Source organism: Corvus moneduloides, chromosome 11 (assembly GCF_009650955.1).
Source record: "Corvus moneduloides isolate bCorMon1 chromosome 11, bCorMon1.pri, whole genome shotgun sequence".
Lineage (NCBI taxonomy): Eukaryota > Metazoa > Chordata > Aves > Passeriformes > Corvidae > Corvus > Corvus moneduloides.
Genome location: NC_045486.1, coordinates 12,343,258 through 12,631,615, shown reverse-complemented (window position 1 = coordinate 12,631,615; position 288,358 = coordinate 12,343,258). Strand labels below are relative to the sequence as shown.

At 42.6% G+C, this 288,358-nt stretch overlaps 2 protein-coding genes and 2 long non-coding RNA genes across 7 annotated transcripts; 1 reads left to right on the top strand and 3 right to left on the bottom strand.

Moving 5' to 3' along the window:
- Positions 1-16,462: 16,462 nt before the first annotated feature.
- Positions 16,463-17,313, top strand: DNAJB8 (DnaJ heat shock protein family (Hsp40) member B8). Its single transcript, XM_032121197.1, has one exon. The coding sequence runs from the start codon at positions 16,604-16,606 to the stop codon at positions 17,240-17,242; it is 639 nt and encodes a 212-aa protein (XP_031977088.1). The 5' UTR covers positions 16,463-16,603; the 3' UTR covers positions 17,243-17,313.
- Positions 17,314-60,963: 43,650 nt separating this feature from the next.
- On the bottom strand, positions 60,964-86,540 carry LOC116449541. The gene is made up of 6 exons (XR_004242416.1): positions 83,101-86,540; positions 76,511-76,702; positions 71,743-71,887; positions 69,652-69,727; positions 69,037-69,303; positions 60,964-61,084 (listed from the first exon to the last, which is right to left on the bottom strand). It is a non-coding gene; the product is annotated as an uncharacterized LOC116449541 (long non-coding RNA).
- Positions 86,541-89,690: 3,150 nt separating this feature from the next.
- LOC116449540 lies at positions 89,691-116,614 on the bottom strand. Of its 2 annotated transcripts, XR_004242415.1 has the most exons (5): positions 102,187-116,614; positions 101,348-101,396; positions 93,289-93,474; positions 90,995-91,370; positions 89,691-89,909 (listed from the first exon to the last, which is right to left on the bottom strand). It is a non-coding gene; the product is annotated as an uncharacterized LOC116449540 (long non-coding RNA). The 2 variants fall into 2 exon arrangements; XR_004242414.1 differs by lacking the exon at positions 93,289-93,474 and having other exon boundaries at positions 102,187-116,222.
- A 35,051-nt stretch (positions 116,615-151,665) lies between these two features.
- On the bottom strand, positions 151,666-284,669 carry EEFSEC (eukaryotic elongation factor, selenocysteine-tRNA specific). 3 transcript variants are annotated; one of them, XM_032120746.1, is made up of 8 exons: positions 284,365-284,441; positions 271,178-271,321; positions 251,006-251,213; positions 248,302-248,398; positions 246,565-246,729; positions 217,494-218,135; positions 203,430-203,586; positions 151,666-163,688 (listed from the first exon to the last, which is right to left on the bottom strand). In XM_032120746.1, the coding sequence occupies exons 3-8, from the start codon at positions 251,191-251,193 to the stop codon at positions 163,504-163,506; spliced, it is 1,434 nt and encodes a 477-aa protein (XP_031976637.1). In that variant the 5' UTR covers positions 251,194-251,213; positions 271,178-271,321; positions 284,365-284,441; the 3' UTR covers positions 151,666-163,503. The 3 variants fall into 3 exon arrangements, 2 of the variants coding, with proteins under 2 accessions (XP_031976637.1, XP_031976636.1); XR_004242339.1 differs by lacking the exon at positions 271,178-271,321 and adding an exon at positions 188,224-188,438 and having other exon boundaries at positions 163,624-163,688; positions 284,365-284,669; XM_032120745.1 differs by lacking the exon at positions 271,178-271,321 and having other exon boundaries at positions 284,365-284,667.
- Positions 284,670-288,358: the final 3,689 nt, after the last annotated feature.

Here is a 288,358-nt window from a genome sequence, read left to right as displayed (position 1 = left end):
TCACACTGCCCAGGAACCCCCTCCCAGGGATTGGGCTGCCTCAGGGTGCTGCACCTGCCTGCTCCTCCCTTCTCCAGCTCTGTGAGCAGGTACCTCACCATCTAGCTGTCCCACTTGCCTGGCATTATGCTCTGGTAGACAGGAGTAGCTCCCCCACGCTGGGAAAGAGGTTCATGTGGCAGGCAGGACAGGGAGGTATGAGAGGAAGATGCTGCTGTTTCTCTGCCAAGACTTTTCACCCAGCTTCAACTGAGCACAACCTCAGCTGAATCTTGAACATCAACACAAGCTACCCAGCACCACTGTAACACACACAGAGGTTTTTCCCACCACTAGAGAGACAAACTGGAGCTTGCCTGCAGTGTGTGCACATGGTCTGCTGGATACAAACATCCCTGCCCAGCACTGCTTGGGAACAGCTCTTTCAAACTGCTCCTCTCCCTGCAGCTGTGCTGATCCACATCCCTAACCCAGAGAGATGGAGTAATCAATACACAAATGAACTGCTGGACTAAACAAGGCCAGTGGGGACAGGGCCGTGCTGTGGACACAATCCCTGGGGTTCCTCTGCCTGGGCTGAGGAGAAGGATGCAGACCCAGCAGCTGACTGCACTATCCCATAAGAAAGACATCAATCTCGATGGCTTTTTCCACTGTCAGTTATCTGTGATGCTCTTTCCTGCCCCATCAGTTGCAGAAGTCAAATGGTACCATGTATTCCTTTTCTTTTTCTTCTTTTTCTTCTTTTTCTTCTCTTCTTTTCCCTTTCCTTTTCCTTTTCTTCTCTTCTCTTTTCTTTCCTTTCCTTTTCCTTTTCTTTTCTCGTTTTTCTCTTTTCTCTTCTCTTTTCTTTCTCCATCATCAAGAAAAGCTCTTTCTGCCCTTCTCATGCCTCCCTGTGACCCTGCCACCTGCCTTGCAGGAGCACCAACATATGTCACGAATCTTCTGGGCATCACCAGCTGCCCGGCCTGGTGGCAAAAACGTGGAGCAGGAGCACAACCCAAGGCTGTCTGCTGTCACAGAGACTGACCTGAAGAGCAGCATATTGGCTCCATGCTGAAAAATACCACTGTCCCTCCTACTTGCCCCCTGCTCCCAGTGTTTTGACAGTCATCTTGATGAGCTGAGTGTGTTAACAGTCACCCAGAGCCCCCGCCGGCTCCACTCCACCCTGTGCCCAACACAGGCATGCGCTGTCTGCCTGACACTGCCTACAAACTCTATTAGCTTTGTAATTAAAAACAGCTGTAATCTGATCAGGTGGAGATCACGGTTACAAAATGAAGGAAGCCATTAGCAGGAAATGTTGTGGTTCAGGCAGACATCAAATCAGTTTAAAGAGATTGGATTTCATTGTTTTTATACAGTTACTCCATTACTATAATGCACTGGATCCATTTAAGCGGCTGGCTCGGAGGAGTGCTCATAAGGCAGTAGTGACATCTATGTGAAATGAACGGCATAAACGGCAAACTCCAAGGAGATAGCGGTGAATTTACACCCCTGGCTCTGCGGTGAATATTAATGCACTGTGAGCTGCTGGACTGGGGCTTGTTGGGGGGCTGGTTTTCTCTCCTCTTCCTCCCGCCCCCTCCGTGTTGCTGGTGCCTCTGTGGGACTGAAAGAGCCTTCCCAACAGGGATCAGATCCAAGGACCATTCCTCTTCCCCCCCAGCCACCAACCAAACCACGGGTCCAGTTTCTCAGTAGCAAGGTGGAGTGAGAACTGAAACCACAGCAGCCACATTGCTTTGCTTCCTCCTGGCCTCTTCACCCCTGTGTAAACACCAGTCAGTCAGGACAAAGCAGGAGAGTAAAATATTTAGGTTCTTACAAGGAATGGTGCCCTTTCCCTCTGTTTTCCCCCACAAAAAAGGGGGAAGCAATCTGTGTTTGAAAGCATCAGAGTGGTCCAAGTGCACACAGCCCAGTGAGGTGACCCAAAGGCATTGCCATCAGGAGAGACTCTCTGCAAAAGCTGCTGGCTCCTGCTTTTAGTTCAGTCCTGTCCTGAAGCCCATAGCCAAGATAAAAAAAAAAGCTTAAGTACCTGAAGGAAAACCTACATCGAGAGGCACAGGATAGCCCCTGACTTCTGCAAGGCTGATGGTGATGACTAGAGGAGTGAGCAGGGCAGAGAGTGGGGGTTTTTACAATATTTTGGGGGTTGCACAGCACCAGTGGGGACAAGGCTAGTGAGTTGAGCTGGACCAGACTGCCATGAAAAAGTACAGCCAGAAGCAATGTGAGGGAAGGGCTGTGCTCCCCTGATTTCAGTCCATCCTTGGTGCCTGTAAGCTCCCCATGCTCCAAGTATTGGTAGGACAATCATTGCCTCTAATGTGTGTCTAGAAAAAAGCCACTTGTGGCACCACGTGGGTTCATTTGTCTCTTCCAAGCCTTACAGCTTCCTTCCAGCAGGAAAATGGGCAGGGAAATTCATGATGGAGCTGGTAAAGGGTCTAAGATGAGGAGGGTGTTAAGGAGATGCAAACATGATGAGAGCTAGCTGCCAGGAAGGGAACTCTGACCATCCCACGGTCCTGCCTGAGCAGTAAAAGGACTCTCCAGGAAATACAGAATACAAACACCCCTCTCCCCTTGCCAATCTCCCAATCAGGGAAAGAGATAAAAAGGACCCTGCAGACAAATGCTCAGGCTGCCTCCTGCCCACCATGGCCGATCTGAGCACAGGGAGCCCCTGCTCTGGTCAAAACGCTCTTGATATTGCTAAATCCCTCTTGGCTAGAAAATGGTTCTGTCATTTTCTTACTAATCCAGTTCCCACACAAACAGGCAACCTCTTTCCTTCCCTGCCACCACTTATTCCCTTCGTCTCCTATCCTCCCCCTCCCCCTTTTCACCCCAAACTGTATCAAATGAATCAAAGCCTGAGTAAATTATGTTCCCTTTGACCTGCTGGCAGCAAGTTCAGCCACAATACATTAAAAGAGCAGGGGTTGAAGTTTCATGGTCAGTGAAGGCAGAAGCAGAGGGAGAACTGCAGGCCTTGTTGCTGCATTGCTTTTGCTTTCAGAAGTGATGTTTTCAGCCAAGTTCAGTGGGTACTCAATACTAAGGTTTGGGGCTCAGCCCATATGGGAAACGGGGTGCAGCTGTGAAGCTGCGAGTTGATTTCTGAGCAGCCCCCACAGCTGCCTGTCCTGGCTGGGTGGTCTGACCCAGCACGGCAATGGCATTGCCTCCCACTAACTATTTCTGGAGATAACGGGCTGGACAGAGGTTCATGGGGGCCCAGGGGAAGTGGCAAGGGCAGGAGACATGACACAGCTGGGCTGGCTGAATCTTTGCAAACCCCTGCGTGGGTGCAGCTTTGCTCACTGGGGTTCACAGCGCATGCCAGGCTGATCACAACCTCCTAAAACACTCTCTGGCCTGATGGTTTCCTCAGGCACGGTCTGTGCTCTGGAATTCATAATATTAGGTGTGCAGTCCGGGCATCTTCTCATGGTCTTGGGTTTGCTTGCAAACGATGCTCATACCTTGGCTGATGACGGCTCCTTAGGCTGTGGCTCGCTGCAGGGAGGAGACCTGGGGCTGATAAGGCCAACAGGTCATGGAGATCTTTTGGGGGAACTTTGTGGGCTCAAACTGGATAAGACAACTAGTGCCCCACGTTTCTGGCCAGTTGTCCCCGATGTGTCTGAAGTCGTGACGCAGAGGATGCTCAGCACCAGTGCAAGCCTTGGCACCCTGTGCACAATGGCCCGTGTTGAGAAGGGGAATGAAACTGGAGAAAAGTGCCTGTGGCATCTGGCTCTTACTTACTGGCTCCTAACAAGATGATGGACATAAACCAATGGTAAACACTCTGTTGCCTGTAGAGAAGCAGAAGTGCATGGGGACTGGCTGTCATCTCACAGCACCGAGGCAGTTTGTGCTCTCGCGTCTTGGCTGTTTCTGCCCTGACTCTGGGCGTCACGCAGAGCTTGGAGCACCCTCCTCTGAAATCGCTGTGACGGCCATGCCAATCCTCAAAGAGGCGGCATCAGATCTGGAGCCTGTGAAGACATTGCCAGCAAAATAAATATTCAGGAATATTTTTAGCCTGCTCTTGTTCAGAGAGAATTTCTTTGTGTCCTTCTGAGGAGCTCGCCGGATCTTTCATCGGTTTGTTTTTCTCATTAGCCAGCATAAGCTTTGTTCTTATTTAATAAAGATTAGGATCTGCTGCCTCTAGCCCTCTCTTTTTGCTCCTCCATCAGACCCGTGGGGGCTCAGGCTGCAGTGACATGTTTGATGTTGGGCCACGGAAGTTGAAATGTGGGACAGAATCTGTCCGGGGTCTCACATTTGCTTCCCCAAAAAGCCCTATTCCACATTGCTTCACTCCCGCACCACCACCCTCTGCAGAGAGCTGCCCTGCAGCAGGAGAAGGGAAGGGGATGGGACTGATTGGGAACTGCTGCTTGGATCATCCAGAGGTTTGCAGGCTCAGCTGGCTTGAAGCATTGCAAAGGTCTTGGTCTGAGCCATCAACAGAATGGGGGAAAAACAGGGAACAACTGATATAGCCTGTGCATGAGTCTAATAAAATAGGAGACATGCCATAAATGGGGGAATGGCTTCTTCCAGCTGCAGAGGTCAGAGAGATGTAACAGATCTCCCATCCCTTTATACATCATTGAATTCTCCTAGTTACCAGTAAAGTAAAATAGCTGCTTTCTTTCTTGAGCTGAGTCATTCCTCAGAAAGGAATGAGTTTAAAACAACAGCAGGTATGAACCAGAACGAATTTCATAAACTCCCAGAGGGCAGCAGGGTCTTCTGAGTTTTGAAATTCTGGTCTCTGCTGACAGCCCCCACCACTGTGTGCTGCTCTGGTGGGAATATCACTTCATCCAACTGGGATGGAGGCTGCTGTGTGCCAGTGTGGCTGCAGAGCACTCCGGGGACAGGACCAATGCCACATCCCTGGGACAGGGATGGCAAGTTGTGCCTGTGATGAAGGCAGGACCTATGTCCCAACTCAAGCTCCTCCTTATTGTCTCCACTGCCAACTGCACAGACGAGCTGGGCTATTGTTCTGTACCTCAGTGTAGCCATCCCTGGAGCTACAGTATGTTTACCTTGTAAGAAATGCTGTGGTTATTTACTTGTGCTAACATACATTATTAGGTTTATACAGATCCAGTGCTGTTAATGTTGCTATATGTTAATATGCTTCTTTCTTGGGGGTTTTTATTTAAAAAAAAACCCAAAAAAATCTTTAAACACTCAGTCTTGGTACGGAGACTCCCATTCCAGCAGGAGAGCCTGTTTTGCATATGCGTAACTTTGAAGGGGATGAATAACTTCATGGCCAATAACATTTATAGCTTTGCCTTGCACAGGGAGATAAGGGCAGAGGAACGCAGGGCTCCAGGGCAGGAGCTGTTTGCTGAGAGGGGCCGGGAAAGAATCCAGTCCCCACCCTGCCGGAGCCTTACCTGCGCCCAGGTGCGCGGCTGTGGCGCCGAGCCCCGGCAGCCCAGCACCAGCTGCTGCATAAGGCTGGATACCAAACCTCCGAGCTCACTCTGGCATAGCTGGGAGGGGAGGAGGAAGGGGGGACGAATGGGGGAGGAACAGCAGGGAAGGCAAATTTTAGAAATACTTTTTGAACAGTCACAGTTGTAAATGAACTCACCCTCACCATGTTTGTGTCACTTGTGTTTGCTGCCTGGGGCTATGTGAGAGCACAAGTTTTCCTGGCATGACTGCTCTTGGAAAATCAGCTTCCAATCCATATATGATAGTATTCATGGAAACCACAATTCTAATTTACATGCACTGATTTCCATGCCAAAAACCATGCTGCCATCCAAACCAGCATAAAAATGCTGTCCTGTGACTTCCCTGCCCCATCACAGCCAACCGATGCACTTCAAAACTCAAATATTTTCCAGGGACTGTTTGCAACCCACAGCTTAGAAAAAGAAAATCTTCCCCAAATTCATGTGGAGGCTCAGCACTATGACTGCATTCAGGTGGTTTCCTGATAGGTATTTTTCAAGACACTATAAAGGCAAAACAAACAAACTCTTGAGAATTAAATCTTTCAGATACAAATCTTCTTAAATATTCTTCATTCACATTTTCTCCCTTGTTTTCTCAAGCACTTTACACCATGCTATAGAGACATACTCACAGGTCACCAATGCACAGGGAAGAACCTGGCCCTTTTAAACTCCTTCTGCCCTGGCCAAAGCCAGGGAGAGGTTCTCCTTCCTCTCCCCTTGCTGACTTCAGCCCAGGGACCTGCTTCCTCTCCTCCAGCCACTGCTATGCTCTGTGCAATGGAGCAAAGGTTGGGGTGGTGGAGACAGAGCCCTTAATAAAGATAAAATCTATTTCTAATGTCTATAAAAACCAAACCCAAATTCCCAGTTACTTCAACGTGAGTTGTGGAGATGGGGTAATGGAGAATGGAGTTATTTATTAATAGAAGGGCATTTCAACAGAGATGGGAGGAGGTGATATGGACCAAATGGAGGCATTTACAGAAATAATGCTCAGGAGGTTTTACCCAGCTTGGCCAGGTGTCCCACCACCGTTTCTTAAGAACAGTTGTCTTGCATTCCCTGAGAAGAGAGTTTTTGGGGAGCTGCATGCTCATGGAGCCCTGCTATCACTCAACTCGTTTACCCCAGACCTGGCTTTCTTTTCCATCTGGAAGTGGAACCAGAAGAAAAAGCGTGGAGGGGGGTCCTGTTCTTGCTGGATTTTTTGGGAAGCAGTGCGATGCTGATGCACCGCCCCAGCTCAGACCCTCCCACCCGACACCCAGCGCAGGGCAGAGGGAGCCGCAGCCCTTCTGGCACGCTCCCTGCCTTTACCTGCCTGGGCAAGGAGCCCCAGGGTCAGGAGCCTTAAAAATTGCATGAGACCCCACTCCGATTCCTACCACTGCCTCCCACAAAATGCAAAATTTGTCTCCCTAAATTTCTTGCCGAATCCTTTTTAACACACACCTCTGCCCTCGCTTGGCAAGCAAACAGTGATGAAATTCCCACCCACCTCTCCCTTGCAGCCCCTTCTGGAGTGGCTCATCAGCCATGCAAATAAAAAATGCTCTGAGAGCCCGATGGCCATTTCCCCCCCCCCCCCCCCGCACTGGCAAGGAATGACAATTCACAGGGGTCTTCAGGGATCCAGGACGGAGGGAGGGAGGAACGCGGCACAGCGTGGCTGCATGTGGCAATCAAGCTTTCCCACCGCCACCCGTCCCCAGGGAGCATCCCAGCTCCTGTTGTGGAGAACGAGCGGCGTCTCTCCCCCCACCTTGTTAATCCCCTTTCACTGAGCTCTCGCCGCTCTGCTCCCCACCCTGACCCCCGGGAGCCCTGGGAAAGCAGCGCCCGGTCCCGGCTGCGCCTTCTCCCCTCTGCCTCACTGCGATGTGGCGCGGGAAGGGGCGGGAGGAGAAGGGGTAATGTGCGTTTTCTTAATTGATTTTGGTGGAAAAGGCAGGCAGCCGCGGTACTGTCAAATTAATTAGTTCCAGAGCTATTTGCAGTTATGAGCCACGTAAGATTAGTGGCCGTTGCGTTTTGGTGCTAGGGAGCGGCGGGGAAGAAGGTTTTTTAAGTTTTTTTGCTCTTGGAGCCTTCCTTAAAAACACAGAAGAAAATAAAAGAGAAAAGAGCCCTGGCTGCCAGCGGTGCCCCCGGGCCACCTCCTGTCCTGTCGCAGCACAGAGGATGGGGGTGAAGTGGCCGGTTTGGTCCTTGTGACATGCTCTGCCCCAGGTTGAACAAGCTGCTGGCCAGACTTTCCCCTCCTCGCAAGGGCTAGCCGAGTCCTAAGAGTCACCCCGGTGCCATCCCTGCCAAAATGTGGCGGCAACACCAGCTCCTGCATCCCTGCCAAAGCGTGAAGCCGGGCAGCCAGACACACCAGTATCACCTCCGGAGATGCTTGGCCCCTCTTGCCCTCTCCCTTCTGAGAGCAGAGTGGGCTGAAGACTGGAGGAGAGGCTCCGAAACCCCCGGGTGCGGCTCACGGGGCTCAGATCCCTGATTAGATGCGAACGCCTGCTGCAACCTGATAACAGGGCAGCATCTGACAGGGAGGCTCCGGCAGCGCTCCTCGAGCCGAGCAGCGCCTATTGTTTCGGGAGATATTACCCTGCACTCATGCTTACATCTGGATATCGATAAGCAAGCCTGTTTATGCATAAACACAGTACAACATGCAGCCACATACCTCCGCATTCCTCCTCCCCTCCCTCCCCTTATTCCTTTATCTCCTTCTCATCTGCTTTTGCCTGTTAAACGTTGTCTCTGCTCTTCGTTCAGAACCGAGTCCCGGGAAAGGACAGTTCTGGTGGGTCACACAAATGGGATGCTGAGGAATGGCAAATATTTCAGACAAATTTCCAAAGTTTTCAAGGGTCTGGGTGGAGGGAAGCAAGGGAAGACAGTTTTGTCAGACCACAAACCTGCCAAATAGAGTCCAGCCAGGGTAGGAAAATGCAGCATGGTTTGGCCAATATATGCAGTGTGTTCCTGAGTCTGCTCTGCCCTGGGCTTGCACCCTGAGCCTCATCTGCCCAGCCATGCACACAGGCACCCATGGCCCTACATTCGCACATGCTCTTGTGGCAACAGAGCTACATCTACTGCAAAAGCAAAAGAGCAGGAATGTGGATGTTACAGTGATTAAAAAGTATTTTAAAAATATCATCTCCCCCTTTCCTGTTCCTCATTTGGTAAAAGAAGGTCTGAGAAAAGAGCAAACGCCAGGTGTACCAAACACCACCCTCAACACCTATGGCTGTCCCCACAGACTAGAACTATCGCTGAGACAAAACACTGCCAAAACTGCCTGCTCTGGGCACACTCCACCCTGGGAGATGGGAAACATCCAGCAATGCTCTCAGGGAGGCCCAAGCCACTTTCTTCAGAGAAACACATCAGGAACTCGAGGACTTGGCTTTGCTGAAAGGCTGGTGTACATTATTGCAGGTGCTGCTCTTGGCCCTTGTGCTGGACCCTGAAAGTGAACCTTGGTGCACAGAGGAGCCTCAGTGTGCTGCCCCACACATGCCACTGGAGTTGGGGCCTGTGCACAGCGGGCTGCAGGGCACTGTTCTTCAAAAAGCGGTCTGCGGCTTACCCCGAGACAGCCAAAGCACAGCCTGACCCAAGCACTGAGCCCCGGACACTTGTGCAAGGACAGGGAGCCACAAGGTCTGCGGGAACCAACTGCCAAGCCCATCCCCTTCACACTCACTGTGTGCTGAGGGCTTGGTCCGCTTGACTGGGAAGAAAGGCATCCCACTGCATCTTCTGGTGCTCCCCCAGGATTTATTCCCAGCTCTCCTTGCTCAGACTGTCATAAACTCTGCCCTCAGCAGGACAGTAGGTTGGCACTGGGTGTTACGTCCCCACATTAGGGCTTCAAGACCAAAAGCTTTGTCCTTGGCATGGGCTGGATGAATCCTAGAAGCAGGCTCATTTCCAGTTCTCCATCTTCCTAGAAAAAGTGGAAAAGCACATAATGCCAAAGGTGCTTACAACACTTAGGCAGTTTATCCAAGGAACTTTGTCCTGGACAAACTCAGTGACAGCTGCAAATCAGTTATAGAAACCTAATCTCAACCCACCTCAGAATCAGCTCGACACGTTAAGCACTGCTCCAAGAAGCTCTCCTCAAGCTCTCCGCTCACAGGGGTAACTCAGCTCCAGGGTGGGGGACACAAGTGGGATAAGTGGAAAACTGGGGGAGGGACTTGTGCATTGTTCAAAAGCTCTATCATTCCCACTCTGGAGTTCTCCACTGCAGATCAGAAGCAATGCTGCTTCGACTGATTCCGTGTGTGGGACCAATTTGCCCACACAATTCCTGCTGCTCACACACAAGGACAGGGGTAAGACCATGGAGCTCCTCTGCAAGCACCGAGCAAGGACACTTGGACCACAGATAAATGCAAGCAAATGGCTCCTCAGTGAGGAGGGACTGTCCCTCCTTCCAGGAGCTCATCTTCAAAGACCTCTACTTGTTCCCTCACTGCAGTGACTCTGGGCAAATACTGTTCCACACTAGTGCTGGTTTCTGGGCTGAAGCAGCGGCAGGGAGTCCATGTCTGTACATAAGCAGCAAACCCCCAGCGCGCACGGCATCCCTGGACAGTGTGTGTGTGTGTTTCCAAGCATCTGTGCACACACACGCACATGCAACGTTTTGGGAGCCAGGCAGGGCAGAAGGGCTCCCTGCAGGGCGTGGGTTTGAGCAATGGGAGCAAGGGCAACTCGTGAGCCCAAGGCAGTGTGGCTGCACTGCATGCAAGCTCTCTGGAATGGGGCTGTATACTGAATTTATGAGCTCTTAAGTCATCACATTTACAATTTATATTCTCCAGTCTTTTAATCTCAGCAATAAACTCAGACTAAACCTTTGCTGAGGCAGTGTGGAAATTTCACTGTTCCCGGCAGCCCTGTGTACAAGGTGCCCATGGGCAGGACCAGAACACACTTCCTGATGGCTTCAGTGTTCTTCTCCAGTTCCCCACTCCCAGTAAAGAAATTGGTGATTGGTCAGTCCCTCACCTGCTACCTGGGTTGCCCAGGCCCCCCTTGTTAGACATAAGTGTAGCACATTAGAAAATATGGGGGCACAGACGCTTACCATGCCTCCTGCATGTCTGTGCACATCACCGGGACCCTCACCTAAATTTTGTACCACTTAGGACTCCCTCCTTACCCTGCAAACCAGCACCACTGGTGCATTTTTTACCCATCCAGATTTGCTTTGCTTCAGAATTCCACATCAGTAAAACATCTCCAGAAGGTTTCATCTAAACAGGGATGAGTCTTCAAAGTGAGCACCTTCTTTGTAAACAGGCCTCAAACTGAGATGAAATTAGCACTGATAAACTTACTAATGGAGTCAGGCCCTCCCTGCTTGGATGAACCCCACACTTTCAGAGGAGGGTGGCATCATTTCTGCAGAATGCTTGAGTGGCCTCAAATAACACACTGATCTGTCAGGCACGAGCCCAAGTGATGGCGTGAGCCAGCACTGAAATAATGAGAAGCTGATCTACAGCTTTTCCCCTCTGGTTTATTAAATGAATGCTCCACATACCACTTCCCACTGACTGGAAACAGGGAGAAAATCCCAGAACAGTAACTCATCATCCTTTCTTCCCCTGCGAAGATTCAAGGCTGTGGCTATGTATGGATGTTGTGAAGTGATAAAGTTGCTGTGGCTTCATGAATTACCACACATCAGCTGAACTGTGCCATCTGACCGTGCTCCTGGCTCCCTGCAACTGGGTGGTAAAACATGTTCGCTCACGATGGGGCTGGAGCAGGTACACCGGCAGCGGGCTCCAGATAAGCATGCTTTGCTGATAAGCAGTGCCTCATTAAGCCCCAGGACTCAACGGCTTGCAATGCAATCCTTGCCCCAGAAGTCCCTCCTCTTTTCAAGTTGTAGCCCTCAGTCATGGAACAAGCAATGAGAAACTCCTGTGGGAAAGTGGTCAATATTGGATTAATTCCTGTGTGTTACATGGAGAGGATTTAGGGCCAGGGACCGTGCCAAAGAGGAGGAGTGGTAGAAGGACTGGCCAGCTGTGTTGCTGAGTACAATTCAGCATAGCCATTTCTGGAGAGGATACTGCAGAGGACACGTGGAGATGACCCAGTCAGTGCAACCAAAGTTCTCTGAGTTCTGATGGGGTCGGAGTTCATGGACATGAGTTACAACAGCATTGGGGCTTTCCAAGACGGAAGCAAGGTCCAGTCCTGGATAAGGGGCATGATCTAACATAAAAAACACATCGGGCTCATTCTTGACTCCACTAAGTAGGGCCAGGCCTCCTCTTTGTCTTCATATCTCAAAAAAGAATGGTTTTGTGAGGTTCCTGCCCTTCCTCACTACCACTCAGAAGAGACGGTTGTCTTCTTGCCTGAACCTTGATTTAGTCTTAAGCCCCAACCTGAGTCCCAGAAAAGCTGGAAACAGACCCAGCTCTGTGTCCCAGCCTCTGGGGGCCACTTCCAGTCAGCACCCCCCAGAGACACCCCATCTCCCATCCCACATCCAACCTCCGTGCTGAGCTCAGAACACGGGATCAATGCACAGAACATGCTGACTCTCCCTCCTGTACAGAGTAGGGAATCTGTGTCATTAAAGCCTTTTCTGCTCAACATTCACAAAAGAAAAACAGCAGGCAAACTCCCAATCTCCTGAAACGAAGCACAGGCACCTACCCCTCTCCACTGCTCCACCCACATTCTCTAGGGATGGGAGCTACACACATTCAGGATGGGTTCTCCTTATCTAGACGTTGCTTTTGTATTTTGAGAGGTGAGGAGACATTCTTCAGGGCAAATTCTCTATTTACTTTTTAGCCTAATTCTGAAGTCAGGCAGGTCCCTCTGTGCCGCCCCAGCGGGAGGTCGGCCCAGTGTGCCTATCCCTGACTGTCATCCCCGGGAACGTGGCTCCAGGGCTGAGCACAGCATCCCTCCTACAGGGCTGACCTGCAGGGAGGCATCTAATGACAATTTGACTGGTGGAGCAAAGCACGATTCATGTTTGTTTGGATAGTCAAAGGACTTGGAACAAATGTCTCTGCCTTGTGTTGGTTTTGATAAAGGGACCCCAGAATCGACGGGGCTGATGAGAAATCACTTGTGTAGACCTCCTCTGTTCTCAGCCGCTTTTAAAACAGAAAAAAACCGTAACAACAACAATAATAATTATTCTTTAGGTTGGAAAAGACCTTAAAATAACCAAGTCCAACTGTTAACCCAGTGCTGCCAATCCCACCACTAACCCACCACAACCACATGGCTTTTAAATACCTCAAGAGATGGTGAGTCAACCACTGTCATGGGCAGCCTGTTCCAATTCTCGACAGTTCTTTCATTGAAGAAACTTTTCCTAATATTTAGTCTAATCAAAATAATAATAGAAAAATATTTTCACAACTTGGAGGTACTCAATCCTTTCTGGACTAAGGCTCACTGGGGTGCCAAGAGCCAGATCAGGGATTGGGGCTGCATGGTTGGGGTCACCTGTCATCTGGGTGACCAAAAGCTTGGGACATTTTACTGTGTGGTGCCTTCTGCTTTGCTCCCTATCCTGAGCTGTCTGACAATCCCTGCTTTTACAGACCCAGTGTCTGGCTGTGAGGGAAGAGAAGGTTGGACATGGTGGTGCCTGGAGTGGGGAACTGGGGGGACAGGGACTGCTACGTCCACATCCATCTGGCATACTGAAGCAGGGAATGAAGGAAAAGGAAGGAGGGGGGGGTAGAAAAGAAAATCCCAAAGATCCTCGGATAATAAGCACCATTAAGGTTAGTCTGTCTCATGATTGTTTCTTATTAAAAAGAGACTGTACTTTATCTGTGCAGGATATGCTGTTTGGATGAGGGAATTAGCAGAGTGACTGCCTCCATATCATCTAATTAGCAAAAATGTTGATAAGCAGATACAATCACATATGATTAGGATCCTTTTAAAAAGCCACTCCATTAATTAAATAGACAGAAAGGCCGCCTCCAGCCCTCGCGTGCCACTGATTAGAATACAAATATTTACACTAATCTCACCTCCATCAGCCATGGGACACTTTTGAGTATTTTTAGTGACATCAGATTACTATTGATTTTCATCCCCAATGTCAGACCATTTTGTTAGTATCTGAAAGTGCTGCCTTCAGTTTCGGATGCTTTAAATCATGTTAAGGGTTTATCTTAATGACGCTGCTGATAACCACTGTTCAGGTCACTCGTACTTTCTCTTCAAAGAACACAGTCTGGGCTGGTTTTTATTGTTTGTACTTGAGATTTAAGATACGAAAAACATTTCTCATTTCAAAGCCTTGGTTTCTAGGGATGGGGCTGCCAGGCCAGTTTGGGTCTAGTTACTTGATGTGTGCATGTCTAATTTCCCTTTCTCCCTGCCTCTCCTCGACCCTTTCTTTTTTCCTTGCAAACCCTTTTGGCTCACAGCAGTGGCCTGTCTTGAACGGCTGCTAATCACTGACGCCTGCTGCAGGCAGCAGACAGACAGGCAGTGAGCATCCTCCATTCGGGGATGACAGGAGAAAAACACTCCCTACTTTTCAGCTGGGTAGGATGCACTAAATCCAAGACAGATAACCCAGTCCGCCAGCCAGTCTGAGATGGGCTCTCAGCATCAAAAGAAAGTCGGGGAGGAGACGCTTTGCAAAGACACAGCAAAAGGCAGGGTCACCTCCTTCCTTCTGTGCACAGGCCCACTCCCCGCAGTTGATAACTGGCCTGGAACCCTCTCCAACAGACTTTTCTGATGTCCCATTTTCCCTTCTGGGTAATAGAGAGTAGGAACAGCAATACTTCTTGAAATGTCTGCCAAGCATCTGCAAAAGGACCATGCTGGCAGTGGCTAGGAGCTGTTGGCACCTTTTGGGGACTTGTGGGGTGTAAGCTTGGATCACCCTCAAGTCCAACGGACAATCCTTAAAAAATCTAGTTCCTTTTGTGAAGATTTCAAGCATAAGACTACAGTCTGAGTCAGCCATCAAGTCTTAGCTCTGCCCTCAGTGTAGAAGACCACTTCAGGGTGTTTTGGGAATGCAAAGAGCCCTCTGAGCTCAAATAGGCAGCAGCAGCTTGCTGTTGGGCCCAGGTTACTTTTGCCATTTCTACAGAACAAACAACACCCAGCAGAGAAATAATTCAGGTGGCACAACCACCCTGTGGTTAAGAAGACTTCTGTGCCACAGGAGGCAAAAGCTGAGATCTCCCCAGTGGGGTGAGCCCCCAGGACCACAAGCTCCTCTGCTCCTTTGCACCTCCTTCAGGTCCAACCCCCAGGACTGCACTGCCCTGCGGCAACTTTTACTGCCCAAATCTGACAAGTACCTCTGTGCTACTGCCCCATCACTGACCAGTGAGAACACCAGCAGTACAGATATCTTTCCCAACATGTGTCAGCTCAATTGCCTTCCTCCCTCTGTCACACTGCTGTCTCCAGGCTGACATGGCTGCCCCTTGCTTTCACAGCCCTACCCAGAGGGTGTGTGTTAGGACAGCAGCCAGCTCATACGCTGTGCACATGCTCTTTGGTCTGGCTGGCTCCTGACTTCTTCCCAAAGTGTGGGATAATGGAAAAGAGGGCAGCGATCTGCAACACATGCTGCTATTAGTAGGTGTTTATGACACTGTGTTATACACAGATGAGTTCTCATTACTGGCACTTCCTTGGAGACCTTCTTCATGCGATGATTCCCTCTGAGGATATTGTATTTCCCACCAGAATGGCAAATCCAAGGAGCAGAACAGATGCAGGATAACCCTAGATTTGAATGTCTGTGTCGAGTTCCTGGGCCATCCCTGTTGTACATGCATACACACCTTGGGACAGGTATCCAGAAAGGCACATAGAAAAGAGGCTAAGGGTGGTAATTCTGAGAATTTAATTTACTACCAACATGAAAATGAGGCTCTTCTGAAAGTGTTAGGCTTGTCTATAAATTCAGAAAAGTTTATGATGGCCATCTAATCATGATTTCAGGAAAAATTCCCACACAGGGTTTAAAAATGGCCACATGGGGAAGTTCCAGTGATTCGCTACCTTCATAAAGAAGGATGTGCAATGTATTTTGGATTTAAATTTGGCTAATGACACCTTCCAACTGCTTTTCCTGGGAGCCTGAAGATCCCTGTGGCCCTGAATTTCTGTTCCCATGCAAGTTCTTGCTGATTGTGATGTAGCTGGCATTGAACTTCCTCTTTTCCCAAGTCTCTCACTCCAGAGCGTATTTTCCAATCCCTTAGTCACATTTTGTGGCCTTTCCCTGGGCTTTCTCTGATTTATCAACACTCTTTCCAAATTGTGAGTGGCCAAACTGCAGCTTCCCTATAGCCACTGCCATAGGGAATTATGTCCCATGGGATAGTATGGCCTGACTACACCACACTTCCCTGGATTGCACACCAATCAACACTGAGTATCTGAGAACCCCACTGTAGGGCAGGTTCAGGCAAAAAAGTAATCTGGCAGTGATAAGGGTGGTAAAACAGTGAAAGACCTGTCCCAGGGAAGCTGTGGATGCCCCATCCCTGGAAGTGTTCAAGGCCAGTTTGGTTGGGGCATTAAGCAACCAGATCTAGTGGAAGGAGTCCCTGCTCATGGCAGGGGGTGGGGATTAGATGACCTTTAAAAAAGGTCACTTCCCACCCAAACCATGTTATGATTCTGTGGCAGTCCTACATCACAGCTGTGTCAGCACAGTTACATCCAGCAACTACACCACCACGGGCATGATCTACATTTAAAAACAGAAGGCCATTGACAACCAACTCTGCCCTAGAATGTGGTCAGGACAACTGAGCCGGGGTTGGCTGAACCCCCTCTGAGGTCACAATCTTATGGTTTGTGAGATACAGGTTTGAAAAGAATTTCTATGGTCAAGCAGCTCTCAGTGGCCTCGCACTGCAACAGGACAGAGCAGCTCATGGGGTGGACTGAGCAGCTCCCCACCCCTGAGGAGTGCAGTGCCATTGGGTGTCCAGGAGTCTCTGCATGCTGATCAACCTTGGTAGGAAAGAGGTAACCAGGCATCTTCCAAACAACCCCAGCGTTCCTCTGAGATGGTGGATTACTACAAGATCCTTGAACTGCAAGAAGATGCCTCACAGGATGATATTAAGAAATCCTACCACAAACTGGCACTAAAATGGCATCCTGATAAGAATCTCAGAAACAAGGAGGAAGCTGAGAAGAAATTCAAAGAAATTGTTGAAGCATACGAGATTTTGTCTGACCCTCAGAAGCGATCACTCTACGACAAGTCTGTTGAGGAGAGCAGAGTCCACAGAGAAAGAGCTGCAGCGGGTTATAACAGCTTCTTTGGTTCCCATCATGGATTCCCCCATCAAGAAGAGGTCTTTGAAAGGATGTATCCATTTACATGTATTTTCTTGAACCCTTTTGACATCAGAATCAATGGTGAAAACCAGCAGAGCACAAGTGGAAGAGGAGGAAGGTCCAGGGAGCCGTTTGTGCATTGGAATTCGTTCTGTTCCAGTGGTCACCCCACCACCTCCTTTACTGAAAACACAGCTGGGCCATATGGTGTCAGAACAGTGATAACCACTACTGAAGAGGTCAATGGCAAGACCATCACCACCCGGAAAATCATTGAAGATGGGCAGGAGACAAAAGAAGTGGAAGAAGATGGCAAACTGAAGTCTGTGATAATCAATGGGAGAGACTACCTGAATTCTTAATGTCACCAGCACAAGCATTAACTGCAAGCTGTGGGATGTGCTCTCATAGCTCAACTGATGGGATCAACTACAAGCAGTATTAATAAATGCTGAGTTCATGACACAACAGATGTTGCAGACTTCTCAATGGCTGGGAACAAAATATTTTGCAGGTAAAGATATTGTTATGCTAAACTAAAGAGTGTGACTCCACAAAGCCTTAATGAGGGGAGAGATAGTGATTGTTCAGTAAGTACGTATCACAGATACATGTGAAAGCCACCTTGCTGGTTTGCCAAAGAGACCAAGCAGATTAATACAGCAATAGGAGACAGGCTGGTTCATGGACAGGTAAGAGAGCCCTGTAACAAGGCTATAGGTTCCCTTCCCACTCCTTGAGATGCCAGTGTTAAAGTCTACCAGCTGGATGAATAAAATCTTGTGTGACCCTCATACACAACCCTGACACTAGGGGAAGAAGATCCTACCTACTTTTGGTGTATGAGAAGATGCATATCCACAGAAAAAAGGTTTTTATATACTGGCAAGAAGATAGGCAGGGGTCAGTGGGACATGGAGAGCCTAGAGGAGAGAGAATGGCATAGAAAAGAACAAAAGAAGGAAGAAAATGTCATTCCTCAGACTGTAAAAGAAAACTGGGGATTTCTTCAGAATGCCCTGCAAATTATGACCAGAGATCCTGATGGAAGTCTTGCATAGTTCGGGGGTTGAAAGTGAGCAGGGAAAAGGTGAGAATTTGGCTCTCGGACTGGAACAATCTATATTCCCTCTCTGCTTGGAGTCATTCAAACACAAAGAGCTAAATTCAAGCCATGAGCCAACAGATTCCAGGGGGCTGAGTTTAGCTCCCTCTTTGTGCAAAGCTGGATGTGGGGACTTAGATGGTGCTTTACCATCCTTATTGTCTTGCTCACAGCTGCAAGAGCCAGTTCACAATGCATTTCTTGCACGGCCTGCCAGCACACTGCTGTCATCCTCCACTGAGCTATGGAACATGCTCCCCACGTTTCCGCCCTCCCCTGGGCTGGCACGAACTGCTGAGCCTTGTTTCTTGCTTGGCCAGGTCACCTTAAGCATTTAAAATCTTACACACCTCTTATTTTCAGTCCCACGCTACATCCCCTTGAGTTTCCCAGCTTTCCCTGCCCAGTGATGTCTCCCTGGAGACTGGAAGTAGTTTTCAGGGACATTTTCACTCTAATCCAGATTGCAATTGCTGCCTGCATTTGGGCAGGTCTTTGCATCTGTTTCCTCTGCTGTAAAATGGGAGTAACAGACTCCTTTGCTTTGAAAGAGACTGTGAGGTAGTGTTGCTAGTACAGGGCTTGGAGAACTAACCAATAAGTTAAATTAGACAGAGCGCTGCCACCCCTTATTCAAAGCCGTTTTCTCTTCTAAAGACAAATGTAGCTTAAATTGCTGTCCTTAGCAATTGATGACATGTCCAGCTTGGAAAAACAGACAAAAACTGTATTTGTTATGTTAAGGGCTGTTAAGCCCCTCTCCCAGTGAGAAGAAGACAGCACTGGGCAGCAAGTGAAAGCTTAACTGCAAGCTGGGTACATGGTGGGAGGCCAGTGGCAATGGGAGCAGGGAAAACCTCCATGCGGGGACAAACCGTGTCTGCTGCTCCCCCACAGTTTGGGAGCCACCAGCAGTCCTGCAGGCACTGGGACTCTGAGAACTGCAAATATTTAAGGAGCTTGATACAGCAAGATTATTTTGGTCAGAGCAAACACGAGTCAATATTTCTACCGATACCTCTCCTGTGGACACCATATTCATGTGACACGGCTTCTTGAATTTATGTAATGCTGTCTCAGAGGAAGTCCAAGGTAAAAAAAACCAAAACAAACAAAAAAACCCCAAACAACAACAACAACAATAAATATCAAACTGCACATTTTGGATCGGAAACTGAAATGGTCTTTGATCAAAATAACATGTTTGGAAATCTGGACCAGAGTTGAATTCTCAGCTCTCCAACATTTTCAGCTTCCTAGGGCTAAAAATTTGCTTCAGTCTTGTCTCTAATGGAATATTTATTTATGTACATCAATATTTCTTGATCTGAGACAAAGGTATGCAAGTCTACATACCTCTTAGACCTGTCTTGCCTTGGGTCAGCAGCTCCCTCTCCTGTGCTGGTATCTAAAGCAGCACCTAAGAGCAAATTCTTCCTTTTTCCATCCCTGGGTCAGAGCATCTCTTGCTGCTTGCAGTAGCAGAGAGCTCCTGGGGCAGCTCTGGCAGCTGCACATATCCAAACCTGCTGGGACAAATATGGGAACACGGAAGAGACCCAGCTCACCCAGAAAGTGTTGAGTCCAGGAGGACCTGCAGATCCTCTTCCATTTCTTTCTGTGCACTGCAGACCACAGAACACCCTGCAGCACTTTCTGTGAGCTAAATATCTGAGATTAAAAAAAAAGACAGGACAGTCATAAAGATCTGGTGGTAAGAGAGCAGGTCAATCTGCATTAGCAAAGTCCTGCATTCCTGCAGTAGCAAGCAATCTGCCAGGTGTGCCCAAACCACCCCGGGAATGGGTTGTGTCTCTGTTACACACAAAGGTAAGTGAACCCCAACACACCTTGTCTTGGAAGCAAACCCTGTTCTGTCCCAGGACATTGGATCAGACTAACACTGAGCCTGCCAACAAAACACCAACACATTCAAGGAGTTTTAAAAAGCTTTTTCTCATGCCATTTAGCAGCTGCAGCACCGGAGGAGGCAGCACCAGATGTCTAACCAGCCACAGCACAAACTTGTGAGTCTTTGCCTTGCCCAATTCCAGTTCTCTGTTCCTCTTCCAAAAATGCCTCTTCCCTCCAAAAACCTGTATTTTGGGACCTTGCCTGGTCAGTGGTGAGTCTTTTAGGTGTGCTCATGGCTGAAGGTGCTTGCATGCACTTGCATGTGCAGTCGATCCCCCTATGAGGACCAGGGGTACCAGCTGCACACCCTCGTGCTCAGCTGCTGATGGAAACCAGCCCATCATCCTTCCAGTGACTGCCGGACTTGATGGGCTGATTTCCAGCACCAGCTCTGCTTGAAGATGTCACACTTGGGGGCAGCTGGAAGCCTCCCTTCTGACTGCAGCTCCAGACCCAAGCGTGTGGCCCTGGCTGCCTGTGGCACCAGCAGAGCAGGGAGCGAAGGTGGATGGAACTCCGTCACCGAGCACGGCCAGCAGCCTGTGCTGAGAGGCTGAGTCATTATTTTATTAGCAGGGCCCACAACTACTTTAATGTGGGCTTAGGCTGCAAAAACAAAAACATACATAAAAGCATTTGGAATTACTTCATAAAATACTAAATCACGATATTAACCGACTGACCTTTGCTCTATGCAGACCTGCTAATTTTAGCAATTACAGCCATCAACTTGAACATATCAAGTGGGCAACTGTTTAACAATAATGACATCTGCTTGGGAAATCAAATTATGTCTAAACATCTTTAAATCCCCACTAGGGGATACCTGCTTTCTTTTTGCAACTGTTAGTCCCTGTTTAATAGGATTTTAAACTCACAGCCGGCTGCATACTGTGGTGGCAGCGGCCTCTCTCCCCGGAGTGACAACAACAGGACAGACATCCCATTAAGCAGGGAGTGAGTCTCTCCTCGGACAGTGATGGAAGTGGTTTGGGTTTTGACAGCTTAATCTGATAGATGGGTGCATTAGCTGGATCTCTTTGCTCACCAGTGCCCCTGCAGATATTGCTCCCCTCCGCAGCCCCCCGGGTTATATGTGCTGGACACATCCAGGGCTCCACTGGCTGTTGCTTGGGAAGGACCTTGCCACCAAGATGGGCTTTGCAGCCCTCAGTGCTGTTTGTGGAGCAACTGTCATGAGATTTCCTCCTGCGATGTCCTCAGACACAATCTAGTTTTATTTTCAGTGATGACTTCTGTTTCTTCCCTCTCTTTTCTCCCTTCTCTCCTCCTGTATCCCCAGCTTAAATCCCTCCCTGCTGCTCTCTGCTTCATGGGTGAAACTCCAACACTGAGATCTGTTCTTCTCTATAATGGGAACCCCTGAAAGACAACAGCTCTGCAGTTGCTGTTGTAGCCACATTTCAGGCCTGTAGGTTTTTCTTGCCAAGAAAAGTGACACTGGAAGCAAATGGGACCAGTGAGGAAGAGTGAGCACAACAAGACCACCCAAATCTCCACTGAAGCACACCAATGCAGACCAAGATCCTCCACTGTAAAATCAAGGTCCGTATTCAGCCCCCAGTTAGGTTGCTGCAACGCCCTGAGCTCTCTGCTGATCTGGGAACAGTCTCAGCTCCATGGTCCCACTCCTGATCACTTAGCACCCTGGGCTGCAAGACTGTTGTCAGATATTTGAATTGAGATACAAGAACAGAAAATTTCCGCCCCTTCTCCTCCCTCCCTCTCTCTCCCTCCCCGGCCAGTCTGGCACTTTTCTGATGGAGCGTGCAGCAAAATCACAATCACATGTTTGCAGCAGTAGGAGGCCATTGGCATGGAAGTGGCTGTGATGTCACTACAAACATTTCCACCCTATCCCATTTCTCCAGAACAGTCTCCGTTTTTATGACCCCATCCTGAGATCTGCAGGAAATCAAATTGTCCTGCTTCTATTTTGAGCGCTGGTGTCATGGCATCAATATATAACGACGTGGTGTCAAGCTGGAGAGGCTGGAGTGCTCCGTCGTGGTGCCGCAGCCGTTTGTTTTGTGCGGCTCACGGCCTGGATCGCGGCCCCACGGATCCCGCGCTTGCCGTGCCAGGGCCCTTGGGAGGTGTGTGCTGAGCCAAGGGGGTGAGCTGAGCAGGGCAGGCCACAGGGCAGGCCTGGCTTTCATCCATCAGCAGCTCCCTCACCCCGTTGGAGGTTAGCAAATCCTGGAGCACCACGGTACCAGGGGGCAGAGCAAGCGCACAGGCACGCGGCATGCGGTTCCTACACCCAGGCACGCTGGATGCCAACCACCCTGGGGGCTGCACGCGAGGGAAGAGCATGATTGCAAGGCATTCGTGAAGGGCAAGAGGAGATTTGGGGAAAGACAGACACTGGCAACTTGCCTAGGACACAAAACCAAATGACAATCTGACCAAAACAGGGAGAAACAGCACCCAGCAGCTACAAAGGCTTGTCTGAACTAGGATTGCCATCTAAACAGAATGAGCCATGGGTTAGATACCCCTGTCTAGCAAACTGAGATTTAAACAGAGGTTTAGATTCTGCTGTGCTCACAAAACCTTCCTCTGATACTTCCTACCAACACATAAACCCCTGCAGACTGGAGCTCTCCCTTGTGCCTGTGTCTCACAGGGAAGAATAAGGTCTTGCAATATCTTTTGCCAATTAAGCTCCAGTGGCATCCCTACCTGATTCATCTCTGCACCCAAATCTTATCTTCTCCTCAAAGAACATCAGATCTAACACATGGCATACACAAAACACTCCTGAACTGAGATCTCCAACAGAAGAAACAACATCTGCAGCAAAATTTTATCTATTGGACAAAGCTTATCCTGGAAGAACGTAAGAGCCTACAGAGTCCCCTGGAGCAGAGCAGGAACAAGCACCGGTTTGACTAAAAATAAGCAGTGGGAGAGACATGGTGGTGGCCCAGAGCTCCTAGTGAGTAAGAAAATAGGAACTGCTTCTCAGAAAGTGTAGTGGGAGCTTCTCTGTTATTTCTTCTAACGTAAGGGGCAGGACAATCCCATATCTTTAAAGTTTTTGCAGAAGGGTACAGGTTTGAATCCTACATTAAGAACAGCTCCTCTAGGAGAAACGTTTTTATCAGGCTGTACTATGGAAAGCTAGAGGCTCCTTGTGAAGGCAGAAGAGAGCCTAGTGACAGAATATGAGCGTCTCAAAGCTGACACAAAGCATACCAAGTGCTCATGTGTGCTTGCTCTCCAGAGTACCAGAAAATACCATGCTACAACCCCAGAGAGGAAAGGCTATTAACCCTTGAGGCACTTTGTTTCTGATTTTGCTTTCAGGCACATGGTGTGATGGCTGGGGTGTCCTGAACAGAGCCAGGAGCTGGGCTCAATGAGCCTGGTGGGTCCTTTCCAACTTAGCATATTCTGTGATTCTGTGATAAAACTGCACTCTCTCATCTGAACCTCACCAAGACCAAATGTGACTTTATTTGCCTTTAGCCATAACTGCTAAACTCACTGCATCCACAGGAGTCAGTGCTGAGACCAGACAACCGTTCTGTAACCTCCTGTATGGGGAACATTAGTAATTGGAGATAGCGTCCAGCAGCCTCCCAGCCTGAGACAACACGTCAGTCCCCATGAAATTGCTGGGTCATTAGTCATCTCCTCCAGCTTTCATTTTCAAGCCCTCCTTTATCTTTGGCTATGATTAGCACTCAATTGCATTCACCTTTGGTCACCCTCCAAAAAGCACCAGGCAAAAGAGCTCATGGGACTTGAATACCACCCACTTCTGAAGCATTCAAGAAAGTTCTTTACTGTTTGACTTCAGTATCTGCTTTCCCATCTTCCATGGGGCTATGCCCTGTAACTCTTTCTTCGTGGCTGGCAGAACTTTGTGCCCTTCCTTCCCCAGGCTCAGACCTCCCTGGTGCCACCACAGGCAGCTCTTCACTTTCCCATGCCCTTGATCACTCAGCATCTTGGCTCAGTGATGCCATCCACCCCTTCCAGCTTCTCTGCTTCCTCACTTTACCCTGAATTCCTCTCACCTCCCTCCAATGCTTTCCAGGAGCTGCTTTCTTGCCTTCCTCCTGCTGCTTGCAAATTCTTTCCTTCCCGCTTTGGACACTGCACTCCTGTAAATAAATAGTTGCTTGAACTGCTCAGTTAAGAACCTGGCCTCTTCCCACTACCCATGGCATGAGGAAAACCCTCAATGGTGTTTAAGCAGCTGCAGAATGAGGCCCAGCAGCATCGAGTGACTTGGCAAGGAGTGACATCGGTGTTACAGAGACACACGTTCCAGCGTGGTCAAAGTGAGGAGACCATGTGGGGTGATAAGATTTTCTTAATCTAATTTTTTTATTTTATTGTTCCCTCTCTTGTGGTTCCTCCCGTTCCCACAACGAACAGGGGTTTTTATTGCTGGGGTTAAAAAACACGAATTTGCATTACATCCTGGCTCCCGCTGTAATACTTCAGTCTTGTTTCTCTCTCGTCCCCTCTCCAGAACAACTGATGCTATCACAGCCTGATTTAATTTCAAAGACGGATTGTGATTTGGCAGTCAGGGAAAAAAAAAAAAAGCCAAGTTAATCAAAAGTCACCATCTGCTGCGTTGCCATGGGGATATTCCTCCCCAATAAATGTGCTCTTTGCCAAAATCACAGATAACAGCACTATAAAGGGTGGGAGGTGGAGGGGGGAATCAAAGAAAGAAGTTCCGACACTAGGGGGAAAAAACGAAAGAGAGAAACAAGGGATAAACAAGAGGCAGAGAAGAAGTGAGAGAGGAAGGAGCACGGACTACTGAGGAAAAATGACAAATGGACCAGCTAGGGACAAGGAGGAAAACAGAGAGACTAACAAGCAGCTGAGGGTGACAAAGTGCTGGAGGGAGACAGACAACTGGAAAAGAGGAAAGAGGAGAGACACCTCGAGACACCCTGCTGCATAGTATACCAAAACAAAACAAGCAGAGATAAGAGAATTGCCCTCAAAGCCTTGTCTCAGGGGAAGGGGAGAAAACTGAAGCATCAGTGAGAATTCTCAGGGATGTTGGTTGGAGCTCAAGTAGAAATCTTACCACTACTCACATTGTAGTTACCAAAAATAAATGCCTGGATGAGATGAATGGTAAAGCGTGGGCATGACAGGGTCAGGTCCCTGGTGTTTCAGCAGCCCGGATGCTGTCAGGACCCTGTGGTGAGCTGGAAAGGGTTCTCATGCTGCAACACAGCACCAGGACCTGGTGGGATAAAATACAAATTATCTGAAAATGAGCATCTTCAAGCATCTTGAGATGGCAGAGAGACGGGGGCTGGTCACTCAGTTTAATTTCCCCTTGTGATACTGAGCAGCAATTCGGGATATGGAATGTAAGGGCAAAGAGTGCATCTGTGCAAGGGGACACTGCTGTCCCCAGTGCTCAGAGGGGACCAGCCAGGCCCCCACAGCACTGTGCACCCCAGGCACAGGCACTGGGCAAGGCAGTTGCCCAAGGAGAAGTGGGGTCACCTAACATGAAATGAGTAAAAGCTGTCAAATTTCAGGTCACAATGTGTTGGCTGCCCCCTGACCCTGCTTAGAGTGTGCTTGTGTGTGTTGAGTGCCCCTATTAACCCCAGCAGCTAACGGAGATATGGGAGGCATCCCACCCTCCTCCCCAGCCCCAGTAGGAGCCAAGCAAAGGGGTCACTTAGCACCCAGGCTGGTAGGATGGGATGAATTATTCACAACAGAGGCACCACCAGCCTTTTTCTTCCTCCTTCCCTGTTGGGGAATAATCCCGGAACAGATCACAGGTTGTATGAATTCTTCACTCAAAAAATAAGTGAATGACTTCTGCATGAACTTGGTTTGCAATTCAATGCTAGCACTGATAAGAAATGGTCGCTGCACAATGACTGGAGAAGCACAACACCTCATTGCCCATATCCAACAGTCGAAAACTTGATCAGTTCTTCACTCTTCCCTTTGCTCCCACCTCCTCCCCATACTAAGAGGTGCTGTAAAAATCAGAAGTCTTAAACACAGTGTTGGATGACTTTTTCTGTATAATCATTTCAGGGCACCAGAGTCACACTTCCATCCTCCTCTGCTCAGCTGCATAAATGTTTTGTTTTGAAGGAAAGCTAAAGAGACTCCCATCACACAGCTCTGAGAACTGGGGTTTAGAAGTGTGCACTAGGTATGTCCCACAAGGGCATTAACGCCACTTTAACCTATGCACATGGGAAGAGTGAATTAATTTTAAAATTACAACGAGAGGTATTGAGTAATATTTTTCAGAGTAGCTTTCGTGAAGACTGAAGGCATTGGGACCTCTGAGCTCAAATGGCCTCACCTGTGCAAATGGAGCCAGATGGGCTGTCAGAACAGCAGAGTTTCTGTATTCCACATCCCATCCTCCCCCCATAACTCTAACTCAAGCCTCCCAGAACACCTCTCCCAAGCCAGGCAATGTCTAGGGAAGCAGAGATGGCCATGGAAGTAATGAGGCCCTTCCAGACCCAACATCCTCTCTCTGTTGGCACAGTGGAACTCACCTCTGGCTGGAGCTGAGAAAAGGTCCAACACGTTGTCTAAAATCCTCTTTACCCTCTGCAGATGCAGGATGGTGCCCTTAGGGAGCACCATGGGACTTCCATGTCATGCCTCCCCCTTTCCTCTCATTGGACTGTTACAACATTTTTACAGTGCTGGAAGAATGGTAGTTTCAGCAAGACAAGGGACAAAAATAGGAAACAACATAGATTTTTTTAAATTAGAGAATTTTGTTAAACAAAACCTTTTCCTATGCAGTCACCCTATTGCTACTACATCTTTTCTCCCCCCCCTCCCTCCCCAATTAAACAGCAAATTATACTTATCAAAGAAAAGAAGGTAAAAAGAAATCTGAAAGACTGTAAGAAATCTTTAATTATTAGTATTGTGGCACGAAAAGCTGTTGATCCCCTTAGAAACATACATGGCCAATTATAAAAAAATATAAGAGATGCAGACAGAAAGGTTTGTCTAATAAGTATGAATCGCAGGGCCATTTAGAACATCAGTGTTAAAGCATTAGAGTTAAATGGAAAAGTAAAAAGGGGCTGATGGTTTTAACTATTTCACAGGAGGACAAGAGGTTGATACTGATAAGACAAGCAGTATAGTGAAGTTAATTATCTGCAGCCCTTGGTGCACAAAGCTTTTTGAGCTGGTGATTAATAGAGATAAACCATTCAAACTTCACATTTCTAAGGTGAATGAAGATGGCAGAGGAGCTGCACAGCCCCAGCATACCAACAGCATACTCGCAGCATACTAACAGCACCCTATCTCCTCTGACAGTGAAGGGCTGGCTGCTGCAGGGGGCACTGGGTGGGTTTATCAAACCTGATCTGCTTCCCCTCCTCTAACGGCAGGGAGGTTTGGGAAGTACGGAGAAGGGGTGGCCACACACCCCCAACGCCTCTGGGTGTTGCTTCATCGGAGATGGCTGGGGCAGCTTCCCTCTAACTTATACAAATCATCTTTACAAATACTCCAGCATTACTTCTCTGACAGTAACACAGTCTGGGGGATATTTATGTGCAAGTATTTAATGCCAGGCACTGCATTTGCCCTTTGTCCAAGGCCTGCTTGCTGCTGGGTGTGTGCAGGGGACCCTTCAGCCTCATCCCACCCTTTATCTCGGGAAGAAGTACTGCAGCCTCCCTGGACCAGGGTCAGTGCAGCAGACAGGACTTGGAAGCTTGAAGGAAGCACAAGTCCTAAGTAGGAGTCCTGCAGGGTACCTGCATGGAGGATGGGAATAAATCAAGTGGTCTGCTGCTTTGGTGAGAACTGGGGAAAAAAAAGATGTGAAGGCTGACCCAGCTGCTGGTCTTTCTGAGAGAGATAAATCAGGCACCAGGGGGTTTATCATGCTTGGGTCTGGCAGATAAGACCTAAAAACTGGAGAGTCTGGATGTAAAATCAAGAGAGACAGATCTTGGCCTTAAAAGATTTCTAGCCACATCTCCAGACCAAAGCAGTTTAGACATGCTCCCAAGACAATCCTAACCCCTAAACTCTGGGATTTGGGTCAAATATTTCTCCACATCTCCTGGAACTGAACAATTCCCAGAAGATTTCTGATACTTCCTGCTGTACCCCCTAGATACTGCAAGGACTGGTTTTCTTCTTCTGATACTTCAGTGTTTCTATCTAGAGCCCAGTTAGAACAATGAAGTTCAGAGACAGCAGCAAAAATGGTTCAGGAAAAATGAACTTCATTTCTAAGCTTCACAAACTACTTGGTGCGTAGGTTTCCAGTTCAATTTGAATTATAGGATGACTTTGGGGTTGGCTGTTATTTTCTCCAAAGTGGTTGGTTGGCTGTTATTTTCTCCAAAGAGGTTCCCTTGTCCTTGATAAGTTTGGAAAGGCATCTAAACTTCAGCATCTGCGAACAAAAGAATCTTATATTTTTGGCCAAACTAAATTGAATAAATTTTGTGTTTGTTAATTGCATCCAGGCCAACCTTGTGCAGGGCCAAGTTTCAGCCCAGTGGGATTTGCACATGGCCTGGATACAAGCTATTGTAAATGGGGATCCCTGAAGGAAAAGCTGACAGATGGTGATTCTAAAAATGTTTGCCAGAGCCAGTCTTTGTGACACAGAAAACCCATAGCCAAGGGGGTCCCTGAGTTGGAGAGATGGTTCTGAAATATGTGGAAGGCCAGGGGAGTTCGTTGGTACTGGAGAAATTTGACTGGGCCTCTTCTCATTGCTTGCCAAACCCATTTCCCTTAGAACCACTTCTCCAAGATCTGGTTATTTGGATAAAATGGAAATTGGATCAATGCTGCACCTGGTTTTCCAACTACATATTCCAAACCCACTCTTATTTCCATGCTCTAAAATAGGACCAAGATGGAGATAGTTTATCCAAGTTACACAGAAACCCTCCTCAGCCAGTACCATGAGCAGAGTTACAGTCTGGCTTGTGCTTCAGCATTCTGGTGATGGGATCAACACCCAACTCATGGGTCCATCTCCCTGTTAGTACTACTTTTCTTCTAACTAAATGGCTGCATCCAAAGTCTGGATGAGGACAGGTCCCATCCAGCACACATAAGCAATTCACAAGGAAAAATTTCTCCTTGTGACTTCCTTGTCAACACTGCAGATTCAGAAGTTTCCAGGCAAGGAAGATAAGATCCAAAAATGAATTTCCAAGTTGGCCCCATTCATAACAGCAGCATCCCAAGACACCAACAGCTTTCCCAAAGTGCTCTGCAGCAAACATCAAGCTTTTGCAGTTAAGAGTCATTCTTGGAAACAACAGGTCACTCCCTTCCTTTGCTCATCATCTTCATCAGTGTCAAGTTTCAGAGGCTGCCAAATAAAGGGGTTTCAGTAGCTCCGTGCAAAGCAGTGGGAGAGGAGTTAAAACAGGATAAGGTGCTGTGAGTCATCTCTGCCCCATAACTCCCGGATGGGGGGGTGAGGAGCTGGAGGTGCCTGGGCGGAGGAGCCCAGGTTCACAGAGATCCCGGACACCTCGGGGAGAGGGGAGCTGGCTCCGTGGTGGCAGCAGCAGCTCCAGGAGAGGTTACAAGGCCCTCGCAATCAAGTTCAAATTATGTATCAGACACACGCTCCCGGAAACAGACTCCAGACACCAGCTGCTTATTTTTAGACTGGAAAAGCCTTTTCTTACCGACACAGGTGGTGGGGCTGGAGCACGCAGAGCACCAGCAGAGCCAGCAGAGCCATGCCCGCCCGTCCCCAAAGGGGCAGTGCCAACGACCCTCCGAGCGCTTTCTGTCATCTCTCTCCACTTTCACGGTGGAAAAGGATGAGAAAGATTTCTGAATTGCAGCAGAGGGGACCACGAGAGGCTCTCCTGACACGCTTGCACAGGGTGTGCACAGCCCCAGCGTGCCTTGCCCTCGGTGACGACCAGCCTTGAGCTCTCTGCTGAGCTCATCGGTCCCGATGTTCAGCAGCACTCATTCAGAAACTTAAAGAAAACAATATAGCATCTTGGGAATTGCTTGTGCTTCCTTCTTAAAAACCCTCAGCTTTTCTTCGTTGCATTCCTCATCACTATAGCTGTAACCAAACTAGTTCACAAGTCCTGACATCCTGCTAGCTCCTTCAGCAACTGGACAAATCATTTGGATCAAATTATTTATTTAATGAGTTCTGCTTTCTCCCTGCAAACAGCAAGTAAAGAGTCTGCAATTGTTTTGGAAACATTTTTTTAATTTTCTGCAACTAATTTTCCTGACTTGCATCACTCATTGCAGCATTTGTCATCCGAAAACTGAAATTTAAATCCTTCATCTGGCTCCTAGCAAACATACCTGTCACATGCCCATTTAGGTGGTCAAAAAATTAGGAAAACACACTAAAAAGAGTTTAAAGCTGCCCCTCACCCCTCAACATTCTTTGCCATTAGCTTGTTTTATCTGTTGCCAGTCATATTCATATACATATATATGCATGTGTATGCCAGGATATTAATGGAAAGTCAATACAAATAGGAAACAAGCAGAGAAAATACATTTACCATAACTTCATGTCAAATCACTGCTCTACGAAAATGCACATTCTTCCTCTTACATCTCTGCAGTTATATGGAAAATGCAAGAAACAAGAACTTGTCTAAGAGATACCCTTTACAGGGATAGAAAAGCAAAGTTCACAAAATATTTCAGACATGAAGATAAACATATTAAAAAAAAAAAAAAAAGAAGAGAGAAATGGCCTATTCAAATCTCTAAGTTTAAACAAGAGACAGCATTAAACAAAAAAACCAATCTTTCCCTCTCAGGGGAACTCACCTTTTTGAACTCTGACTGCAACACAAGGCTCTGCAGAGCCCTTTGGCTCCTGCCATCTCACAAGATCCTACAAAAGAGCATATTTTTCTAAAAATCAGTAAGAATTCACTGGGGGTAAGGAGATATTTCTCCAGGAAAAAATGAAAAAAAAAACCAAAACCAGGTGGCTTCTAGAAGCCTAAATTTTATTTAATGCTCTTTCTGCACAAGACATTCCTTCTGGAGGTTTTGACAAGGAAGGTTTGAGGTGTGTGCAGCCCTGCAGTGACAGTCACTGGTGTGTCCAGGCTGCACATTTGGGGTTTGCACCCACATGCTGGGGCCTCAGCGGGGCACAGGGCTTAGCAGCAGCTTACACATGGCTAGCACAGCAAGGCCAGGGGATCCTGAAGGAGCCCAGCTTCACTAGGAACAGTCATTTCTGCATAGGTATTGAAAAATAATGCCTGAAAATTTGGGAGATGTATCCAGGCCAGAAGAATTTTTTCTTTTGAGCAAGAATAACTCTATGCTGGGATTTTGGCAAAGTAGTAATGGGAGAGTGTAGCAAGAGTCAGGTTAAGTGTCCATCAGAGCTGTTCTGCTCCAAATACCAACAAGATTTTTATCAAGGGTAACACAAGCCCTCCAAAAAAATCCAGTGTGGCAAGTTTGCTCCCATCTACCTTACTGCCTGGTTGTGACCTTTGGGCAGGACACAGCTCATGAGCAAACTCTTACCTATCATTTTTTGGTGGGCTTGACTTAGTCACACTATTGCAAAGGTCATTTATTACCTCTTCTCCCTGCATTACACCTCCTGCCCCAAATCTTCGTGCTGTTATGGCCGATGGCACTCCCAAGGCAACCATGAAAAAAATCCCAGTTGCTTGTGCTGCCCCATTATGGGAAGGTCTTATTCTTCCATGGCCATACCTGGGGAGGAAATGATGTAACACAGCGGTGACATCTCAGTGAAGATAAAATGTTGCTCAAAGGAAAACCAGGCTGCTTGAGGTTTCTGTTCTGTGTCTCCCCTGCCAGCCATTTGTCAGGAATTTATGCATGGTCTTTAGTCACTGTTGACTCACCTTCTCTCCTTTGCTTTTAATCACTCTTCAAATAGCACAGGAGAGGTGGAAGCTCTGCTCACTTCCTCGGTTAGGAAATCAAATGTTTGGAAAACACTGGGTGCATCTTCCTCCTGCAAGCCCCAGGTCATGCATCCTCCTTACTGGGATTGCAGAAGAATCTTCGTCCCCCCTCTCCCCCATCTCATTTTTCTAATGACTCATTTATGGTAATGCAGCAGGGGCTTCCCAGTTTTTCAAAGCAGAATAATCCCAAAGTACTAAGGCAGCCCGGAGAAACCCTTCCCAAGCATGTTTTTGTTACAATAAAAGCCCTTAACTCAAAGGAAAGACCTGGGCACCCAAAGGGCATGTTTTGAGCACCCTGACTCAGCCAACACCAATGAGCTGTGTGGTTTCCCAGTACCCTTCAGGATGAAAGGCTTTTGGAGAACAATTCATAGATGTCTTTGGAAGTCATGGAAGGCTGTAAATTAGCAACAGCAAGACATGCAAAAGGTCTATTCCATCATGCAGTCTCTGCTATGGAATCTTTTTTCTGAGTTGTATTTTAGTACAACTAGTGATGATAACTAACTATAAAGCCCTAATAAATTTGCTGAATGGCATTTTGGTTTGGTTTTTTTTTCACGTAGGAGCCATGTAGCCATATGCTCAACTCCACTCCTTTTTGCATAAGTTAGGCACGTACTTGGCATCTCCAGACTCTGTGTCTGAATTCAGACATGACAAAATACAAATGTGCGTGTAACTGCACAAATGGGTAAGTGACTGCTGGAAAAAAGGAAGGTGGACATCAAACAGATTATATAGTTACTTGGCAAATGCTGGGAGATATTCTGGTGAATTTTTACGTACAAAGAAATAGAAATCTTAGTCATAACTTACTGGGATATTTTAATAAATAAAGTTTAAACAAGGGAGAACTTCAAAACAGCAACTCTAACATTTTTGTGACAGAGGTGAGATTGACTGTTATTTGAGGCAGGTTGTAAAACACATAGATTGGAAAGATGGGGATCACAGTATGAATGATTTGCAAGTTGATGTTGGGTTTCAGATTATAATAGAGATTCACTTAACCACTATTTGCAAGGGATGTGATGGGATCACCTCAAACTGCAATGATTAACTGCTCAATTATTTCTAAAGCATCTAAAGGCAAATTATGTTTTGCTCCAGATCTTCATTTTCTGTGAGGAAATTTGAATGATCAGACTTCTTTTGCTTCACAGTACTGTTTCCATTGCTAAAACCTGAAGTACATGTTCAGGCTATAATAAAGGAAATTTGGTTCTTGCTATGACACCATGAACTTGCATGGAGTTTAAAAAAAAAAAGGATGAATTTTATCATACTTACTTTGAACCAGTAACTACTCTCTCTCTCACACATGTGCTCATAATTACTATTTTTGCCTATATGTGTGCATTCATTACATAAACATAGGTATGTATACAAGTATAACATCATCTTCATGCCCAAACCAAGTGGACTGCTCATTGAATTCAAATAGTTTCTGCTTGCAAAGTTCTCCCATAAAATCCAACAATACATTTCAGAATAACAGAAAAAAAGGAGAGACAAAAGAGAGAGAAAGAAACCAGCACTGCTGAATGTATATGGAGCCTGGACTACTTCATTTCTCTGTGTTGAAACTAATTTGTTGCATTATGTTTCTATCTCTTGCATGTCCACATTGCCACAAGGTCTTATTTTTACAAAACAGACCCATCATTCTTTCCCACAGGATGAAAACACGGCTAAATACTTGCTGTAAAAAAACCATTATGTGATGTGCTAGCCAAATGATACACTAATACTCCGACGTAAGTGCTTTTTTGGCAACTACTCAAAGGAGCAAAAATTACATCGTTTTCAACCCCAGTGATGATAAGATTACACAAAAGAAAGCAAAATATACAAAACGGGTTGATGATAAATATTGTACAATAAATGGAGAATAAGCCGGTTTTCTTGCTGTCACACTCTTTGCAGTTTTCTGCAATTTTTCCATCACTTGAGGCAGCCCTACCAATTATTTCCATCATATTGGGTGTCCCCTGAAAAAAAAACCTGACAAAAATAAGGATTTGAAAGATTCCTTTTCAGGAACTTCCTCTACCAACTATTTCCTCCTTTTCAAATGGGGCTTTCAGAGAGGAAGTGGTGGCCAGCAGTAACATTCCCCATGGGAGGGACCCATCTTCCCTTCACATGTGGAGAAGCGAGAATATCCTCTTATGAGGCAGAGCAGGAAAAGAAATCATCCTTTCATCGGCAGTGTATTCCGACCGGATAGGTGTCTGGTGCCGTGTCCATGATGGTACCTTCTGAGGAGTCATTGCCAGTTGGCTTCAAGCCCCACATTGCAGAAGGACAATCAAGAGCCCACTGGTTTATCCTCTACCCTACTTATTTGGGTTGGAAACAAATCAAGACATTAACAACCAAATGAAAAAAAAGCAACCCTTGATCTTCACTCAGATTCTCCACTGTGGAAAGATTTTCTTACATCCTCAGTGAGATGCTCAAATATTTCTCCTTCTTGCTAGCAGGCACAGAGTTGGTGGAAATGTTTCTTGCAGCTTTTCATCTTTTTTTTCCCCAGTTTGCAAACCCAGTTTCCTGCCTTCTGAGTATTCCTTTGCTCCTTATGAGTGCTTACTAGGTAGGTAGAAGGAACCAAATGCCAAGGTTGCACAGGAGCTGTGTGCTTTGAATATATTTTTTTGTATTTAGGTATGTAAATCACAGCTGAGCTCCCTAAGCAAGATTTTAAACAGAGGGGAAAAAATAGAGGAGTACAGTTAGGATGAGGCATGGACTCAGTGGATGGTAGAGGGGGAAGTCTGCAGCAGAGAAGCCATCACCTCCCTTATCATTCTCATTAGACACAGTGTGTTTATTGCAGTATCCAAATGTCCGGTATCCCACAGGAGCAGCAGCCGGTGGACCAAGCAGCAGCTCTGCCTCCAGCACCAAGGCATCTGATGGCACACACCACACCCCCAGAAAGCATCCAGACCACTGGGGAGCCCCGAGCACACGCTGCTGGCCCGGGCTGCACGATGCAGCCACGCAGCCGCCACATGTGGCCCAGAGCTGAGGCTGCCCTGGGGAGCCAGACGAAAAGCAGGCGCTCGCTGGCGGCCCGGCAGAATATCCCTTGTGCACAGATGTTTGGAAAGGCAGGCTCAGGGGGGGCACAGAGCAGGACAGCGTCCCCGAGGTGTGATACCACCAGGAACGTTTGCAAACACCATTTAGCGGAAGTCAGATGCCTATTTATCGCTTTCAAAGGGAGACGAGATCGGCTGTTAGTGCTTGCAGGATCAAATGGGTAAATTAGAGGCAGAAGAGATCGCCATTCAGGCTAATAGGATTTACACTCTCAAATCAAGTTACGTGGATGCATTATAGGGAGTTCACATTGAGGGGAGCCAATTACCCCATTAGCACTAATAGGAATTGCACTAAGGCATCATGTGAGAAGACACATGCAAAAAGATCGCAGCTTTCCCTCACTTAGGCAGGATTGTTTTGCTGAAACAAGGCAATAACTGATGGATTTTTTCCCCCTAAACACGGGCCAGGGTTTAGATGTTAAGTATTGGCTCCATCCAGCCCTTTCATTCATAAAGCTGGGAAGAACCTTCTTCCTGGAGAGCAGTTATGAGCAGTTATATCACCTCTCCTGTACCTGTTGCCACGTCTGTTAATACGCAACAAGGGCATAAACCGAAGTCCTTCTGCTGCTAAGGAAGCTGCATCCAGGGATCTGTGGTTCCTTCTGTCTCTCTGAAGCTGCTCCCTGGCTTTGTCTCCAGCTGCTGCTGTTTATCACCATCTCTTCACTGGCGAGTGCCCAGCGGACACATTTCTTTCCTCTGCAGTGCATGGAGGCATCTTAAACCGATACCTGTAAGCCTAATGACGGTTCTGTAATGAAGAAAAGGCAGCAAAATTAAATGCGAGTGGCACATTACCACACTTGTTTTTAATTGATATTTAATTAAAAAGTTAATTATTAATTAAGTTTATCAATTGCACATCAGTTGTTCAATAGAAAAAGGGCTCATTCATTTAATTATCTGTGTGCAACCGATAGTATATGCTTTTTAGCCAGGCAAGGTTATCTCTGCATCTGTTCTAATTTAGATCAGTTTAGCTTCTAATCTATCGAGAGTGCTTCTTTTTGCGAGCTTTTGATTTGATCTATAAATGTTTACTCACAGAACTGTTGGGTTTTAGAAGCTGATCAAATAAAAGGAAGAGTTACTCGGAGTTGCGTTGCGCTCACCAAAGGGCTGCGGTGGAGCTTTCTTGCAAAGAGCAGCTCGGGCTTTGCTTTAACAATGCGCCTGCTGTAAAAGTTTCAAAAAAGATAAACATCCACCCTGAAAGTATGTTAATAGCCCAAACAATGGGGAATCTTCAAAGGGCAAGAGAGGCCTGAGAGCAGAATACAGTGACAGACGGCCACCACCGCCTGGGGAACCTCCTCGCTGCTCTTGCTGCAGAGAGGATTGCGGGGCACAGACCATGGTGAGGGCTGTACAGAGGTTCCAGCTCCAGCCCAGGGTGTCAGGGAAACACTGGTGTTCCTACAAAGAACTAGGGCTCCGGCTTTCCTTTCTCTTCAAAGTTATCCCTAGGTGCAAATCAAAAGCTATTTATAGAGGATTTTTGGATGCCACATAGTAAACCTTGTAATAAACTCTTCCAGTACTTGGATAGTATAACAGAGAAAGATGCCCTGTGGAGGCTGTGACTCCAATAGTATATTCTAATAAATTATCTTGTATTTATTTTAACTGTAAATCACAGTGCTGGTCAGTTTCTAATAAAAGTAGCATTCAGTGCATATATTAAAAAATACTAAAGAGTCTTGGTACATCAGTACATTATTGGGGACCAGACCTGCTTGGTGCTGAGGATGCTGAACATCAGCAAAGTTAATAAGAAACTGAGGGTAACCAGACCTGTGAGCATTGTAGGAAGCAATAGATGGGTGCTGTGTAACTAATTAGAAACAGCCCTCAGCTCAAGCTTTCAGGCTTCAGCCCCAAAATGGGCTGCAGCTCTTGCATATCCCTGAATGATTCTCATATCCATGGCAGGATAGATGGCTTTCCACAGGCAACAACCACAGGACAGTCCCTGTCCCGGGAGTTCAACTCAAATCATGAACGCGTGACAAAAAATGCAGCAAACTGCAGAGGGTAAGGCAAGGAAAAGGTGAGAGAAAAAGATGCTACAGGACAGAGGGCGGATGGACTGCCTTGAGGGGGCAATGCTGAAACAGATGTGTCTTTTCAGGGCTTAGTTAATCAAGCAAAGGAAATGTATCACAACAAGTAAATAGCTGCAGCACAGAGGTTCATATAATTCAGGTGAATGCCCAGAGTCTGCAGCCTGTATTTGATCTGAAGACAACAAGCCCAGGGCTGTCTCCCATCTCCTGAATGAAAAGCACTAAGGGGAGAGGGCTTTTAAAAGGAAGGTAATTTACAATGCAATATTGCCGGGGGTGGTGGTGCTGGTGTGTTTGTACAACTGGAAAGACGATAAAAGAAATCTCCATGAATAGTAACTCTATGTTTATAGATGGGTGCCTCTTTGCCAACACTGCATGCAATGTGCATTCATCTTCACCAGATATTCAAGTGGCAGGACTTTTTCAAGCAACAGTGTTTATAGAAAATGACTGTTTTGAAGCTTTACACACTAGAATTTGAGGAAACTTAAAATTTACATTTACAAACATCATCAGTCACCCTATCTGATAAATCAGAACAGAGGAATCTGGCTTAACTACTATAGATGGGCAGCAAACAGCAGTTGGTTTCTCCGGAGATTTGCTAACGTGGGTTGAAATAAGAAATGTAGCATGCATCTGCTCACAGATACTCTGAAAAAAAAAAAAAAGCCAAACATAGCAAAGCACTGATTTGTGAGGAATTATATACGCCAGGTGCTCTTTCTTGACTAGGGGACAAAACTGGAAAATTTCCTTTCTGTTTTATCACCCCATTTTGATGTAGCATTGAGCCACAGGATGCTCCTTTCCCTCCAGTGACAGGACTAAAGTGAAAATAAAGAACTTCCACATTGTCACAAGTTATCAATGAAAGTGGCATACAAGCCAGCAGCTCTGAGAGATGGGAGACAAGGGAACAAAAAAAGCCAGTTTGTTTGTTCTTTAAGGTGCCACTGCACAACAAGATGGTTGATAAAGTGAGAGTTTTTTTGACTGGAGCTTTTCCACAGCTGGGGGACACCAGAGAGCCCTTTGCTTCCCCCTTGACCCCATCCTCTGCTTAGGATCCTCTGCTGTATGATAAGGAGTGAATTAACACTGCAACTGTTTCCTAATAGGAGTGCTAATTTAGTCTGTCGTCCCCAGTCGGCCAGCTATTCTCACAAAGCCTGTAAGAATTTCATATGTCTGAGCTCTTTAGGCTTTGCTGCCAAATGAGTTTGAAGAAGTCACTTGGGGAGGGATTGAGAGATGCCTGATGTAGGCCTGATGTAGGACGCCACACTATTTGTCTTTGAATTCTTGGGTTGAACAATTTCCACATCTATTGAGCAGTAGGACTTTTAGGATGAGACCATTTCTTTATAAGTTATGAGAAACCAATAAACACCTTCCTTCCATCCCCCGCAGATGCAGAAATTAGTTAAAAAGTACTGGGTTCCTCTAAACTTATGGCCCAAGAGGGTCCATGCTTGCCTGAGTGTTAACTGTGACTTTCTGCCCCAAAGGGTGAACCTCTCCAGTTGTCAACAAGCAGTAAGCAAGCCATCAATCAAGGAAGAGCCAGGTCTTCACACAACACTTTGATTAAAACTTTGGTTTCAAAGCTGAATCTCCTGTGCCCTTCTGCAGTCCTGGGCTCCACTGGCAAACAAGCGCAGAAATGCCGCTGGGGAAAGCATGTTTGTGTGAGATTTCCAACCCAATTTTGCAGACTCAGATGTTAGGCAGTTTAGATAAGGGGATGATTAGAGGTCTAAGCCTAAGGTTTGAAATACCCAGACTTCCTGGAACCACTGGTGCAAATCCCAGCAGGGCTGACTCAGCCTCCACCTCCCGATGAAGATAAAGTGAGCTCCATGCACAAGTGTGACTTGTGAGGCTCCACCAGCCAAGACCCCACTGGGGTGGAGATAACGATGGTGTCAACAGTGTAGAAGGGGATTCCTGACGTGGTGAAGGCGAAGCGCCCTGGGTCTGTCTCCATCGCAGCTCCTGCTGGTGCTCCTATTCCTGGGCTCTGCCACAAGTGATTTATGAATCCTAAACTTTTCTAGAATTTCACTCCTGCATGTCCTGGTGTGTATGTCCAGAGTCTTGCAGTGCTCCTGGCAAAACTATGGCCCTTCTTATCTTTCTGTTGCACCACATATTGACCCCTTCAGGGGAGCTCTGTATCAGCACACTTTGTGACTCACTCAGAGAAAAGCCCTACAGAATCATATTACATCACTTTTCTATCAATCAGTGCTGTGATCTATTAATTTTTACTTCAGAAAATAAACCAAATTCCCAAATTTCTGGTATGATCTTCACACAAATATTTAGTTTGCCAAGTGCAACTACCCAAAAGTTATCAGCAAAAACCTTTTAATAAACAATCAGAACTAATCGATTTATCCTTTCTTTTCCTTTCAGCTACTGGACAATTAGCCAACATGACAAAAAATTCTAGCATGCATTTCCTCTTTGAAATTATTCATAATGTTCTCCTTTAATAACTCACAGAGTACTTGCAATTTATTCTTTTGTGCCGTGTTCTGAAAATTAAGTCATCTGATCAGGGGCTCCTCAGGAAAAAAGATAAAGAAAACCATACAATTTCTGTAACCATCAAACACAGCATTGATGACTGATTTCACAACGAAGCCTATCATTTGAAATGCACTTTAGGAACGTATTGAAACAGCAGAGCTAATTAAACCTTTGCTTTCCAGTAGCATTCACCTCATTACAGCTCAGACATTCACAGGGCAGCAAATCTGCATGGGACACACATACTTGAATATTCTCAAGTAAAACTGCAAAAAAGACAGAACCAGACCCACATTTTGTCATTCCTCACCCCATACCAACAGATTGATCACATTGACCAAACCAGGTAACAGGTACTCAGTTCTATTACTCAGTCCAACATAAAAACAGCAGTAAGAAAATTTTAACCCATTCTCTCTCAAGCTCCTGTTTTCACTTTGGCCAACTGGATGATTACTCATCAGCACCTCCACTCCCAAAATGTTCTTCAAGAGAGGCAGGAGATAATGTGCTCATTCAGGGTTCTTTGAGCCACAAGAAGCATCTCCAAACTGCCACCCATGCAATCACACAGGCAAATTCAAAACAAACAGTTAACTTCAAGGGAGGTGGAAATAAAGACCCTGTTTTCCTGAACTTCATGTTCCCATGGTTGAATTTTCCTGTGTCCTAAAAGGTACAAATCTCATGGAGGTGTTATGACAGAAACACTTCCAATGGCTGCAGGACAATACCTTACCCTTCTCTTCCTCTTTCTCATACCCTTTTATGCTAATTATACTGCTTCTGCATGTGCAAAATCTTTTCTTTTGGTTAAAATAATGGTTTGGTTGCCTCTTCTCCAAGTGTTTTAGTTTAACAAAACAAAACAGGAACACAGTATTTCTGAGACTTCTACCTGCCTGCCATCTTTCACTGAACCTTGCACATAGGCTCCAGTGTTACTGAGAGAAGGAGTGAAACATATTTCTTTTATGCCAAGGCTTAAAATTACCCCAGAAGACATGCATGCACACAAGGAAAACTAAATTACTTAGTGGAATCCTTGGCTTTCCTAATAAAAGTGTCCACCTTCTGGTTTTTAATAAAATGCAGCCAGCATTTTCACTCTGCTTTGGTCTTGCTTAAATTTAAATTCCCTTGGAGCAGTGTCTTTGCCTTTCTATTTGCTTTTAAAATGCCCTATGTGCCCAGCAGCTCCAAATATAATCTCTAGAGCTGCAGGGAGAAAAGTCTCCATGAGGACGCGCCTGAATTTTGTAATGCAGTTGTCTCCATCTTGAGATGTCCTGGTGCAGAAAAATTTCCTCGACAGGGTTTCACTAGCACAAATACTTGTTTTTTGTCATTTCATGTTAGAATACACATGAAGACTGCATCTGAGCTTCGGTATGCATCACATCAGAGCAGCTTTGTAAGTGAAATTCCTGCTCAGAGAACAGAAAGAGTGATTTTTCTTGACTCATCCCAATTCGGCAATAAAATTCAAATGTGGCAAACCAGACCATCCAGGCTTTTTATTTTTCCTTTCTTTCTTTTCTCAATTCCTCACCCCTCCCTTTTTTTTTCAAAGCAACAAACATTTTGTTGAATTGTTCTAAATAATGACAACATTTGAAACCACTTCAGTCTGTTTAAGATCTCAAGGGGAAAATTTGGTGAATAAATGACTCAGGATAAATCAAATCATTTTGTTCTAATGACTGTGTCTCTCACTCTCCTTATCTCAATTGCTGTCCCTACTTCTATGTGCTCCCAAATCCTGGGCATCACCCTTTGCTCTGAAGTCACTTCACTTGTCTCCAACTCTGCAGTGGTCTTCATCCCACCTACTCTCATTGAGCTCTCAGGTTTCTCCTGTCTCATCTTCCACTGCAACTCATTTCTCCATGCAGTTCCCAGCCTCCATCCACCAGCCCCACTCACCTGGCAGTGCCTCCTCTCCCTCCCTGCCCATCAAGCCTGCTACACAGCTCTCTCCGTTGTTGTCTGCCTGCTCTTCTCCCCTAAAATCAAGTTTCACACAGGTACAACCCCACCTGGACCAGACTCTGGTACCTCTCTACACCTCATTGCAAAACGAAGCCAACATCCTCCGCTTCTCCCCTCTCTCCCCTGCACCACCACCCCTCCCCATGCTGCTGTTCAGCGTTTGGCACAGTAGCTGCAAAGCTGACAGCATCCTTTCCCACCGCCTTTGGGTACGGCCTGCATGGGAAACGCCACGGGACACGGAGCTGCCTCCCGTGCCCAGGGTGCGTGGCAGAGTCAGGAGAGGTCAGGCCGCTGGCTTGACCTCCTGAGCCCATCTGCCTCCACGCAAGGGAAGACACATGCTCTAAACATGGATTATCTTTTCAGGACATTTGTTTCGGGAGCGAGTTGCGCTAAGCAAAGGTACGTCAATTGATAATAAACCTGCTCCACACTGTCATTTGTGGGTGATTTGAGGAAAACCAGATCATGTAATCAGGTCTAAGGGGTCCCTAATACCAGAGACGCTGGTGCTGTCAGCTATAGAAAATAATTAGAACGTTATCCCTGTGGCAAGGAGAATGTAAATACATCTAAAATACGACATAATGACATTCTCCTCTGTAAGCCAGGGGATCTGCTTCAAATAAAAGGGCCATTAACACAACAATTAAAGCCGAGGGGGCCGGTGAAGTAGGGAGCTGGCCTGGTGCAGGGCGAGGCGAGCGAACGCCCGGCGTAAATCTTTCGCCATCCCAGCCAGGAATGTGACTATTAGCCCTCTCATGACCCGAGGGCTTCCCAATAATGCATCTGCTCTCTGTCAGGGCCAGGATTTCGTAACGCGCTCCAGTGCGAGCCCAGGGCTGACTCCACGGTGCGGCGCCAGAGCGGGAGTCGGCGGGAGCGGGGAGGCTCCGCGCTGGACCTTGGCCCCAGTTCAGCAAAGCACTTAAACCACGGCCCCTGGACACGTCTCCTCCCAGGGATGTTCGGGCACTCAGACATGAGCGATGGGTGGGCTTCACTCGGTCGCTTTCCCGGAGCAGAGCTGGACCTGTGGTCATCTCCAGCAGTCCTTCTCTCCATCTCCGTTGTGGGGAGGTGCCCGCGGGATGGGGAACGTCCTCATGAAACTCCAGCTCAGGGAACCTGCAAGAACCAAGACACGGAGAGCACCACGGAAATTAAGGCATTTTTCAAAGGAAATAATGTCACTGCTTTCACCATGCAGGCAGCAAACACTCTGAAGAGGCTCCAAGCAACGCTGAGATAGTATTATCTATAAGCTCTTTGGCAAACTTTCGGAAATGATGGACAAGTGCTTGGAGAGGCCAGCAGTTCCCACCTTTCATCCAGTCTGAAATAGGTGATGATAAAAGTCCCAAACGTATCAGGAACATTGATTCCAGACAAAATGCATCCAGCACATCCCTGCAGGTTGTTGGCAAAGGAAAAATACCGCTGAACTGGCAAAATCAGCTTCCACAATAACATCAGGCTCAGGCATAAGTTTTCCTAAAGCTGACAGGTTAGGTCACAAATAAAAAATTTATTTGATTCCTTGTAGAGAGGAAAGTCTCATCAGGTTCAAAAGACTTTGTCTTATTTTTTTTCTTTGTTTTTGATTTTTAGTTTTGTGACTTTTTGTGGTAAATGCAAAATTTTGTATGTCCGGTGGAAATTTGTAAATGCCAGAAAACAGGAAATGGTTGAGTCGTGCAGGAAGAGAACAGTACCAAATTCAGCTCTTTGGGAAAATCTGTCAAAAGTCAGTTTTATTGCACCTATCCTCTTTTTCAATTCTAATAATGCTTCTAAGAGCATGACATAGCAGGGTCTTCAAAACAAAACAAAACCCACAGAATTGTACTTTTAAGCCCCAATGTTTCAAAGGTAACCTGCTACCCATGTCCTGTTTTGGGCATATGGACGTTCCCGCTTCCCACCCCAAATGAATAAATAGTTGCAGAACATACAAAAACTTGTAAACCTAGTTAAAAATGAATGCTGATTTAAAAAAATAAGGTAATTCATGTCCTCTCAACCTTTATAAGCAAGGAAGATCTGAAAACAACAACTACAGAAGTCACATTTCCCTTATGAAATCATATGAAACACCCAGAAGACACACAGAGATAATTTCTCCCTACATTAATGACTTTCACAAAAGCAGCCCTTGTTTAAGAACTGAGAAGCAGAATAACTCAAGGTACACTAACTGAAAACAAGACCTTGATATTCAGAAATATTTGCATCTCATGAAATGAAGCTGGGCTCTGGTTACCAAGAAATTCAGAAATTCAGACCCAGTTTTGGGGCAAAGAGAAAATGTCTCATACTGTCTGGGTTGTGTGGGCACTCAGTCCATCTCCCACTGATGGATACAGGATCGAGACTCTTTAGGGGATGGACAACTGAGCTAAGAGAGAATTATATATGTCAAAGTAGAGCTCACAGCACAGTAGGATCTCAATATGGAAAAAATTACATAAGCAAAAAATTATCTGCATGTCCAATATAGAATAATCTTTCAAGATACTCATTACAAGTAAACACAGGATAATAACTAATGGATAAGCTAATTAGTCATGCAAATCTGATGGATTTTCACTGCCTCCTTCCAGCCACTTACTTCTTTAGAAGGCATTTCATTTTCTGAGTAGTGCACAGTTTAGCATCCAGTTCGTATTAGCTGGGCAAAAAGACAGTCCTTTAATCTTCTGACACTTGGGTCCTCAGTGTGAAACACAGGGAAACTGTCCAACGGAGAAACAAAATGAGTGATAATAAAAAAGAAAATATTAGCAAAAGCTCCCATGGAACAAAATGAGGTGGTGTTCTCTGGCAGATCTCATGCCTGAACATTGTGGACAGCAGTCACTTATAACCTGCGATTGCAGGGACAGCACCTGACACATGTGTCCCTTTCAATTATGTGAGCTGCCTTATATATAATAAAGCTGGTAAAAAGGATCTGAAATAAACCACAGCCAGCCTTTATAACTAAGGTCACACTGGCCAAAAGGGTTGTGAATGTTCCAGCAAGCTAGGAACAAGTTTCTAGACAGCTGGAGACATTTTGAGCAAACATGGGCCAAATTAAACCTACGTGGGAAGCCAAAGTGAAACCAGTAAAAGCTTGCCTACTCAGATGACTTTTGTTTGAGCTGGAAGCTAAATTCAAACAAAATTCCTGGGATGATGCTGCTTTGACTGTGACAGCAGACACCTGAGTCATGTGATAAGCACTTTGCTTTAAAAATTCCACCGTGTCACTCCTGAGAACACTTGCATATCAGATCCATGAGAAGCAAAAACAAGGGGGGGGGGAAAAAAGGAAAAATAAAAGCTTTTGTACAAACCCTGTGAACCAAGTCCCCTATGTCTCTTTCCTTCCAGACATTTGTGAAAAAACAGCTCACTGGAACCACAAAAAACAACAACTGAGCAGCATTCTAATATGGGACATCCTGCTGGACCAGCCTGAGCCAAAGGAAAAAAGAAAGCCACAAACGTCAGAACTCAAATTGGACACTCAAACCTAAAGCCTTACATTTTGGTGCATTTTTTTCATTTAAACTAGTGTAATCAATTGGTCACCATAATAGAGGCTTCAAGCAGCTGGCTCAGTTAGGTCCATCTGTGACGAACCCTGGAACCAAAGCCATGTGTTCTAAAGTACACACGCTTGGAAACACAAATAAATGATCTGCTATTGTGTCTTAAAATATCTACAGTTGACTTTGTGCATCACCACTAATAAGTATTATAGCACACTGTGTAGTCCTAATGTTGTCTGTGGAGCTTCCAATCAGTTCCCTAGAAATACACTTCATACAGTATTGAGTCCTAGGGACAGATTTTCTCTCATATCGACTTAAAAACCATGGGTGAAGTTTTATCAAGGGTCATTGCCTTGGGCTAATGACCCTATCTTGGGAAAGGCTGCAGTTCAGAGGGCACGAGAAATAGTATGAAGAGATTATCAAGAAAGGAAAGACTATAAAACAAGATAGGAACTTGGGAACTTCCCAGGAAGCAGTAAATGGGAAACTGGAAGGAAAAAATCCTTCCTAATTAACTTTAAAGAATTCTTTAAAAGCAGACCCTTAAAAAAGATTAGTGACAAGGTCCACAAGTAGGTCTTATCCACCTCCCTCTACGAGGTAGTCTCTACTTTGCTTCCTCCCTGCCATCTGGGCAACAAGACTTCATGGCTCCCCTGAGTAGAGCAGGGCACTGTAAGATACCCCCACACTGGTCCCCCAGTGCCCACCAACCTGAGAACAAAAGGCTGCAAGGATGAAGCACAACTGAGCCCAGTCCTAGCATGGCGTCAGATCATGGCTGGACCACGACTCCCAGCCAGAGTCCAGCTTGGACCCAGGAGCTGGAAAATGCTCCTTGGCCCCTATTCCACCTCTGGGATGTTTTTCAAAACTGAACCTGCTGCAGAGCCAATGTCTGATAAAATGGAACCTGGGACTCGACCAGGCCTGTTTTTTGGATTTACAACCCCAAAATCCAGCAGCCAAGACACCACAAATCCAACAGGATGCCTGAGAAGTTGGGCTGCTGCAGGCCCCATGCATTTAAGGTCCACATTTGGGTTTACTGTATGTTCCAGTATGGTGAAACTCTCCCTTTCATGGCATTTTACTTCAAATAGGACCCACAGGTGCTAGGTTTTGCTGTCTCCACCTTCTCCACCTTCACTTTCTCTCTACTCTCCACTACTGCTGCCTTTTTCCATGTTTAGCAGCCTCAAAGATAAACTCAGTAAGTAAATGGCCAAGGGATGTTGAGGCTGCTGCAAGAACAAAACCAACCACTGACTCTCTTTTTATCTATTAAAGCAAAGGCTTAAATTCTCCTAAGAATAAAATGGGTTTTGTTGCAAAAGAAAGAAAAATTCCTAGCAACAACAAGAACAGAGATAAATGTCCTAAGAGAATATCATGGAACTGGAGTAAATTACTTTAAAATAAGAAATCCAGGGTAATGGGGAAACTCCCCAAAAGTGAACAAGTGCTTTTCACATCTCAAATAAGGAAAAGATTCCCCCCCCACCCCCCTTTTTTTTCTTCCTTTCTTTCTAGCAGCTAGAAATCCCATCTGGTTCCTGTTTCTATTCGTCTGATCTCCCAGAAATTTCTAAAAGCCATAAGCATCAGCCAAAAATTCCCCAGGCATGGACTCCTTTCCAAAATAGCCCACAAAACGGCATTTTTTAGGTGGGTTGGTTTGGAAGGAGCAGAAGGGGGGAGTGTTGATTTCTGTAACATTCCTAGGAATTTCTTGCATCTATTCTCCCCTGTAGAATTTCTTCTCTGCCTGAATTCACTTTCTGCTGTCACGCTGGTCAGCACTGGGAGTGCCCACTCCCATGTGGCAGCATCCAGCTCTTCTTGTGGGAGCTCACAAGACGATGAGAGGCTTTTATCCCCAAGGAAGGCAAATGAAGTTGCAATTCCCTTGCAGTTGAGGTTTCCTCTGCTGGGCTGGTCTCTGTGCTGCATAACTGGACATTTTCCCTTGCTAAGGTGTTGTCAAGACAGGAATTTTTGAATTAGAAATTGGTGTAAATAGGCAAGATGGATGAGACAAAAAGGCCTGGATCAACTCTAAATGCTCTACTTCATGGCATTAGGGACAGGTGGAAGAGGTTTTCCAGCAGATCCCCAGCTCCCATCTCACCTGGAAGCAGAGGCAGTGCCGTGTGGCATCATCAGCTCTCATGGCTGAAGGAAACAGGGGCTCTGAAAAGCAGCCAGTGTGTTCAACTTCTGCACGCTTAGGATCTGATCCAGGCAGGCTTTGTACAGGTGGTTAGCTCTCACTGACCTTGGCGTGTGCTTAAGAGCTTCCCTGGACACTTTACATAACTAAGACCAAATGAAAGCAGCCCCATTTAATTCATCATGAATACACCTCTTGATTGCACCCATGCTTCTTGTAAAGGTGCACAGACCTATTATGGAGACTCCAAGCTTCTTGGTCTCCTCTGCTTTTGAAGCCTTATGATCCTTCACTGAATCAAGCAAACTTTTACAGTCTTTCAGACAGTGATTCAGAAACACAGGGAGAACAGGGCAGCTCCAGAGATTGGATGTGGACTCTAGAGATCTGTCCCCCAACAAAAAAGCAGCCCAGGTCACTGATGACTGTAGGTTGCTACTTTTAGACATCTGAATTAATGAAATTATTTTAACCTCACAAAAGAACCCAGCTGCCTCACTGGGTCCATCCAGTATTTATAGTAGAGTAACAGAACAATCTAAAAGGTCACAGCCTTATCTCTACACCCTGCACTTGCTTGTGCTTGCTTAAGAAAATAAGCCAGAGGCATAAGAGAGAGCAGGCTGGCTCTAAGGCTCTGTGGCACAGCTGCATGACACAATGCCATGCTGTACAGAGTTCAGCACATTCTCTTGTGTTGTCAAAACACATCCACTCAACAAGTCTTGGGTCATCTTAGTATCTAGTCCTGTTTAAGAAGATACCACTGGAGTTCCCTGGCTCCCCTGGCACAGCTGTGGCATGTCAGAGATCACCAAAAACCCCATGGCATCCCTTCACCCTTCCCAGTCACAAAATGTTTAACTTAGCCTGCTTTTTGTACCAAAAACCAACTGGCATTTCTTGTCCATGCACGGTCTGAGATGCTGCTAAGAACATCTCTCAAACCCTCTGTACAATTAAATACTTCATCAATAAAAAGTAAACACACTTCATTTTCTATTATAAAAGAATCTCTCCCCCCCCCCCCGCAACGTTTTATTTTAGCAAGTGCACTCAACCATGTTCTCAATCTGCACTTCATTTCCTCCTATTCAGTTTTCTGTGGTTCACAGACAAAAATACCTGGGGGAAAAAAAAAAAGCACAATACCAGATCCCAGGGGGCTCTGATTTACCACAGGAGAAAAATGTGTAGTGCTGTACAACAGGAGCCTGCTGCCCAGGATGGGAGCTGGAGACACAATGGGTGGGACAGCAGTGCCAAGAGCTTCTCAAATCCTCTCCCAGCCAAGGGTATCCCCAGGAGAGTATCCCTGTCTTCTTCATCTATCCTTTATCCCTGTAGAAGTAGTAAAGAAAGCAATGGGGTCTTCATGTGCAGGGCATTCCTCCAGCCCAAGGAAAACAGCAAATAAGAGCTTTAGTCCCTGTTCCGGCCAGACCAGGCCCTTTCATCATAATGGAGTAAATATGGAGAAAAGCATTTCTGCAGCCATTTCCATCCATGAGGATCCTATAATGCTGGGTATTTTGCAACTGTGGTTGGCATAGGGCATGAAAGCAGGCAGAACCTGACAGCAGATCACCATGGAGTTTATAGAGCAAGATGTGCAGCAAGATGACACGGCCATTCTCCTTGCAATTTGGGCAGAAGGAGGTTTGGGAAGAGAGGTTTGGTGTTCTTGGCAATGAGGTTCTTCTCACCCGCTGCAGCACAGACTTTCCTCACCAAACAGATGCTTCTGGTGCTGCTCCCTGTCAGAGAGAAAACAGGACACAGGTGAATCAAGCCAAAAGAATAATCTATCAAAAGAGAGCCAGCAGATCCTCCTCCTCCACTGCAGCAAGTCAGGGCAGCCAAGGGATAGCAGGTAAGGCTGGGGATGGAATTGTGTCCATCCCAGCAGGCATGGTCCCACCCCACCCATTCCACTGGTCACAGCGATGATGGAAACCACAGCAGGGAGTTCACTCACACATTTTATCATATCACTTCACCCCAAGTAATGTGCAACTAGACACTAAATAGGTGACACAGCATTAGAAACATCAAGGCTTGTCTCTGTGCTCCAGCTTCCCCTGCTATCCCCAGCGGAGAATTGCAAATTACAGGGTTTGTTGGAGTTGATGCAGCAAAGAGGAAGGAGAGCAACAGAGCCAGGCCAGAGATGAAAAAAATGGAGAAAGGAAAGACTGGAAGAAGGAGGGCACCTGGGGCTAAATACAGGTGTTAGGGAACAGAGAAGAGTTTGTAAGCACAGGGATGGGAAGGCAGAGAGGGAGAGCCAAGGATAAATTGTTTTGATGAGTGCTTCAACCCTGAAATAAATATAATCACCCAAGGGGGCTGTGTGACTCAGTCTGACATTTTGGCTATTTTTTTCGTGCCACCAGATGTAATCAATTTAGCTGGGGGGGCGAGGGGGGAAGCACACACATATTTTTATTGCGTTCTAATATCCGCCAAAAAAAAAAAGTACGTGTTTTGTTTTGTTTGGGTTTTTTTCTAGTCATAGTATACGGCACTTTGTGCAGAACCAAGCACAAGCAGAACTTTCTCCTGCCCTTTACCATCACAGAAACTGGAGTTTTGGGGACTGGGTGCAGATCAACCCCCTCATCTCCACTGCAGCAGGGAGAAAACCCCCGAGCTGGAGGAGGATGTAAGGGGTAGCTGTGCAACTCTATTCACATTTGCCTCAATACGCACGAGGGAACAAATATGGCCAATAACATCTTAAGATATTGTCGTGCTGAAATTCTTTGTTTACCAAGAAATGACATGTTGAAAGCCCTTGGCATTTATGAAGCAGATGATTTCTATTCATTTATTTGAAGCATTTTACAGTACTTACCCAGACACTTGGAGTGATTAACTTGCCAGATCTCATGTGGAGGACTGGGGCAGATGGGTGAGCTCCAGAAAAATCTCTCAGTGTCCTAGAGGAAGAGGTACTCGGGTGGGTGATGCTCACCCTTCTACACCCATCCAGTACAAAGGTAAGGGAGGGGGCCTGTACTGCTTGTTTCTTTCAGCTGTATCTTCAACTGGGCATTCAGAAACCTTCAACTCCTGTCCAAAACTTCGGGGAAATATTTCTGTTAAACAGCTCCTGCATTCCACCCAGGGGCTGATGCTGTTCTGTGGTAGGTGAATAATTCTCATATTTACTCCCTGCAAAATATTTTGGACTCTGGAGAGTTTTTGCTCAGACAGCCTCCTCCTGAATTAATAACAGCTTTGCCTGAGCAACAGCTAAGAAATGAGAAGACAGTGCTGCAGAAATCCATATTTTTTAATTCACCTTGGTCATGGGCTCTGCAGATTAGAGTGCTGGTGGGAAATACCTACTCCCCTCTTTCTGTTATACTCTGTCTGCCTCTACCTCCTCCCATGTGTCTTTGAAGGAGCCATAGGAACTTAGCCCAACACAGGACCTAGGATCACACACCCAAATCTGAACACTGAACTGGTTGCCAAGCCTCCATCCAATGACCAACATAATGCCCATTATATCCAACATCTAACCCATAACTGAACCTGCATTTATTTCAAAATCTGCAGAGATGCAGCAGCCCTCAAGAGTTATTTCCACCATGACTAGATTTTTGTGTGTCTTCTCCTTGGATGGCTATTGGCATGGAAAAGAAACCCTAAACTTTCCCTTGTAAGGCCTCTGTTTTTCAGCTCTCATTAAATTAATTCCCCTCCCATTTCCTAGGAGGCTCTGTGCTGAAGGCCATCAGGAACAGGGGAGTTCTGTGAGGCTGCTTAGTTTTTAAAGATGGTCTCTAGTATATCTTAATTTTCAACTCTGAGTACACATTTTTTTCTCTCTTCAGCACATCCCCAGAATCTTAAACTCTATTTCAAAATCAAATCCATTGCATTTATTTAAAGTGTCACAGTTGCTCTTATCTGTTGTGTTAATTATAAAGACTTTTTTTCCCTTTAAGTGGGAGTCGTTTGAAATATATATAAATGATTCCATAGCATGACTTCTTATCACCTATTCTAATGTTTCAAGTCAAGTCATCCACCACGATGCATCCTGGGTATTTTGGAAATTAGCCATTTTGAATGTGGTTTTTGTGAAAGGAGCTATTTCTTGTGCTCTGTTCGTAGTCTACACTGATTCTGTACATGTATGTACATGTCTGAAAGTGCCAAATTTAGATCTACCTGTAGGGAGAATCTCTGAACATTCAAGAAGTTGCCCCATCACAATGGGGTAGAGAAAGGGAAAGAGAAAATTCTACAGCTGCACAATGAGCTTGTATTAACTCTGTAATGCCATTAATCCTTGGACTGGAACTTGCTAACTTTTGAAGATTTAATTAGTTAAGCTTGGTATTTGGTTATCCTAGCTTTCTAAGAAAAGGAAGGTTGTCTAAGGAAAACAATCTTTAAGTTTGAAAATCCTGAGGAAAAACACATATTAAAACCACAAGCCTCCTATAAATGATAAATTCAACCCTGGAATCACTGTTTCAGAATCACCATGAATGGAGATCTCCCAGTTCCCAGAGGTAATTTTTAATCCTGCAGTCCTAAACAGATTTTTCTGCATTTCAGCTGTCCTTAAAAAAAACCCCAACCAACCAAACAAAAAACCCCCACCACAAACCAAAAGCCTCCTACCAGAGATACCCTTAACTAAGTTAACACCAGGTTTTTAAGTCTGGCATCCTCGACCCAGATAGCAAGAAAGGCGAGCTGCAAATCCAATACTTGCGCTAAGATACCCATTTTAAATTTCCACAACTTTATAACTGATAAAATGCTTTTCCTTAAGCAGAATAATTTTTCTAGCCTCCTTGCTAAGGAGATGGATTTGAAGTAATGATTAAAAAAAAAATTGATACATTAGATGTAGGAAGTGGAGATTTTTGCCTTTATGTTTTTGAATCATCCTTAAAAAGTAGAGCAGATGAAAAACTAATGATCAAAATATTTTTTTTCAATAGAAAGTGTATTTTTTACAAAATCTGAATGTTCCATGGAAAAACTTTAATTTTGCCAGAGCTGCTTAGTTTTCCACTGGGGAAGATCTAAACAAGAGATTTCCTTTTAAGTTCTAGTTGACTGAAATGTAAGATTTTAAGTAACTTTTTCAAATAAATAAACAAATAAATAAAGTAACATCCATCCTCTATGGATTTTCTTCAGCCTGATGTCTCCTGAGACATGAAAGATGGACCACAAGGCAGAGATGAGCAAGGAGTTCCACAAAGAGGACTCCAACAAGCACAGTCCACACCTTCAGCAAAAATATGTCGCTGGGCTAAGACGAAGCATGGAAAATTTCAACCCAAAGGGAGTGAGCCTGAGAAAGATATGAGCACAAGTGGTGGAGGACAGGCAGGAATAGCAGTTGGAGCTCTACCTCCATTCCAGCAGCACTTGCCAACCATTAATAAGTAACAGTCCCCCTGTGCAGGCCCTGCGCAGCCAAGGCGAGATAGACGCAGTCACTTGTGCTGCTTAACAGCCTGCAGCAGATACCCGCTGTGGCTGCCTGAGCAGAGATCCACACCATCATCCTTCCTCCCAGGGACATCATCCCTTGGGATGGGATGTGTTAAGGGCAATATCCTGTTTTTCTGAGCTTCCATGTATGGATCCCTCTGGCTGCTGGTGGCTTGGGAGTCCTGCAAGCAGAGGTGTGGTTGGGTACCACCACCTCATGAACACCTCCAGCACAGCCTCAGGTCCTTCTGCATGTTTTCCTTGAGCATTGCCATGACTTCCAGGTGACCAGCTTGAAGGGAGCCTGTCTTCTTCCACCTCTCTGCCTGCCAGGACTGGCCTCTCTTGCAGAAGATGATGCTCCTGTGGGGAGGAAGAGTTTCATGGAGCCTTTCCTCTGCACACCTGACCTCTCCTTGTCCTCCTTGAGAACCTGGCATTGCTGAGACCTGAGAAGAATCAGAAGCAACTGCAACCTGAGTCCTGTCCCAGCCTGAGACCCCCATGCAGCTTCTCCCCACACGTCTCTGCCCTCCCTCAGAGCAGGGCGGCTGTCTCCAAAAGGCAGCTCTTGAGACAATTTTCAGACAATCCAATACAAACAGAATTTGAAAACCTATTTCTTCACAGTTTCTTCCTGCCCTGAAGCACCTTTTCTTTTTGTTTGCAATGCTGGGGCTCAGCAAAATGGAGGGTGGTTTTCTTTTTCTCTGGAAAACAGAAAGAAAAACAAAAAAAATCAGTGTTGCCAACTCTTGCAATTTTAATCCCACAGTACTTGATGTTTTTCTTCACCCCCTCCCCAGCTTCTTGCTTCAATGTGTTATGCAAAAATCTCAGATTTCATTTTTAAAAGAGAAGAAAAAGGAACAAGCAGTTCATGGACTTCCAGGTTCTAGAAAAAAGCTGAAAAACATAAATTCAGAGCATCCTAAGGCACCTCCAAACCGAAAAAGAAAGCATGGAGAAACCAACATTTATCACCTTTTTTTTTTTTTTCCTTAAGAGGTGAGTAAAAAAACCTCTCATGATCAGAATGACCCAACTGATTTTTGAGCCCTTGGGATGAAGGATCAGCTAATTCCATAGGTATCACCAGTGGCGTGCACAGGCCAGATTTCAAATTCCCGTGCAAAAACATGGAGATGAGGAGATGTTGCGTTTTTTAGGAGCAGGGCTAAGTTTCTACCCCACACCTTGGCCTTGTGGAACAAAAAAGGACTAAATCATGGCTGGAAGAGAAGGAAGATTGCACCTTAGTGGGATTTCAAAGTTGCTCTGAGAGATGGTTCTGGGGGGTCTGTCGTTCCAGGAAAACAAGTGCCCGGGTCAGCCATGTTTTTTCCTGGGAAAATCAGAAGATCCAAGGAGGTTAGAACACTGGACAATGCTGAGAGGTACAGAGTGCACACTGAGAGTATGGGCACATACTCACGAACCCCATCGTGTGCTGGGGGATCAGTCAACCCCGGGAATGGTCCCTCCTGTACTTGCTGGGTCTTTGCACTTTTAAGAACTGAGCCAAGAGAGGCCACTTAGTCCCTGTGTCAAGAACGCGTTTCTGAGGGAGAAGATGTACTCAGACAAGAAGAGCAGCTGAACTGCTTGGAGACTTTGCTTTTCCTCTGTCTTGTTCTGGCATTTCATTTTTTTAAAAAATCTAAAACACAAGACATCCAACCTGAAATTTTGTGGCTGCTGTTTATGTATGGAAAATATTTAACTGTTCAAGTCAGAAAGCCCAATATTCAGAAACTTAAGGGCCATCCAAAACTCCTAGGGTCTTCACAATCAGACTAAAAATACTGTCAGAACAGGCTTCCTTGGAACAGATACTAATTTTCTGTAGCAGTGTGAAGGAATTAAAGCTGTCCTTAAGCACCAGCTGGGAGCTGCCCTGGCATTTTCATGTCATCTGCTCCCTGGTCCTCTTGTGAAGGCCATGCAGTGATGGGCTGGAGGCTTTCAGGGCTCTGCTATAATCCAGCAAACCTTGGCTGGTAGAACCAGCCCCAGAAGAGATTCCAGCTGGCTTAAGTTAGAGCAGCCACAGCGCTGCTCTAACTTAAACCACCTGCCAGTTCAGTCCTGGGCCAGCTCTAGGATCTGGGAGGTAGAAACGTGGACAAAAGACAACTTTGCCTGCTGTCTTCCTCATCTGTCCCAATAGGAGCTAGAGGTCCAAACCCCATTTAGAGATGTCCCTGGTATAAGACGTCAGAGGGACACCTTTGAGCTCCTGGGTACCTCTAAAATCCAAGAATGCCCACTATTCAGTCCCATCTTCCTTCCTTCCCTTCTCTCATCACAGCGTTTGCATTCACAATATTGAAGCCTGAACATGAGGAAATGTGCAAGGATAGGTTATTTCCTGGAACAGCTGATGCTTTCTGCCCTCTTTTGACTTTCCAGGCAGCCTCTCCCCTGCAGCTCTGGTGCCTCCACTCCTGTAAGGAACCAAGCAATATAGACCAGACAGAGAGGGCTTTTTGCTCTTTTAAAGAGTGGAAAATAAGAAAGTAAGCTAAAAACCAAACGAACAAAACTTTCCCCCAATATTTCCAGAGCTGCTGATCCTGGTTTGAGCTTTGGCAGTAAGATCACAATGGATTTAAACAGCCCCAATTCACCCTTTTACAGAGACACACATAATCATGTGCAATGGTAGGAATTACCCTGATAATACAGCCTGAATTGTCCTGCCCCTGTCCTTCCTCCTTGCCTTTCGCCCTGCAGCTACCAAAGATAATGAGTAACAGTGATATTAAACAGGGATTTGGGGTTTTTTTACCATTATTTTTTTTTTTCCCCAGAAAGTGGATAACACACTACAGTAGATAGAAAAATCCATCCGACTTTATTTAACTGTAACATTTATTAAGAGCAGTGAAAAGGTCAGCACGGAGCTACCAGTGTATGGGCTAAACTCCTTTCCCCAGCCTTGAATGCGACAAGAAAGCAGATCCTTTAAGATGCAACTATCTTAAGCTCCTCTCCGATGGTTAAACTCTTAGTAATTCTAGGTTTTGGAGACAAACGTCAAAGCAGAGGGCTCTTCCCTTCATTATTCAAGAAAAGGCCCCATCAATATTATCTGTAATAAGAATCTGCTGTTGACATGGCTCACCCCGCAGTTCCTGTTCCAGGCAGTAGTCCCTGTCAATAGGATTAAAGTGGAGGAATGCCTTTGACAAGTCCACTGGCTGCTGATTCATTGCTGCCATCAGGCTGCCAGCTGGGAAAGGCAACGGGCACCATGAGCCAGTCCTGCTGTGGCCAGGCAGGGACAAGTGCCCCTGAAGCTTTGATTTCTTGTGCCAGAGGGGACCTCCCTGGAGCTGCAGGGGGAAGTGGGGAGCGGGAAAGTCTGCGAGTGGTATGCACTACTGGTGTCCTACCCTGTTGCTGTTGGCTGAGCAATGGGCACATCAGCTCATGGGAAGCTTTGAGGAGGCTTGATGAGCAATGTTGGACCCAGTGGCACAAGGAAGCCATCCACCATGTACGGGACGGGAAGGAGTGTTCCTCAGCCTCTGCCACCACCATCTCCTCATCAGCCTGGGAGATTGCACATTGAGATGAAAGAGGGACTCTGCTCTCACACTGGAGTGCTCTCAGTGCCAAGCAGCCCCCAGGAAGCCACGAGCAGTGACACCTGAGCAGTGCTGCCCAGGTGCAGCGATGGAAGCTGACAGACCTGAGGCACAATGGCCCCGGGAACCCACAGCGAGAGGCACCAGTAACTTCCTCTGGCTCGTCTTTCTCCTGGAGCTTGGCCTGTGCTTCACTGGTCATAAGGATGCAGAGATGTGCTCAAGGGAGCAGGAGTAACACCATGGTAAAAATGAACCACTGTGGTTAAAGCCCTGGAAGGAAAGCTCTGGGCACCAAGGGGTGCAGATTGCTGGTGCATAGTTGGGCACATCCAGACCTTGACAATTCCGACTTGTGTTTTCCCTCTCCTTGTTTACCACAGCTCCCTACACAAAGGCTCTGTCATCACCCCCTGGCTTGCACAGCTCCAGGTTTGCAAAGGCCGTGGTGCCCACTGTGGACAAGCCAGAGCAGGGAAGGTGCAGCCCCTCTAGAGCCTGCAGGGTCTGGCACTAGCTAAAACCCAGCACCTGACCACAAAAGTAAGGGAAAAAAGTCTGCCGGGGAAAATCTGAACCTCCTAACCTTCTACCTCTCAACTCATCGAGTGGAGCATGCAGGACACATATGCAGACACACATACACATTAACACCCTCATCTTTTCCAGTGACTAAGCTCCTGTCTAATTCATTCTGTTCCTGTCCCCTCAGGTGCTGAGGCCAGGTCAGGAAGCAGGCAGCCTAGAGTAAATAGATTAGCTCTTTTTTAAATAAAACCTCTATTATTATCCTTAGGAAAAAAAATAACAACCCTCATTTTCAGGAATTGTTACATTTAATTAGGCTGCAGGTTCCACTGGGCTCTACAAATGGAGCCAAGAAAGCACAAATGTCAAAATATTCTGCACACAAGATGAAAAGCCCTGAGCTGGGCGATCCGGTGAAAGGGAGCCCTGTCAGCCCGCCTGTCAACTGCACTGCAGATTTTTCAAACCTAATTAAAATGATCTTTAATTTTTTTTTCTTCTGCTTTTAAAGAAACACATTTTTCTTCTCTTTTTGAATTTTTTTTTTCCACTTTAGTTTTTAATCAGTCTGATTTCCTGCATAGAGCCAGCCAGGAAGAAACTGAAAGGGAGACTCACACCGGCATCCAGCACTGGAAAACAGGAGGATGGGTGGCTGTTCAGGCAGCAAAGCCTTCGCTGCAGCTCACCACGCACCAGCTGTTTACTCATGTGAGATCAGCCCTAACAGGAAGAACAAGGTACCAAATTCTGTCCCTGCCTGTTTCCTGCCACCGTTGGGGGAATGGGACCTTTCAGTCTCTTTGTAAATAAACAGGAGTGCATCAAAGGGACACCTGACCACTTCACCCATTTTTGGAAAAACTAGAACAACTTACAGGCACTTGAATTTTTGGCTGACAGCTCAGACCAAAAAGGCCTTTACTGCCTTGGGATTAGCAGCTCTGATGCTTTGGAGCTGATAGAGGAAACCAGTTTGCAAATCCTGAAACAGGAGCTTTATTGGAGAGCTTGAGTGACCGATTAATTTTGCTCACATCTCTGCCTTGCCCCTGCGGGGCCCTACCAATCCCCTCTCCCTCACTGGGTTCATTGTTTGTATGTGTGAAGTTATTTGGATGGGCTGATCTCAGCGAAGTGGTCTGTAGAGTTCTGCAGCAAAACGGGAGGTTGCTGAGATGAAGGTGGCAGCACAAGGCAGAGCAAGTCATTAGGACTAATAACCAGCATGATAAAAATGGGCATAAATAGGGATAAGGAGATTTAAACCAAGAAACTAATGCTTAAGGGGCGGTTGGGTCAACAGCTATATAAACACACACTTCCCTTTCCACCTCCCCTGCTCTAGTGTCTCCAAGAAACATATTTGCTTACTTCAACAACCATTTTTTTCAGCCTAGTTTCCTAGAGAAACAACTCTTTTGTGATCATGCTGTGGGTGTGTCTGTCTCTCTCCCTAATAAAACTTGTGAACTCCCTGGCTGATTTCAATCAACTTTACCAGAAGGACAGAGTCCTCAAAGATACCAACTACTTTCAAGTCTTGCCAGAGCTGGGTGGACAAGAGAACACTGAACCCACACTGAGACAAAGGCTGCAGCACGGGCACTCCTGATACTAAACACCAGAGCATCCAACCTGGGGTTGCCTCATACGTTTCTCTGCAGGAAGCCGCAGTTCACTGAATCACCCTGAGTGCCCTGTAGAAATGGCATCATTTGGGCTGAGAATTTAAAGTCGTGGTCTCTTTCTGAGAAATGCTGCAAGAGTAGTGTCAGCATGGGAAGGAGTCCCAGCCAGGTAAAATGAGGTGCCTGCAGGCACAGGGTAGCACTAGCACTGCTCTCCAGCCACCCAAGCTGGTCCTCAGCCCTTCCTGCACCAAAGCCACCTCTTGGGCATTAAGGGAATTCAAGGCCAGCAGCAGGGATAGGGTCACCTTCTGCTCCATGCAACATCCCAGCTGCGGGGTCTTTCCTGCTTCTTGGGTGAGCAGAAGTAGAGGTAGGAGCAGTCTAGCTGCTGTGGGAGTCAGTGACTCATAAACTGAGAGCATTTGACCTGGGATCAGCCAGAGGGAAGGACGTTCTCACAAGGTCACTCTCCTACAGCATCAATTTTCAGGCTCAACTTGCACTTTAAAAGCAGATTGGGAAAGGCCTGCTTCAGATGTCTCTCTCTCATGTAAGGGCATGGAGATGCTCCTCGTTGGGGTGGGAGCATGGAAGTGATCTGGGACCTGCCATACTCCAACAGAGCTCAGGTGCTGATGAGGAGGGGCTTGAAAAGGACAATGAAATAATTTGAGAGTCCCAACCAGGGCTGCTCAGTGCCCAGCAGAAGAAAGTGTCCTGATTAAGAGGGTCTCCTTTTCACTAGGTTGGGTTTAGGATGGTTTAGTGCAGTCAGATTTAGGATGCACTAAATGAAGGAAAAAAGTCAAGAGGGTTACCAAAGGTTTGGATGCAGCCACGAGCTCCTGTTCTCCAAGATGATGGAGACAACAGAGGATATTTTTAATGTGGAGGATGTCGATTTCAACAATCTTAGCCCTGCTCCCACATCATTTAAATTTGGAAATCTCCTCAGAATATCACAACATTTTGTGATATTCATTTTGTTGTGAATGTCCTGTCACTTCTTCCCTCTCATCAACTCCCTATTATCTCACTGGAAACACCCTCTCATCTGCTGAAAAAAATAAAGCATCTCCTGGAGCAAGAAAACCCTTCAGCCAGAGCTAAAGGAAGACTGGCAGGTTTTACCCTGTGATTGCTCAGGGAAAATTCGCCCATGTGACCTTCGTGTCCCACGGAAGAGATGAAATCGAGCCTTGCGCAAGGCGCTGCAGGGAAGGGACGGACGGGTGGGTTTGCCCTCCCAGTGACCAAACCAGGATCTTGCATGCCTGGGAATCATGTCCGTAGGGGAACAGATGGAGCTGGCATTTTTGGGACCCTGTGACTGGCTGTCCAGCTAGTAATTTAGCAAAGGGTGAGCAGATAATTTCCTGTTGGACTGGTCTGTTGGAAGGGCCTTTCCCCTCCGGGGAGCTGCTGGCTACGCAGCCAAGCCTGAAGACACACGGGAGCAAAGCGTGCTCCCTCCTTTTATAGCAGGGTTGGTTTCCCTGCGTTGCCGTCATCCCGGGGGTGAGCAGCGCCGTAAGACATTTGAGGCTCTCCCCCACAGAGGGTAAAAAGTCAAAAGGGTATTAAGCTGTCACATTGGGGCAATTTATGTGTATAAACAGAGCCCTGTTTTGCTGATTTACACTCTGATAGCACATGGCCCACAGGTAACGAACGCAGCACATCCCCACATCTGCCAGTGGAAGCAGTTTGGATTGACTGACCCATAAAACTGCAAGGCCTGAAGTTATCTGGCTTCACATCTACATATACACACGCAAACAGCCGCAGCCAGCAAGTGCTCATGGAGTAACACGATATAAGCAATAAACGCTTTCCCCTAGCAAAAGTTAGGGGAGAGATTAGATAAGGTGGCTAAAACAAACTTTAACCACCACGGTGGGAGCTTGACTGGGCTGTCCTTTTACTCAGCTGAATGAGCCACAGTGTAGGGAGCCCACAGCACCAGTCACCCCATAGTGTTGGTTTCCCAAAGGATGCAGACAAACCAAATAAGCCAGCACATCTCCACTCTCTGTGAAAGCACTCTTATCCCCATCATTATGAGAGAGCTGTGCTCCCTCCCAAGCTCAGGGTCCAGTTAAGTCTTGCCTCCCTCTGGAGAAGGGTCCCAAATCCTTTTTCCCATTCGGGAGTGCTCCTGTTGGGAGCTGGAGACGTAGCTGGCCTTGGTGGGCACAGGGAGGAGGGAGGCAGCTTTGGTGCCATTTCTCCCCTCCCAGGTGGTGCAATAGAGCTCCTTTCGACTACATTGCAAATCCCACTCCCTCCCACCTTTCCAGGGAAAATCATGTTACAACTGACCTAGAAACTCCATCCTTCCCCCTTCAATGACACCAAGAAAGCAGATTACCCCCCAACCACCGACACCCAAAGATAGGACTGATGGACACACAGATGGATGCCTGACATACCATGCGCAGCGTTTGCTTCCCATCACTGCAGTCCATGCCTTCACATCATCGTGCCACTGCGGGGATGTGAGCAGCCACTACATTCCCCTTCTGCCCAGCAGACTTCAGTGTCAATTTCATGCTTTGGGCAAAAATAACAATTGGAAAAAGTAATTGCATTTATCATGTTGGCGACTCAGCCAGCTACATAAGAATGTTACATAGCAAAACCACAGAATTCAGCCTGTTTTCACACAGGCAGCAGAACAATGACTGGCAGGAGTCCCCTGACATCAGACGTTTGCCTTTAACTCAAGCAATTCTTTCACCAACATCTCCAATCCACCAACCTGGGATACCACAGCAGTCCAGCCTGCAGGTGAAGCTGAAGCTAATGAAGATACCAACAGCCAGAGGACAATTTCCGACAACAACTAAGCAGGCAGGAATACCACAGCAGACTTATTCTACTATTTTGTCAGTGGATGCTTGGAAAGATGTAGGATTAAACTTCTCAAGTCACACCATGATTCATAGGAAATTAAACTTCCCATGCTTGAGGCAGCAGTGATGGGTGACAGATTATGGAAGAGGAAAATGATGGCTCTTCCAGTGTCACCACAGACCCCACAGATCTGTGAATCGCAGCTGTGCCTCTTACTGTAGCTCTTCAACCTGCACAGTACTGTGTGCTACTTCAATCTAGACTCTCCTTCTTTCCTTAGCCCACTATCTCTGCCCCTGTGTAACCTGGTCACTGTGCTTGCACACTGCTTTTTTGCACAATTTGTCTCATTAGAATATGCTGCTAACTTGCTTTGCTGTTGTGAAGAGGGATTTAAGATAATGCAATGCCCACCTCAAAGAGTCCAAGTCAGAAAATCAACTGTTACTGAACAGGCTCCATCCACTTCTAACCAAAGGTTGCTGCAAAAATCCCACCCACTCTTTGCACTGTAGTTACTGGAAAGCCACTCTGAAAGTTACAATTTTTCCAAGTAGATTGGACCCAATTTGAAACCAGCTCATTGAAACAGAGTCTGCCCAAGCAGCAAGCAAACCCAGCTCCTCAAATGGTTGCATGGTCACTTCATACAACACAAGAGACAAGGTGGGGCTGGAAGCAGAAGAGCTGCCCCTTTTGGATGCAGTGCCCAGCTAGATGGATTAGCCAAAACGTGAATTTGTTCCCCAAAGCCTTGTAAGCAAACGTAAGTTAAAATAGGTCCCTCTTGGATTCAGTGTTCATCGGTCTTCTGACTCCACGGTGTGTAAATTATGTCAGTTGTAGACTCCCTTGGGCCTCATTATGTTGGCATAAAACACCCAAATGAATCTGCCTGGGGCATTCTTCTGCTCACAGTATATAAACAGTTGCAGTGACTGATCTGCCACTTGTCAATGCACTCTCTTAGCCTGATCCTGCAAAATAAACTTCATTAGCCTAAGCTACCTTCAAGCTGCAGTAAAGCCATCCCTGGCATTAGCTTGTTCTTCTCAATGAAACTTGAACTGCCATAGATCTTGTTTAACAAACAACGTAAATACGTAGCAACGCCAGTGCAGCTACACTTAAATCAGTCCTAGATGTTGGTTCATACTGTGAATACAGGTTGTGATCGATATCCTTGTCTTCCAGTGCTAGCTGATGGTTTGACTGCAGAATGCTCACTGTCACCTCCCTAGAGAGGCTGCCACCCCACAAACCACTGATGGATGTAATCTTTTCAAGCTGAGGTGGACAAGAACCTGTTGTTTGTGGGTAAGGTAAGGTTTCAGCTATCACAGCTGCTTACATTGTGAACACCTATCTAAAGATTTGGAGTTACAACCAGCACCATCTACAGCACTTTTAAATAAATTTTGAGATGTCCATCCAAGAACTTGTACTACATTAGTTTAAAAATACTTTAGGGGTTTTTCCACATTTATGTACAGACCAGGATAAAAAGGTGCCTAAGAGCTCACAAGGGTAGTTCTATCTCCCCCAAGCCACTGGCACTTTTGGTACAGACTTCAACATAAGCAGGGCTTCAGCTTTTACTTACGTACAGGTGTCAGTCACCAATTTGGCTATGCCAGTGTAGCAGTGCTGGTTTAATCTGGCTGAGATTCTGATGCCCTGCACTCAGGTATGCCACGAGTTATTGAGCCTGGACAAAGATCCCAGACAGCACAGATTAATTCCTGATCAAGCTGACTCCTTGAAGCCTTTTTCTCATCTGACTGCCTCCACACGCAGCTTCTGTGCAGTGGTCTACTACAGAAAAAAAAATATCCTAGTATTTACTTCACTTCCCACATCTGAAACCGGGACCAACTCTATCCTCAGCTTTGCTCTGGCGGCTTAACAAATGGGGTCACTCAGGGCTTTGCCATCTTTCCAAAACTTTCCTGCCTCTTTCCTGAATGCTCTCCAAACTTTTGATGATTTCATTCACCACAGCAGCATTGCCATCAGGAGGAAATAAATTGAAGAAACCCTATGCTCTTTCTACCTCCAAGTGTCCTCCTGCTCAGTTACAGCTCAGCACCAAGACCATCCAGTCAGCTGATTTTGGCTGAAGAAGCTTTTCCAAAAATAAAAAGCTTCCCAAAAGCTTCTTCAGGATCCTTCTTCCTGGAGTTCACTGTCCTATAAATACAGCTTTTATTCTTTGTTCTTGCATTCACCTGCATCACCATATTTGTTGTTTGCTTGAGCCTGGCTCCCCAAGGGCTGTGTATTCCTCCCTATCAGTGACCTCCCCTCTCCATTATTTACTGTTTTCTTCTCATCACACCATCAACAGACCACATCAGTGGTGATTTTACGTTTTCTTCCATGTCATTGATAAAGATATTAAAAGCAAGAATACTGAAGGGACTTCGCTACAAACACAGCTGGCAGATGATTTACAGTTACATTTGGAGACCTGTCAGGGAGCCAGGTTTTAATCCATTTAACACACACCCTCTTGGTTTTATACTGCTCTAGATCCTTAATCAAAATGTCATGTGGTACCCAGTCAAATGTCTCACAGAAGTCTTGTACACTACTATCACTTTTATCAACAAAACCAAAGAGAGACATCCCATTCTATTTTCCATTAACTCATGCTGATTGGCATTAATTACAATTTTCATCCTTTAATTGCTCATGGACTCCCATGAACAAGGGCTAACTTGCACCACCCAATGCACCACTAACAGCATCCCTCTGACTCATCCTTGGCATGGCCCACGTCTATTTTGGGAACAGCAATCCTGTAAAACCCGAAGCTGGAGCTGGGCACAAACAAAGCTGGGCACTGTCTGAAGTGGCACAGTAGGGGGTCCATGGTCTTGCTGATGGCTTTGTCTCTTCCAGAGGGCTGGAAGGGGAGGTGAGCTGCTCCTTTTGGACACTAAAGAAAGGATGTGAAGAATGGCTCTGTCAAGTGAATCGACTACGACCAGTCTGAGATAGCACTGATCCACACTGGAATCACCTCCCCAGGGGTGGTCAGGAGACCACTTATTTATGGTAGAAGGGGTGATACAAAATATTTCTCTCATTGCAAAGGGACCAAAGCTGTTTATTCAGCATACACATGAGACTGAAGCATACTTCTAGCAATAACATAGCATGTGTTATCTTGTTATCACAACTACTTGGTTTTGTTCCGTGAAGGTTGGAAATAATTCATTAGCTCACCACTGAGTCACTGCCTCGGTTTTTTCAACTCCACAAGTGAAATATAGGAAGAAGTCCCACAGCACCCACCCACGATACTGACATGCCTATGACCCTGGGTTGTTCCTTTTTTATCCTTTAACTCTGCAAATCATTGTCTAAGTGTTCCAAGTAGAAGTAATTCCTCACCAAGAAACTACAGAGAGTAAAAGAAAACAAGAATTTTGCTTCAAACATCCAGATCATGTTGGTTTTCATTTTGATGTAGTTGACATTTTTAAAAAATTTGGAGCAGAACAGAAGTACTGGTTTAACTCTAAACTTTTTCTTTTTTTATGAGGGAGGTACTTTTTAAAAATTGATTTAAATAAAACTGAAGGAAATTTCTAGGAATAAATGTTTAATGTTTTGTGGGAGAAGACAGAACATAAAAGTTGAAGTCCTTCCAACACAATAGCAGAGGCACATCAGAGTGAAGTCACTAAACATTTCAGCATCACTAAAACAGCATTTGTTTATTTCCTACAAATATCTTAGCTGAGGGATTTTTCCAATCACCAGTCTTGGTCAGTTACTATTGGAATTCAGCTGCAGCCTGTCTCCATTTCAAGTGTGCAATCCCTAGTAAAGGGTAGAGATGAAAACCTCATTACTACCACAAAAAGTAATTCCCATAACAAGACCTGCTTGAATGAAATTGAAGTACCTGATGTAACTACCTAGAAAGCCCTTCTGAAGCTTGAGTTTGGAGCCCCATAAACCTGAGCATCAGAAGCAGAGGAGGGTGGGGGATGTAAGATTGCAACTCCCCAGACAGGACCATTGTCAGTGGTTTTTCTGTCCTTTTTGCACTTGTCCAACACTGAAGAAAATGACTGTGCTGGACAGCAGGGATGTTTCCCTGCTCAGTGCTGATTATACACAGGCTCTTCTCTGTCCCAGGGAACAACACAGCAGACAGCAGTTTTCAGCTGTAAGACGCTCCAGTTTCCATCTTTTCTCTGTTTAAGGCGAAATCTTGGCAGAACACACTGGAAAAACACAAAGGATATTGTAGTCTTGGGGTTAATGGCTACACTGCTGAAAACTTTGCAGAGCCTTTGACTTATCTCATTAGCAAGCCAGGGAGCTGCTTTGGCATTAGATGTCACCTATGCATTTGGAACAATCTCCAACACCAATAAATCTCAGCAAACATCCCCTCACTGCAGCCCAAACGCCTGCAAGGGTGCTAATCCCCAGCCAACATTCACTTGGCTAAATTATTTTTAAAAGATGATGCAGCTAATACTCCTTATTCCAGAGAATCCTGCATTGTTTTCCTTGCAAATTGCTCCTCCAAAAGGATAAAAGCTACAGCTTCTCACTTTCCACTCCAAAATAACCCTTCTCGGCTGGAGCAGCAGCCTATGAATTTCCCCAGGAAAAGTGAGATGCATCTGGTGAGTCCCAGCCCAGTCCCCAGCCACGGCCGGAGTGATGGTCCGGGGCTGTGGCTGCGTTTTATCACCCGTTGCTCTTTGTGCTGTGCCTGGCGTTTATGGCTGTTTCCCTCCTGGATTTGGACTCCCTCCCCGCCGGTGGGGCTGGGGAGCAGGAGCAGGGCCACGCAGGAGTCAGCGGCATTGAAGGGCTCTGCGCTGGCAGAACAATGGGTTTGCTCCAGGCAGAGCTACTGACTTTTAACAGCTCTTTGCCAGTAACCCCATACGGGATTGCATCATGGAAAATCCTAGTGGAAAGCCAGGAACAAAAGAAAGATGTCAGGCTGCTTTTAAAAGGGACTTGTTCTCAGGGCAGAGGAAGCCCTTTGGTGGCCAGAGTGGGAGGCTCAGCCAGAGGAACCTGAGCTCTGTGAAAGACTGGAGGCAAATCTGGAGACATACACCAGATGGGAGAGATGAGAAAAGGGCAATGCTCAGGAGGCGACAGCTTTGCCTCGTTTTGCAGCGTTCCTGCATTGTCTAGGGATGAAGTGTGTGTGTCTGCGTGGAAAAAATTCCTATGCAGACGTTGTGTCCCTTTATTGAATTGTCCCCATAGTCCCTGAAGAGTCCAGAGTGCCGATCAGGACAGAGGATGCAACAATGCCCACAAGCTACTGAGCTCTCATCTTTGATCCAACATCCCCAGAAAGGGAGCCAGGCAAGAGACATGTCCCTGAAAAACAGGGCTTGGGACACTGCTTGGACTCTGTCCAGGCTTGGGTAGCTGAAAAGCACCCAAGGCTGATTTTATAGTGCACAACAAGAGATTTTGGTCAAGAGAGGCTCTGTTCTTCAATAGAGAAGCACAGTGAAAGGTACAGTCACCACTCCATTTCTGAAGGGATCACAGCTCTAAGTGCTATCACATTGTGAGCCCAATGAGAAACCTTTTGATGGGGGATTAGAAAAGCAACACTACTTCTGTAAGTATGGAAGAGATTGCTCATGAGAAGAGGGAAAACTCCCAAGGAGAGCCCAGCAAAGATGCCCTACACTGCCCAACCGTGGGCTCACTGAAGCCCACATGCCGTGTGACTTTGGCTCTGATGTGATATCTAACTTACAAAAAAGACCTTCTTGTCTGCCTTTCTTATTCTAAACTGGTCTTTCTTTAACTCTCCAGGGACAGCATGTGGAAGGATAGTGCACAGCAGGTGCTTGAGAGGCTCTGCTTCCTACTTTGTTGTTCCACTCAAAACACTCAATTTCTCATCGGCAACACAAGGACAACCCAACCAGCCAGCGTGATGTATGAGATCACATGGCAAAAGGAAGGACACTGAGGTGCCATCCATAGAAAGGAAGCAGCAGAGGCTGTAAGCAAGCCTGGAAAATGAGCACATTTGCATTCTCATTAGCTATATGGAAAACAGCTAGGAAGATTTTTTTGGCAATACAGCTAGCCATTGACTTGCTTACTTGGCGGAAAGACTGATGCCAAGGAGCAGCAAAGCAAAGCAAGAGAGCTGGCCTTGAACCAAGGGATTTTGCAGATTTCTCATTTTGCATTCATTTCCCTTAGTCCAGGGGTCTTAAGTGTTGTCAATTTTAGGGCATGAGTTGGAAACCAGATTGCAGAAGGAGCTCTCCCCTATTTGCATACGGGTGTCTCTGCCTTTCCTTTCCACTCCATCCTTCGCCGAACAGTCCAGATTTTGGACAGAAAATCCCTCCCAAACTCCAGTGCTCCCATGCTTGCGAGTGTACAGGTCTGGCTGGCTGGAGCAGGGAGCGGAGCAGGGCTGGCCCTGCCCTGGCAGCACGGTCACACCCGCAGTGCCCAGCCAGCTCTCCCTGCTGCTGGCTGGGGATGGATCTGCTGCCACTCCTCGTCACAAAAGACACTCCTTGCTCAGCCAGCAGCGCTGGGCACCGCTCTGGGCTGCCTCAGTCCTGGTAATACTGGCAGTGCTGCTAGATGGTAAATAACTGAGGGCACAGCTCCCTTGCCTGAGAGCCCCAGCATGGACTGGATATCTCAATCACCTTGTCCCAGTCATCTCCAGAAATGGCAGCCACAGCAGGAGCAGCACACCCCTCTCCTGCCTGTACCACGCTCAGGGACATGATGGCCCCATGCAAACACCGTGGAGCAGCCTATCCCAGAGTGCCAGGGGACTGGGAATGCTCCTGGTTTTCCATTACTGTGGCATTATGTGGGACTTTGCTTGGAAAGGTTTGCTGCTCTGGGTTGTCCTGAGAAATCCTGACAAGAAATTGGAAAAGAGTGAATCAGATATCAGCTGTGAAGAGAAACCCTTCTCCCAGCACCTTCCTTTAAGGTTGGAGGTGGTTACATATCTCAAACCTTTTTCCCCACCGTCATTTCAAATAAATGGTTTAAATTTTGTCTGCCTGCATTCACATGCTTTTATGTTTGTTTACCAATAATATTCTAACAATAGAATTTACTGTCAGGAACATTTATCGAAATGGCAAATAATAGAAACCTCATAAGCACAGCAATTCAGACCCGAATCTGGTTCTGAAAGTCACGTACTAGTATTTCAGAGAAGAAACAATGCCGTGTGAATGTTCACCCAAGCCAAAGTCACCAGCACAGCTGAGATTTCAACCATTCACTAGTAACAGGTTCATTATCAAGATATATTGCCTGAATTATTTCTAGATGTTATTCAGAGAATTATTTCAAATAATTAATATATGTAAGAAAATTACTGGGTCTGAACAGAAGAATTGAACGTGTCACATTAGAGCTGAATAAATGCCCTGCAACTATTCACTCCTCTCTTTTGGATACACTGATTTCATCAGATCCAATGTTTAACCCCGTTGGGGCTGAAGGAAATGTTCTCCTATAGCTCTGCTTGCTGTGGTTTGGGACACAATCCTCAGGAACACCATCCCTCTCTGTAGGGGGACTGTGGCCTTGTCTCACGGGCTGTCCATTGTATTTCAGGAAAGAGAGTCATAGTTTTGCCTTTCACTTACCCCAGGATAATTTCTGTGGTCTTCAACAGAGCTGTGGTTGCACGTCCACGCACAGGACAAGAATTGAACCAGGTTTAATCTTGTCCATGGTTCATTGTTTCAGCATCTCAGAGGAGGTGCAGGAAACACCATGAGCAGAGGGAGATGCTGGCAGGAGGTGGCAGGACCTGGTGGTCCACGGCCAAATGGTGAGGACAGCCAAACCAGGGCAGGCTGGAACCTGTGCTTGGATCTCCGAGAAACACAGGAATCTTGATGATATTTTGGCTGGTGTCAGGAAGAGAAAAGTGAGTGTGAGCAATATGTTCAAACATATATGTGAGAGGAATCAGATCCAGAAACTGAAATTCCCTATTTGTGCTGTCACAGAAAAATGCAGTGGTAAGAACCACAGATCCACAGCAGTCATACATTTTGATAACACCTTCATCAAGTGTTGTGGGGTTTTTTGGTTGGTTTGTTTGGGTTTTTGTGCCTATGGTACCAGACACCAGAAACTGCTGTAGCTCTCTGTGCCCACAGTGCAACACAACCCCACCAACCTGCATTTGCACCACAGGGGACTTATGTCCTGCAGTTTCTCTCTTTCACAGTCATACAATGAATTCATCTTACCTGTAAGAGCAGCCTTGTCCCTAGAATCCCTCCAGCACCTGTGGTGGAGCTTCAGGAGTAAGGAGACAGGATCAGGCTTCAGGTGGAGAAAAAAAAAATATAGAGAGACATATAAAACAAGTAGAATAACTAAGGGAAAAGGCATATTTACATGGAAGTTGCTAAATAGGTGGCTTGTTAACTGCATTGTGGCATTGTTCCTTGTCCTGTTATTCCCAAGGGTTTGATCCCTTCTCATGCAAGCCCAGGACAGGCTTAACTTGACTGAGGGCAGGGTCTAGGTTTTATGGGGCAACAGAGGTCAGTGTGGGGAAAGAGTCTGCCTAGCAGGGTTTGAAGAGGGATTTGGGTGAGTAAGGGGCCCAGCGGTCACAATGGGATCTTTGCAAGACCTCAGTGATGCAGCTCATGGCATCCTGGCTACCCAAAAACATGCAGAGCCTCAAGAGCCAGGAGAACTTTTCTGCACCAACAATCAGCACAAAAAGTAGTAGCAATAACTGGGAGCATCTGAAAGGGGTTCTTTGCTTCTCTCTCCCACCCCCCCCCCACCTTTTTTTTTTATTTGCCTGACTGACAGAGGATTTAAATGCAAAGTGGATCTAATGCACACCCTGAAGTCGGCTGGCAGTATGCAAATGACCTGTCAGATTAAAATCTGAATGAAAGAGATAACAAGCTTATCTTCATAACAAAAGACTCTTACGGGCAAACTATTTGACGCAGTGTTGATGTTTGTTTTAACCCGTGGACTTTGGACAGTGCAATATTTCAGGGGCTTCGCTCTCCTCACTCCCCAGTGCTTGCACGCCTGTGTGTGGTGTGTGTGTGTATTTGTATTTGTACTGGCAACAAAAGGCAAGTGCTATGATAATAAGAAGAGGGAGGAGCAAAAAAAAAAAAAAAGAAGCCTAGCAAGGGCTCTAACAGTTGATTTCAAAGTCTTTTTTGGGGGGATGTCTCTGCAGAGCCAGTGCCAAACAAACCAGCAATAGGTCAACTCACGCTTGCGACCAGCACTACAGCTGCTGTGAGAATAAGCAAACACAGCAGCGGGGGAAAGAATTAAAGGAGGGGGCTGCAGGCGAGGCGGGCGATTTATTTTTCTGGCACGTGCAGAGGGGTTGGAGATGGATCAGCTGTATTTATTCTGTGAAAAGGGGAAAGAAAGGGAGGCAAAAGAGCAAAGCAAGTTTCATTGCAACAGAGAAAACAAAGATTTTCAATAAACTCCCCATTGCCACCCCCTCCCTGGAAAAAGGGGGAGAGGAAGAAAAAAAAAAAGCTGCAGGTGTTTGTAAGGGGTCTGTATAGAAACTGAGGGGTCTGTATAGAAGCCATGCAGGGAATTAGCAACTGAGGCAAGTTGCCTTTGGAAAAGGAATCTGCCCTGAATAGATTTGCATTTCTTAATTTAGGGATCATCAGCAAACAAGAGCTAGAGAAAGCACCCCTCTGCAGCACCAGGGGCTTCAAAGTGAGCAGGGCCGTGTGCCGGGCGGCCTGGGAGGCAGCCGGGCTGGCTATTGAGGCTGGCCGGGCTCCCGCTGGGGCTGGGCTCCTTCGGCTGGCGCCGGCCGGACCCGCGCCCGAGTCCCTCCGGCCGCCCCGCTTTATCCTCGCCATACAATGAGGAGCGTGCGAGCATTGAGCGCCCCTCGCCCAGAGGAAGCGCCACCAAATCCTCCCCTTTCAGGTCCTTCCCAATCCTCTAAAGCCCCTCAGTTAATGCCCCGCTGCTCTGCTCTCTCCCTGCTGGCCTCAAACCACCGAGCAGTATTTACAAGCTTTTCCACACGTTGCAATTCACCCTGATGCCGACCCCTTTGCTGTAGGGGACAGCAGGGGTGTGCCCATGCCACGGGGACAGTGGCAGGAGCAGAGCCCTAGGACAGAGCCTGAACCTGCACCACTGCCAAGGCAGTGCTGTCCACTCCTTACAGTGACAATGAATCCCAACAGCATCCCACACCCAAACAATTTCCTATTATTCATATATGTTCTCGTGTAAGGGCAGTCTTTGCACAGGACACCTTCCCACACATGGTCTGCAGTGCTCCCCAGGCTCAGTCCTACACTACAGAAATGTACCCGCTCCCAATTGCTCTGTGGGAAATGGGCTGGAAGAGAAATCCCAAATGCAGTTGTCTTGGATGGGACTGCAGAGCATGAAACCACAGGCTGGGGAGAGCCCTCCGGGGCAGGTCACTGTGCTCCATGAAAGGGCCTTTCAATTCTGGAAGGGAAAAGCAAAAAGAAATGTTACATAGATGTTAAAACAATGAAGGAGGGATTTGAGCACTGTGAAACTTAGCCATTATGTCCCTCCCAATCCCACTCAACAGCTCTTGGATGGGACTGCAGCAGATAACCCTGCAGATGCAAGAGAACAGATGGAGTGAAGTATGTCAGAGATAGAGAGCCATAGAATAGCTTAGGATGGAAAAGGCTTTTCACATCATAGAGCTCAACTGTTCACCCACCACTGTCAAGGTCAGCACTAGCCCATGACCCTCACTGCCACCTCTACATATTTTCTAAATACCTCCAAGGATGGTGGTTCCCTCACTGCCCTGGGCAGCCTGTTCCAGTGTTTTACAGCCCAGTTGGTGAAGATTTCTTCCTAATATCCAATGCCATTGTACCTCCCCAATGCAATTTGAGGCTGTTTCTTCTTATCCTATTGTTTGTTACTTGGAAAAATCTGCACGACGACTCTCACCTACTTTTATGGCTACAGAGCATCTTATGGGTGAACTGGGATTCCTTGAAATTTATTGGTTGCCATTTCCAATTTTCACTTGCACTGTGGCTACTGGTGTGCTGCTTAGGTGTGATCAGGGATGACATGGGCACATGAAACAGCTTCTTAGCTGGGTAAGTAGAACTCCCTCTCAGTTCTGTGGGAAGGGTTGAATATTCACTGATGTCAAATCTACTCAGCACAAACAGTAAATGCCAGTGAAATGTGTTGGTACAAACAGACACAGGAACCAGACAAGGGTAAAAATGCAGTCAAAAGTGGTAGTGAAAAAACCTCAATTTTTCCATATTTGCAGCCATATTTTCCCTGTTCTGGGAAACAGCTCTGCTTGGCCTTCTCTTCCACTCTTAGTTTTTTGTAGCTGGCTTGAGACCACAAGCTCACAGTGAGCTTATATGACACAAGGTTTACCCGGCAGCTTCAGTTTTAGCTCTCAGAGGCAACAAATGAGGTGAAACCAGAAGCGAGGGGTTGTCATATACACTGTGACCTGGATAACTGACTCTGGGAGGTTGGTCTCTAAATGCTCCTTTCAGAGGAGCATGAAGACGTTAGGAAGAATATTTTCCCCACTTAGGTATTTAAGACAGGTGTCTCAAGGTGAGCACTACAAATAACCTCACATTCCTCAACAGGTAAAAAGAGTATCTAGCCTTCATTGCTTTGGGAAAAGGATGAAAATGTAGTTTTTAAAGTACCCTTATGGTTTCAAACACAGAGAGCAGGTAAGAACCTCCAGCAATTAAATCAGCCTTTTAAAACCCTTCTTGCTTGCAAGCCAAGGTCATTGTTTTGCCTGAATGTTGGATTGCAACCTCTAAATCTTGGACAGCACCACAGCAAGAAAATAACACATTTTTAGTGACTCAACCCAAGGATTTGCAGAAGAGCATAGACCCCTTTCTTCTGAACAGGAATCCTGTAATATTCACTGCCAAGATTAAGCCTGGAACAAAGTAATAAGCAGGAGTGTACAGAAAATTTAGGTCCAGGTTGTAGGAGGCTATTTTTGTTACGGTATTTCCAACAGCAGGAAGAGCAAGTGCTCAACCAGCATGTCTGAGTAGTTGTAGGTCCATTGGGACATGCCCTTGCTAGAGAGAAGCACCCCAGCCAGCACAGCTCTGCAGTGCTTGGGGCTCATGCTCACCATCTGAGGCTCCTCCAAGCCACGACCTTGCCCAGCAGATCCAAATCCTGTTGCCTGCTGAAGCTCTGTTCAAGGCAAGAATGATCCTTAAACCAGGAACTTCTTGGGAAAGGGCAGTCGTGACTCCAGTCAAATTGACAACAAAGCTCCATCTGGCTTAATTATGTTCAGCATTTAATGCCATCATGTCTATTAAATGCTTTAGAATGCCTTCCCCAACTTTGGTGCTATATAGACAGTAAAAAGCCATGAACACAGCATTTCTGCCCTTGTCCTTTGCATCATTTGTCTGTTAGTGGTTTTGGTTTTAAGAACTAGCAGTGAACAAGAATCTGTATATTAATTAAGCCTATGGGGCACATAAGGCAGAACCTCCCTTGTGCCGGGCATTCACTTTTGGTTTTTTCTCAGCAATAAACCCGAGCAGCAGGATCCTCAGCTGGCATGGCTCAACACAGCTTATTTGAACTCACACAGTGACACGCTGCTCCTCTGCAGCACAGATCCTGGCTCCGTCTACATAAGCAAGAGCCTGTGTTTGCTCCAGAAAGGTAAGATAGGATCTAGAGAGATGACACTACTAAAACGAGGGTGAGAGGGTAAAGCCAGACAGCTGAGACAAGGCAGACAGTCCGTGACAAGCTGGAATTAATATATTAATTTAAAAATTTTTTTCTTTTCTTTTCTTTTTTTTTTTAAAGGAAGAGACTCCACTGATGGGACACTGATGTGTAGTTGAGACTGGAGTTCTCTTTGTCAAGAGCCCACGTGGAGAGCCCTTGAAGTTTTTGGCTGTGCTCATCCAAAAGGATTTTTAAGATGAGTTGCTTCCAGCCATTTTTTTTTCTGAGAAATGATCCAAGTCTGGAGCATCCTGCTCCATCAGAGACCAAGCTACAAAACCTTAACTCATGAGGCACACTCTCCTCCTCCCCCTTAGCTCCTGTGTGCTGCTGATGTGTGTGGGCAAACTCCATCAAGTGAAGAATCTTCGGGCTGCTCTCCGGTGATCCTTGTGCATGGGGAATATCTGCCAGTTCCATGACATGGGAGCCCTGGGCCCTCTTTCCAAATCCTCCACTGCTTCACAGGCCTTCTTCATTCACAAACCTCCAGGACCTCTCCATGCCTCAGTTTCCCTGAGTATAAAGCTGACGAAAAAGAAATTCCCACTTCCCCACGCTTTTTCTTTAAATTATGATGTCTTCCTTTTACAATGGCAATGAACAGACACAGCCAAGATAAAAATCACAGAGTAAAAATATACAAGAAAAGGCAGTCCTGCTCCAGACATGGCTTTGAACACAGACTGCAGTCAATTTGAACTGGATCTGTTCATGTTTTTGCCAAAACATGAGCACTTTGTAAATAATACTGTGATTCCCTGCTTCATAGGTTTGTTTTAAACCCTCGGTCATCTTGTGTGGAAGAGCAGTGTGAGCATCAGCCTTTCCCATGCGAGGTAGTTTATACTGTTAAATCAGGGCACATGGGAATAGGCTCACGAGCATTTTACCTGTAGCTTCCACTGATTGCCCTGTTTCCAGTCAATGCCAGTCTTCCCCCTTTGGTTACATGGTGATAGTGGTCAGGGGGAGGTTGCTGGCAGTATAGAAACAGCCAGTATACAGAGCCAGAGATAAAGAGCTTTATGAAATAAAAAACAATACAGAAAATCCCCTTGCATTCCTGAATCATCAGGAATTGACTGACTTAGCTATACGAGTATGAAATAAATAAAGGCGATGTTGTTCATTTTGTGTGTGTGTCTAATCCTATATTCTCAATAAAATGCATTTAACCTTGTTCCTTTAAAAGAGCTCTGGACAATCAGAATCATCTTTACAGAAGACTGTGCCTGCTTTTAAATTAGCTTTTTAAAACACAGCCATTCCCTCTTTCTCCTTTTCCAATTCCCATTCACACTTGGCACAGATAAACACAGGCCAGAGCTAGGAACTCTCCGAATGTTTAAATGGAAACCACACTCCAGAAGAGCAGTGCTTTTTCCCCACAGCAAGTACACAGTTTGCTGTCTGCCCAAGCCGTCAGAGATTCAAAAGCTTCATTTGTCAACAGCCCCTCAAATACCAAAAGTTTAGATAAACCAGCTTGCAAAACAACTACACCAGTCCCTCATGACTTGCCTGGGAGATGGTTTTACACTCTAGTAATATCACAGAAAGCACCTCACTCCCTCAGAAACATTCCTATCAGGTGCAGGTCAAATCTATTTAACCTAATTTTTGCCTATCCTGGCTTTACATCCAAAGGTCAAGTCCAGCTCCCAGCTGCATGGGGAGCTGTTCACAGCACTGACCTCCATGTCAAGCACAAACTTGGGAACTGGTGTGGAATTTGACCTGTAGCATTTGTTAATAACCTCCTTATTAATCATCCTTGTCACTTCTCCAGTGCCTCCCCTCTGTGGATGCAGGAGCACCTTGTGAGCTGTGGTGAAAGAAAATGATGGTATGAGTTAAGAAGGGTATCTCCATTTTCCACCTGGGAACAGAGGAGCACACGGGGCTATGTAATTAATGCTCAGGAGATGTGGGCTTCTGGCAGAACACATTCCCACAGCTGCAGACACACAAAACCCGCTCCCACCGTGATCCTGAACGCACAGGGGCATCCTCCTGCAGCGGGGCTGCGGTGTGGGAGAGGAGCCACAGTGGTGCTGTGCTGGGTGGCTGGAAACGATACAGGCAAATGAGCACGTTTGTGGTCAAGGATGGCATCTGCTGGGTGGGGGAATCGCAACACAGAAACCACCAGGGAAAAAGTTTCCCTCCTGCAAATGCTGGAATTGAACCACTCTTATCATCACCGGGGCTGCGTAACGGTGCGCTTGAATGATCAAATTACTGCTCTGTCTGTGAGCTCAGGTTAAAATCCCAGCAGAGATGATGTCTGGCTTTAGCACAGGGTTTTGCACTACTTACAGGTAGCTCAGCTCAGGCAGGCAACGCTGTGCAGCTCCGCTCCCGGTGACACTGGCACAGCTGATGAGACTGATGCAGGAGGAGGTGTCTTGGTGACGTGAGCAGGGAGCCAGCAGCCAGGACCTCCGTGTCTAGGGCCCCTCCTGGGCTCTGTCTCTGAAGCCCTTGAGCCAGCAGGTTTGAGTCAGAGCCCTAGACAGACCCAGGTAAAAGGTAATGTTATATCCAAGCCTGTAATCCCAATTTTGCCACAGTGAGATCCCATCCTAACCCCTTTCAGTCCCTTGTAGCTTTGGAAAATAAGTATTATTCACTTGACATGTTTCATCCTCACATTCAACAGCAAAGCAAAATCCACAGGGTGAGGTTTTCCCTTTTATTAGACCAGCTGGAAGCACTGGAGGGGAAAAAACAGACAAGTTATCAATGTCTAAGCTCCTCTTCAAACAGTGTGTTTAAGAATATTCTGAACTGAGGTCTGCAACTGAAATTGCTACTAATTTAATAACATCCTAGACAGATTTCTTACACTCTTAGTTGAATATTTGTAGATCAGTACTGTTTTGCATGTCTCAGGAAAACAGCCCCACAAGTTAGCCATGGGGAAAGTGCAGAAGGAACCCTGGGTGGTCACACATTATATTGCACAAAGCCGTACTGGGAGTGGGAAAAAAAGAACTCCTTACATGACAAAACTAGCTTTTCAAATAAAAATGCTTTTTGAACAGAAAGTTTTCAGTTACATTTTGCTTCCTTTTCAAGAAAAAAAATTAAAAATTAAATGAACGTGTTTTCTCAGTACCAATTCTGCTTTTTAGATAATATTTGTTTTTCAGTACTAAAAAATGCTTTGCTTTCTTCTGAAGCACTGAAAAAATAAGCATCTCTTTATACTTTTAGGGCAAATGCAGTATTTCCACTGCCCTGGCAGCAGTTTTCAGTACAATACATTTTTTAAATGGGGGGAAAAAGCATCTGCATACTTCAGCAATGTGTATTTTCAGTAACACTGACTTGACACTTCACCTTGGAAGCCTCAGATTGCAGCTTAGGGCAGCCCAGATGGCAGAGCACCAACAGCAGAGGTGCCAGTTGGTACAGACAGGCTGGATCATGTATCAATCAAATTGGTCTAAGTGTTCAGATTGAAACACTTGTATTATAAGACATGGCAGGGAGGAAAAGAGCTCTGGATATCCCCCAGTATTTAAGAAAGGGCAGATGATCTTGCAGGGAAGATGAGGCAGAGTATGGGCAGGGATCCCTGACTCAACTCATGCATCACTGGGCTCTTCCACAGCTTCCACGAGCTCCTGCTCAGAGCTGCTTCAAGGTGGAATTCACTAGTAGTTTTTCCACCCTGAAAGGTACTTTTAGTACAGCAGGGCTTGCAGAAACCCATGCTTTGGAGAATGGGAACAGTTGTCTGTTTTTAAGGATTGTTATGGTAAAACTTGGGCGACTGGATGGGTTTGATGGGCAGGGGGCCAGGGAGGTGCTCGGAGACCTGGACTTCATGGCTGACTGCACGTGCAGTGGGGGATCCCAGTCAGGTGCACACACTATCTCTGTATTTCACTTTCTGCAGCAGTAAAATGAGAGCATTTCTCAAGACCGTTAAGAGGTTAAATTCACAAATATTTGAAGTTTGCTTTGAGATCTCCAAGGGACGGGACTGCAGCATGCCAAACCATGGCAGCACTGTGCACCTTGGAGGCACAGTGAATGTTAGCCAATTAACTGCAGATTATTATGTTTAGAGGAATTAAAATAAACGCCTGGATTCTGACTTGGTGCAGCCAGGAGGGTGTAACAATCCCTCTGCTGTGTCAATATCATCCCCAGGTACATTAGTGAGGGGTCTCTGTGGTGCAAAGAAGCCAAGCCCCTCACCAACACCATTCAACAATTGGTCATCAACAAAAATTGTCCCCACCAGAGACTGTCTGAGGAGAGCTGGCGGCATTTGCCTTTTATCCATCCTGATTTTGAGGCTCTCATTTCTTCTCACCCCCAATGTTTCCCTTCAATATTCCCTTCAGTATTGTGGGTGAGGTGAACATAGCAAACAGCACATCTGATCAAGAACTCTGTCACCCCTAAGTATTTGCTTTCCAGGCTGCCTGGCCACAGTGGGAGCAGTGGTCAGTTTCCGAAGGACTGGATATCTCTGACTCCGGGAGCGGGAATCAGAGCATGCAGATAAGGCTGTCATCAGAGATAACAGCAGTCAACAACCCTCAGTGTCATTATCTCAGCAAAGGGAAAAAGCAGGCAGCTCCCCTTAATATACAAAGTGCGGTGGTTATATATGTCTCCTTTAAAATGATAGATGGAAAGGGATAAAGGGGGAAATCTAACAGAAAGCCTTCAAAGCCAGCCTGCTTCACATCCTCGCGCTCCCAAACTGGAGCATGTTTCCATAAAGGCAGTAAACAGCCTCCCCCCAGCCCGCACCCACACTCGCCCAGCGAAGTGGCTCCAGCAAAACAATTTCACCGACACGGATCCGAGCGAGGGCTGTTTTCCCTTCCTTTGGTTAGTGGAATTTCTTAAGATGGAATAATGAAGCAGTGATTGTCAAGCACGCCTTACTGGAAGGCAAACAAATTGGCTGGATCAGACCTTTTAAATTAAAAAAAAAAATAGAATAAACGTGGATTTATTCGCAACAGTTTGATTGCTGTCTGAAGCCATTACACTGTTAAGCTCCTTTTTACCTTATAATCAAACTCCAGGAGCATAACACACTCCAGTGTGTCACTGCGCTGTGTGAGCTGCCCCAGGATTTACCCGGCTGCATCCTCCCCATGGCACACACAGACATGTGCAGTACAGGACCCAGCACCTCCCTGCCACAGCTGGCTGCTTCCAAACAGGGACCTGCGTGTCACCACCACCAACACGGAAACCCCAACACGCTGCAACTGCCCCTTTCAAACACACAGGCCAGTTTGCAAAGCCCAAGACGAGCTGATCCCCGAAGAAACACCTTAATCAAAGCCCAAGAGGAAGTAGGGCAAATAAATGAACAAAGACATAAGGAAAAGTGGCAAAATCCTAAATAAAACGACTGGGTTTGATTTCTTTATGTGCATTTCTGAAGTGAGAAGAAGCACACAGAAGGGCATTTAATTAAATCAAAGGGTAAAGGAAGGGGTTGCCATGCAGCTTGCTATTATGTTACAGTTCACTAAAATGAAAACTTATTTTTAAACCTCTGGTATTAATTTGAGATTATTCAGATACTTAATTAAAAGTGCAGCATGTGTTAAATATTATTTCAACAAAGATTATCATCAAAACCCTATGTAATAAGATCCTTCAATGCTTAGAGCGATATTTTATGCAAATTTTCTGTGCCACCAAATGAAGGTCTCTTCAATTTTTTTCCTCCCTTCTTCATTTGCTGCAGCAAAATGTTCCAGGGAGGGGAAAAAAAAAAGGTTTCTAGAATAACAAGGATACTACAGATAATGCAGTGCAACAAATAGCAGCTCGGTGGTAGTCACGTTTCTGTGCCCAGCTCCCATCCTGATACCACTCGGCAGTAAAGGACGAGATCAAACAGGCTCCCATTAGAGCTAAAGGGCTGAATTTTGCTCCCACCATGGTTACAGATGGTGTCAGCCAGGAGTAAATTTGCCCTGGCAAAACCCTGTCAGAGTGAGAAAGGCAGGAATTTGCCCTTCATGCATCAGGAATGAACCAACAGTTCATACCTGGAACATATAAGATAACAAGGTTTCCAGGGCAAAGAATATGTTTTCCTGTGTGGGATTTCTCCTGTGGCCTTTTCTCCTGCGGATGAAGTCAGTGAAGTAGATGGGAACTAATCCTGTAAGACCAAGGTTCAGCGCTAAGTTTTCAGTGTCGTTTACAGAGTTCCATTTTTTTTAAAGGGGAAAAAAAAAAAAAAGATTAAATACTTGCTCTAAGTGACACTATTCTGCCTGAAAACCAGCAAATGAAACCCTTAAGAAAATAATCAAATACTTACATGGACTTCCCTCTTATGTAATGGCTGCATCAGTCCTGCCACAAGCAAACTTCATTTATTGATTGGGGCCAGCATTGCACTGATTCCCTAACAAACCCAGGACTATTCCTGAGCAAAGACCTCATTGTTTAAAGTGAACGTAACAGTCGCGAGGAATTGCACGTACTGGTTTGAACATATCAAACACTGATACTCCACAATGCAGAACAACTTCAAAAATAATTGTTCTTGCTATTCAGCATGCACTCAATACACTGATTTTCTAAACATTGGGAAGGACTTCCATTTATTAGAGGCTGCTGTCAAAATACATGAAAAACAACTACTTTCAGTTTGGATAATAGTTCAAGCCATCATCAAAAAACAGAATAAAAATCTTCCAGAGCACCAAAAATCAAAAATAACATTTTCAGTGTATTAAAGAGTCTGCCCATATCCAACACCCCCAGCATCATACACACACACAGCCTCTCTCGTGGATTCTTCACTTTCACGGCTGTCGCACAGTTTGAAAGCCCACACTGAAATGACGAGCCATGTATTCTGCTGAAATCACAGCCCTAAAAATCCAGGGACGGGAAAGGCTGAAGCTACATCATAGCAACTGTTAGCCAGCCTTGGACTGTGGCTGGAGGTGAGCTGCACCAGCAAGAGATAGTAGAGAAGAATAATTTTAAAATATCAAAGTCAACAAATCAGAGCAGCAGAATGCCAGCCGCGGCTTCAAGCTGAGAGCCAGGAGGGGGATTCCTCTGTGCTGGATAAGGATTATTAGTGTGGCTGTTCTCAGAACAAACTGCAGGAAAGGTGCAATAAAGTGCATTTAAGACGAAGAGAAAATTGTGGAGCTGAGGAGCAGCGCTCGTTTGTAACCATTTGCTCGGTCCTTCCTGCGGCTCGGTCGGTGCTTCGGCGGCAGCAGCAGCGGCTTTGGCTGCAAACTCAGCCGAGCAAGCAGCTCGCCCTTGTACTTGCCAGAAAAGTTCAGAACTGGCCACTGATGCTACCAACATCAGAGTAACAAATCCACGTGGGATCTAAAAGGATTTTGTTTTAGTTTGGTTTTTAAAGAATCTTGTTAATAGGCAAAGAGAGAGTTAGAAAAAGTAACAATCATGGGATTTTAATACTGAGGGTGCATGTGCTGAAAATAGCAAAGTTAGAAGCGATGAAATAAGAGATGTTCCATCGTGAAATCTACCCATAGCTGTATCTTGAAACAACAATCTGAGCATAACATGATATATCATCTTGGGTTTCATATGGACCCACATGCAAATAAAAAGCTGCTTTTACACGAACTTACATATTCTATATACGTATTTACTCAGATGTTCTTTGGGGGGTATTTTTGCATAAGCAACTCAATACTGTTTCTAGGTATCTTAGTGGTTGGTTGTTTGGTTTTGTTGTTTTTTTTTTTTGTTTTTTTGTTTTTCTTTTTAATAGGTCTTTAGGTTTGTTTTGTGTTTTTTTAAATTACGGGGAAAGTTACCTAGGACAACACGCCAGAGCCTCCTCACTCTGCACTGCAGTTATACACGCACACACAAAGAAAGAAAAAGCGAACAACCGCAAATAACCTCCTTCTCGCAGGGGGCTGTTGCCATGAGGAGCAGGGCCGAGCGGGGCTCGGGGCGGCAGCGCGGGGAGCTTTGCGCGGGGCCGGTGCGGGCTTTGCGCGGGGCGCTTTGCGCGGGGCGCTTTGCGGGCTTTGCGCGGGGCCGGTGCGGGCTTTGCGCGGGGCGCTTTGCGCGGGGCGCTTTGCGGGCTTTGCGCGGGGCGCTTTGCGCGGGGCCGGTGCGGGCTTTGCGCGGGGCGTTTTGCGCGGGGCGCTTTGCGGGCTTTGCGCGGGGCCGGTGCGGGCTTTGCGCGGGGCGCTTTGCGCGGGGCGCTTTGCGGGCTTTGCGCGGGGCCGGTGCGGGCTTTGCGCGGGGCCGGTGCGGGCTTTGCGCGGGGCGCTTTGCGCGGGGCGCTTTGCGCGGCCCGAGCGCGGGCGGCTGCTGCCCCCTATGGGCCGCGCCGCGCACTGCCCGCCCGGCGCCCGGGGCCCGTCCCGCAGCAGCGCAGCGCGGCCCGGCCGCGGCACAGCGCACACGCTCGGCTCCGAGAGGCCGCTGAGCCGCGGCCGAACGCCCGTGCTTGGGCCCGCCAGGCCGGACAGAGCCACGCTGGCAAGAGCGGCTCTGCTCACGGCACCGATTTCCCAGCGCCGCTCCCGCGAACTTTCACTGTCGGAACTGTTAAACAAAACTGCGGCTTTATCGCGGGCTCTTTGTGCTTTAGCTCACTGCTGTATGGTTCCAAAAAGGGATGGAGACCGTGCGGGAAAAGAAGAGGGAGCGCGAGATTCACACAACAGCAGCGGACTAGATATTAAAATAAAATTTTTAAAATTAAAAAAAAAAAAAATAAAAAAATAGGGATGGGGCTTTTGACCACCAAAGTGGTGGGGGGAAAAAAAAGAGCACGGCAATGCACAAATATTGACTTGTGAAGCCCCACACTTTGGTGCAGTCATTTATCACATGGGCTGAAAGCAGCACCCTTGCCCAGTCCCTTACACAAATGTGTCCACACGAACGCTCACCTTCAAGGAGCGCAAGTGTTCCTCTCCATCCTGTCATCACTTCCACTGGTTATGAAAATCTGGAGAAAAGCCACAAAATTAAGTTAAACCAGCAGGAGTTTAGAATCAGATTTCCAAATATAGTCATTTTAAAGGGTGAACTTGCTCGTCCTAATAATGCATAAAATATTGGTGTCAGTCCTGTTTCCACTGAAGCCCTTATAAATATGCATATACAAATCGTGTATAAAGTGATGTCTAAGTAGGAAGAGAATCATGTATGTGTGTGCATCCAGACTGTATTAAAGGTAATAAATATGCATGTTCTCTCTGCACAAACATGCATATTGGGGTAAACACTGAAACATACAAGAGAGTATATATATATTTTTCAGGCACTTAAAGTAGCTAATGAGACCAGGCAATGAAAACTTACAGAGTAAAAGTTAAGACTGTAATTTAAAGCAACTAAGATTAGATCAATCTTTTCAAAAAAGAAGTCAGACATCAGCCTGTCAACATATCCTGTCTCTCAGGTAATAGCTGAGAAAAATAAACCAAACTGTGGGGTTTGTGCTAATCTGAATATGTGGGGGTGCTTCTCTGATGGGGGCACGTAACTGCCTCCGTCCCAGAACAGAGGCAGTGCAGGATGAACTGTGAGGCCAGTCAGAGCTGAACACTCATCCTCTACCCAACACTGTATTTCATAAAAACCAAGCCAAGTTTATTCCCTTCCTTAAGGTCTTTCAGCCTTACCTGCACCAATCTGTTAGTTCATAACCACTGCAAGGGTAAAGGCTGCTCCTAATTCCTGCGTCTGGTGTGAGGCAGAGGACAGAGCTGGTTTTAAAAAGCAAGTCATGGTGAGAGCATACGGTGTGATGAAAACTGAATGGGGCCAGTAACACTTTGTGATATGTTTTGCAAACTTTATCCCATCTTTTTCTTCTATTGCATTTAGAAATAAATTAGCTTGCAGAGAAAGCAGGCAGTGACGGGCAGCTGGCCTAGGTGGCATGGGGACATTTATTATAAAGTCACCTAGTCAAGATTTCTGTCACATGAAGGTCAGTGTGCAGTGCACAGACACTCCACGAGCAGGTCCTGCGGATCATGTTTTTACGTTCCTAAAAGAATGCGTCTCTACAGTTACTGACCATTTGTTTGCTTGTATGGAACTCATTAACAGCTGGGTCATACTTGAAATCCCAGAGTTTATGGCATATGCAGGGGAAATTATTTTTCAGATGATCTCTTCAGTCACTTAGAGCCACCCACATAGCCCACACCCCACTGCCAGCCAAGCCGCCTAACATTGATCAATCGGTGTTCTTAAACTACCCATGTCCATAAGCAGCTTCCCATGGACCAAAACGATAGATGTTAGTCTTCATCAAACTTAAAGGGATACCAACACATCTAAAATATATTTGTCCTTTTTTTTTTTTGACTGAAACAAAACAAGGAAGAGAAAATGTCCAAAACAGCAGCATGTTGATTACTGACTGACAGCACAGTGTGGCACCAGGTACCCGAACCTGCTGTCCAAAACCTGCTGTGTTCCTACCGTGACTATTAATTGCACTGAAAACCCCTTCAATTATTGAAGCCCTCAGTTATCCAAAATTCTCCCCTTCTCCACCATTATGTTCAGATAATTGAAGCTGTGTGGAGCACACTTGCAGCCAGTAAGAAGAGCGAGCATTATCTTTCAGCTGATACAACTATCAATAGCAAGTGTACAGCATATACTACAAAGGCTTTATTGTGCATATGTAGGGAGATAGAGATGAGATACGGTTCCGGGAGGCAGTTTGTCTAGTGGTTACAGTACAGAGTTGGGTGTCATGAGACCAAAGTTTTAATTACTACCTCTGCTACCGACTCTGTTACTCAGATAAACCACTTGCTGTCTCTGCATGCCAGCATTTCACCCTGCAAAAAAAGGGCACTGTGAGAATTACCCACCTTTGTCAAGCACTTTGATATCCTTAGATAAACAGCTTCTTATGTGTAACTGCTGAGTATTACTGTCCATTTAATTGCATTTCTAAAACTCTTTGGAAAGAAAGGACTGAAAAAAAATAGCTGAAAACATTTGAGAAGCATAACTTTAGTTGTCAGAGACTGGCACAAAGTTCAGCAGACTTAAATCAAGGCAGACCTGGCCCTTTAAGCATAGTTTCCCGAATGTGACATGACCAGTGTGAACAAGCCGTACCTGTGCTAGGTACAAACTACCAAATGCATGTTCATATGTACTGCTGCAAAAATCTTTATGTCTTACCACAAACTAGTACTAGTACCTGGTATTTGAACAAGAATAATTCAGCATTCATTAAAGCAATAATCTTTGTGCTCAGTATGCTCTGAACAAAGTAATTTTGTATAGAGAGTCCCAAAACTTTCCACATAGAAGGATCGGCACCAGTGTGTGTCCTCCCCTCGACTGGAGCCAAGCGATGCGCAGCACATCACATGCTGGCACCAGGAAAGGTGCCAGGCTCAAAGAGCACATCTTAAACCGCGGTGCCATTAATGCTTCCAGCACACAAAATGCACAAAGATAATAGAAAACAAAGGTCTTTGAATAATGATAAACCTCCTGATTGCAGGTGAGGGACTACACAAGCTCATTGTACAAAGCTGTAACTGCACGTACAGTACACCCGGATACGGTGCAGACGTATTTGTAATCACCATCCACCAAACTCCTTAAGAGCAGGCAGAACACGACCCTGTGAGGTAATGAGAAGGCACCTGATGCTCTGCTATCTTTCTGCTTTGTCTTACAAGCATCTGAAATTCTGTTTTAAGGCTTTTCTGAGTGGCGATTTCTATAAATCGCCCTTCTCAGCTGGAGTGCTGAGGTGAGGGGAAAAAATCCTGCGCTCACTTAAAGCCTTTTATTTCTCTTGTAACATGGACATCTTGGAGAGCAGATTAGCCAAAGAAGAAAAAAATAAAAAGCAAATGGAATACCGTGACCTAATCCTTCCTCTCAGAAAAAGAAAGGGGAAAGAAAGCCTCTTGTGATCTCCAAGGAGGAACTTGCCTTGTAAACTAGTCTCCTGTTTGAAACGGAAACAAGAATGCGAATCCTGATACAGAGAGGCTACTAAAGGCAGGGAACAGCTTAACAGACCAGAGATTTTCCCTTTCAGTGCAACACAGGGTATTACACTGGTCCTGCCTACATTAGAAAAACAGGCAGCAAAACTTAACAGGTTATAAGATCCTTTGGCCACAAAGACATCCAAATGCGGTTATTTTTATACTCTAGGCAGGAGCATAATCTGTGTCCAAGTTTATAAACTGTGGGCTTGTAGTTTATTAAAAGGATTCTATTACTGGCTCCCCTCTCTTCAGTTATTGCATCCAACCCCCGTGACATGCAGTTACAGCCCTCTCAAGCCTGCCCCTCTATAAAACCAGGAATGCTGCCCCTGCCCCCTACTCCCCTTAGGGAATGGGGGGCAATCAGCATTAGAATAACTAAATATTTGAAGAAGAGATCCATTTTTACTGGCAAACATTATTTGGAATAAAAGTTTGCACTTCCTCGAGTGCTTAGATAAAAGGGCACGAAGGCAGGCACATGGGCTGCCATTGTCCTCTTCTATCAGATAAGAAAGCTGAGATCTGGGGTAAGCTCATGGCAAAATTGAGAAGAACCTCTCAAAACCTCCCAGACCCCTTTGCAGCACCAAAGGTCCACTGAGCCCAGTCTCTTCGCCAGCTTCAGCAAGCCAGATCACTTAACAGCCAATTCTGGAGGCAAATTTAATTTCCCCTCCTGCATGCACATGCCCATGGCTAGGCTACTTTCACCCTCCATTTTTCATTGTCCAGAAATACTTGGAGGGGTGAGGTCTTTTGCAGTTTCTTTGAACTTCTCACTCCATTCTCAAGGAGCACTGTGAATGTGCTCTGAGCGCTGCAGTGGCATCACTTCTGTTCCCTCTGAGCAGAAGATCCAAGCATCACTGGCTCTGACACACAAACACAACTGGCATGAAAAGCTTCCAGGAATACTCACATGTTTATGCACTTGTTTTACTCTGCAAGAGCACAAACACCAGTGAAAACCTGAACGGCGAGGAACATATGCAAACAGAACGTCATTGTGGCAGCAGCCAGTTCGTCTTTTAAATTCCAGGTATTATCTTCAGACTTCTTTTTTGGCATCCTTCCCCAGCTCCTATCCAAGTATCCAATGTCCAAGGCTTCCTAAAACATGGTGGCAGATGCCATTCAGATAGGAAACCAGAAATTCCTTCCTGATCCAGCAGATTACGTCATGCCTCTGAAATGCAAGATCAAATCCAATCCAGCTACCTGTCCATCTCCAGACTGCCTATCAATTAGCATTAGACACTAATTTGATTAAATTGGTATGTTGAAATTTTATTTGATTCCACCTGAGTGTAATTCCCGTTGCGTGTTCTCTGTAACCCACTAATTTTCCAATGGAATGGGAAACACAGGTTGGGATTTGGAGGCTGTTTCTTCTACTTGTTAACATGTGAGCTTAAAACCGCAGTAAAAAATAAATCCATGCGATTTGGTAGAACGAGACTTGCCAGTTTAAGAGAAAACGGCTTTCCACAGAATAACCCAGATGGGGAAAAAAAGTATACATTTAACTCTGAAACCTGAAGTGTTCTTTGAGGGAAAACGAATACATTTTAGCCTTAAAGGGATCACAGACTGCAATTATATAATTCTTGTCAACTGATGTTAAAGATAGGCTGGAAAGAATGTATGCTGAGGCCCTGCAATAAAACGAGCTCCTTTACTCCTTTCAAATGTTTGCAAGCCTTGGAGGTTATCCAAAGGTCGAATACAGGAAAAGTCTTGGTGAACAGAAAACATAATCATGAGCTTTTTTAATACGGGCTCTTTTTGTAATAAAATAAAATTATGGTAAGGGAAGGGAGGGCGGGCTCTGTCTCCTCAGATCTAAGGCCAGGGGGGCTGAGTTTTAATCAGAGGCTGCTGTTCTCCCCTCCTCTCTCCTCCCCAGCCTGTCACTGCACAGAGAGAGAAGCCAGTGGAAGTGCATGGGCACTGGCTGTGCTGCAGAGGGGCAGGGGCACAAGCCTGCACTGAAACCCCTTGGCTTTGCTGCAGTGCAAGGACATATTTCCCAAGAGGGAGATGGATCTTCATTGCCAGCCAACTTGCACAGGGCAGCAGCAGATCCTCAACAACACCCTCCTCTTCTGAGGTCTGTTGAAGAACAGCTCCACACAGTGCTGAAAGTAATCTGCTGCCCCTTCTGGGGTGCACCAGGACAAATGGCACGTTTCCCACAGAAGCACCCCTGGAAACTGGAAGTAAGGGATATGGAGAATATCGCATTCAGCTGCAACTACACAGGAGTTTAGAGATGGGTTGTCAATACACTCATGGATTTTGGGGCAGAATCCAGGCCTGCAGTCTTTACTCTTTCCCAAAGTGATATGGCTTTAGTCATGACCACCTGCAGTCAGGGAGCTGCTTTCTGTTTCACTTGGAGTACCTGGAGGCACTGCCCGGACACTCCACCTGGGCTATGGCCACAATTCACACACAAGCGCTTGCATCACCTCCTGCATTTGGTTCAGAAACTTTCTATCCAAGTACAGATTTGACCCCATCCCCTCAGTCTGCTAAACATAAACCTGGAGCAGCACACCATGAAGTACCTGGAGGGAATTCATGGAACGGGCATTTGCTGAAGGCATCAGGCACTTCTGAGTTGTGATCATCATCCATTGGAATAACCAGGAGGGGCTTTGTTCTAATCCCACACTCTGTAACACTTTATCACCATTTATCTCTTATGGTGACTGCTCCATCATCCCACTGTTGCTACAAACCTGTCTTACCTGTACCTCACAGGCTGAGAAAACAATCTTACAACAAACAATATTTTTTCCTCTCAAAAATCAGAAGCCTGTTTTAATGATCCATCTCTACTGCCTGGGGAACATCATTCATGCTGACAAGTCCACCACTGTTTTGAAGATATTTTTTCCTGTTTCTTGAATTTCTTCTGGACTTCCTCTGTCTGGCATCACACCATTATCAATCTGGATGGAGACACCTTTCCCATTCCATGCTTCATATGAATAAATAGAATTAGGGAAAAAAAAAAAAGAAAGAAGAAAAAAGAACATACCTACCATTCCCATCTAGGCAAGAAACCCACTTCAGAGCTGGAGAGAGTTGGAGCACTGTGTTACCAAACTGACTGGTAAATGCACCCACTCTGTTAGGATTTGAAACTATTTCATGTTACCAGTGCTCCAATGGACAATCTCTCAACCTACAGACATGAAAACTTGACCGCATATTTAAAGTAAATTTAAGCCTTGGGGGTGTCCTGTGCAAGGCCAGGAGGTGACTTCGATGATCTTAGTGGGTCACTTCCAACTCAGGATATTCAATGATTCTATGAAAGTATTTCTTTTTTATGTCATTTCATGCCTGTAGTATGTTTTCTGTTATGAACAGCACATTTTGTTCTTCCTCATCTTTGAGGAAGAGATGCAGAGCTACCTTTCACAAAACCAGGACACAAAGACCTTTGACAGACCCTCAACACTATTGCATGCAGAACATGCCATATATTTATTTTTAATCGTATAGTGGTTCACAAATGAGATGTGATTGGCAACCCTATTGCATTGCAGGCGTGATGGTACAAGCTCCCCATTAGGAGGTATGTCCCAGAACGTCACCTCTCCGTTTCATTTCACCTCTCCCTCTTTCATCCAACCTTCTTCCCGCTGAGTGGCATTCCTCGGCTTTATCCACATGCTCCTCCTCTTCCCTTTGAGCTGAAAAGTCAAGAGAAGAAATACATGAACACTGGAAAAGGCACTAGAAAACAAACTGCTGATATTAAAAATAAAGGTACCTATTCACATGAGAACACACCAGAAGTCAGACACCAAACTCAAACAGACATTGAGAAGTCCTTCCTGAGTGAAGCCACTTGCTCAAGCTGAGGGATAAGTTAAGATATCCTACAGAAATTCCATGTGCTCAGGACAGCTCTGGGGCCCCGGAAACAGTGATAGCAGTAAGCTGACCCTGCACACCAAAATGAAATCAGAGCCCAGGGAGATGAGATCCAGATTTTCCTGAAAGCAGGAGGTAGATGCTCAGTGGTGCTGCAGGCAGGCAGCTCTTCAAACGAGCTCCACACATGGGAACAAACATGTCCAAAGGCCTCACACCCAACGGGAAGCTGCTGGGTGCTGAACGCAGCTGAAAATCTGGCGCTTGGAGTGGCACTAAGCCCTGGCAAATCCAACTCCCATCCCTGCTGAAAATCTGTCACCACATCGTCAATGTTAAAAGACAGGGTTTTCAAATGGGAAAAGTGCATTTATCACCCTCAGCAAACTCACGAACAACACAAGCCATAATTGCTCAAATGTCAAATAAAAATTCTCGGCTGAGCAAACACCACACGTGGACCTTTTTTGATCCCCAAATATGAATGCTTTAGAACAGGATGAGCATGTGGCCAGCGGGGCTGGAATGGAGAGTGCTTTGTAACCTTAACTATACCAGGCATGATAAAGTGCCCGCTATCATGAAAAAAAGCTCATCTAAAAGACAGAGGGAAACCAGATGGGAAAAGAGCACAAATTCTCAGCAGGAATTTCAGATTTTTTTTTTTTTGACATTGCTTTCAATTTTTCCAAAATAAAAATCTCTACCCATTGCTTGATGCTAAGTAGAAATATGGTCTGATCCACCTGAGGCGTTCTGAGGGCAAGGCTGAAAGGTCAGGGCTAGCTCTGGTGCTGGAGCTGCAGCCTCCCATGCCTCAGGATCTGTGAGCCCAGCACAGGGGAGCGAGTACCCCCAGCCCCTTCCCCCATCAAGCACGTGGGGCTGCAGGAGTGCCTACCTCAGCTATTGCTGACTGCAACACCTTGGCAACTTCTGATACTGCAATTCTCTCTGCTGCCCTAGCAAATGCTTCAGCAACTCTTTCTGCCGCTGGGCTTTCCGATGCTCCCGCCACAATTGCCGCTGCTCCTTCAGGAGTGACCACCTTCCCACCCAGACCTGTCCCCACTGGGCTTTCCACTTCTGGCATTGCTACTGCTTTTTCTGCTCCTTCCACCTCAGTTTGTAACTCTGTTGCATCCTTCCCTGCTTCCTCTGGTGCTGTGACAGCCAGCAGCTCCATGTCCCCTGACAGGTCACCGGCAGCCAGCGCAGCAGGAGGACCCTTCCCAGGAGCAGTACAGGCTGGCACAGTCGTAGAGCTGGCCTGGAACCTGTTGGTAGAAACAGAGTATGTGAAGCAGCACAACTGTGAAGAAATGTGTTTTCTGGTGTCACTGCAAGTGGACCAGTGACAGGTCCTGGAGCCAGCAAGGACTGCTTTGCCACAGCCTGTCTTGTCCGTAGAGGCCCAGAGCAAGGGACTGGGACCAGCAGCACTTGTGCAGTGCAGACTGTCATATCCCAGCCCCCTGTTCTCCTGTGGGTAGCAGCCACTTTTGCAGCTTGAACTGAGGCCAAGCTCACAACTGTATTCCAAAACATCTCAATGCCTCATATCAAGTGGTTTATGTAGCAAAAAGGAGAATAAAAGGAAGGCTGACTCTTTCCCTTGATCCATTTTTGCTTAGTATTCCTGGAAAAACCCCAACATTCTCTACAGAGAAAACAGCATAAAATCCATGGAACATGCAAGTCAAAGTGTTTTTTCACATTGCCATATTTTCCAATGAAAAGAAACTGAGGGTCATGCCCAAAGGTAGGGCATAGCAGGCTTGGGTCAGATAGACATGGTGTGTCTTGTCCCAGAGCTTCTGTAAATGCATCTCACTTCTGCACCAGCCTCCCTGCTGCAGTCTGTGCTCCCCATCCACACCTTGGGCTTCAAAATCTCTGCAGTCACACTAAGTTTTCAATTGGCATGTTCCTCCCAATGCCATGGGAGGTACAGGTAAAATTTTGACAATCCAGTTATCTTTTCTGGTAAATACCCAAGGGACACTGGTAGAAGAGATCCATAACTGTCTAATATGTGTGTACTAATCACCTTTGTATTAGAAAGGTCCTCTACCAAGTGTAGCTGCTATCAGATCAAAATACAGGTTGCAGTGAGGTAAATGAGTAATTCCCATAAAAAACTGTGAGAGGTGTTGTACTGTAGATATTGCTACTCCTCCCCAGTAATTCCTACTCCAGTCTAGAAGTCAGGACAAGTCTGAGTGGTGATGCTGGATAGACTAAATTGTATGAATTCAGAGTACAAGCTTAGGAGTCAGAAAGAGCCATTGATCTGTCCATACCCACTGACTTGGGCAAAAAAAAAAAAAAATCTCCATTTGATTAATTCCCACATGTTTTGTCCCATCTCTCCTATAGAGACCAGCACAGGCACCGGATTAACACAGAAGTAACTTTTTGGCATCAGACTACACAGCAATACAAAGAGATTCCTGCAGCATGGAGGCATCCTCACGCTGGCTGTAACCCAGCCAGCACACCACCAGGGTTTGGCACAGCTCACAACCCCCTGCACACCTCCACGGGCAGTCCCAAGAAAAGGACAAGTAACACTTGACAGATGTGCTGAGAAACTGAGATCGGTGGGGGACCCTGATGCAAGCACACGGAGGATACTGGCTGTTCCCAGCTCACACATGCTCCATAAACCACTGGCAGGGAACTTGGGCAGGCCTGATGAAATAGTGATGACACCACTGTTCAATGCTGCTTAGCATCAGTAATTAAAAAAACAGGAGGGAAAAATAAGGTGGAGAGCTATGAAAGGACAGGATGGAATAAACAAGAGTTGCTAGGGTTGTTAAAAAGGGGAGAATAGTAGAGAAAAAAGGTAAAAGAAGAGCAGAGGAGGTATAGGGGAAAAACTGGAGAAGAGGGAAACAGGCTACAGATTGTCACTGCTGAGAGTTGTGCCCAACTCCACTTAGAGACAAGACCAGGGGTCGAAAGCCACCTGAAGCGTCCTGTCACACACACCTACATCCTTGTGGACACAAGTCAGTCACTTGCTCACTGAACAAGTTACCTGCATATCTGCTTCATTAAATAGTAACCCTGTAGGTCTGCTGACAAGAACATACTTCTCTCTCCTTTGGTAATTAGCCCTGAAGGCTGGTCATGCTCACTGGCCATGAAACGCTGCAACAAGCAGCCTTTTCATGCCTCGAGCTTTACCTTTGTCCCTGTCTGTTCCCGTCAGGCTGGTAAAGGCAGGCACGATGCCCGCCCGACACTGGTGCTCCCCAGCTGCATTCATGCTCTCACCCCGCCCAGAGGGTGCCGGCATCTCTCAACAGGGCAGATATGAGCTCGCTGGGACAGTCGTGACTGTAGAAACCGGGAACTTCCAGCCTTTTCCTTCTGCTTGGAAAAAAAAAAAAAAACAAGGGCAGACTCAGGAGCAGCAATCTGCTGCCAGTCAGCTTGAGACAGCTGCAACTTGATATGCTGGGAAGAGGAAGAGTCTTACGAGGCTCCAGAGATACAGGAGAGGAAGCACGGGGTTTTGTGTCAGGAGCTGGACAGGAACTGGAGGCTCAGCCCTTCTGCACAGGCTGGGCACACTGTTTGCTCAGCGAACTTCTTCCTGGGGCTGAGCAGCTGTCTCTCACTTTTGCCACCAAGGGCAGGACTTTGCTACCCACTGTGTGTGCCAGCTGTGGCACAGCTCTGGCCCCAGCCAGTGACATAGCCATAGGAGCAGGAAGAGACCCAAACCAATTTAGAAAAACATAAAATGCCTCCTAAAGTTCCTGCAACGTGGGTTGAGTTAAGCTAAAGCTGACATGAACTCTGTGTAAGGGATTAAAACGGTTTTGGGTTTTTTGGTTTTTGTTTTTCTAAATTACTCTCCTTGTCAAAAAACAAAGGAGGCAGGTTACTAACACTTACCCCTTTCAAACCCGTTAGGAGCCTGAAAAGAAGCATGCATAGCCCAAAGCTTTAGCTTTATGATCACATTTCCCCTCCAAAATATTTTGGAGATAAATTCCAGGCACTTCAGCCTGGAGAACTTCACTGGAGAGCAGTGCAAAGATTAAAACCAAACATATTGCCAGTAATTCCTGGCAGCCTGTTCCAGCAGTGAGACCGTGGACCTGGGAATGAACCTTCAGCTGTGCTCTGGCTCCAGATAAGACCTTGAGTAAGTCCCACCTGCCTCTCTGGCCTGCAGTCGTCTGCAGGGGCGATGTCTGAGAATTAGCAAAGGTTATTCCTTATTTTATGGTGTCTGAGGTCTGGTCACTGCTAGCATGATTTTTCAAGAAGTTTGCTGCCTGCCTGCACAGTTTTTGTGTAATGTACATATTAGCATTTTGACCTACATTTGCATGGGGGCCAATTTCACCTCATAACCTCCAGTTTAACCTCATAAATTCCCTCTAAGCCACCAGAACATTATCCTGCTGTTCCCCCAGGAGAGCAGGCTGGCAGGATTTTGGATCAAGCCACCACTCAGCTGCACCATACTGTCAAAGTCCATCACCCTCTGCCCAGGTGACTCCGATGGCAGACCTGCACACTAAGAACAGTCCCAACCTGACCTCCTTTTCCCAAGCACTTGCATACCTGGCTCAAGGCTGCTATGTAGGTGAACTCCCTTGTGCTATACAAGCCCTGTTCCTTCCACCAGAGACCATTTCAAGGTCTGTTTTCTGCTCTGCAACAATTCTGTTCATTCAGGGACACAGTTTGCAAAGCCCCTTGTTAATAATCTCTCCCATCGTTTGGCACTTGTGTAATTTGCCCCCATCCCAATTGTTTATGTCTGACTACTGTTCATTGCTTCAAAATGAGTTTGTAGCTAATCCTGTGTCTACCAATTAAATGTTTGATGGAATGACATCAAAATCAAAACAGACAGAAAAAAAATTTTCCCTTTGATATGCTGACCACATTGTACAAAACTCACTATTACAAGGCTCAGGTTGCTTAGAATTTTGCCAGACTTTAATCTTTTGAATTAAAGCTTTCGATGCTGGTTGTCTGCCCTGCTGGAATTTAGGATGAAAATTTCAGCTAATGCAGATCTTCCACTACAGGAAAACTTTTTACGCCAGTTAAAAAAAGAGAAAACAACAAACAACTGATCTCTGATGCAAGCTTTTGGTTGAATTGTCTCAGTGCTATAATTTGGAGCACTTTTTTAAATTTTGGCAGAAAGGTCACAATGGTGCCAGGGAATAATTTTTTACAGGAAGAGTAATGTACCTTTGGCCAAGTTATGAGCCCCCGAAAAATCAGTTTGCACATGCTCTGTAGTGATTTGTGATAGTTAGGCAGCAAAAATATTTTTCAAAGTCCTGACTTCACAATCTGAATATTCTTTTTGTGCAGTTTTGGTTTACTTTAATATAATCTATAAAAATAACCAGTTACCTTTAGTGACATCTAAACAGGCTCCTGGTTTCCTTCCATGGTTTGAAGCCTTAAACAATAGCCCCAAAGAAATGACTCAGTACCACACACACATGTACTTGATGCCTGGGAAATTGCTGGTTGTTGGGCAGCAAGAACAAGGAGATTCACACAGCTCTAATGCATGGCAGGTTCAGGGAATTTGGGGAACTCAGGCATCAAAGGCCGGGGATGCAGGAAGCCAACATCCCCCCAGCCACCACTCTGCACTCCAAGCTGTGTGAGGATGCCCACAAGTTTTGAGTGAAAGATAACAAGGGTAAAAACCTTTTGGGATTCCATGGGATGTAGTGAATCCACTCACTGAGCTGCAGGCACAACACTTTCCATGTGCTGAGCTCCCAACTTCTTAGCACAGGCTGCTGAAGTCTTTCGGTGTGGCAAGTGGAAGATTTGTGCTCCCAAATCAGTATATTCCTATAGTTAGGGTAGGAGCATTAAATTACCCTAGTTCTTAAAAAAGGAGGGAAATTCAGAATCCTATTAGGCAAAATTCACCTGACAGCAGCTTTTAACATGTGTGTGTGTAACCTCAGCCAGAAAGAAACCTTTGGCAGCTCAGCTGGTGGAACTGTTGCCTTTAGACCACAAGCAACATGTGTGAAACCTGAGAGGAAATAATGCAGGTTTCTGAATAAATCAGGATTCTGCAAGTGGGGTCAGCCTTCTGGCTGACAGTCACAATATGGCAACCACCAGTGTCCAAGGACAGTGGGCAGTTTGCAGATGAGTTATGTCATTGCTCTGAAACCCCTGTGTCCTAAGGACTTCTTGTCTCTATACCTGCCAAAGCTGCTATTTACCCAACACAGCCATAGCATTGGGTCATTAAACAATACTGATGGCAATGCCCGGAGAATTCCAAGCACCTATTGTACTATCACCGAATTCCTCCTTTGATCACCATGGTCAGAAATATCTGATTTTTATCACTCTTTAATAGCTCCCAATCAACTTTAAGAAGTTACCACAATGCTCATGGTAGAACCTTTGTCAGACCAGGCTAATCATTGACAAACCCAGAACAGCAGATCTCACTAGCTCCCCATTGTCAGTCATATATGACCTTCTCCATGGGCTTGAAACTCCAGGGACAGGGTTTGAGCTTCCATGTTGAAGATTACTCTGCCTGTGTCAGAGCAAAAAGAGCTGTAAATGTAGAAGCCTTTTTCTGAGCTTCCTGCAAAACCCACAGAGATTAATAGGAAAGAAAATTTGAAGTGCATGTGAGCAATCTCAGAAGGACACACACTTCTAAGCATGAAATAGGAACTTCCACGTTCATGCTGTTATTAGATCACTCAAGAGAAACACGTCTTTCCTATACTTAAGGCACAACAAGACTCTTCCTTGTACAATTCTGCCACCCTTCACCTGTGTACCAGACAATGCTTACAAATAATCTGGCAACGATTCCCAGTTGCTGTTATAACCTAGAGAAGCCTGCACTCTTCCCCCTGCTGAGATGGTCTAATTCACACATATCTAACCCCAAGCAGCTGCTTATTCAGTATATGCTTAGCACTGACAGCTTCTGGTTCAGATTTGGAGGGCTCGTGCGCCTCAAAGTTTGCCTGAGCTCTCCAACCTTGCTGCTGCATCTAATAAAAGACACTATCTCTATGTACAAGCCTTGTCCAGCAGTAATCAGAGAAATGTATCTTGTCTGATTCCAAAATTTGTCAGTTGAAAGGAAATTAAAACCCAGTGCTCTGACGAATGCTTCTGCAAACAAAATGGTCAAAAGAAAGGAATCTGAAATCAAGTTTATAAATTAATAGAAGTTAATATTGTTTTACAAATCCCTGTTTTCCGTATGCTGCTAATGTTGCTCTCGAGAGGCTTATTCTTGAAACCTAGGAAACCCTCAAGAAGTGAGTTGAGACTTCTCTGGGTGAAGGAGACACACATCAACACCCAAGGCTGCTTGTTTCAGTGAAAACAAAAAGGGCTATCCCTGGTTTCAGATGCATTCTGTGAAACTAATGAAGATTATAACCCAGTTGCAACATTTTAAATGAATCACAATGTGCAGATGACAGGTCATTTCATCAGAGGAAAGAACAAATTTGCAACAGCCACTTGAAGAGGGAGAAATTTTAGGTAATCATAAGTTATGTAATTACATAATTAATGCTCTAGTTTGTAGGTAGTCAAAACATAGCAATAATACATATAACAACATGTCTAATCCAGCTCCATAATGTGCAGTTGTAACCCCAAGTTCAGATAAGAATTTCTTTCTTTATTACCCACCAGGTGATGCACACCCTGGGAATTCCTGGATTGACACTGAAGCGCCAGGCATTATCTAGAGGCAATACAGTGGATTCAAGGGACAGCTGTCCAGTGTATTGGCCAGTTTGGGTTAAACAATAATAGGAATTTACAAGACTTGCATGTTCCTGAGGAGTAAGGAAAAAAAAAAGGAAAAAAATCACATGTGTCTAAATGAAACTTTTAGAGCAGGCATATTGGTAGAAGCTACCTGGGGAAGATGAAATAAAAAGCATAGATTGTGTTCACCTCACCCAAGAAGCAGCTGTGTATTCTGGTGGAAGTTTGGTTTCCTGCCTCTAACATGTGCACACATTCATGTTCCTCAGTTGCAGGTCACAAAACTATTAATCCAGTTAGTTGATTTGTATAGTTTACGAAATCATGAGGATTTTCACTCTCTGGTGTATTTTGGGCATTCTGCAGACTTTTCAGTGCTCCTACTCATGTCAGCCACACAACCAGATGATAAAGCTAAATTAAATTAAAAGAAAATCTTTATTTGATACTTCAACAAAACCACTGAGCTCTAAAATACTGAAGTGTTATTTAATGGCCACTTTGGCAGTGTGAGAGCCAGATGCAAGCTGCTCTGTGCTGTCCAAACTCAGCTCCCCAGGGATGATGCTCTGCATGACACAAACCCTCCTAGCAACGAGTCTGATGGCACAGAGTAGCTCCACAACATCTGAGTCCTTGACCCAACACCCAGCCAGGGAGAACATCCATCTCCTCTCGCTCTGGGTGGGACAGAGGGGCCGAACTCCCCTTCACAGCAGCCTTATGTTCCATTATCCACTGAACTGCATCCACCTTTCTCTGCACTGGCTCACAGAGCTGCTCTTGGGCTCTGTCTCTTCCTACTGAAGCCACTGGGCATCTTGTAAGGAGCAAATGGGAAAAGGCCTTGGACTATGCTTATGCTGTATGGCAGCACAGTCCATATAGAGCATGCATATAGAATAATTGAACCTTTTCCACAAAGCAGCTGTCTCAGGCTTAGAAACCAATGTCTCTTTGCTAGTTAGCCAATAAAAAGATTTAGGGTTAATAAAGAATAAATATCCATTCTCTCAGGGAAACCTTTATATGGATGTACCAAGCTTTTCATTCAGTGAGGTATAATTACCGAAAATGCCACAGATGCAAGCAGCCAGACTGTGCTCAGACTCTCAGAGGGACACCTGAAAAGCTCTCCTCTAATCACCACACAGCATCAGAGAAGCAGAGTTGGAAAAATTCAAGCAAATCCTTTCTGGATTCTCAAATGAAGCTCTAATACAATCCTACCATCTATTGAAAAATTCTGGTTTTGAAGGAAAAGGACCTGTCTCCCATCATGAAAGTTTCCTCCAACATCTGAGCTGAGCCAAGTGCAAATGAAGCCTTGAACCTATGCCCAGAATGATCATCAGGAACTGAAACTTTTGAATTAGGACAATATAAAATATGCCAATAAAAATTTCTTTACTGCAGGTCCTGTTCTGATGTATAAATCCTGCCTCACGTCCCTCCCAGCCCAGCTAAAACCTGGGCTGTGCAAAACCCCAGGGAGACCCCACTCATAGTATTTCTGACACAAGCCAGGGAGCAATTGAAATTACAAAAGACAGTTCTCAGATCAAAGAAACCCACCTCCATTTGCATGGACTTTTAGATAAACACCAAAAAAAAGTTAAAAGTTCACTGAGGGACTGACCCTTTTCTGCAATCACCCTCACACAAATCCTGTATTTGCCATTTGTCTTGATGGGTGGTAAGGTCTTAGGGCAGGCACCACAACTTCCTCTGCATTAGTTAAACACCAGCACCATCAGCCTCTGGTTCTAAATGGAGCCTGTGAGTCCTGCCACAGTATAAATAAAATTCATAACCTATCCAAGACCTAACATGACTTCATGAGGACCCTCCCCTCATTTATCCATGCTGCTCTAAGTTACTGAGGTCAAATTTAGTGAGGTTGGACACGTGAAATGGACTCATGCATGGTACATCCAAATGATCAGAGACTGGGAAACAAGATGAATGACCAGGTCATATCAGAACAGAACGGAAAAATTTATAACAGAACTCATCTCTCTCTCATTCCTCCGTTGCTTTAATCACCAGATGTTCTCCATTCAACCACCTGCTACCCTCTCTGAGATTTAAATTAGGCACAAAGTACTCCCAGAGACATGATCACAGCACTGAAAGGTTATAGGAGAAATACACTTTTGCCTTGGCATCCTACAACTGGTAAGAGATATGAAAAGAACTAAAAATCCTGTGATGACAAGCTAGCTTCGGGCACCCTAACTAAGAGCTCAGAAATCTCACTCTTTCCCTTGTATTAGAGAGAGCAGCTTCACAAAGACTCAAACCCTAGATTATCTTCAGGGTTATTGTGAGGTGACTGTGAAGCTTTCTCGTCAGGCTGCCAGTGGGGGGAACAAAAAAAAAGCTTTCTGAATCAGGCCCTTATCATTTATACCACATTACAATCCAAAATGAAAAATGACTTGCTCCAGATTTGATAGAATAAAGCATCTTGAGATGCCACAGAAGTACCCAATTTTCAATAAAGACATTAAACCTAAGCTTCAAAAAAAGGGAATAATTACATCGTTTTTTGCTTTGAGTTCTAATGTTAAAAGTGTCAATTTATAAAACTAGGTGAACAACCACAATTCCTAAGCAGACTGCAGCTAATTAGACCCCTTTTGATCTTTTATTTTGCCTAGAAGCTTATTTAACAACTTTACACAAAACTCAAGGTTTTGACACACTAGTGGACTGGGGGAGGGAGGAGACCAAGGAAAGAAAATTTTTCTCTGCTGCTTGCTGAGGTGGGAGGCTGCTCTCTTCCTGAAGCACACTCACTCACAGCAAGCCTGGGAAACCTTCTAGCCATGAAAACAAACGCCTCTTATTTGCGCTGTCTTGATGGAGACATGATGCAGAAGAAAATATTAAAAACCAAATCAAAGCACAAACCAAGTTGTAAGAAATGCTCCAGCTCTACACACACAGTTTGTGTGTGAGAGTTACTGGTTTAGATGGAGGATTACAACGCGGAAGACCAAATGTTGTGACTCCAGAGCGCTGGGAGGGGTTGCCTTCACCTGCTACTGCAAATAACTGGGCACTGACATTGCAGTATTCCCCAAAAAGGCTGTGCAGTGCAGAGAGAGGAGGGAGCTGCAGTTTCCTATGTGAGCAGCATCCATCTGCACTGCAGAGGAGGGGTCCAACAGGGTCTGGTGGGAGTAGGACAGGCAGAGCTGGTCAGAACAGCAGAGCCCATCCTGTGCTGTGTTGCACAGAAACAAATCTTTGAGCAAGTTGATTCCACCTTGGGGCAGTGGCAGGCAATAGACAATATCTCCATGTCCCTTCTGGCCCTCCTTCCCATGAAGAACTGACATTAAAATAGCCATGAGGGCTGGGTGACACAGAAGCCACTAGGACTTGGGCCCTTTTCACTTCTGTGACCACATCACATCCCCCTCCTTTCTGTAACTGGAGAGACAGACATCCCTAGCTCCCAGGAACTCACCACAGCAGCAAGGTCAGGAGTGTTAAGGGCAAAAGCTCCTTGTCCTGTCCTGAAATGAAACAATATCATTAGACTTGAAGGACTCAGGCTGTAGGGCTCATGTACACAGACAAAAGCAGAGGACACAAACATCCTTCCCCCTCAATACAACTGGGAGACCATTCCCCCTGTGGATAATCCCCGCCCTGCCCGGGCATACCAGTGGGTGTCTCTGCAATCTTGCCCAGAGGATGACAGTTCCACAGCATCCACATATACTGCAGCAGCCTTCCCACTCCCCTGGGGTGAGGGTCAGCCCTTAAAGCAGGAAGCCAGACGTGGAGAGGGAAGAGTAACAGAGGGAAGGGAGAGAGGGAATGAGCTGCTTCAAGCAGCATAGCTGTGTCTGCAGTGACATGCTCCTGTCTGTGAGCAGATCCCTTCAAACAGGGATCTGGATAAATCTGAAACAACCATAACCATCTTGATTTACTGATTTAGCTGTGTTAATCCTCTAACTAACAAACCTGGGGCCCGGTGCAAACCTCAGTCCGATGTTAGTAGCAGACCTCTGATGTTTCCCTGTCACCACTTCACTGTCCTCAGTCTTGAGGTGGGAAAATCTGAGCTTACCTGATAGCTGAATTTACCTAAGATTCTTTGTTCAAGCAGGAATAAACATGCTGATGGCAGCTCTCAGCCCCCACTGAGCTGCTACAGCCTCCCCACACCCACAGCCAGGTACACCCAGAGGATTCAGCCACAGCCCTTGGCTGTGTTCCAACTCCCCCACCCCAGGCTCACAACCACTAAGAAAGCTTTAAACATTGCCAATTTTTGGAAAAATTGCTCTTCCTCACCCCGTTCCAAGGCTGTCCTGGCTTGCAACTTCACTTCCTTTTCTCCTCACTCTCCTGCAGGTGCATCAGCTGAATGATGGCTCAACAGAGGAAGGGAAGAAGGAAGTGATCAGAGGTGGTACCTGCACAGCAGCAGAGCTATTTCCCCCTCATGCTGCACATTGCAATGTTAATGACTTCAAAGAAAACCATCTGCAAAGCTAAAAGCTTAATGTAGGAACAAAAATCAATACTGTGCTCACTGAAGTCCCCTGGTACTGAAGACTCTAAAGCATCATTCAGGTAGACAGCAGTGGACATTCCCTCCTTAATGACTGCCTGCAGACCATTAGAGAGGGGACGCTGCTTTAATTTATTCTCTTTGTCATTCTAATATAGATCTTCCCTTTTAAAATGGTGTTTGTACTTTACACTGCAGTCTGGGTTCAGAAATAGAACAAGTCCTAAAAGCTGGGATCAATACATCCCACATCACCTTTCAGAAGGGAGGCAGAGAGCACAGTGGAGAGGGCCAAATGCCCTGCTGGCATAAACAGTGAGATCCTTGATGCTGCTGTTTAAAATATGAGTCAAAGTATGGACTCAAACCTAGCTAACTAAATGAAAAATAAAAAAGGGAATTAAACAATAAAAAAATCCAACCCAAGCCAAAAAACTATTCATCTTTTTTGCCCAGAACAGCTCTCTGCAAATAAATTCAAACCTTTTCCAAATGTTAATAATTTATAATGTATCACTGCTAATAATGCTGGCACACAGTACTGTTGGGATGCAGAAACTGAGCAGGGAGTCTGACCCACCCAAGGCAACAGGCCAAAGAGAGGAGCCAGCCCACCTCCCTGCTGTCCATGCTGCCTCTGGCACAGAAGAATCTCTTCTCCTTTCCCAATACTCCATGCTATCCAGACACCTGAGAATTTTAAGTAATTATCTGTAAATAACCACAAGCAAAACAGTAAACATAAAGGCTCCTTTTGCCTGCACAGGCAAATGCTGTTTTAAGGTACAAAATCTTAAGGTTCTGTGAATCCACAGAAATTATGATCCCTGGTTCCAGGAAACTTCAAATGCTGTGAGTCTGGACTGTCTCTTTTCAAGAAAGGATTATTCCCAAGGTTTTCTTGTTTGTTTTTTTATGCCAGACTCCTGCCCTCTGAGCAGAGGTGGAGCATAGGAAGGCATTTCCCTGTGCTGGCCACAGTGGTCTTGAAAAATCTTCCTAAAGGAAGCAAGCTCAATAAACAACAGCAATCAGTCCAACAAGCCTCCTCCTTTGCTCCCAATAAACAAAGAGCAGAAGGAAGTAGGTTGAAACAAAAACCACACACTCCCCCCAAAATACTGGAGGGAAGATTTTGAAAAAGTGGCCTGTCAGTGTTTCATTTTGCTCTGTACATCAATGAAATTTCTAAGAATTTGCGTGTTGTGGGGAAATTTCAGAATGAAAACAGATCCGTGCATGCAAGTTCCATGCAGCTGCAACAGTTAAACAAGAACTAGCTCTAGACAGTTTATGGACACTGGAATGATGTTCAGGTATGGAAGATGATCTCCAAAATTGCAGGGACAAGAGAGAGGTTAGTGCACAGTGTGATGATGTATGTAGGTCACCCCTGGGTGCTCTGAGGTATCCCTGTAACCCAAGACCATTCATGCATCCTTAGAGGAGAGAGTGCCACAGGCACAGAAATTTAACGATAATTTGGTTTTTTCTGCCCTAATTGGTACAGGTTTCTCAATCTGACATTGCCCTAAGGGTCAGAGATACTTTCTACTTTTATTACATACAGATGCCAGATCCATATAGCTCCATTCCACAAGAAAGAAATCCCCAAGGATTCCAATTGTTTTAAATAAAAAACCTAAGCAAATGAAAAACAAACCCTCTTCTGCCACCTACTCAACAAGCACATGCAACCCTACCCAAACACAATGCTGCTAATGCTTTGCAGTAACACTTGCTCAACACCAAACAAAAGCACCTATAAGTCACCAAGTCAGTTGGTAAAATCAGATCTAATACATCAAAATATTTCAGTTTCACCCAAACACTCTTGGTTAGTTAGTGCTAAATATTCATTCCATCTCTTAATCCTTCTGCCAGGCAAGCCAGATTTCCTGCTAGCAAACAAAGTCAAGCAACGTGTCTAAGATCACAGAGGAATGTTGCCTGGACCAAAGTAATAACCAACATCTCATCCCGCAGTCTGCCCTCCTCCAAAAAACAAGGGTCCACTCCTTCCACTTCAGTACATTTTACCTTGGCTTTTATCCACTGCTTATTCATCTTATTTCCTCTCTCCTAGAATCCAAATAAATCTGCATGGTGCTAACTGAGCTCCTACAAAACAAATGGTGGAAAAAGGGCATCTCATCCCCCTAATTCACTGAACAGCCCAGGCAACCCAGGACAGCCAGCTGCCATGTGTTCCCTGGGGCCTGCATGGCCCTCGAGGGGACTCCTTTGGGGGAGCACCCACCATTTCCTCAAGGAAGCCCCTGCAGCTCACTGGCTGTCCGTGCTTGAGCACTGGGGCTGGAGCCTTCAGTTTTGGCTTGCTGCGCTGTCTCCTGGGTTTGATCCAGTCCCTGAATCCTTCCACCCGTTCTTGGGAGCTGAGGTTCACCAGGGAGCATCAGGACACGTTTACAAAACAATGGCTGAAGAGTGTCCAGAAAGTTCTATGAGTACAAGTGCTTTTGTTTCCACAGGAGAAATGTCCACAGAGTTGCATTTGGGGAAAGGGCAAAGAAACATCTGTGTGCTCACAGCAGCAGCAGCAGCACAGGCACAAGCTGCAGCTGCAAAGCCTCTCCAGCTTGGCTGGTGCTGTCTGCTAACTGCTGGCATAAATATAGTAACGGGGTTGCACATATGGCAGGCTGTTTAATTTTAGAAATCAAAACTATCGAGTGATTAAGTTAGTCATCCTTCCTCAATTTGGGACCAATACAACACTACCAGAGGCAGTGGTCATAACCACTGTGGTTTGCCAGAGAGAAGGAGAGTGCATGTGCTCCCACGGCAGTAGGGAACACCAGAAACCCCGTCCTGCTCTGCCCAGCCTGGCTTCTCAAGGATCAGACAAAAGGAAGAAAATCCAACTTAAACCAGCCTTCAAATGAAAACTGAGAGCCTGCAGATTTGCACACATGAACATGCACAGCCTGCAACATGTTCTGGATGGGGTATGGCAGAACTGCTACTCTGAACATGGCGCTTCCAAAAAGTGAGATGAAAATCACACTGTGCCAATTGGTCTCTGGAAGTGAGATCTCACTCAGGGATTTGAATTTCCCGAAGGAAACTCATGAAGAGGGAAATGGGAGCCCAGTTCAGCCAGCATGGCTGTCTGGGTGCAAACATGCCTGGGTCAGCAGTAAGGGCAAGCCGTGTGCTGGGACACTGCACAGCCCCTTGTCACCAGCTGGCCAAGTCCTACCGTGCTCAGCAGCCCAGCCTGTGCCAACACATGAACCCAGCCCTGGCCAGGAGGGGCCTTGATGCACCCCAAAACCAGCTGCTTCCTCTGCAGAGCCTGTGGCTTATCCTCAGCTGCAGCACCAGTGGCACCAGGAGGATGTAGCCCTGCAAACCCCGCCGGTATCTTCCCCTTCCAGTGAAAACCAACAAATGGAGAAAGCAAACAAGTCATGGAGGGATTTTCTGTTTCTCTAGACAAACATTCTAAGAACAGTTCAAAAGAGGCTAATTAAATTCCAAAATCCCTGTGCAAATACATTAATAACGATTTTGAAATGAGCAGTTAACCAAGGAAGTTTTCAAGGTGGGAAGTGTTTGATACAGAAGAGTGTGTGAGGAAGAGCTGCCCAGCCTACATTAGAGACAATCTCTCTGGCCAGCACATGTGTTCAGGGGAGTGGGCATAGCAAATACTCCTGAGCCCAGGAACAGCAGTGTCCCCAGGCTGCAGGGGGACAGAGAAGCCAATCCCCTTCATTCCAAATCACCAGGAAGCCACGCAAACACTAAATGACATGGCCATGAGTCTGAACTGTCACTGCATGGCCTCACCAAAGAGCTCCTCTTACCCATTTCCAGGATGGAGGAAAAGCAAAAGACCTTTTTTTCTGTTGTGCTGCAATTACAGGAAATTTCCAAACATCAGATAAATCTTTTTTGCCTTACCACAAAATCGTAGGCAAATCAAGTCTGCCTGCCCTGTGCATGAAGCATGAAACAATGAAAAATGGATAACTTGTTATAATTGCTCATATGACAGTGGAAAAATCCAATATTGTTGCATGGTCTGCACTCCTGCGGTTCATGGAATCTCTCAATGTTAAATGCCATCATTCTCACAAGCAGGAAGGACAATAGTATCATTTTTTGTTTAATGATGGCAAACCAAGGAAAGAAGTGATGTGAAAAAAAACACAGAAAGGGAAATGATGAGTCCTTGTAAAGTCTGTGGCAGAGCAAGGACTTAAACCCACTGGCTGAGGCCCAAAGCACCAGGTCACTCATCTTAGTCAAATCTCCAACCATGGTCACAAGATTCTCTCTCCTATTATTCTCCTTTTGTTCTCTACATGTCTTTTCCCAGCAAAATACAATTATGTTTTTTTCATGTAAGATCTCATGAGATACCGATTCATATGCTTGTTAAAACCCAGATCCATTATACCTCTTTTTGCTTTCATTCACTAATTTTATTGTGCTATAAAATAAAAGATTTTCTGGTGAGATACATTCACTGTGCCGCCACTACTGCTAAAGGCACAGAGCTGCCATCATCTTCCGGAAACAGGTTTGTTTAGTTCATAAATCCTGCTTTCAGTATTCTGCTAAATACAAAAATTACACATAGGATAATAAATTCCAGGATCATTCTTCCTTCAGATTTGACAAATAGAACTGCAGTTCTTTCCCCAGCCCAGAGGTACCTCTTTTAAAGAGCAGTCAGCAGTCTGATAACTTTAGATAAACCATTTAATTTCCAGAAGGAGCCTTGTCTGTATACACACAGTCTACTGGGTGTTCTCCTTTCTCCCTGACTGCTCCCTGTTGGGAAGCAGAGGCTTTGGTTGAATAACTGGCAGTCTCAGCTTTCTGCATCACAAAGCTGTCTCATTCAAAATTTAAGAATCACTTTCATGAACCACAAGAAACTGTGTTGTTTACCTCAGCAGCAATCCAAGTATGCTGTTCTACAGTCTCTCAGTCTAGGAGAAGAGGCTCAACATTTTTCTTTTCTTTGTTTTTATGAAACTAGGAGGGAAAGTGGGAAATAAAGATAGAATAAAAAATGACCAAGAATTATGAGGAACTGTTTTAGGAGGGAAAACAATGAAAGAGTGGAAAAGATATGCAGCTCTGATTCCTGTTAAAATGTTCCAAGAAAGAAGGATAACTTAGAGGTAAATCCAATTGTTAGAACTAGAAGAGAAGGAAGGAAGTTAACTGCCAAATTCAACTAGATCATGAGAAAAAGCCTCCAAGCAGTTTGATTCATTATGACATGGTTAATCCTGCTCAGGGAGAGATTTCACATTTAAAAGCAGCTCAGATAAAAGAAACCAGAGGTGTGCTCACCACACATGAGCACACATAAGCTACCTTTAGCTAAAACTTGCACTCTGATAGCAGCAAAGGCAGGACAGGACAGCTCAGTGCAAACTGGTCATCAACATCCCCACAACTTCAGACAGAAGCAGCCCTTCAGAATACACACATTTTTGTGAGATCTCTGTCTAACAAAATGCATGGAAGAGTCAAGATGGCAGAAGAACTCCAGGATGCCAAATTTATTTCCTTGTAACCATCTAATTCTCTTTCAAGCTTGCACTAGGGCTGAGGCAGCTGAGCACAAGAACGAGCTCTGCCCAAGGTGCTCAGGGCAGCCATTCCCACTCACACCACTTATGTCCCCCTTTTGAAATTTCACGTGGGTAAATCAACCTTTTTGCCCAACTGCTGCAGCACACACCTGTCCTGCTAATGTGGAGCTGCTGGTCATCCAACCAGGAAAGCCAGTCACCTGGAGAAGGGCTTGCACCATTTGGGTTTGCACTGGGGCCCTTTGCAGAGCACACAGAGATCCTCCAGAGATAGCAGCTCACTGCCAGTGAGGGAAGGTGGGCAGCAGAATTTCTGGGGGGTGTTAATCTGTCATAATGGCAAAAGCATGTTTTGCCCATGCTAATGCTTCTTTTTGTCCGCCTAAAACTCTCTAGGAACAGCCAGTGTTAAAAAGTGCAGAATAAGGCCCCATAAAACCTCCTGTCTGCAATCTAGGGACTATTAATCAAGAACACCAGTGCTTTGCACAAAAATATTGTTAGGTTTTGTTGTCTGTACCTTTTCATGCATCCTCGGGTAAGGATTTCCCCCCACTGTTCTCAGAGCAGTTAACAGGACTGAACTGCTCAGAAGGAATGGCCACAGAGTGAAGATCCTCACTGCAGAGATTTTACAGTCTTTTCCAAATCAATGACTAGAGACATACTAGGTTAATCCTGATTACTAACAGACATCTTTGCTGCGATTATATTGATAATAACCACTTAAGGCTTCTTATGTCACGTGGACCTCATTTCATTCTCACAGCTGTGTCTGGTGGTTTTGCCACTTCTCCATCCTTTTTCTCACTTGTCCATTCTTCCACATACTGCTATAATTGAGGAAAAGAAAAAAGGAAAGAGCTAGGAGTAATTATCAGAATAGAAAACTCCCACTACCACTACTTCTCCCTCCAGCTGAGGATTGCACTCCTGTTGGCTCTCCCTTTCCCTAGCTGAGCTTGGGAGTGCTAAGCCACCCTTAAAATCGTCCTTGTTAAAACAGGTCTATCACATTGTCTGGGATATAATGGAGTTAAAAAAATCACAAACCAGCAAGGCCGAGTTGCCAGGAGAATGGTGCTATGCAAACATTTCAGGTACCTGCACTACACAGGTGTTTATACACCTTATGGGCTGCTCCTAGAGGCAACAACCCCTGGCCAAGCACCACTACACAAGGGCTGGGATGACAGGATGATCCAGCAGTGTGGTGAGTGTGCAAGCACTCAGCTAGATGTTGTGGGACAGCAATGGAAAGAGCTGGCACATGCAGAGCATCATTTGGGGAACAGAGAATTCCTTGGCTGTGCTAAAGGTTGCCATACCTCAGTAAGCCCATTTGCAAGCTGGCTTTCATCATAGGCAATACAGCAACGTCAAATCCCAAGAAACACTCCACTTGTCTGCAACACATTGTAACGTGGAAGACCACAGAGGTTACTTGCAACAGACACCAAGCACAAGGAAAGCATCTGCTTTAACCAGCTGTCCTTTTTGCCAGAAGAGGTCTGATGTCAGAGCTGAGATGCCTGAAGGTCAGCAACATTGGTCAGTGGGCCAGAGCAGGGCATCCTGGTTCCCATCCTCTGCTTGGAAGGGTGGCTCTGTCTCGGAGTCAAAAGCAGGTGAACCAAGATCAAGATTTTGTTCCTCATTCAACACTGACTCACGCCATAACCTTGAACAAGATCCTACACCACACTTTCCCCATGTGGGAATGGTACAATTTATCAATTTCCCTGTGCTTGTGTGCCTGGTGCAGCCGGTGCCCATGAGGTACTGTCAGGTCACTGGCTCAAGTGTGCCAGGCAAGAAGGTGTTTTAATACATCCTGGCCTTGCTCCACACAATATTAGAGCCTGGGTCAATGCATGTGAATTTTTTCCAGCACTCCATGAGTTTTTCTGTATAGCAAAGTTAAAGCAAGCGAGAGAGAGAGAGAGAGAGAGAGAGAAAGAGAGAGGTTCCCATTTGATTGGCTGTGACTAGCTGCAATTAAAAACTATAATTTATTACCCTGGATTATGAGTATAATTTCAATGCAGAGAATTAAGGTTTTCTTCTGAGATGGAAATAAAGATTAATTTTTAATTTCCTTTCTCACTGCACATTTAAGAGCAATGGACTCCATAGAAAACTACAGGTCAAAATAGTTTTATGGAGGAATGACAATGTTCCATTGCCGAATAATTTAATGCTCTTGCTGCCTTTTTAATATTTGACTGCAGCTCCCTCATGCGAAGCAGCGGCAGCAGACGCTGTACACGTTTGCTGCAGCACTCAGGTCAAAGTGACTTTGAAACAACAAAGTTTCAATGCTCAGGACGTGGGCAGCTTTTGGAGTTCCCTGCTGCAGGCAGCTGCCTTCCACAAGAAGGGAACAGACAGCCCTTGCATCTGGGCAGGCAGCTGGTCTGGGGATGGGGAAAGCAAGGATGGAATTAAAGCTTGAGGAGAGAGAAGGGCACTGGAGCCTGAATGGGATAGGTGCACAGCAGGTGCCTCGCAGCTGGGACATGGACAGGCAGGTTCAGATAAAGCAAGAGAAGTATTTCCACCCTGGAAACACTGCCATAGGACAACAGGACTCTGTGGGTTTGCCTGCACACAGACCATGTTATTCCAGCCAGCACAGCACATCAGCAGAACACAGGGGAAAACTGGGAACCATGAGGTCATGAATTCACTTGGTCATGGACCATGACTAGGTCACTGCTTGCCAAAACTGCTCCCAGCCCCCGAAGAAAATAGCCTGGGAAAAGCTGGGAAATCCACACAATCACACAGTGCTGCTGGGTGACCTGTAAAGGAGAATCCAGTGCAACACGAGGAAAGAGAGGGAGGCTATGTCCATTCATTCCTCCCAGAACAAGCACCTCTCAGGACAGGATTTTCTGCTGGTGTTCACAGCAGGATGATACCAGCACATGCCTTAGGCCTAATATTTTACTCTGGGCAACTGGCAGTGAACAAAAATGTCACTGAAATTCAGGAACACTTTAAATCCTTGCTCTGGTAGTAGAATTTAACAAAAAAAAAAAAAACCAACAAAACCCCAAACCAAACAATAAAACTGTGCCATACTAATTGCTTGGATTCCAGTTAATTGAATAACCCTGTGCTGACAGAACTGCATCCTCAATGGCCTGGTAATATATAGTATAACCTTTCCATTGCAGGGTTTTTAAAATTTATTGGCATCTTATACCTGGCATCTTGGGTTATAAATGCAATTAGATGCCTAAGTGATGCAACTGCTGAGCACTGTGCAGGGTCACCAGGACAAACATCCCCCAGGGACACTGTGGGGACAGTGCTTTCAATGTGGACCAGGTCCTCTGAGTGCTAAAGGTCCCCAGCTGTCTTGGTGGCCTTTAGAGGAAGTCTGTTTAAGGAGGGGAATGAAGACTTTTTGTGAAAATCTTTTCCCTATGTGAAATCTGTTCACAAAGAGATCTTAGGGGAGATTTGGACAGAATAATGAAACAAGTTCTCAAAGTTTTGGCAGTCTCTCTCCCTCCAGGGCTTCCAGGAGGCATATAAAGTAGATTCATTTTCAGTGCAGAACAACAACACAACTAGGAGCCCAGTTTAGGACAAGTAACACCTGTCTGTTACTCACAACTTGGCTTATAAACTGGTCCTGTGCGAAATGGCAGTTTCATGAGGCATCTCCTCAAAAAAAGAGGACAAAAAAAATCAAATGATGCTGTTGTTCGCCCAGAAGTCTCTACATAAGCTGTATCTCAACCTTTTCATGTTAAGTCTCAAAATAGAAAATATAACACCCACAGACACAGCTTCCCATAACCTTCACTGCCAAGGCAGCAGGACTGCTCTGAGTCTGCTGCTCCTGCAGGGACAGCTCCAGCCATTTGATGCAATTCTGCTCATCAGTTCAGGGAAAGACTCCTCTGAGCTCTCAGGAAAAACCAAGATGAGCAGTTATTTGGAAACCCTCTAGAGAAAGCATAGAAGCTGAAAAAATTAAGGTCACTGAATGGGGAGTGCTTCTTCCTTCTAGTCAGCACTGCTCCCCAGACAAACCTCTTGCTTTGTGTGAGTTTGGAAAAGAGCTCCAGCCAACTAGAGTGACCAGAGCTGCCCCAGCACTTCTTGCAGCAAGGATGCTGAGTAACAGCTAGACTGATTTCTACCCCAGGCATTTATCACATCCTGACACCTTACAGAATTCCCTGTAGATTTCCAGTTGCCTACATTATTTTCTTGCACTGTCTGTCCTAAACAATTGTGCCCAGACATTGTTCTCTTTAATCAATCATGTTTCTATTCCCTCGTGGCTGCCTTTCAGCAGCAACTGAAGCACTCACTAACTACAACAAGTTTTATTCTGATGGCTGATGACTCACAAATCCTGCAAAGGGGATACACATGAGTCTGGATGTCACCAGACTTTGTGCGGGTCCAGCTTTATTCAGCACAAAGCACATAGAATTTTGGTGAGTTTTTCAGAAGTACTTCCCCCTCCACTGCTGCAATGCTTGTGGCCACCTTTGCCAAGCATCCCAGATATTTGGACCACTTGGGACTCCAGTTTTGGAGGTCCAGGGAAACAAAGGAGACCGGGAACCATGAGCTACAACGGAGCATCTTTCTCACGAGCATTCATCATCAGCCCTGTCTCCAGCAGCCCACCCCAGTATAACCATTGCCTGAGTGCAAAGACTGGTGTGTGTCTCCGGAAATGGAGTTTAGATGTTTGTCTTATCTGAACAAGTTCAGTGACTGAACACGCTGCACAAAGAGCGTGAGTAACCCTGACAAAGCAACTGCCGCCTCCTTATCACGGCCTCCAAAAGGACTGAAAAGAATCAAGCATCAGAGACTTATCTCTTGAGAGATGTTCAGTGCCCATGCCTGGCTTACCAATCAGCCCTAACTCCCTTTTTCACTAGGGTTCTTTTGCCTTGTTTTTGGCCACACAGGACAGCCTTGCCACTTCCTGAGTGTGGAGGAGTCATGAGGGGAAGGGGGGTGTGGAGGATGGGCCCCTTTGCCCATGTTATTTTCTTGTGTTTCTGGACAGTGGGATGTTTTTACCCATGACAACTTTACCGTTGTGATAACCATAACAAACGGCCATCCTGGTACCACAGAAAGGTTCTGAAGGTTTGTGTGATGACAAAAAAACAGAAGGTGAGGACAGGTTTTCTTGAAGCCACATTAATCTGGGGTCCCTCTGACAGCCTATCCATGCTCAATTGAGGGTCCTGCTGCCAGCGTGCCAGTTGTGTGAAGGAGAAGTGCTCACCCCAAGATGGGAGAGGGCTCCTGGTTGTGGCCTACTCCCAACTCCATATGCGCCTTTTGGGTTAGGGTGCTGCTCAGCAAAAACAGAGCCATCACAAGGGTCGCTCCATGTTAGTGGGACACATCTGCCAACTGGCATTTCTACATTTTTGGTGCCTGGATCTAATGGCTCAACGCCTTGTGTCAGAACCTGCCTGCAAGAAACAGGTTGGAGCTGGTCCCAAACCAGCCCCATTGGTAACACTGTTGCGATAGTCATAACCCTCAACTGATCTCCTACATTAACAATGTTCAAGATGGTAGAAAATTGAAATGCAGAAAACATCAGCTGTAGAGAAGGAGGATTCTGATTTTCACTCATGTCTAAATCTCAACCAAAGTGTGCTAAACCACAGAACAGCCTATATCTACACCTAAAATTGTATTTGATCTCCTTTCACTGCCTCATCTCAAGTTCTTGAATTTCTACAAGCAGATGTGTTGATTTATACAGACCTATAAGCTAATACACACTCTTGAGACCACTCTGAGTTTTGATATTTCTTAAACAAGAATATTTTTCTTATTGTCCCTTCATTCTGAATGCAGTAAAGGTGTAAAACTAGCATCATGCTTTATCCTTAAAACCAGCAGCATCTATCTCCTCAAAATCTCAGGATGTAAGGCAGACACCATGAGAAGGATGGTAAAAACACCAGAGAGAGCTATAGCAATATTATCACTGATTTACAGGGCAATTCTTATTTGTCATTTGCCCACATAAGCCTGGGGGCACAGCAGTGTTTGAGGTCTGGGCAGAGCCAGAAGAGCTGCAGCCTGGCCCAGCTTTGTTCCTACGTTCTTGCACGCAGCCCTGAGCAGGTCACCTTACCCCTCATGCTCACCCTCCCTCTGCTCAGCTGTCTGCCCTGGCTAGGACTGTCTCAAACTATTTGTAGCAAGGTGTATCTCCTCAAGCATATTCTGTACCTTGTTCAGTGAAGCCCTACTCTGACCTAAGATCTCTAAGCTCTTCTCTGAGACATATATTCAATAATAAAATGAAACGGATGCTAACCGGTTGTGCAAATACCTCCATTCATTTCCATATTTTAAAATCCTTCCTCCAGAAAACCCACATAATCAACACAGATGTCTGCCTGTAATCATGCAAGGCTGAATTCACAACAGATGATGTTTATGGAGAAGTCTCACCAAAGGAGCTTTGCACAGCTAAAGTTCTTTTATCAGGCACTCCCCAAGCAGCCCCCCTCTCACGCTGTGCTCAGCTAAACAGATACAACAGGGGTTGGAGGGGAGTTTTCAGCTGGCAGATAATAACCAAGACTTGGACCCTTTTTTCCAAATCTGCAGATTTCAGAGTTTTGGCACACTGGTCATTACGAGCTCAACTTAGCTCATGGCTTCACCTCAATCCATACAGGACACAGTGGAGCTCCACAAGACTTGCTCAAACCTCTCCAGCAGCTGTACCAGAACTTGAACTATAATAAAAATTTCTCAGCTATTTGTCATTAGGCTTTTTCTCTGGGAGGATAGCGACCAGGCAAGGCAGTGCTCCTCTGCATCTCCAGCCCCATCAGGGCTGCCCATTCAATCACAGTCTGCCACTTCCCACATTTGATAGGGTCACTTAAGGAATGACTCCAGAGCCTTGCCCACAGGGTCTATGCCACAGGCATGCTTCAACATAAAATGGCCATCCATCAGCCTTTGCTGCATAGCCCCAAAATAAGTTTTAAAGTTTGGATAACTGAGAACTTCTATTGAAAAAAAAAAAAAAAAGAATTCAGCAGAGGCTGTAGGTAGCACTGGCTGGCCACTGCCCATGGGGTACCCATGTTCCATGGAAATCAACATGAGAAGAGACTTTATCGCAGCTCTGATCTACCAAACAGAGCTCTGAAGAAAAGGACATCTTGTTTTTAAATGTTTTCCTCTAACAGGCATTGAATGAAGAGAGGAAAAAACCCCAACAAAAACCCCAAGTTCTGATGAGAAAGATAAATTCTCAAAAACAGCGACAGACGCACAGAGCAGATACCAGGGGAAAAATGCCACCAAGATCCGATTAGCCCAGTGAATCAGCACTGTGGACAGTATCTTTAAACCAAACTACTCTTCCCTTTTCCCCTCCCACACTCTTCTTCCCATCATTGCAAAGTCCTCCCAGCCCAGAGCTCACACCCTGGCCAGGGGCCTGGTGCTGTCAGTGCTGGCTCACACAAGCCCCTCTGTTGAGGCCAATGAAGGCAATGCTGGTGTAGGCACTTGGGATAGCTCCTCTCTCCACAAACACAGTTGCTGATGCCTGCTTCCAACTTACTTTTAGACTGCATTTGGGATGATTTCTGAGCTCATGCAATTGGAAGGGATTGGGTTGGCATGTAGGGAAAATATCTTTATGTGAAAGATGAGAAATGTCTTCTTTTTATCAAAGGAGGACACACAGTTGTGAGATGGGTGACGTTCTGATGCATTTTCAGCCAGGGTGCACTGCCGATATCAACACAGGTTTCCTCCAGGGGCTCTTGGAAGTGTCTGAAGAAGAAGGAAATAAACCTTCTAGAAGGCTTGTTGATTTCATAGCCTTAGGGTTTGGAGGCTTGAGTGAAGAAGTGTCCGATTCCCTACTCCTGTGCACTGGTCAGTGATGAAGATATCACCAAGGTATCTCTACACCACCCAGTCTGCCATGGGCTGTGGTTCTTGGCTGGATGAGGAACCTGCACCAGGCTCTGTGAAGCCATAAGTACACAGGCAGATTGGCTCAGAAAAGTTGTGATTCAGCTACAGCCGAGGCAGATCTACCTCAAGTGCTTTCCACCAGCTGAAGCAAGAGAGGACAGCAGCATCCAAGTCAAGCAGCACTGGCCAGGCTGCCTCTGCTCTCAGCCTCTCCCTGGGAAAGGGAAATACTACGAAGGGTGTGAAGGAGACTGAGAGAATACTGCTCTTCCATAGCACTGAGTTTCTTGTTTTCCTAGAGGGAACAAGTAACAGCCACAGTGAACCATAGTAGTGACTGGAGCAGAAGCTGTGAGAAGAAAATTTATCTCCAGAATAACCAGTTGTGGTCAAAGAGCGAAGAGGCAGGAAGAGGAGTGGCAGGAGGATCCTGTCCTGAGCTGACAGAGGAATTCAGTCAGGTTTTAGCTATTTACAATCCCCCTGCTAATTAACTAGCAGACCTTTCAGTGACTTTTCCCAGCAGTGAGACAGTTCCCATACTGTAAGCTGCGTCATATCACTCCTGTGCCAGCCAGATCGAGTCATAGTTTCCAGAGCAAAGGGGTACCATTTTGGTCTCTCCAAACTCAAGAGACAAACCCAGAAACAAAGCCTGGAGCAGACAAATACTGCAGCCTTTCCAAACCACTGGCAGCAGCTTTACCATGTAAACATGAAGCTGGCCTCTGCCAAACTGCAAGGGGGCTGCTCGAGCCCCTGGCCACAGAGTGAGCCCAGTGCCACTAAGCAGAGCAGCTCTCCCAGGCCTCCTTCTTCTCTGTTCTGGGGCCAGAATCAGCAATATTTCTGTGGAAATAAGCCCTAATAGTTGCTCTGGGTCCAGCAGGAGGAGCTGGCTAAACACACATTTTTGTCTTAATGTAGGGCCTAAATAAACAGTCAAATAAGAACTCAATTTAAAAAATCCTGTAGTTTAAAGGATTCCCTCAACTCTCAGTATTTCTTTCATTCGCATGGCAACTGATACGAGTCTGATCTGCAGCCCAAATATTTTCTCCTGCCTCCTTTTCTTGTGTCAGTACAGTTGGCTTGTACAGTTTTTGCAAATACTGTAACACATTTATTCTAAGTGATTGGTGGAAACACATTGCATTCTTTAAAAATACACATCAACTCCACTGAGGTACAAAGCAGAACATCTAGTAACTGAGAGACCCAGAACTACTCAGAGATATCCTACCCATACATCTGAAGGCTGCAGTGCAGGGACTCAGTTAACTCTTAGCTTCAGGCCATGGCAGAGTCCATTTAGGCAGGCAGGCGTGCACAGACCACTGCTTGGTTGCCCATACCAACCCAGCAGTAGCCCAGTTACTTCTGCACACTGACTGCACAGCCAGCAGAGTTCAGCCAAATGTCATCAACCCCAGGTTTCCTAATAACCATCCTCCTTTCAGGCCCTGCTGCTACTGCCATGCCATTTGGCACTTAGTGCAATAGTCTGGTCGGCAAGGTGGTGATCAGCCAAAGGTTGGACTCAAAGATGTTAGAGGTCTTTTCCCATGTAAATGATTCTATGATTTGGCAGGAACAGCAGTTTCTGGTTCCTCTGGTTAATGAAGGCCAAGTTCAACCACAATTCACTTGCCATGCAGGAGCTGGAACCAAATGGAAAGACCCTCACTTTAATTATTTGGTTTAAACAGAGACGTAGAAAACCATCATCTCAGTCTTCAGGTCATGCCTTGTGATTTTGTCATCTGCTGGCCAAACTGCCACGCTGAATCCTCTTAAATTCCTACACCATGGTAATAAGGAGCTTGCAAGACTCCCTTTTATTTGGCACAACGACCAATTTATTTAGCAGAGTTTGGATCACTTTTCAAAGGGTCCATGCTCCTGTCACCAAAATATACATTTCTTGAGACCTTTTAAAAGCTTTGTAAAATACCTTGCTCAGCACCTCCACCCCTTGCACGAGTTCCACATCCATTAAATAAGAATAAAACAGCTTGTTCCCAAGCTGGGAGCAGGCTCTTCCAGGGACTAGGAGGAAGGCAGTAAGGACTTTGCAAAATTGTCAGATATGTGCACCTGCTTATGAGTGGATATTTTGTCCCATATTTTTGTAGTAGAAAAAGAAACCTGAGGTTTTACCTGACAGCTTCTTACAATCCGGCCAGTGTAAGGTATAATACAGTCTTTTTTTCCCTTGCTTCTCAGATCTCAGGAGCGTTTGCCAAAAGACTGTCAGCTTGTTAAAAGTACATTAATGCAAATTCCAGAGCTTTCAGTTATGTTTATGCTAATAGAAAGCCTCCCGCTCTGTGACAGGCCCAAGTGAAGAGTCAGTAACAGGAAAATTAATTCCAGCTGTTGAAATTGATTTAAAACTAGCTTATTCATAATAATAATAATAGGGGGGGGAAAAAAGAATTCCTGAAATAAAAATAAAAAAGGGAAATACAGAAAGCACAAAATCATGTTTACGGCATGAAAGCAGAAAGGGTTCTCCTATTGGGAAGAAATCTTCCAAATTTAATCAAGCCTGGCTAGAAGAAAGCTGTAGCTTGTTATCAGGTTGTAAGTGTAGATTAACATGAGAAGAATTAGCTATGTGCACAGCCTGATTTTGCAAAGGAAACACAAGGGTTTTGTGCATGTATTTTGTTTTATATTCCTTATGTCTAATCCACATGCAAGGAGACCAAATCCAGGCTGCGACAGGACAGGTAATATTTTAGATGATAATGGTTGCATACTGAGAACTCCAGAGCTCTGGGTGGGGAGATTAGCTCCCCACGACTGCTGCATTTATTCAGTGCCTTTACATACATTTCTGCTGACTTGAGTTCTGAGTGATTTCCATGATGAGACAACTCCAGTCTTGGGATCACATACCCCAACTTTGCTGGGGTTTCAGAGTTCAAACCAAGATCTGGTGGTGAAACTGCTGGCTGGCCTGCCATTTTTAGAATGGTCTCAAATGTCCATAAACTTGATTTAAATATCCACACCATTTTTATCTGAATTTTTCATTTCCCATCAGTGATCCTCCTAAGTCCTTGACTGTGTGTACGAGTAGCCCTAAAAGCTGAAGGAACATAACACCTTGGAAAACTCAGTTTTGACATGGAAGGGGAGGCAGTCTTTAAAAATTTGTTCAGAAATAGACTTTCACTCATTCAACGCCTACAACTAGAACCAGATTTGAAAATGCAAGGTATTCTCATTTAGCCAAGAGAGGAGAATTTCCAAAGCACTGGTCTCAGACTGCTGCAAGCCTCCCTGAGTATAGGATCTGCCTCTTTCCTAAGGAGCACTTCTGAAAGACCTGAGGTCTTATTTAGGGTCCTACATAGATGCCAAGCCTTATCTTTTGCCACAGTGGCATCATCTGATTAGGTCCATATTCCTTGCTGCTTTTGAATGGACTGATCCAGAGTTCACTGAAATCAATACAAACATCTCTATTGCCTCAGCAGTTTTCACATCCAGCTTTAAGTGACAGTCTTGCACTTCATTATTGAGATGGCCTAATAAACTCCACAGACTCTGTCTTCACTGTCCTCCCCTCTTAGTTCCATATCCCCACCTTGTATCTATTTGCATTTGCCTTCACTTTACACTCCACACATTTTTCACAGGGGTGGACGAAGGGGTAAAGACAAAGAGATGCCATGACTTACATGGATCCAAACCAACTTATGACACCGAGGAATTCACATGCGTGGGTGGATGTGAGGATAAAGTGTTGGACCAAATTCAGCAAGAACGTTGGGAGAAGCCAAGTCAACCCCATGGTTATGCAGGAAGTTAACAAAGGATGCCAGCCCCAACCCTGTAAGAAAAGAAATGGGCTGATGAGTTTGCAGGAGGTTGCTTCCTTTAGAGGTGAGGGGGAGGGGGGGGGTTGGAAAGAGGGAAGAAAGTTTCTCTAGAAATCCTCCTAGAATTTCAGAAATTTGTCCCTTTATTGTCAACTACAGAGAATTAAGACAAACCTTAGAGCATTCCAGAGCTCAGCCAAACAATGAAATGGGCAGATTAATTGCTGAAAGGGAGACACTGTTGGTTCAGAGACTGACAGTGCCCCTGACTCATGCCATCAGAGGAAGGAAACAACAACAATAAAGAAAGCAGGGGCTATTTCTCAGAGTGTACCCCATGATTTCTGCTAGCTCATGCTGGGAAAGAAGGACACTGCACATTTTCAACTGTGTGGGCAGCTAGAACCATCATTTGAACTTAAAAGGGCCATTCACTGCTTTATTTACCAACTATAGCGAATGTGTGGGGAAACAAAGCATTGCAGTTTAAATGAAAACCTGATTAATAAAGGAGAAGGAGGAGATGTCATACTTTGCAGGACTGAAAAATGAGGGAAATGTGTGGAAGCAGGAAGGATTTTCTCTAAGGGCTGGTATTCCCCTCCACAGCACTCACTTGGTCCTTGCTCACACCATTTTGCAGGCACTCACACACCAGGTGTAACAGGCTCAGGGCATTTATGAGCAAACCACCAGGTTCTGGCTTCTCTGTTCTAATGCAAGTCAGGCTTCTACCTGCCTTCATTTCCCTTGGCCCAAAACCAGCAATGCAAACCTAGGAATTCAAATACCATCAGTTTGGGGAGGGGACGGTGGTGTTTGTTTTTAATAACAATTAGCTTTGGGTTGTTTTTCTCTGCCTTCTGGATCCTGAGTCTTTCAGGCATAACCAAATCACACTTTCAAATTACATGGGGAGGTGTGTGAGGGGAGTGGACTTCACACAGGACTAGAAGCATGCCTTTGAAATGAAGTTAAAATTCTCAAGCAGCTATTTAATTCCCAAAGACCAGACACTAAACAATAAAAAATATCACTATCCTCACTGGAAAGCCTGGTGCTGCAAATCCCCTCCTCCTACATATTTCTTATTCACATAAAGGAAGTTTGACTTGAGACCTGAGGAAAGACAATCAGGATTTAGCCCTATGACTTAAAGAAACTGTTACGATACAAAATCTGTAATAAAGAGCAGAACCACAAGTCTCTTTTCTTTCCCCAAATAAATGGCGTTTTCTTGAAGCAGGCAAGAATCATGTGCTGCAAAAACTCAGGAAAAAGTCTGGATAAAAGCCCAGAAGGAATATGCACACAAGTAATGTTAGGAGGGCTTCTCTGCCTTGCTTTTCAGGGCTTTTGAGCCCACTGGTCTAGTCAGGATGATGATGATGGAACACAGGAATTGGAAAACAGACGAAAAAGTAACCATCACCTCAACAGTGTCCTGGCTGGACCAGTCTGAAGTGATTCCCTGTGGGAAAACCAGAACATCCTGGATCCCACACATACAGGGTCAGAGTCAAATTCCCTGTGTGCTGCCCTGTTCCACATCCTCCTGCAGAAGGCCAGGCTGACCAAAAAAACTGGAACACTTCAAACAACCCTCACACTGCCCACAGCTGATCAGCTGTTTCCTCAAAGCCTCCCGAGGCTGTGCAGCACAAATACACCTCCTGCTGGACCCGGCCTTCCATTCAAAAAGCTGCAGCTATGGGAGAAAGGAGCTGAGCTCTTTTACAAGGCATTAAGTTTCATTTGCAATTACTTGGGATTTTATTGCACTACTGAATGTAACAGGTTCCTTAACTGGGCCAGCAGCATTGTACCCATATGCCTTTTTAACAGAGCTTTTCTGTTATTGTTTCCTTATTGGTCTTTTCCCTTTTGCTACACACAACTGGATTTTACTGGCGTCCAGCTTGTGCAATAGGCCCCAGGTGGCTCCTCCAAGAGCCTTATTTGTTAATTTGATGGCTGAACCAGTGCATGAGGAATGAAAAATACTGAAATGCAATGCCCAAGACGCTACTTCACAGCAGCGGCAACAACCCAGGAAATGTTCCCCAGAGTAAGGCTGCTGGGTGAAGTGGTTCCTTGTCCAGTCCATCGTTGGAAGCAAGGCACTTCTTGATAAAACACCTACTTTTTTCTACAGCCAACTGTGACTCCAGTAGGATGTAAAAGAGCTATAACAAATCACCCTACAAGAGCCACAATGTGCTGCACAGGGATGGAGCCACAGGGAGAGATGGCAGGGCTCCTGCTCCTGCAAATCTAAGCTTCAGAGAACCTGCAAGACTTAAGTGTACCTTGGAGACAGACAACAAGTAAGAAAATGCAAAAAGCCACAGCATTTCCATAGAAAACACCTTTTTTTGTGAGGCAAAGACTCAGGAAAAACATCCTGGTTCAGTCCAACATCTTTCATTCAGAATGCAATGACCAGGTTTACAAAAGAACTCAGCACCCACCAGCATCAAGAGCTAAGTGCATTCAAGAACTCCAGCTCCTTTGAAAACCTGGTTTCCCTCACAAGATACCAGCAGCTGAAGGCAGATCATGAAGGGCATACACTGGGCTCGTACTCCTGCCGTGTTAAATAATGCATTTCTTTCTACAGTGGATAAGAACTGAAAAGCCTTGTGGAAGGAACACATCTGAAGGAGGGATTGGAACAGAGATAAGCCAATGGTGGAGATGGATTTCTACTTGCAGAATTCCACGTCAAGATTTTTTTCCATGAAAAACACCCCACCCCTCATCAGAAATCTCAAATTGTCACAAAAAAATGTGTCTAAGAAAGGGCTGATTTTATTCCTGACTTGGGGGAAAATGGGGGAGAGGTTTCCAGTTTTTGTTTGCCGTGACTCTTCATTTGAATGTTCTAATTTACACTTGGAGAGGACTTGAAATAAAAATAGCAAAGACTAAAATTAGATGTTTCAGTCGTTCAGATCATATGTCACCTGGGCCTTTAAGCTTTATGGTGCGGAGGACTATTTTGTTTTAAGATTTTTGAGTAAAGGCATCACTATTCTGATTGAGGAGATTACTTGTTTTTGCCTATTTTTCTTGTGCTGAAAAATTCTTCTGAGATGGGAAATCATAGTGAGCTCTGTTCTAGACCCAAGTACAAGGAACAATATCAAAAGGCATCACCACCCGAGAGTACTTCCTTTTGCTGAAACAGAATCCCAAAACATTTGCTTTGCCAAGAATAAGAGAAAGAATAGAAACAGGATGCTCTTGCTGGGCTTAGAAGCCACCATTAACAAATGCAACCTCCTCATATCCCAAAAGAGAGCATCTTGTGCAGCTTTACCGACTTAACGTTGCTCGAATCGAACAGAAGGTGCATTCCTGATAAACCACAGCAGAGATGAGACAATTTTGCTTCTCCTCAGCACTTCCCCCTGCCTTACCTCCTCAAGTTTTCCCTCACGTTATGTCAAAGATAACAGTGAAACACAGAAAAGGCTTGATCCAAGGAAAACCTGTCCTGGTACATCCCTTCAGCCCTCCCCACAAAACCCCGTCATGTAATTCCTCACCTCTTCCCCTTCCCAGAACCCAGTGGAGCCCTGTCAGCATCTTCTCCACTGGTACCCTGGGCACCTGAAGCAGTGCAAGACATCTCCACATGCAATTCCACACCAAACCCGAACCCTTCAGTGCTTTCTGGAACACCCAGAGCTATCTTCAAAATCCCAAACAAATATATTAATTGCTTTCAATTTATCAGCCTCAAATCATTCTGTCTAATTACCATTCATCTAGAGTTTGTGTTTTTAATGGTTTATGGGTATTGTTGGTAATCTTTTAATTTCTCATTAAAAACAATATCTTGTACGCACTATGTGTGAAAAGCCCTAATCCGATAAATCAAGCAAGAGTAACACAGTTAAAAGGAAATCAGTGGAACAATATTTGGGTTTATATATTTCTGCCAGTCAATTTGTAATTAAAAGTTGCTACTTTAAAAAACACAGTTGTTGCTGTGAAAGCCATTATCAGTCGGCATTTTCATATGAATACTGCTTTAATTAATTAGCAAAAGTAAATACATTATATATCAAAAACCCGCTTTCCCACTGAACCCATGCGTTCCAGAACAAAAGGCTTAATAAACCATACAAAAGAGGGACAAATTAGCTGATCCCACCCTCCCTTTTCAGGTTTAGAGTCTTTTAAAGTTCTCCAAGGTTTTTTTTACCCCACACTTGCTTTTTTTTTTTTTTAAATACATTGTTTGTTTTTCTTTAGAAGTGCGTATGGGGGAGAAGATGCTACACAAACACAAAACATGCCATTCAAACTAAATTATTTGGAAATCAGTTTAGCTGGTTCTTAGAAAACAGGAGTGTTTATGATTATTAAAACCCAAATGTAATTACGATCACATACAACACAGTCCCTTTGGAACAAATTATTTGCTGAACATTAAGGGGTTAGAGTTTGATTCACAAAAGGAAATGATGTGTCTGAAAAATTCTTTTGTCTGGGGGCATTCCAGAGACTGGTAAGAGCAGAAGAACATTCTCTATTTTCATCAACAAGCTGGAGAGAAAGTGTGGATGAGTAGTGTGGTTTCAGACTAAGGCCTATGATAAGAACACCTTGAAACATCAATGGCATCTCTTATCTTACAGGCCTTTAACAAGAGACAAGGGTCCTGCCATCTGACTAGCAAACAAATCACTCACCTCATCCTGTCCCTCTCCTGCTGAAGTGCTGTAAGCAGGCTCCATCTGTGGGTAAGGAGCAGAGAGGAAAAAGTGTCTCAGCTGAGCGATGACTGTGGCCAGGGCTGGGCTCCCTCAAGACAAGACTGGGCAAAGGCAACCCAGTGGTGGGACCACTCACACAAGTGTAGAACCTGACCTAAATAAAGAACTCAGTAAGGCTCTGTCTGATGGATAAGAGAAAAAATTTAATTACACTTACCCACAGAGCTGAGTGATGAACAGCAACCTCAGTAGGCTGAGCCCCACCAACTTTTTAACAGCATAAACAAGTATTGGTGAACAGGTGAGGCCAAGGAGCGCAATTACCAGACTGAAAGTGCTCAAGGTCAGGTTGGGTGGGGCTCTGAGCAACCCAGTCTAGCGCAAGGTGTCCCTGCCCATGGCAGGGGCTTGGGACTAGATGACCTTTAAGGTCCCTTTCAACCCAAACCATTCTATGATTCTATGAAGTACAAAAGGACTCAGTGGGAAAAAAGGAATTACTCAAGGAACAATTTTTCCATGAGAGTACTAGAGGTTTTCCACCAAAGGATACCTCCAAAAATAAAAACCAGCACTAAGAAGATGAGGATACTGGACTGGCTAATGGTATGGCTATATAACAACCCATGCAGACATCCAAAATTCCACTAACATAGGGAAAACAGGGGTGCATTCATACAAAAGCAGTTTGCAGTCACCAAGTCCAACTCTCTCCACCAAATTTCCTCTCTCATCAAATATCTTAACACTCCACTCAGTCCTGACTCCTAGTCATCTTCACTTGCTCCTAGTCATCTCAGTCACTTGCTGAGATGCTCAGCATGCTTCCTTGCAAAGTAGATGGCAAGCAAGCTTCCTTCTTGAAGGAGTTACTGAATCCTCCTCCTCTAATCTTGGATGTATAAAAGATCTAACAACCAGTCCCAATTCCGTAAGTCCTGCATTCTCGTGCTTTCTCTTCCCTTGCATGCCTAGACTGCTATTCTTTGGAGAAGGGACAGTTTTTCACTCTGACTCACAGCTTTGCAGTGACACACACCCCAACAGGACTCAGAATTCTCAGAATTAATGTTTCAGGATGCCTGAAGTACCCAGATGATTTTGAAGGTTGTCCTCCTGCTCTCTCAGTTCCTTTACACCATCACGTTGCAACAGCAAATTTCTTCAGCCTTTTCTGACAGGAAGTGTTCATCTTTACACCTTGCTTCTCATCCAAGGGCTTCTGTACAACCCTGTGTCCCAAACTCCATCCCTCACACATCAACTCCGAGGCACAGTTTGACGAGAGACACCCCTGCTTCCTTGGAGTCCCAGCATGACCTGTGCATCAGAACACTGCCACCTTTACAGGGAGATCAAAGTCATGCTCGTAATCCATTGTTGGCTTCTTGTGAGGGCTGACAGACCAGCCCTGCTATAATCCCACTGCAGTGGGATGATTTCTCATTGTATTTGGGTGATTACTCTCCTGGACAGGTTTCTAGTAGGATTTGCACCTCAGTCAGTGTGAAGTCTCATTAGGAAGGTACCACTGAATCAAGCCAGAATCCCCCCAGCAAAGGGCACATTTGGGCAGACACAGAGGGGTGAGACAGCTTGGGGTGGGGTGCCCTGAGCAGCACCGTGCTGAGGGATGTTTCAGCACAGAGGAGTGTGTGCCTCATGCACAGGCATTCTTTTCCCTGCACATAACTGCATTGATTTTTATCATTGTTATATTTGGTTGAGCCGCCCATCTGGAAAGTTCTTGCCTCCCCCAGCCCCCATAAATAACCAAACCCGGCTCTAACCAAAGGCAGTTGACAGAATCAGCCCCATTGCCCTTTGGCAGTTCTTCCAGGAATTTTTAGGGTTTTTACCAGTCAGGAAAAGGCTTTGATGCTTTGGAATCAGGATTTTATGAAGATCACTTTGTAGGGTTCAGCCAACTCATGAAGTGTCAAATGTGGGGCACTCTTTCATCTCATCGCTGGATGGGGAAAAGATCCTCCCTCTTACTGGAATGAGGACTGGAGAGAGGGAAAACACAGAGATGAAGGTTCATCCATAGAGGGGAGGGTTTCTCTTCTCCTGATAGAGTCCACCCACCGCATTCCCATCATACTGATTGCTGCAGTCCTATCTGTCTGCTCTCCAGGCTACATCAGATAAGAGGAGAACTGCTTGTTCACTGCGGTTCTGATCCTGTGCTGAGGGGCCTCCCAGCTGCAAGGCCAGGCTCTTCCTCACCCTCCTTTTCCAGCTGCTGTTTTCAACGGCTGCTGCATCGGGAGGGATGCTGTCAGGAAACCTGCCACATGCAAAGAATGAGACCATAATTGAGACCAGCCTAAGGAAATTTCATCTTCCACTTCACACTCATAAACACCCACCTAAAAAAGAGAGCAAGAAAATCCCTGTTCTCTCTCAAAATTTATGTGCAAATTCCTATCCAGCCATGCCTGGGCTGTTGAGGGTTTGGCTGCCACTTCCTCCTGAACCAGGCCCACTGTGGATGGCATTCACACACATTGGCCTTTTTCTGAACATTCTGAACATTTACAGTTCCACTGCCTCGATAATTGTTCAGAAGCTGCAGACACCAACTAATGTCTATTTGGCAGAACTTAAGGCTTCTGCAGTGCTGTGAGCTACACAGTCCATCTTCATCTAGCAGCTGATATCATTCCACCTGCTCAGAGCAGCTGAGCTGCTCAACAATTGCTTGCGTCCTCTCCCATGGATGGGCATGGCTGCATTGCTCCAGTTCACCTCAGTGCAAATACAGCTTCTTTGTCTGGGTGCTCTGCTCTGGTCAGACCACTCAGAAAGTATTCCTTTGTCTGGCAAACACACGTCCTAGAAGAAGAGCGAAAACAGCAAGCAGAACATCCTACACCCAGAGCATCCACTCCTCTTCTGTAAAGTAGAAGCCAAAGGCAGTGTCAGCAACAGCCCCAAGGGAAACAACAGAAGAATAACCCTGATGATCTCTTTCATCTTGCTTCATCCATGTTCACAACCAAACACAGAGGCCAGTCCAGGGTTCATCAAACTCATGATCCAATGTGAGGCACACACGCACACTGCTGGCCAGGGAGGCTTCTGCTGTATCTGCACAGTGTTGCTGAGGTTTAAGTGGGGAGACCTGGCACAAAATGTTTTAGGATGCTCACATGCCTCCAACATACTGCTTTGCAGGGGTACATCCTCCACCACACCAGAGAACATGAAACAGCTACTGAAATCAGCCAAGCAGTCTCAGAGCCACTTCCCAGCCAACAAAATACCAGTGAGGGTCAGTGTGAAATTGGCCTTTGGTGCTCTTGCACGAAATAGGCTTCTGTATATTATGTCTTTTGGGTCTGTTACTAACGGTAGAAGACTCAGGTACTTACAGTGCTGGAATAGGTGTGCCTCCAGCTCCCAGCTCTGTACATATGACCTTGAAAAATCATTCAACTTTTCAATGGCTGAGCTGTTCAACTGCAAAACAAGGCTTTTTCAGCTTTTGGCTGTCTTGTCTGTTTAGACTGTAAGCTCTTCAGGGCAGGGACTGTCTCCTATTAAACAATCATAACTTTCACTTAATTAGGGTCTTCTACACATCCAGGACCCTCACAAAAACGTCATAAAACAAAAGCTTTCTAATAAATTCTGGGGGATTCCAGACTGGGATCCAAAACTGCTCAGTGGTTTTCCCTGCTGAATATGATGCTGAATCCCTTGTTAGTTTGTGTGTGTGAGGGGGGAGGAGGGAAACTATAATTTAAAGAGATTGCATAAAAGACCGTTTAAGTCCTTGTGGCTGTATATTTCTTTTAATTAGTTTATGCACAGTGCATTTGCATGGGAAGCTGCACAGCGTGTGGACAGACTTAATTAGGAGAACAATACGTTCCCTCTTAAGATAATGACTTGAGGATTATGAAAATTATTATTCCAGATCCATCCATGGGTCATTTGAGGTTCAGTATCCAGCGAACTTTTAAAATGCATTGAGGTCAGCAGTTTGGATACTGTCAGTAGAGTCACTTGATTTTACTGTTGCTTAAATGATTAATTATGAACAGCAGCTGCAGGCATCCCCCAAGCTACACAATAGCCCAAGGACTCGCTGCATTTCACACGTGCCATCAGCTCCTCTGGAGAGCCAGATGTGCTGGATGGGGCTATAAGATCCACTGCAGATGTCTGCCAGCAAAGTCTCCTTGTGAGCTCTCCCCACTCCCTTTCACCCATCCCTTTGCCTTTATATTCCTGACTGGGGAGGCAAGAAATTTCCATCTCCACTAATGAATCTTTGGAGCTGGAGAACTAAGACAATTAGGTGAGAGTTTTAGGACACAGGTTCAGTAGCCCACATGAGATGTCCCATGTGCCATTTTAGAGCAGAGCACCATAGGCAACTGAGCTGAAGACGTCACCTGAGCGCACCTCAGCCTTAGCCCAGTTTGCTGGGTCTTAAAAAAGGCTTTTTTTCTGCTTCTCTCCAAAGTCCTATCAATTTTCCTGACTCTTAGGAAAGCACGATCATCAGGACAGAGGACAAGAACAGTTCTCTTTAAAAGAATTTCCACATGGACTGTATTTCCCAGCCAACTCAGTTCAAATAATCTGAGCTCCCATCCTGCTCCCCCTCTTCAGAAATGGTTGCTGTAGGGTGAACAGACTCCCTGCTGCAGCAGGGCACCCTGGAGAGGGGCAGCCCTCCATCCCAAATTTCCAGCTCTAACTGTCAAGGCTATGGAAACTACTATCCTCAAATCTGAACCAGCAGGTGCAGAACAGACAGCAATCCAATCTTTCACCTTAAAAAGCAAAGCCACGTATGCAGTCGAGGAGGACAAGGTCAGCTCTTTCCATATCAAAATCCATGACTCATTTAGGAATCACAGCAATCACACCTTGAGTATCCTTTCCTTCCTCTTGCCCTATAATGATAAGGCAATTTTTCCACTCAAATGCAATGACTGTGAATTAAATCAGGCTCTTTAGTAGCAGTGACAGCAAAACTGTGGTGAAACCATTATGTGTGGTGTTGCTTTTAGAGCTGAGGAAACAGAAGTTCTAGAAGCGGATGAAGCATCTTCAGTTGTACCTCCCCCACTGAAAAACTTTGATTTAGGTTGATGAAAAATTGACATTTCGCATCTGGAGGTGAGAGAAAAGTAGGTTTGAAGGAAAAAAAGAAAGAGTTAAGGAAAAGAAATTTCAAAGGATCATTGTATGGATTTAGAACAACTGAGCTCAGTGATTAAATCCTTCACAGTCTTTGTACATCTTCTCCAAAACTTTAAACCAAGAGAAAGAATGAGATGGCATCTCTGCACTCACATTGGCAAAGGGAAAAATCTGTGACTGGTCCCAGCAGCTACAGATGCAAACATACTCCTGTGCTTTCCTTGCTACTTTCACTATTTTAAGGCTTTCTGAAGCCATAGTCGGTGCTTAAGGCCAACTGTGGAGAGTGAGTAGCACAGAAAAACCATGGTTTGTACAGCAGGACACAAGGCTGTGCACAGGAGAGGGCACAGCTCCTGTCACAGTGCAAACACCAGGCAATAGCTCAGCAGCAGCTCCATGCCACCACACCTATGGCCAGAGGGTCCAGCAAGGCCCAGGTACTGTGGAGCAGGGGAAGAAAACAAAAGCACTATTAATAATAGGATGAGGAGAGAACAGCTCCTCAACTCTTCACAGTCAATAGACACAATTTGAGAGCATCACCCATTACTCAACCTCTGTTGTTGATAACATAACACCCAAAGCATGCCAGGCACTGTGCCGGGCAAACAGAGATGTCCCTGCCCTAAAGAGATTGCCATCTAATTCTGATTTTACAGTCATATTTCAAAAGCACAGTGAGATCAAAGCCCTGCTCTCCTCCCCCAGGCACTCATTCTCTCTGGTGGAACATATCTCGATTCATAAATCAGGGAAGCAGTGAGTCTCAGTGAGCACTGCCATTCAGGACACAAAAGGGAGCACAGAGATGCCAAAGGTAGTCCTAACATCATGCTAGTGCTCAGGAGAGTAATCTGGGGGTGCAAGAGGAGGGGAAACACAGCAATTATTTTTTTTTTTCCATTACCAGAGCAGATTTTTTGTCTGGCTGCAGCACATGACAATGATCCATGGCACTCTAGAACAAAAAATGTAGAAATTAAATGAAACTTCAGGAACTGTTAGGTGACATGGTCGGAAAATACCTTAAGAACGAAAACAAACATCGGAATAAGGTAGTGCTCTTTTGGGAAAGGACACTGAATTAGACAAGCGATCCCAAAGGCAAATCCCAATGTCCACTGCTTTCTGATTCATCCACAGATAGTACCGGCAGCATCAGGACACACTTAAGCACACAGGAGTAAAGCCAGTTGTCTCCCAAGAACAATCCCCATTGCAATTACCTAAGGGTTCTCCCCTCCCCCAGAAAAATCTGCAATTCAAAAAGTAAATTTGCCCCTGAACTGTTTAATCTGCAAGCTCCAGTGATCTCCTTGCAATGGGTGCACAGGCAACAGATGTTCAGCAACCAAGCTGGCACTTTGCACACCTGAACGTGTGACTGGGAGCAAGACAGAAAGGATGCACATTGCCTGGGAACATCTGATAAGGCCGTGCCCTTCAGAGCCTGCACAGCAGTGAAGGGGCAGGAGAGAGGCTTAGAAATAACCAGAAGCTTTCTTCTTCTATCATGAGTCACTCCTGCTTCAAGAAGCTGCAGCTTTGATTATTAACTGGGCTAGTCAGCTAGATATTTAAATGATTCCCAAAAGTCATTAAGAGCCCAATCAGATATGCAGTGCTTGACTCTAGCACAGGAATGCAGAGAGGGAATTATTTGCATAAACTATGCTTTAGAGAAAACCTCCATGTATTTTATATTTCAGGGTACAGGGGAATCTGATTTAACTGAGTTAAAGAGAAGAAAAAGAAGCTTAAGCAATTTAAGGGACCACATTAAACATGGAAGGGAGTAAAAAATATTAAATAAAAACATCAGCTACCTCAGGGATTAGGAATAAGAAAATATAATGTCAAAGCACTCTTCCTCTCTATTCTCTAAGCAACAGGCAGCTCCTTTAGATTTCCCCTGACTTTTCAGAGAGAAAATTTACACTCAAAGTCAAAGCACTGCCTGATCAGGAGATCTCATAACCCTGCTGTCCTCTGTCCCAAACTGAGACCAGAGATGCAAGTTGATGCAAGAAGTGAAGGGATGGGCAGACACAGAAAGCCTACCTTTACCTTGTACTTACCTGGCCTCTACTCCAGAGCCATGACACAGACTCTCCCTCAGCAGAATCTCAAAGTACATCTTCCGTGGAACTGTTTTTATAGGAAATATGGTGTGGCAAAAACCCCACTGGATTTGGTACCAGAAGACAATACCAGAACAGAAGCAACACCAGAGTGGGAGCCATTTCAGAGACAGGCAGAGGGTCACCTGACTTGGCTGCAGCTTTTCTGCTGGTTTGTAACTCACCTCACAACCCTGTACACCCAACCTAGCAGGTAGTTCCTGCCACCTCCAGCATGGAATCCAGCTCCTAGGATGGGGAAGTAGCACAGGACTCTGTGCAGGGGCTCATTCAGAGGAATCATACCCAGTATGTTGCTTTCTTGCTGTTTCGGGTTAAAATCAGAGCCACGACAAGCAAATCTTCAAGACAAACCAGATTCAGGGTGACTGGAAAGATGGACTAAGCTTGGAATTTGTAACAAAAGAAGGCAGCAGGCAAAAGTGGTGCTTGGAAAGTTCTGTGGGGGATCATCTGTTTAGAAGCAAAGAGCAATCAGCAACTTAACTTCCTAGCCCTGCTTTTCAGCAGAAAACTCAGTGTGTTCTCACAAGAAGTCAGTAAACAGCATAACCTGAGGCTGGTCACTGAAACTCTTTATCTATCAGTTCCCTCATCCATATATTGGGGCTTAAAGTATTTTACTTTCTTCTTTCCATCAAGGAATGGGAGCTGGCAGATTGAATGTGCTCATGCCTGCAATACCTTCCTCAGAAAGAAACTGCCATTAGAAACCAAAGTCCTGCCGTGCAGTTATTTAATTAAACCATAAATACAAACGGATAAGTGTCTAATGAGCCAGCTCTACACAGTGTATTTATATTCCTCTGCAAGAGAACAATGCTTAAACTAGTTGCAAATAATAGTCCTCTCTCCCAGCCTGGTTTTCCCTGCAATCAGGAATCAGGACGCACAGTAGTTTGCTGACAAATTGGTTCATGTTATGGAGATAATGAAGGCATCAAATTACTCTGCACTCCTTCCCCCTGGAAGCAGTGAGGCTCTTGCAGACAGCGATTGCCAGGGTTTTATTTGTGCCTGCATGTGTGTGTCATTTGTGAGCAGATGAGCCCCAGAGGCCTGTCAGCCAAGGCAGGATGGCTCCAGCCCCGCTTCCTGGCAAACTCCTGGTGCAGCACTGACCTTCTGGCTGTGCACTTGTCAGGCTGCCAGGGAGGTTACCATGGCAAAGAGCCACAGCCCCTGAAAAGTGCTTTCTTCCTCCAGCACCCACAGAGATGCTCCAGGTTGTTCTATGAGAGCTTGCATGGGTACCAGAACCATTTAGGGATACTAGGGCAGCATTTCTCTAGCTCTGGTACACTCAGCTTTCCAGGAACAAAGCCTAAAGCAACAGATCCAGCAAAGCGTTTAACCAAGAAGCTGAGCAAGGTCATCTCCAGAAGAAATAAAATACTTTGGCTGGGTCACAATCCTTTTAGACACTGGCTCTGGAATTTTTTCTGCCTCTCTTTTCCTTTCTACCTGCCAAAAGGAGGTTTAACTCCTCTGGAGAGGTTCCTGGAACTCAGGTGGAGAAGGATAGCAGAGAGGAAAACATTCCCATCCTGAGATGTTACTAATAAATATATCAATAGATTCTGAACTGGTAAGTTTTCACTAAACTGGATCCAAACAGCTTTTTAAAACCCCTTCAGCCACTATGAGCACCAACAAGCCAAGCAAAGCTTTTTAGTGATCCTAACAAATGTGTCAGGCTTTACTCTGCAATTGATTCACTTTTGGGAACATAAGTTAAGCTTTAAATCTATATTTCATATATAATCAAGCAGCCAAATCGGCCTTTTAATATAGAACCCAGACCAGCTGCTGTGTCTTTATCTCAGAAAGCAGGAGGGCCAACAAAGCTACAGCCAGGGAAGTGACAGTTCTTCATTATTATCCTCCCTGATCGTACCCATCTTCTCATCTCCCCTATCAAATTTCTGGGCTTTTTTGATAAAAAACAATTTAAGAGTGCGCTCCACAGGAAGCACACGAAGGTTACAGATTGAGCAATGCCTGGGAACCCCTCTTTAAAAGGTGCAACCAGAAAAAAGGCCAGGGAATGGGGGCTGCACATGGGGATGCCAGGGTCAGACACTCTGGGAGAACTCTCCTCCCTTCGTGGTCACCAACAGCAACTTCTGCTGCTGGAACCCAAATGAGGGAGGGCTGTTGAGTCTTGCTCTCTTGGCACTCATTGGTGCTGCTTGTTTGCCTCGCTCTCTCCCCTCCTGCATTGCAAAGCTTCCCAAAATGGCCCACTCCACACTGTTGAGTCAGGCTGAGGAAGACTGAGCTTCAACAGTTTCGTATGAAAAAGGACTTGGGTTGTGTTGCGGTTTTTTTGGAAGTTTGCTTTTTTTCCCACCAAGTACTTTCTTCAGCAAAACAGTTTTTCCCTGTTGGTTGGGTTTTTCTTTTTCTTTAAACTGTTCACGGAATCTTTCTCTCCTGCTTTGCTGGGGCTATAATTTCATGTTAGATCTGGTGGCAATTCCAGTTTTGGGGATTCCCTTCCGAGTGCCTCTGCCCTGCAGTGTGTGATACCCTCCATGTGCTGCTGCAGTGGTCCACAACATCAGCCTGGCTGGAGAACTGATCCACTGTAACAAGAAACACACAGGACACACAAAAGCAGGATTTTTCTCTTTCTTCTGCAGTTGGATAAGCTCCCTGAGATATTTCACTGCACTGCCTTACAAAACCACATGGTCACCATCACAGGGATGGCTGCTGCAGGCTGGGAATGCCCCTGGACCGTGGTGTCAGTGAGCTCTGCAGATGAAGGCAGGGCTTGCCTTGGCTGGCTCGTGCCTTGCTTTATTCTTCTGCAAGTGAATCAGAGTGTGGTGTCTCCGGATCAGTAATTATATCTAATTAAAAAACACAGCTGTTTTGGTGAATCCAGATTTTTCTTTTAGACACCTCTTGTGGGACATCTCAGATTGAAGCTTCCCACAAGGATCAAGGAAATTTGAGGAGCTGGTTTAGATGCATTTCATAGCCAGCTACAGAAGTGACAGAAGATTCCACCCACCTATGAAAGATAAAATGGATTTATGTCCAAATTCACTGTTTAGCCCTCTGTGAATGCTCCACAAATCAGTGTGTTTTTCACTTGCACAAATAACCCACAAATCAACATGGAACAGGAAATTTAGTGCTCAGGCTGGCACCTCCATCCATAATTTGTGCTGTCAAGGGGAAGAATAGGAGGAAAAGACCTAAAGGGCATATTTTGTGTATCTGGAAAAAATTGGACAGAAGGCTCTGCCAGTCATTCACAACCTTATTCCACATGGACCACGTCTCTGTTACAGACCAGCAAACTACAGCACTCTTATTCAATGGGCTGCATTCACAAATGCCAGTCCCTGAAAGCCAGATCAGCAGAAAGACGAGGATTTCTGAGCTTATCTCTTACCTCTCGTGCCAATTTCCCACCACTGCAATTTGCACTTAAAATTGGGTTACTTTACAAACTTTCTGCCTGAGAATAACGATGCAGTGCTGAAGTTAACACTTCACTTTGAGATACCAGGTGGCAACACTACAATGCCCTTCCCCTGTGCTGCAGGGTCCCACCACAAATGTATGAGAAAAAAGTATTTTTCCCCTCTAATGAGAAAAAGGAGTTTAATTCCAGTTTATTATGTTGCAGAGGAACTTCATTACAGTTTGAGCTTTGCCAGATTCAGCCTGGATTCTTTAGTTAAACAATTTCACAAGATGTGACAATTTCAGCACTTCCTATGCCCCGAGCAAAACTTCCTAACCTGATATTCACAGAGGAGTGGAGATTGCTTGGCTGTTGAAGGTTTTCACAGGTTTTTGTTTTGGTTTGGGTTTTTTAAGCATATTTTTAAGCTTTGCCTTGAAGTACCTTGGAAATGGGTTGTCTGGCTGATGGCTAACACCTGCAAGTCAGGGTGGTGGCTCAGAGTTTTCCAGCTCAAGCCAAATAATTTTCTAAAGGATGTAAACCATGATGATCATAAATGCATGGAGTCAATTAGCAGTGTACAATTTTCTCAAGTGAGCTTGGATTTGGGAAACGTCCATTTTCACGCTACTAATTTCAAACACTTAAAAATAGCCTAGTTGCTTAAAAAGAGCTATTTTATGCCACTCTCTGAAATGCACCCCACTCCAAGAACCCAAAAAATGAGTGAGTACCTGAAATCCCTAAGCGTTTTTTAGAATTTTAGGAAAATTACAGGGGAGATTTTATTTTCTTTTTTGAGTAGGTACTACTTATGGCCACTTATTTGTATTTCCTGTGATTCTACTCAATGCACCTCCATCCTGTCCCTGCAGGGTATTTTGCTTTCCCAGCTTCAGCAGCCTCCCCATACTGCACCAGTGCTGTTTTGGGCCAGGTATATTCATGAAAAGGTCTGTCAAGTTCTTGGGAGCAACACATGGAGGAGTTTTTGCAATGTGCCTAATAGGATCTATTGCATAAAAAACAATGAAATTCACTTCAGCTGAAATAAAAGAAGAAAAGCTTAACCCTGAGGCTTCAACACCAAAACAGGCAGGGAGAACACCAAAACACAGGAAAAAAAACCCCAAAACCAAACAACAAAAATGAAAAGCAAAAATTACTTTCTTGGTCTTGCTGTTTCCATGTAACCAGCACAGCCCTGCTCACGCTTTATCCGAGGCTTTCTGAGAGAGCTGAGCACTCAATCATCATACATTGCATATAGTCCAGCATTAACTCCTCTCCTAGGTGGATGATTAAAAGGTACAAAGGCCATTTAATTAGCACCTCATGTCATACCTTATAACTTGCAGTCATCGTCTGGTAGCAACCAGACAGAGCCACAAATGTGCATACACATCCACCCACAGAGGCACACTGTCACCCTGCAGGAACACAAGTTCCTCCTAAGCAATTATATCTGTGTGCCCCCTAATTCTGATCTCTTGAGCATTTAATGCGTTTGCTCTGGGGTCTACACAATCCTGCTCTAATTTTGCCAGGGGCCTTTGTATCAAAGGCCTGAGCTGTGTGAAAGGTGATTTAGCAGAGATGGTGTCGGTGATTATTTTCAAAGGAACTGCTGCAGCCCCACCACGAGGGACACTGCAGCCTCCAGATAGGGGGCCCTTATCATATTTTCTATTCTCAGATAAGATTATGTTTCCTTTTTTCATCCTCCTTCCTGAATCTTCTTGATAACAATTGGGGGCCAGTTTAATCACGGAGGTTGAAATAACCAAAAGGGTTCCTGGGGTAGTGGTGGGGAGGGCAGGGAACAGGGCCAGGTGGGTGGGGAGGAGGGGGAAGCCTCACTGGACAGAAAAGTTGGGTAAGAGCAGCTAAGAAATAAAGCCAGAAAAGGGGGTATTTCAAAGGGAACAGCTGTTAAACTGCAACCAAACAAAAAGCACATGCGGCTAATGTTCCTGTGGTCACCCGTCAAAAACAAAAACAAAATGAGTTGTTCACGTGCCCATTCTGTGGTCTAAACAAATTAGAGTGAAAATGGGACCAGGACAGGGAGATGGATGACCTCGAAACAATGGGGACAGGCCCTTTGTGAAACAGCCCTTTCTGTGCTGGTAAGGGGTTTCTAAACATTAATAATATCTTTATGATAAGATGAATCACTTGGGCACGATGCGAATTGGTTCCAGGGGACCAACTCTGACCCCTGGGGTTTGAATCTACTTGGACTGAACATCAGAGACCAAAGAGAGCAGTGAGTGCCCTATGTTACTGCCCCAAAAAAGGATTCAGACCTGGAGTCAGAGGGGTGCAAGGAGCTCTGTAGCTCTGGCCAAGACTGCCCGTTCCAGGACAACTCAGTAATGTTACAGCACGGTGAATCCCTGGCATATGTCCAGGGAGGTAAAAACCCAGTCAGTACTCGAATGAGACCTTCTAAGAAACACCCATCTGAACTCCCCCACAACGACACCATGTCCTTCAAGTCTAGTCTGAATCAGCACCTAAATGTTGCATCAGAAGGTGCCAGACTTAGACAGTGGCAGTTGAGGGGCAGAAGGTGGGGTGGGGAGATAACATATTTCAGATGGGTTATAAATCAGAACTGTTCATCGCCTGTTGCTGTTTAGCACCCCCCCTCCCATCTTTCTCCGTTGCAAAACACTGAAAAATCCCATTGTGCCTTGGCAGCATTACTCCCAAACAACCCCTCAATCATCAGTGTCTGTTGTGTCAGTGCCAACATCCCCACATGCCAAACCACAGGGGACTGTTGGCCCATCCCTGTGCGAAAGGAAACAGTTCCGTCCTTATGGACTGATTGCAGTGAGAGGCAAAGTGTATCAAAGACACCAAAGCACCTCCCTAGGCACGTCCTGCTTTCCTGAGCTTGGAACCCTTCCCTGGGGGCAGCCTGGACAAGAAGAAAGCATTGAGACATTGCCATATGACACTGGCAGGGCCAGCAAGAGCCATTCTGGCCATTGGCCCTGCTCAGAGCTAACACAAAGGTCTGGGTTTCCAACTGCAACACTGGAGGCACCTAGACCTGCCCAGGGACCAGGTCACACGTCGTTCCCAAACACGGCTGGGTTGCAGGAGCCCATTGTCCAGCTTTTGCCAACTGATGTCAGAACTCTGTTCCCTCCTGAGCCTGGCTTTTGAGGCTGGAACCAAATCTTGGACCTACCTTCCCACAGTGACTACCAGTCCCAACCGAGAGCACTTGTCCTCGAAGACACTCCCGTGCAGAGTTCAAAGCCAGGCCTGTGTGACCATGAGGCAGCGGATGGCAGCTTACCACAGAGTTCCTGGTAATAAACTCTGTTTGAAGACTCTCAGTGAAAAGTGTGTTCCTAATAGAGGATAACATTTCATGGTCATTATGCGATACACTTAACTTTAAAAGGAACAAAAATGCTGAGAAAGTAATTTTCTGAAAAGGGCTCTCGGATTTCATTACTATGGGTCAAGTGCCTGGGGAGAAGAATTAAAGAAAAACACGAACTTGTGCACAAATTAATTAAAGATATTTCCACTAATAAATTGTCCCCATATCCCAAGGCAGAGCCTTCAGTTTGCAAAATGTGGTAATATTCAAGTTGTGGTTTTTTCCACCAGGCAAGCGGTTCAGCAACATTTAAAATCAAATGGACAGAGTTGGGGATGTGGGGTTTGGGAATGGGAGGGGGTTTGCTTTCTACTTCAGCCCATATAAAATTTACGGTATTTTAGTGCATTTCTAAGAAAAAGAAAAAATGCCTTGTTATCCCCCAAGACCCCAAAACCATGATGACCTTTTAAATTCTTATTTTTCCTTGATGCAGCCAATTTCTCCAAACAAGATCCCCTCCTCCACATTCTTCCACCAAAATTGTGAAGGACTGCTCCTTTCAATGCAAAGGCAGTGCCAGTTGCTGTAACATGAGGAAATCACAGCACAAGGAGAAAGAAAACAAAAAAAAAAATCCCAGAAGGAAAAACAGAATTCACTGTCAGCAGCTTTGAGGCATGGGTCTAATACAGCCCAGTGTTAGTGACCCCCCTCCAGCTGCAGGAGCAGCTACACAAGAGGGGCTGTATTTAAGCAGCTCAGAGCAACCGTGGGATGGCAGCTGAGCACCCTCAGTCTGAGCTGTTTTCAATACATGGCCAAGGCTTCTTGGTTGTCTTGAGAAGCTTAATAACATCAAGATCCACTGTCTGGGCAAGGCACCCCCAGCTGAAGGTCCTGGGCTGTGCTGAAGCCAGAATGCATCTCTGCCTGGAAATTGTTGGCTTGTGAGGTGGCTGGCACAAGGGGTGACAGCTGTGTGCTCAGACCTGTCTTCTCATTTTTCCCTGTAACCACCAAAGAAAAGTGAAGCTGAACCTAATTTTCTTATATTCCTATGATACTCTCCCATTTTGTGGTGGTTTTCACTTGGAGGAAAGGGAGGTGGGAAGATTTGCAATCCTTTAGCAGCCCATCTTCTGCAAAGACCACCACTGCCTTAAAATTACTACTGGCCTAGTGACAGATGGGAAGAATTTGCTCTCCAAAGTAGGTAACCAACAAATCAAAAGAATAGTCTCTCAGATACACAAATACAGCTAAATACTCCTGTCCTAAGAGCTGGGATAGTTTATTTGGTTTGTATTGACCTGATCCCATTTGAACATCCCTGTTCTCACACTGATCAGGGGCTGAAACGGAAGGAAACAGCTTCAAGCTTCTCTTTTCCTTTATTTTTTTTCCCCCTTCTCCCCCCCACCACTTAAATTTCACAGGCACCTGAATCTGATCACAACTTCCTCTGTCCAGTGTAAAGTTTAGTCTGAGAGAGTGCACATACCACAATACGTTGGGATAATATTAATGTATAGTATTTGAAGCCCCAGGGCCTGTATGTTTCATTAATTTCCTCCCCATTAAAGTAAAATGAGGATATCCTGTAGAGAATTGCAGTGAACCATTCGGACTGTGAAACTCGTCCTGACCTTGCTAAGAAAAACAGACAGAAGAGGAAAGAGCAGCTGATCGCAATATAGAGCCACCCAAACGAAACACAGGGGCTCCTTGCTCAGCCCTCCCTGCACCACCACCGTGCAAATATTTAGCTTAACAGGATGTGAAGAGCTGGTCAGCAAGCGTTAAAAAAATACGCACTGATTTTTATTTGTTTAAAATGCAAAACATTTCCCCTACATTCTTTGCAGTGCATTAACCTCAGGCACAATTTCCACTCTGGGATTGAGCAAGCCGAGGACCTGGGCTGCACACGAATAATTCAGATTACTGCATCTGTTTGTGTGTGGTTGGGGCATACATACCGATCCTTGCTCGTTAACCCAGTGCATCCAAGCTCTGCCAAACCCTCGAGGGCTGCCATCCTAAAGGAGCCACCTCTTCCAGCACAACTGGCCATTGTGGTGGTGAATGTCAGCCCATGAATGGCTGTCAGGTTTAGGATGAATCCAGCAGAGCCCAAGGCCTCCTGAAGCACAATGATATATCCACCCTACTCTCTTACCATCCTGTTCTGTTGTTGTACCTCACCTAAACCCTCTGACCCACTCTATCCAGTAACCTTGGTCCTCACACTGCACACCACAGCTCACCTATCCCCCAACACACTTGGCAAGGAATAAAGGAGAAAAGTTCCCCCTTTGGACTTGAAAACCTAGGTGTAAGCACATGGATTTTATAAGCAGGAATGGTTTCTTTGCAGAGGACAAGGGCAGCCATTCAGCCAAGGTTCAAGTTCTACCAGTTCCTTTTTTTCAGCTGCTTCAACCAGCTCTGCCCAAATGCCTGAGCTCCACTGCTCCATGGCAGCTGGCGAGACAGGCGAGGTGGGAGGCAGAGCTGTGACCCTTCTGAATATCACTGAACAAGTGAAGAGACACAAACAGAGCTCACTGCCTTCATTTTTTGGCAGGCACCTACCTTGCTCTGCAGGTTTTCCTATTTATCCAGCAGTCTTCACATCATGCCTGAAGTGATGCCTGGGAAGGCAGGGTGAAGCCTGGGGACCAGCCCTGCCCAGGGTACCTGCCATGGGCAGCACAGCCAAGGAACTTGCACATAAACTTGCAGTTGTTCTGGAAAACTAAGCACCCAGATTGGTCTAAATTACCTTCCACTGACACGAGACACGCTTCAAAAACACATCTGGGAAATGAATTTCCTCTTTGTAGCCCCTTCCAATACCAACACTTTGAAGACCTAATTTCAGTCTCAAGTAATGGCGCTGCCCTGCTCCCAAGGCTGCGGGTTAAAATGCATATTTTGGAGGCAGTGCGTGTCCTGCCCTGGGGGAAGGAGGCAGTTTGAATTACCCTGAACCAGCCACTCTGGATTGCTAACAGACCTGTGTGGCCAGGCTGCAGAGGATGCCCTGTCTGTGTCTGAGAGCACAGTGGGTTTGTGATGCATGGTATGGGGTGAACCCAAATAGGGGCAAATCTCAGCAGGACAGGGAAGGTGTCCCTTGCCCTCCCTACAAAAAAAAAAACAACCCACCCAAAAACCAACAAAACAAAGAAGTAAAATTCCTCTCCATGCTCCTGCCTGTGCATCAGGGTACAGTCCCAGAGAACTTGACCTCTGTATAACTTCTGCAGATGGTGGTGAGACTCAGGGACACAGAGGTGACAGTACTACAGGGTAGCATGTCCCTCCAAGGCAACAGCCAGTTAAAATCATCCCCAGCATGCACCCCCCTGAGATAAAAGTTAAGACCCACAGAATGATAGGGAATTTGGTTGACTACTCCCCAAAATCTTAGCCCAGCACCTCACATGCTCCTCACAAAGCCCTAACTCTAACTGATGGTCTTTACTTGCAAACCCATTGCCAACGCACCTCCCATGACAGAGGCTCATAAGAATTACCATTTGTACTTGCTTGAACTTTAAAAGTAAAGCCCATTCCAGACAAACTCTCATTCCCTTATTTCCCAGCTCCAGTTGCCATTTTCCTTCTCCTCAGCTTTCTACCAGCTCCTTCCAACAAAGCCCAACGTATTCTTCTCCCATTTCCCTTCACATCTGCCCTTTGCCAGCAACTTTCTTCCTCCTTCTACCCTAGAAGCATCTTTCTCTTACCCATTGCCCAGCACACAATTCAAATGCTTCTCTAGCTTAGAGCTGGGACTAAAGAATGAAGGTCAAATCCAGATGTTGTGATGTTTCTGTGGCATTTGGCTCCCAGGCAGCCACTTGGGCCTGTCTCTGCTTCCAGGGCCCTAAACTGCATGAAAAATTTGACCTCTGGGCATTACAGGAATGCATATAATAATTAATCACAAAAGCCTCCAAGCACCATATACATGCCAGTGATCCCTTTTGCACCATTTAAGATTTGAAACCACGGCTTTTATGCTCATATAGGCTTGTACAGTGCCAAGCTCTCATTTGAGACTGTGAATGTATCATTTTCCCATTCTGCACAGACCCAAGCCTTCAGCCAGCTCTCATCAGGGTGGGAGTGTGTGTCGGGGGGGGGGCATAGTCATGATATAATATGCAATAGTCTGATGATTACTAGTATTTCTCAATAAAAAAGCACATATTAAAAAAACCCCAACACTAGAAAAACACAGCCCCCAGCTCATTATTTGAATAAGGGGGAGGGAAGAAGGTGTGGGGGGAAATTGTCTTAATTAAAATTCTCCCTTTCATCCTGGTAATTACATTCAAACAGGCAACAGCGGCAGCATCGCTGTTTGTCACCGTGCCAAAAAAAGAAATTGATTTGATCACTGGGACATCGTGTTGCATAAAATAAAATTCTTAAAAATCTGCCAGCTTTTTTTTAAACTGTAATTACTTCTAGAACACTGCAAAGAAGGGTGAAAACAGAGAGAAAAAAAGAAGAGGAGGAGGAAGAAGGAGACCAGTGGCAGATAATACGCCAGTAATGATGGAAACACCTGTAAGCCAGTGGAGATCTAGCAGCTATCAGCTCTGGCTGCATTCCATATCCATTAGCTACAAGAGGCTGCTTGGGCTCCAGGAAAGGAGGGTGTTAGCTCTGACAACTGGTGAAAAGCTGATGAAAACGTACCAAAGGGGCAGTCACGGCGCTGCCATTTGATAAAGAGGGAAAAAAAAATGAGAGAGGAAAGGGAGAAGGAAAAAAAAAAGCCAGGAGTAAATCAGTCTAATTAATGGCTTTGCTCATTTATCAGGGGCAAATGCTAATTATTCTTTTTAATCAGTTTTCTGCCACAGTTGCTCATTCTCCCTGATTTTTTTTTTTTTTCCCCTGCCAGCTCCGCTTAGTGAGAGAGTCTGGAGAAAAGCAATCCAAACCTCAGGCTTATAAATAAGGAAAGCACAAGAGAAAATGAAAGAATGGATAAAATTGTTCCATGAAATCCTACCAAGCTTGTCTCCATGTAGAAATTCCCAGCACCCTTTCTGGTCTCCTACCTCCTTTCATGACCTACTGGCTAGAAACCAAAATGCAAGTGCAGTCCCTGACAGAGGCTAAAGAACCTGCAGGCAGCTTTTAAAGCCAACCCTCCAAACTCTGAACTGTTGCTCTCATAAAGCACATTTCTATCCCTCATTACTCACCAACACCTGCATGGACAGCTCTTGTTCATGCCAATCTGCAGGAAGCCACTCTCTGTGGCAAACCCAAGAGCTTCTGTTGTTTTATCCACAACGTGCAGGGCAGGGCACTCAAAAGCAGTGAGCAATAATGGTTGCAAATCTCCAGGCACCTCAAGAGCTTGGCTTTGAGAAAGCAGCGAACACACCACCTTCTCAAGCCTCTTCGAGCTGGTTACCCAAAAAAGCCACTAATTGCCACCATAAATCTTGTTCCCATTCATCAAGTGGTGAGCAGAAACTTGGGGTTTTGGTGACCGAATAGTCCATAAACACAGGGACTGAATCTGAAACAAACCCACAGACTTTAAACAATTCAACAAAACCACCCAGCAAATTGTCAAAAGAAGCAAAACCAAAAGCCTCCATGCAGAAGCAAAAGCCAGTCTGCAAACAAATCCCAGCAGAACAAGACTCTATTCATGGCTGTCTGCTTGGACCAAGATGTGACGAGCACCCACGAAGAGACAAAGGTGACCCATGAGTGCCAGGCATGACAGACTGTATTTGGGAGTGTGTGTGAGCAGCACTGCTCTACCAACACAGCCAAGACCTGGGATCCCGGTTTTTCTTGCCTTTAATTTGCAGAAGGAAACGAGCTGCTCATCCCAATGAGTCAGGAGGATCAGCCTAACCTCCCCTCCCCTTAAGAACCACAGTACCCATGGCAGCAGGACCTGGAGGAGCCGGGTGAGCTGTTAAAGGAAACTCCGTCAGCAGAGCAGCTTTCTTCAGTCACAGTTTAAAGGTCTCCAATAAGAATTTAATTCAACAATCCAGTTACCGCATAGTAAATCCCCTGAGTACTAGATGTGTGTCTTGATAGCTGCTAAACCCCAGTAAACAAGTCTTTAATCATCCATTGGTAATTAATTAGCAAACAAGAACTAATTGCAACTAGATAGCTTCTTAGATTCAAGACGGTTGTTTTACGTTAATTAAATATAGAGGTCTGTGAGCTACACAAATACATTCTAACCAACATACATCCAGGTTTCTAAAATGCATTTGGTTCCTAAAGAACCAAACCCCATGAAAATTGTTCAAAGGAAGCAAATTTCAGGGTGGTGCAAAGACTGGCACCTGTAACAGGTGCCCACAAGCACAGATATGTTCATCCAGCTGAAAGCAGGACACCACAAACAGGGATAAGCAAGCTCAGGCAGTCAGAGCCCAGAGCCCACCACTCAGTCAAAGGCTGAAAAAACAAGAAATGATAAATGAATGAGGAATTTGGGCCCTACTACACTTCTAGTCTGTTCTATGCAAAATTACTCCAGGAAAAATTGTTTGCCTGGATTTGATGCCAATCCTTATGGCATTAAGTCAGACTTCTGTCACCAGTTTTTGAAAAGAACCAAAGCTTTTACCCTGTGTCTCCAGACCTGACTTTATAACCCCTTAAAACAAGCAAAACCCTGGACCAAGCTAAAGAGGTTGTATTAAAACCAGCAAAATCAAAGCCCCAATTTGGCATAACCACACCAAAGATTTTGTGTAATCAAATGAAAACTCATGTCTCCTGCTCCCCCAGGTTGATCTGAATTACAGGTTTTTTAGACCCCTTTGTCTGTCTTCGAGGACTCTGGGACCTTCTCCCAGCTGTGCCACTCACTTGCCAGGCAATATCTACCAGCCATTCCCTGTGATGCTCTAGCAGCTGTTTACAGTGATACTTTGTAAGATTTGGTAAGATGCTGGGGTTATGTCAGCATAGCCTAAGAGGGAGAGATCACTTTGAGTCCAGGCAGGTTACAAACAAAATGAACTTGCGTGGCTCAGATGGCTGGGTCTGCAGTGCTGAGGTTCCCAGGCGGGGAGAGACAAGGAAGGACAGATGCCTCCTCAGTGAACAGGTATAAAAGAGAGGCATGAAACCAGGCAGATAAAATTCAACAATTGTGATGTAAACACACAACTGAAAAGCAGCAACCAAGTGGTCTGGGATGCAAACCCCAGATGCTGCAGCTCTTCGCTGCGGGGAGGCTCTGTCCCCTTGGCATGGCCTTCCCAGACACTGTACTACGCACGGTTGTGAGATAATTTCATCCAAATGTGCAAATATGCAAAACAGACCATCCAAAGGGCTTGAGCTGAAATGCATTAATGACTACAACATCCCAAACTCCCCCTGTGCAGCTCAGACAACAGAACATTGCTGCCCAAACTCCTCCAAGAGGCCGGCACACAACTCCTCTTTTATGTCACAGCACGAGGGAGCCAAAATCTCTACATTGCAAACTCTTATCTGTTCATATTTACCCACCCAGCAAGAGCTGGACTTGAAGGGAAATGGAGGGACAGAAGGTGAGATTTTTCATCTCAACTGGCAGATTTCATCTCACTCAGCAGCCTCCTAGCCCAGTGACACCCCATTTGGGCCCCCACATCCCCCTAAAACACACGCACCGGCATGTGTTTACAAACACACCATTTATGTGTGAGTGTCACATGCACCCAGACAGCATGCCAGGAGAGAGATTTAAACAAAAAATATGTCTTTCTCTAAATACTGTATGTTCCCCTGGTCTATTCATTTCATTCTGCTTTATCTATCAAAAATATATTAACCCAAAAGCCTGTTTCCATCAAAGTCTCGATTCCATGAACATTTAAAGATAAGCCTTATCTTATTACTGGCGCATTAACAACAGAAATCTAAAGGGCTACTGTCAATCATCTCCTTTTCTCTGTTTCTTTTTCTTCTCCCCCCAAAACAGCTTTGCAGAGCACAACTGGGGCCTCAGGGGGGTTCTGGCAGACACAAATACACACAGACACCAATAAGCACAACCCTCCCACCCCTGCCCCAGTGAAAAGAACCATGGAAAAAACTGAGGGCTTGACCAGGGCCAAGCATGACATGGGAAGGAAAGAGAGCAGCATCAGGCAGCACCCACCTAAACCGGGAAGGAGCCCACATGAATTCCCACAGACACGTCCCTTCGTGCAGAGCCTCACAGCAGATGATCCCAAAGCAATTTTCAAGAAGTTTGCACAGGAGAAATTAATCACTTGAAAAATCCAAGGTCACAGAGGTCATCTGCACTTCCAACTCCATTGTATCTCTTGTTTTATTACAACAATCTTCTTCCCTTGCCATCCTTAATTCACTACTTTTTCCCGCTACATCATCTTCCCAACATCACATGTGTAAATTTTAAATGATTCTTATTAGGACACTTGCATCAAACTCAGGCAGCATCCAAGTATCTTGGCAGAGATGTTTGTTTGAGCTTTTAAAATGTAAAGGTTTTAGATTACTTATGGAAAACAGTAATCATTTTCTACAGTGATCTTCTGGGGCAGAGCAAACTCTGCAGTGGACTGCAATTCCATGCCTCTGGGGCAATTAAAATATCCACCTTAATTTTGCAGCAATGTGTTTTCCTTCCCTTGCAATTTTTTTGCTTTCTAATTAGAAGTTTTAATTCTGCAATGAGTGTCACTAAGAGCCTGAGCCAAAAATAACACAGCCTGTTCCAAAGGCCCTTTGAAAAGCTTTTATTTTTGAAAGCCAGAACAAGACAGACAATCCAAGAGCGATAAATCTAAGGTTTCTGAAAAGAGCTGAGGATAGCAGGAGGGCAAAGAGACAGCTAGGGATGAACAGCACGCACAATGCAGCTCATAGCAAAAACAAACTTCTTCTCATAGGCAAAACTGTCAACTGCACAAGTAATTCTCTACCAGAGAACTTACCAAGCCTTGTTACAGGCCAAAATAGTCATCACTGAGGACTTTCAGACTCAAAGCCTGATCCCCTCTAACATCAGCAGCTGCTTGGGTTTGCCATCTTCTTCCCCAGATGCAGGAGAAAGCACAAACTTTGAATGTCTTTGCCCGAGGTCTGTCCCCTGAGCAATATGTGAGAGCACACACCCTCCTGCCATGAAAAGGAATTTCCCAGCCATTTATGTTGGATCAGTTTTATCTTCACAGGCCCAGCACAGAGAATCCACCACAGCCAGAGCAGCACCACAGATGCTCAGGACTGTCCAGCCCTGTGCACAGCTGGAAGCTGGAACCAGACCACAATTGCTACAAATGATGCCTCTAGAAGAGTTTTACTGCATCTTGTGTTCACACCTTTTTCAGCAATTTATCTGTTGTATGCCCTCAGTTCCAGGAAACATCTGATCTTCGGGTCAAAAATCCCACGATAGGAGGCTGACACAAAGAAGCAGCAATGAGAACAGTATGTAAGGATGATGTTCTTCCAAGCTACAGGAATTTCAGGGTGAACAAACCTGATTTTAACTACGGCCGCACATGGTCTAACACAGATTCATAGAATCACTCAGATTGGTAAAGATACTGGGAAACCATCTAGCACCAACCTCTGCTGAAAGCAAAGTTATTTCAGACCTGGGGACTTTATCCAGTTTGGTCCTGAAAAATTTGCAAGAATAGAGATTCCAGAATTTTGAAGTGATAGCCTGGTCCAACCTCCGTGGCTTTCTAGACTGAAGCACTGTCCTTTCCCTCAAGTGTACTGACAGGGGAGATAAGGTTAAATTGTGTGAAAAAAGTTTACAGGTCACTGCTGGAAAGAGAAAAGCATTTAAGTGTTTCTCTGAAGTACTGTTTGTTATATCACATAAACCTGCATTCAGATAAATGTGTCTACATCATCAATCAAGTCATGGCCAGCAGCTCAAGGCAGAATTAAAACCAGGTTATAATTTCTGGATTGTGGGAAAATAGAAGAATGAACTGTAGGTCTTCCAAAAACACTGCACAGGGACACAAAATTCTAACCAGGAAAACACATCAGATGTTTATGCATGTTAGGTGTTTATTTTTCAATCAGGTACATGTGCCCAGACCATGACAGGATGTTTGAACTGTGCACATCAGGTCTTTCACCCTCTGTTTATATGAATGTCATTCACTATCAGGCCTCTGCGGAAGATAAACAGATTGAAGAGAGATGTGGACATATCAGAGTTTTGCATTACTTCCGCCTCTAACTCTGCTCCTGGTGCTATAAGGAACAAAACCTCTTGACCAGAAACATGTCAGAAAAAACAGGGAAGGGAGACAAAGCATTGGTCACAAACCAGGCGGCAGAGAACAGTGCAAATCAAAGACATCTACCAAAATGTTTAGAGATGGGTATTCTTGAGACCATGGGACACCCAGGGCAATTTTTCAGGAGTCCGAAGATGACACACACAAAGTAGCTGCAACTAAGACCAAAAAAGACACATGATCCACTTACCTGGCAGAAAATATTCCACATGCACGCCAGAGAGACTCGCTAAGGGGGCTGCAGGATAGCCAAATCCTTGCTGACATTTGGATCACTGGGCTTCTTCCCCACTCCAACTCCTGTGAAGTCTCAGAACCCACAAAGTCAAGCAGTAGGCTTGGACCTATGCATGGTGCAGGGAGAAGGGCTTAAAGGCGAATCACAAACTGTATTTTTCTTTGATACAACGCAACACCATGGTCAAATTGACAAAAAACCTGGGCACAAGCTTTAAGCCAGAAGTATTTTTTGATGGAGCCATCCTTGCCCTGTTTTTGCAGTGGATCATCCCAAGGTTTCACACACTGTTATAACCAAAGGACAACATCCAAATGCATTCAGTGGTCTGTGCTCATGTTCTACTTTCCCCAGATGTTTCCCCTTCATTTTCCCCCCCCTCTGCAGGAATACCAGAGTTTACTCTGTATGAGAGAGGTTTAGAGACTGTTGAACAGACATCAGAGTATGCCCTACAAATAAGACATTAAAACCCTGTAATTCAGAGGAAAATGCCCTAATTCTGTTGGAGATCAACCAAGCTCACTCCTGCAGCCATACCAAACCAGGTATAGCAGCTTGGTTGGGGCCCTCAGCTGCATGCTGTGGGTACACTCCTACCCCTGAAGTTAGCCATGAAACTCACTTTGACTGTTTTAAGAGTAGGTTTCAGGTTACTGCTTCTGAAAATCCCATTCATGGGATACCACTTTTACCTGCAAAAAGTAATTAGAATAAAGATTCAACCTATGTACCCAACACAGGGTGGACAGCTAAGAGCAAAAGGATATTTGCAACATTCATTTCTATGTTCAAGCTTTTAGAGCACAAACTACTATCTTGGCTGTTATCTAAAGGTCACTCACACTGACTAGAGATTAAGATGAACAAAAGGCAGCTGATATAAGGAACTCTCCCTTTACACATTTTATAACATTGCCTGATAGAATTAACAAGTAAAAGTATAGCAGGACTATGCACAAACCCCCAACATCCCCAATGCTCCAGTGTTACTGTCGAGTAACAACACATGGACCCAGACTGCAAAAGAAAAGAGCAAGTAACAAAACAGCAGCATTTAGTGACAAAACAAGGCCTTAAGCCTATGACAAACAGCAACTTTTGTACCAAAGAGTTTACTGATAAAAACTGTTGGTGGAACAAAGGGACAGAGAAGCAGCAAGGATGGGGTCAAGGTAACAACTTCTGCATGGGAGAACCAATGAATTCACCACTCAAATATCTGCAGACTCAGGGTGGAAAGACCACTCCCCTTGCGTTCCCAGTACTATCATGCATTTCCCTTCAGACGACGATACCATCAAAGCCCAGTGTACTTCCTGTGTGGCACACTGTCCCCTGGCTGAAGGGTTGTCATTTGAAAAGATGAAAACATCAAATACTGGGTATTTCACATGAATCATCCCTAACCCCAGGTGTTTGAGGTGCAATCTAATTCTGCTGCACCATGGGAACAGAAGTACATATAACCCCTACTTTCTGTTTTGTGAGTAATCAGAACATCAAGGCATCATTTGAGCAGTCACATTTACTGGAAGAAAATGCTACAGGACAGCGTAGGCCTGAGCCTCCTTGGGGTGGGTGAGAGGGCAGTATGCTGCTGCTTAAGGCACTACTCCATGGGCATGGTTAAAAGGGTAGACCCTATAACATATTATTGTCCTCATCAACTTAGAGTGGTAACTTACCCACACCATCCCCAAGGTTCTGGAATGAAGATTTGCAGATGCACACCCCCATGTCACTACCTGGGGCCCACACCAGCCCCATGCATTATTCCCCATTCCCACAGATGAGCCTCAATCCTCCCTTAATGCATTGCACTCAGTGAATTTCCCACATGGCCCTTGACGGCAACCTTGTGTCTCTCTCCTCCTTGGAACAACAGCTGCAGGGTAAGAGCTCCGAGTCCCAGTTTCAAGCTTTTTGTTTCAGAGTCTCATCATTTCCCATCCTGAGCTGGGTGGGGGGAGATAAAGGCCGTCAGCCTGTCTGCAGAACAGGCTGGCTCTGTTTGCCCCGTGCCCCAGCCAACAGAGGTTGTCGACTTTTAATGGAGCACTCGGGTTTCCACCGATGCCAGCTGCAGATAGAACGGCCCAGCAGCAAACAAATTCAGTCCCTGGGGGCTGCTCAGATTCTCCTCTTATTTGTTAGTTTACCTGTAAAATACAGTTGGGCTAATTCTTGCTAGTGTGGCTGTAAAGATATGCTTCCCTCCTCTTTGGAGCGAGTAGGGAGAAAAACCAAGCAAGTGCAGGGGGGCTAATGGAGTAAGAGAGCATTTCCCATGGCTTAGGAAACAGCAGGCATTTTCTGCTGGGGATTGTTTGCTGAGCACCCTGTGCAGAGGTGAAGTTGTGCAGCAGTTTATAATAACTAAGACCCATTCATTACACACAAAGGTGCAGGAGGCGTCCTAATATCTCCATGTTCAGATGGGCTTAAATCCAATAGCTCCTCGTGACGTCAGCTGTTGAATTTATTATATGCTTATTACAAGGCCAAGAAAAGAGAAGGAATTACCAGAAAATGTCTTATTTGATTTTTTTAATGTTAACAAAAACATTTTAATCACACCTGAAAGCATCATGATACTGAAAAGGACCACAATACTAACCTGTAAGTCAAATCTCCACTTATTCCATATGTGAAAATGACCCCGAATGCCTCCTCAGGCTCCTGTTAGGATTCACCCTTGTCACCAAAGTGTTGTTTAATTCAGCTGCAAAATTTGCTGCTTCTTAGCCCTGAAAGCCTTACAGGCTGTGATTCAGGCAGGAGCCATGAGAGAGAAAAGCTGCAGGGCTGAAACTGGGTCCAGGCTGCATTTGGATGCTTGGCAGCTGAGTATTTGATGACAGCTCTGATTTAGGGCTGTGAGTGCAACATACTTAAACCAGGCTGTGAACACAGACTTGCAGGTCAAGATTAAAATGCGCCTACAGAACCAAGATAACTTGCGTATCACCTGTGTACAGCATATTTTGCACTAAAGTGGTTCACATTCCTAAACATCCTCTTACACATTAAAAATTAAAATTTTTCTACGAAAAATGGGTTCTAGTAAAACCCAAAAACAAACACATGCCTTGGGGCAGCAGGCTTCACACAGGTCCAGTTTTGCAGCTGAAGCCAAACAAAAGCAGAGTGAAAAACTGAAAATATCACCTAGAATATAGGTGTGGGTAGCTTGATTTAGAAAAAACTTTTGACAGTTTTCCACAAGACATTTGCATAAGCAAGCTAGGGAAAAGTCACCTAGAGAAACTCATTATAGGCTGAGCATGAGACTGTTTGGAGACCATTAAGAGAAGAGTTATCAATGGTATGCTGTTTGAGAGGGTGTATTAAGGATGGTTCACAGAAGCCTGACCTTGAGCTAATTCTATTCAATATTTTCATTACTGATCTCAGTGACTGGATAGATCAGGTGGAAATGAATATGCTAGAGGAAATGACTAGAATTTGAACCCAGCAAACTGGGACAGTAATCTAAAAAAAAAAAGAAGCTTTTTAAGAGGGGATGTTGAGATGTGTAAGTACAGAATGAGAAATGGAAGCCTATATTAACAAACCTAGAGAGAGGCATCGTGATCTGAGTTCACACATTAGACTCAAGGCAATAAACTCCTGATTCTGCAAAACCTGCAGACAGGGAAGCATAAACAGGAAGATGTCCTGAGACACCCCCGAAGTTAAAATCCTGCTTGAATCAGTCAGCACTCATGAGGTCTCAGAGAGAAATGTACTTAAAACAAGACACTGACCATTTGGAGAAACTCAGGAAGACAGAAACAAGCCCAGGTCCAGGAAACACAGCCCCCAAGGGGAGAGACTGTACCAACAAAGAACATTTAGTCCAGAAGAAAGAAGATTGATCACATCCATGCTCAGTCTTTAAGTACATAACGAATGCTGCAAAGTGAAAAGGAATAGAGGGTTCTCTGTATCACAGTGGATAGAGATAAATAATAAATAAATAAATAGGCTTACACTGCAGCAAGGAAAATACTAGGAGAAAAAAATCTGTTCCCATGCTCTCCCAAACAACCCTAATGATAATGAAGTCCTGTGACAGCTACTGACAAAAATCTCTAAAACTCAGTTAGCTGAACACCAGAAAAGAACATACATACAACCGATCCTTCCTTTGGGTAGGGAGAGGGACAAGATGACTTTAGGATTTCCTTTTAAACGTAGTAGTTCCTGCCATTCTATATACATCTAACAGATGACAGCTCCTTGCTGAAAAGGTGCAGAGAGATGCTTATCAATCACAGATTCTGAAGAGATCTTGCTAATGGAACAGGAAAAAATGTTTGCTCTCTTAATATTTTTATCCTGATAACAAAGCAAGCCACAGGATTCCAAGACAAAAATGGAGATGTCAGAAACAGAGTGGAAGCTCAGTATAGAGTACTTTCAATAGGATTTGGTGCTGTCTTAGACAGACAGTATTGTATTGTCCTCCAAGCCATAGAGCTCCTCCTCTTCACACACAAATGCCACAAGCTGGAATGGTTGTGGCATTGCTGCTCTGTAACCGACTGTGCTGGTGCTGACCACCCCTCCAGGAAAGGCTGCTCACCTGTGCTTAAGTGAAGGGATTCTCCTATTCCATAATGTGCAAGTCACTCACCTGGATTTGATATTTTGAGCTCAGAGTGACAGAAACTCCAGTACCACAAGCACAAACAACGAGATTGGCCACAAACAGAAAGACATCTAATTTGCAAGCCAGGAGCCACAGGCTGTTTACACCAGAATGTCTCAGCCATAAACATTTAATTAAATCAGCCTTTTTTCAATCATGGTGTATTTTCTACACCACTGCTCATTTTCAACTTGTTGCAAAGCCTCTCCTGATGTTCCCTTTTTAAGACAGTGAAATGCTGGATTCAAAGTTACTACAACAGGCAGGAGTCAGGAGCAGCCAAGTGCAGAATGGTGACACTGGGTTTGCTCAGCCACTCCTCAAGGGGTGCCCACCTCAACATCCACAATACCTGCAAAGGTCCTTCCAGCAAAAAACTCATTCCATGGTGCTTTCTGACAATGCTAGCTTAAAGTTCAGATGAAAATAGAAATTTTATCTTTACAAAATTGAAACAGAATCTGCCTTCACTATCAGGTAACAAACTCTAGAACTTGTGTTTGTGATCAACTTTGATCTAGAACTGCTCAGCAAAAAGTGGCGATGCTCGGTAACATTCATTAATTATCCACTTAGTCACTTCTATTGATTGGTATAAAAATGACAAGTCCACTAATTAAGTGTGCAATCAGCAGAAAATGACAGATAAAATGCTTCACTGATTATTGACAGCATTTTAAAATATTTACACACGAACAGACATACATTTCTTAACTACCGTCAATTACCAGAGTTATCACTTTCTTTAAAACAGAAAGGGAACGACAAGGGAATTAAAGACCAGTGTCAGCTTACTTCCATACCAGATAAAACCATGAGGCAACAACCAAAACCGGGCTGGCCAATCATCCTGATCAATGTCATCACTAAGCACCAAAAAAAGCCAAGGAAAACTGGGTACACCTCTACTATACTGGAATTATATACACACATTCATGAACCATTTGGTTACCAAAGACTTTCTGCAAGAAAATCAAGGAAAGCAAAGGACAGAAGTAAAGTAAGAATCTGGCTTTAATCAAATGAAAGATCCAACAAGTGCTAAAGAAGTCCACACTAACTCAGTGCTGCTTAACTAGTGACCCTCCAGAAAGGGAAGAGCTATAACTGGACAAGATTTGCAAATAGCAGGTTAATTTAGCTGTCAGGAAGAGGAGGAAGAACTTACATATTACCAAATCTAGGCTGAAACCGAGTATTGACAAGTGAAAGTTAACCACCAATAACATATACATTGAACTACATGGATATCTTAATAGAAGAATCCACAACGAAATATTTGGGCATCAGTTTGAACACTCAATAGAACAGGGACCTTGCACAGCAGGACTCTGTGGGATGGATGCTTAAGAAAAGGGACAGATAATATTGAAATTATTAAAACTCTGCTTATCAGTCTTCATTTGGAAGAGCATATTGATTTACTAAAACCATTAGAAGCATAGATAGTTTTCTGTATCAACAGAGCTTGCAAAGATTTGCACTTCTGAAGACAGATGACATCTGATAAACAAACTAACAGCAAGAAATAAAGGAAATCATGACTTCTGTTCCAGCAGAACATGAAATCAACTCAAAAGAGCAAATTATAATTGCAGTACCATAATTAGGTTGTGGGTTAGAGTGCCACAAGATCTCTTGGAAAATGCATTTCAGCAGTTTTTTAAATGATTGTGTATTTGTCTGGTTAACAGAAAACCCCACACTTACTCTAGACAGAACAAAAATATGAATTTTCAGGCTCAAAGGACATAAGATACCCACCAAGTGTGAGGAGACTGGGGAAACAGTTCCCTTATATAGGTTATTCCATAATTATCCATGGCAGAAGTTTTTGTACTTTCCAGAAGTGTGATGCTGGAAATATTGAATGTTAATATTTAAGAATCTATCCTATCTCCCCTTGAATCTGCTTTAAAACAGAAGAGAAGAAAAATGAGGTAAGGGAGTTTGAGCAACTCAAAGTACATCAGGCCACAAGGCTCCCACACACCCAGCAGCTCCCTATGCATGGTGTGTTACAGACAGCCCAGATCAGCAGATGGGATTTCTGGGATGGGGAAATCTCTTCAGGTTGCTCTTCTACATTACAGGACTGAAAATTGGAGCTGCAGAAGTGCCAACACAGCAACTGATCTCCAAAGGAGCCGTCCTGCACTGGCGGAGCACAACTGGAGCGAGTGGACAAAGTTGCCAGGGTGAAACACTCCAACAACTGACCTGTTTGTCATTCAGGTTTGAGACTTTGTCCTTACACCTTGTGGATGTGAATCTGCAGCTCTTCCCTAAGCTCAGGCTCCTCGGAACAGACAAGGTCTGATCAGTGAGATGGACGTTTCCTACCTGGAGGAACATTTCCTGATGATCCGACTCAAAAAGCAAAACACACCTGCAGGCAGGAGGGTGCGAGCTAATCCCTGTTGTGCTGCAGCCCTACAGAGACAGCTGATCCTTCTGCAATTCCAAACTGCCAGTCAAAGCTTTAACATCTTAATACACAGCATGCTCTAATTAAAATTTCTAATTAAGGGGAAAAAAACACCCCACACTAACCAGCAAAACTAATGTTGCAAATTAGCAAGTCTTATGTACAAATTGAAGGTGGTCTTTGCTGCTATTTCATAGATGACTTTAATGTTAGTATTTTAAGCAAATAACTGTGGACAAAGTTACCACAAGTTCCCTTCTGCCTGTTTTAGTAGTGGGGTACAAGCACCAATTCCTACATGAGCTTTCTATGTTAGGGTGGATGGCAATCCATAGACAATCCATTTTAGCATCTGCCTTGGCAAGATGGACCAAACCAAATATGGGCCATGTGGACAAACTCTGTCTGCACTGCCTCAGTGAAAGATAAAGTTATGACAGACATCCTCTTACTTTTGTCCCAGGAAAGCAATGTTCTGAGGAGTCCAGGCTAACCACCCTCAAGGCTGGCAACAGCGGCCTCATCAGTGCCCTTCACCTGGCAGCAATGGAAACGTGGGAAGAGAAGCAGCAGGAGCCATACTCTGAAGACTCAGCTCTGCTCCTGTGACATCCCACATGTGACAGTGGACAACTGACCAAATTCATCCTCCCACTTTTGTACCCATCAGCTGAGCATGGATTTGCTGCACAAACACATCAGTGAGGGTAAGTTGTACATAATGATGTAGTTTTGAAATACATCATGTATCAAGGGCAAAAATTGTCAAATACTGTCAGCACTTAGTACTGAGAAAGCAAAATGCTTTGCAAGAGTTTTTCTCAATACTGATCTTGCAGCAACTTCAGCTTTAAAAGAAATTGTAGATGTTAAACTGTGATGCTTAAACATTTATGGACCTGTTGTAACAACAGAATTGCTAAATAAATGTGCTCAGATACCATTATTACAGCAGTTCTAGGTCTCTACAAATACATGTCAGCCTAAACCCATGCCTCATTGAGTTTTGTGTTCCTGACACTTTTATTTTCATTCCAATCTGGCAACCTCTGTGTTCTTCCACTGTTCTAAATCCAGATCTCTGCCTGAAACTGCCCAGTCACGCCATGCTTGGCCAGATGGCAAATGAGATTTACAGCTCAACTTAGAACTGGATGGAGCCCAAACTGTCCACTTACCCAGTGGGGTTCTAAGCACAGATCAATCCTCACAGTTAAAAACAACAGAAAAACCTCCCACACTGAGGTATAAAGTGATTTGCATTTCTCTCCGAACAAAATGCTTCTCTTGCCAGAGCTCTCCAACAATATTTTTAAAAGGCAAGAAAACACATCATCCCTTCCCTTTCTCTTCCACATTCACCAACAATTAAAACCTACCTTAGTTCATCTAAAGAAGAAACAAGTAAGAAACAAATGAGAAAACCCACTTCTCAGATGCCTGATATTTTGGGGGGAATAATTTTAGTTATTCCTGCACTGTAAGTAACTAAGTACCCCACCTGCATTTCTACTGTCCTCACAGAGAGTATGACCAGCACACTGCAGAAAAAAGAAACCCGCACCTATTTAACAGAGGTGGGCACCAATGTAGATAATATTTCAGTAACTTGACAGTGTCTGGAAGAGCTTCTGAAAGACCTTGATCTTTCCAGGTAACAAAACTGTGCTCTCAGAGAGTGCAGAGTTCAAGTCAGCTTTGGTTGAAGTGAGGCTTAAGAAAGAAAACTAGACGATGGATCGCTTACTTTAGCAAAAACTAAGAAATTTAGGCAAAACCTCTGTGTGGGGTCTAAGTTTCAGCTTGTCCTTATGGAATGCTGTTTTGGGAATGAATTCACCATGAGGGCATCGATCACTCCTAACTGTCAGACTGAAGTTATAGGCACTAAAATATCAGTTTTCACAGAAAACAGTATAAAAGGACTGGTTCCTACACATCTGAATGGGGGCCACATACAGCCTAATAAAAGCAATTTTGTGGTCCAAAAAGGATGGAGTCTCCCTGATTGACATGAATGAGGCCCTTGAGAAATCTCAGAATGATCAACCAAAACACAAGAAGACTGCACGACTTCCACTCAAAGGAGAAGAAATTGATCTAACCAGAACATGCTAGAGCAAATGAACAGCCTAGCTTTCTTAAAGGATCAAAAGTAATCAGATCAGTTTAGCCAAAATGCCAGTACAAGGGTGTTAGCAGGCACCTCATTCACTACTGGGGTTGTCAGTTTAGCAGCACTTGATCCAGACCTCAAATTACCTTTTGGTTAAGAAATATGAACTAGAACAGGCAGGACTGGCAAGGACTCAATAGGCAAAAAGACAGTCACGTTTTTAAGACTGCGCCTTGTAAAGCAGTGCAGGGCTGAGATTTACCAAAGATCTTGCAGTATTTTCTGATTCTGTTCCATGAGTTCCTTTCACAGCTGACTGCAAAATACAGAAAGAGAAGAATTTGACAGAATCTCTCTCCTGTCCTTTACAAGGAAAAGCATACAAAATACAAAAAGCTTAGATGCCCCTTCGAGGACTCACCTTTGACAAACAAGAGTCACCTTGAAGAGGAAGTGGAAGTCTTACAGACTGATTATACCATCTTGGAAAAGCACTTGTATCAGATACACAAATGAAAATAAAGAACTGTAACACTCATTGAGGAATGCAAACCCAACAACTGGAACTTCAACTAGCACAGCATGCACAGCAGGAGATCAGAGAGAGACTCCATAATCTGGCACTAACAATGGGAAATAAGCAGATCCACTGTACTCCTTTTCCTCATATATTGTCTACAGTGGAGCTACAACTGTGTAAAATGATGGCTTTAACCTATTTTTGTACAGAACAGCAGGAAAATTTGTGGGGAATTCCAGAAGACTATCAGTATTTTGCTTAAACACAACCTCCCCAAGCCCCTGGATTCCTTCTGGGTGCCCATCATCTACCAAAACTGGCCTTACCACAGATTGCAGTCATACAGTATTTCCCCTTCTCCCAGGTTTGGCAGGTTAGCTCCCAGTGCTAGGCTCTATCTTAAAATTATTCTATTTATATCCTCAGTAAGTTTGTTTAAAACTCATGTGCTTGTAAATGAAGAGCTTTCCAGCTCACTGTGGATATTAAACTAAAAGGGAAACATGAAGGCTTTTTGAAACTGCTAATAAGGTAGCATTCCTCTGCTGCCTTTCATGCTTCATTTCACAAGATCCCAGAGCACTCTGCAGATGTAAACACAGAGCTGCTCTCCCAGCAGTGAGAGGCAAACAGTGCCGGGGTGGACCGTGGCTGCACCACTGCAACTCCCCATGAGCTCTGCTGGGCTCTCATTTTGCTCTGCCACCCCGTGGCTGTTCAACTGCAGAGTCCAACGGGCAAGGAAAATGCTATTTCCCAGAAGGAGATGCCTTGTACACATCAAGAACTCCCCTGGTGCAGATGGCTCACTTTTCCATAGTCAGATACTTGCAACCAACTAACACAGGATTTAAGAGACAGAGCTGTTTCCAGCTGAGCCAGAAACACACAGAGAAAGGACATCAGTGCCTCAGGGTTTGGTCAACGGATTGGAGTTGATGGCTCTGTCCCAGGCATTAAATGCATTGTAGTTTTTAACAGAAGCTGTTCTTTAAGAGCTGGGTTGCAAGCCTGATGCAAACCCTTCAGTCTCAGTTCCAGTGAAAACCCCCTTTTTAGGTGGGGAGACTCAGCTTTGATTCCAAGCAAAGGATGCCACCTACTGAATCCTTGCTACCATGAGCGCAGCTTTGACCCTCCTGGCTCCAGACCTCTGGCATGATCACAAGCCAGACTGCAGTCCCAAAATAAATTCCAAGGAAAAGTACAGAACAGGCTTGTAAAAACAAAGCTTTTCTCCCTGCTACTCTCCCCACAACCCGAAGATGTATTACTCACCGAACATCTGCACAGCCATAATAATTTCTAGTTTTGCAACACTGACAACCTTAGCAGTATTAAAAAAACTCCTTACATCTTTATTCCATTTTGGATTCATTATAATACAGTCTGACAATATATGCTAGCACAGTACATTCTGCAACATTTAACCCGTGTTCCCAGTTGCCGTTCTTAACTTCACGGCTTAATGACACAGAGCCAGTAGATCACAATATGACCCTGTTAATATTTTTTTAATGCCATTTTTACAAATTACAGCATAATGCACTGATTATGAGGATGAAAGGAAAGTCTCTATGTCTGTCTGGAAACCAAATAAAAAAATGTCTGAACATCTGTTCATCCTACAAAAGCTTTGATTTTCCCATAATCATTTTGTTCCACCATTTCACCCTTTTTCGAATGTGTATCCAACAGCCTCAGGACAGCAGCCAGAGATCTGCAGTAATAGCACATTATAATCAAAGTTCTTAGGCACACTTAGGTTCTCCTTTTGGAATTCTACATCGGGAGAAACACAAAACCAAGCCCCAGATCCCTTCCCAGCTGTGTGTCCTACACAAACCTCTGCAACAGGAGCAAAATGAGAGATGGGGCTTTGTGACAGGGGCTGTCCACAGAGGATTGCAAGGCACAAGGACAGGGTAGGGTGGCAGGTGAAGGCAAAGCCTGCTCCTGTGGGTCCATCAGAGCTGCCCAGGGTCACAGCCTGAACAGAGGCAGCACACAGGAGCTGGTGTGAGCTGCAGGCCAAGAGCCTTTCCCACCTCACTGGGCTCCCAGCAACCATCGTGGGAGCCCTGCCATGGATCTCCAGGGCAAGAGCAGAGCCAGAGCAAGGAGAAGCAATGAGCAAAGAACGAAATGGGAGCGCTGAGAAGGAGGTTAGGTCTTGGACTGAGAAAAATGCAAAGTTAGCATGCTAGTCTGGAAATGAAATGGAAGATAGGGGGAAGATTTAAAAATATATTTACAAGAGACTGGATGAGAAAGGGATGTAGGTACAGCTCTGGAAGTACAGCTGCTCACTCTCTTGGAGCACCCCAAGCAAATAAACCAGGGGACTCCCTGCACTAGGAGTCCTTTCAGCCAAGCAGAGGGCTGCAAATCTAAGTGTTCAGGGTTAATGAGTTTTCAAAGGGATCAAGTTCCATAACAACAGACTTGCTGATCCTGTTAAGGGCACTCCACCAGGGTGGGGGGGGGAAACACTCATCAGATAGGCCTTTGTAAAAATACATATCCCCATTTACACGGACAACCTCCTCTCCAGAACTTCTCAAAAGTGGCTTAGAAATGAGAAAGACAAACCCCTGTAAGTGCAAGGATGACAACTCTGGAAGCACGTCTCCTGATCACTCCCTTTTTCTTTCCAATACTCCAAATCAGCAACCCATTTAAAATTTGGCAAGGACACTAGAACTATGCAGATGTATAAGTTCCTTAATAATTAGGGTATTTTTAATTAGGGTTTTTTTAATACTAATAATTCTTAGACTAACCTGGAATGATAGTAACATTGTTCCTTCAATGTCATCTGTTTCTCTATGTTCCATCACTGCAGTATCTTAGGCAGGGGTAACAGTGCAGAGTACAAAACAGGATTTGATAAAGGCTTAAAAGAAAGATAACATTATAAATATTCTTTCCAAAGACTGCCTTTGGGGGTGTTTGGGAAGAAGAGAGAAATGGGGAAGGAGAGGTGACAGGGGTGTGAAATGCATTTTTTCCATTACAGAAGGATACATTTTCCAGCAAGGCTGGCAGCACAAGTCACGTTAAGCCAATAGCTGAAGTTGCCTGCCTAATTCCTCTGGGATCACACTGAAAGCATACCCCATAATCTTAAGGGATGTGCTAAAGCTTTGCTGGGACTCACTCAGCAGAAACTGTTTGGGATTATTACACAAAGCACTAATTCTGTTCTGATTTAAAGGGACACCATTAGCCTAGTTTAGACACCAGGCTTGCCCTGTCTCACAGCTGTCCAGCTGTAAATATCCCCTCAATAGCTGATAGCTTTGCTATTTGTAGACACTTTGGCTACCTGGAAATTACAAGGAAAAGACTGGAAAAAAATCAGGATCATTTTAACCTGATGGACTCATGCCCATCAAGGGATATAATAATATGATTAATAAGAATTAATGTAGCAATTATTTACCTCCATGTGCAACTAATGCACTTACATTATACATGTGGTCACCATCTCTAGCTGACTTCAGCAAATGGGTCACAGGCTGCTATTCAGCATCAACAAGCAGGTACTCTTTTTGTTCAAAAGGCAGGAATTAACATTGTCCATACTGCTGAGGCCAAGTCCAATTTCTGTTCCAGACTGCAACTTTCGTACCTGTGCAATTGCTGTTAGTTTTAATGTAAGGTGTCCTATACTTTGTATGCAAGAAGGGATATTACCAGTGCTCTCCTTTTTATGAGCCTAGGACATGAAATTGAGAGAAAGAGCTAAAGCAGCCATGAAATCCCTATTAAACAACTAATGGTTTCTAAAGCATCTTGGAGATACTCATTTTACAAGGCTTATGCAGCAATCTTCTATCATTATTTTAATGAAATAAAGGCCTTGACTATTTCCAGAGGCAACTTTTTCTCTCACACACAAAAGGCATTTTGGTTACAAAAAAAAAAAAAAGGAAAAAGAAAGAAAACAGCTCTGCAATAGAATTCATTGCAGAACAGGCAGGAAAATCAGAAACGTTACATAAAATGTCATTGAAGGTAAGTTCTGAACCTTTGGAACAGCAAACAGAACAATTAAGACTCTCAGCTACACAGAACATTATGTTTAATATGAAAACCACTTCTAGATATAAATCATTTATAAAAAACATCCATACCATCTCTCAGATAGCATCTTACATAGTTGCAACTGAAGGAATGTGAAACACCCATTTTAGGTTTCATCTATTAAATTGTGCGCTGTCTCCCACTTTGCTCAAGGAAGTAAGCCTAGAATAATCAGCTTCACTTTGTGGGTCACATGAAATTCACATCTTGACTTGATTTAGATTAATATTGGTGGCAAACTTCTAAATCAAAAGAAACTTCAACACAATTCTCCAGAAAAACAGCGCAATTAGAATGTACACCCAAATGTGCTCATCTGGCAGGTGAGATTCTCTGAGATGTCATAAACATTCACATCACAAGAGATGACAAAATAAGAAAATTCAAACAGAACAATATGAGATTGCAGAGATTTTGGAAGGGGGCACAGTCAGCAGAAGCTTCCAGGCTCTGTTTGTGAGGAAGGAACAGGTCTAATGTGTTTGGACAAGAAACATGTTCCACCTCAATGCATTTCAGGGTCTGGACTTCCAGGTATAATCAGGGGCTTCTCTTGCTTCCTCAGGATTGAATCATTTTCTTCTGTGTGTCAAAAATATATCTTTTAAAGATAAGAGAGATAGTAACAGGTTGGGCTGAATCGTTCTTGCTGCTTTCATCCTCTTTGGTCATATCCCCCTTTCCCCCCTTAGATTTCTTCTTGGAGGCAGCAGTTAGCAGCATCTTGGTATCTGGCTTCAGCCCATCTGTAAAAGAACAAGAACACACACGACTTACGCACTCAACATCACATTTCATAGAACTAGAAAAAATGAGCAGGCAAGTTTACATTTGAAATCAACCAAAGAAAAGAAGAAAGTAAATGAAATGCATTAGGGAAGTCACATATCTGTGTAAGACTCCTGGAATACAGTAATTTACATAGAAAATAAGAGAAGTCATAACAAAGTTCACAACAGCGATACCACAAATCCAGTGCAGTATCCTGAATCTTTCTGTGTCCATCTACAGCTTTTAAAGTATTAAACACAGGCAAGAATTTAAACAAGCCAGACCAGCTTGCCTGGTCTAAGTCTTTTACTTGGCAGGCCTTTCCTATTATTTAGACACATACCCAAAGTTTCTTGTCATCACTAAGAATATTTATAAAAATATAAGTAATGAAAAAAACCCAACTGGTAAAATACTAAAATTATAGAGAGTCATAAGACTCAGAAGATTCTTGAATTTTTTTAAGTCTATTTTCCAGATCTACCAGGAGCACACTGCCTTGTTTATAACTTGCACATTGTAAATTATACAGGTTTTGTGTTTTTGTTTGTTGGGATTTTGTTTTTATTTTGTTAAGACAAAGTATTTGTTAGGGGTTCCAACTTGCATTGCTTAAGGGCACTAGAATTAAGCTGTGTAGTATTTCAGGGTTGTTTCTCCAGACATTTGTGCCAAACAAAACTATTTGTCCTTTTCTTCCTAAACGGCCAGGGTTTATTACACCTTTATTTTTTCTTATAACTCAACACACTGGTAACAATTTAGTTAAGAAATGCAGGAAAGCAAAGTCCAAAGAAAAGCTGTAAAACAAGAGAGATGCAGCTCCTAAAAGACCACTCCTGAAGAAGTGCTTGCGTAAAGCAGAAGACAACAAACTCCTCGGAAGCTTTTTCAGGGCTACCTGAATACGCTGCAATGTGGTTCTCAGGCATTGGGCCAAAATCAGTTCAGGTATTTTTAACCTGTGGTGTCACATAACCTTATCTCAAACACTTAATCAGCCTCTCTCCCCTCATATTGAAATTCAGCTGCGGATTCTCATATCACGGCCTGACAAAAAGATTGAGATGCTTATGATTTACTGGAGACAGGAGGTCTACGGGCACAGGTGATTTGCTCCAGCTCAGACACATCCAGAGGCACTCCCAGCTGATGGCAGGGGGACACAGCCCCAGAGCCCACCTTCTCATCTTGCTGTGTCAGGGAGCAAATTGTTCCAGCAGCATTCCCACCACATGGCCAAGGGAAGAGAAGAAACAAGGAAGTGTTGAAGCAAAACCAGGGAACTGCCTGTTTGCTATTTCACAACCAGAGGCTGTAAACCATTCCTAAGGCCCTGCAGTGGGGAGACTTTTGGAGAGAGAGGGGTCTTTTTTTTGGGGGGGGAGGGAAAACAAAAGGGGAAAAAGGCACAAGGGTCCAAAAGAGGAGAAAAGCAACAAGATTAGTATATAACTAAAGAAATTACAGCCCACACTAAGGTTGCAGGAGTCTAGCATTAAGCAGAATCAACTTTCTATAGTTCTGCAAGATCAGGCATTTCACAGTCATGGCAGCTGCTGGTTTCTCTTTCCAGATGGCAGGACACAAAAAAAGCAATGATTATTTCATTGTGAAAATAATTGAGACTGCTCTTCCTTGATGGCTGAGAAGTCTGATAATGACTATCTTTGCACATGTAAGGTTCAATTAATCAAACTAGGTAATATGGTGTGGCGGGACCACATATTTATTATATGATTTTATTACATTGTAGAGTCATGTTTGATGCAGCTGTTTCGATTTTTTAATTGGATGCTTTCATATAAATCCCATTAATATCATTACCCTTACAATCACTCCATCTTCACTACAAAAAATAATTTATCACTACATGAAAAGCAACTTATTTCCTATTTGGAAAGCTCTGAGAGTATCTTGGGTGCTGCTAGAAAAAAAAATAGCAACAGTCAAAAAATGGGAAAACAAAACAAAAACAGCAGAAAGACTGACCTCACGCAGCCCCACTCGCTACCTTTGAAGAATTTATTTAATACTTTATGTTTTCTACTGTTTTGATAAACCTAATTGTAACTGTCCCTGCACAGGGTTTCCTCCGCTTTCCTGAGATGACCATTTATTTTTTGGACAAAGAAACATTTCATTTTGCTTTCTAGTTGGTTTCCCTTTCTGGGTCTTATCACTATTACTAATGTTGCTGTTACTGGCACAGCACTGTTTAAGAAAGATGTTTAACTAAATCCTTTCAGAAAGACACATTTTAATTAAAGCAAACAAATCCTAAAACACTTTCATTTATGTTAGCAGGCTTTGTGAGACTCTAATTTCCAAAAAATGCTAATTGGCGGAAAGGAGAGAGGAAGGGAGGAGATGTGGCATTAAAATTGTAGCCAAAACTTTCCCTTATGGGTATCTGAAGTACCCAGGCTGCCTCTGCAAGCCCTTACAGGGACACGGTGGGGGGGTTGGCCTCTCACCCCACAGAGACCCTCGGGTGCAGCAGCAAGCCAGGGAAGTCTCAGCCATGAGGGTGAAATAACCACCTTGGTTAAACTGAGCTTCAAAACCTTCCAGTGACATCAGCTTGGATGGCCCAACACAACTGAAACCCGGCACAGCATCTGCAGTATTCAAACAAAGCATCTCATGCTTGAAAAGCTTCATTTTCAAGAAAAAAACATGTTCTGCATGTGAAACCCTGCCGGGGAAAATGCATTTAAAATGGAGCCATCTCACCTCCTCCACCCTATCACTAACTTCCACATAGAAGTAGCAAAGGTATACCTCACCTGCACCACTTAACACCTATTTGGACTAAAAAAGGTATTCCAGGTAAGAAGTTTACAGAAGAAATGGCAGAACGTGGTAGTTCCTACCAGTGAAGTGACGGGCTGACAGCCAAAGGCAGCTCAGGTATTATTAAACTCACACGGTATCTAAATTACCTAATCAGATCCCATGGCCCTCATTCTCCAAACAGATTAGGTGGCTGGCATCATACCCTGACAAATGGCATTTTCTGTTTTTCTGCTCTGGTGCCAGGAGGTCTCAGGGCTGAGGAGGCTCTGAGACGGGGAGCAGCACAAAGGAGCAGGCAGGGAGAGACAGGCACAATCGGGGTTTCATCTACCTCCGTGGATTTCTCGCATTACACACAATGCATACTTTACATTTTACAAAACCAAGGAAATGAAGGGAAATATATCTGTCACCGAAGAAGACATCAGACCTTTAATAGCTGAAATGATGGGTATTTTTAGATGGAGGTCTAGTTTAACTTACTTACATTAAGGGTCTAATCTCTCCTGAACAATAGCTATGTTAACTTGAACACATAGTGAGAAATCTGTTCCATTAATTAAGTGCTGCCTGTACTACTCGGATTTGTAGCAAATGTTAATAGATTTTTTTTTTTCTTCCTCTGTTGGACAATTACTTTATTTTGCCAAGTTGCTAATGGATTAAATTGAAAAGGTCCGTGTGTTAAAAAAAAGACTTTAGCTTCAAAGTTCTAAGAAATGCCTTGCATACAACAATGGAAAATACCTATGTATTAATATTATTAATGGGCCATCCTCAAAGGCACATAAGATATGTGAAAGCTTAGCAAATTCATTCCCACCCATCAAAACCATGTCTGTAAGAAGTGCGCAGACAAGGTCTTATGCAAAATGTACTTTTAGCATCCACTAACTCAGGTTAGATATGAAAATCTAGTTGTAAAACAGTGTAATCTACTTCACTATTTTAATTTCAACTACTGTTAATAATTAACAAATAAAAATACAGACTCTTTAAAATCCTTTGTCTCAGAATGGCCTGAAGGATTTAGTCCAAACTGATCCATTTAGAAATAATATCAATTAAAAAAATGCATTTTCAAATTCAAATGAAAAGCAATACCACATCAGGAAAAATATTTTCCAAGTCTAAAAACAATTTCATGTGCACAAAATAAAGAATAAGCACAATATTTTATACAATTTTCAAAAACAAAAAGCTAGCAGCTTAGTGATTTGCAGTATCTGACACGGTGAAATGAACTGCAGCCTCGAGTTTTACAATTACACAAGAAATTAGCGTAGAAACACGCAGATCTTTACTACTTCACATGGATATTCCATACTGTAGAACTCTGGACGCCTTCTTGTGTATAGATAAAATCCAATTTTATCTAGACACAACCCAGTTAGCTCCACTCCCTCCCTCTCTCCAATGAAGTTACTCCTAAGGATACAAGTTTTGCCCTCCGGTTTAGCAGAGCCGGGCGGTGATCCCGCGGTGGGCCTGGGACAGGCTCCACGTCCAGCCAGCAGGGAATGCCAGCCCTGACACAAATCACAACACCCACACACAGCACCATAACCAGGTTTACTTTTGCTTGGTTTTTACTACTGCTTCAGCTGGAAGGAGGATGAAAGCTGACATAGTATCCACTCCTCTAATTCCTTTGGCTCACCCAGCAGCAGGGTAAAGAAGCACTTCTATGCTTTTGCCCCATATACATATTTATTTCATCTATTACCTGTAAACTTGGATTCTACTTTGCCTTCTACACTTTTAGCTTCTCCACTAGACATCCTCCTTCACTTAATACTGTCATTCTTTATCAACATCCCTTGTCAGATTTGTTGATTTTTTTTTCTTATTAGCCTTCTGCTCCCCTGCTCCTTCAAAAGGTTGCCAAGGGTGGTCTCTGTTCTTTCTTTCTAAAGTCCAGCTCCTCCTTCCTTGACTCCCAATTGCACTTGCTACTCAGCCCTTCAGGAGTTTTATCTCTCTCTCCCCCTTTTCCAACTTAATATTTCAGATTTCCCATCTCTGTATTTCCATTTCCTATTTTCACAGTTCTCTTCAATATTTAGGAATAGTCCTGTCTCCTTCAAAGCTAACGAAACATTGTGTTTGAATGCAAGATTTTAAAGACTGAATGCCAGACACCCTTCAGATGAGAAGCAAGATAATACAGTATCTCCTTGTAGCCCAGCCAGAGACAGGAGTAATTTTTAAGCAACTGATAAACCCATCATTGAAAACAGGTGTAATAATATAAGTGCAGGACATGCTCTCCAGCAGAGCCAGGGAGAATAATTTATTTTGCTGAACTTCAACAACTCCCTTCTCATGTGCACACTCATAAAAAAAAAAAAGGCCTATTTCTAACTATGCTGGTGAACATGAAAGTATTTGCAGGGATGATTACACAGTTTTCTTACAGCATCAAGAATTGTAATGGGGAAAAAAAAATAATGTTAAAAGATTTCAATGTTCCCAATTAATGAGAACTTTACTTTCAGGCCAAAATTAAAAGTTCATCCTACCCTGCACTGGTACTTGCCATGGTCTGCTGGAAAAGCACTGGCTCAGGATCCTCACCATGCTGTCAGGAAAAAGCACATTGAGGCCACACCAGCAGCTACTCTGGGAATAGAAAATATTCCTTTCTGCATTACGTATTAAGAAATTGCTAGGCTATTCTTGACTAGCCAATACTACTGCCAAACCTCCCATTCCATTCAGGAATTTGTGAGCAGAGTTTCAGTGGGAAACTGAACTTGCTTTTCCCTTCTGTTAACAAAATATCCTATTCACTTCCTTCAAACACTGCAGGTAGAAGACTCAGCTTCTTGTTTCCTGTCAACATTCAAATGTTAAAAATTGACTGAACACCAGAGAACAAGTTAACCTAGCACATTTGATGTTTGAAATAATTTTTATCCGAGGCACACGTAACCTTTTAATATGACAGGCAGACATTTTTCTTTCCTCCTGAGGGAAGGAAAAAAAGGGCAAAACTTGAAAGAGGCAAAGTGTTGGGGATAATCCTCACTCACAATGGATTATTCAGAACAGCTGGTTTGCACAATTTCGGGATTTCCTTAAATTGAACTCTCAGAACCTGAACCCAAATCACACAGTTAGAGAGTGTGCGCCTGCATCAACTCTCCTGCTAAGAGAGAGTACAAAAGCTGGTCGACCTGAAAATCAGAAATAATTAGAGGCCCAAATGGAGACATTCATGCCACAGGCTGATGCAGAAGGGCTGCACTGGAGAGTGTACAAAGACCAGCCTCTCCCTCAGTTTACTGCAATGACGGACCACTGAAAGAAAACAGGAACTTTTTGCCAGTACTGCAGGACTCTAGAATCCTGTACTTCAGCACAATACAATTAAAAATTAATTCATTTTTCTTTTCTTGCAACAGCTATATACATTCATTCATCCTTAAAAAGCATTCATACTTAAAAAACAGAGCTACCTATGTCCAAAGAAGGGTACAAGGTTCAAATAGAGCAGCACTCCCACTTTTTTTCACATTCTGATCAACTTTAAAGTAAGAATAATAAATTCATCATTAGTTTCCAGCAAAATTAATAGAAATACCAACGTTGTAAGAACTGATTCTCAGAGTCCCACAATACTCTAGAAAGCACACATTTGTTTTCCAACTAGTCCCCAAACATGTCAGCAGTTCTACAAAACTGTTTCTATGCACTCTAAAAACTTGAAAAGCTCATGGAATATCCCTAAAGTAACACTCCGGAGTTTTGATTTAAACACAAGGCAGAAGCACCCCAAAATGAGAGGATCAGTTTGCCCAGCCTCTCCTGTTACAGTTATCTCTGCCATCAGGCAGAAAGGACAAGAACAACAAAATATAACATCCTGCTGCCTCAACTCTTTACATTAAGCCATCAGTTAGCAACTCTGCTTCTCTTCTCCTCTGCTAAAGATACCCCAAATCCTACTGTTTGTCTTTATTCAAGTAATTTCTCACCTTCAATATTCCAGAAAGAAACAAAACAAAACAAAAAGAAGAAAAACAAAAAACCCCCAACCCAAAACACCAACAAAACAAAAACTCAAACCAAAACCCCCCCTAACTGATCAGGAGAAACAAGATCTTTGTGAGCCTTCCAAGGACAAAAGTACTGTGTGACTGTACCCATTAACACTGTAATAGGGAGCTCAGATGCACCACGCCACATCTAGTGGACTGGATGATGGATGGGTCATCTAGAGACTGCTGGTCCTATCTAGCTCAGCATCCCATCTGCCTGTCATGAATATACTGTGCTTTAGAAAGAACAGGGGTGAAACTGGGTCCTGAGCTAACTGGAGCCCAGGATCAGGCAGGAATTCTCTACCTGACATCAGGGTCTACACCTACAAACCTTTTCTAGGCAAAAGATTTAAGTACAGTCCTCTTACAGAAGCCAATCTACTCTGTTCCTAGGCGTTCATCACCATGATAACAAGTATAATATGATTACCAAGACAATTTCAATGTAATAGTTGACCAGAGATTCGCTCAAGAAACAAGGGATACTCCTTTCCTTGCTACTCTCAAGACCTCAGGATTTGAGCTTCAATTACTTTCACAGATCAGGCAACAAATTTTACTTATGTAAATCCCTCCACAATTCTCCAGTAATTCTATTTTGAATTCACACCACCTCTCCCACATCTCTTGTCAGCTCTCTCAAATATTCTGCTAGAGTTTCAAACTCCAGAGAAGAGTCATTTTTCTTTTCTGGCCAGTACAAGATCAGTTATATCACCTTGCCTGGCTTGTGAATATTAATAGCGCTACAGCAAGAAGTTGGCCAGGGAGCAACCAGCCTCCAAGGAGACAAGAAAGGAGACTCCTTCCTTCCAAATGTGCTAAATCCTCAGTGTGATGTTTGGGATCTACGCAAAACATTCATAATTCATTGTTTGATGACAGACAAGAGAAAAAAAATCTTACAGCCACTTTAAGCAGAAGTAGACTGCTCCATGTCCCAACCAAACACTGTTGTGACAGCCAGCCTGCATCAGCAGAGCTATTCCTGCAGTCTCAGCATAGCAGACTGCTTGGAAATCCTTAAATAAAACATCTTCCCATAAATTGGGGAACAGCTGCCCTGTACCACATCAGAGAAGTCTGCAGCTCAGTGGTGAGCAGGATTGAGTCTTGTGTATCAATTTAAGTTTATACAGGCTTTTGGACTGAAAGACATCATTACAAGAAGTGGTACTACTGGAAGTAACATGGATTTCATTACGGGCTCCTACTTCACAGGGAAAGAGCTGATCTTCCTTGATGAGGAAGACAGAAGCTGTTTTAATTTAAGAGGCTGACCTGGGTGAAGTTCAGGCCAAAGACGTATTTGGAAAACTCTCCCATCAAACCGGACACAACCCTTCAAGCTCAGTGCCAATTCCACACAATGGCCTGAACCGCGCTCTCCGGCAGTCCTTAAAGGCACATTTTGTATCTTGGCTTTTGCTGCAAGCAATCAAGAAAGAATGCACGAAAACAAAACTGTTTCCCAAGCACTGTTTGCTGGTGCCATAATTAATATAATCAAACAATTCCACAAATTGCTTCCAATTGCTGGCGTCACTTTCATGTGCAGAGCCAGACTTTCAAAGAAGGGCCCTTCTTGTCCTACATCCTTACACTGGTAACCCTCGCTTCACACAATAGTAAACAAGACCTCACTAAATAGTAGAGGGTAATTTGCACTGTAATAGGTCCCCAAGGCACCATGGACACAATTTGAAATGCCATCTAATTTTTCTTTTTAATTAAAAAAGCAGTTACTATATTTAAACAACAACACAAAAAAGTTCAGAGGGGACAGATTGGAGTTTCCCACAGCTCCCTGGGAGTTTTCTCAAGGTCAGGAAGAGTTTTATAGGCTCAATTGGTACACATTTTTTTCTTTAATTAGTCTGCCATACCCTCTACATGAAGTCAGCGTCTTGATTTTCAGTCTGATATTTTTCATATTGCTAAATGGAGCACAGATTCCAGCATCACACCATAGCTGCTGAGTGGGGTATCAGTGGTGCACTTCCCTGTGCCTGCCTTGCCTTCCCCTTCTCTCTCCTCTCTTCATCCTAAACCTGTCAACCACACCAAGGAGACGCAGCATAACACAGTGTATTGAGTATGCCATTCATTCAGCTTTATACATCTCAATTTCCAGCAAGATGACCAGCCTATATTACCTGATTTCCCAAACTTACAAAATACAATCACGTTTTTAACCTTGTTTTTCAAAAATAAAACGTAACTATTAAACACCAGGTATAAATGGACCACTGTCATCTGAAGCCACGTAGCAGGACAGATTTCTGAACTTGACAAATCCCCATCTTGTATCAAACCACTGGTCTGCACCCATGTCATTATTTAAGTCTACACAAGACCACACACACTTCAGAAAGATATTTGCAGTTCCCACAGTGGGTTTTCCAAAACACACCCTAATCCAACATACCCTTCAGCCCTAAATGACAGCATGGAGATGAAGTGAAATACTTAAGGTCTTCATTTCTTGGCCAGTTGGCCATCCTTCAGCACAAATCAGTTGAAAGTACCAAACCTGACCCCATTTTATAGGCCAACACAGCTGCCATTGCACAGCGCACCACAACCATCTGTTGGCCAAGCCGTCCTGGAGAAACTCCCCTAAAGAGCAGAGGACTTTCTACCCTGCACTCCTGGAACACAACTATGAATTGTATGCTCTACAAAACCTTGTGTTTCTGTGCAGCAGGGACTAACCTTAATACAGGTTACAAGGAGACTCCAGTGCACCACGGACTAGGTCTAGGCTACACAAATTAAGTGTACATACAATACAATGGATCAACTGTCTGAGCTACAAGACAACCACTATGATCATATTTCTGGCCTCAAATCTAACACTGTTCCACTAGCCTAGAGGAAATTTTCAAATTAATTTCTTCATGGGCTTTCAGTACAGTAAAAAGGTTGCAATTATGCCAGCTGATGTATCATACCAGCAATTATTCAAACTCTATTTTCACTTGATGGCCACTCAAGGTCCACAGAGCCACTGAGATCATGCCTAAGTGCTGTACTTGCTCTCCCAGCATACTTGCAGGGAGAGGCACCACTCACACTGGTTCTGTGATTGCAGTCCACACATTCTTCAAGCTCCCTGAAACAAAAACTGAATGCATGGAAAATGCCCAGTGCACAACAGGAGCAACTACGAAAAAATAATGGAACTAATAAGAAATCAAATTATTAATACATATAAATGTAATGTTGGAAGCTTGGTATTACAGGCAATTCAACAGTAGAAAAATTACAGGCAGGTCAACGTGAAATACCCAAGACCATTCAAAACACTCAAAGTCAGAACAGTGTCTTGAAATCACAATTACTGTCACTGGATCTCCTAAGTTCTCTCCCCCTCTCTCCTGGGAGAGCACTAAGAAACATGCAGATATAAACACAATGAGCAGAATTTGGAAGAGTCTATGACAACTGTTGTACAGGACAGATTTTCACTACCTTGTTGAAGTAGTTCTTTCTGATTAAATTCTGAGATCAAGAGGAACAATATCACAAACATGTCCCTAGAGAGTACAGTTAGTTATGTAAAAACAGATCTAGGACCCACTAAGCGCAGGAGCTTTCCTAATTTTAAAAACCATAGAACATCCCTTTGGCACTAAATTTCTATCCAGTGAGCTAGTTTCTCAGCCCAGAACCACACAGCAGTGGGCCAGAAGACAATTTTGATTGTTTTTGTCAGAACTCCAATAACTATTAAACAGTAAATAAAACCAACAATGCTCAAACCAAGGTGAGCAGAAACAACTAAAAACAGGTTTTGCATTAACACAAGGGACTAAAACTTCATCAGCCCAGTGAAAAGGGAACAACAACAAAACCAGCAGCAGCGCCCAATCTCTCCTACAGCAGCCTCTCAGAAACATATACAATGTGGAAAAAGTTCAGGTTAGCAGATCTGACACAGAATCAAAGGCAATTCATTACAAAGCAGCTCCAAATCAAAGTGCTCCATCCGCAGGCCTGTCTGTAATCCTCCCATCTCGCCTGCGACTCTTGATGTGGAGGAGGCACCGCAGCAGCCAGTTAAGCTGGACCAACTCTGCTGACATATCCCAGGCATCTGCTGCTCAGCACTGGTCCAGAGTTTAAGTTTGGTGATATTCATCTTCCCCTGGGCTGCCTTTTTAAAGCAATCCCGAACAATGGGACTTCAGAATAAAGAATAAAACATTTAAACATTTTTTTTTTAAAACTTCTAGGCAAGGGCCTTTAATGCGATTAGAAGGGGAGGGGGATTGGATAGCAGCTTTTGCTTTTTCATGTTATGTATATTGTGTGTAAACAAATATGCAATTTGCTTTAAAAAGATAAGGTGATTAAATTTTTATCGGGCTTGTACTCTGTTGTCACCACAACAAAGAGAATTAGGAGGAGGAAAGAAAGGCCTTTTTATTTGAATTATGCTCTTACCAGAGGTTCTCTACAGCACAGCTGTAAAGCCACTCAATGTTCTCCAAACAGGCCCTTTGATTGCATTTTATTCAACTTGTTTGCATTTGGAGCAATCGAAAGGAAAAGAACGCTCCACATTTTGATGTCTTAATGTTCCTTAATACCTTCTTTAATTTATATTAAGCTTCTTAACTAGGGTGATGAATTCTTCAAAAACAATAAAGACCTAGTGCAGAAATCTTTCACACACCATGAAAATTGAAATTATAATGTATTCATGGCTCTTTTTTTTGTTATAAAAAACATTATTTAGAATAAAGATTTAAAGCATATGAAAAAAAATCCCAAAGTTGTATGAAAATTACTTGATCCAGAGAAATAGAGGAAAGTTCAAACTAATTATTACAAGGGAAATAAAATGTTGTGGGAGGTAGAGGAGAATAAACAGCATAAGAATTTTGGGTTAGTATGAAACTTTCAGTCTTTTTAATAAACTATAAATTTCTCCACTATGACTTTCTACCAAAAAAACCCAAAAAACCCACTAAAAATTTGTATAATTTTGTTTTACCAAATTCAAATGTTTGCCAGTTCTTTCTCCTTTATTATTCATATACTTCTTCCCTAAAATGACTCTTCACAATTCCACAGTGTGTTCCCCTCCCAGTGTCTTTCACAATCTGCCAAGACCAACAGCCAACACTGAAATTGGTGAAGATCATGAAGGGCTAACTCAAACACCCTCAGATGCAGCAGCTCTGTGGGGCACACACGTGTTCCTGGGTGAGGTACCCAGAGTCAAACCCCATCCACAGGTGGACCTCAGCCACACAGGAGGGAAGGCTGCATGAGAAAAGCAAGGCTCACTGAATAAGTAGAGGCCACTTGAGGGACAAGACTGGACAGGGTTGCTCTCACAGGCACTGTGTCTTCCAGCAATAGTGGATGCTCAAACACCAATTACCTGGCTCATGTAACAAAACTCACTCTCAACAATTCAATATTCTTTAAAAAATCCCTTCTGCAGAAATGAACACAGCTTTCAGTGAAAGTCCATTATGGACTTCTATGTACAAATTATGGACATTACATACAAAGCAGCCTTAGCAAGGAATATCCAAATGGGTGTATTCTGACTTTGCTTCCTAATTTGTCTACTATTTTACCTTTCTTTTTACTCAGAAATTGTACATTCTACTAAAACTACTTTAAAGTTTCCAGCAGTACATATGCATGCATATGTATAGCCACAAGCCCCTCACTTTGCTCCCCCTTATCCTCTGCAAAAGAAATCCAGAGGAAAAAAAACAAGCTGTGGCTGGTACTTCTCTGAACACCAACACAGTGCCCAGAGCTGTGCTACAGTGACTGGCTGCCTGGGTACTACAGCAGCAGAGAAAAGAGCTTCTTAAATGAACACTGAACTACATAAAATCCTCAAAATATTCTTGAAATAATAGATTTGAAAGAGAACAGACATTTTGACCTGGAACAATTGTCATATTCCATTGACATCCACTGACTGCTCACCTATGTTCCTAGAGTCATGTTTTTAAGCAAACTCCAGGAAAGCACAGTTTAAAACCTCACAATAAAGCCTGCCACGTTTACAGAATATTTGTGGAAAAGCTCACTTAGCTGTACCAGCAATCAAGTGGCCACGATAATTAAAACAATTTAAAAATTCACATGCTGCATTTACCATAGAGTAAAACAATACAGATCCTAATCTAACACCGATGTACCCTGGTTGAAACGACACCTTCCCCTCCTGAACAAGTCACACCATACCAGCACTGAGAAGCAAAACCAGAGCTCAAGAGCCAATATGGATCAACACAGCAAAACTGAAAAACCTCTTAAAGTACCAGGAAATTGCAGACTGCGACTAAGGCAGCACAAAACAGCTTTACAAATCCCGTTGTTGCCTTCTGCTACGGTGGGATGTTTTCTTCACAGCTGTCCTGCAAAGTAGTCGCTGCTTTTGCAGGAAACAAGAGAGAAAGAGACTACAATGATAGAACGCTAAAATAAACAGTTATTCAAGCACAGTAATTATTGTGTAAGAGGTAATCACAGCTGCATCCCAACTATTCAAACCCTCATCTACATTTTTTAAGGGAGCGAGTACAAAATTTACATATCCAAAACAGTATTTATGTATGTAACCAGTTAAGTCTCAACTGTTGTATCTATAAAAGCTTGTGCCTTTAAGCAGAAATGATTCATGAATTTTAATTTGTTTTAAATGTTGAAAAATTCCATCCAAGCAAATTGAGTCAACAAGCCAAACGATGAAGACATGTATCTGGCTTTTATTTAAAAAATAAAAAACTCAAGTCTATAAATTTCTTAGTCATCCACAAATCCTCTAGCAGTGAAAAATACTTTCCAGTAACTAAGTTTCCTGCATTTCTTTTAATTAAGACACTATGCTTTTCACATGCTGTTGAACACTACTGAGCCTTAACTGATTCTTTGTGCATTATTTAACTACAATATTCTACAATGTTTTTATAGAAATAAATTAACCAATGATTATCAGAAGAGGGGGGAAGATTTGCAGAATGGGACTCTCTGTAAGCTGCTTCAATATTGTTAATTTCAAAAATGCAAAGTCATCAGTCCACTCTCCAAATAAAAATGCTTAAAATTTATATAAGCATTATTCTAGAAGTAATAAATTATTTATATTTCCCTTCTAAATATCAAAACCTAGTTCCATCTTTTCGTGCTTTTTCTCAGTAAATACAAAGACCAGAAACAAAACTTTGAATGTAAAAGTTAATGTTTTCTAATAATTACTTTATAGTACTCAGGCTTCAAATAAACAGCAATGCCAACAAAGTTGAACATAAGCAGTGATATGTTTATAAAGGGACAGGCACAGCAAGTGAGACTTTAAATGAGATAGTACAAGCTACAGAGATAAAGTGACACAGACCTAGCACATATTAATAACTTAATACCTCTATCCATGCCACAGCAATACTTCCATTTTTCTAGGCAAGCACCCAAGGGCTCGGTTTCCTTCCTCATTACACTCTTCCTGGGGCACAGACTGTTCTAAAACCCAGTCAAGTAAAATATCAGAAAACAGGTACAGCCTCTGTCCAAGCCCAGGGAAGCAGATCATGTTTAGGCTGAAGGAGATTAGCTTTCCTGAACCATCACCCCAAAAGACTCTCTTCATCTTTCTGAGATTTCCAGGTGCTGATCACACTGTTTAGAAATGAGATGTAGGCAATTCACAGGGCTCTGATGCATAAATTATTAACAAGAGTCCTGATGAAGGTGGCTGGCTGGAACAGAACAAATTACAGCAACCTAATATACACAATTCCCACTACCAATGCAAAGCTGTTTGAGTGTCTGGATCCAAATTCAGCTGTGAAAGGGAAAAGGTTCACAACTGGTATTGCAGGGTACAACAGCCAACCCAGCTCCACGGAGCGAGGACCTTGATTGAAAAGCCACTGCACATATCCAACACACCAGCTAACTCTGACTTGCACTGCAAAAAAATCCAACCCCCATAAATAAATACGGTGTTTCTAGGGAGTGCAGTAAAAGGCAGCATTGAAGGAGAGGAAAATTAAATTACAGAAGATGTAATATGACCAGCCAAAACACACAAACAAGTTAAGACTAAATTAGCCCCATTACCAAAACCACAAAGGCAGCATCTTGTGTGATGACTATTGATTTCATTAAGTTTAGGTTCTAATACAGTCCATCTCAGGAGCAGGGGCTGTCAGATCTCAAGATTTATTTTTCTTGACAAATAATTGTCAAACATTTGCCATGTATTAACATATCAATGTTTATGATATCCTAAATTACTCAAAGACAACACAGGATTTAGCCTATCAATATAAATAACTTGTAGACTGACCCAATGAAACCATGGAATATCTTTTGCCTACTGACTTTACCTAGAATACTGGATTTTTGAAAGGGGGCAATAGAAGAAAAATTCACACTCAAATTACATTTTCTCTGGTAGCCCCGCTACATCTTCCTCGTAGCTCCCATTATGTCGCTGCTCCAGTCAACTCTGCACTTCACAGCATCTGAAAAGTCATCCAATAAAAGGAAACCCTGTCCCTTCCAATACCCATCTGTGTTCTCTATTCAGAGCCCTGATGTCTCCAGTTATTGCTCAGGGCAGAGCTGATCAACTGCAGGTTCTATGACGGCAACCAAGAAGCCATTTACAATTCAACAGCTGTTACTGATTTTGCAGCAGAATCATGGCAAATCTGTGGTTCAAACCCTCCCTCCTTATGAGGAGGGGGAAACCAACAAGAACAAGCAAGAAAAAAAACAAGAAAAGGGAAGGAGTGCGGAAGTGTCATGGATAAAGGCCTGTCCGATAACAGCTTTGTCTGTGTAAAGCTTGGAACATAGAGACTATTACACTGCCTTAAGCCAAGCCCAAGGTCCTATCTTATCCAGGTTCCTTCCTTACAGGCAGGCAGCAGAGGGGAAAGTCTGCAACACACCACAATATTGAGCCTTATTCTCCTTCTAAAGCTTTCCATGCCCTGCAGACTGAGGCACAGTGCAGGGCTACCTGAGGCACTGCACAAGGGAAGATCTAGCCGGGAATCAGGTCTCCATGCAGGTTAATGTGCCAGCACACGCACCAGCTCCCAGTTTCATTAGGCTACTGCAGCTTTCAGAGATCAAAATGGAAGCATCAGCATTCCCTCATCCTGCATCTAGATGATGAAGGAATTCATAAAAGTGTTCATAACAGTTTGTGTTTTACATGCAGTTCATCAAGGCTATGGATCGACAGGAAGTTTATGTTAATAATTATGCTGCTAAAATTCAAGCTCTAGTAAAAACTCCAAGGAGAAAGAAAAATCCAAGTGTGTGCAAAACCTACCAGATGCACTCCCTTCCAAATAGGCTTAAACAGTAGATTTTCCTAAGGACAGCTATCATTGGAAGAAAAATGGGATACTGTGAGGAAGAGAGGAGCCTCTCTCTTCGGAAGGTAACCAGGTACTTTGCCCAAGAGACAAGGCAGGTGGTTAGAGTGAGGCAGCCTCTTCAACTCCCTCTCTCTCGAACAAAATCAGCCTCCATGTCTTGAATGCCCCTATTTTAGTCAACCCATGTGGTACCCAAGGCTGCTCAGGGTGCAAGAGAAATTATCAGTCTGCAGACAGAAATGAACCGTATTATTTCCTGTACTGGGCAAAAATGAGCTCACCAAGGTCATTTTAGCAGAAGTCAAAAGAACCATAAAACAATTATTTTTAGCATTTTGTTTCATGTCTACATACATCAGCTTTGACCTAGCAACTTTTTAATAAAAAACGCAGCAGAAATAAAATAAACATTCCAGGTAAGACCTGCTAAACTTGCAATTCGAAAGTATACTTTCTAGTGAACTTCATCAGAACAAAAAAAAAATTCTTAATGTTAGAAGAGCCTCTCAGTCAGCAGTCTTGACTTCCAATGAAGGGTAGTTTGTGCTCTGCAATCTAAAATTATAATGGACAGGCCACTCTATTCCCAGCTTTTATTCAGTCCTATTTTACTACTTCAAATATATACTACCTTAATTTGTATACTCTTTAACAGTAGTTAATCTTCAATTAAAATACCTAGAGCAGAAACTAAGATAACTGGTTTAAAAGGTAAAAGCTTATTGACAAAAATGTATTCTTCATATTGCCTTTTTTTTTAATTCTGCATATTAAAAATGTCATTTTTATGACTTGGAAAAAATCTTCAGGAATAATGAAGGCTAACAAAAGACTGAAGAGCAGTAATTTAAAAAGCTCCATATGTAGCATCCTGATTACTGTATCAGTCCCATTTCCATAACGAAGGGAGAAGTCACCAAACTGCTGTCTGTCCTTTCTGGTGACAAGGAAAGAGCAAAGAGGACGGCATGTTTCCAAGGCATCATGCTTCAGGCTCTAAGGGAAGAACAAGAAGCCTCCTGCAGTACAAGATGTGGGTGTCAGTGTCCGGCACTTTTCTGGAATACGGTAACCCCAGCTTTGGTGGTCCCTGCACATGTACTTAATTTGGAAGCAGCTGGGTTCAAAAGTTTATCCTCCCTTTTTGACCTGCAAAGGTTTAGTGTGTGGGCGTGCACGAGTGTGTACATCATACCACACAAGCTGAAGATGTGCAGCCATAATATACACGGTGTGTGAACATTTATATGTCCAGGTTTGCACAGAGAACATGCTGCATCTTCCTAAATACCAAAACAGCATCCAGTATACACTGCAGTGATGTGCACTGGATGCAGCATTCAGCCATCCCCAACCAAACATGGCCAGTCTGCAGTTCAAAAAGCTCCTGGACTTTTTTACGCATAATTTCAAAAGGACAAACTACTGAAAAAAATTTAATTGCAATACTACCTACTTAGATAAATTGACTGAACATGCTCCAGAGAAAGTACACTGACCAGTTCTGCAAGCCTGACTAGATTTACACACTACAATGCCCACCACAGGTACACCCAAGTAATGGATTCAACAGACCAGGAGTTTTCTTCATATTTACAGCGCTTTCCATCACAGACCCTGCAGGATAAAAGTGTAAGTGAAGCCAGGGGTTAAGTAAGACAGGCAGGAAGACTAGAAAGCGTGAGGAGGCTGGGGATCACTGAGCACAGTAAGTTTATGAGTAACAGTGACAAAAGTAGAGTCACAGACTGGTGGAATATTCACAACTTGGAAGAATGAATGTATTCTCCAGCCAACATCTGAATATTTTCTTGAATTGCTCTAAAGCACTCCACAGTTGCAGACAGAAATCTCTGATCTTGGCACAAAGGATATATTTTTCAACCATTTGTCATTTTACAGCTCAGACACAGAAGCGAGTCAGTGCCTATCAGCTGAGCTTCAGTAACTGTGCATATGCTCCTCAGCACATCGTATTCACAACAGAACATCTTCACTGGGATTTAAAGAGAGATCTGAGCTTATGAATTTATAGCACATTTGTGATGGGGTTTGAGCACTCAGACAGTCACTATCACTGAGATAACAAACAGTAACTCATTAATCCATGGAAATGTGACAGTATAGTTGAGTGCAGCAGTTTTCTCAGCACTTGTGTTATTTTGAAATCTTGAATCAATTGTTTACAGAAGCTCTTCACTTGTGTTCACAGCATTAAGTGCTCTACATACCAGTGACTCTTTAATACTTCCTAAGTTGCAGCATGTATGAAATAGTGGTTTCTTTTATTTAAACGATAAAAACCAGCACATAATGGATAAATAGTTCATGATGAGTGTAAAACACAAATTTTCAACCAGAACAAGCCCTTTGTGTTTGTTGATAAAGTTGTAACTTTCAGTCAGAATTACACAACAATAACCCTATTACAAACCAGTTCCAAACACAACAAGGGGAAAACACTTTGTATGCAACACAAATCAAATAAAGTATGTAGGCATAATGGCATAGAAAATAAAAGTTATTTAACAGAAGAGCCCATACATCAGCAGCAAACTGGGAATTAAAACACAAGATGGAGCCCCAGGGGGAACACTTAACACAAAGACACTACAGACGGCAACTCTATCAAGACCAGACTACTTGACCAATGCCAAAAAATGCAACTCTCTCTTCAAAAGTTCCAGGGACAAAGCGAAAAGTTAATGTTCAGAGCTATTGTGCATTTCAAACTTTCTTGTGACTAAAAAAAAAAAAAAAAAAAAAAATCTACCCAGCTTTACAGGGAAATTTCCAGTTTTCAACAAAGATGTTTTATACAGTGCTTTAGCATCAGATGTGATGCCTAATATATGAAAAAAAAAAGGTAAAAGCTCTCCAAGAAAATAAAAACTGTATTTTCATTTTTATACAGTAATCATAACATCTAGTCAAAGAGAACGTTTCCTATTTTTGTCTCAACACAGTAGTACCCAATTATTTAATAAAAAATCCCCAAACAAATGAAATAATAAATAGTAACAACTCCAATATATTACAGTAAAGCAGATAAATAAAACTCATGAAGCAAAAAGAGAAGAACAGGCTCCCAGTGCCATGCAAGCCCTTGGGCTGACAGGTCTATGGAAGGGATACCAGCCCTTGCTGCTGTGTGAGCAGGGACAGCATGTTTATTCTCACATAAGTAAACTCTGACATAAGTAAACTGTTTTTTAAGTATAAGCTGGGAATAACTCTACACATTTGATGGCTGAAATGAGAGGACAATTGAACCAGTACCTGTTGCTCACAACAAGGTAAACAAAGGGACAGGCAGTGCCTTCCAGAAGCCTCCAAACTGTCACACAACTTGCTCTCAAATTTTTACAGCAGACATTTAGATTGGAAATTAAGAAACTCAGGCTGAGGCAGTTTGGCTTCTTTGGCTTCTATCAGTTCACAACATTTCACCTCTGTCTCAGCTTCCCCACTCAGAAAACGGCGTTACTAATGCTACAGTTCTTTATACAATACCTTGGAATACAGAGTCCTTTTTTAACCTGAAGAAAAGCTACACATTCTGTGTAAGTTTACAAAGTGTCACTGTTGATGAAACAGCCTGCTCCTTTTAATTCCATGTTTAAACAACTCCGCTGAGGTCTGAAGATGTTGATTTATTTCTGATTTTACAAATTTTAAAAAAAGGCTTTCAGTGGAGATGTAATTCATGAGTTTAACATTTCATCAAATATGCTTTTGTTAAGAGTGGTTGAGCAGGCACATTACTCAAGGTCATAAACTTTAAGTCAAATCACAGGCAACTGAGCAGCTCCTGTGCTTTTTCTATGGTCTCTGCGCCTCCACAGAAGGCTAATTATTTTACAACAAAACTTGAGAAGTGTATTTTTTACCCCAAAGTCATATTTGTTCCTTGTTTCACTATTTCTGTTTCCACAGCAGGAACTTTTGCCTGCAGTTCATATTTTCTCATCAGAACCACAGTGCTTGAACTATCTTTACACCAAGAAGAATCATGTTGAAGGTAAATTACATCCTTAAGAAGCATTAGCTTTTGAGTAATGTGAAATTTAAAGCACAACAAAAGAAAACGTAGACACAGAGTTCAAAAGTCAAATAAGAACAAGAAGTATCTCTCAGCTTGCCTAGCTGTGGGTCTTTCAATGCTGCTGGCAAAGAAACCCAAACCAACAAACCAAAAACCTACTGTCCTGTCACAACACAATCAAAAGGTACCAAAAAGAAAGAGTGAAAAAACTCAAAAACTACTAAGTTGTATTTGCTAAAAAGTTGATCTGTGTCCTTACAACTATAAGATGTATATATAATTATGGAGACTTATTAGATCATCCAGAGAACATCTCAATTTAGGATGGGATATTTCCCGAAAGTACACCTTTGGTTACCTTCCCAGACTCTTTTACAAATCTTAGGAATGAGACAACATCCAGTTTTCTTCCGAAGATTAATCCAAAATAGAGAATGAATGCAGGGGATCAAAACACACTATTATGACAAGCAATTTAAAAAAAAATAAATTACTAACAGTCAATGCCAACAGGCTTCTGGCTGATCCAATAACTAACCTGAAAGACAGCACACTGCCAGAGCTCCAGGAGATGGACCTACACTGGTGCTAAACCAAAACTCCAGAGTCTTCTTCACTGCACTGCCATGAATTTGCTGGGAACTTATCTAATATCTCTACATCTTTGCTCCACTGCTTTCTAGAGGGAAAAAAAGAATAAACTCCATCTGATATGAGACAGGCCCTAGCTGGGAGCACCACTACCAAATGTCAAGGAAAGGACTTGAAACAGTTACAATCCATTATACTCGTATTTACAAAATGGATATAGCAATAAAATTCACATGTGAATATACAAAAATTCAAACTGTCCAGCTTTGCCCAGAATTTTGCTGGACAAGAACTCTGCATATAATGTGCACACTGCCAGCACTCAACAGTCTTCTGCAAAGAAAAAAAAAAAAAGCCTTAACCTCTGTGCTTGTACTGAGATAGGCACATTGTGCTGAGTTACTTGAGCACATAAGCTGTTTGAACTCATTTTTACAATGAATAGTATTTTCTTGATACCTATGGGTTTTTTTCATCAATGTAAAACTTGCAGAAAAATGGTCCTGCAAAAGTAAACAGTTTCATATTCTAAGCAACAAATCAGATGGCTAAGATGTCCAGAAAACCATTATTATTACATCAGCTCCATTCTTAGGACAAGCCCCAAGATGTGCTGACATGAAAAAACAGAAGTCATGGAAATCCAGAAACAAAAGTCTCAGGGCATTGTTTTGTACAAAAATAGATATTCCTATTTTTAGAAGAAAAAAAAAAACAACCCAGCAAATGTACTGCTGAACTATGACTGGTCTGGAAAAGGGAGTTCCCTGACTATATATATTGTCAACCTCACCCAAAATAAAGTGAGTTGGCTTTTTTTACATCTGTTAGGACCAAGTGACCCTCTTAAGGGAGATAAAGTCTATTTTAATCTCTTCAGTTGTCCTGAAGCTCTTATTTTATCTTTGTCTCTTCTATAGACTAGTCTTCCACAAACACCCCTGAACCCAACCTTTAAGTTGTTTCCTACCCATGGCACTTGTCTGAGTATGTCTGAGGGACCAACAATCACATATGCTGGAAAAGGGGCTCCTGCACAGAAAAAGACTCACACCCTCAAAAAACTTGGGATGAGACAACAAAATGCCATGATAAAATACCATGTGCCAGAGGTTCGCTGTTCAGGAAATCTGTCATTGAAAGTAGCGTCATAATACACAGCTGAGCAAATGAAAAAAGAAGTCCCACACTTTCCTTCTAGGCATTACAACTGTCTCTGGTAAGAAAAGAAGGGAGATCAGCAACTGTACTGGGATACAAAGAGACCAAAACATGTCATAGTGCTCCAGGTGCTAAAAACACTCACTTTTCAGGAGCTGGAACACATGGGAATCATACATGGCTCTCCCAGGGCAGCCAAAATGCACATGCTGTCTTGAGTCAGTGCTGAGCAAAAGCCCATTCTGAAATCTATGAAACCTCTTTGGACACAACACAGTGAAATCAAATGGCAGGGAGGGATGCTCAAACTGCAGCTTCATCTTCCTGCAAGTACTACATATAGCATTCCTTTGTACAGCCTTGGCTGCAAGCCCACTGGCTTCCCCACTTAATGCTGAGACGAGCTTTAAAGCTTTTATATTTGTGGAAGCATATTGAGAAAGTGCCTGAAAAGTGTCAGTACATGTCTGACATGCCACCAGCCTATACCATCTTAAAATCACACGCAGCCTTAAGAAAAGACTGATAAGTAAGATTCATATAAAACAGGTCTAACAAAACCAATTTAATAAAAGAAATTAATTTATAACTACTGCAATCTTTCTCCTTTCACGATGACCAAATACGGGTACACAGCATCAGCTTTCAGCAAGGCTGGGGGAAGGGGAAAGACTCGTTTAACAGTTGGTCACATTTAGTCAGACAAAGCTGGAAGGAGGCAAAAGGGTAATAATTTAGTGATGAAGAAACTCCAAAGACCTAAGAAAGCATGGCAGCCTCCAGAGATGGGGCTTGCCAAAAGGCTATTTTGGGGACAGATAGGGCTACAAAGCTGCTATTAAGCTTCAATCCTTAAAATAAACCCATAAACTCAGAAAATATTTATCTGTAAGGGTGGCAGCCCAATAAAAGTTTTATGAATGTTTTAAAACTGCCCTGTCAGGGGCTAGCCGCTCAGTCACCTCCCTCCCTCCTAAAAAACAACACAAGCAAGAAAGTAGGCCCATGTGTCAGGTTCCCAAGCAGGAATGACAGGACAGCCTGAAAAATGGCTCTGCACCTCCTGCACCCCCTCAAGAAGCCAGCAAAGTACACACCTCCCTGCTGGGAACGGGGCCCTGCCACAGCCTTCCCCCTGCTACCACCAGCATGGGCGTCTCTGCATCATCACCCATTCCTACACACCTTCTCCAACATCATCTTCTCCTTCCTGTTACCCACTGCATGTTGAGTAAGGGGGGAAAAGAAATCAGTGTATATAGAAATAAGGAACACCATGGACTATGGGAAAATACAAACCCAATCTGGTTTTAAAGTTAAATTTCTAAAAGCTTCTTGGATCCGGAGATGGTAATAACGTACAGTTTGTGCTGCCCAAATGAACCAGTCACTGTTAATTTGGCACCAGCTTAGAGATGGACAGTGGGCTAAGTGTAGAGGATCAAGAAAAGTCCACTCTGGACTTCCACATGTCCCATTTTTGTTAACAACCAAAGGCTTAAGAGAAAATTCAGGCAGAAGTAATGCAGACAAAAAGAGTGAATTTAAGTAAAAGAACATAAAGTTCACTTACAAAACTGTGTGAAGCCTGGAAATACCAGACAGAAGAGCGATGCTCCTTCTCCCTCTTACCACATATTTTTTCCCCTCTCCTATTCCCCACCATCACCAAATCTGAAACTCCACACAAAGCTTAGCCAGAGGAAGCTTGGCACATTCCTCAAAATCCAGGGGAGGAATAATCACTAGCAGCAAAATCAAAATGGGATGAAAGATAAGAACGAGCAATGAAAAATTGTTTGCAGCCAACCAGACTCTCACTGCTCACATGCAGAATTTGCCATGACAGTAATTAGGTCCAATTCAAAACAGCTTTCAAAAAAATGAACTACAGTTTGTTCACACTTGGTCCACTCTACCTAGGCAGCACCATCCTACACGGTTTCTTCAATTGCTTTTCAAGTAAAATGCTTATAGACTTAAAACCAATACAAAGCCCCCAAAGAAAATAACCCAAACCTCTGTGGCAGAACAGAGGGTCTGAAGTGTGCTCATGCAACGGAGCACACACAGCTCCCAGGCTGGTGGTGCAGATGTGAGGCTGTGGCCAGCCCAGGGATGGTTGGCAGTGCAGATGTTTCCTGTCACCAGTGTCATGTTTGCGCTGCTACAGATTTATTTTTTTAATGTATTGTGTTACTCCATCTATCTTAGTGAATTGCCCACCTTGTAAAATTCTAATTATATTATTTTCTTCTTGTTATCTGCATTATCTGAAATTATTTATACTATTATAACCTTGGTTTCAAACACTGGTTATAAACATTGTTGCAACAGTTATTAGATGAGAGTTCCTATACATACACACATTGAGATGAATAATTTACTTTACAACTGCTCTGAAATGCTGGAACATGATTTTGTTTCCCCAACATGCTTCTCTAGCAAAAACAAAGGAAAAAAAAAAGAGAAAAAGAAAAAAGAAAAAACCCACCACAACTAGAGGGACAAGATCCAATCTGTCTTCCCTTGGGATCTCAAAGTAGCAGCTTTCCTGAAGATGGCACAACACTGTCCTCTATTTGAAGCTTTGTCGGCCACTTCTTTCTGGGGGCACGGAGCAGTTGCTGAGCCAGAGTTTGGCAGGAGTAAGTGCTCTGTTAGATTAAATTTCAGCATGATGTTCTTGATATGAATCGGAGCACCATCCTGAAAGTGCAACGGGAGGGTAAAACGCCAGCCATCAAGATGGATGGTTTGTTTTTATTTTTATAGAGATTTTCTAAACCTCAACTTTCACCTCTTAGCCCCCTCCCCCTCCTGTTCTCAGTCACCTCCAATACTCCATCTGTCCGCTTCATTTAATAGAAACCTATATTTCCTAGCTAATGGAGGCATTTGGCTAAGAAGATAATCTCTTTGTGTTCGCTTCAGTTGTCACATTCCTGTTATCATATTAATACTGATTAAATACGAAACCCAACATTGAAGTCAGACCCCACACATTATTTAAAAGCGACAAGATGTTCATATTTTGGCACTTTGAAACCTCAGCCAGCATGGAAGTGACCTCCCCCTCCCACTCTGAACACCCTTCAGCTGGGATGCCACCCATATGGATTTGTACAGGACAGGATACTTTAAGAGCACCGTCCTGCTTGAGAATACCAGACAAAGTTCAGGTTTCCTGAGAAGCTCTAGGAGCACACAAATTGATCTCAAGGAAACAAAGACATGGCAGGTCAAGCAGCACAACGCTGGGGGTTACAAGACAAGAAGGGTCAGTACAGATCTCTGCTCTCTCAAAAATGTCCAGCGGCCATTAACAGCTTGTGTTTGTGCCTCAGTTTCCCCACCTGTACAAGAGCATATTTCACAAGCTGTGCTGTAGGTGTGCAGCCAGTTTATTAATGTCAGTTTGGGTCTGACATTAATAACAGACTGAAGGTGCTGCAGAAGAAGTATGAATAACCAGACATCAAATCAGCAAAAACTAATTCAACAAATTCTGGGATTTAAGCCAACTTCATAACATGTCACATTTTAAAAGCAGCCAGGCCCACATGTGATAAAGCACACTTCTAACCCTGAGCAAAGTCATCCTCAAATTCCAGAACAACTCTACTCATCAGAACTACACTGCAATAAGACCCAGATGAATTTGCACCATTCCTTTCTCATTTCTCATGTGACCGTCATCATTCTCTGTGGAGGAAGAACACTGGGATACAATAGCTATGAAAATGAGCCTAATGAGATGCATGCTTTAACTCTCTGTATTGTTCAACACGCAATCATCACTAATTTTTTTAATAAAAAATTATTAACATAGCTACTTATTTATTTGGGGTTTATCCCATTCAATTTAATGGACTACCACTGCCAAGTCAATAGAAGCACAAATTAGTAAGACTTAACCTCAAAGTTTTGGTGAAATTAGTCACGTATGTCACTGATTTCTCAGAACTGCAATTCAGTAAGAGCCTGAGTTGCATGCTGTTGTCATCTTTGTGTGCAAGTACCAAGTCTGAGAATGAAAGCACAGTAGTTACGTACGCTACACGTGCAAATTATTTATGAGTTCCTGAAGACAGACCCAGTGTTCCAGCCACTCTGATTACATCCACCTTTCCTCGAGACCAGGTCTGAGCTGCACACTCCATTCAGCCAGTACCTCTCCTAAAAGGCCATGTGACACCTCCTGAGCAACTTTGGAGCAGATGAGGTTATAGCATGGTCAGGAAAGCTCCCCTGGGATGTCAAGAAGGCTAAGCTAACCTTCTGAGATCCGTATAAACAAACAACCGAACATGGAGAGCCTTGAACCGAGGGACTGCTGTTTACCTAACCCCTGAACTGCAAGAGACATCAATCCCTGCCTTATTAAAGAAATGCATACGCTAGCCAGGCATGCCTGCTTGATCAGCTCTCTCTCATTCACAGCTTCTCTGGGGTCGGAGGAAGTTCCAACAGGCCCTGTTCCATAAATAAAATCCTTCTGGCTGGCGATAACTAAATTGTATTAAGACTGGCTCAGACAGCTTCAATTAGAAATAATCGGCAGGGGTGGACTGAAATACCCTCCATCAATTTGCTTACAGATGGTCTTTTCCTCCTTTTCCTCCCCAAGCCAATCCTAACTACCTGGTTCAATGAAAGCAGCAGGGAATCCATAACATACTTCTACTTTTTCTATGTGTAATCCATATCTATGTGTGTCCTGAAATCAAAACCTAATATATGAGTAAAAGCTTTAAATACAGAGAGAATCAACAGGTCTTTAACAGAAGATTCCCAGCCATCAGCAAGCAAAACCAGGAAACTTCAGAGTCTGAAGAACACAGACCCTCCCCCACCATGTTTACAAGATTTCTCTCATTTCTCAGCCACCCGAAAAGCAATCATTTGTGTATACTACAAATCCATCCTTTCTTTCTGAAGATTAGCGAAAATAAGGTTATTCAACCAAAATCATTTGCAAAACTCTACAGCATAGTCTTCTTACAAGTATCAGTATTTATTAAAGCTCAAAATCTTACGGAAAAGACATTTAAGATCTTGTTAATCTACCTATAATTTTTTCCAAATGCCAAATGAAACTATTTTTTTTCTGTGCTTATAAGAAATAAGTTCTAAAAGAGACTCACTCTTGCTTTTGCCCCAGCATACATTTACTCTGAAATCTAATCGCATATTTAAAATTAAACATTAGTGAATTGCACAATGCTCAACTGAACAGAAATAGTCAAGCTGTTGTATTTTCACAGATGTGAAAAATTAATTTGATTTTTCACAGGAATAAATTGGCAAATATTAAATTATATACATATTTCAGTATTTTCTCAAAAAAACTTTCTATTTGACCTTGGTCACTGGAAAAATGTTCTTAAAAATATTCAACTTCTCTTAAAAGGAAGAGTAGCTCAACAGAGAGCCTGGGTCAATAAATCCAAGTTTAAATCTCACTTCAAGTAAAAAATAAAAACACTGATAATTTACTGAATAAGTCAATCTTGCTCTGAATGTGCACAATTTCAAGACAGAAAAATAAAACCCACAACTAAATCCAATTACATTATGTCCGCAAACTACTCACTTCAGAGCATAACAAGGAAAATATGAAAAAAAACTAGGGGAAAGAAGTCTGGGATTGGGGAAGCAGGCATCCGTTTCCACATGAACTCCAAAGGGACTATAATCTTTGTACATCTTCTAAGGAGGTACTTGTGAGAACAGTCAATTGTAATGAGCCATGAAAAGAAAATCCCCAGTTCATGATATACAGCCTGCTCTCATGTCAGCAGGAACTTGCATTCTTTAGCACATTTCCAGTTCTGAAAAAACATCTTCTTCTCTTAAGCCTGGCACATGCTGCTTGGCACAGCCCATGTTACCATTGTGGGAGCTTGAAAACATAATTCATTGCAATCATAAAGAAAACAAATGCATATTCTTCAGGCTGCATTCATGCTGTAATACCAGTCCTGATGAGCTGATACTTCCGCAGGCAAACAGTCCCTTGCCTAACACATCCATGCATCAACTGGCCATATTAGGGAGACAGAATGTTGTTGTTCTTTCACAGATAGAAAGCTGAGAAGGTAAACAAATGCACTGAGGAGTAAATACATACCTGGCAGCAAACTTGTACTGAATTAAAAGTCCTCAGGTGCACAGCAAAAGCCTGCACCACACAAACAACGTTCTTCATTTACATACAATGGCATAGTTCAGGATAGAACAACAAACTAATCAAAGGGATGGCATAGATCATATATATACATTTATCTATTTACCTTATTAAAAAACCCTTAAAAAGCAGCAGAGGCTGCTCAGGGTTCTGTGGGAAAGGACAGGGAAAGGGGCTGTAGAAGTTAAGAAAAGGCAAATGGCCAGAGAGGAAACTGAGCGGAGAGGAGAGAGTAGAAATGGATTAGGGTTAAACATCAAAAAAAAAAAAAAAAAAAAAAAAAAAAAAAAATCAAACTGGGTAACTCATCAGTTGTAAGAGGAAAGAACAGGTTCTCCAAATCACCAAGTTGTCTTGATTTGCTACTCTGGAATAGTTGAGAGGGATGAGGGGGAAGGGTGAGGGAATTGAGGGCTCAGAGGTTAAAAAAAATATTGTCATAAAACCCATAGCACAAAAGCATGCAATCTGGAATTCTTAGGATTGAAGTTACAACTTCAGATATTGTACGAAAGACTTTTCTAAGCAGGATGACGGTCTTCTCTACTTTACCTACAATTTTTATTCCATGTATTAAGTACTTTTAAAAGTATTTTTTGCAGATTTTTTTCTTTAAATGCAATAATACTGTAGCTACAGGCAGGAAATGCTTTTGTTGCTTATGTATAACATTATACAAAATCATGTTACAGCAGAGCCCCCCCTATCAAAACAGGTCTATTGAAGCTCCAGTTATTTCCTATTCTTTATTAAACACTCAAATCCCTTTGTGAAAACACAAACCAAAGACTGCTTTACACAGACTTCCTTGAAATCAATGCATACTATTAAGAACAACTATTTCTTTTTGTCCCCAAACTCAAAACATGGATCAGGCTCTCAAGGTTAACGTCCTTGTCACACAACAGTTCTCATCCACTGCGCACTGGCCACTGTTGCGAGTCAATACTTCAAATACTCTACAATTTGCAAACCACAAAGCTCTATGCCTCCAGGAAGCCCCTGTGGTGTATGTTTTTACTCAGACTTCAAAAAGCTATTAGAACAAACACTGGTGGAAAGGGAAGGTGAAAGGCCCAGGGGATGAACGATCAAAATCAAGTAAACGAGCACAAACAGTTTACAGAAAGGGAGAGAAATTTCATGGCAAGGAGGCAACCTGAATGCATGAATGACCCTTGTGGAGACTTTTAATAAGATCAAAGATATGTAAAGGCTTGGAACCTGAGTATTTTCCACCCAGATACTGCAAAGCCATGAGTGAGAACTGTAACATCCAAAAAACTAGCATCCCGTTTTGCACACAAGAAAGCAGAAATAAAGATGAAAGAAATAATTCCTTCTTTGGTATTGTATAAATAAACTACAGACCTGGCAACACAAAATTTAGATTCGTGGCTTCTACTTCCTTTCTCTACGTAAACAAGAGGACTCCTGGAGAAAGCTGCCCGCTACAAATAGGACAGAGCGAGCTCCTCCTGACCAGCTCATCCTGAGACCCTTGGTCCACCTGTCTACAGAGTATTTCAGTCATCTCTCACCAAAAAAAGTAACCCTTGAAAGTAAAATTCCACCTTAAACATCAAAAGAAGCAATTATAAATTGTGTAAATCCCCTGCACATTTTTGGGAGAATTTAAGGATCACTTTAAAAAGTACCATATTTGGGCAGTTTGGTCATGTACCCGAATCCACAGGGATCCTCTGAATCCCTCACATTTAGCTGTACTGACATCAGCTAAGTCCTCAGCAAGAAAAAGGGCCCTTCCTTCCCAGAAGGACAATGCTTAACTGAGCAGCAGTAAACCAACAGAAACTTTTACGACATCTATGTTTTTTCACTCTTCAGAAGAAACTGTAATTTGTTCCTTCTGTAATTTTTTCCAAGGCACTCACTGAAGTATCCCAAACCTGCAAAGGCAAGTATATGAGAACAAAATTAAATATATATATATATCTATATTCCCATTTGTTCTAGGAGATACAAAGTATTACCAAATTATTATTTTTTGATGCTCTAAGGTTGCTCAGCCAAACTGTAGAGACACTTAATAAAACTCACTGTTAGTTATATTCTTTTTCAAGAAAAAAATATATTCACACTTGAAATTACAGCAAGCATGTATTGAATTTGCAAAATGAAACACCTAAAAAGGACAACAACAAAGAACAGACAGAAGGCAGCACATGCATCCTGCTCTTGTGTGCAGGATGTGTGGTACATTAAACTTCTCTACTATTTCATGAAAGTAAGAGCAATCATGTTGTTCCACGCCCTGTTCTAATCCAAACTGTTTGCAACTTCAGCAGCATAAAACCAGTGAAGCCAAAATTAAATGAAGAATTTGGTCTGTAAGGAACAGGATATTTGGGTTGTAGTGACTGTGCAAGGCACCTCCACTTAAAGTGAAAAATATCCAAAATAAAAATGCAGCAGAAATTTTAAAACCTGAATATGGATCTATTCTGCAGCTGTGTGTTTATGGAACCATCACATATGCAAAACAGGGTAGGATTGCTTTTATAGGGGAAATAAACTCATTCAATTCCTCATTTTGAATATTTAATTTTGCCTCCCACCCACATGTTGGATTTTTTTCCCTGTTTTTTCTTCAAAAAAGGTAACCTTCAGCAAAGGAACCCCACTGAACAAAGGATTTCCAAAGCACGTGAGGCAAGACTCACGACAGCCCAACAGCAGCAGTTTACATAACAGCAGCATGGGGCCAAAAGGCATTAGATAATTTGGAAATGGTGCCCAAGTAAGTTAATGGTGATGTGATGGCAAATACAAGCACAGAACAAATACAGGCAAATAGAGCTGCCTGTTTGGGCATATCCACTGCAGACATGTCCTGCCAGAGAGCTGCACTGGGCAATGGGCTCCAAGAGCTTACAGTCGCTGTTATAATTATTCAAAATTCAGCAAAGTAACAGCCCTAAATATGCAAGATGCTTATTTTCTCCCAGGGAATGCAACTTTCCACAATAACTACATTCCCCCAAAATAACAAAGCCTGGATTAACTGGAAAGACTTATGACCACAAGAGACTCTACACAGAAGTAAGGTTATTATACACAGCAGCATTTCCCGCTCTCAGTTTTACCACAAATCTCAAGATAAGTGCACCTCTTTTGAAATCCCAGATCCTAAAAACATGCAACTGAGTGCAAATCTCAGTTTGTTTAATTTATGTATCTAGCTCTTGTGGCTTAGGAGAATCTTATATATGACCTGAGTTTATCTAAGAAAAGAAACAATCCTTACAGATTTTTTTTTTTTTTTAATAAAAGGAAAATCATTCTTTGGGGGCTTACAATCGTTGAGTACTTTGGACAGCTGACTACCAATGTCACTGCCAACTGAAACAACTGTTCAGTTTCAAAAATACTTATAAAAACCCACAGTCGGCTCCCAAGCTCTCCCCACACTATCAGATCCCGATTTTATCCTCAAATTAAGATAAACAAATGCTATTATAGCATCTTTCTATTTTGCAACGGGGATTTGAAGCTTAACTTCAGGGTAACTAGTAGAGCAATTGCTGTTCTTGGAAGCAAAAAGGGAAACTTAATTAGAATGCACTTGGAGCAGACTATTTTGGCAGCTCAATTCCCAACAGCCTCCATCTGCAGAGGGCAATCTCAGGCACAGAGCTAGACTGGATTTTCCCTTCAGCCCTTCCTTTCAAGAGCTCACAATATTGCAGCACTAGAACATCCACAGGTCAGAAAAATCACCTCTACCTTGCACATCCCTACAGAAGCCTGAAAATGCTGGTAGAAATATTTGAAGACAAAATAAGCTGTTACTGGCATCCAACTTCAGGGACCAAGAAAGACGGGCAGGGGATGCAGTAGCAGATGAATAAAGAACAGAGGCAAACAGGAGAGAGGTGAGAGCATTAGCAAAAAGTCAAAGTGAAGGGAGACTCAATGGAGATTGGAAGCAAATATTAAGAAAAAATGTATGCAAGTGATTGCCAAGTGGGGTTTCTTTTGGTTGTGGGTTGTGGGTTTTTTCCGTTTCCCAAGTGGTAAAATCTGTAGAAGTTAAGATACCTTATGGTCAAACAAATCCCATCTGCTGGAATTCTTTTATTTTCTTAATAGGATTTTTTTCCCCATAAATAGCACAAATAATTAATTTCATATTTACAGCAGGACTCCAGTGAAATGCAAAAAATAAAGCAGTTGATTACTCACTAAGGAGAAAAAAACCCCTCAGTACAGGGCAACAGGTCAATTACAAAGCACCACCCAAAACCAGCAAAGTTTTCCTTGTGTGTGTCAGCATGGGGAATGCAATCACTTAATTAGAGCTGGTATCATAATGCATCTCACAATGAAGAGCTAATTAAGATATTCTTTTTTGTATCTGAAATTTTAAATGCTTAACTTCACCGCCTTGTTTTTTAAAGGTAATTTTCTTCATAGATGGAGGCAGCACCTACATCCTTACTGCTTTCCACATACAAACAGTAAGCTCAGAAGAACACGCTCTACAGAGTAGGACAGAAATAAACTAAACACAAACCCAACAGGCAGCAAAGCTCAGTTTGCTTTGGGGCTGAGCTCACACTTGTGCAAGTGTGAGGTGCTTTGCTACTTAGGGGAGCAAAAGGAGTTCAGTACACACTGCTCTTTACTGCCATGGAAGGATAGGTGAGAGAGCAATAGTACTTCTTCCTGAAGGCCACCAACAGCCCTGCCCTGGAGCGGAGTGTGATGGTTACTGGTGTGATGTGGTGGAGTAGGGAAGAAACGCTGCAGTAGCACCATGTGCTGCAGAACCACCAATGTTCCTTCCGTTGCACTAATGACGCTTCCATTAAGCTCCTCTTGCACAAGAATAGAAAGGGTGGGTGGCAGTAAAATAAAAGGCTCCCTCTCGTTCTTTTCAATGACCCACAGGATCACTGTGTAGCCTATACTGTACCCAACACAAGGGCTTACACAGGAGCTGGACTCTTTTCTTGCCGACATACTCAAATGCTGCTACATCACCTGATGCCTGATAATTCCATAATCCATGTCTGCTTGATCCCAGAAAAACAACCTGCTGGACACACACTCCAATGGAAACTTCAAATCCAAAGAGTCATAACCTCCCCTGGGAACAGCATCTGCTCTTGTGTGCAATGACCTGCTGCCTGTGAAACCAATCTTACTATCAACACATTCCCCCTTCAGAGCTCTGAGTTCAGAGATTCCTGCAATTCTGTCACTGCAGACAAGACCAGGATCTCCCAATCCTAACATGAACGAGGCAGACAGGCAGTTAGTAAATTAACATTTCCTTGACTTCTGTTTTCATTCAGAAGGAACGTGCACAAATCTTGACTTTGATTCCACAAGAACACTCAAAGGCCAATAAATCTGGTTATTCAGCTTCAAAGGTCAACATGGGCTCACACGATGTCACTACTCAAAAGGTAGGCTCGATTCCTTCAGGCCAACCTTTTTCTGTAAATGCAGCACAAACTCCTAGTTCCTATGTGGTCACCAGGACTTCCACATCACTACAGTTTAATCTGCTCAAGAGGGGATCACACAAGGAAGTGATGCCTCCCTGGCAGCAATCCTCTCCCAGCCTCCGTCCATAGTACACCAGCCAACTTTCACAAAACGGAGAGAAGGAGATTTATGCCTGAAGTACCCCTTAAGGATTTTAGGTTTTGTTTGGTTTAGAGGGTAGGGGAAAAGAGACTGTGAAAGAACAAGCAGAGCTAATCTCCAGCTTTTAAATAAAACACAGCTACACAGATTTCTTTGCCCTTGGGCTTTTGTTTCTCCTCTTGACTGAAATCCTGCTCAGCCTCACCTGATTCTGACAGGGATGGCAACCCACCAGACCCTTGCAGCCAACAATTTTTTATTTTCCTTTATTAAAACAGGAGCCAGGCTGGGAAAACAAGGACATTAAATGTGCCTAAATTCCATTTGGCGTAAGAGAAGATTATCCTATTCTAATGCAACACAAGCAAAGAATTCCAAATGTCAAGATCTCCCACAAAAAAGGTATGCTGCTTAGTGACAGGATGTTTAATTATTCTCTGTGCAATGAAAAGGTTTCGACTGCCCCATTCCTGCTGATGTCAGTAAGGAGTACCCTCTAAATCACAGAGTTGGGAATTTGACATTTATCTACAGTGAACCATTTAAAGTTTGTCTCCTACAGTTGTTAAGAAAAACCCAAACCCCTGAAAGTAACATTCCACAAATGCCAGCTATGTTGGGGTGTTGAGACCTACCTGAACAAAGTGACATATACTTTGAATAGTAATAAAAACAACCTGAATATCAAAAAAGAATACAATTAAGATAGGTCTTAAGGAGGAGATTACAGAAGACAATGTGATACACACATTATTTTACTGTTGCATTTTTCAATCTTCATATACCTTTAATTTCCCTCATGCTATTCAACCTCTAGTCAACTTCCTTGCTTAAGTGCTAAAAAATACTGAAAAAAAAGTTGAGTCCCACTTTTAAACCCTCAGTTTTAACTGGAATTGAAATTATGCAAAGTAGTGCTGTTCACGTACAGCTCTTACATCACAGCTCTCCCACAATGTCATTAAGTACTTTGCAAGCCAGTGTGGGATCTCATCCAATGAAAAAAGTGGCAAAATAAAAAACCACCAAAGATGCACCAAATCCACAATATGCTGAAAGGGAAACATATTCTGCATTTCTACCCTTGATTCCACACATAAGAATACAAGGAATTCTCAAGAACAAGGCACTTTGCTTAATTCTGACCCCTCTATCCCTCTATGTCATGTTATACCAACACAGCTGGATCCCAGAAGTGCTGTGTCCTGGGTTAGGGAGCACATCTGTGCTGGTACTTCAGAACAGACTTTTATGGCACATTCAATCCCTCTTACCATGACAAGCAGTGGAAACACTGAAATGGACTTGTTCTCTCAAGTGCAAGGCAAAAAGTTACTGAACAAAAGACAAAGTCATAAACCAGTTTGTCTTCACCTGTTATAAGAAACTTAAAACTCCTGTTATCCTGTATGGCTAAAAAGAACAGCAAAGCCACAAAGCTTGTACTCCAATATTCTCATTTGTATCTCTTATGAAAAGTGTCTTTTATTACATTTAAATTTCCTCAATTCAGAAATGTGTTCAGCTCTAAGGAGTGTTAGATATGCACTGCTTCTTTCACATTAAGAAATAAGGTAGCTCTTAACTAAGTCATGTATAGCAATTTTTAGTTAAAAAGAGGAGAATGGCAATCGAACACATTGCAGTGCCTCAGAAAGGATGAACACTTCACTAGCAATTAGACAGAAAAGAAAGTGAACCACGCCTGAGATATCACACATGCTCCAATTAAATTTAAAAAGTTGCTAAGTTTTACAATAATCAAGCACAAGACAGATGCAATGAGCCAAAACCAAAGAAATGGGCATATTGAAAGTCAATCTCTTAGAAGATGTCAAGACACACATCAACAGATCATGATTTTGCAAACCAAGAAGAGTTTTACAGGGTCAGTTCTTGGGTGAGAGACAGTTAAATAAAATCCACAATTAGCACTAGGTTACTCAAAATGATTTGCTGAACTTTCCTCTAAATTTCTTATCAGCTGGCACAACATTCCTTGGTGCAAGGTATGTTGAAATAAGCATTTTCCAAAGACTGTCATTGTTAGCTTTTATCTTCTTTAGAATAAGACGCTTAAACATACAGTCCCTGTCTCCCCAAACTTGTTCTTGAACAATACTTTTCACTCATTTACCCTATACAGTCTTCCATTTACAACTAAAACAGCTGCCACATATCACCCACCTCAGCAAGCAGTGCCCCATCAGTAGCTCGCTCCCTCATCCACACAAAGAATAACTTTAAAAGCAGTGTAGTTTAAATTGCCTTTCAAATCCTGTTTGCTTTTTAAGCACCTTGTTAAACTAAGCAAAACTCTCTTGTGAGTTTAGAGATTATGTCCCCCTTCTTATGCATTTGATCATGCAACCAGTCTGGAAAGGAAGCGTCATCCTGTCAATTAACAGGCCTTGAAACTTTGCCCTCAGTTAAAGCACAAACAGCTCCACAACGGAGCCCTACAGAACAGCAGATCTGCCAGCAAATACTGGCTTTTTTCTTTCAGATGATGGTGCAAACATTCTAGAAAGTAGGTTGTACCTTGTCATTCAAGCAATAAAAGCATGCCTGGACACAAAACCAGAAGTGAGATCAAAAATAAATCCTACTTTCACCCACCACCCTGCTGCCTGCCCATTTTACCCTGCATGAGCAAACATCCAGGCAAACGACACATGAGTATTGTCAAACTGCAATTCATCATCCTCCTCTGCAGAGATGATATGGCAGTGCATGACATCTCTGCTAAGTAACATCTCTCAAGAGCCAAGTTACATTTTGCTTTATTTCATGTTATTAAGCTTTGCTTCCACCTCCTTGGACCACCCTAAGGGATTCTTCTCTGTTATGTTCTTCAAATACTTGCAGATAATCATATCTCCTGCTCAGACATCATTTAACCAAGTTTCATGCATTTCTTTTCATCTTCTTTCCCTCATAAATCAATCCCTTCAGCCTCTCCAGCATTCTTGCTGCTCTTCCCTGAATTTCTTCCAAACTACTGACATCTCTCAGCGACTGAGGAACTTCCAATTGCATGCTGTACTCTAGATTTGTTTTTTGTAATCTAAAGAAAGATAATTACATCTTTTCAATAAATATTAATGCTCTAAGCCTGGAACAAATCTAAATCAGGAATTTCATTATTTTGGGTTTTTTTCCAGAATGGATAGTAATTATCCCCATTTCACAGAGCAGAAGAGCAGAGAGAAGTATCTGCCTTATTGCTGCACACAAGCAGTGCCAGAATAAGAAACAGATCCACGTTCTGCCATTCCCAGTTGTGGTCTGCCAAGTTACAGCCCACAGATGACATAAGACAATGCTCCCAGGCTGATCTGTAAGCAAACACAAGCCACTTCCAAGTGAGTCTGGAACAACACCAGGGGAGCCCAACACTTGCTCGTGCGAGTGGGTGCTGTTGGCACCAGTGGGACCATGCAACACCCTAAGGCGTGCCATGGTCTGTCATTACCTTTAGTAGTCAGGACACAAATCTCTGACACATCTACTTAATTTTTACTGCTATGGAGAGGTTTGTTTCTAAAACCAGCCATCAGCTATCATCAGGTCAACTGGCTGAGCAAGCTAACTCAGTTCCAGAGTTCAAGACTGGTTTTAAATATGAGAGGACTGATTGAATGCCAGGCTGAGGCAGTACAAGGCAGTTTTTAACCTGGACATTTCCTTCCCTTCCCTCCCACTCTGATACATTTCCAAAGGAATCACAGAAAAATTACTTCAGAAAAATTTTTAAAAAGCTCTTTGCAAAAAAATCTGTAAGAGACTGTATGAGAGGAGGCAAGGATGAAGCATAGGTTGGGGGTAAGGGAGAGAAAAGTCTGACCAGTTAAATTAAAAAAAAAACCCCAACCCACAAACAGGATGCAGACACATTAAAAAAGCAACACTGATCTAACAAAGGAATGTGAACTGCAGTTGACTCAAGCAGCATCACAGCAATGGCCCTCCCCCTACACCCAAATCGCTGCAACTCTTAAAGATACAGGTTTTTAGGCTCTTTCAAATCCTGTGCTTCTTTCCCATTCCTTGATACTCTTAACCTGACTTAATTTAACCTATTGCCTTTTCTTTCCAGACAACAAGAGTACCCAAGTTTGACCCAGACTAAAGCAAAGCAAACTAAGTTGTATTATTCTGCCTACCTTAGAGAGGTATTAAATTCTAGCATTCTGCTACATATCCTTCTCATTGAAAGAACAAACCATAAAGGGTCCTCTGTTTTCAAGGTCTGCTGTTCAACATCAGATGAGTGTAACCAAGATTAGATAATGAACACCTTGGTGAAAGCTATCATTTCTTCCCACTAACTCAACAGACAGAGCAAAATGCCATTATCTAAATCTATATACTACTTTCTTCATGTTATTACTGGTTCACAATTACAGCTCCTGCTTACATCCACAAGGGTGCCAAAGACTCCTTATAAGGCTTCTCCCTGTCCCAGGAAGAACCATTTCCTCCATCCAAAAACGTAGAAATAGCAATGTAAATGCCATCCTCCTGTTCTTTTTGTTCATCAAATTTTTGCCTCCAGGAGACAAAAGTTACTAAGAACATTACATAATTATATTTTAAAGCAAGACATCATCTTGATTTTCAGCTCTAAGGTCATCTATGCATCATTTCATCACCTACCTGAAGGGACCCTCAGTGAATCCCTACAAGCTCTTCTATACCAGAAAACTAAAAGCAAACATGTATCTGGTGTAATCTTTTCTTTAAATGTGTATTTTTGCTAATTAGGCTCTCAGACCTATTTGAAAAGTGTAGCATTTGGTGACAAAACTAGAAGTACAGCTAGGATAGAACACATGAGATATTTTATATAGTCAGAAAATCTTATCTTGTAATAGGAAGAAGAAAGGAAACTTGCAGAGGGTCAAAATTAGAGCAGTTGCATCACACTAAGTTAAATGGAAAATAGACCATCTTCTGCAAGAAATCAGGAAACTTCACCTTTCTCTGTAGATCAATTGCTATGTTGATTGTTTGCTGTCATAGAACATAATAATTTCTTTTCTCCACTTGTTCAACAGAAGTAATCTTTCTCATCTCCCTAAGAGGATGGGGGATTAACTAGTGACAAATGGGCTGAAGACACAAGAGAAATACAAAAATACTGCCTCGTATCTTTAAAATCTTATCCTGCAATCTGTGTTAAATGCAACACCTATTATTGCCTTTTGAAAAGGCTCAGAACTACTCTCCTGCCTTAAAAGAAAGAAAAAAACCAAAACAGTAATGACACTTACAAACTCTAGCACCCGTCATCTCCCATGCTCTAACCTACAGAGGCATAAATCCTTCCTGTAATTCACCAAGGATGAAAAATACCGTTGTACGTAATATTATAAAACCAGGAGACACGAACAATGAAAAACTCTCAAGATGTCCAAAAACCCATTTATCAAGCAGTTCTTGCTTGAAGGCAAGTTAGGTAATAACATGCAGAACAGCCAATTTAAGGAACTTGCATCCAATATACTATATTTAATAAGTAGCTACAGGTAAAAATGATTGCAGGTTTGCTTTCTTTTACTTGTTCACATACATTAGGAGAGGAGAGATTACCACAAACCTTTCTGGGCACAGCATGATTTCTGTGTTACTGCCACTTAACAAGAAGTCATTTTGAGACCTGAGTTTGTTGACACAGGGGATGTGGCTTCAGGCCATTCGGTCTCACACTAAGTCACAGCCTCCATCACGTAATTAGAAGAGGTACAGTCCCCACCAGATCAGTGCTCCAACTGGGTATGAGCCGATTTCAAAACTTCAGGAGATTACTGGTAGCACTTTACCTTGCAATATGGAAACATCCTCTACACTTGACACAGATTAGTATTTGTTAGCTGCTAAGCACCTACCTGGAATTCGGATTTTAAATTTACCACTTTGTCCAAAACCACCGTCTATTATTCCATCTTCTCCTGTAGACAGTTTCACTTTCAGACCCACAAAAATTTGGATGTTTGTTTCCTTTTTAAACAACGAACGACCAATCACACTGTAATCATCCATCACCTGCAAAAAAAAAAAAGGATTTATAAGTTTACAATCTAAAGTGACAAGACATTATCCATGATACATGCTAAGTTTGGCAACTTCTATCACTCTGCCTCTGACAAACCATTTATCCCCAAATGAGCAAAACTCTAGATGAGTCATCTAAACTGCTGAGTTTAAGGCAATTTGTGTCTAAAATCATAGAAGACTTTATGACTTAAGCTATTTCTGCTTCTACCTCCCTTACCAAAACATAGGAAGAATAAAACCTGCATCAGAACATGCTGTAAAGATCAGTTAATTAAAATCTTTTTTCTGCTTTGAAACCTTTCCATGAAAGTCACTTAAGTACCTATGCTCACAAAAAAGTTTATTTCATTATTTATTCTACAGCTAAGTACATTATCACCAACCTAAACATTCTTTCTCTTAGCTCCAGACCTGCACTCCAACAGCTACACTTTCAAAGAATGACAGTGTTTCTAAATAGAGCCTTTTAAATATTCACCTTTACATACATACTGATTTGTTAAACCAAGAGCCTTATGACCATTATATCCAATTTTAATTTCAAGGTTTGTAACCCAGTGGGAAGAACCATTCCAAGTTGAATTCTTAATTAAGCTATCAGGAACAAGAGGCAGTGAGGTTGGTGGGTAAGGCAAGATAAACAACCCTCCCTTAGGCATTACAAAGTATAAGGTGCAGTCAAGTGAGCCTAATCCTGTAGGTGTGAATATCCTTGTATACCCGACGCCTGGAGTTACTCTACCTTGTAGACGCGGAAAGAACATTTATTTATCAGAATAAATATGGGGATATTACTGAAATCTTTCCAAGATTATTTTTTGTGGTAAAAGTTGCAGCTCCTCTTCATATCTTGGGAACCTTTTTTAGCTACACCTAAGGGTTTTAAAGACCAAAGTGACTTAGAACAGTAAAGAATTACAACCAGTTTTGAACACTTCCTTTCCTCCAGTTTAAATGCACTCAAAATATTGATGACTCAAAGTATTGCTGGTTTATTAAGCAACTGTCCTCCCCTGAAGCCTCCTCCATAAACTATAATGCATACAGAGACTCAAATCCCTAGGACTGTTATTGTTTTGTTACACATATATGCCTCTACTTTAATGCCAATCTCAGTATGGTAGTAAATCTAGCATCAGAAATTTCATTTTTGTTTTATTTTAAACAGAGCTTCCTTGCTCAGCTATAAACAGCCTTGAAAGGGCTGTGCAGTATTAGAGAGCACTGGCAGGACCTCTCCCTGTCCTGACCAGATGCAGGATGAGAAATATCTACAGCCCTTCTTGCTTTTGTCACATGGACATGACAGCAGGACAAGCAGCTCTGCTCTGGGTGCAGCCAAGGCTGTAGGCAGAAACACTCAGATGCCTCAACAACATTCACTACTCGAACATCCACTCCTCATCTCTCCCCAAAATGACACATTTCTGGCTTTTTGTTGTGTTTGACCTCTCCCACTGCTTCAAAATAGCTTGTGAACCACTGATGGCAGTATAGCAACATCTTGGCTGAAATGTAAAACTGAATAGTATCTCTTCCTAGAGCCCCTGATAATAGGTGGTGGTAGAGGGGGCAGAAGCTTTCAGGCACACTCACCTTTCTTTGGGTCTGAAACAGAAGACTAGAAGAAAAAGAAGCTGTTAATTCCAACCTGAAGAAGCACTTACATTCTCAAAACCTACATTTTTTCCAGTTGCAGTAGCTGGAGAAATTCAAGTGTTACTTCATCCTATAAATCTTTTATTCCTAAAGCAAGAATTTCAAAACTGTTCATCCCTCTTGTTCCACTGCTGGCTACATGTTTCTTCCCCCCATGCTTGAAATACAGACAGTACCATATGCTCCAGGGAAGATCTCCAATATATCTATTATTTTTGCAGTTATCCCTCAAATGGCACAGGAAGCCAACTTTAAAGGCCACACAAACATCTTTTATTTTTCCAAGAGCACTTCAAAGTTATAGTTAACTTAATTAAAAATGGAATTACAGGGTGAGCAATCATACTAGGCTAGCATGGTTCAGTTTAGAGCCTCCCCAGCAAGGTTGACAGAAAAAACCCCAGTGATTTCTGTGAACAAGTGTTACAGGCATCATGTACCTTAGAGTAAACCAGCAATGATAACCTTTAACTGATTATTAGAACAGAAACAAAATCTATCACCATTTAGCTATGCCACACTCACTTAAAACCTTTGAATTAAAAAACCCTCATCTTTTATAAAGAAAGGTGCTTTTTAGGGTCTTGCTCTTGTACATTCAGTATAGCAGAGTAACCAAGGGCTCCAGATGCACTGTTCTTTTCACTCTAATGGTCAACTCCTTAAAAAAAAAAATCCCTCCTTTAACCAATCAATACGTTCTGTAGGTATCACCATGATTCCTTGGGCATCTCTACAGGCCATTAGAAACAAAACCACTTTAGTGGTGCTGAGATAGTAAGTGATCAGTGACTTGCCTGACTGGCTATTTGGAATAAAATCTTTATGACCGAAGGTCTCAGTCTCACACACTAAATACTACACACCCCATCCTGTGCCATCCATGCCCTCCGGTGAGCCTACCATCAATTTATCCCTGACAAAGACAAAATAACTAGAGAATGCCTGTCCTAACAGGAACTAAGATAACTGGATCAGTCTCTGCATTAAAATAAATGAGTGTAGCAGAGAATTGCTATGAAGGAAAGCTCATTTTCTGAACTTTAAGATTACATTAGGAAAAAAAATAAAAGAAAAATTAAATTTTTGGTTTAGTTGTGCTTTGTAAAAAGGCAGAGAAATACATGTTGCTCTCTCTAACTGAAACTCAACACTTCCAATTACTTTACCAGCAATTTACCTCCAATCGTGGGATTTTAAGTTAATCCCCTTTGAGTTCTCAGAACATCTACAATGGCAATCACTTTGCCTATTAGCTGAACAGCCTTTTGGGAGAGCTTTCTGCTTTTCTCTCAAACACTTTTTTTCAGTATAAAATATTATGAACTTACAAAGCCAAATGCCACAAAGACAGTAAGGGATACGCAGTCTGCTCTGAAGCAGCAGCAAGGGGCCTAGCAATGAGGGCAGACTAATTTTATTAACTTCAGGGAAACTTCAAAAAGCTTTAGGGCTTTAATGCCAGACAGAGACGACCCCAAAAGTCAGTTTAAGTGCTGCATAAACAAAGGATTAGGGCAAGAAAAAGCTGAAGGCTCCTTGCATTTCTTGTTTATATTGTCATATGACCTAGTAGGAGTGGGAGAGGGCTGCCTCTCTGACTTTAATCCCCCATGGTGTACAGTGGCGTTTCAGTTCACTGACCTACATTATGATAATATTTTTTTAAATTTATGGGCAGAGGTGCAGCATCAAACTCACTTAAGGACTTTAGAAAAAGAAAAGGGGCGGGAAGGGAAAAATACCCAGAAGAGAAATTTTCTGGCTGGTATAGTCTCCCCCTCTCACTCAGGTTAGATCAGCAGCTTAGAAAGGGATTTCAAGTTCAAAGGGAACGTCTCTGTTACTCTTGTTTTATGGCTTAGACCAGAGGACACAATAGCACTGAGTTTATGAAATATCCCTTCCCAGTTGGCTTTTGTGTTTGCACAAAAAAAGTAAACAGTGCTTTATAACCACAGGTGAAGTATGTGCATCTCTGGCACATAACCCTTGTGCTAAAACCGAGAAGTTCACATAAAAAAATAACCAACTCGCACTCCCCATCTCAGGAGTACTTACTCTGCCTTAGACTGTTTGCAAAACCACAGTTCATGTTATGTGCTAGAATTCAGTGCAAACCATAGTATTAATTCCAAGGAAAAACAACTCCGGGATTCCCCCTGGAGCAGGATAGCAAGTTACACTGTCCAGCCTGTTAAAGGTCCTCCTTTTTACAATAATTTAGAAATGACTGTCATCTGAACACCCTCTCAAACAATCCATCACACACATTTTGAGAGCAAGTAACTCTCATCTCTTAATGTATCTGTAGGAGAACGAAAAAGTGGATCAGAACAGAAATACACAAGTGGTACCAGTATGAGAGGGAAATAAGGAAAGGTATAAGACAGAGAAAGTAAAAGCACTGAATATTAAATACTAGAAAATATACAGAGAAAGAGAAGCAATAACCTTTTCTGATTTAATAAAAATTATGAGTGTAAAAAGAAACATTTTTTAAAAGCCTAAGGATTATTATTCTCAGCAAACTGATAAATGGTTCATTGAAACTAAAGCAGAAAAACAACAGGAGAGGAAAAAGGAACAAAAAGAACCCATGACTAACACAGAGAATACAAAGCATTTTTATTACTTTTTTGTACCTCAGAAAAAGTACACTCGAGACATCTTCATCATGATCAGTGACAGCTCATTTATTTCTAAAAAACAGTTTCAAGCAATTTCCATTTCTGTGTCAGAAATGGGAATATTTTTGAGGCAGCAAATTCCAGTTCTTTTTTAAAACAAAGTTTCATACGTTGAGAAAATGATGGTACATGAGGCCACAAAAAGGGTGAAGGAGAAAGGAACTGAGAGAATTGCACCAATGATTGAATTTCCAGCTTTTTTGACTCTACAAAGACTCCTAGTTTATAGCTGGTTACTGAGAACTAGGTGAACAACTTGGTACAAAGAAAGAATTATTTGGTCAGCCACAGCTTTTTTTCCTCAAGAGCTTACTTACGGAAGCATAAAGACTTTTCTTTCTGCAACTGCCTCCAGCACTAGAAGCCTTCAGCTTCAGGTCTCGTTACTGCTGTTTTCATAGAAGCCATCCCATCAACATCTCCACATATCCATTAACTTGGTTTTCAGATGTTCGTCCCATCTCTCACCAGTCCATGTTTCCTGTATCCAAGACACATTTTCCTTTCTCTGCCTTTCTGAGTAAAGGGACAATCGTGTTTGGGAATATTTAACAAGCAGCCATGAAATCCCCCTCTCTTTGCTGAGCATTGTGCCGCCACTAGAGCCTGGTAAAACCTTGCCTGGCAGCAAAAAAAAAGGAGTGATGAGTACTGAGTCAGGACAATGAGCGAGAGGCGCACAACCAGACTGCTTCAGGTTCTAAAAGCTCCATACCTGCCCAACAACATTCTCCAGGCACATACAGGGTACCAACAGGGCACTATTCATTCATTATGCACCTTTACAGTCCAAGTTTCCTTCACCTCTATTTAAAGCTTAGAAGGGTTGAATCCCAAAACAAACACAGGCACTGAATTCCTGACATGGTCTGAATGAACACATTAGTTTTACCAAGTAAGAAGAAACTGGTTCGTGTCATGATTTCATTTTTTATTAATCTATGCTGCATTCCCGTTATGTGGGAAAGGCAACATCAACGATATGGAAAAGAGGAGGCTCAAGAGTGTTACTACATCCTACACCATCCATCTCCAGATCAGCCAGCCTTGGCTTTCTACACAGATTAAAAACCCTGTGATGTTTACTATCCAAGAAAAAAAACAAGAAACGGGCTGTTCTGTAGACAAGATGGAATGTACAGGTCTTGACCTGCATTTGTAAGCACGACACAGAGAGGACTGCCAAGCTGAAGAGGGCTCCTCTTCCTGGAGGAGGTTCTGAGCAGCCAGGAGGACTCTGGTGGTACCTCCATGACTTAAAAACATACAGGCAATTTCTTAACTATTTTCAAGTATTTTAACTGTGGTGATTTCAGGTTCTTAGATCCTAAACATCCAAAAGGATACATCAGTAGGACATGGCAAGTCTCATTTGGAATATTGCATAGACCTGGCACGTAGCAGGAGGGCAGGTATAGTGACAGTAAGTTAAATTTCTTTCTAAAGGAAACAGCCCACAAATAGATTGAGGAGGGCAGGGGGAACAAAGAGCAGAGGCTTACAAAATCCATACTGGAAATTAAGCAGGCAACAAGGACAGGACAGGCCTGGAAAGAGCTGCCTGAAGCAACTGATGCTGAGGAAGGGAGATAGCTGGCTCTTGACAGATTTGCATTCCCCTCTCATGACACAGCATAGACATACAAATATCCTGAGTCTGTCCCCTCCCCTAAGGATCTCTAACTCCAGTGTTGGATCTGCTACCTCTATTGGGTAACAGCTTCCTTCTGCCATTTGGCTAACAAGGTTTGTGCTATCAAGGAACAGAAGCCTCTGCTACACAGTCAGATATTTGCAATTCCAGCCCCAGTGAAGGTGTACAGCAAAGGCATGGCCATGCTTCAGTAATACGGAAGTTTAGTTTTACTTTATCTTTTTACTTTAAAAATACCTAGGAAATTAAATAACTTAGGTTTTATATAAATGTAAGTTGCAGAATTGGGCACTTAAGAAATGCCAGATGTCCATACAACCTTATCCCTGTTCCTCTTTGATATGCCCCATGATATAGTCTTTACATGACCACATCCAAAAAAATTTCAGAGGAACCTTGCCTTATTAAGTGCACAGGGTAGAGGCACAGGGGAACAGAATTAATGTTGCATAGGCAACTGTAAATCTGGTATTTCCTAACTTTCAAGTTCTTGATTTTGCAACCTACGTAACATTCTTAATTTATTTTTGTATCCAATAAATAAAATGGTGTATTGGTTGCCTTGCTGACAAACTGATTCCCCCACAGGTGACTCTTACACAACCTCAGAAAAATCAAGACCAGCTGTCCACACACTTGCAAGACTCAAAAGCATGTCTGCATTTTAAATTTAATAATATAAATAATAACCATAGGTGTTACTCAAACCTTGCAAAATTCTACTACCCAGTCACATGGAGCCAGCCATTCTTTTGCTGATGAGTGAAAAAAACCATTTTTTTTCCTATGGGTAAGAAAACAGATTCTGCAACTTACCTGGTTCACTTTTATGACAAATTTATTGTACTGTGTTAATCCATGTGCTGAGTTAGGCTATATCAGGAAACATCACCATCCTTTTCTCAGCAGTGTTTAGCAGAAATGGTATTTCTGTTTAATGGGCAGTAAGCCCTCCCTTCCCCCTTCTCCCACCAAGCTTCTCAAACTCTTTTACTCAAAAACGAAACAAGAGGCAATAAATAAATGCATCTTTTATATTCCTATTTAGCAGTGCATTTGAACTAGTGAATGTGCTGTGCACTTTTATTCACCTGATTGCCTTAATCTCTGTATTATTACTGTATTTAGCATACCATCAGCAGCCAAGCAGAACCAAACAAACTCATGTTCAGACTTCAAAGCAGGAAAAATATTAATTGTGGCGTCTGCATGTTTATAGTAGATGATGGAGTGACATCCACCACTTCTCCCAGCTAGAGTCACAGAGGGTTCTGCAGACAGCCCAGGCCACTGCTTGTGCCTGCAGGCAGCACTCAATCAGATTTCACAGTCTGGCCTTGTTACTCACTTTGTGCCCCTATCAGCCTGCACAGCCCACCTCAGTCACCCAGAAAGCATCATTACCTGGCTGATGCAGGGTTTTACTTGCTATGCCCCTGGCACTACACTGTCACTATAAGAAAATAACAGATGCAACATTAGCTCCAGTAAGGCAACGAAACATCCTTTACCTAGAAATACGTTTGATGGAAGAATCTAACTATCCAAGAAGGTAAAATTTAATTCTCTTCATTCATAGCAGCACCATGCAACCACGCAAAAGAAAATTCAAGGAACAGTATTTTCTGTCGCACATGTTTTAAAAACAGTCTATAGGTACAACTCTGTGAAACAAATTCTAGTATTACAGGTATGTGGAAAGGATTCAGTGAAAAAAATACTGGTGTTGCTTATGCATGATCCACCACCGAGGAATGTTTCCAGACAGCAATACTCTGGTACTCCCACATTAACCTACTGCCTCCTCAAGCAAAGGTAATGTCCACAGAACTGGTCACATCCCTTAAATTAATCACGTCAAATGTTCCTATTCACTCATGGGCAAGTCCATTTTTCCTCCTATGCACCCTCCTTCAGCAGTCTGGTTAAGTTTGTGGCTGAGCTACTACAAACTTGGCATGTGCTCAGTAACTAAATGTTGCTGTTTCTACTCATAAAAAGCCATAAGGAATTAAAAGAAAAAATATGGCTCATAGTTTTTAAAAACCCACCATTTTCAAAACTGCTGCTTTTGAAAATGTCTAGGTCCCCAAGGGACAATCTGGGTCATTGCTGGTCATCAACAAATTTAATACCATTTTGTCACAGTTCCTGCAGATGCTGACTGGTACTCGTCTCCACAATATCCCATCCTTCTTCTGAAAGGCCAGAAAGATCTGCGAAGTGATGGAGACAAAGACCTTCCCTTTGACCACTCAGGTAATGCACTTGCTCTGACAAAGCTCTTCCTATCCTGCTGTAAGAAGAAGAAAAAAACCCAACACTTTTTAAAGATGCTGAAAGATAAGCTTTCTCTCCTCCATTCAGGCTTCAAAAGAGATGCACTGATAAAGATCTTGATAACTTACCCTGCTTTCACATCTTGCTCTTGCAACAAAGAGTTTCTCCTTGGGGACACTTAGATCACAGCAATATCCAAACAATTAGTTACATGCTCTTATTAAGCAATAAGCATCCCTAGAAACTAAGCATGCTGGCTATGTGATGGCCTCAGCCCCCCCAGAGAATGAGTACAAGAAGAAAACTCACTATCCAGAAACCCACAAAACCTGTGAACAGAGTGGCTATTAACAAAACCAGGACACCATGCACCATGATTACCATCATGTAAAGCCTAACAGCAAGGCAAGTAATGAGAAAGATACATTAAAAACTTTGAAATAGAGAAAATTCTTCTAATTGTCAGAGGAACACAGATAAAGTATCTTTAGAAAGGACAAGCAATCTGCTACACTTAAAATGGGAAACCATTCCAGCCAACACGTGTGTATTTTTCACTACACAAGCCTGAAGTGCAGAAGGTGCAGCTCACACTGTGCAAGGCAGAGTTTTCCTTCTCCTTTTGTTTCTGCCACAGAGCTACTGATTTACGAGTACCCTTGACAATAGGACCCTGTGGCAACCATCCTAAGATAAATCCTGCTTGTGCAAACATTTTCAAAACAGGCAGAATATCTGAGTCATGCAGGAAAGCATGATGCACTCCTAGGGTTCACCTTTTAGTTGAAACTCTCTCCACTCAACCTGTATGTTCATGGAAGCTAAAGAGCAAATAATGTGACAAATACAAAGGATTTATCCCAGGAACTGAGTAACTGTTTCATGAGTCAGACTAGAATTAACCTGCAATGCTGCACAGAGGTGAAATTCAAAGAAGGTATTTCAGAGATGATGTAGGATTAATACAAGTCTCTGCCCACAGAACTGTGAAGAGCTGAATGGTGAGCAGCTTGTCTCCAGAAGCGAAGCACAAGACCAAGGACAACAGTTGCCGCTAATCTTGGCCATTTGTCTCCAACTCCAGGAGCTGCTGACCTGCTGCAGCTCAGCAAGCCCACACCCACCACCAGCACTGAATGCCAAATCAGAGGGACAAAACCTCCTTCACACTCGTTTACCCTTTTTTACCAAGAATCCCACATCACACTCCTTAGAGCCACACTGGAGTTCACAACAACACTCTCTTTTACCTTTTTATCAGTACAAGCCACTTGTTGCCAGCCTAGCTTTTTCCTATTGAAAGCACATTTGTCAGGCAGCCAAGGGTTTGCAAAAATAAAGCATCCAGAGGGCGACAGTCTCTGTCTCCACATAACCACACCAGAAAGATGCTCTTGACAGAAACTTCCTCCCACTGAACTTCTCCCCTCTCTCAAGTCCTCTCTGCAAGAGGAAAGCTGGACTAGTATTTCATATTGTTTTTGAAACCATCAAGTTAAGCAAATACAAACCTCTGCCACTGCCCTCTTAGTTCTGATGGAATAGCGTATTTTGATTTTCCTTAAAACTTACCATACTTACTTTAACATAAAAAAAACCAAAACAACAAACCAGTCTAAAGCAAGAGGGAGCATTCACACATTTCCATAACAGCTCAAAAATATCAAATTATATAATACCAGATAAAAACCATTACTGCAGTAGAATCACACAACTTTTTCATAACCAATATGCAATCCCAGCACCTCAGACAACACTAACTTCTTGTATACTAATTTGTCATAGACCACAGTAATACATATTCCCCTTTATCCTCCTTCCCCCAAAAAATCAGTGGATAAATAAGCAAGGATGCACTACACACAGGCATACACAAAGATTTTGAAGAACAACAGTAGTCAAGTTTGATTCTTTCTCTCCCAGTGCTCCACTCCATCTTGGCATTAGAGAAGTAAGATACCAAAAGGAAAAAGTGAGCAGTAAAAAATGCAATGACAGGGTACTTGAATTTTTGTAGAACATTTCCATTACTTCAGCAGATGAGAAAAAACAGGAAGCTTAGGCATAAGATTTCATGTAAAATGTACTACTTGAAGACTGTTCGCTAGCTTAAGTATGATTTTTTACTTTAAAATACGGTGTAGTAAATGCCATAGTTTCCATGGATTTGATTTCTATGAGAAACAGGAAAACTGTCACACTTCCTTGTAGAGAGACAAAAAAATGCTAGAGAATAAATATTCTTGTTTTATTAAAAAAAAATTAACCTTACAATCCAGAAGGGTGCCGTGCACAAGGGGCACATGAGAAAAATACCGTGATGCTGAAACGTAATGAATTTACAGTTCTTGCTATTCCATCAGTGCTCAGAAAGTAATCAGAATAGGAACAAAAAGCCAAACCATAAATGCCTGATTTCTCCTGGGTAAACTGGTAGTTAAACTGCAGGGAATTTATTTTAATTCCAGCAGCAAGCAGGGGGGCTTGGGAGACCCCACATCAGATTAGCAGCAATGTTTTACAAATGGGCACTATTGAATTCCACTGCATCCCAGTTATGGGAGCATGTTTCTATCCCGAACCTGGGAAGGCGGACGTTACGTGCCCCTGCCTCCCTCTCTCCCAGCCTTTCAGGAAGCTATGCAGCTAATTTTCCCCAGCAGTATTCTCTGAAGGAAAAGTTCTGTTCTTGTAAAGGTAACATGTATTTTTTAATTATTATTATTATTATTATTTTATGCCTCCCCAGGGAAGGTGAGGAGGGGGGAGCTTCCTTGCTCAACAGAGAAAGAAATTTTCCTGTATCAGTGCCAAGAATAGACACCCTAAATTCAGCGATCCTAATCTCCAGCCATCCATCAGCAGCAGGGTGGAACCAGCTGATTCAGATTTTCTATTAGCTGGTGACTTTGTGTACAAAAATAAGTCTCTGTACCACCCAATTGTTCCTGCTGCTGTGCTCTGCAAAGCAGACTTAACCAGCGGCCACCTTGGCTGTAAGTACTTCCCCAGCAGGCCCTTTATACCTGGCACAATCCTCTTCCCACCAACTCTTCCAAGTCCCTGAGTGCTCCTGGGACTTTACACCATGAGCCTTTCTTACATTATTTGCTCCATCATCCCTTCAGCATGCATCAGGGAAAATGCCAGCTCCAAGCATCTGCAGTACCACAGAAGGCAAAATCTGGGTGCAAACAAAGCTGCAGAAACTCCTTGATGGCAACTGTCCCTTTACAGGACCAATGAGTATCCATACACACAGTGATCAAGGCACATATATAGGGCACGCTGTGAGACAAAAGCAGGGTAAAACAATAAACCTCCCTGATCTACATTTTAAAAGGCACAGGAAGATAAAACAGTTCACTAACATAGCCTAATAAATTACTCTGTTGGTCAAATATTAAATAACCCATGTTCATTGGTTATTTTTTGGGCCAGAAAATAAAGTATGTGTAATTGATTAACATTATTCCATTATTTACACAGTAAAATCAAGAGCAGAATATATAAACTGGCAAACAGTTTGAAAATAACACTAAATAAAAACAATTGAAATTGTATGACCAGAGCTAACAGCAAACTCTGTTAAACCCCATCAGACAACTCACACAGTTGGTACTCGGCAAGTTTTCAAGTGCCATAGATCAGTGCCACGTATGGGGAGTAAAAATAAAGAATGTGGGACCAGCTCACCTCAGTTAGAGAAAAGCATATGTCTCCATGGCTCACACAAACTTCTGTTCCCATTCTTTTTGTAAGCCAGGTCTCACTGGATCCTGGCAGCATGAGCCACACACAAGTGAGTCAATCTCTAGCCAAGATAAATGCTAATGTTTCATGAGTTCAGAAAGCTCCAGAGCACCAGAAGAATGACAGACATACATTTGGTCTAGAGCTTCTCCGCAGCATCGAGCTCAGAACACTCTGGACTCCTAGTTCTGATTCAGTATCTCCGCCAGCTAGAAAGAAAGGCAGCTGGACACATCAAACAAAGGAGACAGTACCCCTGCTACCAAAATTGTGAGGAGTGACTGCAGATTTTGGGTGTTTCAGATAACTCATATAAATAAAGATAAAATTTTCAGAAAGCTACAGACATCTCCCTCCTAACTACCTCCCTTCCTACTGACAAAACCAGCGTCCAAAAAACCAACACAATGCCACAGGTCTGTTATTCCTTTGAAATAAAAGGCCTCCAAAATCAGAAGTGGAAATTCAAAGGAGAAACTCATTTTCTGGTTTGGTTGGGGTTTTTTGTTGAGCTAAAAATGCAACAGAAACCTCAGGAAAAAAAGGAAGAAATATCAATTGGCTATTTGATCAATTAATTTAGGGAGGCATTTTGAAGAACCTCACTAATCATGCCCTAGCAGGAATCTTCCTACTATTAAATTAGTAAAGCAAACAAACAATATTCAAGAAGTTTTGCATTATACTTTGCAAACATGGTATCATATGCCAAGTGTTTAGTCTTCTATAGCAAATTAAGCAGAGATGTTATGCAATCCTCAACTCAGCTTTATAGAATTTTGAAAAGAAGAATGCTAAACATTTTGTTCAAACAACGAAGTTTGAGTTAGGGAAAAAACCCTAAAAGAGTTCTTTATCCAATATTTAATAGATCACCGATCATACCAATACATCAAGTAAACAAACGCTGAAGTTTGCATCAACTCTGTTCATTAAGGGGTAAACAATTAAGTCATTTATATATTGTACATCTCCACCTAAACTATTCATCATGAAAAATTCCACTACGCTATGTACAAACAAGTGATTCCCCACTGTTGACTGAAGGGTAACTACCACCAAGGCCGAACCTATGCCATCAATGTAACACCAAACCACTAAAGAGCACATCTCTCCACCCTGATGGCAGAGTACAAACAAATCCCCTTTCATTTCCACCGTAGCTGCTAACTCCTCCACCAAGCACCTCTGTCTTCTGCCACACTGAGATGGGTCAAAATACAAGCACTATAGCAGATGATGATGATGATGATGATGATTACTACCTGTGTGACATAGAAACAACATGCCTTAAGCACAGCTTAAGTTCTCCGTGTCATGAACCCAATTCCAACGTCAACATGCTATCACTTGTAAGGCATCCTGTAGGAAATTGCTTTTTTTTTGCATGCTAAAATAAATGCTCTTACTTATTAAACTGTAGAAATACAAAGAGATAATCACTTGTGTTCTTTGTGTTATTTGATCAAATGCTACTTTGTGTTTTCTACTGTCTTTATATTTTCAATGTACTGCAGACTGTGTAGAAGAAGTCAGTGAAAAGCTGGAAGTTTGGTCACTTAGAAAGGTGCACAAAGCCAGTCTCTGGGAGGAACACACTGATCAGACTTCAAAAGGATCAGTGAAAAAACAGCCTCAAATTACTCAATACTGGATTGCACTGAATAAACCAGTCCCTTTAAACAGTGATTTCTGTTTGCAAGGAGACCAGATGTAATACATCTGGTATATGAACATCAGAAAAACCTGTGTAAAGGCTCTGGAACACAGCAGTGACAATTCTGTAGCCCACCAACATATGTACTTACACAGGACAAGCATTTCTAGTTCCCGTGTATAGCATTAGAGAGACAGCTTACCCTTTCCACTTGTCCTTCTTTGTGCTTCTGTTTGTACACTTTCAGCTTTGGAAGGAAAGTCTCTGTGTAGTTCCTGTCTTCCATGCCTTGGAGCAGTACCCCATGGAATGCCAGCCTGCAGGTATTGGCATGAATATCCGTATCCAGCTTAGAGCCGATCACAAGGCACAGTTTAGGACAAGTGACTGGTTTTTCAAACTCCAGCAAAGCCCACTGCTGTTTTGGGAGCTGGACTTCTCCTGCCTGGTCATTTTCTTTGTTCTCCTCTGAAGAAACCAAGTCCTTGGACAAATATTCCTCTTGATAAAGATAATCTTTTTCAAAATCAAAAACATTTTCTTGAATTTCTTCATTGAAGTCAGCAGGGGCTGGACTGAAAAACATCACTCTTCCCATAACTGTTTCATGACCAACTGTGATGTGGAACTTGGCCTTAGTCTGAAGGGCTCCTCGAAAATACTGAATTTTCTTCAAGGAAATTATGGCAGCGTGGATGGTGTGAAGTGAATCTGGGGTGCAAATTAGGCCTCGTTCCAGCAGTTTGGGATCAAACTGGGTCACACAGACACCCACTCTGTCACCCTGCATTGCATAAGTCACAGGAGTATGGAACATCTGCATGGACTTGACCTTCTTTGTCACCTACGGATGAAAGGGGAACAAAAAGAATGAAACAATTAATTGCACATGAGTGCATCATACATGTTTATGTCACATGATATGTACTTATATGGTGATGCATCAGCCACATATGACAGCCTGCTGTCTTGTAAGATGAGTGACCTTCTAGGAGAGTCCACAACTCAAAAAGTAGAAAGCCAACAGACTGAGAACTCCATCATTTAAAGTTACCACATATTTGTACCCTCTACCTTATTCTTTTTGTGTTCATGAGACTGGAAGATTGGCATGACCACAATTGTGTCGATATTTACATCATCTGTGCTGCAGTGCCCTCAATACTATCTGCAAATAATCAGACATACCCACACCATGGAATAGCTTAAATATACTCCCTCAAGCATCTGCAGCATCAGAAGTATAGCACTACAATACCCATTCATGCACCCATGTGCCTGTTTTCCCAGCCCTTCCATAAAAATCCCTTCACACACTTCCTTGACATAGTTGAATTAAACTGTAAAATGTTCAGAGCAAAAAAAACTTGTAATGTGTTTGCACAATGAACTCCTACGAACCATCCCTGCAAAATAATTAGTAATATAAAAGCCTACCCTCTCCTAGTCTATAGTTTTCCATATACTAAAAAAGAAAATCCTCAAGGCCTTCTTAGGAAGATTTGAGTGTTCATATATAGCTAGCATTGCTGTCACCAAAATGTGCGGCTCCATATCTCAGGAATATTGTAGGAAAAGTGAAGCGCCAAACACTACTTATACCAAAATTTCTCAGATGCTATCAAACTTTGACCTTAATGAGCTTGCTACTGTAATATTTATTTCAAGAAGAGGACAAGAATTAAATAGCTTTTAAAGATCAGTCTAGGCTGAGCTTGATCAGACTAAACCGGTTTAGTTTAACAAGGATTCATTTTGGCATTTTTTCTTTTTCAGTTCAGCAAACCATCACCCTTAATAAGTATCCCTATCCCCTCAAGTTGCATGTAACCAAAATTTTTTTCTGGTAACACAGCCACCTGTTGCATTTGTGCTAATGCTGGGTGCTTGGATAGGTAACCACTCTGCTTCAAGTCCCTACATTAGGTAGCTTTTAATACTGAAATTATATCTTTGGCAATAAAAAAAATATTTATCTCCTAAATAAATATTATATACTTGGACAAAAGTCCTTATGACAGTAAAGTTATATACAGCATTTATAAAAGGCTGAGACCTCAACATTCAGATCCAAGAACTGAACTCACCATGAGAATGCTCAATTCCAGAGATAACTTTTTTAGTATGCTTTTATCTATATAAAATAGATTATACTGTGAGCGTATAGAACAACAACAACATTGCTAGGACAGATCTCAACTCTCAGTATAGTTTCTTCTTCCCTCTCCCTTTACTTAGCATCAATTCTCCAGTTATCGAAAAGGTTCGTGCCAAGTGCTACTGTGCAACTCTCAGCATTCAAGCCTTTATTTTCTTACTCAGCTGGAACTGTTCTTAAATCAATCTCCAACCACTGCATGTCCCTTAGTAGCCCATCTTCTAATCCCAGCTCACCCATTTATCTTCTAACTCCTGAAAGTAAAAAAAACCAAAAAATGCAAGCACTGATGAAGAGAATGCCAAACCAAAGGACTGGACTCAGCAGTGCTGGGCTTCATCCTCAGATGTGACACAGTGTCAGAGCACAGCATTTAGGTTGGACAGTTCAATACAGTCTAGGGAACTTAATTATTTTAATCACGGAGCTATTTACTCAGTAATTCATAATACTGAAAATATCAGCTTTTTTCCTGCATCTTAGCTGCAATGAGTAAGTGGAAATAAAACAATGTTTTTCACCTTCTCCTTTCCTACAAAGCCTGCTGCTCTGTATGGAGGACATCTCACTTGGCTCCAGATAATCTGTCTATGCCTATTCCCAACATCACTGGACTCGGAGGAGAACAAATTGCATAAACTTAGATCAAAATAGAGGAGCAGCTGGAAAGTCTTCTGGCTGAACTAATACCTTCAGTAACTGAAATATAAAGAGGCCTCCAAATAAGTCAGCAAAAAATGGTCACAGGCAATATACAGAAAGCTGTTAAAAAAAAAAAAAAAAGAGAGAAAAAATGTAGCAGCTACATGCCTTCTGGAAAACAACAAAACCTTGTATTCCATTTGGAAATCATAATTATACAACTAACAATACCCATGAGTTTCACCACTACAAATATTGTTTGGGTTCCCTGAGCCTCTGGCTGCTAACCAAAACCAAAAGAAACACCCTTTTACAGATTATAATGTTATTGTTATAACATTTTTCAAATCAAATGCCACATCAATGCCTGTGAATTCTTGAAGAATCCACAAAATAGTATGAGAAAGGAGATCAAGAAGTATGTTCGTGTAAGAGGAAAAAACCCTCACTAAAAAAGCCTAAACCAAAATAGTTCGTCAAGATAATTAATTAAGGTCAAAACAGACTTAAAAGGCCATTGTAAATACTTGGTAGTTTCAGTTTCAAGCATTTTTGTCCTCAAATATATTCATTATCCCTTTAGCTAAACCTCCTCAGCAGTACTACCCATATAGATAAACTGGAGAGAAACAATTTAGCATTTACCCCCAGCTTTCTACTGACTTACATAATTGTATTTTTAAAGGTTGGAAGTACAGGAGCTTGAATCAAACCTTTCCCAAACCCTTCCTTCTTTCATCCACTCCCCCTCCCTCTCCAGTTTCAATCATTGTTACAGTTGCAACAATGGCAATACAAGTAATGTTTACGGACTCCAAGAAGAAAAATAAAACGGAAAAAACGCAAAGTTTTCTAAACATGTTTCAGAGACATTGCAAGCACTGCAAGAATTAAACTGCCATATGAAAAATAACAGCCCAACCCATTTTCAAAGACTTCTGTGATTTCACATGTGATAATACTGGCAGTAAATCTTTCCTCTTCTACAACCATGGATGGGGTCAATAAATTGGCAAGAACTAAGGAATCTACCAGCAGTGTCACTCCTCAAAACAAAACTGGAACCAGAAGATGCACAAGAGAACTGTCTAGTTTTCTATTTTAAATGAAGTCACAAAGACTTTATTATTAGCATTCCAGTTATTATATTTATATATTATTATATATATAATTATTTATGTATTATTATTATATTACCCACCTAAACAGATGAATGAAAGTATTACAGAAACAGTCTACATATATTAATCTGAAATATCTTTAACAGAATTTAGATAACATTTAAGAATAAAAAATGTGATTATAAAACACATTGCGTGCATATACTCAGAACACGTCTTTGTTTTTAATTAGGTATCCATGAAACTTTCCTCAGTGTTATGCCTACTCTCTTCTCTTAAATTAACTCAAATGATTAGGATTGATGCATTCGACATGCAGCCCATAAACAACGATCAGAAGGAGAATGAACAAGTACTTTTGAAATATTCACTTCACATGATTAATCTTTTTTAATTGTGATTTGCAGTTCTCAACCATGGCGTACAGAGCTGGCTTATATCAGAATATAAGGTGTGATCTGCCACATTCCTCAGTGTTCAATTACATTAAGCAATATACAATTGAAAAGTATCGCTTCCCATGAGAGAAAGTTTGCTGTAATTCCTATGTGTAGGACAAACATTGCAGTGGAGTATGAACACAGAAGTATTTTCCAGTGTTGGATGAGGCTCCTGTTGATACATTTGCTCATGGTCTTCACAGTTTCAAATGCCAGTTTAAGAACAGTTTGGATCCTGACTAATTCTCTTTCAGAAAACATTATCCTAATATAAAATACATTGAAAATTTGCAGAATCATGTAAAGATGCACCCACCCCACCCCCCCGCCAACCAAAGCCGGTCATCTGTGCTGCCCCCAGCTCTCTCCCAGGAGGGAAGCCCTGCACATCCTGGCTGTGCTCTCCCCAAGCTTTAAGAATCACCTGATTTCGGTGTAGCTGTGTTTGGCTTTCAGACAGGTCTGCTTGTCCTCAGACATGAGGAGAAAATGACACTGCATCACTCAACCTACTGGGAATCACCACCCCATGCTGATCTATCCAGGGCCCTGCAGATTATTTTAAAAGCCCATCTATATTTGTTCTAATTAGCATCTATTATTGTATCTGAAGTTTCCATAGGCCTATCAGAGAAAGAACACATTCGAGCCCATTCCTTTCTTCCCCTCCTGTTCTCAGTGCCAGAACTGTCAAAGGAGCACACAGCACAGTATCTTAACTGACCATAACCTCTGTTCCAAGAGCATGAAGTTTGTAGGAATTCGAATCTGACCAGAACAATGCCAGAGTGTGACTGGGAGGTGGGTTAGATCACCCAAAGTGAGTTGGAGTTGCATCTCCTTCAAAAGGTCAGACATGGAACCAGTACAGAAGTGAATCAGGGAGTTGGTCTGCACCCACTGGATCAAATAACAAGAGCCAGAGTAGCTTTAAATCATTGATTTCCTGTTTTCTGAGCAGACCATGAACATCAGTACAGTATTTCATTCCATTTCACTCTGACCCCGACTGACAGAGACATTTGCACATGGTTTAAAATACTCCAAATGTAGGATTTGTCTTCAAGAGGCTCAAGTACATAAGTAAAATTCATCTTTGTTTTGTCTGGCCTTTAAAATACAAACCCAGAAGCACTGAAAAGGATGCAACTGACCTCCAGTATTAGATTTGTTTCTCCTATGCATATCTAGTTTCCCTGTGTAAGGGATCCCTACAAGCTATAACACAGTTCTAAGCTTTCACATATTTTCTTTAGCTATACAGCAATGGATTTTTCAAGCAGGGAGCTGGGGCTGGATCACTCAGTCCACACCTCTACCACCACCAGAATGAGGTAAAATACTTCAGAGCACTGTCCCGATCAACAGGAATTTGTAACTGAGACCAGCTATCACAAGTATGTTTGGCATTTCTTTGCATTTATTTCAAGCACCCCATTTTAGTCCTCAAACTGCTGTCTGGAGAACAACTTCTATCTTACATTGTCCATGAAAATTGCACAAAGCCCATTTTAGCAATCCACTCACAGTGGGAAAATTAGGTCTACAGAGACAGAAAGTGAACAATGTTGAGATGAACTTTAAAGTGACAGGCTTTACTGCATGTGAACCATGTAGGTAAACATGGAGAACTTGGGTTACCATTACAAAACTTGCCACAGACTTTGCTAAGAAATTCACTCACATTTTGTTTTCTTATGGCACAGGGGAATTGATTATATGTCAACATATAAATCAAGAGCCTCATGCTGAAATCTTACATCATTTGCAGAGATTTGCTTCCCTTTTTAAATTTTAATTTGTATAATCGCAATAATGTTCCTAAAGCATTATGTAAAGAACCATAAAAAGGGTGAGAAGAACGTTTGTGTTCAAATGCAGATTGAAAAACGCAAAACAGAAATCAAAAGCACCCAACAGTTCAGCCCTTGAGATAAACAAATGTATCCAATATAAGAGAACCCGTTATTTTAAGACCAAAGGAAAAGCCCACTAAGATTTTCAAAGCAGTTTACTACGGACTAATAGAAAACAGGATACAGAAAAAGTCCACTAATGACTTTTTGCACTGATATGTCAGACTTTTTTTTCCTTTATTTATCCAACTTCCATTAAGTTATCAGCCATATGCCATTGCTCATAGCTTCTTTAGATAAAAACCTAGCCATCCTGCTGCCTCTCAATGCTGAGTGCATCTTTCTGAGATGAGATACAGCAACCATGCTTCCCTGCAATGCTGATGAGAAACTGCAAAGTTAAAATAATTAGTCTCAATAGTGTGTTAGAGAAAATAATTATGAGTGCAGTATTTATAAAAGGAGTATTGCATATACATTATAAAGAAAGACCCCACTTCAAATACTGAGGACCCCAACAAGTTTAAAAATAAAAATCAACTTCAGAGCCCAGTCGCTAAGAGCTGCATCTTTAAACTTACATCCAAGAACAAACTGAAACTAAGAAAGCACCATTTCAGCCCCGAGCTTTAAAAATACACCAAGTGCAAGCCTGGCAGAATCAGCACCCTAGCAAGAAAAAACACTCTTGAGAAGCATAAGCTGGCCATACATTGTAACAAAGTGCCAAATACACCAAACACTACCTTCAGTATCATCCAGAAGTGCATCTTTATAAGCAGAAGGGGAGCAAGCAAACTCCCAAGTGCATGACCAAAATGCATCCCATACCTGCTGCTTTTGAAAGCAAGAACTTCCTTCCTCCTATTCATCTACTAGAAACTCAAAGAATAAGGTACCGCGTTTTCTTTCTTCCAGTATCCTCTCTTGGTGGTCAGAAGATACCAGACTACACTGGCCTCTTGTCTGAAAGGCTACCGCAACTTTTAGTTTTCAGTCAGCCTGTGTTTAAGCACATCAACTGAAATGAAGCAAAGCTCCAATTCAGACATAAAACTGCTCCCTACATGTAAGCAGATCTTTTTATAAATTCTCTTCTAAACACAAAGAATGTCAAATTCTTTGCTTTTTTGAGGATGGCAAAGCCAAATCCCATAGATGAGCAAGCAGCCACATATTCAGTGAAGCTGGCAAACCACTCCTGCTCAAAAGCATTGAAAGGACATACGGGCTGTGAAGGCACAAGAGAGCAACAATGAGCCACCAGAATTAAGAAATCAAAAAAATCTTTTATTTTAAGAAATTATGTACCAACTATTTTCTAGATTCTCTGAGATGCCTTTGTGGTTCATGTTGTAACTCATGAGTTTGACAACTTTAACCGGGATTTCAAAACAGCATAAAACGAAGGTAAAACAGGTGGTGTCAATAATACAGGAGCTGTCAATAACACCATAGAACAGCAAATCACACAATGCAAACTTTGCCCACTGCTCAGGTTGTGGAAAGCCTTCTCTCCTGGGCCAACATCACAAAAGCAGCTAGGACCAGCCACAAAGAGTAGAAACCTCAAAGAGTCAGAAATAATTCCAAGTTTGTGGGTTCCAGCAAGATCATGTGGCTTAGTAGCAATTTTCTGAAAGACCTTGAATATTTCTAGAATCTATTATTTCTCCATGGCCTCACTTACCTCCATGTGGGAAAGGAATATAGCATCTGGAGAAAAAATTATTTCACATTGAATGATTCTTTTAACTCAATTTTTTTAAAGTGAGGTTTATAAGGGCATTCACCATATGACCACTGTGGTGCTTATGTAACACCACACACGTGCTATCAGATTTTATTTAACATATTCCTCCTTCTGGATAAAATAACACCGTTGCCTGAAGAGCCTGCACTGCAACACTGGAATAAAGCAATATAAAAGGGGATACGAAAATCCATTTAGCTTATTTCCTTTCTCAGCATCTAAAATATGACTATGCACCCAGTAAATAAAGAAGCAGGTCAATGACCTTACTCTTATGATACTCTAACACCATAATTTTAATTTATATTACATGTATGCTATATTTATGCAGACAATCACAAATCAGAAATTAGCAAGTGTTAAGATTAGGATTCTGCAGGTAAACTTAAGTGACCTGTGCTTAAGCAGTCTCCTCTAGCCTTTAAATATATAATCCCAAACTTTTTCAACAGAACCTAATCTATCCCATGTATAGGCTGGACAAATCTCACTGAACAAAAAAAACTATCCTCTATTTATTTTCTTCTCATGACTGAACTGCCCGGAATTCATTATTTACTGTAAACCATCAAATTCCCACTGTATTACACGTAGGCTATCTTACTGGAGTATTTATTTGGTAAACTCCAGTAATCTTGTCACCCTTGTGATATAACATGGCATTACACCTCACTGCAGATAAACTCAACTGCATCATTTGTCACGATCCAAATTCCCAAGGAAAGAAAACCAATGCCCAGTTTTTGAGAGCAAAAGGCTGGTTTTCCAGAATTATTATAATTTTATAGCAATTTTCCTCATCCACAGCAAAGCTCCCAATAGACTCAACCACTCCAGGCAACTTTTAACTCACACTGAACCCCCTGGATCCATCCCATCCCTCCCCAGCTGCCACATGAGAATGCTGTGAGAGATGTTGCCCAAACCTCACTCAAGTCATGACTCTTCCTGCCTGTGTGTTCTGCCCCAGAAGACAATTGGGCTGCTCAAGCACCATTTGCCCTCGCAGCATTTCCCAGTAAAACACGTCCTTAACACACTCGTTGGCTCCCACCCCTCACCTCTGCCCAGCATTCAGCAGGGGTACCAAGCCCCACTGCACTTTTATTTTCTCTCTGCTTTGCCTCTTGTAGATTTGGGTCAATCTTTTCACCCAGGAGAGGACCACATCCCATTTTAGTCCTCAGGCCAGAAAAGCCTAAGAGCCATACACATCAAATGCCTGGTAGGTAGGGAATAGATCCCTACAGTCCCTAGATATGTGGAAAGATGCAGAAGGCAGACACCTACCATAATCCTTTCATCTCCAAATGACTAAAATATCTCATAGCAGGTTTTTTTGGTAACAAGAAAGGAATATTAAGATGTCAAGTATCCTAAATTAAGTGGTACTGCTTGTGCCACCTATCACTACAGATGACAAAGTATGCATTTTAAAAGCACAGTATAATGCCAGTGAGTTTAGGTAGCAAGTATCTATGCAGAGAGTGTCAGACCCATAGTAAAACCATGACACAGAAGCAGCTTAACATTTACATTCCAATTAAAATTTCTGCAACTTATCAAAAATATTTCAATAAAACATTTTTCAAAGAAAAAAAAGAAGTCAAAACCAATGCAAAATTACAGGTTAAAGAAAGCCTGTCTGGAATTTTCTTCTTCCAACAGAACAAACTGAATTATTTTTTCCAAATAGATTTAGGTTTAGAACAATAATAATACTTTTATCTGGAGACTTCAAAGTCACATGCAAAAGAATATATCACAGTAAACACAGGGTTGAAGGTTTTATAGAAGAATTTCTACTGGCATTTTTTTCCCTTCTTCTTTAAAAGAAATTTGTTTACTACCAGTCTTTGAAAAGCATAAAAGGGAGGAAACTATAGGGAAAAGAAGTAAAACTTTTACGTGTAAGGAACATTTGGAGCTTTGTGAGAAGGCTGGTTTTGATAGAATATGCGACATGTAGCCCAATGTGAGTAATATTATATCTCAAATAAAAATCAGCCCATGAATATACATAATCCAAAAGGTAATTCTCTCAATCTCTGAAATGTAATGGAGCCACTCTAGATCACTGAGGCATGAATATTTACCGTATTCAGGCTTTACTGCTCTCGATCTGGGTTCAATTTTGCAAATTAAAATGAAGGCTCTGTGGATAGAGAGATTAAAGAAGAGCATCCCAAAGCCTGCCTGTTTCCTTGGTGTGGTAGCAGTGATCTGGTTACCCTTCTGTTGGGTTATTTCTTTTTACTTATTGGAGTAGGTCAAAAGCAATTGAGAGTGGAAAAGGAGGTCATTATTGGGTCACAACCTTGGAGTTAAAGGCTCACTAAGGAAAACAAACACAGAGTGAACATAAAGCTGCATTTAAAAATAAAACCTGGAATGAAAAATAATATTTTCAACTCTTCACTTCTATTTCGACAGGTCAAGGGGAGAAATAAAAAAAAAGTTGTTTTGCTCATTTCTTTCTCATGAACGAAGTTCTCCTGTCCTTTCTCTAAAACAAGCTTGTTAATAGAAGCCATGATTTATACAAAATGAAACAAAGGTGATGAATAATTACTGAGAGATCTGGTAGGCTTCATTAGCTGTGGCAAACGTTAACATTAATCGTGATGATTTGTACATTTTCTAGGAAATGCTTGGAATATAAATCCAGCAGCACTCGGGTGCAATACAGCAAACAAGCAAGCACAACACGCACAGCAGTACAAATCAAATGATATGGTGCTACTCCTGGTGAATTCCTTCTGCTAATTACAGTCAAAACAAAGGCTACCTTTGCTAGGAGAAGAAAAGAAAAAGGAATTAATTACTATCAGACGTGTATTTTTCACCATACTTTTTAGTTTACGAAATAAAAAACAATTGGCATACAAAATCTTTATAGCTTTCCCTCGAGGCAGGATTTTTTTAGTGGCAAATTTTAAAGAGTTCAACTGGTAAGCAATTTTCTATTACAAGTCAGTAACAGTGATTAAGATTAGATGAGTAAATTTATATCCTCTGGACTGTAGGATATTTGCAAAATCTAAGCAGCTAAGTCTAGAGTAAAGAAAAAATTTATTTATCCCTACCACCCTGGCAAATAACAGTAAGCTATTAAAGGAACAAAGCAGTACAGCGCAAAGTTTGATGCAGCAAAAATAAATTCTAATGCAGAGATACCTGGTAAAAAAATGTCAAGTTTACAGTAATGATCCTGATTACTTCATTCAAATACAGCCAAGGGAAAATGAGGGTAAAAGGTCAGAAAAATGGATGAAAAAAAGTGGGGAAAGAATGAAGATATTCCCTCTTATGAAACTGGACATAAAGGCAAAATGCAGTCGTCATCAGCTAACAAAAACTGCATTTACTATACAGAGGTGCTATGTGATAGCTTATGAAATAAAAAATTCACACTTTTTTGCCTCTGAGCTACATCATGGTACCAAAGGGTTACTGTGCTTTGAAACCTTCACCAACAGCCTTACTAAACATTTAATATTTTTCTTTCTGCTTTCTTAAAGGCCCCAGATGTGTTCTTGCAGATCAAAAGAGACCAACTTATAAAGTTAAACGAAATCAAGGGCTTTTGTTCCGAGGCATCGTTGCTGAACTAATTATTCCTGGATGTTGTTTAATGAAATAGCGGTGCCATATATTAAAACAGTTAACAGGATGAGTTGCGTGAGTTATAGGAAAGGTCTGATCTGGGATTATAAATTTTAGGTTTTCTTCAAAGGAGATGAAACAAACTACTCACAACTCCCCAGTCCTTTCTGTCACTGAAAGACTGAAATAAAAGAACCCAAAAACGTATGAAAGTTGAAATATCATTCTACGTATTTACTCTTCCCTGAATGATAGAGAACTAAAGATGGGGGAGTTCAAAAACCTCCTGAGATTCTTTGAGATGGGGAAATGAAGATCTAAGTTATCCTGTCTATTCCCTGAGTGCTACAAAGCATAAGTTAAAATTAATACTGGTAAGTCCTAGAAGAAACTTCATTTTAGACATACACGTGCAGAAAGGACTCCCATCTTAAAGCAACCCAACACAAATAGTTACCAGAGCAATCAAGTGTATTTATGATCAGGGGAAAAGGCATGGGGGTAGGTAGACAAAGAGGTATTCTAGCATTAAATTATTAGCAGAACTAGATCTTTTACATTATTCTGCAGCCCCTAACTGCACTACTATTTTTGGTCAAATGCATATTTAACTATACAATTACCTTACTGAGAGAAACAAAAGACCCTTAAGATCCCTAAGGACATCTCAGGCTAGGAAGGCAACTTTTCACTCTTATACATTCAGACAATAAACACTTTACTTCCCTACTGATAGTCTCTTCTGTGTTTGTATTTTACAGCCTGACACAGGCCAACCCAACACTTGACACCTAATTAACAGACCTAGGAGCTGGAGGTCCTTATATTGATCACACTAAATGGGATTAGTGTGAAATAAAAAGTTCAAAGGGTCTTGACCAAACTTCACCACAGCCCAGCTGTGACAGCTGCTATGAATTTGTGTATCCAGTGCCTCACGTTTTTATTAAGAGGGGTCTGGTGCGCAAGAGTCTGCGGTAGCCTATGAGATCATGAAGGTTCACTAACAATGTCAGGCTCTGTAACTGTAGTGACTGACTGAAGAAAAAATCCTCCTGCTTGTTTGCATAGGTCTTTTTGATTAACTCATGAAAAGGGTCCCTCACCTCTGATACAACAAGCATTTACAATAGACGTAGAGTTGTGACTTCTCTGCCTCTCAAGGATTTGTTAACTTGCTATGGAAGAGCTGTCCAATTTGAAAAACCCTAGGTTTGACTATAAAAGAAATAATTCCTGATACATGCTGCAAGCACACCTAGTATATTCTGACAATGACAGCCAGGAGCTGTATTCAAATGATGGAAGTACAAACTATTATCTTCTAAACACTTCTAATCTTCTATTATCTATTTGCCTAAACCTGTCAGCTGTAATCAGGTGAATAAATATTTCTATATTTTCCACACAGGCACTTTCTACTGGCAGTCCTATTGACATGATTTTTAAAACCTTCATCAAGATCCAAAGAAATTACAGCTATCATCAGCATATTTTACTATTTCTGAGTACCTATGCAAATTAATCTCTTATTTAAAACAGGCAGCCTCATTTTCCAGTACCAAGTTATCACAGACACCTGTAACAGAAACACAGGAAATCCACTGCAACTCAGGGAAGGGAACTGGCCCATTGTGCAGAGATGTGCAAGTACCACTGAGGTACAGAGAATGCTCAACAGCATTCTCTTGGCTAATACAACATTTACCGAAAGATTCAGGATAAACTATGAACAAAATGAGATTTTGCTTTTGTTGGTGTTTTTATTTATTGTTTTGTTTTAGAACACATGCTATCAGAGTATTTTCTGACAAATAGGACAAATATCGGCGCTGGGCACTTATAATATCAATGATAAGGAAACAGGCATCAGTCAGGAGAAAGAGCTGTCAATTTATAAATAATTTTAATCCATTATGGGTCTTTTAAAAGGAAGCTAGACGTGGTCCATGATGAAACCTTAAAAATAGGCTGACTGAGGTTACAACACACATGTTTAACAGAGGAGGCAGCTCCAGAGCCATCCGTAAGAACACCTAACAGCAAAGCACCAAGCAGAGAAGCTCAGTAAAAGTAATGGGGGCAACTTGAAACCTATGAAAGAACAGTAGCCTATTAATGCTGGCACATAAAGGTATTTCACAGAGTGAAGAACAAGTCTTTAAGTGGTATTGCAGCACACCAAAAACCAGCTTTTCATTTCCTTTATATTTTTTTACTATGTATCTCTCTTCTGCTTGATTTCTTTCCTTGCACAATCTGTCACTTCCTGTCCTATGGGTCTCAGGACTGTAGCTGCCCAATCACACCTGCTGAGACAACTTTCCCTAAAATGGCCAATGACATTTCAAAGTAACACAATTAGGCTTCAAAATTAACATTCCAAGACTGGGAGAAGATTTCACATGTGAAATGCTCTGTATGCACTCAAGACTGGAAAACTGCAACTGTCACTCCCTTCCAAGTCCTGAAAGCTAGAACCTTTTCTTTTTATAATAAAGTTTAAATTACATGTAATCCAGAGTGTGCAGGCCACAAAAAATTCTCTGAGATGACTGAATCCAGTCCAAAGAAGCTTATCTAGCCTATCCAGCAATGCAAAAATTTTTCATTATTGGAAACTAGATAGTTAGGGTTGGGTGTTTGGATTTTTGGGAAGGCAATGTCTTTTTAAAAGTTTCATACGATTTTTTTAAGTACTTCTTCATGATCAGGCTTCCTTATTTGCAGATTTTTTTCATCCTACTCACTAGCTCTCATAGCTCCAATACAACAAAAAGCACTGTGCCTTCCTCTGTTATCAGTTTATTTTCTCTGTATTAAAAGATGCATTAATGTTCATCTACAGTAAATGTAAACATAGAAGATACTCATATCACAGTGAGACTGCAAGATTCAGTTACTTGGAGACTGAATAAAGATGTAATTTGGGATGCACTGTCCCAGTCCTGTATGAGTTTTTTAGCACAATGCAAGGGGCTTGAAAGGAAAATATAATTTCACTGGAAGTGACTGAACACATTTAGGAAGTAAAATGTCTACTAGAAAAGCCTATGAATAAGTCCAGAGTGAATCTGAAACTAAAAACTGACCGCTATCATTTGAAAGAAAAATGTCAATGTTAGAAACTCTTGCTACTACAGCCAATGCTCCTTAGAGGAAATTAAGTCAGCAAGTTGGTACAACTGGTGGAAGTTTTATCACTGTCTTTCAACAGCAGGAGTGCAGGAAAGATAATTTAAACAGAGATGAGGCCAAAGATAAACAGAAAAATAAGAAAAGCTTTTAACTTGGCCAGTAAGCCAAGTTTCACAAGTTTCTCTAAGGATCCTTGCTTCAAACTGAAGAGACTGAGCTTCAAGAATCAGTAAAACAAAAATGAGAAAAAAATATACATGCAATGCTTAAGCATACCATTTATATCCCACTGGCTCTAGATTTCATGTGTAACATAGGTACATTTCATATTCCTTCAGAAAATTAGATTTAGAGGAGAAAGTTTTTTACATAAAGTTTGACAAAACAGCTGCCATTAGTCACTTAACATTTTCATTTTTCTTTCTTAAAAGACAAAACAGTACTGTACCACTGAAACATCCTCTGTTCAGCCATCATAATTTTTTGTATACCCTTTGGATATCATATTTTAAAACTATGAAAGCTGTTTTTCCCCTTTTCCTACAAAAGGTAGGTACCACGTTGCCTTTGGGGTTTATTTTATAAAAATGGGATAAATTGCACACTGTTTACAAAACATCACATCCCTTATTTTTATGAAAATATTTTTTTAAATCCCAAAAGGATGCTAATATTTAACAAAAAGCATAAGGTTAGCCTATTAGAATACCAAATCTGACAAGTTATCTAAGGAAAATATGAACATTTATATATATATATATAAAGTTATGTAAGGCAAAATTTCTTCTAAAATGACTTATTTCAGTCGTTTCAGAAGAAAAACATGAAACCCCAGTACCTTACCAACCATGCAACAATAGAAATGAGGTTGCAATGAATTCCAGTCTAACCCTCAATAGTGGATTCCAATTACCATGCTCACAGGAGAAGGAAAAATATTGACAAAATATAGCACCATTTTTTCTGATAAAGTAGTGAACACTGCCACAGAAAACATCACACATGTAAATCTACGAAGAAAATCAGGTTCCCACTGAAACTTCACTCTTTTTAGTCTTCTTAGACCCCTGGTACATGAAGGGATGAGCTCTCACTCTGCACAGAGACAAGGGGATGAAAAAGGGATGCTAGTATAAGGTTTAGCAGCAAATAAATAGCTTTGCTGTTAAAAATTTTAGTAGAAACATTATTAGTTAAACTTACTGGGCTTTGTGGTTTAATACACATTCAGCACAAGTCATTTTTCTACAAGCCTTTGGCTCCATCTGCTGACTTTTAATATTAAAAATAATTGATGAGGTTGAAAATGTTCATGCTTTTGGAACACCTACATTTTTGTAAGTGTGGTTCAAAAGGTACAACTAAATACCCCAAGTGTGTGGTCTTGTAAATTTGTCAGTTAAAATTACCTTGAAGCAACAACATTCCAGCTCTGAGGAGAAGGTACCTGAGTGAGCCTTGGATGTACAAGGGATAAACACGTCTTGCTTGGAAGACTGGCTGGAATCAGATTTAAACAACAGGTAGACATCTGGATGTTTATGCCACAGAATCACCCAGCAATTAAGTACAAACCTGAGAGGCGAGATTCTGAGCAGACTAATAAAAACAATCAAAAATCTATAACACAACCCTTGTGAGAGCTCACTGGAGACATTTGCTCAACACCTGCCTGTGCTGGTTTCAGCTTCTCCCATTTGCAGAGAGATGTCTGCTTCAAAGAAACTAAAGCTTCTTTTATTTATGAACAAATAAAAAAAGATAAAAAAATAACCCTGCAGGTTCAAAAGCACAAATATTTGCCTGTTCCAATTCTGATTTATTTTTCTTTATTGCAGAATTCTGATCATTATCAGAGCACTACAAACTCAATCTAGGTAGAACTGCCACATGAAAAATTGCGTATGAGAAATGCATCTAATGTGTTCTTTAAATATAACAGGGGGAAAGTCTTAGTCCCAAAATAAAACACATTTACAATACTTCATTGGCCATTTTTTACAATTAAGCAACTAAATCCATCATTAAAGCACAGCAGTCTGCTTTATACAAACACTGAGCTCTCACGGCTGCAAATTATTTGAGTGGTAACTGGGATAATCAGCATCTCCATGAATTTGTTTTCCTTTGTGACTTGAACTTTTAGTTTCTGTAGAAAAATCTAACAACCACACTCTCACGACCATCCCCTAAAAAAAAACCCCACAAAAACCAAAAAAACCCAACACACTCAACTTCCAAAACTTGCTGTGCCATCTCTGTGCACTCTGAAAAGTACCTTCCTGGTACTATCAGTGTAAGAGAGAAACTCAGCCTCTCAAACCAAATCCCACTTGCTGAAATTGCTACATTTGGAGAAGACTTTTTTTTTTTCCACATGCTGTTCTTAGTTTCTTTATCAACCTACTGGAGTCTTAGTACCTGACTTACAAACACAGGTAAAAAAACAATAGATGGAATAAATTACGTTGGCAAGGGGATTTAAATACAGAATTAAATCTTAACTAGGTTAAAGCTAAGATTAAACAGAATCTGAAACAGATCCTAGAGCTCACTCTTTATCACAAAAAAAGGCTCATCTTCATAGCTTTCTCGAAAAAAAAAAACAACCCTCTTCTGAAATGAAAATATAAAAAACCTCTTACATCTAGCACATGCCACAGATACTGTAGTTTCTAATAGTTTCTTTTAAAACTATTAAATGTTTATAATGTCTCCTTCAGATCCCAGGCTGAACCTAAGAAATCCACTACTTTCAAAAACTTAAAACACAGGAATCCAAATTCTGAACAAAGATTACCAACGAATGTTAATTGTCCACAAAACATTAGGAAGATACAAGACTCATTTCTACATGGCCATGCTCAGATATAGGTATGGCTCCAATAGGTTTAAAACTATATTTATAACAATATTCACACTGGGGAAAATTATCACCACACAACTGAGACATAAATGAAAACTTAAAATATAATCACATTTCAACATAAATCTAACCTGCAAATTTGATTCTTCATATGTAGGAAAACAGCAAGAAACTCAGCATGTGTACTGTAAAGCACTGCACATAACTATAAAAATTTAAATCACATCAGTGCATTCTCTGTCCAAGTGTATCTAAATCCTGACTCAAATAAAAAGCCTTGGTTGGTGTCAGCATCACTAGATGACACAGAACAAATGAAAGGCAGGATTAAAACTTCACGTCCGAGCTGATCAGAAGGGACGTTGTCCATCAGGGACAACAAAGTAATGTAAAAGAAAAAGCAGTAATACAATGTTTGATGTGCAGCCTTACACTCACTGTGCCAGAAAACGTGAACGTTATGGATTCAAAATAACATTAACTCAGCCCACTCCTCGTTCTGGATATCTAATGGCATGTTTTTACAACTGTTTGTAATGTACATGTCAGAAGGACTAAGTCTTTCTTGTGAGTCACAGTATAACCACAAAACTATGCCTGAGCATTAAGTTTTCTTCCCTACTCCATTTAAATCTGACGTAAAAACTTCTTTGCCTATCTCTCTCCCCATATATGCACCTTCAAAGCACCTCGACAATATTGAATACATGCAATACATACAGAACCACCCTTGTTTAAATAAACAAAACAAACAAAAAACCCCCATCCTCATGAAAATTTTAAAAAAACAAAAAACCACAAACAAAAAACCAAACACCACAAAACCCCCACAAACCCAGTGAATAGAACCCTTACCTTCACATTTTCATTTGTGTGTTTTTACTAGAGAATTACTGTCATTTTTAAAAAACACTGCTTTGTTTCCTGCCAAAAACATCCCTTTAAAAATTAAGAAAAAACACCTCAATGTTTCTAGTAATCTCCCAAATCAGTTCAGCATATACATGTTTTACAGAGGTAGAGGCTACTGAAGCCACAACTGCCTTCCCTAAACATGTTCTCCTTAATCTTATTAACCCCATTCTCTCTATTCCTAATAGTAAATCTCAAGTTGAGAAAAAATTCCCCCCTGCCCCAAAGACTTTAAAATCTCCAAGGACCTCTCCAGAAGGGCAGCCAGAGCCTGTGATCTCAGCTCTGACAAACAGGGATGTGCTGCCTGCACGGATCACACATCTGGAAAGCGGATTTAAAAATGGAAGTTCAACAACCTCCTCAGAAAGGATGAGTAGGCAGGAAAAGTGAAGATGAAAACAAAGCAAAGACAAGTAAGAAAGACCTGAAAAAAAATTTGTACTACAAAAAAGTGTTTGACCACAATTGTATTTTCGAACTTCTGACTAATCTGTTAGTGCTTTCTGCAAGAAAGAAAAGCATACACTGTGATTTCTAACAACCTAGGAATTTTCCACTTTTCCTACTATTTAGGGAAATACATGCCCAAAAAATATTAACACACCAGAATAAATTATGTTGAACTTCAATCTTATGTAACATCTCAGACTCACCAGAGGGCTCAGAACAAGTTGGGGCCTCGCTCTCTATCCTATGTTGGAGAACTTTCTGCACCTCACCCACAAGTGATTAAAGACCTACCCTGGGGTGAAGATATCTAATAACCTCCTCTAGAGCCCAAACAATCAAGCAGCCTTTGACTAGACTAGAAGGAAGCATTAATATGAGAGTCCTTGCCACCTTAATACACTTTGTACACACAACAACTTTTGCCCAAACAGGAGCACCATGGCAGCAACAGAAAAGGAACATTTGAAACAGCAACACATGTTGTACAAAACATTATTCTTGTTCAATCACCACTTGACTCCAACTTTCTCCTAAAACTGAATGCAAAATAGTTTACAGTGGGATTCATTATTTTATTTTACTTTATTTTACAAAGATTTGCATTTAGACAAAACCAACTGGTGTTGCTCTGTGCTGTCTCAAGGCCAAACTGGACATTTATTTTAGTCTTATTGAGCATTTATTCCAATCCTTTAGAAAAAAATATGTATTTTCAAGCTTTCCTTCTTCTCTGTGGTTTTGAGTGTTTGTGGTATACCTGCACATTCCTCACTCCCTCAAGACTTCAAATTATTGGCAGCTAATCTCCACAAGCAGGATCAACATCATCAACTGGGCAAGAAAATACCACATGAATAACATCCATATTTCAAAAATGAACTGAGTGGTAACAGTACATATTTTTTCCCTAAGCCACCATTTAACTTTTTGCAGTCCTATGTACTAGGTGTTGCACATCAGACAAAAACCTCCTCTAGGGATGCTTAGCATAACAGTCTATTGAAATTCATTATATAATTAATATATTATTAAGGAAAAGCAACTACAACACAACAATTGAAATGAAGAAAACAAAAGCAAATAAGTTAAGAGGAATACCAAGAAAGAGCAGAAAAACTTCTAGACATTCTGAAGCCTCACACAAAACCTACATGACAAACAAATTTCTGAATTGTTTTCCATACCTCTAACCCCTTTCTGCTGAAGAAAAAACCTTGACAGGTGTATATATACACCAGGGTAATTTATTCCAATGAGTTAATCTGTTCTCATGGCTGATTCCTGCCACCCAAACTGCACAAGCATTAAGGCCACCTCTGCCATTCTGTTGCAGAATCTATTACACACATATATTGAGAGAATATATCTTAAATAGAGGCTGCCTAGAGAGAAACAGCTCGACTACTAAATCTGACTTTCACAAACACATGACGATTTTTAAGTCTACAGTTTTAGTATTTAAAAATGTATTAGCTACAGAGACTCTTTAAAAGGCTGTTTGACCTTTCCTTGTTAAAGTGTGAAATGTTTATTCTTGATTATTTATTCATCAGAGGAGAAAGAAAGGGAAGCCAATTTTACGTCATATGCCTTGAAGCTAATCTTTACTCCCATGAAGAGCCTGGGAGTTTGTAGCTTTCGTTTCAGACAGCTGCAAATGAAAATCTGTATCTAGGCATTCATATCATGTTCATCACAGTACTATCTGGGCAGCTAAACTAATTATACCATTCCAGCTGATACTGTAAGTATTGGCTCTCTCTAGTATTAACTTTTCCAATTCAAGCTGCACCAGCTATTATAACATGAAGTTATGGGAATATTTTAGTGAAGAGATGCATCTTACATTTAGTTTCAACAATACATGTTATTGTCACAGGCGTACGATGACAGATTCAGGTGATGAGCTGAATAAACCTTTAAAGAACGAAGTAAATTCTCATGTAATTTTCATAGCAGTATCAAAGAATAAAATGTAGAGAGTTCTCTAAGTTAAGTCATCTCAGAAACACACAGTAAAAGGCATGAAATCCAGAGGACTTGCTATGGTGTCATAGCAATACTTCAAGAAAGTATTCTGGTACTAGAGTAAATAGAGATTTCTGGGCGCTTACGCACTAATCCACTTTCTTCTGTCTCTTGGTCAAATTTAATTTCAGCAGCATTGGTTAAGCAATGTTTTCAGTATTCAGATCCCTTCTTTGCCAGTGGCCAGAACTGAGCAGAACTTTATAACATACAGACCACAGCTTAGTTATTGTGGCACTTGCTGAGATGTTCTGCTTCTAAAAGCCTCATCAAATGAGGAACTGTACTATGTATGGATGACCAAGGAAGAAGAGAGGTGACACTCCCTTCCTTCATTCTGGTTACTGAAATTCTGCCAAGGCCTCCTGCACTTGAATTTAAATATTTAAAACATGAGAGTTCCTCTCTGCCCTAACTAAGCCTTCTCATAACACTACAGTCCCAGCAGGAATGCCATGTGAAGGCTGTGTGTACCATACAGGAGGTTACCTGCCCAATTACTACTCAAGCATCCCACTAATATTCCTGCTCAAACAGTTTGTGTACCTGCACGTGGGTCTGCTTTCAACTGAACTGCATTGAGAACAATTCTACCTGATAAATTAAAAGAAAGAAAAATAAAGTTAATGACCTGGCAGCAGCAATGCTTAAGCAAACAAGTTATGCAAACACAATCCAGCCATCCTTTCCCTTAAGGAATTACCATAAAGTTAAACAAAAAGGCATTTGGATGCAACTTGTGATTACTACAGCAATGCCCATTAACTTAGTTTCAAAGTGATCTTGAACCCCAGGGCACACAAAGCTAAGAACACAACATTTGATCCCTGGAGCTGCAATGGCTCAACAGGAAAGATGTTACCTACTAAGTCCCAGGATAACATGTGCCTTTTTGTTCAGCTGCATCCCAGTCATGGCTTAAAATTGCAACAGCAGATGAGAAAATGGAGAAAGAAAAAGGTTTCTTCAATCTATGGTGTAAGTAGAAAAGATCAATCACTTTGAAGAGCAAACTCTGAGACTGGAAAAGAAGCTAGAAATGGACGAAAAAGAACAGGCAGGAGAAAAAGTAGAGTGAGCAGAGAAAGGAAGTTGAGACAATATAGAAAAATCTAGATGTCAAGAGTAATCTTAACAGCTCACTAGATGTTTAGTTTTCTTTTCAACCTTGTTTTGGAGTAACAAACCTGCATATTTGTTTATCCTCGTGTGTTGCTATACCAGAACCAAATTGCTCACTCATGTAGCATACAAGAGCATCATCCATTTTTCCATTTGTGGCACACTTGAGCACTGGGATATGGAGGCTTTACCATCAGATCCTGCAATCCAGTTGGTAATTCCAAAAGAGCTACAGAATGCTCGGCGTGAGAGATTACACAAGGATGTCACATCTGCCAGCAGTCTCCAAGAGTCCAGGGAGGACACTAATGTGGCAAATTAGTGGGGAGAATGCCTACATACATGGGGCAGCACGTGCAGTCACTAGTGGAACTATCCCACTTCAGTGCCAAGACCAAACTCTGAACAACTCTGCCTGTATAATCTTCCTGTCAGTACAATGGTTCCTACTTCATATCAGTTTCTTTACCACCTTGTATTTCTGTCACAACTTTCTTCAGCTTTTCTAACAGTTCTCATGGGACAAAATGTATACTGAAATCTTGACAGAAAAAAAACGTATCTTGACTTATCTAAGAAAATCGGTCATTATATCAAATAAAAGTATGACATTCACATCACACAGTATTTTCTTCTATTTAGAGTCAAGATCATCTTGCATTATTTTTTCATTCTAAACCCCACTGAAGAGCATACCAGCTCTCAGGCAGAAACAGCTCTCTGCACTAGCTAACTATTAAGGCAAAATTATCTGCATGGCAATGGCACAAAATACACACTCCAAATTAATCTCACACATTAACCATTACCAGTCAGCATTGCAGATAACCCTGCACAAGCAAGCAGTGCCATGGAAATACTGCAGAAGTTAAGTCTACCTTGGAGAACAATATTGTTTCCAGCAATGCTGCACATTCATGTGGAGCTTTGATCCCAACAGTCATTTCAAGATTTAAATGGGTAGAAGCAATGCAGAAGTTACAAATCTCTTCCTTTTCGGATTCACTGTAAGAAGAAACTCATATTCTTTGCCTTCTAATGGATGAGAAAAAGTACCCCAATGATTGATCTTGTACCCCAACTGTCTCTATCTGGCAGGGAGCACAGGGTACACCTAGATCTCCAAGAAAAGCTGCAGATGAATTTCAGTATTTGAAGAGTTAATTGGCCAGCACTGACTAGGCCACTTTTCTGCCTACAGAGATCACATTAGACACACAAGCTCCGAAAATACAGTGTATGGTTTGGATTAGCACTGCTCAGGTTGGCTGCTCTCCCCTGGCTTCCTTCCCTTCTGCTCTGACCAAGTAGAAAAAAAATTAAAAGCCCCATGATACATATCAAGATTCCTTTCTATTATGTATTATCCCTGGTCCTGAATAAAACAAACCTTAATGCACAAAGTCCTTTATCTTGCTCCCTCACTTTACTGTACCTACATGATACTCAATACAAAATTGCAAGTGATATGAACTAAACATTGTACTTCAGTAACAGGTAGTGAATGAATTGCAACATACAAATCTCTTCCTGAACATTTTTATTCCTGAGGATTTTTTGTAAGTCTAAAGTTTTTTCTACAATTTTGTATGGTTTTAAATACAAACTTAAAATGAGTTTTGTGCTTCGCTTGAGGTTGTGTTGGCTTTTTTTTTTTTTTTTTGAGGGCTTGGTGTTGGTTTGGTTTTTTTAAAATGTGAACTAAAACAGAAATAAAAAACAAAACCAAAAAACCACACAGTAAAAAGTTACAAAACCATACTTGAAAATGAGGGAACTGATCTTCAGAAAGAGCTCAGCATCTGCTACTCTTATTCTCTTAAGAGATCAAGCCAAAAAGATTTGAGAAGTTTTTATTGCCAGATCTAAATTTCATTCCACAGGCACAGGATCAGGTCTTTAATCCTTTACTTAACCACAAAGAACTGTGCAGAGCACTTTAGTTCTTCCAAAACAACTGATAATATCCTAAACGCTGAAAGCAAAGTACTTTCCAGTATAAGCCAAATCCTGCATATTTTGCTTTTAAGTAATGCCACAGCAGATGCAAAACCAGTAGGATTCACACTGATGTTTTCTAGGAAAGAAGAAAATCTCCAAAAAAACACAACCCATGCTTTAGAAGCAGCAGACAAATAAAAAAACCAGTTTAATTCTTGTACTGAATTAAACCGCATGTATAACATTATGTTTATACATTTAATTTATTGCTTTTGGATTTAAGATTCTTGCATTTTTTCACCCACATCTTTTAATATGCACCATGAACTGCCTTTTCACAATTTTAGCAGCTACATTTAGGTGATTCTCCCCCAACCCAATTCTATGAACTGCCCTTCTTCACAGCATTCCAGTGAAAAGAAAATGTTCAAGGCAAGGAAAACTCGCTTCCCAGCAGAGGAACTGTTGCATCTTAAAGGCTGTTTGTATTGGTATTGGGCAAGAAAAACCCAAGCAGCATAGGAAAAAACAGATGTAGAAACAGTATTCAGACTCTCAGAAAATTCAGCAAGGGTTCTCTTGATTCACAGTGCAAAAAGTAGTCAACATTGACTGCAATTTGGAAGGGGCATATTAGGAGGCCCAGAGTGCTCAAAATGGTAAAAGCAAAAACTTCTTTAAGATTGCACTATGAAAGTCCACACACAAATGTCTTTGTGATCCACTTCAGTGGGGTTTGATCTAAGTTTGTTTTCTGAGATTTAAATGTCCTCTGACAAGGCTTAACTGTGCAACTCTGATAAAAGTCCTTAAATAAACTAAAATTATTTCTTACTACATATATATACATACTAAAGCTCACTAATCAGAGGTTCTGGGATATCAGATAGACTGAAGTACTCACATGGACAAAAGCAGATCTCTCTGTTACAATTTTAATAGTTACAATGGTTTGAAGGAAACAGTCTTGCAAATACTATTTGAGTTATTCTATCAGACAGTGGAGAATTTTTTTGTTGTATGACCCACAAAAGCTATAGAATGTTTGCCAAAACACAGACCAAGGTTATCTAGCCAACAAAAAAAGCTTAGAAGAAAACATCTCTTTTCATATGGTTGAAAGCGTATGAAACCATGAAGCTTCTCAGTATCACACTTACAAAATGATGCTTCTTGAAAGTTCATGAAGTCAGTATAATCTGACAGTCAACAGGCTCCTGCCAAGACAGAACCACTACTGGTTTAAACTAACACTCTCATTTACCAGGATACCTGACTACATAAACAGAAGCAAGTTTCTCACGTTTCTCGTATCTGAGTCTCACACGACCTTTTGAAAGTTCACCTGAGTACTGAAACAATCCAGATGATTACTCTCCAAATACGAGGGGAGCATTTCATAAATGCGCTTGCAACTCTTGAGACTGAGATGCTCTACACTGATAATGGCAACTGGCTACTGCCAACCTCCAGGATGGCCAAGGTTGGAGCTGGTAAGAATATTTCTCTTTCCTTTTAATGAGATTTATTACGCAAGAAACAACTTTGTGCCATACAACACTAGATACGTTATTCAGATTCAGCACAGAGTGAGAATCCCCATATGATGATCCCCCTAGAGAAAAACATGAATGTATCCACTCAGCAGGAACACAGCTCCTCAGCCTTCAAGACACTCACAACTTCTGACACACACGGAATACAAATGGCAGCACACTGGACTTTACAGAGGTTCCAAGTCATTTATTAACCTCCACCAGCCACTCAGCTTGCATCAACCTGCTCCAGCATTTGTCAGCAATTCATTAAACAGGACAGACAGGAACCTGACTATAAGACAAGGAGAAAAGTTTCTACTACTTACAATTCCTGAAATAGAGCCCCAGCAGTGGTCTTCGTACTTGGCTGCCATGTACATGCTCTGGCTCGTGTACACCCACAGCCCCCGATCACAGGAAAGGCAATGCCAAGTGGACACTTTCAGGATAACCAGATCCATGAGCTATGCACATCTCTCTCTGCCTCCTCACCCAACTCAGACCTAACCTCTTCTACAATCTTTCACAGCTCCTAAGACAGAGGGAGTGATTCTTATAAACCAACCTGGAACATTTTCCATGCCCTAAAACATCTTTAGATGATATATTAGTATGTCTTTGTTCCACCCAATCTTCCAGTATTTCTAATGTGCTTGCAACTGTGAAATCTAAAGATAGAATCATGAACTCTGATTTCCCCTCTCACCTGGATAAGGAAGGCAAAAGATACATCTCCCCCACTGAAAAGAAAACACTTTCCTTTTTCAGTTAAAGTGTGCTATGGAAAGACCCAGCAGCACTGGAGTTTGACATTCATCCTCACTTGAACTAAAATCTTTAAACAATATAGGTTTTTATTTTACTGATATCTAAAGTATATCAGTAAAACAAAATGAAACTAAATTGCAAAAAATCCTTATTATTCAAACTCCCGCAAGTTTTATAAAGCAGAAATACAAGTGTCACAAGTTGTTGCAGTGTATAAACTCGAAGACTATAGAGATCGAAAGACCACTGAAATAATCTTAAGTGACATTCAGAATTCTGCCAACACTATGTTTTTGCTGCAGAAATCCTAAGTTCATGCTCTTCAAGGTGGATTTCAAGTGCTAAGGAGCAAATAGTACTAACTCAATTGGATAGTGAACTGTTTGCTGTGTCAAAGCTTTTTGCCAAACACATATATATAATTTTTCTTTTTGCTATATGGATAATCAACCCCAGATGGCAATTTACATAGGCAAAGCATAAAGGAATCCATGCACTGCTGGTGCTCTCAGCCTCAATCAGAGCAAGCATGGGCGTTTGAGAATGTCACTGTTTATTTTTAATTGCTGTGTCCCTCCTTTGTGCAGGTTCAAGCGGTCAAAGATGTCGAAGTCCATTAGTAGAACTGGGAGGTGATGCCACTTCATTTGGTGAGAGGGTTCTTCAAATTTAAAAAAAGCAGTTGGTTTGTAATGTCCCTAAATGCCCAGCGGGTACCAGCTGTCAATCTCAGTTACCATTGGGTCAGGGCAAAAAAAGGTCAGAGAGAGTCATAAACCACAATGTGTTGTGAAATGTGCTTCCTCCGTTACCTTGTAGGCCTGAGAAAGGTTTGACCTTTCATAGGTATCCTAACCCAGCTCTGCATGATGCTGGCAGGGGTAAGTACAACACACAGCTCAAACTCAGAAACATTGCTTTCCTGTACCGTGCCTTGGTTTCCATACCTGTGCAACATGAAGGTGAATGTCCATAAGCTGCTAGTGCCAAAATACAAAACTCTGCCCATTGCTATTATCATTCAGAGGCATGGACACACCTTCTATTTCACACATAGCAGAGGAAGGTTTAATGTTAATTCATTAACAGCAATTGGAAAAATAACTACAACTTTGAGGGAAGTGTTTGTTAATTTGTTAATGCCATAAGAGCCAAGTGATTTGGCTTTTCTTTGCAAATGACCTGTTTATCTGCTAAGTTGTCTGTCACTTCAGTGACTGCTCTCCCAGTCACCTGGGAAGAAAGCCCACTAAAAAAGTCACACTTAAAGCCTTTTCCACTGTCCTTTTAAACACCCATTTACAAGTTATTCTATATTTTTGTTATTTCCCCCTTCATATGGATTCTCAAAAAGCAGACTTACTCCTAAACATATTTCTTCAAAACATTCTTGGACTGTACATGAAAAGCAGAATAGTCATTTCGAGATACAATCTAGTGATGCATTCTTTCTTTGCAAGAAGTAATTACTCTGCCCTGTCTCCCCCATCTCCTGAAGCACAAAATGACAGGAAGTTTGGCCAGTGCTATGCCAAAAAGAAAGCAGTGAACTCGCTATGCAAGGCCCTGTTTGGGCAGGAGCCATCTCACACTCCTTGCACTCCTAACTACTTGTACCTCTTTGGACCCCAAGCACAGGAGGGCCTAGGACTGAGAACAGGACACAACAGAAAAGGAAGGAACACTGGCAAGTGGAAACCAGGAGAGGTTGAAGCTAGAGCTACAATCCCAGCAAGCATATTCCCTGCAGGAATTGAAAGCATGGCTCCCAAAATAGGCTTCATGCTGTAAATAAAAATATGGGCAGTGAGGAACTCCACTGGGGAAGCAGAAGTGTATCATAGAAGTGTATCATACAAATCACTTCTATGTAGAGGACAACAGGATATAAACTAGATGGCCATAGCTGTCACTGAGGAGGCTGGCCAGAAATGAATTGTCAGCTATCAGCCAAATACTTCAGGTGAAATCAGAATGCCTCACTAATCCTTCACTTGTCCAAACAGTACAGTCAAAAATGACAAAACAGCACATTCACTCAGTGAAACAGTAAGGTCCTTACAGAAAATGACTCGTAGATAATACTGGCAGCATCAAAAGAGTCCCACCCAGGCTTGTTAGGCCAAAACTTGCCTGCCCACAGAATGTAATCAGCTGGGTCCACTTTTAAGTGGTAGCTGCAAAATACTCCTCAAGTCTTGATCCATTTTGGGCAATTAATACTAAGGGAAAATCAGAGCAGTGCAAGTCAGCATCTGTGAAATAGATTTCACATGTTCCAAGATATGTCACTTTGTTTTCTTTTAAAGGATGAATATATTTTAAGAAATTAAATAGTAACAACAGTTGAGCAGTTCAAAGGCCACTGAAAGGTCTCTTTGACTTTCTACAGGCTCTCTAAAGAGCCCAATGGCAGCAAGCCACCTACTGCATCCCAGCAGTTCTCTCAGAACATGCTGACATCAATTAAAGCCGCAGCAAACAAAGAGAATGTGCATCAAGCATTTCAATGCCCTCTTTTTGTCATTTCCTTTGCTTTCAGACATTTCTGGAAGCCTACTTACCTGGATTCTTTTGCAAACCTTCCCACTGCAGCATATCTCAAATGAAAGTAACCTCCCTCAAACCTTGTTCAGTCCTTGGGTGCTTCCCATCTTGGAAACATGCCCACCTTGCTTTTCTGAATTTGAAAGCCTAACATGCTAATCTAGATCAGTCTTCATCCAACTAAATAATTGAGCAGGTAACCTTACTCACTGCCTTATTTAAAAATTACTATGCCTCTTCCTGTTATAAACTGGATTATAATAGAGTACAAAAATAAAAATTGAGAATAATTGAGTAATTTCAGATTGGAAGAGAACACACTCTTCTTTGTTGAGTGTCTCTTTCTATCAGGAAAAGCAGGGGGAATGAAAATGAGAGACTCACCTTCAGGGCAGGAATCTCCACACTGTCTCCAAGGCTAACAGAGCCAGAAAGAATAGTCCCTGTCATCACTGTGCCTTGACCCTTGATAGAGAAACAGTGGTCGACTGCCATAAGGAAGTGTCCCGAGGGGTCTCTTGATGGCAGGTAAGCCTGAGACTTCAAGACCTGAAAAAAAAGATAAAAGCAGCACCATGCCTGGGTGAAAAGTCATGACAGCAACACAGCAGAAGGCAGGCAAGTAGATGATTGATTGAACAAGCTTGCAATTTTACTGATTTCAGGCATCTCCCAATGAGCTTAGAACTCACCAATGTCAAATTAACTGTGTGTGCCATGGAGGAGACACACACACAGCAGCAGGAAAAGTTCGATTTTCTGCCTTAGAAAGATTTGGTGCTGCACATTTAGCTTGGTTAGCAAAACCTCACTGGCGATAAAGTTGCTGCCAAACTCAATATAAACACTGCAGCAAAGAGAAAAAGAAATAACTGTACATGTGTCATCTCCCCCTCCCCACCCCCTCCCCAAAGTACAATTTTACAGTGTGTTTTGCTACTTCAGCTTTTTTGGATTCTGTGAAAATGAACTTATGTACAGATATTAGTGCCCCATAAAGCCCATCTCTGCCTCCCTCTCAGAAAAACTATAATACTGGGTTAAGTTTTCAAAGTCAACTTCCCCTTCAGATTTCTGTTAGCACCTCTTGAAGGATCAATCCACTAAGAAAAACTACATAGGTACCACATTCTAGAGAAATTCTCTGAGTTTAGGATTTTTCTTTTGCTGACAAATACTATGTTTCTTAAAACATATCATCAGACAAAAGATTTTCATTATAGAAAGGCAGTCATGTACTCAACAGTGCTTCAAAGGAACTGGTTCACTCCTGTCTCAAATCACTTTTGATCTCTGTTATATCACCTGCATATACACTTGGTATTGCCTTTAACGTCTGTTTTTAAGGTCAAAAACTGCAGCTCAAGCCCAAGCTGTAATGGCAGAACAATGGAAAGTCTCTTAGGAAGGACAGAAGGGATAATAGTTTGAAGTTCAATGGCAGGGCTCACACAGCATTTGCCAGCTCGTCTAATATTGGGTCTCAGTTGACAGAACAGCTGTAATAGGTGTTTCCTTTAAAGGTTTTAACCCTGAGGAACATCCCAGTAAATCTAACAGGAACCAGATGAAGGCAGAAGTAAGCACTTGAGTATCTCCTCATCTCTAGAAACTGCTGTGGGCAGATTGGTCCTGGCTAAGTTCAGTCTAAGGCAATACTACATCCCATGCCCATCCTGAGTCACACAAGCCTGGGAGGTGATAGAGCATTCAGTACTCAGCAGCCCTGAGGAACATCCTGCCTTTATACAAGCCTGGGTGCCCAGGGCCAGACATCCTGAGATTTTTTGATGACTGATGCTGCACCTTACTGCAATTTACAAGTACTTTAAACCTGGCAGCATCCAAATCAGAATTTGACAAGCCTTCAAAGAATGATGCCTTTGTTTTGGGACTATTTTCTGCTGTCTGAAGCAACAGCTGCATCCTTCCAGGGCAAAGACATTCCTTTCCCTAAGCTAATTACAGAGAGGGTGACATGTCTATTGCAAGCTACAAACTACTCTTAGTTATTTCAGGTGTCCTGCCCTTCACAGTACAAACTTCATGTGACATAACTAAGGGTTTTGAACATCTGAGAATGGATACTTTCATGTTATTAGCATGTTCTTCAGCCAGTACCTCAATTAATTCAGAAACACCCAGTGGATTCTCAGACTCTGGGGCTTCTGGTCCACCAGGCTTTGCTGCAACAGCAACAACAGGACACCCAGAGAACCTGAAAGAGAGAAAGACTTTCACCATTAGACCCCAGATCTCCTATATGTGTCAACATAAAGAACTTCCAGGCTCATCTGAAGGCTAGGAAACTCCCTCAAATTCCAATTTATCTGCTCTTCCCCCAATGTGACTGACAATTTCTTCTTGAATTACCAGCAGGTCAGCACTACTGGACTTCACTACGAAAGCTTCAGTCCTGTTCCACATTAGCTACTGATTCAATCCTGTAACAGTCAAATGCAAGATTCAGTTTATTGCAGAAGCAAAGGTCTGTTGTTACCCAGTCTTAATGCAGTGGTTTGCATCCAAAGTCATTTTACCTGGAGACTAGCACATTCTTAACTTTCATTAAAACAATTATAATCCTAACTGTAAAGTCATACCCTTCAAAACAGGAGCCAAATGCAAGATACCACATGATGACTACCTGAGTCTGCAAGATCTGCAGACAACAGAAAGATGTGAATCTGCTGAAATCAAAGCCTGCAAAATTCACAAATCTCAAACATGCAAAGGTTCAGAGAGGCACAGTACAGCCAGCTGACCTCAGTTTACCTTTTATCCTACAATCAGTTTTATTCTTCAAATCCTTAACTTACAGCAGATTTTTTTTTTTTTTTACTAATTCAGTCAGCAGGCTTAACTTTTGCTCCCTAAAATACAACCTAGTGTTGGTTATCGCATTTTTGCAAAAATCAGGATTAACCACATAAAACATATATTAAAGTAATGGAATAATAAATACTAATTACACCAAAAAGGGACTGGTTCTCATAGGTACTTAATTCTTGCAACAGAATGAGACCAAAATTATTGTGGCCATCCTCTTGACACCCACCCCCCACCTGATTTTCTCTCAAAAGGGAGCAAACTGGAGGGAAGAGACAGTGCCTTGCTAAAGAAGAAATGTTAAGGTCTGTAAAGGGAGCTCACTCATTGACCCATCTGTAATCAGGCACATAAGGTATTTTCTTTGTTTACATGCCATAAGCCTGAGGCATCTAGGGACAAAGGGTAACAAAAATGTGCACTGAAAATTCCTGTGATTAACCAGAAAAACTTCTGGAAATTTATTTTCATACAATTATTTCAGAGCACTGTACTGTGATAAACAAATTTATGCTGAACCAGATGCTTTACTCCTCTTCCCATACACCAGAACAAACTGGAGTAATTGTATACTGCATTTGGAGGTACTTCTAAACATGATCCAGCCCTACTGAAACTCTTACTCCATCACACCAAATTTCTTTAAAAAATAGAAATTCCATTCATAGAGGCAGCTTGCTTTTAGTTTTGGTATCAATTCACAGAAAACTAAGTTTTGATTAGGTAAATTTACAAGTATCAAACTACTCAAATATACAAGTTACTTTCCTCTGCCATTTCCTGACAACACTACAATAATTTCCCCAGCATTGGTGGCAACACCTACTCTACTACAGCCTTCAGCTTTGCTTACTGCTATGGAATTGCACATGCACACCTGTGTGTATAGTGAAAATATATCAACAAGTAAAGTATTTTAAAAAGCCAAACCCCTCATTGCCATGCGTTTGGGGTTAGAGGCAATTGTCAAATAGTACCAGCATATATCCTGCTAATAAGAATAGTTTAGAAATAGAAAAGCATTTAAAAACCACGCATTGGGAGATTCAAAGTCAGGCGGGAAAAAGGCTGTTTAGAAACTCCACATGCCCAAGATACAACAGGACAAACACTTTGCAATCACACCCAGGTCAGCTTTCAAAGCACCGTCAAGCACGGACTGCACATACGAAACTTAGATTTGGTTCTCTCTCCTCTGTACTCTGAATCTTGTTCCTTAGATTCTTCAACTCAAAATGTGACCCAATAGTTATGTCCCCCTATATCCCTGAGCAAAGCAAACATGTGCTGCAGTTTCTGTAACCACTAAATAAATGTTGTGTGAATATTTTAGCTTCCCACTTCAAAACAGCCACATTCCCACTCATGAATTTCCCTGCACTTCACTCATCACATACCTCAACTAATGTGCCTAAACAGGGCTGTGTGCCAGCCTCCACTGTGCCAGCCAGAGCCATATGACATTATATAAACTTCCATCATTCTGCTTTCCCTAGTTGGGGAACATTTGTCATCCTCAGCTAAGGAAAATTCCTAACACTTTCTATGGAGTGAAACAGACTTAAAGATCATAACAGAAGTTGCAAGCCCATAAGCTAAAAAAAATCCAACCAAACAAAAAACCCCACCACAAACAAAGAAAAACAAAACAAAAAAAACCCCAGACCACCAAAAACCCACCCCCACAACAAACACACCTAGCCAAACACACATCCATCAGTTCTTCACCTGGATATTCTGGCTTTGTATTATCCTACCCGAACTCCAAGCAGCTCTTTAAATTGAAAGGCTTAATTACAGGAAAGTATTTCTCTACACATGATACTTGCAGATATGAATTTGGAATTGCACCTGAGTTTCTGTAAATCTTTTCACCCTCTTCTCATCATTTTTGCTAGATGTGCTAGTATGTTTAGAAGCACACTGGAAGGGAAATGTTGGTATTTTTGTTCAACATTTTGTTACAAGTTACCTGTTAGTATTACTGCTCACTTACTTGGTATTTTCCAAGGTCTTCTGCATTTTCTTAGTCATCTTCTCAATGGCACTCTGTCTCTTCCCCTCTGGAAGGAGATCTATTTTGTTCAGAACTACCACCATCTTCTGGCAGGCAATTTGCCCAATTACCAAGCACTCTGCTGACTGTGTCTGCATCCCTTTTGTCACATCTATCACAAGCATCATTAAATCGATAATCTGGGCACCTGGAGGAGAACTCAGAGTTAGTATTGCCACAGCATAAAAAGATTAAGGATCATTTTCTCAAATAGTTTTCATTTAAAATTGTCAGCATATGTACAAATGCCCAGAAAGACAAACAAAACACGTGTCAAAGTAAGCACTGAATGCCACAGCTCTTTTGAAATTAAGACCTTGGGAATTTATGCTATTATAGGCTATCATCAGGTCATAAAAACCAGGGAAGAATATGATAGTTCAAGTCTAAGGCTGTTATCTCACTGCATTTAAAAAAATACTACGAAAATTAAGCTTGCAGCAACACAGGCATGACATTTGCCTCAGTTAAAAATTATAATCTAAGCAGCTAAGCAAGAATCTGATACAGCCAAAGAAATACCCAGCAACACTGCAGGGAGCTGCACACTCAGAGCAACCCCAACAAGGGCCGACCATGTACTCTACAAAAATATCCACAAGCCTCAGTCCCTGCCTGCTTACCAGCATTTTTCTTTCCAAGTCCAAAATTTGATAAAAATGAAAACAGTGATCACCATGAGAGACAGGTTTATCCAAAGTCTAAAGAAATTCTTGAGTCCCTCAATGTTAGGAAGAGGCAATTTAAAACCTGCAACATATCATCATTCACTCCCCATTCAGATCCACGTAACATGAACATGTGATTTCAAGCACAGGAACAGAGATCTGATTCCTAGATCGCTTTGTGGAAAAGCTCCTACATTTTAGGCTGAAGTTACCTACCATGCTTATGGATTATTTTTATTTTTCAAAGCATTGTTGTCATGAACCCATAATCTTTTGATTGAAGCAACCTGAATTTCATGGATCTAAATTAGTTTTCAAGGAAGATCTGATGAACATTGGGCCTTCCATTAATTACATTCAGAATTTTCTTGTTTCATTTGAGGTAAGTGAAATACTCTGAATACCAAAATAGAAAAGTGCAACAGACTTTAAATGTTGAGAAAGTTTAAGCATAAAGAAAAACAGAAATTAAAGCTGAACTAACTACCAGAAAGTCATATGCCAAAAAAAGCGCATTTTGAAAGATGATAAAAGCTAGAAATCATGTAAAATGCCAGCATTCTAACTTAAGTACTTATAATAATTGCCTTAAGATCAGAAGAACAAGAAATCAATACAACTGTTCCTTGTTCCTTTGCCCTCTCCAGCGTTTCCCTTGCCTTTTTTTGTTTTTAAGGCTTTTACAATGGCTGTGACAACAGCTACCCTTGTTCTTAATTCCCATGAACTCAGGATAGGAAATCATTCCAAGGTTGAAGTGCATGGGTGAATGAGCGGGTGGGAACTACAACAAGAAAAAAAATTATGGTTACAAATGACTATTTTAACCTACCAGAGCTTTCATCTTGTAATAATGAATGTTAAGCCCTTCGGAGCACTAGTTGGATAATTACGATATTTCCAGTGCTCCTGCAGAATCTTCTCCAATCATTTCAAATATCTCTGCCTGACAAACTGAAGATAGGCTTTATATCTTCAAAAGTAGTTTGCATTTTTTTTTGTTTTGGGAATTGTGTTGATTTAGAACCTGCTTAAATTGCAACACAAACATCATCAAGACTGTACAAAAGGCTCAGACTTTATACACCACCCAAGTGCAGACCTAAAGGTCAGAAACCAAGGCAAACAAACGGCATGAAAATAGTTTGAGTGGGACAAAGCACTTAAGAATCAGAATGGATCCACTTCTGTGAATACTTACAGCAGGGCTTAACTATAAACTTAAAATATTTTGTATTACACTATTCTACACAGCTGACATCCTCAATATGAATGGAAATAAATAATTAAAACCAAACAATCAAGTCCAATTCTTTATGAATACTATAAAAAGGATATTCTGGTAACACAACAATGCTGCAGCTCGAGCCGTACCAAACATTATTGTGACTACTAAAGCACAGTGATCCTCATGCTCCAAAACTAAGCCAAAGCAACCAGAACCAAACCTGGCCTTGAAAAGGGCAGCTCATAAGAGTCATTATATACAGTGTGGTATCTTTCCCTCCAAAAGAACACAAAATCTGCACTGAACTGTAATATGTAGTTTCAATAAAAGGGGCCACTTTACCTTGAAACTCTAAATTAACTGCTTTGAATGCATTTGTTATAAAGCAAATGCTTGCAATTGCTGTATTTATGAATCTATTAGCAACACTTTAAAAGAGCCATAAAAATCATCAACCCAGTTGCTAGAAGGTTGAGAATGTCTGCCTTGGGGCATTGCAGAGCAACGAGAAGATGAACAAAGAAAAATAACTGTACAGTCCATGGAAAAACTCCAGAAACACCAGAAGACACACCATGACACTCCAGACAAAAAAATACTTCAAGTCAAGGAAGCAGCAACACACACAAGTTCACAAACACTGTTGGCACAATTACTGTGCCTCCTCTGAAGCCCCAACGTGCTGACTGGCCACAGCTCCGAAGAGATGGCACAAGATGGGACAGAAGGCATGGCAGGCAGAGCTGGCACACAAGCAGGGTGGGAAGCTGCTGCCCTTCAAAGGAGTCGTGGAGCCAAGGCAAAGATCATGACAGCATTGACAGAAATACTTGAACTGCATTCTCCCCAAGGCATGAGGATGTTTTGTAACGCCTTGTACGTGTCTACTCGTGCATATCAAGGCAGGAGTGCTCAGGTTTACAGGACCCTTGAGTAACAAGGTAAAAAAAAAAAAACCTAAAATTTAGTTCCTCAACTTTCCTCCTTGAGCTGTTTAATAAACCATCTTTGACAATTCACCTTCTTCCCAGTCCCCCATCTTCTCCTACACAGTTTTACATTTTGTTTTATTCTAGAACCCATTTCCTTCATTGCCCATCATCCATGCAGAATAGTTCATTAAATACTGAAACAAAATCATCTAGAGAAGCGTACAAGGATTCACCAACGTCACATTTCAAATCAGGAAAACTGGCAGGTTATTTGTGCCAAGATGACAAAACTGTAACACCCCCCATCTACCATGGAACACCTCATTCAGTACATTTTCTCCTCAAAACATATAAATGGTAATAGCAGACAGAATATGTTTAACTTTATATTCACTACTTAAATAATCTCTAGTAAACAATCAGTTCACCATCATATCAGAGTTCAGTCAACAAAAGGCAAAATATTTCTGAATAATTTTCTACAGCTGAGAAAGATTTAACTAGGAACAGTGAAGTGAGGATGGATTATATGAGCATTCTCATGAATACAATCTCACTTGGAAAGATTTTTCAATTGGGGCATAAAAATGTTACAGAAATACTCTGTGGAGACTTGAAAAACAGTAATAAGAATAAAACAAGGTGAAAATATTACTCACACCTGCACTATACGACAACAAAATGCCAGCCATGGGTTCTTGTGCAAAATGAAACAGAAGAACTGAAAGAACAAAGAACTGAACTCCTCAAAAAAGGAGACAAAATATGGGCCTACACAGTTAAGAACAGTGATAGGGAAGACGCTGTGGATGATTTGAGTATTCCTCAAGCCTTCAGAGCAAGAAAATGGCTTGAAATTACTTTGAACAAAGCAGAGACACATGCAAAGGACAAGTCTGCATACAAGGAAGCACAGCAATCAAAAATATTTTATCTGCACTGAAGCAGGTCACATAGAATCAATGAAAAAGTTAAACTAAGATACTCAAATTATTTCTACTACAGAGAAAATGGGTGTAACCTTTTATTTGCCACTTCATCTATGAAAGACACGTTCAAGAACATTTAGAAAGATAAATCCTGACGTGTGATTTCTCACTTTGCTTGAAAATGAAAGATCAATTATTGGAGTACCCTTTGTGTGATGACACACAGCTCAGATGAGGCCCTGTAAAAAGCAAATGAAATAAACTAGTTGTCATCAGAAAACACAAGGGGGTGGAGAAAGATGGGAATTATATTTCAAAGATAAGCAGCTGAACCACAGCAAAAATAAAGTAGATAGTCTGAGTGAAGAAAAACAAACAAGAAAGATAAAACATGAACTGAGAGATTCTGGATGACAGCCAGATACAGGAAAAACACAAGACCAGCAGCACAGCATCACAGAGACTGCAAGTGCCAGCTAAACCTGGAGGCAGCAGCACTCATTTGTGCCACAAAAGTGACAGGGAACACAAAGCTCAGAAAATAAGAAGAACACCTTCACAGACAAGATAAACTCCAGCTACTGCTTTGAACATACAATCCATGCTTGCTCCTGAATTTTGAGGAGTATGAGATTATAAAAAGTCATCAAGGAAGTAATTTATTACTCTTTACTGAGGAGATTAGTTGAATCACAGATGTCAGAGGTTATGACATATTTCCAAAGAGCAGAAGGCAGCAACTCAAGCTTCCCTAAAGTGGCCACCAGTTCAATTTCTTCACGGGAAGAGCAAAATGATACCACTTGCAACATCACTCCTAGCTAGCTCTCACTCTTGGATCCCGAAAGAGCTCACCAGCTGCTGCCTGAGTACACTGAAAAAGAACAGTATGCATTTTAAAAGTATGTATCAATGAACTTTTAGTCTTTAGGAGAAAATTCACTGCATTCTCTACATTTGCATTATTTAATATAGTATCTCTTCAAACCTTTGCTGAAACAGGAAAAAAGGCCTACCCAGAGTTCTAGGCAACAAGGCTGCAGACCTTCATCCCCTCCATCAAATTCACTCCTCAAATGTGTTTAGTGTCACACACAATTAGTAAAAACCAGCTCTTACACCAGCGTTCACAGGGAAACACCATGGGAGTACCCAACACATCAGACACATTTTCCAGAACAGTAGAGCACTGTAACTGCAATGCTTTATTCTGGAACAGAACATTACACCTTAAATAACAAACCTCCTTCAACCTCAATCACAGAGGCTGCTGTGGTTCTGTGTGTTACATGAACTCAGAGCACCTTCCATTCGTGCAGCCTGTTGCATGCTTGTAAACTTTATACACCAACTCCCAGACTGAGCTGTGACCCTACAGCAAAATATAACATTAACACTAATTCAGAAAAAGAGGACATTATTAGATCTAGGAAAACAAACAAACAAACCCCCAAACACTTCAGCCTCATGTATTAGTTTATCAGCTCCAAAAACATATTGCTATTTTATTATACATGCACTGAGCCCATTTTCAGAACCATCCAGTTATAATCTCCAAGCACTAAATTAGCTACCAATTCCTTACTGAAAAGCCTACCCCAAAAGGCATTTTCAACAAATAGGCAGAATCTCAGTTGTTTTGTCTTTACCAAATGTAGATCAAGAATAGGAGAGCATTTTTAAGTTGTATTATTTTGGCAAGCATAACTAAAGTATTGCATTAGATTCCCCATAATACATCAATATAAAGCTGATTTGGCTTCAAAAGGTAAAACCTGGTGAATGGAGGGAAGAAGAGGGGATCAGGTCCCTGTGTGAACAAAGGGGAGGTTTTGCATGCCACACAAACATGGAACACAGGCACAGATTCTGACTGGTGGCTCCTTTAAGCTACTGTGTCCTGTCCTGTTTGTGGTAATCTTTTTAGCTGACTTTGCACAAACAGTGCAACTCTTGTTCACAGGCAGCAAAAGGAAGCAGAAAATGGAATTTGAAATGTAAAAATAAAATAATTGTGGGCCATGAGCTATAATTTGATTTCATGCTCTACAAGGAAATGAAAGAGGACTTCCTTAAACATACTTTTTTTTTTTTTAAATATGCTTTTTACCATGTTAGGATTTCCTCGAGTGCAGAAGAGAAAATAGGATTGTTGAAAATGTACCGTTCTCAAGTATCATTGCTACTCAGGGGCAAAGCTCTGTTTTAATGTGCACTTCCCATTCTGGGAAAGAGGAAATTCTTCAATTAATAAACCGGGTGGACTGAGGCGAGTTTTTAAGGTTTAATCAATTTCATCTGCACACGGGATAAAAAGACCAACTATTCTACCATTTTTACCTCCACTATTCCACTTTCAAAAAAAAAAAAAAAAAAAATGAAATCAATGTTTTATTTTGAGTTCTTTGAGGTTAGTATCTCCTGTCTCAGGAAATATTGTCTATATCATGCAGTGAGTATCCAGCTTCCCCTTTCCCAGCCCCCTCCCCCCGCCTTTTTTTTGTTAAGAAACTTTATTCAGAAACAACTAAATTATTCCCTGTTTCCATATACAGTTACACCCCGGGAGATGTTACAAGTCACACAGGATTTTGCTAGTTACCTTAAGAAGGGAGGCACTGTGATGAATAAGGAAGATGTTTTACAGGATGTGGAATCTCCCAAAATTCAAACAGAAATAGGAGGTGTGAGGCAGGGAGAGGCATGCACTCAACTGGGGTTTTACATGAATTTACATTAATTACACATGAAGACACCTTCTGTAAAGCAATGCAAATCATGGATCAAAACCAATACAACTCCTGTTAGGAAACACTTTGAAAAGAAAAGGAACTCATGGAGTTCAAGCATCCCACCATCATTTCCAAAGTAGCCATCAGCAGCTCAGAGCACAAACAGGGAGCTGTGCAGCCTCAAACTCAGGATCCCTTGTAACATCTCTGATAGAAAGCATCAGACTGGCAACCCACAACACTTCTGAGTGCACAATAAAGCTTAAAATTAGAAGCATTATGTCATTGCATGAATTCTCTTCAGATGAAAACCAGCCACTATGGTTGGTCTGTAACTGAGAGCTGGAAAGGGAAAAGAAGTGTGGCCATAAGGGCATAATTGTAAGAAGTCCATTTCTTGTATGTCAAATAACCCATCTATTACAGTTATTTATCTGTATACGCGAATTCAACTCAACTACAAGTAGTAGGTGATAACTGCTAATAAGAAATAAAAGGTTCTTTTGCAAAAGACATCATACAAGAATCCCCTTGAATATACTTTATACTTCATCTGCCAGAAGAAACAGTGTGCCATATTGTTCTGAAGAGGACAAAGGCACGAATGCCTCTACCATATCCTTTGTCAAGTCATCCAAGGATCTATCTTGTTTGAATAAGTTCTAACTACATGTCAGAAACAAGTCTGTGTTCTTCAAAGGGAGGAAATGCCTGTAATGATTGAGTATGTCAATAAGCTTGATCATGCTGAAGTAGCATGAACAAAGCTGATAAAGCCTCTATGAAGGTCATGCTAAGAAAGACTGAGGAATATCTTCCAATAACTTATTATATGCTGGTCAAGCTATTGCAATACTGTACACAGGATTAAGCTTATATTAAATGGATGAGTTATTGAGAAAAAAAATCACAGACAAACCTTAAAGTGAAAACGCTCTCAAAAATGCAGTACAACACAGGAAGAAAGAAGGTTATCAAGAGATCCTTTGCAAGGATTTACAGAATGTAAGGAATCCCATGCTGTCTTCAGCCTCTTCAGAGGAAGGCCAAAAGCACAAGCCTGAGAAATGTCTGAACACCTTGGTAGTTTCCACCACTTATGGAAGAGACACTATTCTTAAGACAAATACTGGATGCCCTTATTGCAATCTGACTAGATTCACTGGTTAAACACACATTAAATTTACACATAATTTTGTAAAAAAACTAAAATTATAGAGAAACCTCCCTCCAAAGACTTCCAAATAGAAATTCACTACTAAAGAGAGATTGCTATGAACCTTTTTAATTAAGGTAACAAATTAATTTCCTACACTTGTCCTCCCCTCTCCCCAACACAAATGGAAGCTAAGTACACCTCACCTCCTCCCAGCCTGAGCATAAGCTGGAGCAGCACAAGTAATGGCCACTGCTAAGGATACATCCTTCTACAGCCAAGGAAAGGCCGCAACTAATATCCTTCACTTCCATGGTAAAGACAAAACATGCAAGGGAAAAAGGCATTTTTCCCCATGTGGTTTCAAGCCAGGGCAATCACACACTATTTTGTTACTGTGCTGATCTACATCACTACCTATACATAGGCAGTGATCTAGAAGCAATTGTCACTGAAGCAGAGCAGTGAAAAGGCTCTGGCACCTGGTCATGGAGGCTGCAGCTCCTTGAGCTGGGAAGTTCCTGCTCCCAGCTTTGCTTCCCCAGCACTGTGTTTATTTAGGCCTCCCACAGTTCATGGAGGGTCTGATGAAAGGCAAAGTTGAAGCTCAGACCAGTCGGCTCAATCCAGCCACAGCGGAGAGCTCTCCCTGAGACTGGCGAGGTGGCCCAGCTGCTGCAGGGAGAGCCAGAGCTGGCACAAGGGAGGCAGCAGGACCAAAGAGCCAAGAGCTGCCAAGAGAAAATGGGAAAAAGCAAAGCAAACCTCCTGTTTCTAGGGACAGGATGCTGCTGCAGGCCAAGAGGTTCATTGAACAGCAGCCTGAGGAACTACAGAGAAACTTAAAGCTGAATAAACAGTCCACATATTGTTAGGAAGAACTGAAAGAAACTCAAGTACATGTGTATATACACAAAACTAGTGCTATTACTTCAGAAAATTCTGAAAAGATACAGTCATTATATGCTGTTCAATGCAAAATTGTTTTACGTTTAGAAGCAGCAAAAAAAAGGCAAAGTACTAGACTTGACCTATATCCAACGTAATATTGAAATAAAATCCTGCGTTTTGATCTGGTCACTTTCTGGAGAAGGAATCTTGAGGTAGCTTCAAAAAAGGAAACAAGACAAATGCACTCAGGTCCTTCACATACAACTTCACTTACAAAGAAAAAAATCCATGTTAACAGCACACAGTGACAAACACAAATGAAATTGAGCGAAAGATGGGAAATAAAACACCTCCAATAAAAGAGCACAATCAATTATGTAATTTTAAGTAGCACAATTTAAACTTAGTGCTGCTAAATAGCATCTGTCTTTAGACAAATAAAAATACAGCTTTATACATTAAGATTTTTAAAGCTACATCCAGCTAGATGAAACTTCATTTTTTAATAAAACATTTATGATTTTATCCCGTGTAAGGAGTATTAAGATGAAACTTAAAGAAAGGGACACTTTATTCCATCACTGACTTTCTTGTTTGTCCCTATAAAACATTCATTTTGACTATTTCCAAAGAAAAGGTAACAAACCACATGAGTGACTACTAGGGTCTGGCATTTAAATTCCTGTTCTTTAAATAAATATTTCTGTTGAAAACCAGAAAATCACCCCAAATGAAAATCCTATAGACAATGAGGGGAGAGCAAAGCAAACAATTCTTGCCTTGTAACAAGAAGTGCCATGTAATACATAGCATGTGTAAAAATGGAGGTAAAGTACCATATGAGAGAAGACGTCATCCTTCTTCCATATGCACAAAAGTCCTTTTCTGTAATATTACCTATTACTAGATCTGAATTTCTATATTGACAGGGCACAAACTGGACAGAGTCCAAAACAGACCTCTACTTATTTTAATGTTGAAAACATTAACTATGGTACAATTCAAGAAAGCCTACATATCTTGGAAGAGCAACAATCATTCTGAGTAGACACAGATGACTGCTACAAAAAAAGGTAGCATTTGCTGAATTACACAACACCATGGTATTTCAGCTGCATTAATTTCTTTCTTGGCTTGAAGTCGAAAGTGCATAAATTGTGAATTAGTTAGCAAACATTAACTTTTTAAAGTGTCATTCGTGTATATGTATATGCAAATACAGACACCAGTAAAAGCTGAGAAGTTAAATGTTTAGGATACTGCACAAAACTACAGCGCAGTTACTTAGCATTTTAGACTGAATGTCACTATACAGCTCATCAGCCTTGAAGTACAATCAGGGGCATATAGTAAAAAAAAAAAAAAAAATTTCATACACTTGAAAGCAAAAGAAATCACAGAAGAAACCAACTGAGTTATTACTATCCATGTTGTAAACCTGGTTTGTCCAGGGATTTTTTGTTTGTTTGTTTTTTTGCACTACCTGCCTATATTACACCTAGCAGAAAAAAGGAAAAAAGTTCAGTTTCGTATTTTGGAATTCAGGTCATAAACTATTTCAACAAGAAACAGTCATGTCAAGTTTCTAGGTTCCCAATCTCATACAAAAATGGCACCTGTAATTCCACCAACTCATATCAAACCCAAACTTAGAAATTTGCAATGAAGTGCCCTGCTCCTTCTGGCTGGAGTTTTTTAGTTCATAAAACAAGGTTTCTGAAACAATGTGACAGTAAGTTGTGTAATAAATCAACACTTGACATTCATGCTTCAGGAGAAAAGGTGCAAAGTAGAAAAAAAATGGATACTTGTAAAACCCTGCTTTGACCTCCTCAGACGATATTGTGTGCTCAGGGTTCTAGTAAGCTTTCCTAGGAGCCTAATGAGTGATTAGGTCAAGTTTCAGACTTGTTATTCAGAGGTATTTTGTTTTGGTATCAATGCCACGTGTGTTTTTGCACTGCTCTGAAGAGTTAAACGTAAGGTAACATTACACTTGGGCCTTATATAGTGACCATAAATGGTCCCTGATGGTCCATAAAGTCTTTACTATAAACACTGAAAAGCAAACAGGTCAGAGGACCAAGAACAAAAAAAATATCCTTTTTATAGTCTTGACCCGTATCAGCTTTATGTTTGCTCTCTACAAGATCTCCTGCCAAGTTTCAAGAAAAAAAAGTAATTATACTTGCATGTGATAATGTTAAATACATTGCAAAAAATATAACTCCAAGTATGACCATTCTGTCCTTTGCATCTTTCAAAGATTACAGACACTATCTTTGAAGCTATTTCCAAGACCTAAAAGAGAAAACAGTGGCTTAGAGGTATAAAAAGAATCAAACCTCTGGAAGAACTGCAAAGGCACTGAACCTGCACCAATGAGGACATGAGCCCATCCCCAGTTCTGATCGACTTCCACACATGTGGAGCCTTCTGCTCCATCTCTCATTACTCAGTTCACACCACACAGAAACAGACTATTCCCAGCTTCAAGAATGATGCACCTGAGGTTTCTCCACTAACTGGAGTGTGGAGACAAATATCGAGTGAAAGCCTCTGTAGTACCTACAACCATGGGAATTCCTGCTACCTCCCTGATACTACAGGATCCTCAGGCCAGAGCCGACAGCAGCCTATACCAGTATGCCTTTTACTACAAATGACAAGTCATACAAAATCAGGTTCATACCGAAAAGAGAAAAGCAGTACAAAAATTACTGGAATAACTCTATGTATTTTCCAAGATTGTTTCAGGGAGAGATGCACATAAACAGCCACCAGTGCACGTATTTTCCTTCAAAGCAGTGAGCTGTTTCAGTAAGTGAACTCCTGTATTAGCTTTTCAGACAATTTAACACGCTGATTTCCAAGAACAGACCAACTGAAATGTTTCCTAACCAATCTGTTCATATTTCTGTCCATATTTGAATCTACTATAACATACAGGCCCCATACTGGACTCAGAGGGGGCAAAACCAGACTCATGAACAATAACTACAACGTTTCTATAAATTCTACCCTCTATCAGTACTATTTCACACTCAGCTCTTCAACTTTTCAAGCTCTTTTAACATTTGTACAAGATGGTATCTTTCCATCAGCATATCTAGGATTCAATCACATCCATGCCCCCATGTTGTAACACAAAGAGAACCAGCACATCTCAGAAATCCTTACACAAGCAATACACAACTTCAGTACTTGATTATCTCAGGATAAAAAGAATGTGCTATGCTTAATGACCAACAAGTTCATTTTTTTCCTTCCCAGAGGACTGGAGAACTGTTACTACAGGGCATCTATTGCCTCCCTCTGGGTGCTTTGGAGAATTACTGAATTACAAACATCTTGGAACATCTGTTAGAATTTCTTCAAGCATGTTTTAATCAGTTTAATATTAGATGTCAAGGAGACTTTTTTGCTATCTTTGTGTTAACTTCTTCAAGTCCTGCCTAGCCAAAGGATATCTCACTGTAAATTCTTGTTCACTCTTCTGCTGTATCTTTGAAAGATCAGTCTAAGGAAAAGTTCCATGCAGCAGTCATTGGAGATAAGGACCATCACACAGGTAGACAGACCCGAATATACATTTAGATATGCAACTCCAAACTTCCAAAACCTATAAACAGCAGTTTGCATGCAGCTGAAAACGAGTATAGATATGAAAGTTGTACCTGAGAGATACTGCTGAACCACCTTGAAATTCTTGACTCCAATAAACTTTTCTCTACTTAAATTCAATGTTTTAGGCCAACTACTCTGAAAATCATGAAATGCACTGGAATCCCCAAGAAACACACAAGTTATCACCTTGATCAGAGATTTGCTACAGGATTCTCTTCTCTCCACCCCTCTGTCAATTCAAGGACATTAATCTTGTAGTGCACCTGCAGCTTTAGATACCTCAACCACCACCAGTAATAAATTTATTTAAAACCTTATACAGATCAAGAGCACGTTTCTACAAGACTGACAAAAATAAATTTTCTTAAACAATTCTGTCACCAAGTCATCAAGTCCACAAGTAAAACTCCAATTCATCAGATTCTAAATCATTATTCTGCAAAAAAAATAAAGTGTTCCATACCAAGCTGAAAAAAAATTATGTGATTCTGCTCTTAAATTGTTGCAAGCCCTAAGCTACCTTGTCTCTGTCTTTGAAATAAAGTAAGCAAATGTCTTGCACCCTGCACTAAAGGAGCTTGTTTTGTATTAAAATCCAGTCCTATTATGCTTTTTACAACACTGTATGCAACACACTGTCCTAACAGAAGAGTTATGGTAGAGTATGGGAATATTCCTGCACAGGTCTCAGATGTGCTTCATCTGAGAATGTGAAACAAGATTTTTTATTTTTTTTTTTAAATTAACAGTTTACATTTTGCTTTTTTTTTTTTCTTCTCTGCTGTCCTCAAAAACAAAACAAAATTGAAGATTGCTAGGGGCAATGAAAAACGCATTCTTTAATTTTCTCTTCACCCTCCACAATACTGAAATAACATCAGTCAGGGTTATAAACATCTGTAATTGCCAGGGGAATGTACAATACATTCAGAAACTCCAGGCCCACATATCCTGTAGCTCTGCACTTCACAAACAAAAGGTTGGGGAAAGAAAGAGGGGGTGGGGTACAGGGAATAAAGGCTTAAAGATTAAAGTCACAGGCAGAGACAGACGGCTCCGTTTTTTAATAACTGAAAACACGAGTTGTGCCTGAATGTGCTCATTGTTTTATGGCAGGGGGGAGAGTCTCCGCATGCTGGACTGGCTGGCGACAGAACTGCCTTTGCATCAAAAATAAGATTTGCAAAAAAAAAAAAAAAAAAAGACACCAAACCCATGCCCTAATTTCCCCTCTTGCAATGGTTAATGATGCTTTTAGGTAGCAAACAACAAATTATCCCACCTTACCTTTATTAAATTGGGGAAAACTTCATGACTGGAAGTATTACCTGATGGAAACAGTGTAAGGCACAGCTGCAGAGATGGCTGAAGGTTTTATGCTGTGAAGGAACACAGACTATGAACAAGAACAGTCGTACATAACAAACAGGCACATCTAGGGAACAACGAGCTTATAAATCTAATTCTGATAGGTTCTTCACACAATAAAACCAGTGCTGCAAGGCTGAATTATGGTATAAGCAGATTTTTATATGGTTTCAAGAAGTTTAGCTGTCATGAGGAAGTTCTTAAGTCCTTACTTTTTAAAAGCATCAGCAATACTTTTAGTGAATGAAAAGTTTCATGAGCTGGGTTCACTTCAGTCAATAAAAAATGCCATTAGTTTAAAATATTGCACTACAGCATGAAAAAATTGCAAATATTTCTTTTAGGTTTTAAAGTAATTTTTCTCTCAAAAATTTAGGAGTACAAGCACTTGCACACTACATGGCTATTCAGTATCGATGATTATAAATGTGTATTATTTTTAAATTCCATAATACTAATTTTTCTAATCCAAATAATCTAATACTTATCATGATCTATTTCAGTGGAAAAATTTTTTCGGGTTAGATCCCACCAGTGCCCAGGAACCCATCTTAAGGTCAATGCAATGAGGACAGTTCCACTGCTGGGTGCCAATGAACCACAGGTAAACAAGCAGCCTGAACAAACATACGTAAACAAAAAATATTAAATCATTCTTTCAGTTTTATTCTAATCTAGCCTCAGATGTTACCATAAGAGAGCTTTTGTTTTACTGCATTTTTTTTTACCTGCCAACTTTGCTTTAAATATAGACAGAAAGGAGATAATTCAACAAGACAACAGGCTCTTTCATCTAAAACCATGAAACTCCCAGTCATAACTTCTTGGGGAAGCCTAAAATAAGGAGCAGGGAGGCACACAACAGGAGTCAGTGAAAAGTACTCTCCTGCCCAAAGCAAGCATGCTGTGCCGGGAGAAATCAGTGGCCACAAATACACAGCTCCTCAGCCAAAAATGTCAGACCTGGAATGCTCCAGCCATCATCCCCTCTTTGTTGATGCAACACTTTTGCATCATCAGCCACTGGATGTCTTGTTGAGATTAAAAATATTGTGGAGAGTTACTGTCTGTTTAGCAAAGAAAAAAAAAAAAGACAGAGTCCATGTCAGAAAGGGAGGGGAAGGGAAAAGCCGAAACATGAGCTCATAAGCCTGATGTGGAGGATAAAGGCAGGCTTTGTTTTACCTCATTCATACCAAGTATGAACAAGAGACTCATCACTGTTTTGAGCTTGAACTGCAAAATTTGTTTTGTATGCAGCACTGCAAATTTTTTTCCTCATGTAACTCAACTACCCCTCTTTCTCAAAAATAGCTTTTGCTGATGCTCTGATCAAGCATTTAAGCCTAGATGAAACCTGTATAATAACAGACTCTCATTCTGCCCACACTACACATTCTGACACTTCAGAAGCACCTACAAAGGCATTCTTACATAGTAAAGACCAGCCTTGGTTATACCACTGATGTTGCCCAAGTTCTCATGCACTCAAACAAAGTAACTAAAATTAAAATATAGGAATATTTAAAAGAAAAGAAAAATCACTTGGAGAACACACTGGCTATCTAGCCACACTAAGAGTTAGGCAACAGTTACTAAACTGGAGATACTTCTTTGGGCTAGAAGTATTAATTCTTTTTAAACTTTCAAATGCAGAATTCAGTTCAAAAATACAACACAATGTTTAAAAGGTACAGTCTTTGGAAGATTAGAGGTAAAAAAAAGAAACCACCAGAAAATAAGCCTGTCCTCTGAAAAAGACTACCCACCAGTGCTGTCCCTAAAAGAGCTCAAGGGCAATACCAAAAGGCAGCACAGGAAAGCAGAGCCTGGATTCTACTTTCGTGCTCCTAGGAAAAGGCAAAGAGGGTGGTAATTTACCGTGTACAACCAAATTGTACATGAAAGTTTAGAACCAGCCAATTAAAGCTAACATTATGGAATGGAACTGAGGTCCGAGTGGAATGCGTTAGACACGCATTCCAGACAACGGCTCCAGAGTCCGCCTGCGAGGCGCATACTGTACAAAGTACAAAGGGTCAAGAAGTTCCTCTCAAAGAGAGCCCCAGCTCCGACCAGGAGTCAGGACAGCTTGCCCAAAACACAGACATGGTGCCCAGCTGCAGAATGACACCATGGCTACAAAACCAAGTCATCACCTGCATTGACAGAATGCTATGGAGAGAGTCAGAAAATTTGTCAATCAAGAAAGGGCAAATCTCACAACAACTGAGAATCAAATGGACGGGGTAACAAGGAACAAAGACGACACTGGATCTGGACACTGATCTGGACACTGGAGGAGAGGGTACAGTCCCCTACAACTAACAGCAATAAACATGCCTATTTCAGTTAAAATCTCTTACATATATCTCTTTCATACACTCAACCACAGCTTTGCTTCTCTTAAACAGGTCAATGTAGAACGAGTAGAAGAGTTACTACTACCTAGTGGGAAGTTGGAAGACAACTACCTCAAGTTATCAGGACTATATGACATTTTGCCTTAGAGTCTTCTGTACATTGGAGCACAGTGAACCCCAATTTTGATGCAAGTTTCTTGATTTCTGTGACAGTAATGAAGAAAAAAGTTGTGTTTGTATTCCTGCTGCAGAACATAACCAAACAGAAACACAAAGAGAGAACAATTATGTTACTTCTTGTGTCATATATTTCAACATACAACTCCATACACATGCGAACTGGGAAATTAATTCAACGTCATGATCCAAAATTCTGTGAGACTTCTGTAACACAAACACTCTAACTTCCAAACCTTCACCATCTCCAAACACCGACAACAATTATAATCTTTACAAGAACAGTACTGGGATCAAGGATGAAAAACAGATTCATGTAGAAAAAGTAAGGTTGTTCTCAAAAAAGACACCCTGCAAACAATCTCAGTTTCTATGTCAAGCTTTAATTTCAAGCACCCACATTACTACACCGGTGCAGCAGTACAGCATGCAGAAAGAAATATCAAACAAATCAGTCCCAAACATATTAAACATGCCAGTTCTGAGAAATAGATTATTTTCATTCTGTGCAGTGTGCACAGATAATTAGGGCCACAGTAACCAGCAATACTTTGGAAAACTAATTTTTCTGGACACATTCTAGGCAGCAGACAGTTATCCTGACTTGCCCATGCTAAGTATTAGGTGCTTTGCTAATTTACAAATTTCAGCGTAAGGGTAGCTGCAGAGTTAATGCTACCATTAAATTGTTCTGGCTAAGGTTTTAAGACTTTATACTGAACTACCGAGGGAAGTTTTTATATGCAAAAATCACCACAAACTCACCACTTGAAAACCAAAGTCAAAGCAGTGATCTGTTAGTTTCTTCGCAGTTCACTCTGAGTCTTCAGTGTTTGTGCACAAAGGCTGTAACTTCTGTTTGTCTTAAAAGATAAATTGGATTCACCACTCAAATTTCATTAGATTTATTTTGTATTTAGTTCTCTGGCCTTCAGTCCATGGCAGACATCAGGCCCTGCCTAACAATTCACTACCTAAACATGACAGTAGCAAGCATTTTGCATAGTTTGTCATTCCACTAAGTCACATCACATTGTGCCAGAGACCCTTCTCCGAGGAGGCCATTATCGAGCACATGGTACTATTTCATACCTCCTACCAGGGCAGCACAAGGGCTTCTGACAGTGTATTTATTTTTATTTAAATTTTTGCTGACTAGGATTGCACAAGATACACACCTCATTTCAGAGCAGTCCTAAGGGGTCAACAGCCATGTAAATCTCCCATCCCAGTACTTCAGGACAAAACAAACTATATCATGTGGATATGCTATCTAAATTGCCAACACCACAAAGCACTCCAGAAATTGCAGGGTGTATGGCATTTGTGGTTCACATTATTACATTCTCCATATAATTAATAAAACTCCACTAAAATATAAAAGGTGATGCTCACCGTAAAGGAGGAAAGCTGTACAAAGTTTAATTACTAAATAAAACTAGGCACAATACTTGCCAAGATTAGAATTTATACTGTGTTAAGAGGGGCTGGAATTTAATGATCTATAACCACACAGAGATAAGAGACAGTAGCAATGCCTGAGTAAATGTTTCCCAAAGTACTAATAGGAGGCAAGGTGAAAAATCTAAGTTATCAAGATTTATAGCCAGATGACTTCTTAAAAAAAATTTTACAGCAGAGTGAGTGCCATAAAGATATTCCAAATTTCATTGGTAAAGTATTAGTTTAAAAATAAATATTTTAAGTGCTTTGAATTATATACTTTATTGTTTAAAATTAGATATTCATGTGAATGAAGTTTTACAGCCAAGGAGCAAAATACAGACCTGGTCTGACTTCATATTGGTTTGGACCTTAATCCTGCAGTCTCCCTTACTGAGTTCATTCCTACAAGGCTACATGGATTTAGAACACCCAGCTGGGCACTGAACTGGTACTTCTACAATGCTGCAAGTGTGCATGGCACTTCACAGATAAACACAAAACAAGGCCCTAGGTTTAGAAAGCTCACAGACTAAATTTAGAGCCATTGCTCCCTAAAATAATGAAAGTACTTTAATCTGTGACACAACCATGTTATGTTATTGCTTCAAGTTTTATACTTAGAAAAGCATAGATCTTTGTGACGTGAACATATAGAAACCATCAACATAGAAAACCAGGCCCTTTATCTCCAAAAGCCCTCATAAATAAAGCAAAAAGTTTTCAATTACATATTTTGAAGAATTTCCAAAAGCAAAGTTGTTCAGCACAACCCTACACAGAAATTTCATAAGACAGCTCAAACACTATATAAACCAGAACATGATTATCTAATCATAGATATTTCAGTATAATTCAGAGCAAGTCCTTCCAGCATTTTCTCTAGGATGAGTGAACAACTGAATAAAATACAAGTGTTGACACAAAGCTACAAGCATTTTACAAGCAGTAGTGGCAGTTTGTGTAAGCTAAGTTTGTGAGCACTAACACCTGTGGGTTAAACAAAACATCACTCAAGTTCAAAACCTTCAAAGAACAGAACTGTGACAAAGGAGGATCATCATAAGCGAAGTACAGCAGGTCTCCCAGTTCTGCATCCTACGCCCACCCTCCTGTTTCATTTGATGATTAAAAACCACTTTTTTCTCACAAATCGAAATTTAAATTTTCAAGCTAAAACAAAAGCTGACAGCATCCCCAGGGAAGTGGGAAGAAAGCCTACAGAAAACAAAGTCTGCTCAGAATACACATTGCTCTGCCAGGCTCATATGACCAGCTCTCAGGAATGCTGGCACTGCTCAAGTTATTCACTGGAAATAAGCAACAAGCAAGAATCCTGGATAAATAAGAAAATAACATGGAGTGCAAAGCACTACTGCTGCTACTCCAAAGCTGTAACAGTAAATTTGCATTTAACTGCACATTTCAAGAGAACACCAGTCCCAGCAAAAATCCAAAGAGCAGCAAGTGCAGGCACTGAGCCATCACTCTCTAGCTTGGATGGGGTTCTAGAAAAGAAGTGCCCAGAAGTCCAGTAAATGTCATCTGCCCTTGCCAATCTAACCTCTGTGACTGAGAGAAAAAATTTCTAAGCATGAATACAAAACAGGATCAAAAGTATATCAAAGTATACAAAGAATATTTACAGATTACACACTCCCCTCTTCTACAAAACCCCTTCCGGGATGCTTTTGCCTTGTACGAGCCTTTTTTGTATTTTTCATTATTGCTTTTCACATTTTGTTAGGTCTTGTTTCCCATTCATATCTTGTAGACTCAGAGAGCACAATAGATTCTAAATTGAACTTCCCGACAGTAAGAACTAGAATTACAGAACAAGGGATGGAAAACTCAGAACGAGAATTTAATTTCAAATGAACTTAAATAAATATACTTCATTTGTTATCTAACCAGTTTGGCCTTCACATCAAATGATGGAGACAACTGCTGTTGAAGAATCGTATAATAGTAACGGAAGAGAAATACAATGGAACTTTATTAAGTATATTCTTACTGACAATTTACTGTAGACTTAAATTAAATTTTGTTAGAAGATTTCCTTAAAGTACTTCCAATAAATTATTTTTATTAATTATGTTTAAAATGTCATAGTTAATTTGCTTTTGAGGAAAAAATTATCTTGCCATTTTGCAAAAATATAACATTGAAATAAAGCATATGAAGAGGGAAAAAGGTATGTAGGTACATAAAATGAAATAGTCTAATGACTGGTATACATGGAAGAAAAAAAATCAAATAGTCATAGAAATGGATACTTAATTTTTTTCTTCCCTTAATAAAGTAATAACAGCATCCATTTACATGCTTTTTACCTCAAGGGTCCTGTTAAAAGCAAGGTATACATTGGGCCTGGGGAGTGACCTGAGACACTACAAGAGGGGAAAAAAGGCTTTAAAACAGTTTTCTCATCCGTAGTTCCCATGTTTTAAGCATACCTCATGCTTCCTGTTACTCAGAAAAACAAGAATTCAGCGTACAATGAGAAGATTTGCCTGTCTCTGGGACCTAGATTCTGTTGGTCCATGGAAAATTGAATCACAACATCTCAAAGTACACAAGTTTTAGGAAGGGCTTTACCAGCAAAATGAAAGCTTTGAAGTTTTCAGTCCCAAGAGAGCAGCAACAATCTCTTCCCTCTGCAGAAGCACTGGGCAGGCAGAGAAGCCTATTTCACTGCAGCTCTGTTAATAAGCTGGAACTCAGGCTTGGATACTGTTAAATCTGGAAGCAAACCGATCAGATAACTTTAAAACATGTAAACAGAAAACATGAAACAAACAGAAGTGAAGCAATGTGGGTTATCAGCAACCCAGCTCCCCCTGCCACAAACCACCGTAACTCTCAGCCCAACAGTGCCCACTTCAATTTAACCCCAGTTATGATACAAAACAAACAAGGGCAGTTTTTGAAAGTCGAGATCCTTTTCTTCTCCCTCTTATTCATACAGGGAAGGACACCATATAAACATCAAGAAATTGGTTTTCAATCCCATTTCACACTACGTTGTCCCTCCTCTTCTCCTTCTTCCTTGACATCCCTTTAGGTAAATAAGATCTTTTAACTCATATCTGGAACTGCCAGCTTATGAACATAGAGAAAAATCTATTCCAAGTACAAGCTTCCAGAGCAGCCTGCTACAGAGCTTATTCCCCCATACCTGAAAGAGGCACACCATGAACCATTGATGTTCAGCAGACAAAGCCTTTGCAGATGGACTTCAGAAAGGAATTCTAGAAGTCCAAAGCAGTGTGAAAAAGAAAACAACAAAAAAAACCAAATAAACAAAAATCCCAAAATCAAGCCTTGTTTTTTTCTCTTTTTCATAAAAATCAGAATAGATTATCATTTAAAATGATGCCAAGGCTATAAAGCCCTCTCTACTACTTTCTTTCGTGTTCTTACATGGCAAGAAAAAAAATCTGCTGAAACTGCTTGGCATCAGCCAAATTCAATACACCAACACTATCTCTAACTGTAAATGCATCACTAAGATAAATGAATGCATAATTGAAGAGTACTAATCACTCCTTAATGAAATGCTGAAATCACCAAGAAAGAATACAGCCTTGGTGATTAAAGCTCAATTTTTTTAGGTGATCACAGCTAACAGAAAAAGAGATTACAACTCATGCATTTGAAGTATTTTACAATTATTGTTACCACTTCGCAGAAAAACATATTTTCCAGAATGTATTTAATTTTGAAAAACTGGCTGGATATTTTGCTGACCTATTACAAAATCACATTTGCCACCAATAGACTATGCCCGAGCTTCCCATATTTCCATCATGACTTAACCACAGAACTCTACTCTCATGACAAGTTCTCATAAATGGCCTCTTGCAGCTGCGCTCACTTTGGCTGCTTTTACTGCATCTATACTGTACAGTGCTTCTGACCCAGAAATTAATTTGTTACTGCTAGAGAACATCAGACTCCACTTTAGCATCCTCTTAGCAGAAACAGATTTTTCGTTCACAGAACTTACTTATCCCACTTCCGAACAAACAGCGCATAAAGGGGAACTGGGACAAAAGTGTAACTCTTTCACATAAAGCTTCTAAATGGACTAACATCCTCAAAATGAGTGCATTTTGATGATTTCATCGTGTCATCCTGAAAATTTTCAGCATCCAACAACAACAGTAAATACAAGTACATTTGAGATGCTACAAAATTGTTAGCTCTCCAACAGAAAGTGAAACTATCATACACTACTAAAATAAATATTAAACACTATCACCTCAAACACTCTTGTAACTATTTTGTTCCAACTGTTCTTACAGGAGCTCATAAGTTACTGCAAAAAAATATAAAACAGTACACAAGCCTTGAAAGGATACTGTCAACTAATTTAAATTTCACATTAGTCATTTCTTGTTTTACCTAGGATTGACTCAATTATATGCAAGAACATAACAAAACATTCCATAAACCTGACATCACTTTCTATGTGATCTGTTCTCTTCCTAGCTTCACTCCACCATTTTCTTAATGGGACAAAAATAAATACATTCTTTACAATGCAAAGGAAAAAGAACAAAGTACAGTGACCAAAATAACTTTCATCCACTGCATTAATTTGAGTGCAAGTCTTAAAAAAACCAGCATTTTCTACACAGTAAGTTCAGGGCTCACTGGTTTCTTGGTGCAGGGTAAGTAAAGAAACAGACGGCTAAATTTATCTTCACTTTGCTTTGTTTGGCCTCAACAAGCCAAAAAAGAAAGCATTAAACCCCACAAAAGCAGTGTTGGCTATTACTAGAATAATCAACTATTTTATACTGTAAATAAAGTTTAAAAATAAAAGCAAGCACATTTAGGGACATACGATGAAAGTACTCCCAAACATCCGCCTCCATGTAATTTGTTAGTGAAGACAGTTCAGTAATGAAAACACATCTGAGACAAACTTTCTGTAAAGACTGAATTTTCAGTCACTTGTTTTGGTTTTTTGGGATTTTTTTAAACACAATTTAGCTCCAGTTCAAAACTCTTTTGTTCCTTTAAGCAGAAAATTATTTTTTCTACACAAAGCTTGGTACAGTTCAATTTAATCAAATACACTTTTTTTTTTTAATTTCCCCTAAAAGCTCTGTGCAGCACCACAGACAGGTGAATTGCTTCCCACAAGAGACTCCAGTTCAACACCAATTTTAGACATAAAAAACCATCATTGCTGGATATAGCAATACACACCAGAGAGAGAAAGGAAAGAGCTCAACTACAAACACATGGGCAAACACCACCAGCACCACAACTTTGTCACAGCACTTGAAATAATGGGAGAATCTCAGTTGTTCATCAGGTGAAAAATCCACGCAGAGAAAAAAATACACACGATGGCCCCTCCCACAGGGTGAAAACCTATCACACAGCAAGCAAATCCAAAGAATAAAATTACTTCCTTAAAAAAAGTTGTCAGGGTGCCTAACTTGTGACTTTTGAATTTTTAGCCGTACACAAGAACAAATATTAACAATTATTTCCATTTTTTAATTATTTGCTTTATTTATAAATATAGAAACAAACAGGTATCATTTCAGTGAAAAACCTTGCTTTTCAGGCTTTAAGGAATTTTTTAATTAGGCATATTATCATATTATTTGAAGTCATAATATAGCCAGACAGGGGCCAGGTTTCAGTTTCAAATGCCCAAAGCTAGTCCCTTAAGTGAACAGCACTGCTGACACTTGGTTGCTTTTTGTTGATAGACTTTTTAATACTCTAAACTGAACACTCATCATTTCAGAGATCAGGGAAAGACTCTACTGCTGAATGCTTTTAAGAATGACAATGCTTTGGAATTTCTTTAGTCTATAAATGCAACCTAGACACCTAAAATTAGGTACTATTTGAACCATTTTCCGTATTTTCTGATGAAATGTGTCTTGGTCAGTTCTTTTGATGTCTTTAAAGGACACTTCCTAAATTAGAGTACAAACTCAAAATGTTTTCTACTTAACACACAGTTCATCTTCTTTTTCATAAATCTTCAGAGTTAGGGGACAGTACAGTCCCAAAATTCTGTACATACAGAACTGCACAATAAAGCCAAACACCACAAAATACTTATCTGAATCATTCCATCACACAGCAACACTGCTGCACACATACATTCAGATTTTACAGGATGGGGCAATCTACCTCCACAAAGTTGTCTGTAATTCTTTTCAAATCTATGCTTACGTTCCTCCACAACCAGCACCACCCACACTGGTGCCATCCTTCAAGATGCTGAACACCTCCAATAAGCACTGTGAGGGTTAAGAATAACACTTGCTGATGGGTCCCAAGCCTTTTGCAAGAGATCATTCACAGAAACCTCCCTCAGCCCACATTTACTACTTCTTCTCTCCTGTTAGCAGGTGACCAACACTCAAGAGCCGCTGCTGCCGCGCTCACCTGACGGCAACAGCCCAGAGCCAGCAAGGAGCGAGCTGTGCCACAGCCGTACTTCGCACGTGCACTGTACGCCACACTCTAAATCATTTCACACACTGGAATGTCAGCGTGGATAAGCACTGCCAGAACACGACACAGAATCGCCCCAAGTCAACCACAGGTTCAGGTAATCATGACCTCTCTTTCTACAACATAAATGCATAATTTCCGCACCACTCTTTGATGAAGGGACCACAGACTTAAAAAGAGGAAACAATTACAGTCATTAGAATTTCACCCAAGCGTGAGATTTAATCTCAGGCCATGGTCTTGCCAATGGCTGTGGGGGTCTCAATGGAGACAAAATTGCTCTGTGGGAGAAAAAAATGCCTTGATGATGACATTAGTCAGCAAGAGAGACTGAGCTTTGTCCTCCATCCAACAGCACAGTCAAATACAAGGAAACCAGTTTCCCTCCCCCTCTTCTTGATCCTAAAAAAGAAAGCTACGATTTTGTTTTTCTCTCTGAAATGCAGTTTTTGCATACTTTGGAAAACTTTCTTCCCCAAAGTATTACTGCTGGAAGGCTTATTTTTAATATAAGCGAAGTCGATGTAAGCATGAATAAACATCTATGACAAAAAAAACCCATTTCCCATGCCTATCCTTATTAATATGATAGGATAGTTCTATCAACAACTCTCAAACACTTCTATAGCTTTTCTTTACCCAACAGGTTCTTAAAGACCACTTCAAATTTTACATATACAGGAGAATCATATCTAAAGTATGTTCACCTGCTCTACAATGCATTTAATGGAAGCAAGACAGGTAAAACTTGGCTGAAAAAAATTAAGGCAAAGTTTAAAAATTAAAAAGAGCTCCTGAGATCCAAGAATACTAGCTACTCTCATATGCCAATCGTACACTGCATCCCAAATAAGACAGAAAACAAAGGAAAATGTAAGCACAAAAGACAAGAAAGTGCTACAGGCAACTGTATTAAATTCATTTTTCCAGTACTGCAGAAAAGAACAGTTCTGCAGTGGACAAAAGAGTCATCATCATTCTTCTATAACATGAAGTAAAAAAGGAGTTTCTCAACAAAACCATAAGCCCAAATGAATCATCTCTCCTCTGGAACCTGAGGTGAGCAAGCCTGGATTCTTACCCAGATCAACTTCTATAAATCTCAAAATTCAAACCTCAATTTTTATTCCCCCTTATCATCTTTTACCTCCAAGATGCTCCTGAATACAATTTATTCATTTTTATTTAAGCTACCCTCTCTATTCCATTTCCTCTCCTTCTACTATTCACCAATTCCCTCTGCTGTTACATTAAACATTTATATATATATATAGATATATTTATTATTGTTTGTCTGGTCCCAACTACCCCTAGTGCTGGTAATGCTGATAATTACAATCTAATGTAGGATTAATCATCTTAAACTTGAAAGCAAGATTGTAATTCAATTTGAAAGCCAACACTAACCATTTCATGTTCACTTGAAGAGATTAGATAAATTGTGCAAGAACATTTTGGTAAAATAATTGATAAGGAGATGGGAAATAAGAATTATTAGTATTTACTTAGCCTGCAACACTTTCTGGAAGCAAACAGTTTAAAGGAAGCACTTCAGAACAGCTACCTAATCTGAATTTTACAGATAGCACATGGAATATTTTCTCACAGAATGCCCAGTATCTCCACAATCCCAGCTATCGTATGAGCTCTTTAAGTCTCTTCACTGAAGCTCTCATTCAGCTCTACCCTATTATGAGCTGGGAACCACGGAAAACAATGTGTTCAAGAACCCAGCTGGAAATCACCACTGCAGAACATCTGTCCTTGCTCTTCAGTTTGCCAGGCCAACCTTAGGGTTCCCAGGCAGAAAATGACTCACTACCACAAGGAAAATCAACTTTTTACTACACTTAATGGGCTGTAGCAATGACAGTGTGCAGGTTTGGTTTGCTCGCTTAGTGAGATCTATTGCGCATCTGCTTCACAATTATAACCTCGATTTTTCTATCTGCATTTTGTTTTTCTAGGGGTTTTCATAAATAGTACTTTACAACAGCCACACAAAAATATGTATTATTATTTCTAGTACAAAAAAACCAAATAAATATATTAAGGAAATTCAGTTCATGGCTCCATCAAGCTAACTAGCTATTAAAAATGGGTTTATACATAAGCAACATATTCAGCTTCTATTTAGCATCTACTAATTGAAGACAACTTCTAAATCAAGAGGAAGAACAAATACAGTAGAACCTTATAAGGCTGGTTTGTCGATTAGCAGACCACTGAATTGCTAAATTGGACTACTTAGCAAGCAAGCATATCCATCATCAGTAAAAATGCTACTTTGAAAAATGTGCTTTGAATTTATTTTGACAAGGGTAATTTTAACTATAAACATGCTTCATATTTTACAGTAAGTTGTTCTAGATTTTATGCAGCTATTTAAAATACTTCACTACATTAGCTGATATTTTAAAACATCTAAAAATTGATTAACAAAGCTTCCCCACTCTTCCAAACAGCTTACAAAGTAAGTTAAAGCAAGAACAAACATGAAGCAAAAGTGAAATGAAACGTGGTTATTCAATGAATGCTTGCACACAGTATGATGGAACAAAGAAATTCTGTTTTTAAACCAGTAGGAAAAATGATCAAACAGACTTGAACAGAACCATTACAGTGCTTGGTTATTAAGTTTTCCTGAGAAGCTGTCATGGTTTTGTGTCAAAGTGTCAATCAGGATAATTTTGTTGTATACAAGCAAACAAACACAACCACTCAGAGGCTTTGTAGAAAAATTGTCATATAATAGTAAGGGACAATTTAACATTCAAAAAATAAAACCTCTCCTGGTTAAAATCTATACTTAAGTTGAGAATTCCATTATAAATCACACCTTCCAAACAAGAAATGCCCAATTATTTTTACTTTTTAAACCGAACACAGAAACCAGTACATTTCTGACAGAATTCTAAGAAGAAGCAGAAGAGAATGTGATTATTCACTACACCTTTTGATATCAGGAGACAATGGGTCTCTTGCTCCTTGTAAACTTTTTGACCCAGAAAATGAACAGAAGACTCCTCCTGCTTTGGTCTCTAATATTACCTAAGAGTTATTGTGTAAGTTTAGGAAGTTGTTGAACATGTGTAACAGGGAAATCAGCTTCAAGTCAAAATTGCAGACAAGGGCATAGAACAGAAATAACAGCAGCAGTCCCACTGTCACACCACTCACAAAACCCACAGAAAGGAGAAGCAATGCAATACACAGAAAGTTAGAACCATTAAAGTTATGATATAGACAGATAAAAATTCCACAAGACCTTATTTCAAAGTACCCTGGTACCAAGTTTCATTCTACCCAATCTCACACAACAAATCCTATTTCACACAGAAGTGGTTCAAAGCAGATTTAGCACAACTAGCTTGCTTTTGCCCAGTTATTAAAAGACATGGGGAAATGGGGAAGGAAATAAAGGAACTGTGTACACTAAATTCCATGGTTCCCACATCAAACTAGTTGGTTTTTTTCCCCTGTTACCTGTGTCTCATGTCACATTTAAAACAACACCCCATACGTCTTTATTGCTTAAGGTATAAAAACCACTACCCAAATTATAGATGAAATAAGACTAACCTTCCTTAAAACTCAGAGGATGTTTTCTTTAAGAACGAGAAAATTAAGCCAGAGTTGTGTTCCAAATCTTCTACTTAATTCTGTTTCGATTCACAGCGAGGTCACTCCCCCCATGCTGACCTGTTACCCTGAGTACTTATCCCTAAGATCCTACATTGTAAGCAAACACTGCCCTCTTGTGCACTGCAACATCCAGGAGACAAAGTTCCACTTCGGAGGTTGTGGAGACCATGCAACAAAATTTTTATACTGGTTGCCTTTCTGCACGCATAGCTCCTTAATTTAAAAAAAAAAAGGTGGCTTTCATTTTAAAATGTCAATAAAAATACTCCTTTGTGTTGTCAGGCAACTATCAGGCACCAGCCAAATTCTAGTGATTAGAAAAAAAAGACAGTTTCAATTTCATTTACAGAAATAAGTTTATTTGAAATTTTAATACAAAGCAGTGTCAGCAATTCACAAGCACCATGACCTCAAGGAGTCTAATACATTTTAGAAAACACTCACACTAGTGCTAGCTGAAGTCTCTTGACCTGTGAGTACTTCCATAACATCAACCACTACATCAAGGTTTGTGAATCGAAATTACACTACCCAAGAGCTGTATGTTGTTCTAATTTTTTCCACCAGAACAGGGTTCATTATTATGTTACTCTCACTTCAAGCTGGCAGCCAAAGATCTCAAGCCTCTACAGTGACTGTTCTGACCAGAATGACAGCCACTAAACACAAGACACTCTTTCCTCCAGAGGTTTCTCTTCATTCAACATCTGCACTCAACAGCAAGTCATCCACATATACAACTATAAAACTCTACTCGCTCACTCACCTAGAAAAAAACAAGAACTGTCACATCTTCACAAAGGCCTCAACAAACAAAAGCTCACATCAACAGAAGTATGTTTTCACTGCAGTAATGCAAAGGTAACCCCGAGTTTACAAATCCTCTTAAAAGCTTACAACAAACTCAGCAAAACAAGTAATCTGTGATAAAAGGTGGGGGTTTTTTGTGATATGTTAATCTTACAAATAATCTGCGTCTGACTGAATTTGAATGCTGGTAGCAAGACCACATTTCCCTTGATCTCCCAAGCCTGTTTTCATTGTACTCATTTGCATCAGCAAGGCATGCTTTTGCTATGCTCATTTCCCCCTCCCCAAGCTCCAGTGCAAGTTCAAAAGTCTTGGCCCCTCCGATGTATCAGGTATGAATTAATACCCTTCCTTAGCCGAACACAGCAGCAAAGTAGAAACAGACACTTGCAAGGCAGTTTTCTTTGAAAGGAACTGCAGGGACAAATGGTGACAATGAAGCTCTAGTTATAAAGTAAAAAGGTCAAAGGTTCAGACAGGCATAAGGATTACAAAACTACAAGTTTGTCAGAGTTCCCCCCAGCCCGGGTTTAGACAACCAGGGTCAAGCAGTAGCTTTCCAATTAAAACCCTATAAGGATACACTGTCCTTTGAACTTCATAAGGGGGGGGAAAAAAAAAAAAAAAGGGACAATTTTCTGATTTAGAAGTTCTTTTGAGGACCCATCTTGAAATCAAACAGATAAAGGGCAGCTGAAAACAGCTCACCTAAAGCAAACACTCAGTATCCCTTGGCTGCCTGTGTGGGGGAAGCTGGGATGAGGTAATCATGTTCTCCTGTATTAGTGTGCTGACCCTTTGTAGGGCATGAAATTAACCATCAGCAAGGAAAAAATCTGCTACTGCTTAAACTACTTTGCTACGCAAAGTGGTCTTAAAATGAAATATGGGGATTGAATTTCTTCTGGCAGATTAACTTGTCTAACCTCTCAGCAGGCATCCCTTCCTGCTGAACTCATTTGAGAAACTATTCCAGACCCTACTGGGTGCACAGGTCTGTGACAAACAAACGTATAAGCAACTCTTATTTTATTTCAATGACATTAACATCAGCTTTGTGGAAGATCAGGATCTGAACATTGACAAAAGAAGAGAAGCTTAAAAAACCCCATAATGCTGTGACAGAAACTACCCCATCTCAGTGTGAAATTTTACCAAAAATACCACCCTAAATCTCTACAGCAACAGAAGAATGCAGGAATGACAAAAGTATCAGTCCTGCGTCTTGCAGTCATTCCTTCAGTGCACAAACCAAGTGTAAGGCTGACGTGGGTGCTTCTTACTGCTCGGGACAAGCTAAGAATTGGCCCTTAAGGTTCAGTCACCCAGGCTTGCTTGCTCTCCATAGCAAGTCAGACACAAATGCCTGTAAATACTGGGTTTGTTGCATTGCTTGAGACAAGATCCTGCTAAAGCACAGGAAAAGTCTGAAATTTTATTTTACATTAAAGAGTTCTGTTCTTATTGTTTGAAAGAGTAAGGCAAAAAGAAATACATAGCACAGTCCAAGCCATACAGCTACCCACTAAATTAATGCCTTCCTGCCACAGACACACAAGAGCCTTAAAAGAATATAAACCAGTAGGGTTTAAACACAAGTGAAAGGCATGATGTAGTGCACCAAGTGACTATTATTTATTCCATTCCAACCTTGACTATAACCTTCCAGTTAAAACTTAAACAAAATATCTTGGGTGAAACTGTCTGCAACATTTCCAATTCCCAGCATGCAGGTAAAGAAAAAAAAACCAACCCAAAACAAAACACTTTTGATTTAACATTTGATATGTTTTGTTTTCAAGGACAAGCTTCACAAGAAATATGTAGCCACACAGAATGAAATACAACTTCCATTTTTCATTCCATTTGGTTACTGCTCAAATATTCTGCATTCATTTAATCCTAAGGTATTGTGTCTGAACAAGCATCTTGTGAGTGACTCTGAGAAGTATTCACAAGGTCAAGCACTACCTGGCATAGCATGACAAAAATGTAATACTAGATTCTGACATGAAAAAAATCCACTTCAGGAATTAGCTACATACAGAAATATGTTAAAGAGTGGTAAATAGTAACATTTAATCTGTGAGCAGATTTATGAGCCATGTACAGCAAAGGAATTAACCCTTAGAGCACTCTGGGAGCACAGAAAAGATGACAGTTACACGAGAGATAACCTGGGACACCACTGGTGAAAATGGCACTCGGGAAGAGAAGAGCCAAAAAGTGACACCTCAGAAGGAAACCCTTGAGCTCCTCACCTCATGGGAGACCTGAGTGAACAATGCTGGTGCTACCGGGCCACAGCAGACAGTGTTTCCATGAGACGGGATCACCCAAGGGAAAGACAACTAGTTTATCCCACCTTCAGTGAAAAAAGAGCTTCAAAAAATAACATTTTCACAGCTGTAGCTTCTCCTGCAAACCCTGCATGCACCTGACTTACACAGAGGTTTGAAGCAGCCCTCTCATCTGTTGTCATTCCACCTTCCAAAGCCTCACATCCAGCTCCCTTGCCCACAGGCACCCTACCTCCAGTTTTTCTGCAGATTAACTTCCACCTGTAGCTACCCTCAGAATTTGAATTCAGAACAGTGGTAATTTAAAGAGGTATGGGAAATACGAGGTGCAGAATAAACACAGGAGGATAAAGCACTTTGCACTTATGTCTTATTTAGAAACCACACATAGAGAAAACGTGCAGTAACAGGGAAATCACAGATTCCATCAAGAAGAAAAGAGTAGTGGCATTCCTGGTTGCAGAGAAAATGTTTGGAATGGTGAACCCTTAACGCTTAGTGACAAGGAAGTAGATGAAAATAACCTAAATTTTTCAAGTATCATTATCTGGGAGGGCTCACTTTCCATTCCTGAAGTGATGAAAAAGTTGGCATTATTGAAACACACATGAACACCAAAGAATGCATCCTGTTACACAAGACATGCTACACTTCAGTTTGAGTTTCACCAAACCACACCAAATCTGTAAGCGCCTAAAGAGTCCCACAGGCACAGATCAGGTTTTATCATCAAGGTTTCACCTTTCCAACCTGGTAGTAAAAAACAAAAAAAGCATCCACTATCAAGATACATCTATGTTATCAAGCAGAAAACTGAAGTTCCTAATTCTTTAAACTATTAACACAATACTGCATCTTCTCTACAACCCTTTCTTAACACACAGAATTGCAGTAAGTCACACTAATCAACTGTTTTCAGTAAGAAACATAACCTTGTACAACTGGAACTAAGCGAGTTTGATGCGCTTATGTGTCTGAATTACCACCTGTAAAGAATTATTTTTGCTGGGAAGAAAACTCTATCATGTCATCTAATCCAGTCCATGCCTGCATTCTCCCTGCACAGCCCATCAATAACCAAATCTGAATAACTTATTCAGCTGATGTGGACAGCTGTGACTAAATACTTTGAAGATCTTCATAAAAATAACAGAAAGCAATAAGAAGTCTGTGTATCAAACAACGACCCCAAATAAGTGTTAAAGTTATTGAAAAACTGGTTAAAGCTGATTTCTAAGTTTTCCCATGTCCCCTTCATGAGGAAGTTTACACCACTGAGATTAGTTGCTTCTGGCAAAAAGGAATGTCTGACTACAAGTGACTCTTCAGTACATCCAAGAAACATTTGCCAAAGTAAACTTTGCTCTTTAGAGGATAATAGGTGCTTACAATTACTGACAAATGATAAGGGATTGTCAAGTACAAAAGATGACTACAAGACCACAACTTTCTGGAATTAATCACACAGCCACTCCTCCCTTGCAGCTGTGAAGCACAAGTTGATGATACAGAGCACTTTACTGCTGGTGAAACTGACAGATAAGTAAATATTTATTATCCTACCCACAAGAAGCACAAACAATAAAACGCAGTTACCGCTAACGAAACTTATAAATAACACAACTGTTCAAAAGGGGGTTAAATTCATATATCATGAAAAGTAACTCAGCCTAAACCTCAGTCTAGCCAAGAACAAACACTGTCCTACAAAACTACCACCAAGCTGTCTCTTTAGTGACACTGGCAGAGGAAACGCAGAGGAACTGACCTTGCAGGCTGATCCCTGCAGTTGCATCAACCTGTGACTACTTTAAACTTGTGCAGCTGTGACTCCATCACATCCTTAGTCAAGCACCAACCACCTCTTAACACTTTTTCGAAGAAATAGACGATAGAGATAGAACAAGGTGAACTAATTTAAAATGAGCCCTAATGCAAACCAGATTAACCTTCCGGTACCACCTACGAAGACTAAAATGTAGAGTTACCAAAATCCACGAAATTATTTCTAAGCCTAAAATTATCATGTTAGAACTCCCTGGTCCTCCAAGACAACACGAGCATGTCCAGCAACTACATCACAGTTCTCAACTACAGGCAACATAAACTCTGACAGCTTTAACAGGTGAGAAAATAGAAATGTATAGAGCCGTTCAACGCCATTAATAGGGCCTCCATACAAAATAAATAAAACTTTTTTTTCAAAAAGCGTAAGAAACCTGAGCACACTTGACCATCCAACCAGCACCCCAAGAACTCACAAGTACAAAGTGCTTTTCCATGAGCACTGGTTCTTTGCTTGAAGAGTAACTACGATAAAGTGTAGCAAAGTCATAAGGCCCATGAAAAACCTGACACCCCCCGTTCCCTCGGCTGGGCGTAGCCGGAGACCCCGGCTCCCAGCGGCGCCGCTCCCACCACGGACACGGGCGAGCGCAGCCCCGCGGGGCGCGGACCCCAACGAGGGCTGGGGCCCCCCGGGAGGCGCGACAGCCACCGGGGCGGGCCGGGCGGCCACCCCCGCGCCCCCCTTACCGCCGATGATGGTGCGGATGAGGGAGGCGTGTCCCGGGCAGTCGACCAGCGTGAACTGCAGCTCGCCGGGCCCCGGGCCCAGTTGCGGCGGCAGCGCGGTGCGCAGGCAGGAGAAGCCCAAGTCCAGCGTGATGCCCCGCGCGCGGCTCTGCGGCGCCCGGTCGAAGGCGGCGGTGGAGCCGGTGGTGCTGAGCGCCCGCGCCAGCGCCGTCTTCCCGCTGTCGATGTGGCCCAGCACTCCGACGTTCACGTTCAGGACGCGGGCGGCCATGGCGGCGCTGCGCCCGCCCGGTCCGTCCCCACAGCGCCCCTGCGGCAACGCGGGCCCCGCCGCCGCCGTTCCGCCCGCCGGGGGCCCGCGCGCACGGTGACCGGCGGGGCCGGGGCTGGGCAGAGCCGCGCTGGGCTGCTCGGGGCTGGGCGGGTCGTGCTCTCCGCGGCCGGGGATGAGAACCACTGGCCCGGCAAACGCCCCAGCTCACCGCTCTGCCCCTGCCAGGCAGCCCCTATAAAGAGAGGCAATTTCAGCAGGTTACTTTGAAGGCCACATGCCCAACAGCTGGGCCCTCTCCCCGGTGTGTGCCCGGCCTGTGGGAGAGCTGGGAGCCAGCAGCCCTGGGAAGGGGGCACTGTAATTCCACTGAGCATCCGCACCTTTGCTCTCATCTCGCCCACGCTAATTAGACATTGCAGGGCTGCTTAAACCCGCTCACTGTCACATCACCCCCTCCATTCTGCCCCCAAGCACACCCTGGTGTGACCAGGTTTGATTTCAAAGGCGCATGGACATTTGCAAACCCACGTGAAAAAGAAGGTCATTTACTCCCCGTAGACTTAATAAATTCTAGGCTTACATAATTCATTTTCCTGTAAAAGCATATTTAAGTTAGGTAAGATGCTGCTTTAAAAATCATATCCTTAGTGGATTAAGAATCCAAGATTATTAACAGTGATGAACAGCTCTCCTGGAAACCACTGCTACCACCACCAAAACAGACAACAACAGGTAGAGGAACATTGGAGAAGCCTGAGGGCATTTCAGAGGACAGGATCACTTCACTGATTTAAGTCGCCTGACTTTACTGATAACCCAGGGAGCACAGGGGCCAAATGCACTACAGGATAAAGCTTAACACCTGTGCTCGGCATTTCAGTAGAGACTAAGGAGCCCAAAGTACCTCTTCAAAGGATAACAGCTCTTCATAAATGAAGAAACCAGGACCGTGTCATGGACTTCCCACAGGTGTCAAAGTAGACTAGACTTGTCCTATATTCTACCTTTTTCTTCTTTGAGAGCAGTGCTGTTGCTTTTCTGCTCACTCTGTGAAGTAGTACATACTACTCATAGTAATAACATTCACATCTGAATAACTAATGAATGAGCCAGAAGTGTAAAATGACTTGCCTAAGGCTACTGTCAACATCATGCATTTGGTTTTTAGGCTTTGACTCCAAACTCCAGGCTTTTTCTTACAAAGAAAGCTGCTTTATATAACAACACTTTCAATATAAAAGAGTTTGTTTTAGAGCTGGATGCAAATTACTCCTCCTTCCCAAACATATGGAAGTCAAGATGACAGAATCAATGACTCAATGAAAAGTGGGGGGAGGAATTGCATTTCTTCCTAGCACTCAGTGCTATTTGAGAGACAACTGTCTCCCTAAAGGAAAGATGTGAACTCACAAGGAATACTGAGCTAGCCTGGCTAATCAGCTTCTTGAATAGAACAGTTCAGCCTGATGGAAGCTCTGTCATGGGAGCCAAATTAAGCATAATGTCACTTTTCAGACCAAGTTCCCAGGCTTTGAACAGTTTCCTGTTAAATCATAAGGCTCATATACACTTCCTTGTGCTGAATCTGGTACATCAATATGCACTTGCAAAGGGAAGGGAAAGTTTACATCAATTCCCATAAGGCCCTAAACAGTTAGAATCCACAGAGATATCCTTGTATCATATTACCCTTTACTTCTTTTCTTTTAGCATTATTAGATGAGTTCAGAAGGAAGAGGTGAGAAAAGGTCTGATTCTCAACCAGAAAGGTATTATCCAGAGATCTGGCCAAAATATCTAAAATAACAGCCATTTTCAACAAGCCTTGACAAAGTAGAAAGGTCTAAAAGTTTCTACAACTCTTGAGAAAATTGGCAGTGATGCCAAGGAGGTCCCATTTCAATACTCACAGTGTAAGAGGCCACAGCAAAGCTCAGGCGAGATCCATTTTGGTCTGCCAGCCTAATGATGAGATACATTTTGCTCAGCCAGAATTTAGAGGGATACTGGACAGAACTTAAGGGATGAAAAAAAGATAATTCTTTCTGTTAGGGATAGCTAAGGAAGGAGGATAAAAATCCACAGGAAAATGGATTTAATTCCACTGTTCATATAACAACGGTGGCCCTTCTTTTACTCCTCAGTGACCTGCAAGAAGGAGGAGTATCAGGTAGAAATGAGGGTTTGGTTTTCTCCCTTTAGACACAGAAAAGATTTGCAACTCTCTAGAGAGGGAAGCAGTTGTTCTTATGTAGAGGGAAGGAAAAAAACCCAATGCCTACAGCTTTGTTGTTACCACTCAGAACATACCTCTCTCCAGGATTTTAGAGCCTGTGGATCTGATTTTGCCACATATCACTTGAGGAAATATTAGAGTGCACATAGTACCTGTGAAATGAATGACTTAAATCACCAATATCAAGAAGAAATCTGATAAAGACAGACATAAACACTTTCATTCAGCATTTAGAAAGGTACATTCTGTTAGCTTACAAAGTTTTAGAATTAATTACAAATTTGGAAATTAAGATGTGGCATTCACTAAGACACATCATTCCTATTGCTTTGAAGAGCAAAAAAATCAGCTTCTTTTGCAGGGAACAAAACAAGACACAATCACTACATAGTGATCAGTCTACACCACTCCCTACCCCCACATGAAGGTCTTGGTATTACTAAGAGGGAGAGGGGAACCTGGCAAAATGAAAGAATCCCATCTTCTCCGGATTTTTCTGTATCCCTCACAAAATGTGTAGCATTTTACTATTTTCCTTGTTTTCCCCTAAATACACCATTCTCTGTCCTAGTTTTTCTCTGCTATATGAAATTTCTTCCTTAAAACATGTTCACTTTAATTGCTAAAGTTTATGGACTCATGGGAGAAAGGGCAGGAAGTCAGACTTTTGGGATAGGGTAAAAATGTAGAGGTCATTCACACACTCACACACACGTACTCTCTCTCACTCCAAAAATAATACACTATTTGACAGTTTCAGGATTCAGCATGTCCCACTGAAATTTGAAAGCTTATGTGAAACTAGGCCACGTCCTGTAACCTCAAACATTTAGTCTAGGAAAACAGCTCTCAAGTCTCCAGCTCCCACATCGGGTATCGCATGACGTCTGTGCCAAATAGGAGACCTCAAACCAGGGGGCAAAAGAAACGTTGGTAAAATGAGTTGATTAAACTTGGGGAATAACAGTTCAGGCTGTTAGTGACAGGTATTATTTTTCTGGTTAGCTGGCTAGTGAAATGTTAAATTATACTCCAAGCATCCATAGAATGGGCTGGGCAGAATGGTCGCACAACCTACTTACGTTCTATCTGGTGGCCTGGACAAAGGAGAAAGAAGACTCATGCTTTGCAATTGAATTATTTTATCCTCCCCCTCTAATATGTTAACTATTCAAAAAATCACAGAAATCATGTAAAAGTTGAGTTTTGGTATTTCCTCATACTGATGCACCACAACCCAAGACACCAGCTATAAAAGATGATTTACACTATAGAAGCTCAATTCTAAACTTCCCAGTAGTTCCAGTTGTACTCTGCTCTTCCTGGGGAATAAACAACTAATCCTGTGTGGTCTAAAGGATTATTGTTTATTTTCCCTCATCTGAATGTCCTCTTTTGCCCCTCTTTAACTGCAACTTCAGGACAACGTTCAAAGAACAAATGGAATGAGTGAAACAATCAATACAATGAGCAATGCCAAACCT

Bases quoted from the DNA above. Each gene is read 5' to 3' on its own strand.
- DNAJB8 (XM_032121197.1), top strand. From the start codon at position 16,604: ATGGTGGATTACTACAAGATCCTTGAACTGCAAGAAGATGCCTCACAG.
- EEFSEC (XM_032120745.1), bottom strand. From the start codon at position 284,635: ATGGCCGCCCGCGTCCTGAACGTGAACGTCGGAGTGCTGGGCCACATC. The intron at 248,399-251,005 runs GTAAGTGAGCAG...TCTCTCTTTCAG, and splicing joins AAGACCTTGGAAAATACCAA to GTTCTCTGGGTGTCCTGTTG. The intron at 246,730-248,301 runs GTACTGGCTGAA...CTTTTTTTTCAG, and splicing joins GTGTTTCTGAATTAATTGAG to GTCTTGAAGTCTCAGGCTTA.